General features: G+C 43.9%; 7 protein-coding genes and 1 long non-coding RNA gene across 20 annotated transcripts in view; 3 read left to right on the top strand and 5 right to left on the bottom strand.

Moving 5' to 3' along the window:
• Nucleotides 1-4,493, bottom strand: part of LOC105022099 (actin-related protein 3-like) — an 8,785-nt gene extending 4,292 nt beyond the window's left edge. Inside the window, 6 exon segments of the mRNA XM_034289532.1 lie at nucleotides 1-38; nucleotides 627-722; nucleotides 1,138-1,248; nucleotides 2,329-2,453; nucleotides 3,843-3,898; nucleotides 4,281-4,493. The exon segment at nucleotides 1-38 is cut by the window's left edge and continues 70 nt beyond it. Coding sequence (XP_034145423.1) covers nucleotides 1-38; nucleotides 627-722; nucleotides 1,138-1,248; nucleotides 2,329-2,453; nucleotides 3,843-3,898; nucleotides 4,281-4,324 — 470 coding nt within the window. The 5' untranslated portion in view covers nucleotides 4,325-4,493.
• Nucleotides 4,494-13,076: 8,583 nt separating this feature from the next.
• Nucleotides 13,077-23,737, bottom strand: LOC109614896 (ly6/PLAUR domain-containing protein 1-like). The gene is made up of 3 exons (XM_020042140.2): nucleotides 23,537-23,737; nucleotides 19,568-19,702; nucleotides 13,077-16,599 (listed from the first exon to the last, which is right to left on the bottom strand). Exons 1-3 carry the CDS (start codon nucleotides 23,583-23,585, stop codon nucleotides 16,310-16,312), a joined length of 474 nt encoding a protein of 157 aa, XP_019897699.1. The 5' UTR covers nucleotides 23,586-23,737; the 3' UTR covers nucleotides 13,077-16,309.
• A 2,291-nt stretch (nucleotides 23,738-26,028) lies between these two features.
• Nucleotides 26,029-159,899, bottom strand: LOC105022081 (nck-associated protein 5). 10 transcript variants are annotated; one of them, XM_020042388.3, is made up of 20 exons: nucleotides 159,730-159,896; nucleotides 149,514-149,622; nucleotides 124,024-124,097; nucleotides 102,551-102,614; nucleotides 90,969-91,102; nucleotides 72,314-72,404; nucleotides 68,637-68,825; nucleotides 63,773-63,841; nucleotides 60,280-60,318; nucleotides 59,483-59,602; nucleotides 49,706-49,807; nucleotides 48,254-48,445; nucleotides 44,119-47,729; nucleotides 43,377-43,482; nucleotides 41,611-41,683; nucleotides 35,275-35,595; nucleotides 33,261-33,385; nucleotides 32,797-32,920; nucleotides 32,407-32,585; nucleotides 26,029-26,364 (listed from the first exon to the last, which is right to left on the bottom strand). In XM_020042388.3, the coding sequence occupies exons 1-20, from the start codon at nucleotides 159,837-159,839 to the stop codon at nucleotides 26,050-26,052; spliced, it is 6,147 nt and encodes a 2,048-aa protein (XP_019897947.2). In that variant the 5' UTR covers nucleotides 159,840-159,896; the 3' UTR covers nucleotides 26,029-26,049. The 10 variants fall into 10 exon arrangements, 9 of the variants coding, with proteins under 9 accessions (XP_019897947.2, XP_034145497.1, XP_034145496.1 ...); XM_034289606.1 differs by lacking the exons at nucleotides 149,514-149,622; nucleotides 159,730-159,896 and adding an exon at nucleotides 158,781-158,856; XM_034289605.1 differs by lacking the exons at nucleotides 149,514-149,622; nucleotides 159,730-159,896 and adding an exon at nucleotides 139,297-139,375.
• An 8,301-nt stretch (nucleotides 159,900-168,200) lies between these two features.
• Nucleotides 168,201-172,103, bottom strand: gpd1c (glycerol-3-phosphate dehydrogenase 1c). The gene is made up of 9 exons (XM_010890218.4): nucleotides 171,988-172,103; nucleotides 171,618-171,803; nucleotides 171,185-171,362; nucleotides 170,615-170,755; nucleotides 170,211-170,349; nucleotides 169,971-170,083; nucleotides 169,428-169,661; nucleotides 169,194-169,300; nucleotides 168,201-168,869 (listed from the first exon to the last, which is right to left on the bottom strand). The coding sequence occupies exons 2-9, from the start codon at nucleotides 171,656-171,658 to the stop codon at nucleotides 168,773-168,775; spliced, it is 1,050 nt and encodes a 349-aa protein (XP_010888520.1). The 5' UTR covers nucleotides 171,659-171,803; nucleotides 171,988-172,103; the 3' UTR covers nucleotides 168,201-168,772.
• Nucleotides 171,917-182,694, top strand: LOC105022083 (oxysterol-binding protein-related protein 11). Of its 3 annotated transcripts, XM_020042430.3 has the most exons (14): nucleotides 172,179-172,582; nucleotides 172,894-172,962; nucleotides 173,135-173,310; nucleotides 173,741-173,820; nucleotides 175,955-176,149; nucleotides 176,495-176,696; nucleotides 177,711-177,859; nucleotides 178,303-178,449; nucleotides 179,073-179,556; nucleotides 179,712-179,898; nucleotides 180,083-180,265; nucleotides 180,368-180,521; nucleotides 180,779-180,851; nucleotides 181,803-182,694. In XM_020042430.3, exons 1-13 carry the CDS (start codon nucleotides 172,446-172,448, stop codon nucleotides 180,833-180,835), a joined length of 2,220 nt encoding a protein of 739 aa, XP_019897989.1. In that variant the 5' UTR covers nucleotides 172,179-172,445; the 3' UTR covers nucleotides 180,836-180,851; nucleotides 181,803-182,694. The 3 variants fall into 3 exon arrangements, with proteins under 3 accessions (XP_019897990.1, XP_019897989.1, XP_019897988.1); XM_020042431.3 differs by lacking the exon at nucleotides 172,179-172,582 and adding an exon at nucleotides 171,917-172,002 and having other exon boundaries at nucleotides 180,779-182,694; XM_020042429.3 differs by having other exon boundaries at nucleotides 172,180-172,582; nucleotides 180,779-182,694.
• A 1,187-nt stretch (nucleotides 182,695-183,881) lies between these two features.
• LOC105022085 lies at nucleotides 183,882-185,243 on the top strand. The gene is made up of 3 exons (XR_828877.3): nucleotides 183,882-183,963; nucleotides 184,156-184,226; nucleotides 184,960-185,243. It is a non-coding gene; the product is annotated as an uncharacterized LOC105022085 (long non-coding RNA).
• Nucleotides 185,244-239,371: 54,128 nt separating this feature from the next.
• Nucleotides 239,372-263,163, top strand: LOC105022087 (beta-galactoside alpha-2,6-sialyltransferase 2). Of its 2 annotated transcripts, XR_004575162.1 has the most exons (7): nucleotides 239,372-239,595; nucleotides 254,054-254,968; nucleotides 255,961-256,058; nucleotides 257,721-257,822; nucleotides 258,918-259,092; nucleotides 261,668-262,238; nucleotides 262,296-263,163. XR_004575162.1 is itself a non-coding variant. In XM_034289793.1 (6 exons), the coding sequence occupies exons 2-6, from the start codon at nucleotides 254,065-254,067 to the stop codon at nucleotides 261,913-261,915; spliced, it is 1,527 nt and encodes a 508-aa protein (XP_034145684.1). In that variant the 5' UTR covers nucleotides 239,372-239,595; nucleotides 254,054-254,064; the 3' UTR covers nucleotides 261,916-263,163. The 2 variants fall into 2 exon arrangements, 1 of the variants encoding a protein (XP_034145684.1); XM_034289793.1 differs by having other exon boundaries at nucleotides 261,668-263,163.
• On the bottom strand, nucleotides 260,593-275,828 carry LOC105022086 (opsin-3). Its single transcript, XM_029116740.2, has 4 exons — nucleotides 274,807-275,828; nucleotides 266,311-266,636; nucleotides 263,642-263,875; nucleotides 260,593-261,342 (listed from the first exon to the last, which is right to left on the bottom strand). The coding sequence occupies exons 1-4, from the start codon at nucleotides 275,171-275,173 to the stop codon at nucleotides 261,010-261,012; spliced, it is 1,260 nt and encodes a 419-aa protein (XP_028972573.2). The 5' UTR covers nucleotides 275,174-275,828; the 3' UTR covers nucleotides 260,593-261,009.
• Between the last annotated feature and the right edge of the window lie 12,530 nt (nucleotides 275,829-288,358).

The raw sequence follows: 288,358 nt of genomic DNA on the forward strand, positions 1-288,358 counted from the left end.
AGTCTGGAGGTCCAGGAGGCAGCCAGCGCCAGAACCGCCTGAGGGCAAAATCAACCAGAACCGCTCACATCTCACGCCCTCTAATGACTATGAAGGAACCCGAGAAAGACGACCCGGGGATTAAACTGAGGCGCTTATTTCTTCCGTATGAACGGACAGGGAGGAGAACATGGCTAACAGAGAATATACGGCTACTTCAGAAAGCATTCAAAAGCTCCAGACCTGTGCTTGGTGTGCACACTGCTTGAGAAACCGTGACAGGCATAACATGAGTGGTTTGACGAGCTACTGAATGAGAGGAGGCATCAATTCAGGAGAGATATAAATCTATTTTCTGACAGACTTGTGCTCTATTTGGATTGGTCAGGCTCCCGCAAACTGATGCACTCCTATTTATTATCATTATCAATAATACAATTTAAAGCACATAGAAAATAAAGAGAATCCAAGGACACAGTAGATCAGAGAAAATAAACAAACAACTATATCATTCAGAAAGCAAAGCTAGAGTTCACATTCAGAGCTGAGCGAGTGATGATCTAAACCAAGGCGGAAGCTGCTAGAGACCTTTTTTTTTTTTTTTTTTAAGGTGATGATGCAGCCAGATTTGCACATTGAAGATTTACCTGTACAGCAATGTAAAGACCCGGAATATTGAACGACTCAAACATGATCTCCGCCGTGTATTCCCTGTTCTCAGGGGTGTTCAGGGGAGGCTCTGTCTGTGAAGGTAAACAAATACCTGTACATGAGTCCTTGCTACTGGGTCGCATAACTTCCAGCTCAGGCAGAGAATTGTCCGGGAGCTCACAATACAACATTGTAACGACACACAGGTTCGAATACAATATGTTTGGTTTGTCCTCACGATTCTATATGTATTGCAATTCGATAAGGGTTTTATTGCAAATCGACGGTCCAAACATATTGCTCACCAAATGTCTGCTGCAGAGGGACAAGAGAGAGCTGTGAGGAAACAAGTTTTGATCACCCATGAAAATAAGTGCTGAAAATGCTTTTTACTCTTAATATACAAAAACTGAGAGCGAGCCGTGCAGTAGAAATACTGGAGTTCTGGCGCAGACACAGTAAACCATTGCTCCTCCATGACTAATAATGTACATGCTATGCGCGTACCAAGAGAAAATAGTGATCTTCTGGCTCTGCCCGCAGATACTTGAAGATGACCTGTTCCATGAACTTCTCCATGAGATCCCAGTCTTCCACGATCCCATGTCGAATGGGCCACTGTTTACACACGCGCACACACATTGAACCAAAAACATGAGGCATTTACAAGTTATATTCTCTTTAAGGTCAAGGAACCCAGAGAGTACTAGTCTGTTTGATCTGCGTAGTTTTTACTGTTAGGCTAATAGTTGTTTGTGTAGACTTGCACAGGTGAAAGAATGAAACAGAGATAGAGGCTTCTTGGATGTTTATTCAGCAGTTATAGTACATGTCTCCAAATCTTACAATCACAGCTCTCACCAGTGTTAGTTTCTCTCCCTCTGCTGATACCCATCATCTAACAAGTGACCTTGGGGTAGCTTGTGTTATAAAGCAATGTCCCAGGATGGTCGTGTCTGGTCCCTTATCCCATATCCCGCCTTATCTATTCCTCTGTTTCCATGGAGATATATCGTATGACTAAACAAGGAATGCCAAGCCTCTAGGAATAGTGCCAGTTATATCTCTCACACACACACACACACACACACACACACACACACACACACACACACACACACACACACACACACACACACACACACACACACACACACACACACACACACACACACACACACACACACACACACACACACACACACACACACACACACTTCCTTCTCCCCCTAACTACAACTAAGAATACCCCTCAGCTCCTACAGAGTACTACTCAAACATTTGGACGAACCTACTGTACTCACTCAAGTGCATTTCTTGAGTTTAACTATTTTCCATGTTACAGAATAATTGTGAAGACATCAAAACTAGGACATAACACGTGGAATTAGTTAGCAACCAAAAAAAAGTGTTAAAATGGTTAAAATTCTTCAAAGTAGCCACCTTTGCCTTGATGACAGCTTTAAATACTCTTTGCGTTCCCTTTGGGTATTCTGTGGTTGACAGAATGCCAAGTGTGCAAAGCTGTCACCAAGGCACAGGGTGGCTAATGTGAAGAATTCAAACTAGGTCCAAACATTTGACTGGTCCTGTACTGAAATAATAAAACATTTATACTATGCCTAAAAATGTATCTAGCAACTTCAGATCTCAACTCTAAGTTGACTTCAATCACAGTAACGTATAAGAGGGTTGTACCTTTGTTGCATAATTTGGTTTGTCTATTGCCTCATCGCCAATGTAAAAGTCCAGATCGTCCATTCCTTTCATCAGCCGGCGCTGAGCTTGGTCTCCAACCTTGGCCGACTCTTTGATGGCAATACCTGACATTTTGAAAGACTCAGCAAATTAACAGCCTGCACATATTTAGAACAGGGTTTATTAAAACAATGTCACTTTAGGTAGCTGATTATTCTGATGATGATGATGACTTTGGGTGAAGGACACCGTTCCCTCAACCACTTCCTGATTTCCACAGTGTGTGTGCCTGTACAGTAGGCTCATTAGGCTGTGTTTACACAGGCAGCTAATTGGACATGCTCCGCCCCCCTAGATGGTTAGGGAAATGAACAGCCACTTTGCGAAAGCTGGTTATCATAATACCAAACACTGAAGTGGTGCAAAAAGAGTCACGTTAACTCATTGTAAGAGTCAGGCTCCTCTCTAGGTTTCTTCCTAGAATCCGACCCTACTAAGGAGTTTTTCCAAGCCACTGTGTGAAAATGCTTGTAGTTGCTTTGGTTCTTGGCAAGACTTTTGTCCATTATTCTAGTGGAGTCTGTACAAGTACTGGACAAGTTTATAGACTAACTCAACCTGGTCTCAGTGTAATACATAACATAGTATATGTAAATCTGTAATAGACGCATTTGTATGATGTTAAATTACTTAACAGTACATTTAAATGTGCTATTAACAACACGACCAAAACAAATCATATCTTATAAATTTACAAAAACATGATATGTTATGAAATAGATTTAACAGATGATATCATAAAAAGCAAATGTAAAGTAAGGGTTAAGGTGTTAGAGTACTGGGGTTAAGGTCAGGGTTATGGTTAGAAAACAACAAAAATCAACACTCAGTGGCTTCAAACTTGCAACCTTTGGAGTTAAGGTTAGGGTAAATATTTATTGATAAACCAAGCTGTTTGAATGCTGATTAGGATATCACTTTTTACTGATCAAGCGAAGTAGAGTCGAGCCGAGGCAGTACCATGCAATGGAAAAGCGCCATAATTGCTTTGGCACCCAGGTTATATGCGCTATAAGGCATCACAGGGGTTTGTGATGTATTGCCAATATACCACAGCTGAGCGCGGTATCCAGGCACTCCGCAATGGGTTGGACAAAACAGCTCTTAGCCGTGGTATACTGACCATATTTCACACCCACTTGAGCCCAATCGCTTACAAACACTTCCTTGCATATTCCCTAGAGAAACGGGTCTGTGATGCCCCATGACAAGCTTGCGTGTGTTTTAATGCTTAGGAAGACGAAGTCAGTTCACTTCAAACTTTGTGGTTTTACATTTTTTTTGGTGATCTAGATCAATGAGTCCTCCAAATAAAAAAGAAAAAAAAACAGGGAAGACTGACATCAAAATGTTTACCACAGACACATTCAATAATCACAATGTGCCCACGTATATATAAAAATGGTACATTCTTATGAAAATTCAACAATTGTAGCCCCTAAAAAAATGCTTACATGACGGAACAATAAACTGTGGCTCCGTGTTTCCAGCATATCCAATCTTTGTGTACCTAACGTCAAAAGAAAAGCATTGCAAGACAGGAGAAAGTTTAGTAGGTGTCATTAATATAGATCCGTATGCATGATCTAAGCAGACACTGTGGGCAAAATTACTTTGAAAGACAGACTAGTTGATTTTCTATGGCGAATAAGGAAGGGAGAAATATTCATTACAAGTATTAATATACTTTAAGCATGCCTAAGGCTGTTTAACGCGTGAGCAGGTTGGATAAAAATAAATCTGAAAATACAAGTTGCTGTCGGTAGGTTAGATAGTTAAGGATTACTGCAACCTTTTTTACATTCTTAACTTTAAATGCTGAACATAACATTGTATAGTTAAACCGTTAGTTATATAGCTAGTTGGCTATCTATTAGCATCTTAGCACTTACCCTGTGCCACAGTCAACTACACAAGGCGGTAGCCGCCCCGCCATTTTCCCTTAAATATATTCTACAGAATGTAGAAGTTGCTTTATTATAAAGAAGTCTTACATAAATGTTCTGATTTGCAGGTAAAGCGCAAACAATCTATGTCGCTAGCTGGCTATTTTAGAGGCGGAGCCCTGAACCCGCTGATTGAAGTTTGCCAGATAGATTATACGAACGGAGACAACCCAAATAACCGGAAAAGCTCGCCCACTTAGCCCGCCTCTACCAGAAAACTAGCCAGTACACATTTGCACTCTGAGGCAAAGATAGAGGCGTGTCTTGTTGTTGGCTGTCTGCTTCTTATACTGTCTCTGGCCAACCACAATCGAGTCACAGAAATCGTATAAACACCGGTTACGCTTTAATGTACATTGTCAATGGGCAGCTAAGTGCTTTATGTCAAGGTTTCAATTCCCTCATAAATATGTCAAGCTAAGCGTAATTTCCCGACAGCTTTATTTGCCCAAACTCTATGAATTGCATTCATAGGTATGGTTGTGATGTTTGTGGTGATTGTTTCTATTCACTGACGTATTTTTATTTTGTTTTTATTCCTTTTCATTGCGTATTCCGTACACAATACGCTCTAAATGCTATAATTATTATAACTGAAATTGTGTGAACAAGTGTGGTCACTAAATTAGCACTATTTGCATGAACAAGAAGCACACTTTTAGAAATACCTTGAGATATTCAAGTTGTTTTTTAATACCTTATTGTTTTGTAATTATGACATAAAAACGTCTGAATGAAATGTGCATTTTGTCAAAATTATTCAATGTATTTCGTTGACAACAAGTGGTTAACCGTAGGTTTGGCGCCTTTATGTTTCTTTAAATATTTGCCACTGATTTTATCTCTTCTTTTATAATTAATCTCTGGTCATTTAGATAGCTAATTCCACATCATTTAATGTGCTGCAAAATTTAACCTGTTGGGAAATCATTTCAGCAGAGGGTGCTGTTGAGCTTTGGTGGGGCCTGGGTGTGTTGACTTGTGTAGTCAGGTATATACATAATACTTAAAGCTGGGATGACTGATCTGATATAAGGGCAATAGCTACTATCTGAATAATATACCCACTTTGAACATTGCATGGACCTGTAGGCTGTATGAAAACACATTTTACATTTTCCTATCCAAAGAGAGGGTAAAACCTCCAAAATTATATAAAATATGCTATGGTGTATGTAAACTGATCAACAGCCTAAAGCTGAAAATCAAAGAGAGAAGCTGATTGAAGAATCAGTTAAATCCAAAACCATCTCAGAAGTTTCCATCATTTTCCAAGCTCTGTCCCTTGAAGCAAAGGCTACTGCAGTCCTCACCAAGCTCATCTCAACATGCTCTACTTAAAGATATTATCATTGATTTACCTTCCATCAAGAAGGGCTCCCATCCCCCGCGATCACATGTGGGGGTCCACTGATAAAGAAGATGTATTACCAACAGAGGCCCTGAAACTTAGAGCTGGATCCATCATGGATGACCAGCTGGCAACTAAACTAGATCCAATCCCATTGTAGAGTCTTAAAATCGAGTCAGCCATTGCTCACATTAGTGGTCCCTCTCTCGCTGTATCCCATCAAACCCCTTCAGCTTTCTATTCATGGTGAAAATGTCCTCCCCAGTCTCCAGTCAGTGGGAGGAAATATCTCTTTACAGTGTTGATACTAGGATGGGAAGAGGATAAGATTATTATGTGGTTGAGCTGATTTAAAGGAATTCCTTCTTTAATGAAGAATATGCATCGCAGGTGTTATTAGAAGGGCTTCTCTATCTACAGTACGTTTACTTTTAGGGGTTTGGGTGAGGGATTCCATGACCTTTCACCAGGCAATGGCATCCACCATCTCAGACTGTTCTGTACTGGTTTCTCTAGTTAGAAACAGATACAATGAGCGTTCATGTAACAATATTTTGTAGACATTTGATTTGAGGATATAAAGCTAATTGATCCCCCATAAATTGATCATTTTAATTGATGGGATTACACATAATGAAAAATATATAATACACAAAATGTGATTTGTACCAAACATATTCCTGCTATTAAGTTAGACTGTAAGGAATCCAATAAAAATGATGAAATGTAATCTATGAGCCTCCCAAAGCTCAGCTGCTAGTATATTCAGTCCTCTACGATTGTAATATGGAACCTCAGCTTGCATAATTGTTAATTCAACCTTTTTCATATGTATTCTCAGTGAATTTGGTGGCAATGATTTACCCCTGTTCAGACAAATGTTTTGGATTAAATTTATGGGCCAATTTACAATCTGACCACTAGATTGGGCTGTTTGTGCTTATAGCTGAAAAAGGTGTGAAGAATCGCTTGCATTCAATGTTAATCTATTAACAGTATTTGTCCAAATACTCCTCAAAGAAAGATATATATTTATGATGTTCTTATATTCCAAATGAAATTGGCAAAGAGTTGCAATGGTCAATGCTGTTTTGCCATTTTACAGAGGGTGCTTTTTTGGTATGCATTGGTTTCTGTTGCTGGATAACTTGATGCATGAATTTCACCTTAAAAACCATTATTTTCATCATCCTCAGCATCTGCAATTCCAATCCAGGGCTGATCATCCCGGGATGACCTAGGAAGAAAATCAGATGCCTGCACATTCCTCATTGTAGCCTCTTCTAACTAAATGACACCCCTGTTGTCACTGGAAACTATTTTTGCACCGCAGATTGTTTTGCAGAGTGGAACAACATGGTGGAACGGGTAAGTTCCTGGCCCAGTGGTCGCATATCTCTGACTGAGTTCTTTGCAGAAAGATTCTGTGTACTGTTCAATGAAAATCACTTTGATTCCTTTCAGTTCCTCAAAAACAAATTCATACACTTGTATTAAGAATTAGACTTTCCAGAGGTTGTTGAAATAAAGAAAAAAGCTATAATTATCTCCATAATACATAAAACAAACAGTTACATTTATCAACACAAACATAATGAATCAGACTTTTAAACCAGCCTAGTGGCACCAGGACATCCAATTTGAAAGACTTCTGCCATTTTCTTCATGAATAGGGCGTGACGCAACCAATGGGGATTTTGCCCAACTCAGTGAAAACTAAGGGATCCTCTAGAATAATCCAATAATGGGATCTAGTTCTATAGCTATTGAGTCTGAAATGAATTGATGTTGACAAATATGGTGGAAGTTTCTGCATTAATGCTTTATAAATACACACCAGAGACTTCTGCTCCCTTCTAGTATATAAAGAGGTCCAGAGCACTTCTTTTTACCAACTACCATGGAGTGTTCTGTACCGGTAACCAGTAATTAACCTATTAGTGCACTATGAAACACAACACAACACAGAGGAATGTGAATATACTATGTCACCAGAATACAAAACAGACAAGAAAGTCAATGTGTAATTACAACATATGTATTGGACAGTATTACATATAGTTAAACGGTAATAACTATTTACTTACTATCTAACTGATAGGTTATAACTACAGTTAATTCTGTGTTTAGATGATGACACTCAAGGATAATAAAAAGCACTAACACATGCTCATCCAGGACAGGAGCGGGACAGAACGTTTTATAGCAACGAAAGCAATGTTTGCCCACGTCTGCTGGTCTTGACGTGCACGGGATATCATTTCTTGTTCACACTGGTCTTTCAAACAATATCTGATGGTTTCTCGTAGAACGCAATGGCAGAGGCGTTGGTAGGATCACAATACATGCAGGGGTTAGCCCACCCCCATGCCCCGCCCAGGACAGAAAGTACAGGGTTTTGAATGTACATGCGGAAAATGTCGAGGTACACGCTAGCGTCGTACACGTCTACATTGTCATAATGCGCTATCGGAATTATAGATGAATAGGTCAGGGGCAAGTTCTTTATTACTATTTTTTTTTGGTCAATTTGAGATCCGGGGCTATTTATAAATGATTCGCGGCAATAGCCCCGGACGCCCAGGCCTAAAGATGCCACTGCGCGACGGTGACCAAAGTACAAACACCTGCATGGTATACACATTCTATCACTTACACACACATTCTTTCTTTTGTTTCAGTCGTAACTTATAGTCTACATCTAAATAGAGAAAATTACAAATTCAGCAATACCGTTTCCTCCCCTGAGGTGAGAGATTCAAGCTCTTTTGCCAAACAGATGTCAGGCGTTTGTTTTCGCTTTTATTTGAAAGATAGCAAGGCTAAAGGCCAAAAAATATATGAATAATGATAATATGTGTGGTCCATGAGAAAAGCAACATCAAAATGCTGGAGGCACAGTTTTCTGATTATAATATAAATGTTTATTTGAATTTGGGCCGCGGATAATGATGGTTAAATTACCGTATGACAATTACCTATGCAGTGGTAAGTGATATGGTTATGAATCTGATCCAAAAATGTTACATGATTCACAATTAAATAACTTAAATTGTACCCAAAGGGCACTTCAGGTTTAGCAAGTTGGATAATATGTTGAAATTAAACCTAGCTGTTGTAGCAACACTTACAGAAGACAATCGCAATACCACTCCTGTATCTAGGTTATTTTTTGCCTCAAGTACACACAGCATCCATTATATGTGGGTGAAAAACTAACCTGTGAAAGTCAATCTGGAGGATCTCGTGAAAACACTTACTGATGAGGGAGCAAAATATCTGGAGGGCTAACTCCGGCTCTAGACGGATCACCTTCTCATGAACAGAGTCACAGGACACTGATGGAAGTCATAAACCTCAAATGAAATTTTGTGGGCGTTTTTTCCCCCCTCAAAGAGAGGATACTGTTTGTGTTGTTTGAAACAGAGCTATGGAATGTTGAGAAAATGTACCGAACCACACCGCATTGCTTGGAAAATGTTTTATATTTAATTGTTTGTAAGTCCTCATCCACAACATCAAATACTGTATATATAACATATGTTACACTTCTGAGAAACAATCAAGGGGTAAAATTCCGTTATTTGACCAGAATGGCCATTTTGGGCGCATACTCAGGGGACTACCAATTGTCAATTCTAGAAGATTTCTTTTCACTCTAAATGGGAAACTTTCCTCTAGTAGGAATCCGTTAATAAAGCGTTTGAGCCATGCTCTAAGACATAAATGACTAGGGTGGAGTGGGCATCCTAAACTGCACCCTATTCTTTATGTGCCCTGGTCAGAAGTGTAGCACTAGATCTGGAATTGGGTGCAACTGTAAGCAAATGCAACATTCACTTTTCATGGCCTCCTCTTAGTGGGAGCCCACGGCCACTCCATCACTGCTGGTCTCCATCCATGAAGCGTCATTACTGGATTAACAGCGCAGGCTTCTATTTTAATTAGTGTAAAACGACTGGACATTGCATCAACGGTTCTCCGACCGACGTTATTGTGATTAATACAGTGTCTTATCTTCTGGCTTCTTCTGGAGCCGTGATGCATTTAGTGTCAGACCCAAAGCTTGTAAATGTACGCCCGTTGCACAACGATATGGTCCCTCTCGTTACCCCATCCCCAATAACCCCGGATGAATCAATAAAAACTGATTTCTATTACCTTCCCATTTCTTTATTAGCTCCCCGACCTTGGAAAAGCAAAGCGGAGAGATGTTTTTTTCTTCACCAGATCGCTTTTGAGTGTGGGAAAAGCAAACATTTATTTTCAGTAATTAGCTGGTATTGATCAGGCTTTGCAGTAGAACCTCAACACGTGGAACATATGCCTCACCCAGGATGCACCAGGGTTTAAAAGCTTTAATTAGAGACAAGAAAATTATAGGGTGTAACGAACATCCGTTTTGACCTGGTGTACATAAAAAAACATGCGTGCCAGCAACATCTATTTGAGTCCGCCTGGTACCCAATAGGAATTATGTATCGATATGTATTGTATGGATTACTTAAAAGCGCCAGTCAACATGCTATTCTTATGCAAGTAGATCAATTCTAGTTTAGCAGCTCCGGGGTCCACAGTACTCAAGTCAGTAGTGGAAGTTAAGTGTGTAATGAAGCACCGAGGGCTTTTGAATCCACCAACCTGACCTCATTTTCAAACGTACTCATCAAGAACCGTAGCTTCCATGGATGGAGTCAAGCGTGAGTTGTCTCGGGGGCGAGGTTTGACGCGGGCGTTCTAGTGCACTGGAAAGTGTTAGATGTTCATTTCCTATTCCTCATGGCCTCTCTCCTTGTCTCCTCCACAGATGCCATAGGACAGAGGTGTCAAACCGGTTCCACGGAGGGCCGAGTGTCTGCAGGTTTTCACTCTCTCCTTGTACTTGATTGGTTAATTAGGTCACTGATTGGTTAGTTTCTACCCTCACCTGGTTGTGTAGGTATGAACTAGGAACCAATTTATAGGAAAAACCAAAAACCTGCAGACACTCGGCCCTTTGTGGAACCGGTTCGACACCTGTGCCGTAGGATGTGAAAGGCAGAGGTCACTACCCTCTGATCTTCTCCGGCGGGTTGTGAGAAGGAGTTGAGTAGAGGGAAAAGAAGACGTGGGGAGCATGTTTCTTTCAGCATTTGTCTTTAGATGACTTAATTACCAAAGTGCTGCCAGCTGTGGGCCTGTTTTGGGACGTTGTCTGTGTCATATAACTGTATCTGTGACAAGCAGTTATTTCCCCTTATCTTACAGGACTCTGGAGTTCAACAAGACTTAATAACCGAAAATATCCTATTTGAACTTTCTAGTCAATTTATGAAACTAGAATCCTTTTTTTTTTACTAGATTGATTCCCCAGAGGACATTGGTATTCCAAGCCAGTTCCACTCAATTTTTTCATTGCAACCCCCTGATCAGGGACTTATTCAGACCTGGTACACCAGGTGGGTGTAATTATTGATGAGGTAGAACAGAAGGCTAAATCCCTGTTTAGTGGGTAGCAATGGACAAATGGAGAGGAACTGGCTTCGAGGGGCAGATTAGAATACCACCGACAGGGCATTTTAAAGCAAAGAGTTTTTGTTTTGTTTTCAGTTGCTCTTTAAACATAGAAGCACTGGCTCCGACCCAGAAACATGATAACTGTAAAATCCCTAAATATTGAAATAATTGTACCCAAAGCTAATACATAGCAAACAAGCCAGACTTTATTTGAAGTCCCTCATCAACTAGAGTGTTTTAACCAGCCACCCCTAATATGACTACGTCTGCACACACATCATTAGTGCTGTACCAGTAGGCCTATTATTTTTAATAATTGCTCTCTTTTCGCTGCCCCTTAAAACCCTGGAGATCTGAAGTCTGCAGTTAGTTTCCCCTCTTCTCCCACCTCCCAATCTTTTTCCTTCTTTTCTCTCCCGCCTGTGTATGCTTAATAGCGCTGTCTGTCGCCAAAAACAAGTTTTTTTGTTGCAGGGCGCAATTGATACCGTGGTAATGATTCCTTGAAGGTGCAGATGTACGCGCTTTGCTAGTTTTCAGCCAAGGCCTCTATCAGATCTTGTGCGTCAGCTTGCTGTTATCCCACGTTGCCGTGGCTTCTGATTCTCATACATCCACTTCCTGATGTTGACTCACGTCCCCTTTGTTGTGTGATATCGTGTTCACTGGAAATATGACTAATGGGAATTTTTTACTATTGTACTTAAAGCCTTAACTAAGGACATGGACGACCGAGGATGTGAAAAGGGATGGATAACTGAGGACACGAGATGTGCTCGGGAGTGGACGCTGGTTCTTTCCACAGTGCTCCTGGAGGATTTTAAGAAGACAAAGTAAAAACATGCGTTAGAAGATAACAACTCAGGACTTTATTTTGCACGGCCTTGTTTGAAACACATATGCCAGCTATCAATTAGCATATTCAACTTTCCTTTTTTTATTTTAACTTTTGACCCTGTTTTCGCCCAGATTTTCTAACATTGAATTTGTGATCAAGGCCCTGCTTGCGGCAACTTTCAGCAGAGCTCGGACACTTTGATGACGAGATAACAGTCTTCCGAAGCATATCCATCGCGGAACCCCTGCGGAACACTCGGGCTAATCTGTCGGCCGTATACGAAACCTGGTCTCACATTGGTGCAGCTTCCTGCGCAGCAGTGGCGTTACCGGTGCGTCTTTTCTACGCGCTGGTTTGAAATCGCTGAAGAAATTACTTTTGACATGAAACACGGGCCCCTGTTGTGCCTTGTAAATAAACCATGACGCCTGGTGTCTTTCCGAGACGAGGCTAAAAGGCTTGATGAATAAGAATTCAATGAGAGACTCACAGACGATCAGTCATTTTGACACTCCCAGTGTAGATTATCCACACCCATGGATCCACCTCACCCGGTGACGCTAAGGCAGACAGTCGGTTTCTGAATCACTTATGGCTGTGAGCAGCCCCTTTCAGAACGGTTATCGTGTTTAACACCCACAAGTGTTTGTTGCTTCTATCTACCGGGAAGCCATAACGATCACATCTTCAGTGTCCAACCATAATGGGCTTCATCTCCAAGACACTCGAGACAAGCGGCTGGACGCGTTGTGAGGAACAGGGGAGGGTGGCATTTGAGAGGTGGTCTCTTGGTATTTTTGGTCCTGGCTTTCTAAACCACTTAAGTTTCCTCACAGGCTTTTATCAGGGCACAAGGCTTTCATTTTGATAATGATGTTGGAAACATGTGCCCACAATCACACACACAGACATTAACTCCAGAGGTTCAATCGTGCTTAAAAACAGACCATAGTTGACTTTCTACTCCCTGATTATTTAAAATATTACTCTGTACATCCAAGACTATCCCGGTTAAAGAGGCAATCTGAGACGTTTGGCTACTGGTTGTTGTGTGTGCCGGTATGTTATACTACGGTATAATATTCTCACATATCACATAAAACATATTACACATTCAGTTTCAAATGGGAGATGTAAAAAATGTGTTATTTGCAAAAGTCCAAGCCTGCTATTTGTTAAGTATCTAAGTAACTCCACTCTGACATGAGGTAACCAAGCGTGCATTATTGTGCGGACTGTTTTCAACAGTGTATTATTTGTGATAGACAACAGCATCTAAGTTAATACACATTATAAAAGACAGAGGATGACCAGGACAGAGCTGACCTCTCTAGAACAGGTGTGTGTGGAATCATTTGTGACACCACAGAGAAACCCACTTATGTCACCATCCTTATTGTCTGCCTAAAGCAAATGATTACTGTGCTCATAGGACTTAGTTTTCCATTGCTGACTGAATGAATGGCAAGAAGCAGCTTGGTTCTCTTTGTTCTCTGCACTGTGTGGGATCACTGAAGAAGTGGACAAGGGCAGGGCATGGCATCACACCTATGTGCAGGAACATTTATTAACATTATCATGGTGATAATGTTTTGTGTAACCCATGACAGCGGAACAGTAATAATGTTCTGGAAGGTTAATAAGTTAATCACAGATACATCACAGATGGGATGTCGTTTTCAAAATAAATTATATTTTACATTTAGGAAACTCCAGTGATTAATAGACAGTACAAAACTGATTCGGTAATGAACGTCTGTTGCATTAGTATAGTCTGTGATGATGGAATTACAGCAGTTGAAGTTCATTGGAAATTGGGGGCAGAATTGAAATGTGGAGGGTTGCTTTGTCCACTTCAAATGATGAAACCCCCCCCTAAATTGTGCCACCGTCCCGTGGCCTGACTGTGGACACAAAATGCGCGGACAACTACCTCAAAGTAGATTTTAGACGGTTAAAGAATGTGAGCCAAGTACATACAGTATGTATCTGGTGGTGAATAATAAGATCCCAAGCCAGTGGAGGTCAGTGTCATTTAAAGCGAGGCTCTGGGATATTTCACAGCCTCCATCACCTCGGTGCTCTCATTCAAACATGGTGCAAGGCTCCTTGGGCCACCTCGCTCTCCCTCCATCTCTCACTCCTTCCCTATATCTCTCCCGCCATCTCCCAGTGTGTGGCTGACCTAGCAGGTCCCATTTATCACTAATAGACCAGACCAGACCTAACTCTAACAGAAGAGACCCTTCCCGGACGTCCAAGGTCATTAAACTGCCTTCCAAAAGATTGCTATTTTGTCTCTCGCATATTTTGGTTATTTCAAAGCATTTGTAAGTCAGCTGTTTCAAGTGTTTTCTTGTAGTTTCAATGGCTCTTTATTTGCATGTCAGGTGGGAAGATACAGTCACTCTTCACAGAAGACCAACCAAGCTACAACATCATAAGAAATACCCATAACGCGTGGTACTGTAGGTCAGTGATGAACGTGGTTATGAGTAACATCAAATAAGGAGAAAGAAATCATCACTAGCACTGTCAGTTAACTTTTAACGTGAGACATTAAAAGAAACATAATTAAACAAACAAAACAGTGTTACGCCAATCCTCCATTATCACCTTTACAAATACTTTATTACAGCGTCAAAGAATAACGAGTGCTAGATAATCAATACATTTCTCGAAAGCCACCGAAACGTAATAAAGGCCATTTTCCCTCTTCCCTTCAGTCTCTAATGATTGACAGGAGACCAAGCCAGACAGAAAGACAGCAGGTGACCGGAAAACAACTGTTACACCAATACTTCATAGGAAACAAAACAACACGGCACAACACTAGTCAAAGTAATAACCTGTACCGCCTTCCGGCTAAAACCTGATCTTGCTCTCTTTTGTCTATGCAATTCTGTGAAGGTTTGCCTCACTTTCACACTGGCACAACATTCAGTAGTCATACACTAAGCTCTAATTGTCAGTACAAGATGTCAGTTTGATGGGTCGGTTGAAGGTATAATGGGAACAGTTTGCAGGATCAGTCAACTGTCCCACAATGGATCGTTTTGGACAATCCAGAAAGGGCTGGGCTTGAGCCCGAGCAAATCATCTGATCGTAAAACTCCGACCGGAAAGAGGGACGATATGATTTCCGCGGGGCCTAATGGTAAGATCAGCATTCAGACGTGATGAATTGCGGAGTAAATGGACCTATCAACAATGCCCCGCCACCCATCGTAACGCTCTCCACACCATTCCCGGACGCAAATTGTTTCGCAGCAGTTCTGGCCTCCGTAAGTCAATACTTTTGCAAAAAGACATATGCTGCTGAATGAGAATTATACCACCCTCGTAAAAAGACCCAGATGAGCAGAGACACTAAAAAGCTCCCCTAAGCAGTTTCAGTGGGTGGCTACAATAACCAGTACTTTGTGCCTGACCTTCACCACAACACAAGACACATACCTCACGTCTGTGACGACGCTTTGCGCATCCCTATCGATTCCCGAACTGGAATGTCTTTTTTGGGGACGTATCAGTTATGGATAACTGAACTGCACAAGAGCTACAGCTAAACAAACTGAAAGATGGGAGGGGTTTGTTGACTTAAATATACATTTTTTTTCAGGGTAAAATGTCTGTACGTTTTGTTTTAACAAATGACAGAGGATGTTTATATAGGTGATTATCTTACTGTAAATTACTATAGCTAATAACACATTCTATCATCTCTGAATGGATAAGTATGGAAACAAATGCCTTACATCATTATAATTTTTTTTTATGATGTAATCCCTTTATCCTTTGTCTTTCGGCAATATTTCAAGTAAATACATACAAACTATATAAGACAAGTGATTTAGTAATTAGTAGTTACTGTAATTAACTGACCAAAACCTCTACCACTCACTGCTTAACGTCCTAAGCTGTTGCTAGCTTCTCCCCCAGACTCACACCCACAACGGGTTAAATAAATTGACCATAATCACGTCTGACTCCTAATCATTGGAAGTAATGATGTAGCTTCCTACAAACAGCAGCGTACGTAGCCCCGACGAGGCCCCCCCCCCCGCGAAGTAAGAAGAGTAACCACAGGACAGAGGAAAGGGAGAAGCGAGCCAAAGACGACCCAGGGGCTAGAACGCCAGGGGCTAGAAAAAGGCCCTCAGACCAAAGGGCTTTTTAAACATCCGAAGGTGACGCTTACAGAGTCTCTCTCATGTGTAGGATTCCTCTCGGGGACACGACGCTAAAGTCGGCTGTGGCACTACAGCCGGCGGAGTCTCGCATGGCCCCACACTACTCTAGTGTCACCTCGGGATGGAGCAGCGGGACGAGGGGCGAGAGCCTTTGGTTGTACGTCAGGGAGAGGCAGACCAGCAGGAAGGCGAGGGGCGAGGCGCCAGGGGAAAAGAGGGACGTCGCGGCCGACATCGGCGGCCGTTTCTTCCGCTGGGGCCCGTTGCACAGGGGCGTGTTACAGCAGTGGATGCATACAGAGTTCAGCTTCCCGGTGCAGAACGGCTGGTAGCCCGACGAGGCGATCAGGCAGGCTCCGGACGATGCGCAGGACTTCCGGTAATGAATGCCTGAAGAGGGGGAAGAGAGAGACACAGTCAGGGGCGGCGTAGTACTGGTCCCCCCCAACTCAGTCTGCGGCGAGGCACCCAACCGGATGAAATACCAGACCGAGGGCGGCATCTGCCTTTTCTTGCCAGCAAAAGGTTTAACATCGGGGGGTGGAAAACAATTAGACAGCGGGAACACTGGGTGATCTGAAACTGTTAGCCAAGTGAGAAATCAATGCTCAATGCTATTTGAAATTGGACAGTACTTTATCCTGATCAATGGTGGAGCGGTTCATATTACTGGGAGGTGGTCCTCTAAGTGTCCACACCCTTTGTGTATGGAACCATGATAACAAACCAACATTGACAATGTCAGCTCTACTGGACGAGTGCAACAAAACTCGGCTCGACTTAGTGTGGTTTGATTTTATTTAAATTTAGTTGTGCCATTAGTCTTTTTACAGGAGGTGGTAAGAAAGCAGGTGTCTACTTTGCCTGATAAATGAATACCCTGCAAGCCCTCAACAGCCACTTGTCACCAACACTCCCCACACTGTAAACCCTAATTCTTTCAAATATTTGTTTAACTCAAAGTTCGTGAAATGGTCTGAATGACCTAGAATGTTAATGTGATAACTTCTCTTCCAATAGGAATCAAACACTCCTTTGTAGGCCAATGACTTTAGGGTAGTTTGGCTAAATTCTGGTGAAGTTCCCAGGTTTCCAGAATAATCCCAGCAGAGGCTGTGATTCCTGTTATGGAAATCAGGGAATTTTCTAAAGTTATGAAAGTTTTTCAAACATGGATTTCTGTACACTGTGATTTGCAAAGCACATTTTAAAATAAGTTAATGGAATAGATAAAATATTAAGAGTTGACCATTTTAACAACTGTTGACAAATTGAAATAATTTAATATGAGTGAGTTCAACAACTATGTCTCTGTCATTAACAAATACAGTGATGGGTGGTAACTCCAGAGTTTACTTGAAAGGGCAATGCATGCTGGGAAATGATCTTGTAGGCATGGCTTACTATATTATCCAATTCCTTAAAGCAAATACAACTCAAATCTGGACTCCATTAGAGTTGTAAGAACTGAAACTATTTGTGTATGCTTTCTCAATAATTGAAGTAGTATGCAATGAAATGATTTATGTTTAACTAGTGCAGGGCTACAGGAAATAGACACAAACAAGCCCAATGTGTTCCTGGAGATCAGGCTCAAGCTCCACTGATTCTGTGTGCACTGATAATTGTTTTATGCCTTTATGGATGTTTCCAGTTTTATATTACATGGTTAAAAACTTAATATAAAAGTAATATATTGCACTGCAGCTGAAATGCGTCAATAATGAAAGAAGCTGTCTTTAATTGTATTAGGACTGCAGCAAAATGTCTTATACATGTCGATGTTGTTTCACGTGTTGCTGAAAGTTTTAAAAATTTAGTGAGGAATGAGATTAAAAGGAAGAGCAAACTTTATGTTGTGTTAAAATGTTGCATCACTCATCCCTCCTTCTATGCACTCCTCTTTGTCTTGATAACGACAGATTAGCTGTCAGACCGAGTGGCAATTCGAAAACGCAAGACAATATGCTTGTTCATTCTTGAAGATGTCAGACAAGCCTTCAGGACTAAAGTAGAAAATTGCCATCTACATCAGACCCTGATTACTGCTATTAACTATGACAAAACTAACAATACGTCTTCAGCTTAATCAATCCTATTCTTTATTTCATAGTACTGCACATTTGGGTAGGACAATCTGACGAACCAAGTAGCAATGCCGATGAACTTTGAACTGGGACCAGAGTTCCTTTCTACAGACAACATTGTCTTAATTCGCAAATTGGTTTCTTGTGATCATTGTTTGCTGCAATTAAAAAATAATTTGTTTGGCTCATTGTTTCAGGCTGACATTGTATGACATATGACATAAGATATAATTAAGGACCATTCATTCATTACCCAACATTGCTACAAGTGTTTGAGTTTTCAGTTCGTCTGGTTACAGGAGGATGGAAGCCCAACATCAGATTTAAATTTAATCACTTGGAAGACCTTTCCAAGGAACGCAGGACTATCAACAATTTGTGAATACATTGTATCCGTGCATTTCCTTCAGAGAGTGAATTCTTATCTAAAGGTTATTCAAACCATTACATCTGTGTGCATTTGTTCATGACATCATAGCCGTAGTTCGTCGTGTTTGAATGATGAGGGATATCAACCACTGCGTACTGATACACAGATTGGACTACATGTGCTATATCCAGCATAACCATGCCATTCTTCGGGAATTAATAGAATACCCTTGCAATTGGAAGCTTACATTTTATCACTGGTGACATACCGTGCATGCAGTACGAGTGGTACACAAGGGGCAAATGGGCCAGTCACGAACACTGGGTTGAATCCCAGAGCCTACCCTGCTAACACAGCAAACGGCTGATGTGCCTTTGAGCAAGGAACTTCACCCTAATTGCTCCTGTAATTCCCTCCAGATAACAACGTCTGCCAAGTGACCTAAATGTCAAAGTAAATGTAATAACCATTGGATGTGGCGGGATCAATAGATGTAGTGTATTGTAAGTGTGTTCGCTCATTACAATGTACGGATCAATTCTTACCTTGGGATAATCCTACTGAAACAACGAGAGACATAATCCATGCATGAACTGTGGTAATCACCTCTTTGAAATTATTTTACGTCTCCCAACGGATGTTATGGAATCGGCCTAGCTTATGAGCCCCCCCACCCCCCCCCCCCCCCGACGTGGGTTTAGATTCTGGCCCCCACTCTGACACCATGACATCCCCGACCTTCCTATCACTCGCTCTCTCGCGCTGGTCTCTTGTCGGTCGTACTCGGCTCCCTCTTCGCCGGGTTGGATATATGGTGCCTTCAGTGACGACTAAAGGAATGTAAGGTAAACCGGGAAAATGTGAACGCAATGGGCCGGTCCAGGAGGAGCTGCTCTCTTACCGTCCGCCTTCACCATCACCTCCTTCTGGCACATGTCCTGCACGTTGACGGTGCAGTTGACGATGAACTCCGGTGTGGAGCATTCATTGTTTCTCACCTCCTCACACTGGTAGCACTGGATCTGGAGAGCATGACCTGTAACAGAAACCGAGACAAGACTGGCACAGTCACCTCAACCATTCAACAGGCCTGTCTATCTGTTGTGGTATTGAACAGTTCACCGGACCTGTCTATCTGCTCTAGGAATGAACAGTTCACCGGACCTGTCTATCTGCTCTAGTAATGAACAGTTCACCGGACCTGTCTATCTGCTCTAGTAATGAACAGTTCACCGGACCTGTCTATCTGCTCTAGTAATGAACAGTTCACCGGACCTGTCTATCTGCTCTAGTAATGAACAGTTCGCCGGACCTGTCTATCTGCTCTAGTAATGAACAGTTCACCGGACCTGTCTATCTGCTCTAGTAATGAACAGTTCGCCGGACCTGTCTATCAGGTGTAATGATTGACAGCTCACCAGACCTGTCTATCTGGTGTAGAGTTTTATCAAACTCCAAGCTGTGATGTTTTCAGATGCTACCTGTACATGTCTACCTCAGGAACCTCATTCCTGCTATGCCTGCATTTCAGTTACACAGGCTACCTTCAATTTGCCTTCATTGCACATAGAGTATTGCCATTTGCACTGGCATTTCATAGCCCATCTATACATCCCACTTGTTACATACATTATAATTAATACTTGATAAGGTTCTGCCCACTTCTATTTGCACTTCTGGTCAGATGCTAACTGCATTTCATTGTACTGTACTTGTACTGTTCAATGACAATAAAGAGGAATCAAATCTAATCTTTATGTATTAATGAGAGTAGAGGCTTTCTTCTGAAAAGACATCCAAATTGCTTGTTGGCATTTTAGGTGACGTCGAATTAAGGTTTTGGGGACTTGGTGACACCAATGTTTTTCCTCCGGAACCATCTTTCTTAGTGTTCATGAGGGCAAAAAAAAACCTGGGTCGCCAGGTTTTTACCAACCAGGTTTTTCACAGCGTCAGTTGATTTAAACTTCTGAAGTATTGCCCTAATCGTGGACATGGGTATTTTCATGCGTGTAACTCATTTTCGTAGCCATTGCATAATTCTCATTTCATTGATGTGTTCTCTGACCTTCCCCATGATGATAAGGGCTTTGGTGTGTCTCACTTCATACTCCAGTGAAACAAGTCGTGAGTGACCGCTTAAGATATCCTAATGACTCAGATGAACTTTAAAAAAAAAACATCTTAATAGGAAGATACATCTATTAGATTAGAGTTTTTCTTCTAACAATCATAGCTTAATTTAGATTTCTTCGATGTTGTAAACATAAGATCAAGATAAACAACAACGGTATTTTTGCCATCATTGCCAAGGATCCTGGGATTTCTGGAGGGCAAGGCATTTGAAAGAATTAAGCTCAAATTCTTACATGAAATATTGCAAAAATGCTATCTTGTGCACACTGATCTTCAGTTAGGTCATCAGTGTTATTCTTTGTTCTTCTAGGGTGTTTTGATTTCACCCCTAATCAAGAATAAGTTATTTTGTGATCTACTGCCATTCCCAGACCAGGCAAGACCGAGTAGAGACAAATGCATCTTCGAAATGAAAAGGTCTGCTGATATTTTAAAAAGGTAGTTGAAAAGGTAACATGTTAAACAAAGATGTAGACTGTAGGTGTCATGAAGCTATCCTTTCAAAATGGGGACATCACAAAATAAAAGAGAACAGGAATATGAGATAAAATAATTACCAGAACCTCACCATAGACAGCATTAATGTCATTCAAATGCCCCAAAAATCACACAGTTCCTTGAGTAAATATGTACATGCTTGTTATCACAATGACGAAACCCAGCAAAGTGGAGTTGTATAATGCAAAAACCACATATAAAGAAAGTGTACTCAGCTGCCAACCACATTTTATGTAAAGCCATTGGAAACAATAATGTGTGGAAAGCTTGGCATTAAGTGGGAAATATTTCATTTCATAACAGGTCAAAACAACAAAATTTACCAAAGATTTCAGATGAATGGTTATTTATACACAGTTGTTTCAAAGGGAATAACAAACTGAAGAACTTTGTTGAGAATAACAGATGAACAGCAAAATGTGCCAAAGAGAACAGGATGTCAGTCAGAATGTTCCAGAAGCATGCACAACTGCACAGTGCTAAACAATAACACGTTTAAATAAAATGAAGAGCCACAATTTGCAGGTCATTTGTTTTCCGTTACACGACTGTGTTTAATTATTGAAATGGCGACAGCTATTTATCACCCAGTCTGACGGCCAAATTTAATTGAAAGGGATCCAAAACAAAATCCGGCCGCAGCTTAATGCTTCAAAACGTCATCCATCAAGCAGGCAATATCGTTTTAGAAAGTGGTAAAACACATCATGAGCAGAAGAAGTGCATTTGTCCTCTAACTTAATAATCACACAATATTAGCATTTAGCATATAGTAATAACTTTCTACACAGTTTATACTGCTCCTCAGTACTATATCAATAAATAAAAATCCTGCTAAAAAAACTGACAATTTATTTTTGCTGAAAATGAAGATGATGTTTGTGAAGGTAACAGTCCAAATTCAACCCAAAACAGAACCTACACACCAGTCTGATATTCATGCCAAATGCAGTTCTAACATATAGGTTCTCCTGGAAATGTAGACTAAAAACATCTCTCAATCTCAGCTTCTGATTGGCATATGACTGTGAAGTCAAGATCAGAGGCTGTAGGATGAAATATCTAAACCCAACTACTCCACAGAGTTGTCACCATGTCACCAGTGATAAAATTAATAGTAATTGTAACTTTACTGTACATGATCCCACTGGAAATACTAAATGTACCACCGTTTGAATACCATGTCATTGCTGTAAGGTGTCTCAATGTGAAAGGCAATACAGTTTGTGGTTGTCATCACCCACCTTCACTATTATCTTGTATTTCACAGGTTGTTGTTCTCTGCACATTTCATGACATTTGTATTCTTCAGGTGTATACGGAATTAGAGCTTATTTGCCACTTAAACATAATTCTCTAATTTATTACATTCACCTCAGCTGACAACTGTTGATCAATCATGTTTCTTTCAAATCATTTGAGCATGATGGAATGTCTACTCCAGAAATGGGAACAATGGGAACTGCAGCTCTGTGGTCAAATACAGAGCAATTAGTAGCTTATAATGAGTAGCTTAGACGTGTCCCTCTGCTTTACAAAATCAATGGAAACGTTATACACCTGTGATGGTGTCTTGTCACGTATATGAGCAACTATTATTATTATTAATAAATTCCCTAATTGGCATGCCATTTAAGGTAATTGTAAAAAAGAGCACATCTGGTCAGAAATATTCTCCAAACATAATGCTCAATGTTTGAGAATTTCGCAATGTATTAATAAACAGTGCAGTCTCATTCAATTGAATAGGAGATAGGAAAAATACTCAATCACATTTTGAAAAGAGCAGCCTTTGCATAAGTAAGACGCTCAGATTTGCTTTACAGAAACAACCCATCTAACATTATATCTGAACTATTATTGAAGCGGTGTTCAATTATTTAAAGTAAGAATGTCAAATTCTAAAATCGGTTTCTTATTCCAAGACAGTGATAAATAAGTGCATTAAACAAGCTGATCTGAGGCGCAGATTTAGTCTCCTTCGACTTGTTGGGTTATCACTTGATAAACCTCTCCTTGGACTTCCGAAAACGATGTAATTGAGTTCATGTAACAAAACCAACTGAACAAAAATAATATTATCCTATACCAAACTTGAATTTGATTAGAATATCCGGAAACCTTCACACATCACTTGGAGAAATGCAATCAGCGTCAGAATAAAACGCAGCAAGCCAACGCATGTAGGTATAGGTAGCCTACTGAAGGCTAGGAAACGCCTCGAAGTTTTACATACCTGTTTTGAAGAAAAATCCAATCAAAGTTGCATAAATGAGAAGCAACATCCTCCCCTAAATGACACTTTAGAGGAACACATCAGACCAGGTGAACTTAGAACGAAAGAAAACCCCAAAGAGCTTCCGTGACATCAACGTGTGCGCACATTCTGCTGCCAGCGAGGAATGTGATGCGCAACGCTGGATGCGGGCGAGCTCTCTTCAAGTGAACGGACTTCGTGGCTGAATTCCAATAAAATTGGATGGCGAGAAATCTTAAAACGTACCACGTGACGACAGATCGTGGCATAGAAAAATATAGTTCATACACACTTAAAGAACACACAACGTAATTTTCAGTATTTTCTTTTCCAAATTCGAAGTTGTCAGTTTATGATCAGACATCGTTGACAGATCTTATCTTAGTTCTTGAGTGTCTGCTATGGATCGTTATGGATCTTTATGTTGCGTCTAAGTTAGAGATGCGGGAAACGGGGTTGAGAAAAAAGGGGAGAGAGCGTTTTCGGAAGTCACTCGAGTAGCTAAAATAATTACTTTTATTTATACTCACATAATTGCCCATCAAGGGACTCTTAATTGTTACAAATCGTGCCGCTTTGTAAGCACTCTTAGGGCTCAATTCAATCAAATGAGCATTGCAGTGTTTAAATTAACTAAGGCTCACAGACGGATCCTGGATACTGAAAAGCTACACCAGGGCAACTCGGATTACAGGTATGCTTAAAATGTGTAGGCACAGTATGACTATGTCAACAAGGCACGCTACTTTTTCTCGCTGCTTTGACGCTGTTATGGTGGTGGGTTTGAAAACAAAAATCCCAGTCTTAGTCTCACAATGAAACTAAGTGAACACAACAGTGACACATCTTGTGATCGAAGGATATTACAATGGCTACACAAATCGGTTCAAATAGAGGGCTTTTCTAATACCGGCTCCTGCAGCAAATAGCAGTAACCTACCCCAAAGGTTGCTATTGCATGCTTTTGTTCCACTGGCGAAGGCCAGTCAAGATCGTACTGTTCTTTGGCTGACTATACCATACAGCCGAAAGTGTGATTGTGGAGGGAACTTGCACACAAATAGGAAATAATTTCTTTTTATTCATACAGGAAATTATTACATAAAATATAGCATTAAAAGCCTAATGTAACAGCGGAAATCGGACACGTAATTACCTTAGTAACACTGCTGGTAACCTGTTCTCTTTACAAAGCAACAGCCAGGGAAAGGAAGTGTGACATTAAACAGTTGAACACTGCTATACAATTCCATGTACAAAACGTGGGGTATAAATACTCAACAGCTAGAAAAATACACATTGGGTCTTAGCGATATTCTCTCCATACACATTATTAACAGTTTCATAGTATAATGTCCAGACAACGAAACAGCCTACACATTCTGTCTTTCATTAGCACCAAAATCAAATTACATACACGTTTGGCATGATGATTTATTCCAAAACGCGTTTCAAATGTGTTATTGGATAAAGTGATAAAAGGTTGCAGTAGTAGATTTTATTCGACAAAATAAACATTTTTGTATGATAAACCCTACAGGATGTCACAAAACATGGAAACATGAGCTATTTTCAATCAGTAGACTTACAGACCAGGATAAATGATTGGCAAACAAAACATAATGATATACATTTTAAATTGCATATACCATTCAATTAATAGCAGTTCTCTACACATAAAATATACAACAAAGGAGAATGTTTTAACATGTACAGTATGCTACAAGACACCATTTTACATTATGCTAACCTGTAGTTGTGAAGGTTTTACTTGAAAAATGACAGTATTGTCCATGAGTGTAACCTTATTTTCAAGGTAACTAGGTATAAATATTAGTGTTGTATTTTCCCTGAGCTACATAGACCTCGCTCTGCAAATGTGTTATTAAAGCCAGCAAAACCGTCTGATTCAGGAGTACCATTCAGACACACGCGATACAACGCTGGCAGTAAAATATTATTCAAATTCTGTCTGGAGATAACATTATCAGCGAGCATTCAACCCATCCACATCCCAATGATCATAATTGTTTCACAAATCTTAAGGTATTGATTCACACTAGGAGGCATCATCAGTTGCTCCTGATGATGTCATTTATTGATCTGAATTTGTGGTATTTACTCAAGTTGTGTCTTCAAAATAAAATGTCACTTTTTAAACTCGTTAGAAACTGAAACTTTTTACAGTTAATTTTTTTTCTTACAGTGCAATAATATATATATAAAAAAACCACTTCCCCTTTGGAAATCAGGCTAAGAAGTCACAGATTTCCAACATTGTTTGAAACACCTTGAACAGGTGGTTCTGTTGTAGCCTAAAGGTTAATTATCCAGGTCAGAGGTCATGCATACAGTCAGTGTAGTTAAGTCCTTATGACATCCCCGATGACATCACTTCCTTCCTAAGTGCTTCAGTTGTCGGGAGTAGCAGGGGACTAAACGGAAATACGTCCCCAGCTCTGACCCCCCCCCCCCCCCCCCCCCCCCCGCCCCTACACATCATTAGAGCCTTGGCTGGTGCACGAGGAGAAGCTGTCGTAAAGCGAGTCGCTGAGAGAGTGCTCCGCTCCGGGCCTGCTGCAGGAGTAGCTGGAGGACGAAGGCTCGTTGTCGGCCGTGCCACAGCAGCAGTCCCCCACTCTCTCCCCGGTGGAGCAGGAGCAGTTAGCACTGACAGGCCTCAGCCCTGCCTCCGGGTACAGACCCGGCCCGGTGCCGTTCAGCTTGTTCAGGGACTCCAAGGATACGTCCCTGGAGCCGGTCTGGATTCCACAGCTGCCTGTCAGCTTGTCCGGTTGATTCCCTTTCTACAGCAACAACACAACAAAACAGGAGAGGAGGAACTGAGGTTAGTCAGGTTTTCTTTTTTTTTTTTGTCATCCGCGGGTACACACTTCAGGACATTGTTATTATGCCACATTGGAACGATCTGGGATTTGCACAATAACAAAGCAGTCCCAGACTGCCTCTTTAACCATGGATCCAGAGTCAGTAGGAGATGTAATGAAGACTGAGTAGTTAGCGAGGCGTTTGCAAAGTTATGTGTTCCTGGATTACACCCATGGGATAGGATTTGGTGCTCAGAAATAGAACTAAAATAAACAGAACATGATCCCCATTCACGTCAATGATTTGTCTGTTGTCTTCATTTTATTTCTATTCACTCCTAATGGGTATAGCAATACAGGTGGATAACTTCTAAGAATAAACAACTGCAGGATACAGAGACTACAGTCCATATATCAGACCTTCCCCATATCATTGACTACTCTGTCACAGTCTACCAACAAAGAATTCTACTATATGCCACATACAGCTCAGGATAAATTAAGAAACCACTGCAACTTTTTCTTTCCTTTCCAAAAAAGTCAAAAAGGAAGGTTTTGAGTGAGGAACAGAAGCGTTCAATTTGCAGTGGTCTCTTAATATTAACCCTTCTGTTAATTTGACTTTTTGGAAAGCAAAGAAAAGGTGCAGTGGTCTCTTAATTTCTTCCGGAGCTGTAGGTGTTTTGACATATTTATCCTCGCAAGACAGGACAGAGTGAAGTATAGGTAAAAGTGAGATAGACAGACAATGTATGCCTCTCTTATATCTCACTTATAGGTACATATAATCCAGAATATCTATTTCTGTTCCGAAGCAATTTCAATCCACGAGTAAGTACTAGCCAGTTATTCTCCAAGTCTCTTGTGAAGAGAGCTCAGAGGAATCATAGCCCACAGTCGCTGGTGGGGAAGATGATGGAATCTATTTGTTACCATTATCTGTAAGCATTTTTGCTTTACCAGTTACTATGTATAATTTCCGTCAGTTCGCCTAACTCTGGGTAAGAAGGGAAATACCCAAAATCTCACGAAACCTCAAATCTCACGGATCCCTGGTGAGGAGTAGCAGACAAGAAAATAAGTATGTCGAAGATTGAACCTGTGGCCTCTTGCTATGCAAGCCTCAGTAATTACCTGTTGGGTAGTAAACAAAATTATTTGGTAGACCGAATTTATTTCCAGCCAGTCTCCCCAAGCAGGCCAAGCCATCCACACAATTTCCGGGTTTAAAGTACCCTAAGGTATTGCCAGGGGTATGGAAAGCCCTCGGGGGTATTCCAACTCCTCATCATTAAGTGTTTCACTGCAAGGTGCCTTCAAGAAATGTCTCCTCTCTCAGGGAGTCCAGCACAGAAATGATTTGCTAACAATCAGCTGGTTTACAATAAACAGTAGACATGCACTGTGGGTTACTATAGCTATTCCGTGCGTATCGAATCACTAGTTAGAGAATATGAAATACTTGAGACCTGTGAAGAAGGTCACTTTTGAGGTACGGGGACGAGTAATGATGACTCAAGGGTTGGTTATAAAAATGCATGGGTTTCATATCTGCACAAGGACATATCTCTCTGTACGAAGACGTGTTGCGTATGAGAATGACAAAATAGGTGCTAAATTGAAAATGCTTTTTAGTCCAGGACAAGGCATCGCCTGGGTCCAGGCAACCGGCTCCAATATTTGTATTTCATTGCAGTGCCACAGAACACCATGAGAACAGGGCAGAGGGTGTTTGATTTGATTGGGATCGGTGATTGGGATTGGGGAGGCCTTTCGTTCAGTTCCTTTGACAGTGAGGAACGGCAATCATGGTCGTGCTCCTTTGCTAACAGCGCAGAGATCCTCCCTTATCTCTGTAGGGGGGGACTCTTATCTTGCCTTGGATTTGATTTGGTGAAACACAATTACCACTCTTGTCTGTGGGTCGAACCCAACCTCCGTGCAGACCTTGACCACCCGCTGGCTGAGGAGCCAGTTGAAGTGTGTCCTTTACAAGCTAACACAGGAACACATTACCCCCGGGGGGGCACTTCAGGTGGAAAAAATAAATTGTCAACTCCTAATTGGTTATCATGTAGCGGCACAGAAGTATTTCAGTTCAATGAGAACATGTGGGGTAAATCCGATCCAACAGAATATGTGTGTTGAAAACATTTTCCCTTTCTAAAGACATGTCAAGAGTTGTTCAATCGATTAGGACGCCAATGAGAGAATGGTTGTTTTTACTGGACAATTCATAAAGAAGTCAGTAACAGACGCTAGTCTACAATTTAAATCAATACAGGCCGCGTGCTTAAGAGACAAAACCTGGTCTCTATGCAAGGAGAGGGATCAGGGTCGTTTGGGGATGAGAAGGCAGATCGTTCTGCAAAAAACCTTGCCATATTTATTGAGTGCACATCCTGGCTGGTGAAGCACAGTACCACAAGATCCTATTAGTTACAATTCTCTCACAGCATTCCGTGAGTCACCCGAAGCACATTCCACATAACTAGGGGGAATATTTCCAACTGCACATCCAGGAGCCGAAATGTCCTCCTCTCCTAGTGTTATATAGGGGTCCAGGTAACAAGCCATTAGGAGCAGCTGGGGAGAGGGTGTGAACACAGATAAGAATGAGTCATACGGCTGTTTAACCTGGCCTCCTCTGGCCTGGCTCCTTCGCCCTAATGCTGTTCTCCCCCTGTCGGAAAGGCCAGCGGCAATCTCTATTACCCATCAGGAGGGAGAAAGGGGCGGGGGGGAGAGATAAACAGGAGAGAGGGAGAAAGGAACGAGAGAGGAGGAAAGAGGACAAGAGCCGAACCTGAGAGAGAATGAAAGGGGCAGTGAAGGAGGCCAAGGGGAGGAGGGCTGTGGAAGCCAGGGAGGCGGGCGGACAGAGAGGCAGGCAGGGCGGAGGGGCGGGGCAGCGAGCGCTGCTGTCAGGCAGTGTCAGGATGATGAATGGGGGCCAGGCAGGGCCATGAGGACTCTGATGGGAGCTGCCGAGCTTTACATCACTCTCCTGAGTGTTTGTGAAAGGTTATTAAAGGCACTTAAATCACCCGAGCTCGTGCCCGACCCACGCTCCCTATCCGCACCTTTCCGCAAACTTCCCCTCTACTCCCCAAACCCCTCGGCGGTGGCGAATCTTATGCCTCTCCTCCACAACGGTGCTCTGAACTTACCTGACATACTCGAAGGGAAGGACGCCACCGGACACGTGCAGCACACCTGGAAGTATTGTTTTGATTGGACAGGAGGGCAACTCTGACCCCTTTTAAGAGAAACATTATCCCTTTAAAGTCGATAGATGATACTAAGGATTAAGTGGGTTGAGGAGTGGCCATCCATCATGTTGATTGGCTCATGGCTTTTAAACATTGTTTCCTGTTTAGTATTTCAATGCATAAACCTATAACTTGACAATGTCATTAATAACCGTTTTATACTGAATAATCAGCGGCCACCGTGTCAAAACAATACCAATCGTCCTTACAGGCCTTAATCTCTCTGGTTGGTTGTGTTTTCTGAGTTTCCTTTTTTTATTTTATTTCTTTATATATATATTCTTGGAAGTTGTTTCCAAGACCAATTACTGGACAACAATAGATTGTAGGATTAGATCCATAGTGTTGCTCTGTGTCTTTGTTGGGGTGTTCTCATCGGTGCTGGTTGGATGAACATGGTCTCAGTCAAACAACCTGCATTTCTGTAGGGAGCCTGATCACAATCCAGGCCATGCCTCCAAACCCCCAGCTCATAACCAGAGCAGCCAACCAACCCCAAATAAACCTTGTTAGAAAACCTCAGTAAAACCTCACCACCAGCAGCCCCACCTGAATTTCTTTCATACTGACACAAAACTTAAAATACTGGCTACTTAAGACTAATATCAGGAGTGGAAGGCTCACACTGGAGCTGATAAAAAAGCTGCGTGCCGTGTTATACTCTCGTTCAGGGGGAAGCGAAGCAACGTTGGTGCAGTGATTCCCTCAGCGCCAAAGGCACCTGACGACAACGCTTCTCATCAACATTAAACTTTGAGCAGTCAATGGTTTAGTCAGTGCAGAATGACAGATGTGTAATTGTAGAATCTGCTGGAAACATCTGACCCCCAAGAGGGAATGACAAAGGTTTATACTGTACATTTTAGAGAAGCCTCACCAGAAGAGTTTCCAAGTTGAGTGGCTGCCAATTTCACCGCTCTTCATCCTTTATAGTGCAAGGCCTCTATAGGTTAACAATATACGTTACATAACGTTCATGTATTCTTACGTTGTCTTGTGTTGAAATTGTGTGGAAGCAGAACCTTTTGCAGATTATGGATTTCTTATCTGTCAGGGTGGTGGGATCAGTGTGCGTGTGTGTGGTTTTTCTATTGCACTGATTCTAGGGAAGAGGGGACAGGGGGGGGGGGCTGAGGGCCATTTCATGGTCAATGCTTCTCATTTGTCATTCTGTGAAGTTAAATACTGGTAGGCAAATACCCTGTGACACGACAGGGCGAGCAGATCGAAAGCAATTAGGCAACGTTGTGTTTTTTTCCCTTTTATGAAAATGTGCTACCAAAACAATAGCACTTATACACAGTGGGGAGAACAAGTATTTGATACACTGCCGATTTTGCAGGTTTTCCTACTTACAAAGCATGTAGAGGTCTGTAATTTTAATCATAGATACTCTTCAACTGTGAGTGACGGAATCTAAAACAAAAATCCCGAAAATCACATTGTATGATTTTTAAGTAATTAAAGTATTTGATACATCAGAAAAGCAGAACTTAATATTTGGTACAGAAACTTTTGTTTGCAATTACACAGATCATACGTTTCCTGTAGTTCTTGACCAGGTTTGCACACACTGCAGCAGGGATGGCCCACTCCTCCATACAGACCTTCTCCAGATCCTTCAGGTTTCGGGGCTGTCGCTGGGCAATACGGATTCAGGTCTGGAGATCTCGCAATACATGGCCCCACCCATCCTCAAAAATAGAGCTTTTTGGTCTAAACTCCACCCGCAGTGTTTGGAGGAAGAAGGATGAGTACAACCCCAAGAACACCAACCCAACTGTGAAGCATGGAGGTGGAATAATCATTCTTTGGGGATGCTTTTCTGCAAAGGGGACAGGACGACTGCACCGTATTGAGGGGAGGATGGATGGGGCCATGTTTCGCGAGATCTTGGCCAACAACCTCCTTCCCTCAGTAAGAGCACTGAAGATGGGTCGTGGCTGGGTCTTCCAGCATGACAACGGCCTGAAACACACAGCCAGGGCAACTAAGGAGTGGCTCCGTAAGAAGCATCTCAAGTTCCTGGAGTGACCTAGCCAGTCTCCAGACCTGAACCCAATAGAAAATCTTTGGAGGGAGCTGAAAGTCCGTATTGCCCAGCGACAGCCCCGAAACCTGAAGGATCTGGAGAAGGTCTGTATGGAGGAGTGGGCCAAAGTCCCTGCTGCAGTGTGTGCAAACCTGGTCAAGAACTACGGGAAACGTATGATCTCTGTAATTGCAAACAAAGGTTTCTGTACCAAATATTAAGTTCTGCTTTTCTGATGTATCAAATATTTGATTTTCTAGGATTTTTGTTTTAGATTCCATCACTCACAGTTGAAGAGTATCTATGATAAAAATTACAGACCTTTACATGCTTTGTAAGTAGGAAAATCGGCAGTGTATCAAATACTTGTTCTCCCCACTGTATGGGTAGAGGGCGTCGTGGTTTATGTTGGCTGTTTTCATAATTTTTCAAGATTAGTGGAGGAAATGATCAATACAGTAATTTCTTCTTTTTTTTTTTTTACGCACATTTTTGGTGCGATTGATTAATTGACTGAACAAGAGGGAAAGTTTTACTATGTCCTTGATCAGGAGGTCAGACACGGCAGCGCAAACATATTTTCTACTTTCAGGCTTGTGGACCAAGCAATATGTCATGAAGCAACATCATCATACTACTTGATTAGATAAGATAACGACTGGTAAACAAAAGAATATGTCACCAGTGATAGGTCATAGGTCAACAGGAAGTGCTTACGCTCAGTCTGTCTCCTGCTTTGCCCTGTAACGATGACTGGTTGTGCAACAAGTTGTATTGAGAGATACTCCTCCGCTGCGCCTCCTTCTCCAGGGAGAACACGTCATGTTCATGGTAATCCATGATCAATGGATACTTTTCCAAACTGCTCCTCTTCATCGTCTCCTTGTCGTTGTCAACTGTGGAGACCAACTGATTAATGAATCAAACGGGCAACAAATCAACTGAGCAGTCAACCTCCGTTAATTTCATACAGCAATGCCGAGATGTGACAAGTCAACCGTTGCTTCATGAAGAAAATTATTTGTAAAATAGACTAATGACGAAAATCAATATTTCACCTAGGTTAAAACGATCATTGTAACCGTGGGACTCGGAAGTGGTTCTGACCTTGGTGGCTGGTCTTGGCTCCGTTGGTCAGAGTCCTGCGGGGGGACACGAGAGTGTTCCCCACTGACTCGGTCTCTGTGTCACTGCTGCTGGCAGAGTACTTGCACACTCTCAGGGCTCTGTCCTGTTCAGTAACGAGGGACATCAGAATGGAATGAGAATTTATTCCAAAAGCGACACTATTTTGGGCGACAGATCACAGAGACGCTTCATAACGACAATCCATTATTAATGGTGTTTTTCTAATTATCTCCTTGCGGAGTTTTTTTTGGGGACACTGACAGGTTTTCATGGAGGGTTCAGGAGGAGGATTCTACAACCCTCTGTTTGGAGCAGTGTGACTCAAAACACAGGAATTAATGCAACTTTTTATGCCACGTGCCCCCCCCCCCAACACACACACAAACACACACACACACACACACACACACACACAGGGCCTCAGCGTGCACGAATGTTCTTACACTGGCCGAATTAGGGTCTTTGGTGTTCCTCTTCTTTGACACGTGTTTCTCTTGGGCCTCTGTATTCACTGACCGGCTGGTGCTGCGGAATTCTATCTGACCCGGACGCTTGGTTCTGATCACATCTGCAATTCAAAAGAATACAGAGAAGAAAGACGAATCATGAGAATAACGGACAACATCCAAACCCACACGTCGTCACGGCGATGGGAGCCCGCACATACTGTAAATTTAGGGCAGGAAAAAGTAAGAATGCAAATGCCACAGCTACGTATTGAGGGCCGGCGTCCTTCAGAGTGCGCTAACGTCTGTTTGGCCCCAAAGGAATCCGGTAAAAAGTGGTGCACTATGAAGCGAGTACGGTGCCACTTGTGACGTGGTGATAACAGTACACGTTTCACAACAGAAGCCTGATACTACGCTGTCCTTGTGTGTGTGTGTGTGTGGGGGGGGGGGGGGGGGGTAGCTTGGCATTTCATCCATTGACAGTAAATGGCATCCTCCCTGTGGTGATTATTCTCTGACTTGAGGAAACCCTGAATTGCCTGCCTCAGACAGTCACCACCGATGAATGGTAACCATTGACGGTCACCACTGAGTCATTGTTTATTACCTTCACCTTCCACCTCCCTTGTTTTCTCCCTCCAACTTTCCCACATCCTTTTTGGCGTTATAATTGAACAGGCCTTGTTGGCCACAGCAACACTGGCTGAATTATTTGTACGGCGCCGAGGGCAGAGCAGTTCTTTCATCTTCTTTAATACCTGCGAGATAGGAGACAGTGGTAACGTAGGCTCCTTCCTTATTCGTTTCCATGACATCATGCCCCCCTCCCTCCTTGGTGTTGCTGCAGTGCCGAGGTTTCTCTCATTCCCAGTGCCAAGGTTTCTCTCATTCCTGTGCCAAGAATTCTCTCATTCCCAGTGCCGAGGTTTCTCTCATTCCCAGTTCCGAGGTTTCTCTCATTCCAGGGCCAAGAATTCTCTCATTCCCAGTTCAGAGGTTTCTCTCATTCCAGGGCCAAGAATTCTCTCATTCCCAGTGCCGAGGCTTCTCTCATTCACAGTGCCGAGGCTTCTCTCATTCCCAGATTGCCTAAATTCCCAGGCATGATGACCAGAATCGTGTCATTCCTACATTGAAAGTGATACACCCCACCCCAAGCCAGGCTGTTGTTTTGCTGCAGTGAACAAACTGGCATAAGGTGTTTTATGGTCTGTGTGGCTCACTATGGCGTGTCTAATTATATTAACCTATCATTGGGACACAGTCAGTGGGTCTCTGTAGGTGCACCTGTAGGGCAGACAGGATCTTTTAGGTAAGCAGGGATACATGGCATCAGTCAGAATATGAACGAAACCAGAACGTCAGCAGCAAACACCTGTGGCTAACGTATGTTCACGTTAATCGATTCCACAATTCAAAATGTATAGGAGATTGACAAACAAAGGCACAAGGTTCTTCTTCTTGCTGAATGCCTTGATTTGGAGAATGGACCCTCCGTTCAGATCGAAACGGGTGGAACAGTTTCAGTATATCAGGCAGTCATGGTCAAAGGTACTAAAACTTGACATGTGGAGAGCATAGTGAATATACAGGGCAACCCTAATGTGTGTTAGTGAAACACTGACAACCGCATTATGCAATTAAAGAGTGCCAGTGCAGATCCTCTCAAACTCCATGGATAGCTTGTAACGAACTAGTAAATTAACACCAAATTGGATTTCATGGTCGCTGCAGAACATCCTCTGAGCCAGGTCAGACCGTCTGCGGTTCACTTGATGCAAAGTCACCAGCATGAGACAAGAGACGACACAGGACCTGGAACAGTGCTCGCTCCGATCTTCAGCCCTTCTCCCTGAAGTTTGCCCTTCAACCCTCCCCACTGGCCAGACTGGACTCCCTGAAGGGGAGTGTGGAAGCGCGCACTTCGGGGCGAGGGCAGAGAATCAGGACGTAACCAGAATGTTGTTATAAGGTTTAAGGTTGACCCAACCCCCAGCCCCGGTCTTACCTGAGGCGGACGGCCTGGGGAGCCTGCTGGTAACGTCTAGTCCGCGGCCCCCTCCGGTAACTGCAGGCTCGGACAGGAAGTGGCCGGGGGCGGGCGTGGTGTGCTGGTGGGTCTGAGGCACTTTGATGTGGGCAGTGGGACGACCGGCTGAAACAGAGGGGAGGTCTTGGTCGGGGTCGGCGGGACTTGACATCTTCGCCGCCATCCGGTCGGGGCTGGACTCGGATTTGGGAATGTGGCGCCCGTTGACCCGGGTGACGGAGTCGGGGAGGGGAAAGGTGCCGATCCCACTGTCCAGGGTTCTCATCTGACAGCTTGAGCCTTGGGGAGGGACAGGACAAGTAGCGTGTGATGATGGGGTAGGGGGGGCGGGGCAACGGAAAAGGAGGAGCAGGCATTGGATTGGATTGACAAGCAACGGGATGGGCTATGGGTAAAAAACTGCATCTTGGGTAGGTTCAATGAGATGACACAACACATGGAGGCAAAGGCAAGAGAGACACGAGCATTACGTCACAAAATTCAACCAGAAGTCGTCATTATTGAACTAGCCCCCCCCCCCACCCGGGTATATTTACCTGGCTGTCATTACTCTTGTTACTCAAAGAGACATGTAATCTGACTCATCGTTTTCGTAGTCACACTAAGAAAACGATGTTAAGGCAATTTGATCGAACGTTTCTTAGTTCAGAAAAAAAGCCTTCAGTGAAGCAGCATGTCTGAGACATCTCCACCCTCACCCCAGGAACAAAATGTCAGTGGTACACCGAATTAGCATTTTCTAAATGTCCCAACCTTTGATAATATTATGAAAAATGCATAAAGATGTCATTTTGCAGGGCTGAGAACAACCGATCAGCTGAGTTTTAAGCTCAACAGATTGGATTACACAATTTACTATTAACCATTAAATTCCAATGTAGTCCAGCAGGTTGGGCAACACGGGTCAGTCATACTAAAAGGGGTAACCAGCCCCTGAATTGATTTGTGTAACTCCATGAAGTTATTTACCGACGAAAAGGATCTAAAACCAACCATCCCCATGTAACTCCCTCGTCTGCGCTCTCAATCTCATTTCACCCATTTAGAGCCCAGTGTAATTTTAGAGTGCCAATTTATTTGTGACCCCCCCCCCCACCTCCTATATCAGCATTATTGTTGACTTACACACATTTGACGCAGTTGATATGTTCCTCAGCGTGCGATAATCTATGAACACTGTCACAACAGATGGACTGCATTTAAAATACACTGTCTCCGTCTCAGAGCGAGGCAGATGGAGTGTTGTTCCCCATCATCCAATTCCATGTAACTGTGAATGATGTTGGCTAATGATTCTGCCCTGATTGCTAAATTGGTACAATTTGTACCATATGTACTAACTCGAACATGTATTATGTTTAAAGGTTAGAAAGAGGGGGAAAGGTTCATATGACTGACCTTCATGTTTACTGATAAAGCAGCTTAATTGACATTCATCTGTATTTTCATGTTTCAGTAGTATGTTGCTGTGGGCTGTTGCAAGTGTGTAGTGTTTCATACATATGGAAAGAATTTGTCAGCAATAGAAAATGATGGATCCTTTTGCCTTGGCAGTTGTTCTGAAGGATAGAAAACCATCCCCACTGAATGGTCAGTAAATTATGATTTCTTTCTCTCCTTCCATGTATAAGCACGATTCAGGTCGATATCTGCTAGCTTTGTCCTTCATCTGTAGAGCTTTATCTTGCAACACCCAGGCCAAGAACGTCCACGTTAATCTGTCCACTTTAATTCCCTCCATTGTTTTTATACATTCTCTGGATGTTCAGCTCAAAATACTAGAAATTAATGAATAATAAAATTAAGAAATGGATGGCTGAATAAAACATATTTTCCCCCTGAAGGGATGCACAGGTTTGTAAGAGGATGCCTCCATAACCTCCAAGAATATACTTTAATCCAAACACCCATCGCCTCCTAAAGAAATTGCTGCATCAACGCTCGTAATTAAAAGCAAAGCATTTCATCAGAGGCAGGCGGCTACAGTTTGGGAAACACATTATTAACCTAATAAAAACATATTTACAATGCCCCTTTTGCAACCACAGACGTCCCATTAAACCAACAGCGCGTGAAAAGGAGAATTAATCCACGGGTGCATCGGCAACTGCCCTGTGGACGGCTCGGAGTATCCAGACTGCACTTAATCATGGCGTTATTATACAGGGAGTGTCACGTTCTGGGCCGGCATAGGTGCTCCCTTCTGCCTCTCCTGCGCCAGGCTAATCTTCAGTAGAGTGTTAGAATGGCTGGTGGATGGACGGTGTGTTTGGGGTGCACGGCAACCACCTGGCTGGACAGATGGCCCGTTCAGCTGCTCCCAACACCATAGGGCGGCCGTGGCGACGCCACGAAACTGTAGCCGATCAATTACCGCAATTGCTAGTACCCGCACGCCGGCTGGAATGTAGACCTGATCGGAATATCTCACGTTCACGCGGTAGGGATAAATGGGGGGGGGGGGGGGGGGGGGGCGGGGGGCGGGGGGGGGGGGGGGGGGGACGGACGGACGATGAACAACAAGAAGACGACAAAAGAGAAGTAGTGGATGAAGATGTTGATGAAGAGAGTAGCAGTGGAAGAGAGAAATGTAGAGTAGTAGTACTAGTAGTAGTTGTATTAGTGGTAGTAGTAGTAATAGTTGTAGTAGTATTGGTGGTAGTAGTAGTACTAGTAGTGGGATTAGTGGCTGTGGTGGTAGTAGTAGTAGTGGTAGTAGTAGTGTTAGTAGTAATGGTAGTAGTAGTGGTAGTAGCTGTGGTAGTAGTGGTGGTAGTAGTAGTAGCAGTGGTGGTAGTAGTAGTATTAGTGTTAGCAGTAGTGGTGGTAGTAGTGGTAATAGTAGTGGTAGTAGCTGTGGTAGTAGTAGTGGTAGTAGTAGTAGTAGCAGTGGTGGTAATAGTAGTATTAGTGTTAGTAGTAGTAGTTGTAGTAGTGTTAGTAGTAGTGTTAGTAGTAATGGTAGTAGTAGTGGCAATAGTAGTGGTAGTAGCTGTGGTAGTTGTAGTGGTGGTAGTAGTAGTGGTTGTAGTAGTAGTAGTGGTGGTAGTAGTAGTACTGGTGGTAGTAGCAGGGGTGGTAGTAGTGGTTGTAGTAGTAGCAGTGGTGGTAGTAGTAGTGGTAGTAGTAATGGTAGTAGTAGCAGTGGTAGTAGCAATGGTAGTAGTAGTAGTAGAAGACAAGAAAATATTAGGGAGATTTTAAATCTTAAAGAAAACAGCGAGGAAGATTGAATAATAATTAAATGTATTCACTGTTAACATACATTCCCACTGTAACAAGGTGTAGAACTTGGCTGAGTTCCTCAAAGGAAAGGAAACAGTATCAGCGAAAGGCTGAAAGTTTGCTTCCTTCTGATCCCAATTACTTCTACATTAAGCCTCCAGGTGAAAGAGTGCCTCTGCAGACCTAATGACCTGTTAGAATGATGAGGAACCATGTATAACCCAAGAATTAATTAATATCAGTATCTGGAAATGACATCAAAAGGAAGCGTCACCTGACCAACATGTCAAACCATTAAATTCACAGGTAAAGTCCAATGCCAAAACATGAGCACTGAAAAATCCACACCTTGTGAACTTATAAGTACATCTTCATCTGTTTTATAGTTTCTATTTCTAATTCCTGTGGCTACACCTAACAAAATGCGTAGTTCAGTTTCTAGTTTACTGTGTTCAGAGAAAATAAGTAATCAAGGTCATTTATATTCTACACGTAAAACCCTTGTGTAAAATGACATGCTAGGCAGGACTTCAGGAGCTATAAGTGGACTCTGCTTGAATCTTTATGAGACATTTAATTCATGCTGAGGGGAGACTGGGTAAATGTGCTTAGCTGGCCAAATTAAAAATGCCATTCAGTTAATTAGATTACCAAAACGATTAAGAATCTTTATTTTTGGCTGAGTTCACGATATGAGGCTAATATGAATCAAGCAAATTCTCATAAATCTTAGAAACTGGCCCATGTCAAAACAATTTCTCGCAAGGTTTTAGTTGTATACCCTATATATAGTCTAGAATAAAAAGGAGACAATTTGAAAGGAGCTGCTTTCATAAGTAAATGTGTAGCCTACAGCTATGGTTTTCATGTTCACTGTGCATTAAGTCCAAAATAACTCTAGTTCTGTGATGTCCATCATTCTGTGATGTCCATCATTGATTAATTAAGCTGTCATTATATAAAGGAGTTACTGAACTACCAAGCAGTGTGTCTGGTTACAGGAGATCCTGTGCGTGCAAGGAAATCACAACTTTTGCAGACCAGGTAAAAAATATAGAAAAAATATTTTTGAATGTAAAGAAAGGAGCACTAGTAAGTCAAGTTTGGAAATGACTGTTTTGCTGCAAAGGTTTGGATTCATCTACTAATTCAAGGGTATTTCTTTAGTTTTAATATTTTCCAAATTGTAGAAGAATTGTGAAGACCTTCAGAACTATGAAATAACACTTATGGAATTATGTAGATTCTTCAAAGTAGCCATTATTTGCCTTGATAACAGCTTTGCACACTCTTGGCATTCTCTCAGCCAGTTTCATGAGGTAGTCAACTGGAATGCTTTTTCAAAGGAGTTCCCAAATATGCTGAGTACTTGTTGGCAGTTTTTCCTTCACTCTCTGGTCCAACTCATCCCAAACCATCTAAACTGGGTTGAGGTTGGGTGATTGTGGAGGCCAGGTCATCTCATGCAGCACTCCATCACTGTCCTTCTAGGTCAAATGACTATTACACAGCATGGAGGTGTGTTTCGGGTCATTGTCAGGTTGAAATAAAAATTATAGTCACACTGAGCGTGACTGAGGTTTTATTGCTGCAAAAATGTATTGGTAGAGTGTGCCATGAATTCTAAAGAAATCCTGGCAGTGTAACCAGCAAAGCACCCCCACACTATCACACATCCTCCTCCATGCTTCAGGGTGGGAACCACACATGCGGAGATCATCCGTTCACCCACTCTGCATCTCACAAAGACACGACGGTTGGAACCAGAAATCTCACATGTGGACTCGGACCAAATGTATAGATTTCCCCTGGTCTAATGTCCATTTCTCATGTTTCTTGGACCAAACAAATCTTTTCTTATTGCTGTCCTTCAGCAGTAGTTTCTTGGCAGCAATTTGTCAATGACGTCCTGAATCACCCAGTCTCCTCTGAACAGTTGATGTTGAGATGTGTCTGTTACTTGAACTCTGGTTTCTTTTATTTGGGCTGCAATCTGAGGTGCTGTTAGAGACTGCAAGAAGTGTGCAAAGCTGTCATCAAGGCAAAGGGTGGCTATTTTGAAGAATCTACAATATGAAATGCATTTTGATTTGTTCAACAAACGTTTTTGTTGCCACATGATTCCATAACGTAAGTGGTATTTCATAGTTTGGATTATTATTCTACGGTTTGGAAGACAGTAAAACTAAACATACAGCCTTGAATGAGTAGGTGTCCAAACATTTGACTGGTACTGTATGTCAGAGAAATATAAGACTTAATGAAAGCAGAGCCCATTGAGCAGAGGACAACAGTAATCATCCCTACAAAGATAGCCTACTGAGTTACACATTAACTGCCTGAAACCTTCAGTGCGACAGGCAACTGGCATTATATAGCTCTACTAAACATTGATTACCCTTCCCTAGTCATTCTCCCCAAGAATGCCTTCCACCTTGCCAATGAATGACAAACTGCCCGGCTTGTAATGACCGCCTTGTCATTGAAATGTTATGTGGGAGTTGTTGCATATAATTTTCTCATCACACATTGTGTATTTCTGCCCGTAGAGCCTCTCAGAAATGCGGCTGCCGTGACAACCCTCCGTGTCTTCAACAAGTAAATAACAAAGTGCGCTAGCAACGCTAAAAGGATTTCTGAACGCCGGAGACGGTAACATTTCTGTTGATGACCTCAATATTCAAAAGGAAAATGGCATGATAAAGATTCACTCTGCCAGTGATAAGACGAAACAGTAATGCGAAGAATATTATGGGTTATAAGTTCACAGTTTTTCACTGGTATGAGAAAGGGTTCCATAGGCAAGTATCACTTGTGTTTGCCATTAGGTGATGAATGGCAACAGTTATTTCTGTAAGCTACTGAATCCTATTATAAGGAACACTTTGTATAATCTATTACAGAAATACATTATGCAGAGAGCAAAAGCTTAGAGATGTATTGCTGTTGACTACAAAAAAATGCTTACGTGAAATAAAATCTATTTTAGTGTTGCGCGTTAAGACTAACATTATTTTCAAATGACGGCTTGAGGTACAGTAGGTCCAGAGCTACAGTGAAAAGTCTTACCTATCAAGTGATCCGGACCCGTCGCCTCCTCGTTCTCTCCTCGCAGGTTAATCTTCTGTGTCACAATGATGGTCTGGTGGGAAACAAAAATAAGCAAAGTCACACAAATTGAGTTTGCGCAACATGCAACATCTAGGGTCTAAATAATGTCAGACTCTTCCAGTCATGCCGGCGATGACGTAACATTTTTATACACGTGTTCATCTGAATACACATTTACAAGGTGTATTATTATATGCCCATGCAGACTGGGAATGAGTTGTTTGCATGTACCACTCTCTCTGAGAAACCCCTCGGAGTCGGGTCAGATCCTGGGGATCAGACATTATTGACGTTGACCCTAGTTCAAGGACACGTCCAATATGATTTATAAACCCCAAACAAGCACGGTACACTTTTCTAAAACATTATTACTTTAAGTACTTCTACAAACACAGACACCCAAAACTACAATTTAAGCTGACCTAATTGAAGAAGGTGCTAGCATATACAGAACATTGTTGATAACTGTTTTGTATTTGTCAAGACTGTCAACCACTTTCATTAGCATTTCTCTCTTCAGCTATCAAAATAAATAAGGTTGAATACATCAAGACCCAACAGGAAAATAAAAGTATTTAAATATGCACAAAATGATAGGCATTAGAAAATACATTTATACATTTAATGTGATTAAACGTCAACAAAATTAGTATTGTATTTACATTTGATTTATTTTATCAGCATTGTACTACAATGTTCCTAAATTGGGATGATACAAAAAAGTAACACCCAACTGTGTTCCAATTTAAATACTAATTTAAAAATATCCATTTTTTTTTAATTAATTACGATTTTTCTTTATTTGTCATTCCATTAAAGACAATTTGAGATTAAAAAAATTGTTTTTAAATCCACTTGGATAAAACAGAACTATTTCATTCTACCTCTTTAGCAAAACTTATTTCTGCAAAGGGATGCCACAATGTAACTGATCTAATACAGAGACATGGGCTAACAGAGAGTGTGATGTCAAAAAAAGTGTTCTTCAAACGTATAAAGGGGTTAGCAGGTTATAAAGGCACTATTCTTTTGTTGTATTTCTGTAGAAGGAAGATAGAGGCGAGGCTGCAAGCAGAGTATAAAACGGGCCTTTGTTAAATTGAGTGTCCGCGATAAGAGCCTCCTCTTCACTATCGAAATTCCCCATCAGCTGGATTGAATTTCCTGCATATTGCAGTTGGACTCTCCCTCTTGCTTTCTCGCTTGCTCTCCCTCTCTTTTCGTTCTCTCCTCTTCTTTTCTCGTGCTTTTTCAGCCCCTGACAAAGAACAAAGAATACCTTCTACGAGGTCAGCACTGCGTGGCATTCTAAGTCTCATAGAAACCGCTCTGTTCTGTCGTAAGATTAGTATGTGGATCAGTTCGAACACTGGCAGCATATCTCCCAAGATGAAATGCTTTAACGTGATCTCATATGTTTGTGAGTGTGTGTGCATATGAAGGTTTGAGAAATGTGTGGTTGTGTACAGACAAACTTGACATACAACATCCACATAGTTATTGCAAGAGAGATCTAGGGTGTATATACAAACCCCAATAAGATACCGACAAGCATAAGCGGCTGCAGGAAATGGATATTGAGGTTACAGGAAACAGTAATAAGATGGCGAGGTTATCAAGAGAGATGGACAGATACGAGAGCAGTGTGTAGTAGAGAAAGCAAGACCCGTGGAAAATCCTAGAAGCCAAGTAAAGTTTCATTACAGGAGCCCTGGCTCACTCACAGCTGTATCCGTGCAGATCTCCATTCCGCCCCTCGTTTCGCTGTTTTTCTTGGGGATAGAGATGCCAGGGAGAGATTCGGCAGTGGAGTCGCTCTTCCCCACACTCCTGTATAGAAAACATGATTTGATCCTTTTTCTGTCTGCCGAACTGATTTCATATGAACTGCGCAGATGGAAAGAGATCCCGGCTGATAAATTACATTGCCCTGCCTCAATGCAGCCAACACATGCAGCTATACCACTGCCTTGGCATCTGAAATAATCTCTTTGTACGGCTCTCCTCGACTCCAGTCTCATTAAGTGATAATAAATGTTTCTAACTACCTTTGATAAAATCTGTCAGCTGCGATTTGAGGTAGTATATCAATTTATGAGAGTAAGGGTAATGTTGTGAGAGAAAGCGGAGATACCACAGGCAGACTAGAAAGTGCTTATGCTCACTCAAGTAGAACCATAACTCAAAGAGACAGCTGACGTTGCTGTTGTCCAGCGGTGTTTTTGTCTCTTTAGATGCCTGCATAATGTAGCAAGGCTTGTAGTATAATGCAGTATAGACACTGGGAGGAGTGTTCAAACCAAAATCCCCAACCCCATCAGCATCACGGTATGTATGCAATGGGTGTTCTTATTTCTGATTAATTCGCTGTGATCTTGGGATTTCTTTTTACCTGACTAAACATAAAAATAGGCTTGAAGTATTAGACAGATCAGGGTTTAAAATAAATGTCACTGTTATACCAACCTGCCCAGGAGTTCTTTCATTAACTGGTCTTTCCCGATGTAGGTGGTAGAACAATGGATCTGATTGGCTATCTGGCCCATTTGCATATTGCAGTGGTCCATGATGGAGCTCAGTTTGTTCTCTGAGAGCGTTAGCTCTGTAGTCTTTTCATAGAGTGGGCTATCGTTTTTCTTCTTGTCCTTCTTTTTGTCTGATTTCATATGTTTGCCTCCCAGCACGGATCCGATCTTCAGGTCTTTTTTCTCCTCTTTGCCTTTCGGAGAGGTGGTATCAGATTTCTTACCATTCGAGGCTGGTAGCTTACTTTTACGTAGGCCAAACCAGTTGGCAAGAGATGGGGCGATCTTCTGCTTTGTCTCAGGTGCTGTGACCTTTTCATGACCCTGACCTTTCTGGATATTTTCCTCGATCCCCATCATGACCTTCTCCTCAATGGTGCAGACTATGGGGCTAACTGGTTGCTCTGCCTCATCAAGCATTGCTTGGGAACTGCTGGCCTGGGCTTTAATGCTGTTTGAACAGTCCAGTTTGCTGGCACTGAGCACCTTTTCACCTAACGTTGTCGTCTCTGGGCTAAAGACAGGAGTAGCCGACAACTCAAACTGAGGATGGGATGCAACCTTTTTGGGATTTCGGGAGTTCTTTAAGCCGATCCGGTTTACAAGAGGTAAGCTACGCACTTCTTTCTGATGTGGAACTGGGATGTTTTCTCCTTTTGCAGTACCCAGTGAATCGTCCCCTTTCAAGACCGATCTGGAGGATCTCTCCGGAAGGCCTGGGTGGCTGGTGGAGCCCGTCATGCCTCCGTAGTAGCTTAGCCTGTTGGTGGGGGAACGGACCGGACTTTCCCCAGATTTGCTACTTGTTTTGATCTGTAAGCCATCAACACAAGAGCTCTGCCTAGTTAACGAGTTACCCCTCTCTCCAGAGTTTGTGATGATACCAGTTCGAATCTTCGCATGTCCATCTGACAGATTGATGTTGGGTTTTTCCATGTAGTTGGTGCTGAAACTCTGGCTGCGTGCTTTTGCTCCATTCATTCCAAGGGCGGGCTTCAAGTGAGGTTTGGTCGTGACAGATATCGACCTCTTGAATAGTCTACTGTCACGACTCGACTTGTCACCAAACTCCGCCTGCTCTACCAACTCAGGGGATTGTGGATCCAATTGGTCCTCAACCTTAGTCCCCATTATGGACAGTGATTCAATATTACACACTGCCTGAGAACTGTCACATGGGGCCAAAGCATTTGAAGTCACACTCTCTTTAGAGACAGAGTTGATATGATCTTTCTCTTGCTTTCCTGGTATCACGGCGGAGCCTTTCTGTGGTGAGGGGGGCAACTTCACAAAAGCTCTAAATCCCATGGGAATGCGCGTCTTTGACAATTTCTCAGCAGAATTCTTCACGCTAGTTTCTGAGATGGTTGCATTTTCTACTGCCTGGGGAGGCTGAGACGTATTACTGTGAGGTTCTGTTGGACACCCAGGATGATCCGCCAGAGTCACAGGCAAACTACTAGAGGTCTTATACGATATAGGATGCCCATTGTCACTGGAAGATCCTTTCTTGCTTGTACATGTGCTCTGAAGCGAAGAGCCTCGTTGAGAGTTATATGAGGGCGGAGGAACATTCTTTGAGCTTTTAGGTCCATTCTCAGGGTAATCTGGCCCTGAGGGTGATGAGGGGAGGTAGAGTTTTGTGGGGACCCGTTTCGAAGTGCCTTTAGAAGGGGTCTGATTTGATGCAGGGACCACTGTTTTCTGAGGTGCAATTGCGGTACCATAGCCAGCGTCCATGTCTATAGTATCTTGGCCTTTGTAGGGCGGCGGTGGCAATGAATGGTGCATATTTGGTACAGGCGGGGGGTGGTAATTCGGAGGTGGCCCCCTCACAGTGGTAGACATGGATGGTTGAGCCCCTGGTTTAAGTGCTTGAGGTGACCCATCGTAATTTGGTCTGATAAGTAATGAGGTGGTCCGGCCTGGAGGCGGGGGTGGAGAGGGAGACCTGAGTTCAGTTTTGTTGCTGGCTTCACAGTGTCTGTCTCTGGTAGGCTGCTCCCCGTAATCCACATGATCTAGGTGCCTTCTTGTGAGGTGTGGGGAGATGGATGGAACACTAGATGCGGAACACTTTGTCCAATCGTTCCTGCTGGGAAGGTTGCTGGCCGCCGTCTTGGGGCTTGTAGTGCAACCTGGAGCTTTGATGAACCTGGACATCTTGACTGGAGGAGAAGAAGGCGACTTTGACTCCTGAGTTATGGATCCAGATGTCGGTCCACTGTTGCTGGTTTCTGTTATACAGCCCTTGGACACTTTCAGTGGGGATCCTTTCCCCCGGCTGCTGGGAATCTTCGATCCATTTGCTTTGGGGCTGGGAGAAGCACTGTTCACGGGAGGGACCGAGTGGCCTTTGCTGATTCGACTGGAAGGTGGCTTTATCAATTTTCGCTCTGGAGTAAGTTGGGTTTGCAACCTTTCCATGCTTCCCTCCCTGCTATTACTGCTGGTTCTCCTGCTGGAGTTTCTCTGACTTTCAGACGGCTTTTCGGGGGATTCTAGCACAGTGTAGTTCCTGTGAATAGGCTCGACATGAGATCCCAGTTTTGCATACTCAGCAACCCCATTCCCCTTTATCCCAGGAATTTCTTTCAAAGCCTTAGGACCAACCTCAGACTCCTGTGCACTGAGTTCAATCGGCTGGCCGTCAGCATCGAATATAGCCATTATACTCTCCTCAGACTGTGTTTTGGCCCCAGTCTGCTCTTTAATTAAGCCAAAGGACCTAGGCCTTCCGTCTGCCGACTGAGTTCGGACAGGGTCCCTTCTCAAGCACTGCAAGCGAAGCAGCTTGTCGTCTCTTGAGAGCCTCTTGATGGCCTTCTGCTCTGGCTGCTCAGCTATCCTGCTAACAGGTGGCCATTGGTCGCTGTTCTCAGAGCGCAGATCCTCAGGGTCCGTGTCAGAGAGATGGAGGGGGCACTCAAGCTCCGTGGGACTGACATCAAAGTGCAATAGGGAGGGGTTTAGAACAGCCGCGGTCCGCCCTCCAGAAAGAAAACTGTTAATGAAGCTCATGAGCTTTTCTGGCCTCTCCTTGGAGTTATAGCCAGGTGGGTGCTTAGCATCCACGCTGCAGTTACTGTCTCCTGCTATCCCACTGTCCTGCAGCCCGTCCCAACTACACAGACTGTCCGAGACACTGTGCGACAGCTTTTTGAAATACATCCAGCCCCCGTCCTTCCTTGGGACACCGTCTCGCCTGCAGTCTACTGTGATCGGCGCCTCATCGTCAGCATCATCAGAGTCATACACAAACGTCCTGATGCCCCCCGAGGGGGTTCCCCTTCCCAGATACGTGGGTTTCTCCTTCCCAGGCTTAATCCCCAGCGAGTAGATGCCCTCGTTAGAGTTCATACAGTCCTTTTCAGCCGACTTGGAGACGCGGTAGGACGAGGAGTCTCTGGGTTTTCTCCGCTGCAGCTTCCGCAGGCCTTCCAGGATGTGGCTCTCTTTCCTCCTTGTGGGGAGTTGCTCTTCCAGTGGGGCGCATATGTCCCCCGGGGCGGACGAACCCAGGCTCAGCCTCTTCTCCCACATCAGGGAAGACTGCAGGAAGAGGACAAGACATGGGAACCTTTAGACAATGAACCAAAATGGCGCTGTGCAGCGTCGATCGCCTTAATGAATATGAAGATGTTGAAGAATATGCACAACTGCTCAGAGGAGCAGGGTCTGTGGAGCTCTCTGGTTCGCTACAGCAGAGTTAGCTGACGGGTCAGACGAATGCTTAGCAGCTAATCTGCAGTTGCAATTTCTGACTTTTTTTAAATTGCCTACCATCAGAAGGACATACTGAACCCTTTGGGGTATGACTAAATCTAAATATTATACACATTAATTCATTTTTGTACGTTCCACTCGGAGCACATCAGCACTGTCTATAATTGTACGATGTTACGGGCTCCTGTCAGTAAATTCAAGGTTGAATTAACGTTAACAACATGCACATAGTGGACACAGTCTGGGTGCGTGGAAAACAAAAGACTTCGCAGCGACAGAATCGTCCATGAAACATTTTAGCACAACGCTGGCGTTGAGGCCCGTCTTCCAGGGAGGGCTCGCCACCCTACCGTTCGGCCACAGGAGCGCCTGTCGTTCCAGGTGTGGGAGCCGCTGGAGTACTCGCTGCAGGTGCTGGACAGGGACATCTCACTGCTGCTGCAGCTGCTGCGCTGGTAGACTGGGACGGGCACGGTCAAACTCAGCTGGCTCAGGCACCTGGCAAGAGGGAACCCGGCCGACCTTACGTTCGCCGGGACGTCCTGCGAAAACCCGTTTGGAAAAACACTTGTCAGTCGTGATTTAGGGGTCCCAAAACGTGAATGATGGGTCACGGGGGTGGGGGGCCCCTGCAACTTCAGGGTCGTAGTTAAAGAGAAAGATTCTATACTCTACCATTTTATTTTGCGTTGTTTTAATGATAAACATGTTTTGCTATTGCTAACATTGCCTATCGAAAAGGCTTCTCACATCACCTTTGGGTTGATTTACCAGGGGAGGAGTTCTGCTTTGGTTAGGAGCACTCCAGTAAAAGCAAAAGGGCCAGATAGGTGAGGGAACATCTGGGGGACAGGTGGCGGAGAGGGAACGGGGGCGAACGGGTTGGCCCGAGTCACAGAGAGGCCGTTTCACATGGTCATATGAGATGGTAATGATGTCAGAGGGTCAGACTGGGACTGGGAATTGGTGACAGGGCAATAGAGGACCACTGATGCAAAGCTTCCACCTTTCTTCTTTTGCACTATGTAAAGAGTGTGTTTTACATGTCTGCTGACAATTTAGCTGATTTTTCATGTGTTTTCAGTGTTCTTTTTAAGTGTTACAGTAGCTTCTCGATTCTGTAATTAGCCAGTGAGAAACAAATGATCCATCATACTTTCAAATCCAATCTCACCAACAGCTGCTTTCTGCATCAATCCTACTCCACATGTCCGTCCAAACAAATGTTGATTGAGAATTTCAAATCAAATGTTCAGTCCGAGAGATAACAGGAAGCTAACTAATTGGAATATTAACTGATGTAACAGATCTGTAAATATATCACATTTGAGTGTGTTCAATTCCCAAAAGTATGACCTTGTTGCAAACACACGTTATCAAACTTCAAAATGATTACCTCAATTTTCACACCATTTCCATTTCAGCTTCTACTTTATATTAACCTGTTTCAGGTTGGGTTCCCGAACACAAAACCAGAGAGAATAAATTCATTTTAAGACCTTAATGCATAATATATAAGATGACTAATGTACTACGGTGTTCCGTGGATACATTCTTACTGAAGACGAGTCTCAATCGATGGTCCTCTGGTAATATGACAAGGATTTATACCTTTTAGAGACAAGTGATACTGCCGACCTGGGAGAGCAGCATATCAAATCCCCAAATTGTTAGGTCTGGTGTTTTATTCCTCTCAAATAATATCTTTGTGTCATACATCAGTTATGATACCTGGACAAAGCACATATGGGTGAGGCTGGTGGAAAGAGAACATTTCATTTGTTTGTCTTTTATTATCTTACATGAGGGCAGTCTGTGTTCCGGGATAGCAGAAAGCTTTTGCTTCTCTCCGGGTCTAGGAGGAGATCGGCAGCAGACAAGTCCATTATCCGAGAGTGAAGTTTCTGAAAGGACAAGGACAAGCAAGGTCTTGACTGAATGTCAACTGACATAAGTAAACTACATATGTTGTTAACCAACCAAATGTTTTTAAACATTTAACAATAATCTATACGGAATAATATGGCAGTTAAAACAACTCACATTATTTTGCAGGGTATTTAGCATATTAGTGAAATTTTGCAGTGGTTCATTTAACAAACAATAGACTTTTTCATAAGCAATGGCAAGTTTTTTTTTTTTTAGACAAAGATGGACAATTCTGGTGACAAAAACAACAATTCAATTCACACTTGATCTGATCTAAAAAATTTGACCCCTTTTGTTAAGCAGCACTTTCCCAGGGTTAGAAAGTAGCCTTTTTCTCCCTCCAATGTGATCCTAGGCAGGACACTCCTCAATACAATTCAATGTCATTAATGTCATCTGTTAGGAATAAGGAATGTGAATGGGAAATAATTGCATCAGGGAGCGAGGGAGCCCTTTGATTTTTTTAAAATTCATATTCAAACATCTTTTTCTATCCACATTATTTTCTTTGCTTTCCGTGCACAGGGGAAGAATACAAAACTAAATACATTTCCACATATTAATCCTCCAACCTAATTACCGCCCAGCTCCCAATGCCCCCATCTGCAAATGTGCTGTAACAAAACACTGGATTTATGACACGTTCCCCTCTAAGGGCAACTTTGATGCTCATTTAGGGAGTATATTTTCTGCCGCACTCATATCTATTTTCATTTTTCCATCTCGATAATGAAATACAATTTCCAGATTACTGTACATTGTGCTTATTTTCTCATTCTGTGTGCACCCACTGTAGATGAGAACAACTGTCTGGGCGATTTCACAACACAGCTAAGATAGTCACCTTGTGAAACCTTTAGTGTGAGCTTTAGACCATCTAAGGTCTTCCGTCAGTGTCTCGCACATCCATACATACAAATATATATTCATCATGGCAATTGTTATTTTCTGGACAAACTCTCAATACATCCTTAGTTGAAAACACAGAAGATACTGTATCTCTCAAAATATATCTGTACAATATATACTGCATCACAATATTTGCATCACAGAGACCCTGTGATTCATTTTCACATGCGTAAATTAATCCACAGAATGTAACACTCCATTTCTTTCTCGGGATGAAAATAGAACAGCTATTCCTCTGTTCGGAGACACAGAAGGCGTCTCACACAAAAGGCGCACAGGACATAGAGGACGAGTTAGCGTAACAGCAGTTTCATTCACACCTCGCCTCTTCCCTGCACAGCTGTGTCATACATGAAGCACTGAGCTCAAACACCTTGACCAGAACCACACTTTCACACTATGTCCTTCGTGTTACCATCCGTTTCCCCGGGAATTTTTCCAGTGGAACATTTCGCCATGATAAACAGCCGACATAGCTGACAGTAGAGTTTTTATGTGCTAACAATTTCAAAAATCTGATGTTTTTCCACTCAGTTGGACAGATGCAAAACTTGGTTGAAACTGGACACCACCTCCCTAACTACAATTAGTCACCTTTCCAGAAGGTTCCATAAAGACAGAAATGTGTCTCTGGAATTGGTTTAAATGTAATTGAACCTTTGATTGGAACCGGGTTCTGTGCTCGGATGAGACAAAAATGTAGCTCACTGAGCACAAACACCAGAGGTGGGTTTGGCGTAAAAAGAGTAATGGTCATGTGAAATACGGCGGTGGATATGTGATGCTATGGGCTGTCTTGCTTCCAAAGGCCCTGGGAACTCCCATGGACTCTGTCAAGTAGCATGAGAATTTGGACCAAAATCTGTCTGCCTCCACTAGGAGGCTGAAACTGGTTGGTTGTTGGATCTTCCAGCAGGATTATGACCCAATGCATACATCCATGTACGCACAAGAATTTCCCACTGACCACAGAAGCAAGCTTCTGCAAGGGCCACCCCGGTCCCCTGAACTAAACCCCATTGAGGAGCTGCCGTGTGAGCTGATGAGAGTCCTCAAACACGGAGTCCGAACGACCCAGAGACAAATGGTGTCTTCGCTATGTGCTGTCAAACCTCATACAAAAATGTCAAAGACTCGGCGCTGTCATCCTGTCAACGAGAGGGTGTACGAAGTGATAAACGAAGAGGCGCAAAAAGCTGCGACGCATGTTTTTGATTCAGGATTATTTCTTTCTCCATTATTTAAGGATAGATTTCTCTTGTACTTTGCATGAAATATTAGGTTAATAAACAACATTTCTTTTTTACCTTTACCAAGGGGTCCAGTTATTCAGGAGGGTACAGTATATTAGTGGGTAGCTGGTGAAATCAATAAATTGCATTGTAAAATCAGAAAATGTCCATAGTACACATGTGCAGTTTCGCAAAACGTATTAACTGAAAAACAATTTTAGGTGGATAACCAAAATGATGTTCTGAGATGCAGACAATATTAGATAACAGAAGTCCGGCCTTTGTTGTAAAATGGAAAAGCTGCACCCTCCCTCTCTTCCTTCACCATCACACAAGAGGAGTGATAATCTTCTCCCCAAGCACATCGATGGTAGGCTGGGGCAAGAGACATTCCATTGTAATTTCCTCAGTGCTAAAAATTCTACACAATTCTCTCGTCTGTTAATGTGCAAAAACCCAGGACTCAGCGCAGTTAATTATTATGCCGATGATGATTATTATCTAAATAATTACAAAATACCGTTAAGATACCCGAAAAATATTGTTTTAACACGCTTTTGAAGCCGGTCAAAAACGAGCTTAAGTTGGTATTGGGGAGAATGGGTTTGTCCACGGTGAACATTGACTACACATTCTGCTCATTGCCACTTTAAACTAGGTGGGCTGTTTTCAATAGAAAACAGACAGGTGTTAAACAAGGAAAGGGTTAATGAATATACCTGCCAAACAGCAGACCAAATACCTACATGTTGGCTATGGTGCCTGTGAAAATGCAGCACTCACAACCAGGCGCGAGAGGAATAGCTACAGTAATGAAGGGTGACCTTCTAAAAATAGCCTTTAGCATGGACACCGGCTCACTGCAGGAGCCCGCCGATCCCATGAAGAGACATAGAGACGGACAACAAGCACAACATGAAATCAGTAGGGAGTCTCTGCGCTAGTGATCCACATACCAGTCGAACCCCAAGATCTAGCTGAGGCTTCGAGCTAACAAGCCTTTCCGCAAAACCCCATGACACACCACCTTAGGATGACAGAACCTGTTTTACTAATTTTGCTACCAGACAAAATGTATTAATGATAGAGGAAACCGCGTTCATAATCCCGGCCATTAGGCACGTTGTCTCACGTCGGCCATCATCCTCGCCTTTGGTAAAAGAACAACAGCAAGTTCAATATTCTGCAAAGAATCTTCATAGGCTCCTGTCAGAAGATCAATAGTCACCGCAAAAAACTAACCAAGGCCGCCAGATACTTACAGACAAAGCCTGTTCTAACAGATTACACGCAATGTTGTGAACACAAAGTGTTTGATGCATTACCTTTGGGGTGTAAAATACAGCACAGACATTACCTGTCCCTTATGTTAGCTGCCTCATGCATAACAACTATTTGTAAAGTCTGTACAAGAATAAAATCTTGTAGTGGACTCCTATTGATATATTGGCATCACGCCACAAGAAATGATGTCACAACCAGTTTAGGGTCTGATAGATGAACGCATTCCAAAAGGTCAGCACTTGTTATCTTAGGTCCAGAGTTGCCCTACTTATCCAATGGCAATTGGAGGGATCACTAGGGCCCGGATGAAGACCTGGACCAACCCAGGGGGGAATAGATTGACCAGTTGCAAGAACAATGATCACCAGGGTTTAGAGAATGTGTAATAATTACACACAAAACGTAAATGGTTTACAATCGCTATATTGTACAAACAAGTGATCGAAGAAAAAGTAATTATAGCAGTTTATTGCTGGGTTATGTCCCCACTAACGAGTGGGCTGTGGTATCCTATTTTATTTTACCAGCTTGCAATCTGTTTCTGCCATGTGGCCCAGCAACAGCTTTTGTACAAAATCACCCTTCTCTGCGTATAGTTGTTGCAGCTGATTGCTATTTAATCATAGCATTGTGCCACACAAAGAGGACATGTGTAAAATGTAATAAGAACTATATGGCAATGCCATTACTATTGTTCCCTAATCTAAACATGTTTGTTTACGTGATAACGTGCACATTTTCGCAGAGACTTGTTCAAGGGCAGATCAAGAGATATTTCACCTTACCTGTTTGGAGATCTGAACCGGTGATCGTTCATTTAGCAGCTCTCTGCTCTAACCACAATCTACTGACCCTATTGTGACAACAACAATAAGTGGAGGGAACTTCATTAATATTTTCATGGACACACATTTCCAAAGTTACAATAGATTGCTATACAAGTTCAGTTTGTTAACGAAAACAGCTTGTAATCACACAAACTTTGGTAAACGACCTGTATGTTTTGAACCCTACTCACATTCCATGTCGTCTGGTTTTCTGATACTGTACAGCCCATTATGTGCTGGCAGGGGCCTGGGGGGGCTACAGAGAGCCAGATGAATTCGGTCACCATTGTAACGACACTCCCTGACCTGACATCCTGATAAGGGCCTCTCATGGCTTTGAAACAGAGACAGGCAGCCATCAATATCCCCGCAACAGATAAGCTGGTTTTACTATTTCGGGAAATTCAGAACCTTTGAGGTCATCCCGGATGAGCACTCCATCTTTTATGACCGAATCGAGGAGTCGATTCGGTCCAGAGTGTTCGCGATCGATGAGGATATGGAGGGACTGTAGAATCATTATCCGCTCATTCTTGAGTTAAATTATGAAATACCAAAATAATTACCTCTGAGTTGTTAAAGTAAAATGGCTATTTTCAGAATAAACAACATATTGAGACTAATAATCTTTATTTGATCGTGTGCACATTTGATTCAAAGTGGATGCTAAATAAGTTCATTAGTTTGTAAAGTATAATCACATTTGTATGTTAAATATATTCCTGTTCACTGCTTATACATTCATGCAAAGACTTAAAATAAAAAATGACAACACAGTGAATTAAAAGTAACTGACAGTAATTAAATGAAGAGGTGGTGAAAATATTCCAGTATGTGTAGTGAAATAAATATATCATATTACAGGTCCGTAGCTAAACTGTAAATTAAACTAGCAGAACTTACCTACCATAACTCTTTTTTTCCCTTGAATACCAACTCCCTTGTCATTAACAACTACTGTTTAACTATCTAATTAAATAAATCAGAAATGAATGCACAATGAATATACCGACAAGCTATTTGCTTTGTCCATATTGTTTAGTTTCCTGCAGACTTTACATGCTAGGTGGTGTCGTTCCTGTCATAAAGCCCAGGAATACATTTCTCCCTGCAGCCATATCATTCTTATCCATGGTATGGGCTGTTCACACTGGGGGATAGGAGTGGTAGAGTGTCAGGAGAAGAAAAGGGGGCTGATCTTATCACGGGGTGCAGGATTACACCTCTTCAGCACACTCATCAATGATTCAGTCAATAGTGTCACAAGGCCACCGATGGGGAGGGGTGAGAGGTGTGGTGGGGAGGGGAGGCGCGGGACAGCTCCCTTATCTTTTGTGTCTCAGAGCTAGCCTCACTGTACTTGACAGGGCTAGCCTAGCGTCACTGTGTCTGACAGGGCGAGCCTCACTGTACTTGACAGGGCTAGCTTAGCGTCACTGTACCTGACAGGGCTAGCCTAGCGTCACTGTACCTGACAGGGCTAGCCTAGCCTCACTGTACTTGACAGGGCAAGCTTAGCCTCACTGTACTTGACAGGGCTAACCTAGCGTCACTGTACCTGACAGGGCTAGCCTAGCGTCACTGTGTCTGACAGGGCGAGCCTCACTGTTCCTGACAGGGCGAGCCTCACTGTCACTGTACCTGACAGGGTTAGCCTGCAGTAGCATCACTGTATCTGACACAGCGAGTCTCACTGTTCCTGACAGGGCTAGCTTAGCGTCACAGTACCTGACAGGGCTAAGCTAGCATCACTGTATGTGACAGGTCAAGCCTCACTGTACCTGACAGGGCTAGCCTAGCGTCAATGTACCTGACAAGGGTAGCCTAGCATCAATGTACCGGACAGGACTAGCCTAGCATCATTGTACCTGACAGGGGTAGCCTAGCGTCACTTTACCTGACAGGGCTAGCCTAGCGTAGCGTCACTGTACCTGACATTGCGGAATTAAGATCTAGCCAAATACGAAGGGACCTTCTCTGTCATCTCCCATCACCTGATCTACGGTACGTTGGACTGTACTCCAGTCTTGGTCCTCCTTAGCCAAAGGATACAGGGAACATGTCACAGGGTTAAAACATGCACCTAACACCACAACGAGATATGGCCCAGAATTGGAATGATATACAAGCAATCTAGTCATTAAAAGTCAAGCAACGGCAACACTTGGAGAGCAATATTGCAAAAGCCAATCAAAATTAATAAGGCAAAGATATGATTAAATGTGGACTGCATAGCTACTATGTCCTGCCTGAAGGGTCTGGGAAGTTTCCACGGCAACCTGGACCTACTTTTTATTTTGCTTAATTGACAACTCATTTGCCATCTGCCTGTCACTTTTGATTAGGCTGCATAAGTGGAAGCCGACGTTTGACAGGGAATTATTATTCACTGCGAACGTACCTCACTAAACACCTGGGGTGTATTTATCCTGTTGATTCTGTGGCAAACGTTCCGTTTTGCAGCAGAACCATCATTTTCCATTGAAAACGTGTGCCTACGTGTGAATGCCACAATATGCTTAACGACAGCGAGTTAAGAAAATTAATATTATTCCTGATTACAGCCTTAATAGGGAGAAATGATTAGTTATCAGAGAAACTCAAGATGGCCCTGGGGTCAACAAACACATTTCATTACAGAATCCCATACCATTAAAAATGAAACAACCATGTGGCCAATAAAAAACACCTGACACTCATTGACTGAAAGTGAATAATAATTAGTGTATACTGTTGCTACTGTCTTGGTTGGTAATTGCATTGATGCGATTTGAAAATACCAAAAGGTTGCAGAACATGCTGACCTCCAGCAAACAATATTACATATTTTTCAGAGGAAAGCATATCCAATTTGTTCCAAAATACATGAGCCACAAAGAGCAGCTGGGACAAAGCTTATTCCTACAAAGAAATGTAAAATGACTCAATTCCATACTCTTTAGGGAATCACGTGTCATTTTGCCAATTAACCGTTGTAGATTAATTAAACCCAGAAACAGAAACAAGGTTAACACCTTGAAACATATTGACAAAACTATGTAACCATGAAAGAATAAAGAGCCTTTCAATAAAATGAACAACTTTGAGGATTCTTTCCATGTGAAATACACAACAGCATCCTATAATGTTTTATTTAGTCAGTCAGTCATTAGTGTCAATCATTTTTGTTGGCCCAGGGTGGGCCAGCAGGTTGCCAGAATCATCACAGCCTGGGTTAGAACCCACTCCACACTCCCTCCTCCCGCTCTCTCTCTCTTCTTGTCCAACGAAGCACAAAATGCCGTAAAATGTATAGAGCGGCTTGAAAAGGTCTAACCAGGTCAGACGTTAAGTGACACGTAAATATTTCAAATCTGTTTGTCTTTTCACAATACCGTTTCCCTTTCACAACATTGTAAAAATGTTCCAATTTCTCTACATAGTGAAGTGCACTAATGTAAGCGATATCACTATGGGCCCTGGTTAAAAGTAGTGCACTACATATTGGGAATAAGGTGCCATTTTGGATGTTGACAGGACCTGTCACTGAATAACAAAATCGATTGATCGTGTATTGCTCCAGGCCATGAGTACTGGAGGTACTGATATTGTAGATTTTGTTAATAATACATTTAACCACCACTTCAACTGCTACTTTGAATGTTTCTGCATGAACATGGATGAGTTACCGGGACTCGGATCTCCTCTGAGGTCTTGTCATCCTTCCTGACTCAGCCATGCGTTCTCATCCAGGCCACTTAAGCTGCGCTCCCACAGGAAGACAAAATCAGATCTTTTTCTACTGATGGTCTTCTGACCAATCACATCGGATCTTTTCAGATTAGTTACCTTTTTTTTTTGACAATCTGCTTGAACAATATCAGAACTGGTCTGCCTGTTTGAATGCAGCCTGCCTTGTTTTTCATTAGAGTGTGTCCTACCTAGCACCCCCGGACTGCCATCCCCAAGAGCTCCCTCATGCACCCCCTTTCTCCTTCAACCTACTTTGTGTCAGTCTGAGAGCCTGGAACCACCATTCTGAGCAGAAGGGATTTAAAGAAAATCCATGCAGCTGTTATTGTGCAATAGACATTGATGTCAATCTCTCTCTCTCTCTCTCTCCCTCTCTGTATATATATATATATATACGCACACACACACGCAGGCACACACACATACACACACACACACACATTCTTGTTTTTGTATCTATTGGGGACCAGAAAAACAAAATTGCATGCTCCCTTGCCGTAATCTTAACCCTAAACCTAACCCTAACTTTAACCTAACCCTAATCTAAACCTAATCCTAACCCTAACTTCAATAAAGTAACATTTATGCCTACATTTTACCTAGATGTAATGCCAATCCCTAACCCTAAACATAGCCAACAACACCTGGACCTTAAAGAAACCCCAATTCTAACTCTAAAATGAATTGTAAGTTTAACCATAAACCTAAACCCTGAGCTGGAAATTGACTTCTGATTAGTGGGTCCCGGACGAGTCACATTCTTCAGGTTTTACTACACATTTTGTCCCCACAAGTAAGAAAAACAAGACCACACACACAGTACCAGTCAAAAGTTTGGTTTCAAGTGAATGGGTAAGTGTGTCCAAACTTTTGATTGGTACTGTATGTACAGTGTATATATATATATATATATATATATATATATATATATATATATATATATATATATATATATATAAATTGTGCACAATTCCACAATTGTGGGATTACATTTCTACTCACAGCAGACTTTATACACATGCATGCTATTTTTTTATATATATATATATATATATATATATATAATAGTACGCCTGTATATAAAGTCTATATACACACACATACACACACACACACATATATATATATATATATATATATATATATATATATATATATATATATATATATATATATATATATATATATGTGTGTGTCTGTGTAACCCCAGGGTCTGGTGCACTAGAGGTAATTTGGTTGAGCGCTTTGCTGTCCCCCGAGAGAGCCCAGGATGGATGAGGCGAGGCTGGGTACTTTCTTAAATGATCTTGTCTGAGCCCTGGAGGCCCGTGGAGGCAGGATGGTTCATGAGCACACCGTCTTTTAGTGATGATGATGTTACAGACCCCAGACACAGGATCACATCACCACATCACAAAAAAAAGATGGAGGATTCTGATATTCTTGCTGTTCAGAAGATTGACGGGAGTGAATTCAGATGCTATTTCAACAGTTGCAGTCTCTTCAGTCACAGCGTTGCCTTCTATACTACAAAACACAACGTAGTGCTAATATTCCCACTAATGGCAGTAGAATCCTAGTTAAATGTCATAGATGGGCACCCCTGAGTTGGGGTGGACAGTTGCTCTGTATGGTTCTGGAAACAGTTGAATGGACCGGCCCCTACCTGCAGGAGCAGATCTGGTACGGGTCGGACTCTCTGCTGGAAGAGGACACTCATGGTGCGGTTCTGTTGCTCCAGGTCAAACACCCTGGTCCGCAGCTTCAGACACTCTTCTCTTAGGTCCTGGCAGACAACAGGGAGGGACAGGTTACAACACGGAACGGGGGGAACCCAGGGATGCATGCTTGACTGTCTCAATGTTGGCCCTCAACTGCAGGACAGGATGGCGATTCTTCACCGTAGCCCAACAGTGGTTCATTCAGTTCTTGTAGACATGTTTATGGATTCCCTGATTAACTTGTTCTCAAATAAGTTTTTGTGTCAACATAAAACAGCTCAATCCAACTTCAGTCATTTGTTAGACCTTCAGAAAACCTAGGTTTATTTGGAGACATGATGACAAGTTACCAGTACCACCAGAGGGTGGAGGGGGAACATGTCATTCACCGGGCCAATTTCTTGACCACTAGGCCACCCTGCCACCCACATATTTGCCATATGACAGCGTGCAAAACCAAAATGACTTAACCATTGTGCGTACACAAATCTGCCAATGGTGCACAAAGTCTGCAAGCCACCCAATTAAACCAGGCTGCGTTATAATGCCTATATACCATGGCACGACTATGACGTGTCTATATAAGAGTCAAAAGTAGTGTTGTTTCGTAAACGTGGTGCAACATCCGATTTACCATATCAGACAATATCAGACAATGAGTGTCCCAGACCCAAACAAGCTAGTTTACAGCTGACGAGTGAGAACATATTTAACGAGGTTGCTATAGAAACCACAGTCCTACCTTCTGAGTGAGCAGGGCCTGCACGACTTGATTGGCAACCTAAAAGAGTGGTGGGGGGGGGGGGGAGACCAAAATGTTACACAAGCTTTTTATTGACTCACAACGATAGGGTGTGAGAGACAGAAAAGGAAGGAGAGGACATGACCCCAGTTGACCCCACGCGCTCCAAACTGCCCGGCGTCTGCCGACGCTGTGTTCTCACGCCTCCCCTCCTCCTCTAACAACAACTTACTCTCAAGACTGTTCAGGAAACTATGGCGGGGCTCCGGTGAGTACAGTGTCCCGATGCTTTACTGCATTCTCGCGTCGCGTCTTCCCTTTGCAGGAGTGTGTTGATTCTTAATCGGCCCAATCATCATAAATCTGACGCGGGGGCGGAGAAGACCCGGAGCAGCCCGGCAGAGCGGAACAGATTGGAGCCCAGCGTGCTGCATGTATTCACAATGTTTAATTGTCTTCTGTTGATCCATTATTGACAGCAGTGTCGACGCTGATGTAGCGGCTAGGAGAGGAAAGGGCCAGAGTCCCGAACGGCAAACTCCTCCCTACGTAGCTCACAAGCACTTGACCCTATGATCTCTGGGCGCTATTTAGGGCACTGTGTAGAATTGTGGATGGGATTTGGGACACAGACAGGGAGTCGGATAGAAGAAGTGGTGGGATGAAGAGCCTTTGTGCCAGGGTTTTGGCCGCAGAGCTCCTCACACCACTTGAGTTTAGACCGCAGAGGCCCATCGACTCCGACTCAGATTACAGCACATTGATTGCTCGTTAATTCACTGTAAACGCACATTTGCCTTTCCTCAGAGGTGTCTCCTCTCTCCATCTTTATTTAATGCTGTGTTATGGAAATGGAATGAATAGGCTGTAGTGATCAGGTGTTGTGGGGAGTATTACATTATATTATTATAGAGCTTCTCCTGTAAAACGGAAGGGGCGCAAATTCTAAATAACAATAATAGTCAAGCTCGAATCTTAACGGCCAAGGCTTTGGACCGTTCACATTTCAAGTCATAGCAAGTGGAAAGTGCCAAATGTGGCTTACTCCCTTTCACCAGCCTTTAAATAACACGACATTAACTCAGGTTCAGTGCGTCACAATAACAAATATCCTTATGAAACCAGCGGCTAGCGACCGTCCCGAAACAACGCACTGAGCGCCCACCCTCACGCTTATGTACAGATAATCATCCCCAGTCATTAGCCAACCGGCCCGGCATCCTGTGCAGTTTCAGTCAGTTGCCTTGAGCCCCGTCGGCAGTGTTGTTAGAGCTGCACCCGGAGTCCCGCGTCACCACGGGATCATTAGCGAGCCAGCTGCCGTCGGGGGGGGGGGGGGGGGGGAGACAGGGAAGCGGACACAGAGGGCAACACAGCACCAGGCCAGCCAGGCAACGCAAACCCGGCTTTGTGAGAGCAAGGAAGTGGAGAAGGGATTTGGACTGGGGCCGCCCCGGGCGTTAGCTACAAAGCCTGCTGCCGTACGGGGGGGGGGGGGAGGGTTCATGGAGCCCGCCTGTATACTTGCAAAGAGATCACCTGGCATGGTTGTCGTATTGCCAACATACCTGGAAGGATGTCGCATTATTTCAGGGGAATTTGTCTGTTACTCTGAGAGGTCCGGTGCCTTCCGGTTTTCTGCTTTACCTCATCATTAAAGGCACCTGCCTGGCGTCCCAGGTCTAAAAATTTCCCCGGAATGGAAATGGAAAAGTTGAACTGGCCTTCGAGGTCCAGGATAGAGTTCGAGGGCATCGTTTCATATTTAGTCCTTTTGTCACTTTTTTTTTCTTAATCACTCTCTCTTCCTCAATGCCCCCTCTGTCTCCTTTTCATTTTTCATTACCTCTGACATTCACTGTCTCACCATCCATCTACAGTGGGGAGAAAAAGTATTTGATACACTGCCGATTTTGCAGGTTTTCCTACTTACAAAGCATGTAGAGGTCTGTAATTTTTATCATAGGTACACTTCAAGAGACGGAATCTAAAACAAAAAACCAGAAAATCACATTGTATGATTTTTAAATAATGAATTTGCATTTTATTGCATGACATAAGTATTTGATCACCTACCAACCAGTAAGAATTCCGGCTCTCACAGACCTGTTAGTTTTTCTTTAAGAAGCCCTCCTGTTCTCCACTCATTACCTGTATTAATTGAGTGTTCTGAGGATGGTGTTCTGAGTACAACCCCAAGAACACCATCCCGACGTGAAGCATGGAGGTGGAAACATCATTCTTTGGGGATGCTTTTCTGCAAAGGAGACAGGACGACAGCACCTTATTGAGGGGAGGATGGATGGGGTCATGTATCGCGAGATCTTGGCCAGCAACCTCCTTCCCTCAGTAAGAGCATTGAAGATGGGTCGTGGCTGGGTCTTCCAGCATGACAACGACCCGAAACACACAGCCAGGGCAACTAAGGAGTGGCTCCGTAAGAAGTATCTCAAGGTCCTGGAGTGGCCTACCCAGTCTCCAGACCTGAACCCAATAGAAAATCTTTGGAGGGAGCTGAAAGTCCGTATTGCCCAGCGACAGCCCTGAAACCTGAAGGATCTGGAGAAGGTCTGTATTGAGGAGTGGGCCAAAATCCCTGCTGCAGTGAGTGCAAACCTGGTCAAGAACTACAGGAAACGTATGATCTCCGTAATTGCAAGCAAAGGTTTCTGTACCAAATATTAAGTTCTGCTTTTCTGATGTATGAAATACTCATGTCATGCAATAAAATGCAAATGTATTACTTAAAATCATACAATGTGATTGTTTGAGACTCTGTCACTCACAGTTGAAGAGTTCCTATGATAAAAATTACAGACCTCTACATGCTTTGTAAGTGGGAAAACCTGCAAAATCGGCAGTGTATCATATACATGTTCTCCCCACTGTATGTCCGACCCTGCCCCTGTCCACCCCCACTCTCTCTGGCAGTAGAGCCCAGTTCTCCGGCCATATGAGCTCCAGAAGTTGGCACCATACTTAGGCCAGTCTGTCCCTCCTGGCAACAGTCGGCCCACAGCCTTTCCTTGGACTGACTCAGCGTGAGGACCCAGCCAAAGAGCTCATTAATTGTTGTCATTTGGCCCCCCTAAGGATGCTATTCACCCCGGCTTTTCCCAATCAGACAACACTGATTGCCACTGAATCACCAAGTGATGTACTTTTTTCCGTGGTTACATTCACTTTCGTGGTGGAGTTTAAGAGGGAGTTCGGGCGAAAGCACAGAAGTATACAGTGAAACGGGTGCTTGTAACTCGTTTGGTTAGCATTTGCAAGCGAAATCATAGGGAACTTTGTCTGAGCTAGTGATGGACACACAACTCTGAGAAAGTAATTGCGGAGAATGCTGCTACAGACAGAGGTTAAGATCCACCAGAACAGCACAGAGAACAACACGTGTTTTAAGAGTGCAGGATATCATTAGTGCGGTAAAAAACTAGGATCCCAGGGGAGGTTCAGGCCTTCGCTGAAGGAAAAGGGTTGGGCGCCTCACCTCGTCTAGACAGCGCTCATACTGTTCCCTCTGGCTCTCGTTCTCCATGGCCAAGGCAGAGTTCTCCTCCTGCACAGAAAGATCCACGGTTAGAACTTACATCCATTGACAGCATGTCATTACAGGCAATTCACAGTTAGGTGTGCTTTAGATGCATTACATGTCATTTACCAAATAGTAAAAATTGAAGGGTCAAAGTAATTATAATGAAACACCGGGCCAAGCCAGCCAGGCACAGCAAATGACAACTTGTAAATATAGAAATATGTGTCGTAGATGTGAAATTATACTGATGTGAATAAACAAAGCAATGCAAGAGGGATTTGTAGCCCGGCCTCTCCAAATGTTGTACTGATATGAAACCGTTTTGACGCAACAAATCGTATCCATGTTCTGCATGTTACGCGAGACTACACTGCCCTGGGCGGATATAACAATGAGGGAAGATTCACTGGAGGTGGAAAAGGTCAGGTGTCTACCAAAAGACAGAGGCCAACCAATAAAAACCCACGGAAGTATCTGGCAACGAAAGGTCAAGGGGATTGAAGTTATGATCTTGAACTTTAAAGGTACAAGTAAGAAGTTGTGTAGAATTGGTTGGACTGGACTAATGTGAATATTTCCTTGTTTTTTTTTGGGTGGGGGTGGGGTGGGGCTATTGCTTCACCTTTAAGGGAGAGGGGCTATTGATCTCCAGTGTTTCTCATTTGTCAAATGCAGGCGGGGCAGGCAGACCATATTAGAAACTGTCAACATCGCTCTGACCAGCTCGGCTCGCTCACCCCATATGCCCTTTAGTACAAACAGCCAGCCTTTGATTAAAACACGGGACAAATAATTGCACCTAACCCATTCCACTGCCTTAATCTAGATAGCACAGAGCTATCAGGAAGAACAAGAGGAGCTGTAGTAAAGAAGAAATAACTTTGAGATGTACTGTACGTGAAAAGCTGTTTACCAATACAAATGAGTTATTATCATTATGTTTTCATATTATTATAGTAAAAGCTTCCGGTAGAGACACATAATTACCCATTGATTGCACAAAAGCATGCTTTCTGCTGTGTTTATCGCATTCTTTGTGTTGATTGCAACAGGTTGAATCATCTTTATCCGTGTAGCAAGGGGACTGGGGAAAGGTGCAGTCGCATGTTACAGTGACAACATTGTTGCTTTGGATAGTTTGTGGAAAATACGTCTACGACCGATCAGCTTGTACCTGATAAACACATGTCAGCGTTTCTGCGTGCACTAAAAGCTTTGGAAATGATTTCATTATCGTGCTTGCAGGACATAATAGAGAAGACCTGGCATTGCAGTCATCATCTAAAAATATAACATATTATATAAAATAGAAATATAAGTGTTGGTTGAACCTGGAAGGAAGAAAGGTAGGCCAGAAATCACCCTTAGTAGAGTGAATGAACACAGAGCTATGAATGCAATGCATTATGAAAAAGAAAAAATCAATTTTGCATCGGAGGGCAAAATGACAACTGAATCACATAATAAAACAACAGCTTAGTAAATGCCAGCCAATGTATTGCAAAGCATCGCTCTCGCGTCTGCCACAATTATAGAACTGCAACTAAAGCGGCTGCTGACGTCGACTTCAACGCGCGTAAGTGATTGTAATCACACAGGCGGTTTCTATAAAGGACCAATTCCCTGTCATCCGTGAGCGTTTTCCCGGTGAGCTCACTTGATTAGAGGCGCGTTTCTCCTTCGGAATTGTCATGAGTGTTTAGCATTTGAACTCCGACCGTGGGTATCTCGCCCGGAGAACCGAGTGGGGCGAGGCGTTCTTGGACTCGTGCTCACAGTGGTCTTGCACAAATGGGGTTGCGGAGGATGCAGGGGGGGGGTATCGGATGGACAGGACTAGAATTGGCCACGCCACAGTCAGTTCTCACTGTAATTGAACAGGATTTAGAGACAGGCCTGCGTTGGGACGGGAGTGCCAGCTGTCCGTCTGTGACGCCCGCACACCCCAGACCTCCACTGTCTTTTCCTGGCACGCGGCTGCCAACTGTACCAAGCTGCATGGGCACCCCGGCTGGGAAATGGGCGCGTGCCATCGCTCAAACGGTAGAGACAGTCACCCAAGACCCACTCACTGGCTTGCTCCAGTCCTTCGGTGTCCCCATGGTTGAATACAGTGTTCGCCTACAGTGTTGTAGACCTGTAACCTACAGTGTTGTAGACCAGTAACCTACAGTGTTGTATACCAGTAACCTACAGTGTTGTATACCAGTAACCTACAGTGTTGTAGACCAGTAACCTACAGTGTTGTATACCAGTAACCTACAGTGTTGTATACCAGTAACCTACAGTGTTGTAGACCTGTAACCTACAGTGTTGTAGACCTGTAACCTACAGTGTTGTATACCAGTAACCTACAGTGTTGTAGACCTGTAACCTACAGTGTTGTAGACCTGTAACCTACAGTGTTGTAGACCTGTAACCTACAGTGTTGTAGACCAGTAACCTACAGTGTTGTAGACCAGTAACATACAGTGTTGTAGACCTGTAACGTACAATGTTGTAGACCTGTAACCTACAGTGTTGTAGACCAGTAACCTACAGTGTTGTATACCAGTAACCTACAGTGTTGTAGACCTGTAACCTACAGTGTTGTAGACCTGTAACCTACAGTGTTGTAGACCAGTAACCTACAGTGTTGTAGACCAGTAACATACAGTGTTGTAGACCTGTAACCTACAATGTTGTAGACCTGTAACCTACAGTGTTGTAGACCAGTAACCTACAGTGTTGTAGACCAGTAACCTACAGTGTTGTAGACCAGTAACCTACAGTGTTGTAGACCAGTAACATACAGTGTTGTAGACCTGTAACCTACAATGTTGTAGACCTGTAACCTACAGTGTTGTAGACCAGTAACCTACAGTGTTGTAGACCAGTAACATACAGTGTTGTAGACCTGTAACCTACAATGTTGTAGACCTGTAACATACAGTGTTGTAGACCTGTAACCTACAATGTTGTAGACCTGTAACATACAGTGTTGTAGACCACTTACCTAAACTGTGACCTATAGTGGTATAGATGTTAGGCATGTCTTTGTACTGGTTTCACCTTCAGTCCTATGTCCACTCCAAATAAATGCTAACTCATTTTGTCCTTCAACCAAGTATCTAATCACTCAATGACACTAATCCAGACATTTTGTTGTTGTTGTAAAGAATATATGTATTAAGAACAGAGGAAAAGCATTAACTGATCTTTCAAACATCTGTAAAAAGCTAAATAAAAGTGTTTCCCCACGATTCCCCCCCCCCCAAAAGGATTCAATCTAAGCTCAAAGTAAGCACCATATTTAAATGCATAGCATGCCCACCATACTAATGAATGATATCAGTTAGGCCGGCCTGGTGGGGGGAAATAGAAACGGGCGCCCTTATTTAGTGTCACCGCCATTTACACACAACAAAAGCCCATGATGTATTGCCTCGCTGTTGTTTTAGCCGGTTCTCTACGGGAACAGCATCCATCACAGACGCGACGGGATGGAAGAAAACGGCAGATAACTTTTGATAAAGTCGTTTAGAATTTAGCGTTTGGGGTCAGCCGTTATTTCCCTGGACTCCAGGGAAGACGGCTTTTACAGTGAGAGGAGCCGTAAAGCAACAATCAGTTACAGTTGCATTTTATTCCAATTAACCTTAGCTTCAATTTCTGTCAGCGCTGAGTTAGTGTCAGCGTCCATGACGGCTGTAGAATGGGGTGGTTTCTGCAATCCCAAGCACAGCAGGTAGTATTTTTCTCAAGTCTGAGCCGTCCAAGCAGACCTGGGTTCAAGGATTTATTATTTTTTTTCGCACTTAGCTTGACTATAAGCTTCAATATGTTAGACTGCTAATGGTAAACTCCCAAAAGTACAAATCTGGCGGAATCAAGCGCTTAAAGCATTTTAACATCGGCCTCAAAAGCCCGTGTGACACAAAGAGACCCTTCGTAACTTCCATTAAGTCTTAATAGACTGAGCTCCTTAGAGGAATACTTCTCCCAAATTACAAATGAAACACTGGTGTACTCGTGCTGTTAACAGTCTATGGACAAAATATGACAGGAATCCATAACCCTATCTGTCTATGAGTGCATCCTTTAGACCACTCCATGTGAAGCCAGCTGCTACTCAACAAGGCCAGCTGACAGAGATATGTACTTTTAACACTCCCCAAAACCTTGTTAAAACTGAGAAAAAATGTAATCATTTGGAATACTTTCAAGAGAATCCTTCATCAAAGTGATTTTAAACATTCCCCGATGTGAAGATTTTATTTGGTTAACAGATAGGAAGTGTTGGGTTAGGTGGTACTATCTATTGGACACTAAGGACCTTGGGAAAAGGAGAAGAGAAGAATGTGCCTAATGCTTAAAACTTAAAACATGCTTAAAACATGTTTCACATTTTGATGGTAGCATTCAGGCTGAATGGGTTGGACACATCTACTCACAGGTTAAGGACACAAATATGTCATTTTGGAAGTTTGCCGAAGCATGCCTTTTATAGTTCTGGAGATCTGATGTCAGACCAGTGGGGTTAGAAACGATCAGAATCAGACAACAGAATCAGATTACTCTAAACGCTGCTGAGAACAGAACATACAGCGGAGAGGTGGACGAGTGCTGTGGAAACTAACAAACATGTTGTTAAGCCCAAGGCCTGAAGACCAGGCCCTCTGTGGAGCCATTTGCTCTCTAAACAGCAGAGCACACAAGACTTTGATAAGCCCGTCATGCTCCACACCGCAAACAACAGAACGGAGAGCCTTGGTCGCAGAGGGAGAAGAGGAGGAGGGAGGAGAGGAGAAGAAAGGGGGAGCCACGTTTTGAGCCGTACCTCTAGGGTCCGCAGACGCTCCAGAAGGAGATTGGTTTGGTCCTGGAGCTCTTCCGCTCCGCTGAGGCTGCCTACGTCGGCCAGTAAAGGGTCTGCTGTTGCTGTCTTGTCGACCGGCAGCAGGCCGCTCCCGATGTTGTTCCGCCCCAGGCTGTCGCACGTCTTCTGCACCTCCTCCGAGAGTTTATCCTGACAGACAGACAAGAGGAGAGAGAGGGAGACGGAGGGAGACAGTGAAGACATGGGGGGAGGAGATATAGAGATAGAAAAGCAGAGAGAGTAAGAAAAAAAAAGAATGACAGAAGGGCGAAAAGAAGAAAGAGGAGAAGTAGGAAGGGAATAGAAAAAGAACGACAGAGGAGAGAGATGACAGAAATTGGGGGAGAGGAAAAAAAAATTTTCAACAACATGACTCCAAAACATCCCCTAATCCCTAATCGTGTTTCACTTGTTTTCCAAAGAGTGACAGTGACCTTGAGGGCTTTCCATCTTGTCTGCCAATACCCCCCCCCCCCCATCCCTCCCTCCCTCCCACACACACACCCTCCCCCCACGCTTTTCTCCCCCCCCCTGCCCCCCGTTTCCGGCTGTGACACTAACGCGCGGAGGCGGAAATTAAAAGCGAACACAATGAAACGATCGGGTCCCTGATATGGCGTGGCCCGCGGCGCTTGGTTCACGGGGACACTCGCAGACGAGACGGCATCAGTGGCACTGGCGAGACGCACCAATTAGGTACTGTACATTCAACACAGGAAATCAAAGGACCGGAGGAGGACGGTGTCTGGTATCCTTTGTCCGTTATTTCTAAGCATTTTCACACAATCCTAGAAGTCAAGGAGGACATTATTTTGCTACTTTGGGATCACATTCATATCGGTGATTTAATGTGATATTGAGACATACTGGATGAGAACCATACCGTAGGCTTTTCTTGTTATGCTAATTTGTTTGTAAAATTTTTCCTACTATCTAAAACAAAAACACTCAGTACAGTCTGTGGGCGTTTAATGGATTTCCATGCATCCCCCAGAAATATGATACGTTGATATGCCAATAATGTGAAAACGTATCCTCAACTGCACTAAACCAGGGATTTATCTTATTTATTTACAAAAAATAATTCACCCATTTTCTTCTGCCCTCCTAATATAACAATGTTCAATTTGCATCTATGGCTCATGGCAAAGACTCCAGAGAAGGTTTGGGATAGTGGATAACATCTGAAGTACATATTTGCATTCTCTTGCCAACCACCTTATCTGAGCAGGCAGGCGCATGACCCACCAGAAGGAGAGGCTAGAGTGCCACAAGACTAGGCGGACCCAGGACACTGCACCCATTCACCCCAGATAGGGCTAGGCAAAGTGGAACCGCTCTCTGCAGAATCCAGGTGCACCAGCATGTCGATTTAGACTGTGACACTTTGTAGGCCCTGTTTCTTAACTTCTTACGTCCAGCAGAGAAAACTGTTGAATCTGTTTCTTAATTTAAACAAACAGGTTTGCCTTCGGAGGTTCGTCAATTGCGTCGATGGTTTACTACCCCTACTCCTGTCCTGATCTGAGACGGGTTGAATGTCGATCTGGGCTGGTGGTTGGGCGTCGGGTAAAACTCCGCACGGACCATTTAGCTAGTTAAGGAGCTAAGACAGGTAAGTCATTTGGCTTTTCCCCTTTGAATAACTCAAAATGTCACCAAAGCCTTCAGTCGTTTTCGTCTGATGTATTGCGTGCGCCTCAGTTAAGGTTTTCATTCAGTAATCCTCTTCCTGACAGTTAATTGTCATGTTCGATGATGGACTTTCAAGGTAATTGTAGCGGACCCAGGCAGCCATAGCTAGGAGCATTGATGGATGAGGTGGAGAGCTCGCGAGCGCCTGCGTCTCCACACCCAAATGCATTGAAAATAAGTTTGCCCTTTCTACCACAGAGTTGGGAAATGCTGTAGTTCAAAACAACCGGCATTACCTTTCGCTTTTAACCCCAAAGGACTATTCCAGTCTTGGCTAAAACCTTCAATTCAATTATTTAGTTTTTCTGTAGCATTGAAACTGTGGTCATTACTTTGTTATTGTCATTGGACAAGTTTAGATAGTCCCTCCCTGTATAAGTCATTTGTAATAATTTGAAGCATAATTAATAGGACCAATTCGTCTCCCCCCAGTAAGTCTACCACTTATTGACAGTTAGCTCCTTTTATCCTCATATCTGATTACTTGCTGAACACCTGCTAGCCTAGGCTGCACACCGCAGTAATGTCACGTCGGTCCACACGCGTGGGTCGGCACGGCATCCATTCACACAACTCGTTACAGCCCCACGGATCCCGTCTGCTAACTGTTGACAGATTCAAATCCAATGTTTGATAATCCACTCAGTTTGATTAATTCAGGGGCTGCTGTTGTCCTGCTTAAAAGCCGTAATTTGAATAGTCTCAAGTTAACTGGCCATGTGAATCCCACTGCTGAGAGGGCTACGGCTCAAATGCCCACTATTTCAGTATCAAGTGCACTATTTCTGAAAATTAGTAAATAGGGTGTCATCTCTCCATAGGGCCCTGGTTAAAAATAGCACACTACGTAGTAAATAGGGTGCCATTTGGGCTTCAGCCTTAGAGGTTACTACCTATGGTAATTCGAATATATCTAGCTAATTATGTATGTTTTAGGGTCATTATTATGCGTACCGCCATAACCCTCATTGCCTGTTATGACGCATATGTGTAAATATTCTTGTATTTTTTTTTTTTACACATTATAATTTATGATTGTGCAAAAACGATTTTGTCTTTTATGAAGCATATGCAAGATGCATCAGTTACCTAACATTAACTCGACCTCACTAATTCTTGTCTGGGCAATTCCACTTTATTTCTGTAAGGTTGTTGGAAAGGTCACTTTAACATAATTACATTAATTTAATTAATTAGACATGGATAATTGAGGTATGCTCCGTGTCAAAAACATGGACCTTGAGTCTCTGTACTAACAAACCTCTCTCACACAGACTCTCTCTCTAGCACACACACACACACACACACAGACGCACACACGTTTCAAGCCTATTGAGTGTAATCAGAGTAACCACTGTGGTTGCCAAGAACAAAGGCTAAGTAATAAGGCCACTACTAATTGATGTTGAATTACAACAATGGCCAGCGTGTTAAAAAGTAAACATCTCTCTGAGCCATGCTCCAACATACAGTAGTACCCCATGGCTAGAGAAGACATTTTCCGTCTTGGAAGGCCGAAACAACTATGGTTTTCATCCTCTCCTAATTAGGGACTGGTTCAGACCTGGGACACCAGTAGAGTGCAATTACCAGAAGGCAGAAGCAAACAAGTTCCAGGATGGATACTGCCTACCCCTTGTCTTTGTAGGGACCAGGACTACGTTGAAGGGTTGGGTGGGGGAATTCAAGCACTTCAAATATCTAAATACATTTAATGTTGATTTGGTTTCTTTATTTTAAATATAGTTCAATTCTGAAATGTTGGAAATTGGAAATCCCTATGCAAATATGAATTTGAAATACCATAGGTATTAGAATAAACACTTCCATATACTTACAATACCTTATTTTGGCCACATCATTGGAAAATACACAACACATCTTGTGTTATTGTTTGTTACAAATACAGGCGCATATGAACGTAGTTTCTGGAAGGTGGTTACCTTGTAAACCTTCATAATGTCCACAGTGTCCACGGCTGTCTGCTCCAGCACCCCCTGGGTCTGCAGCAGCGTTCGCACTGTCTCTTCCATCCTACACATGCACACACAGACAACCACACAGACAACCACACACACACATACACACACACACAGAAACAGAGGGGAGAAGGAGAATGGGGTTGGAGTCAGCAACACGAGAGGTGGTGGTGAGGCTTTTGACATTAACCCAGTCCCTTCACACTGCAGTGTGAGGCACATCGAACAATGTCTTGCTGAATGACAGAACCCCAGTCCATTCACATGACAAACATCACACAATGTGTTGCTGAATGACAGAACCCCAGTCCGTTCACATGACAAACATCGCACAATGTGTTGCTGAATGACAGAATCCCAGTCCCCTCACATGACAAACATCACACGTGTTGCTGAATGACAGAACCCCAGTCCCCTCACATGACAAACATCACACATGTTGCTGAATGACAGAACCCCAGTCCCCCCACATGACAAACATCACACATGTTGCTGAATGACAGAACCCCAGTCCCCCCACATGGCAAACATCCCACAATGCGTTGCTGAATGACAGAACTTAATTCCCTTTACATGACAAACATCACACATTGTGTTGCTGAATGACAACACCTCAGTCCCTTCACAAGTTGCCGTATACCTATATATGGTTCTGTGTAGGTGAAGAGGTGAGTTCACTGAGGCAGAGTATGACTGGCTGACGGCCTCTGATGACCTCTGCTTCTGTAGGTCATCTGATACAGGCGTGTGTCCAATTTGGTCCTGAATAATGATTTCTCTCAAGGCCAACGGAGGACTTTTACCCTCAGATACATCAACATGCTGCTCCTCACACCTCATTTCAATTTGAATTGTGACAACGGCTGTCACTTCGCCAGCTTTTTTCTATACAACCAACGGGCCCCTTGAGGCTAAGAAACACCACCACTGACAGCTGGACCTTTATGAAGATAGTGTAGGATAGGGCTCCCTCCACTGACCCAGCCAGAAGTGGGTCGACTCTTTGGAGTACAAAGAGATGGAGGCGTGATACACCCGTGACATTTCGGGGAGAGAAACGCCACCGTGGATCAGCGAGGGGAAGACCATGATCAAAGAAAACGGATTTGAAATCACCTCACGGCCCAGCCGGGTAGTGAAGAAACCCACGCGCGGACAGGTGGATGTCACCCGCGTCTCATTAAGGTGGATGTCACCCGTGTCTCATTAAAAGTTGCCTCTCTGTTCCCGTGGATCGTAGGCATAGAGACAGCAAAAAGCGTGGGACCGCCGGGCACCGCAACAGATAACCAGGTGTCGCATTGGTCCGCTTTAGGACACTGACGTTTGTCAACGGTGAATTCCGTGTCGGTCGCGCTTAAGTGGCGGCACTCCTGATGGTCCTTTCATGGCTGACGGTGGTCACCTTACCTGAGGCTCAACACCCTCTAAAGAAGCCAAATCAGCCACGCCGTTCGGCTCATCGTATGCTCTCGCAGGCCAAGCTCGATTGACGCTCTCTGGGTTTTTTCCGTCGCGGCTTTCACAGTCAGCGTGTCGCACGACGGACGGAGCAGCAGCTTTAACGTGGGCGGGGCTGTGGCGGCGCTCCACCAGCGTAGCAGCCACACCATCTGGTGGGCTGAGTTGGATGCCGGAGAAAAGCTGGCTACAGTCCGGACTAGCTAGTTAGCTGACGGCCTCAAAAGCTGAACTGTCAGGTCTGCGGCAGATTGCTGACCTCTGGCCTTAATCACTAAGGCCGGAGGCAGAGAGCGTGGGTGACCCGGGAGAGCAAATTAGCATGTTATTGCAAGTAAAACGACTGACGTGGGGCAACTGACTCATAACAGTTAGTGAGTAGGTGTCTGCTTGTTTGGAAAACAAATATGGCAGGGCTAAAATAAAGTGGGATTCAGTCATTCTCACGACTGGGCAGAGGGTTAGCCTTTTCTCCATAACCAGATCATGTGGTAAGGAAAAATCCCTGACCCTAACTTTCATTCACTGGATGAATAGGAGACCTTTTTTTATTGGCACTGTGTTATAAACGTAACCATAACCCCGAGCCAGCTTTATCTCCTTCAAATGAAGGAAATCCCTCTAAACTGGAACGTCAAACGAAATTCACCACATTCTCAGCCAAAATGACAAGGCAGAATGTCCCCGTGTCGAGGCTGGTGGTACTCTGATCCCGGTGACCTCCACATAGTTAAGCGGCAGGATAACAGGACCCTTTGATGCCCCCCCCCCCCCGGCAGGCCTGCATTGGCTTTGAGGAACAGGGGCCGCGTCGGTTGGAGGCTAGGGTGTGGAGACGGTGCAGGAAGCTGGAGGGCAGCGGGGGTGGAAGAACTGTGGTGGAGGGGGGGGGCGGGGTATGTGTGGAGGTCTGACGAACGCGTCCAGCCAGCACCTGAAAGGGTCTCTTTGTGCGGTTTAAAAAAATGTGGCTTGTGGTGCACACTTCAAAGTCCCCACAAGCACTGACGGGTCTGCGCTCGGCCGTTCTGGATTCGCACTCACCCGTTCTGGGTCCACCTGGTGGACTCCACCACCTGGCCAGGGGAGACGATTAGGACGAGCGGTGGGGACGTACGGGCCCCGCAGAGTGCGGACTCACAAACGTGCCGCTGACAGCGCTGATTCTGGGGAATGACTTTAACGTGCATTTGATCCGGCCCCTCCCCCAGGCTGTTTGAAGTCGGAAGGAACCCGTGTATGTGCACAACATGAGCAGGGAGAGCAGAGGCCCATTTACATCCAAGTCATTCAGCAGACGCCTTTGGCCGTGCAGGGACTGATGAAAACCCCAGAGAAATGTATGGGAGCCGCGGCAGCACCGTGAATATCGTTTCATAATAAAAGCGTTTGAATTCATTTTGGCTTTTGTATTATTTTCCACTGTGAAGTTTACCTAGCTGTGCTAACAATTCTAACTATTCTATTCTACCTGTCTTAATGCAAGACAGCAATTTAATAGCACAGCCTGCACATGAAAAAACGAAATGTCTATATAATGACTATATGTAACAGAAACTTTCAACAACGTTTCCAGCTGTTCAGAAAACAACATTTTATTGAAGAGAATGAACAAGATTTAATAATGCCATTTTGTGGCTGATTTGAATGGGTGGCTAAGGTGTATTTTGATGAATGTTTACTTCCTTATTAACAGGGGAGGGGCCACTGATTAAAAGTTTTCCTGTGTCAGAGACGTTTGCATGTACTCATTTAGCTAGCATTCACTGTGGGATTTGCATGCATTTGCATTACTCTCTTTCGCATTAAAAATATCAGTGTGATTTAAAAATAGAGCCCCTAGAGAGTCGGTATCTCCAAATATCCCAGTCAGGCACAAAATTGGTAATAAGGAATAAAGTTATGAAAATACTTGCCCAAGCCAACGGAATACTACTCTATGAATCTGAAATGCTACTCTATGAATCTGAAATGCTGCTCTATGAATCTAAAATGCTACTCTATGAATCTGAAATGCTACTCTATGAATCTGAAATGCTACTCTGTGAAACTAAAATGCTACTCTATGAATCTGTGCTCTGAAGAAAAGAACTGACATTTTTAAAAGGCTAAGAAGCTGTAAGACAAACATTGGAATTCAAGGGATTCACCGTAACAGGAAAACCAAACAGATCTATTACAGGTGTCATTTGACTTCTGGGCTACGCTTCACATACTTTTAGGCACCGCATCTCTCATTCTTCAGCGCCAGACACAACTTCATAACCAACACTCAGTCAGCTGAACACAATATTTAGTTCTATTATCATGTTGAAAGACTGGTTTAAGTTTAGCTCCTATTAATTCTAACCACATTTCCCCCTCTGATTCATCTGGAGGAGCATCACAAATAGGAATGTCATGGACAATTACCCCCCAATGATCACATTTTGATGGTGTACTGATTAGGAATTCTAGCGTTTTCTGAAGCTATTCATCAGTAAAATTATTGAGGCTGTTTTGAGTGTGTAATGTTTTTTAAGTACTTTAATGGTTTCAAAAGGGCAGTGCAGTTCAAAAATGTTATTTGCCCATTTTTGCTAATAATATTTGAACAATACGTCAAAATAACACTGAAATTATTCACTATTTCTGTAAGAGTGTCTTAAACAAATGGCTTACTCTATAATACTACAAATTATAGGCTGAAGGGGTCTCTAAGTGTCTATAGCCTCTAGGTCTGTAGTAGAAAACTTTTCCTTCCAACTGCTCTTTTGTGTTCAGTGAACAACCTCACACGGTACACATGCTATGTATTTATTGTGACTTGCTACCTGTATTAGATAATTTGATCACATGTGCACGGGTAGCAAAGTCTATGATAATGTCCACTTCAGTTGTCACAGTAACAACCCCGCCCAAATCATTAGCGTCTCAGTGACCCAAAAAAGTGTGAACGGCAGCTTTTATTCTGCACAGGGGGAAAAAAGGTGCAGTGTTGTCCACAGACTCCCAAACGGTCGTAAATGACCTTCAGCTGAGGACATCAACCAGAGTACAGGAGGGAGGGAAGGAAGACTGGAGGTAAGAAAAGCAAAGCCTGACTCGTCCGACCCTCAGACTGCACCAGCTGAATTTCAAATACGTCTGCAAGAGCCAGGAAGTACAATTAAGTCTCCAATCAATCTCCAGCTATGGGCAACAACCCCCCCCCCCCCCCCCCCACCCAAACACACACATACACACAACCCTGAGCCAGGCACACATGCATGGGTGCTTTGATACTTAAAGTAAAGCCAATGGGGGAAGCAAGCCAGATGTCTGAATTAACTAGTTGAATGAGGTGTGTCTGACAAGTCATCACTACGTGCAGACCGTGAATGCACCTAAATGACCCATTAGAGGTGACCCCCCCACCCCCCCATGCTGGTCTCCCCCACATCCTGTGTCTCCCATTATTCAAGTCTTTCTCCAAGGACGCAAACGCTGACGCGCAGATTTGCAACTTCCTGTCGTTAAAGGCACGAATAAACGTCCAACGCGGTCCGGACATGAAGTGGAGCGACCGCTGTTCTTTTTCTTGCCTGCCCACAGAAACTATCGAGAGCTACTGAAGTCGTAGAAGCGTTGCTGGCAAAAAGAAAACGTTAAAAACCCATCACCTGCTTTATGCAGGCAAACGTGTTAACCAAGGACTGACAAGCGAATCACTGAACACACACACTGATCACAGTGGCTCGAGAGACTCACCCCGTCTTGCTGGATTTGCGTCCATCCTGGTCGTTAGCGACGTCCTTCCTCCTGAACAACGCCACAAACACTGTGCAAACCTCTCTGAGCTCCATTGGGAGAAGCAGACGGACAAGGCAGACAGCCTGTGCTCAGCCCATAGCCCTGTGTCAACAGCTGACCCGCAGGCAGCTCAAAACGTGGCTCTGTGGTTCCGCTGAAATAGGCCAGTCAAGAATCATACAAGCCTGACTGCTTTTCCCTTCAAACATAAACCGCCGGTATGTTCGTGTGGTAGTCCGCTAGCTGGGTCGCTCCTGGTCGATGGTTTGGACTCATGTACCACACAAGCGCATGCACACACAGACACACACACACACACACACAAAGCCAGTCTCACTTTCTACGAGGTGGTCGCTGAGTCTGCTTTGTGGTGTGTTATTATCCAATCCCAGTGCTGTCCCATTCAGGGCCGAGGTCTGGCAAGGAAAGTCTGTGGTACAAAAAGTGGTGTGCTGGGGGTGGGAGTGGGGGGGTAGAGAGCGGAGCGGAAGCCCTTTCCCATATGTTCCATGTTAAGCCAGAGGAGAGACCTGCCTTGTCGAGGCTAGGTTGTGGCTAGGCTACAGCCAGGGATCAGGGCTGCGGCGACAGGGGGAAGTCGGCCTGGTGATCATCCAGCCTTGGATAAGTCTGAGGGATGTATGGGTGGAGGGGTGAATGAATGGACAGCAGACATATGGAGCCTTATCGGCTGCCAGGGATTAGGTGGGCTTTAGGCTGAGCTGAAACCAACACTTTCTATGGCTATGCAACTGCTGTAAACAGGCAAAAGACCCAGAAAAGTACTGGCAGACTGATAGACAGACAGACCAACGGACTAATTGCTAGGACACGTTCCACCCTGTCAACTGACCAGCGTATCCTGCTATAGAGAATAAGACTGTGATCTCATTGGTCGGACTGACCTAGCGGGCTCCTTCCCCCGGTCCAAACTCTCCCTCCATTAACGCTGCATCAGCAGCTAATCCCCCCATTAACCAGGTTTGACAAAAGGCACAATTAGAAAAGTCTCAAATTCCCCGAGAGGAACTCACGAGTGGGGAACAATCGGCAGGTTGTGTTGCTGGATTGGGGTCATGGGAGGGGGGGGGGCCATGCATGACCACTCATAGCTGATGGATAAATATTATTATCGCCTTATCTTCACTGGGCAGCAACTCCTGAAAAACCCGCCCCAACTGTTCGACTCAGCATTCCGAAGTCCCATTATTCTCGTTCCAGATTATTTTTCTCATTTCCACTAAATCTGCTCCACCTCTGTAAAACTGCGTAATTGCCCGGCAGGCCCATAGATTACGCCAGGACTGAACCACTTCTTTATCCTCTTTGGAACTTGTGTTTTGTTTTGTGTTCCTCAAACAGAAAGCGTGATTGTAACGGGAACTCTTGACCCGGAGGAGAGCGAGCGACGTGGCCTTTCAATTAACCCCTAAAGGAGAGACACACCCGGCCCAGTCACCGCATGCATTCTCTGACCAAGCGACAGACACATCAAGGTTTGTTTCAAGTAGACAATGATGTAAAAACCTGCAGGTGGCCGTCAAGCCTGTTAGTTCAGGGTAACATTACAAACTCCTTTAACCATAGAGCGACTGGTGCATTCCAGTCACCTATGACCCCAACCAAAGAGACACACATGATAGAGAAGCAGGGGAATGCCAAAGGGAAGGCTGAGACAGTCAGAGGCCAGGGAGATAACGACTACCTACTGCATGCCTCATCCATCTTTTGTAGTAACATAGGGTCCAATTCTTGCAAACATGCCAAGTTTTGTGACCATGTAGTCAAGGTGTGGGCATATAGAGTGGATATAAAAAGTCTACACACCCCTGTTAAAATGCCAGCTTCTTATGATGTAAAAGAATGAGACAAAGATAAATCATGTCAGAACTGTTTCCAATTTTAATGTGACCTGTAATGTGAACAATTCAATTGAAAAACAAACTGAAATCTTTGAGGGGGAAAAATTTAAATAAAAAAAACGTATAAGTGTGCAAACCAAAAAAAGCACCTTTTGATTTTATTACAGCACTCAGTCTTTTTGGGTAGGAGTCTATTAACATGGCAAATCTTGACGTGGCAATATTTGCCCACTCTTCTTTGCAAAAGCACTCCAAATCTGTCAGACTGTGAGGACATCTCCTGTGCACAGCCCTCTTCAGATCACCCCAAAGATGTTCAATTGGATTCAGGTCTGGGTCTCTGGCTGGGCCATTCCAAAATGTTAATCTTCTTCTGGTGAATCTTCTTCAGCTTTCTAACGGATGCCTGAAGGTTTTGTGCCAAAACTGCCTGTTATTTGGAACTGTTCATAATTCCCTCCACCCTGACTAAGGCCCCAGTTCCAGCTGAAGAAAAACAGCCCCAAAGCATGATGCTGCCACCACCATGCTTCACTGTGGGTATGGTATTTTTTGGGTGATGTGCAGTGTTGTTTCTGCTCCAAACATACCTTTTGGAATTATGGCCAAAAAGTTTTACCTTGATTTCATCAGACACATTTTCCCACGTGCTTTTGGGAGACTTCAGCCTGGCTTGGATGTTTTTCTTTGTAAGAAAAGGCTTCCGTCTTGCCACCCTACCCCACTGCCCATTCATATGAAGAATACGAGAGATTGTTGTCACATGTAGCACACAGCCAGTACTTGCCAGAAATTCCTGCAGTTCCTTTAATGTTGCTGTAGGCCTCCTGGAAGCCTCCCTGACCAGTTTCTTCTCGTCTTTTCATACATTTGGAGGGATGTCCAGTTCTTGGTATTGTCTCTGCCATATTTTCTCCACTTGATGATGACTGTCTTCACTGTGTTCCATTGTATATCTAATGCTTTGGAAATTATTTTGTAGCCTTCTCCTGACTGATATCTTTCAACATTGAGATCCCTCTGATGCTTTGGAAGCTCTCTGCGGAACATGGCTTTTGCTCTGAGATGCAACTAAGAAAATGTCAGGAAAATCCTACTACAACAGCTGAACTTTATTTGTGATTAGTCACTTTAAATGATGGCAGGTGTGTAATGACTTCTATTTAACATGAGTTTGAATGTGATTGGTTAATTCTGAACACAGCCACATCCCCAGTTATAAGAGGGTGTGCACACTTATGCAACCAGCTTTTGTAAGGTTTTAATTTTTCCCCCTCAAAGATTTAAGTTTGTTTTTCAATTGAATTGTTCACATTATAGGTCACATTAAACGTGGAAAAATGTCTGACATGATTTATCTTTGTCTCATTCTTTTACATCACAAAAACTTGGCATTTTAACAGGGGTGTGTAGACCTTTTATATCCACTGTAGATGACGTCGTGTTGGAGTTAGTATTGCTTTCTCTTTGCCCCGTTTACTCTTCTTCGTCAAGGTTGCATTTTGAGCAAATAAGGTAATGTCCTCATGTACGCCACTTAGTGGCGAGCCTCCTCCTCAGGCCCGCTGAGATTCCTGGTGGGTTTTTGGCACAATTAATTGTGTGTGTGTGTGTGTGGTGGCTGCTCATAAACGGACTTGTCCATTGTTAGACATGAGACTTGTTGAGCTAGTTGCTACCAAGGTGAGACATCGACGCCTACTCACAAACCCTTTGTTGTCAGAGGAACGTGGTTCAATCCTATTAATGTGCTTCCAAGCGTGGTGAGTGAGACAGATATTGTTCTGGGAAGCGCCAGAGGTAGGTGCTAATTTTGTACGTGGGATGCTCCTTAGATCATTTTATAGAAAACCTTAAGCGGAGCAAGCTTGGACACAACCGGATATATGTTCATGGTTTGCCGGCCGGTTGGGCTGATATGCCTTCCATCTAGACTGGCTTGAAGAGCATGGTCTCCTGTGGGCCTGCTTAAGACAAATCACTTGTCCAGGCACTTCTCTGTTTCAGCCTGGCTGCTTGGAAGAGAGGGTCTTCTCCGAGACCCTGACTTTACACACATTACAGAACCCTTGACACATTTGGATCCATCTTAAAATGTTTATTGAATTGAATGATTTGTGTGCGTGTGTGTGTGTGTGTAGGCTAGCTTGTGTGACCCACAGGCACCCCAGAACAGCCCCCTGACAGGCCACAGTGGAATCACTCAACAGGGAAGAAAGGACGAAACCCATTATCGCCCAACACGGCCAGCAGCCCAGCTGTCCCGCGCAACCTCCCCTCAACCTAACCCCAGCCAGGATGCTTCTTTGAGGGGATGAAGAGGGATGAAGGTGGGTCCTGGTCGGCCTCTACCCACCACACGCGACCTATGATGTCTGAGGCCCCAGAATAGACCTGAATGGACACTCAGAGAACATGTCTAATGTGTCTGCTATTAACGATGTGTAGGGAATTACAGGGTCATTTCAAATGGGGCTACCATGTTAAGTTTAAATGTGTGTGTGTGCGCATGTGTGTGTGTGTGTGTGTGTGTGTGTAATGTACACAGTGGATGGTAGTCAGGTTAATGTATCTCCACACGTTGCACATATATTTTTTCAGTTCGGGCCCTTGTTAATAACCGATTACATTTAACTGGGATTAAACAAGCCGATTGGAAACATCTCTAGCCAGCCCGGATTGGAAACACATTGTTAACATCTTGTTAAAGATGTTGTTTTGTTGGCACCGCTGTCATTTAGTCCAGCGCGTAGACTTTCCACTCGTTGTCTGAGATTCTGTTGTCCTGCTCGTCGCCTGTTCAGGTACCGGGATTGCGACTTTTGTATCCAAACTGGTTGAATGAATAGGAAAGTATTTACATCTGGCACTGGCCAATCAGACAATTGTTTGGACTCTTTGTAGATGTGTGTTTGTCCAACTCCCCTTTGTTTGCTCCTAGCAGCCAAAATACGTTTAGTTGCCAGAAAACGTGTCTCTTTGAGAGCGTCCGTTGCCACTGTGAATAGAGCATGTAGAAATGGTTGTTCGTAGTTGCAGCCATTCTGATGTTTAGCGGAATTGATCTGGGAAGATGAAATGAATATTTATTGGTGTACTCATACATATGTATCCTCAAATTGTTCGAATTACAGCACACAATGGCCGAAATGTAACTGAAACGTTTTGACTGGACCTTTTGACCTTCCCAAGGAGCCAAAGACTCAATGTTCCCCCAGGCAGGTCAATGCCTTCCATTGTTTTTATCAAGTTTGATAAAAGATTCTGCCTTCTTATTTTGACAGTGAATAGAAAATTATGAAGAGGCATAAGTTTAAGTTACTTAAAAATCTGAAACCACCCTGCTAGGATGTTATTAGATAGATTTATGTTCATACTATCATACTATTTAAACAACACTCTGTTGACTGGCAAGTTGAATTACTTTATAATTTAGCTACACAATTTCTTTATTACCTTCCACATAATTTTAGTCAAGTGTTGGGGTGATTTACTGTCTCATATAATATAGTATTTATGATATTCACATTCTCACGCTAGTCTGTAAAAATACCCCAAGAAAATCAAATCACATACTACGTTCTACAAGTAGGTAGTTTGCAGGTGATGAAGTACGTACTGTTTAGTATATAGCAAGCTAGTCTGCCCATACTGGGACCAAGTGGTACCTACAACGTCATAAAATTGTGTCTCAATGTTAGATCGTTTTGTCGCACATTAACATCACGCCAAGTTTGCTGGACACAATTAAGCATTGTGTTAAACTGACTAACATTTCATATAAGGGTTACCTCCACCACAAATAGCAAGAACTGTATGACTATTGGCACTGGTCGTTTTAATAGCATACAAGCTAGTAGCCTAAAGCATAGTCCACAAGTACACGGGGATAAACAGTTTTTCCCCTCTACGTTCTTAAAAAAAAATCCCATCCATACAAACACTGTTGAAGTTTTCCCCCCATCCATAGCAAAACGAAGAACATGCAGTTAAGCAAAGTCAAGAGCATGCCAAACCAACAGGCGGTGATATGACCCAATCCTTAAAACCATATTGGCCAATCAGAAGCCTGAAAAAAAGTTATTACCGGCTCGGGTAGGCTAACTACGACGGCACGAGTGTTGGATGTAGCACTGTCTTCCGTAGCGCATTCTGGTTCTTCTGGTCCTCCAAATAGTGGGGGACTAACCGTACATGTATGTGTAAACATGTGAAAAGTCCGGCTAGTGACATTAAAACCAGCAATATTTTGGCTACGTCCACCATCGCACGAAATCGTCTCGTGTAAACAAAGGAGTTAACGGCGCACACTCTGACGTTACAGGTTTTTCTCAGTCTACAGGTCAACACTTAAAACAAAGTTTCGGAATATCTCCACCCTAGGAATTTTTCAAAAGGACCGTTTTCAGTCACCTAAAACACAGTTTGTGTGTGATGTAATATAGATTTTTTTCTGTTATTGTCACTTATATTAAAATAGGAAGTGTATATAGGAGGTATATTAGAAAAGGAGGTATATTTAAATAGGTCTCCACGAGAGAATCGTGGAACCCCCCCATTTTATGGTGCAAGGGGTTGTGGTCTATCTGACCCGAAGAAGAACGCACGGATGCATACTTCGAAAATCCACCAGAAACCAGAACACCCGGGAACTTTGGCATACTATTTTCGGGGCGTACTATGGTTTGGGACATAATAATCTTCTCGAATACTAATCTGGCATACTATATAGTATGCAAGTATGTGATTTGAGATTCAACCAAAGAGTATTCCAAAAGTTGGGCTACCCAAGGTCCTTATTGACTGATAAATTATCACGTGACCGTAATCAGAAAACAATTAAATTTTTTAAGGAATTCCCCAAAACACTGTCAGTATGTGTCTCATTGTGTAGTCCATAGGTGATAACATTTACCTATAGACTTCCCTCACTGTCTGTCTGCCTGCCTGTCTGTCTGTCTATGTGAGCTTCAGTCCTACCATCAGATCCATATATATCTGGTCAGAGCATGTCCCTGTCTACCCAGCAACAGACCTTTATACAGTAAAACTGGAAAGCCTTGATTATGTGCAAACCATCAGATGCCCTACTTTTGTACAGGCGTGTATTCTGACCTTGTTTAGTGTGCCAATAAAAGATCACAACGAGAATGTTTAATCCGTAGTGGAAGTGAATTACTGTGTATGTGTGTTTGGTGTGCTGCGGGAAAGTATTAATGTGTGTGTGGTATGTGTGTGTGTGTGTGTGCGTGTGTGTGCCATAGTGGAGGTCTTGGTTAATGACATAAATTACTGTGACTAACACACACTGTAATCTCAATATTTTTATAAACGGATTGATCACCCCAATATTTTAAAATGAATGTGTCGCCCATATATAGTATTGACATCACATCTGCCTCTCCAAGTTTATCAGCCTCTGAAATTACATTTCAAAACATCATATATCCCCCTACATTAGCTCAATCATTCCAATTCCCAGACTAAATCAAATCTGCTCTAACTCGGTTAATTGCGGCACAAGGGAGGCGAGAGGGAGGAATTTCAAATCATCAACAAACAAACCCACTCGTAAAGTATGTGGTCTAATATAGAATTGACACTCATTATCCAACTAACCATATCTCATCCGTCCCAAATGCAACTGATGGCGGCGAGTGGAAACGCAAAGTGGCTTGAAAACAAAAAAACGGATGTAATCTGGTAGACGGCACCAGATGTGAGTGGTGGGGGACGGCGCCTCGATTCATCCAAATGAACACTGCAGCTGCTCTTACCGAGGGGCCTCGTCTGAAATGCTCCAAATGGGACACTTTGGGACTAGTACAGGTGTTTGATTAGCAATCACAGACTCATTGGGAATCAGGGGAACATGGCTGAGGAAATGGGCCGGGTGAGAACTCCTTGGACCGGTTGATAACTCCTTGGGCCGGGTGATAACTTGCCGTTAAAGGGAAGAGCTCACGCTCTAATGAGGTTAGCACATGATCATGGTTCGTGCTGTTTGTATCCAATCTGGCCCCCCCCCCCCCCCCCCGTTCCAAGGCAACCCTCCCTCGACCCACAGGGACCGTGAGGTCTGAAACCAAGCGTGACTCCCCAAACAACACGTCCAGGCTTGAATGTCCGTCCAGTCATTCCTGCCTGTTTACATCATCCAGACGGAGCCCCAGCAGTCGTGGTGCAGACATTATCCCCCACGGACCCGTAAATCCAGACCTAGAGGCATCATCTGCTGTTGTTGTTAGTACCCAGTAGCCTCTGTACTCAATACGTCTCACAAATCCTGACAAGGAGACAAAAAATGTTTCGGAGACTAACCTGATTTAGAGTCAAGAAGGAGAGCAAAGGTAAGTGTCTTGTATTGATTAGCCGTCATATCATCGACACAATGACTTCCACACAAAGAATAAGCAACCTTACTGCAGGTTTAAGACAGTTCTCTGAGGTGCTTCAGAGTTCCTCAGACTTTTCAAAGTTGTGGCTCCATAAAGGCAGAGGGGTTTGAAGGACAAACATGACAAATAACAGCAGTGAGAGGATGGATCTTTCATTACCTGAAAACCGCGTCCCTCATATTCAGGCCTTTGAAGTGGGACGGATGAGGGCGGGGCGGAGGATGACTGACAGGAGCGACACAGCTCAGACCTGGCCTCTCCTTACAATCCAACCCAGTCATTTAAACTCCTAGTAAAGACTGTGCGGGCGCCTCCTGTCGCCTCCATCATTCGCTACTCAACCACGTAACTCTGCCCTGTCAAACCGGTCAAACTTGAGCCTTCTACAAGTTGAGGGGGGTTCCTCTTCGTTGGTTGCCTTGCGTCCGCAGCTCTCTCTCTGACGTGTTTGGTGCCTGTGTGTCACTGACCTGCAGGGAGGGCAGTGTTCACTGTGGAGTCTTCTACTAATCCCCAAGTTTTAATGACGACCAATCTAGAGCCACGCTAGAGCCCCCCCCCCGCAGGGCAGATAAGAGTCAGGGGCCGGCCATGGGACCCTCCCACTGGTGTCTCCTCCCCTTTAAAGCTTAGTTGGATAGGGGGGTTGGGGAGGAGGAGGAGGAGGTGTGTGTGTGTGGTGTGTGTAATCTTTGTGAGATGGGTTTTACTCTTTCTTTGTAAAAGTCTTTACTTGCCTTCGCTCTCAGTGTCACAACGTTTGCAGCCCTGATCTTTGAGCTGAACTCTGCGTTCCACTAAGGCCTGCCACTCTGGGAACTAGTGGAATCGTGATCCGGGTATTCATGTTCCCCGACGTGCCGGATTTGCCTTGTTAGCAGCGCATCGTCCATTCGTCAGTAGTAAACTACACCCATGGTACAGACAGAGGCCCGAAATAATCTACCTCAGACCAGGCCAACTTTGGAGGTGTCTGACCATGGGACCGAGAAATTCAGAACACAAGGCACTTTATTTGCATTCCTGCCTTGTCAATGGGAATCACCTTCGGAGAATGGTAAATTAGTCGCTGATTCAGCTGGACGGTTTTGCTTGCTAGAAGGATGTAGCTAATGTTAAATGAAGCATAACCTAAGCAGAAGCATTTCACTGAATTCAATTAATTTAATTAGCCACATGGTTAACAAAAGGTAAATTACATTCTCAATCTCATAACGAACCAATTGCTCCACAAAGAGCTCCGGGCTTTCAGCGAGGCTTCAAGGCAGTAGGCAAGAGACCCACGAGATGAAGCCAGCAGAGAGAGGTTAGCGGGCTAGGACAGTGTGGGGTCCCCTGAAATTTAAATTGGGTCCCCAGAGAGAATCTGTAATCTTTTCCAACACACATAATAACATGTTTCTTTTCATATGAGTAGGGAATACATTTTAGAGGCAACTAAGTGCTGTGTTTACATTGTTAGAATGCACTTCCTAGTAATTGTATGTTGGGATTAAATGAAATATAAAGACCATTTAACATTATTCTCATGAGCATACTAATCTATTTATAAACCTCTTTTGTGATACGAGAGCAGTGGTCGTTTGCCTCTTTTCAATTGCCCGCAGAGATGAACCCTTTGGATATATGTTTGTGTGTGTGTATGTGTGTGTGTGTTTGTGTGTGTGTGGCCATGTCAGGGCCATTCAAAAGCCTGAGTGACCAGTGACTTAAGGAATGCAGACCTGCTGATCTGAGGACAGACATGAACAGAAAGATAAATTACCAGATGGCCAAACTAGGACGGCTTCTTTGAGAAAAAGAAAAAAGGCGACAGCCCACTTCTGAACAATTGTTTAGAAACAGATTCCAGCCCTACATTTACATACCGCCAGTAGACAGCATAGAGACACACCAAGACACCCCCCCTACACACACACACACGCACGCACACTAACACGCAACAAAACATTTAATCTTTGGCTAGGGCTAGTAAGAACTGTGCCTCCCTGGGGTTGGTCTGGCTCCAGTCTCTAATGTGGGTGTTTTTTCAAGTGCTTGATCACAGAATAGGAGAGAAGGAGACACAACAAGGAGCTCTGGGAAACTCCTGTAACAAGGACCTCATTACGTTAACTTTCACAAATCACCACAGAACACCTTGGTTTTACCAAACAGGAGAGGAGACAAAAGCCAAACAGATGCTCTAATAACTTCAGAAAATATGGAGTCATGTTAGGACTCTGCAGGAGAAAAGAGATTGTGTTACAGTAAAAAAAATACATAAGCCTTATTATGAGATTATTTTTTTGTCTCATAACATTATGTAGCATTATACAGCATTATACCTGAAAGTGTTAATAAATATTTATTAGTATTTACCTGATAGCTAATATCGAGAGGCCATTTATATTGTTTCATGATGTGCTGAGCAAGCCCTTATAAAACATTTTTTTTTTTTAAACGGGCCTGTTTACATAAAGATAAACAAATACTAAAGGTTTCATGACGGATAGCAGGAGTTACTACTCTTACATAATTCCAATGCACAACCATAATTCAACGTCACTTTATTAACGGTACTACAACCAATGAATGCCATGGGTCCAATAGATTAGAGTCCATTTAAGAGATTAGACATTTACTTCCATAAGTCCTGGGATTTATCTTTGATAAATCATTTGATGGGGCGATTCTCCTCTGATGTAAAACAGATGGACAATGTCATGTACAACTGCACTCTATGTGTGCCGTTTCTACAAAAACCTGAACGTTTCAGTGCTGTGATCCACCAACGTCGCTCAACTCCATGATCAGTTGAGATTCAAGATCAATCGGCTACCCAAAGTAAGCACAACACAATTCTAACATGTCTGTGTGTGTGTGTGTGTGTGTGTGTGTGTGTGTGTGTGTGTGTGTCTGCGCTAGTGTGAATCCATGTTTGTTTGTGAAGAGTGCAAAGCAGGCGGCATGGTGTGGGTTAAAGCTTTAGGGGAAGACGGTGTGAGCTGCCTGCTGAAGAGTTGTGTCCTGGCTGGTAATCTCTATATTTAAGTGACCACACACACACACACACACACACACCTCCCATCTGTCACTGGGACCTTCGCCACGTGTTACTGGATCCCATGTGAACCCGACAATTCAATGAGAGACCAGGTACACAAGCACACATATGGATCCAAGCAAATCACACACACACACACACACACGCACGCACACAGTCAGATATTTCCACGTGCAAAATCAAACATTACAAATTCAACAAGACACCATCGTGTAAATCCACTTAGCTACCTCTTGTCTGAGCCGGTAGGAAGCACAGTATGCACAGAAAAGAACGACACAATTCTAAAGAACGCGTTTACCCCAGTGCCTCTCGAAAATTCTGCAATTCACCACCGATGACAATGAGAAATACAGTGGGGAATTACACCAGCTGAGCAATGCCGAGCAGTTTATCTCCTGCGGCGTTCAGTGGGGCGGCAATGGCTCTTTTGGTGGAGCACTTTAAGGGCATAATGGAATCTCTGTCGACGTTGTTCCGCCAGAGTCATGGAGGCACCCAGTCATCCAGAGGTGTCTCAGCCAATAGGAACGACCAGCCTGGAGACAGGCAACCCGCCCGGCGACAGAAGCATCTGTCACAAAGGGACTGGGGCAGGACCCAATCACAGATAAGCCTAATATATTTCTCCACGCATGCACACACATGCACTAGCCCACACGCACACAACACAAATACACAAGCACACAAACACACACACGGTCTCACCCGTCCCCACTACATTCGGGCTGCGGGACGTCGGCCCTCATAATGCCAGCGCAATCTGATGATTCACGGGCCCGCGCCGTGACAGCTTTACTGGGGAACAGGTAGCATGACGCTAGCGCCAACAGCCCAGAAATATAAACAGATCCGGGACCAGCGTGATCCGCCTGGAGGATGTGACAAATGGTTGCGAGAGACACTGATTGGGGATCAGAACGACGGCAGACATACCCCGGGGCCATCAGGGAGGAGCGTTATCAATAAGGACGGAGACAAGAGACAGGCACTTACGTAAAACATAACACAATGTCTGCCTCACCGGCTGAGTCTTTATTAGATTCCCACGCTGAATGGTCTGTCCCTGATTCCTCTGGCATTGCCCTGAACGGGCCAACAGCTAGCTGCTCGAGTGGCTGAATGTCACCGGGGCCTGCTTTTACAGACACACAACAGCGTGTTCGGAGCGGACTGTTGCATCAAGGCTGACGGGACACATATCCGTACGGAGGTGAAGCGATCACACCGCCACAGCCTTCAGGCTGAACATGACATTGCGGGACACGTGGGTAAGTTGAGCTTAAGAGGTCAGATACCAAGTCCTGTTGACCTTTCGGGGGGGGGGGGGATAAATGCTAACATCACCACACCCACCCACCCCGGAAACCCTGGGAGAACGAGGCCAACGCCAAGCTTGAAGAAGAGACACTAAAACTGCAGTTGGTGAAACACTAATGACAACAATTGCTCTGACGATCACGAGTTTAGAGGTCACCCTTGTCGAACTAACTTCAGACAGCCAGCTACAGTACAATGTCAGGCCATTTCAATGTGACGGATTTTCGCAAACCAATTTATAATGGGAAGATAAGCGCTCATTATAGAACTCCACAGGTTATTCACGTAAGGCAATGCACTGAATGACTATCTCCTAATTACGCCATCAGTTCCGAGGAGAAATAAGTGGTGCTGAGTCGTGAATTCTTATACTTACTGTCACAACTCAATAAGCATATATTAAAGGGAAACGGTCAAACAGTGTGGGGCAGATGGACTCTAAACTCTGAAGTCTTTCTTAGGGGTTGCAGGACTACACTGAGAACATTGTCATTCTTTCATTTAAATTTTGGAGAGACAAATGTGTCTTTCAATACAATCAGGGTTGACTAATCTAGGGACACTTGAGGGGATGAAGAGGAGAAAAGACAGAGAAGACATGGACTGCAAAAACATTTTCAGGCAGAATTCACATAAAATAAAAATGTTTTATGAACCAAATAAATATTTGTTATAGTCTGTTGTGTTACAGTCTGGGGTGTTACAGTCTGGTGTGTTACAGTCTGGTGTGTTACAGTCTGCGTCTTAATTGGGGGCGTTACCTAGTGAAGTGCTGCTGTAGTGAAACCATCTGTGCCTGGCCCAGCTCCGACTCCTTCGTCACTTCCCGAAGCCGCTTTTCACTGTCCAATCGCAAGCGTCGCTCTTCCTCTAGCTCGTGAATCAGCTTTTCTCGCTGTGGGAGAATGGACAGACAGGTTAGCCGCCAGGTGTTAATAAAAACCCGCCATCAAAGGTACTGACCAGCCAACACGGGGGAGTGTGTGAAAAGCCCCTAAAAACAGAGGCAAATGAGCGGTCTACATGTCACACACAGTATCTACTGCATTACAATTATAAGTCTACAGTTCATGTGAAACATACCAGCCCTTTATGGTTTGTTTGGAATGACTACAGCTCTAACATGTACGGCAGTGCCAAACGGCACATAATGTGGTACCCAACGGTGATACCCGGAATACTGCAGCACCCTGGTACTAAACCGAAGGCTGTGAACCCTGCTGTCAGAGTCACAGCGAAAAACCCTCTGTAATGCCGCATTTGTCTTTGCTAAACATAGTTTGAAAATACTTCACTGGGGGCTCAGGACTAACACACGTTTGTGTTTCAACGTCTCTGATGGGACAAGATAGCTGGTCAGGAAACCTTCCTGGCGTTACGTCTTTGTCCGTGTCCATAATTGGATCCAGTGCTGTGCTGAAGCCTCAGAAGATACCCTCTGTTCAGATTCCACCCTTCAAAGCCTATGTACTCTGTCTCCTTTTTGTCTGACCGTCTCCTAATTGAAGGAACATCAAGTCAGAAATAACACCGGGGTTCTCTGCGGCAGCGCTTTGGGGGGCAAGGGGTTGTCTGCCTTCGCTTGAAGACCCAGGTAACGAATATCACTGCTGTTAAGGTCACTGTGATTGACTAGGAAAGGTTTCCTGTTAGCCACCATTAGAAGGATGTCACATCTATGATTCCATTGATATCTGATATCCAGAAGACGATGTGGCTTCATCAGGTCACAACTAGCAATTCTCGTGTGGAAGAGAAAGTGACTGAGATAAACTAAAAGAATGCGAATAGTCCGCAGTTTTGTAATCAAAAACAGAAAGATATTACTCAAATGTCCCTGTGATCTGTCCTGATACTGTGGAATCTACCAATTTACAGTAAGTAATTTTTTATCACTAAATTCCTGGTAAGCCTCTTAGCTGTACAGTAGGTTTAACCATTCAACTGCCTCCCTATGCCTTGTCTAGGACTTAATAAGCTTATTGAGCAAAGATGAAGTTGTTTACTTTTTCAGACAGGAATTTGAAAGCATTTTGAACATGCTGACAATACAAAGAGACAAGGACACCACCTCACTTCTCAACTGAGATTCGAGAATTCAGGAGCTAAATAAAGAGGAATTGAAACCACTTTCAAAGGACATTTCCTCATCATGTCCACCAAGAGATGTCAGCCAGTAAAACAATAACACATAATACAATACAGGACATTTCCTCATCATGTCCAAGAGTTTTATTATCCACAGGTAACTGTGTGTATTATTTCACCACTAGGAAATCACAACACTTTTGTATCCATAGTTTCTCTTTTAGTACAGAGCTCTGTACTAAAGTACTGGTTGTCTTCTCAGTAAGATGTGTTCTGTCAAATAATTTGTGGCGGCTTAAGAGGGCATTTTTTGTGGCAGCTTAAGAGGTTACACTGCAAGATGCAACCCAATAGTTAGCCTAAAGATAGCATAGGCAGCTAACAGTTTAAGAAGTACCTGAAAGTCTGCAGAGTTCTGGATATAAAGGAATTATGGATAGATGGAACCCTGATCACCATGTACCACATTGAATACAAGAGAAACGTTTTTTGGGGAAAAGTAACCATCCAAGATCCACAGTATACCACCTAATCTGCATGCAAGACCATACGCAACCAACTACAAAAAACACAAGTGCTTAACTTGGACATTATATTAATTCACTCCAACATGCTTAGTGATCTGAAATAAGGGAACTACGCATAAGAAGCATTGTAATGGTGAAACCAATGTGCACAAATACCGTCCCAATGAGAGCTGACCATCTATACTTTAAACTCTTGGTAATTGTAGGATTTTAAAGGTGATGTACTGTGGAGCCAAAGGAAGAGAACAATGCATAATTTTCCAATAATTCCAGAGGGCAGTGAATTAGGGGCTGGGATCATTACAGCGGTTGTATACAGAACAGTATGTTCCATAATGTGTCTCATTCACAGCAGTGGTAAAGCCAATATTATTTAGCCTATGGGCCTTGACTAGTCAACTAAACACTCATTTATTTTAAACATATAGGCTCCTATACACTCCCTCTTGTTTGTTGTATGGAGGAGAGTTTTTGGTTCCAGGTACTGTAGAACTTTTTTGCAAAGATCGAACCAGTATCTGACAATAGATCTGTCTGGATGCAAAAAAAAAGGCTTCCCCACAGGGACAGCCAACAAACTGCTGCAGAGCTTTTTTCTCCTTAAAACTTCCCTCCGTTCGCAGTGCTTTCGACCTGAACAATAAAACAAAGCAACACTGCAAGGTGCTTAATAATGCATTGTTTTCCCATCATTAGAACAGTGGTTGGATACAAGCGCTGACCGCCAAGGTTATGTTTTCGAGTAAACCACCTTGTCAGAAGTCAACTGGTTCAAGACTCTTTTTGTCACGAAGCCTTGGAGGAGTAGCTGTAATCCCACGTGCCTCTATGATTGTAGAAAAAATGACAAAGACATTTGAAAAAGACTTGCCATAAAACAAGAGTTCAGCTGAAAAAGGTAATATTAAAAAGTGCTATGATCATTTTCATTATGGTTATCTATGCATTTGGAAAGCACCACACCGTCAGACCAGCAGGTCACTGTCCACTGCAAGGATGGAATTGAGAGCAGATGATTTCACAAACACTGTAGTGCCATCTTGTGGCACACGCCTGCTCAAGCAGAATGCAAGGTGGCACTGAACCAAGTAGCTTCTTGTAACAGAAACCATGCTCCTTACCACATTAGTGAAACCATTTAAAACATGCATAGAAAACATCAGGGAACTAAATTAAGGAAATGCTTTAGTGACCGGGGATCTGTATTCATCTCTAAGATCCGCTAAATATGTATAATGCATGTATTTATGCATGTTTCCAGATTTGCAAAATGAATAAGTAAATTATAAGATAGAAAATGGTACGCAGGGAATAATGACAAAAGGAGAGGCCCCCGAAAGGAAAATGTAAAAACCTGAACGGTTTTCCCAAGGGGATAAACCTGTTGGCTGCTTCATTTGTGAGCACGGTATGTCAAATTTAAAGCCGTCCAATAAACAGCCATGTTTCACCCTTTAGCTCTGTGACTTGGCACAAGTCCTTCCCAGCAGCAGTTTTAATTGGCTGAAGCAGACCACATTAAACCATAGCACCACTAAAACCAGCCCCGGTCCTTCAACACAACCGTAAATCCAGGGCTACTATGTGGAGCGGCTTTTACGCACCAGGGAGCCTCTCCATCACACGTAATGGTGGCCATAAACAACACACTGCTACAGGAACATAAACCCATACTCCCAGGGCTGGTGCCAAGTTAGCACTGGACCAAGCTGGGACCTAGACCAGTACTAAGTTAGACCTGGGCCTAGGTGGGACCTAGACCAGTACTAAGTTAGACCTGGGCCTAGGTGGGACCTAGACCAGTGCAAAGTTAGACCTGGACCTAGCTTGGACCTAGACCAGTACTAAGTTAGACCTGGGCCTAGCTGGGACCTAGACCAGTACTAAGTTCCAACTGGGCCTAGCTGGGACCTACAGTAGACCAATACTTAGTAAGACCTGTGCCTAGCTGGGACCTAGACCAATACTAAGTTAGACCTGGGCCTAGCTGAAACACAGACCAGTAGTAAGTTAGAGCTGGACCTAGATGGACCTGGCTAAAAGTAGTCATCGCTTTAGAGAATCTAGTGGCTGAAGGTGTTACATAGATCAATCAAACAACATTGCATCATATAACGACAGGCTTAATGACCATCATAAAACTGTATACTCACTGCTTACAGCAGAGGATGGTTTTTCTACCCTAAAGTGAGCAAACTTTAACATAAACCTGTTTGAACACAGGCACGGTATTTAACAAGATATAAAGTTTAATGACCATTTTATATCCAAGGGATTCAATGGGTTACCGACAATAGGCAAAACATACTATACTCATTGGAATTAGAAAGATTGCTTCGACACCAAAAGCAAGTCAACCTATTGTTCAAGTGTATTCCATGAGAATGTTTACTGTATGTTAAAATCACCTCTCTGTGCCAAGGTGCAACTTGCCTCAAGCATAAGTGCAAATGACATTGTTCAGTGGTTTGGCCAGGGTTCCTTGAGAAAGAACAGTAGCTTTGTCCCTGGCTTTTGTTAACCACATCTCCTTAAAAACACCCGAGGCAAAACCCCATGCAATAAAACACTAACCAGATCCCAAATGGTTCCCTATTCTGTCCATAGTGCACTGCCGCTCCATAACCCTCCACCTCCCTAAGGGCCCTTGTTTGAAGGGTGCTGTTTATACCGCAGACTGCTGGTGCACGCTAAGCCTGGCCCAGAGCTTCAATAACAACAACCTTTAAACAGCATGTGCTATATTAAAAGCAGTCTATATCGCTTTTGTTCAATTTATCATTTCTGCAATTTAACTAGGCTTGGGGCTGTTGAATCCAACTTTCAAATATCTTCAAGTTTGCCAGAAAGCCCTAGCCAAGACATTACACAATTTCACAGCTGAAGTATTTACTGTCTTTACTTGCACACGGCAATTGGCCCTGCCAGCCGATAGCGGGCCTGGTAACTGAAAGCATACACTAGCCTGCTAACGCTAACCACTTACGCTAAGCCGCAGCTCCGGCAGACTACAATCAGTGTTTTCAAAAGGACAATCATCTCGATACATGACACACTTGTCAGGCACCAGCAGAGAAAGCCTGTTCTCGGGGAGATCAGCAAGTGTATTGCAAAAGAAATAGCGTAAAGTTACTTTCTAAAACTACATTCACTTTGATGACATAAAGAGAGTAAAGCCAGGACACGGCTCCTGACGGGATTAGCTGTCATGGCAGTTCACTGTGCCGACGTCACTGTGTTTCCCCATCTCTCCTGTAGATGTCCTTCTCTTCCTAATAAAAGCTGTGTACAGGGGTGGGGGGCGTGTCCGCAGAAGACCGATGTAGGATCAGGTCTTCCTATCCCACATCATCTTTCTCATTATGCTTTTTCAGACCGATCCTGGATCTGCTAAACCTAAGACCCCTCGATACATCTGGCCCCAGATCTCAACAGAGCATTCTAGGATGGTTTAGGTGTGTTCTTTGGATGAAAAATGGTAACCTCCGTTCTTAATCTGTCAGATGAGATGTCCGCGGACAGCGCCGACTCATGGTGGGATGCACAGTGGCTCCGCCCCCGGGATTGTATTCGGGATTAACCTTGGACTCAGTGGGATTATCATGCATTTCATTTGGCCGGTCAAGTTTGGGAAATAAGCAAGTTGTCAACATATTAACATAACACGTCAATCTAAAACATCTCAACGGCAGCTGTTAAACAAAGAGTAAACTGTGGAAACTTTTGTTTTGAAATGGACCTGCATGGCGCACACATTCCATTATTTACTGAATAAAATAAAAACTTGAAAACCACACTGTTCATTAAATTCATTAATCGATAACTGCGCTTCACTAATACCACACTTGACATGTGTCTACCATGGTTTGCGCCAGTTTACAGCATTGTGTTGTCATTTATTCATAAGAGAGCGGCAGACACGGCTCTTGGTGGTGAATTACTAGGCCTCCGCTTACCTCCTGATACTCCTGCATGATCCGGAGGGGATTTTAAATTAATTAGAGACTACTGAATATCCCAGGGCTGCATTGTGCCTATAATGCTGCCAGCCTTTGACAAAGAGATGGAAGGAGAAAAGCCCTTGCAAGCCTGTGCAATGTTATCAGTAAAAGTGTGTGTGTGTGTGTGTGTGTGTTTGAGGTTTGTGTGTGCAGGGGTGAGGGGTAGGGAGAAAGGGTGTGTGTGTGTGTGCGTTTGTTAGCATGCCGCTTTCTCACTCAATAATCTCTTCATTACACAGTGCACCTCGGTAGGAGGTTGAATCAAAGGCCTGGAGGATATCTCCTTGGCTCAGTGCAAACATCGGGGACACGAAGCGCGCCGGCAGTTTCCTCCTGGTTCATAAATAATACACGTTGTTTACTGTCTGCCCAGTGCCTAGTGCCTGTCTGTCTGGCACGCAGACTGGATGGACCGCAATGGTTTCTGGTGCAGAAGGGGGATTTGTGTGAAACTGTGAACCAAACAATGATGTCAGGCCAGATTTGGTCAAACGCAGAACGCGGACATTCACACGCTATCAATGGTGACGACGCCAAAAACAAATGCTTTAAAAACAGCCTGTCAGGTACATCACCCTGTCTGTTTGAACTGCCTGAATACTCTTAGAGTAATTGAATTATACATTTTAAAAGAGGAGCAATTCCTTTTCAGGCATGTACTTGGTGGCAGTAGAAGAAGTACAGTAAGCACGGTTAAAGTAATTGAACGGAAACTAAAATGAATAGTGTGCATATGTTCCTTGTGATATACATTTGGAAACTGATTCTTCAACATTGCTATATGCCATTAAAATACATTTGGAAAGCGGTGATAACCGAATCTAATGTTATTGACTAAACCGCGGCCTCTCTGTCCCAGGGGACTCCATCAATTCAATTATCCTGGAGGGTCAACCACTACATTAGAGCCTGGCCGTTGCTCTTACACAGTCAGCCCATTGGCTGGATGGCACACACAACCACACACACACACACACAACCACACACACACACATCCACACACACGCATGCACACAGATCCAAACACAACCACACAGACCCCAGGATATGGTAAACCATAGGAGTGGCCCATTTATCACTGCCAAAGGCCCCCACCCCATCCACCCACACAGAGAGAGAGGGGGGGGGGCACACCCACACAACCTGCCACCGCAGCCCACATGCTCCATCCACGCTGCTGAAGGGGCTCTGCGGAGATGCGACTATGGCCTCTACGGGGACCCTCTCCGGGACCCTCTCCGGGACCCTCTCCCCTGGTCTCTGTCCACGGCCGATAAGCCCCAATCTACAGGGACAGCAGCTGAGGCCTCTGTCGCCCCCCCCCCGCTCCCCCAGCCGTGTCAAAGATCCTCCAAACAACTGTCAAAGCCATCTTCATGCTGTCTCCACCCGGACGCCAGTACACACACACACACACACACACACACACACACACTGCAACCATTGAAGTATAGTGACAATAACACAGAACAGAAGTGGGCTATTGGATTTGCACCATTAGGAATAAAAGTAATGCCACGTTTCCTTGTGAAATGCTTCTAGATGTATTAATTAATTGTTAAATTATTCATTTAGCCCATACTGTCCTGACTTGTTGAATTTTTATTCCATTTATGCATGACCAAGGAACATTCAGTAATTAATGTACAGATTAATGAGAAATAAAGTGTGTGTGTGTGTATGCAAGCGTGCACGCACTCAGCATGCTTCTTCACATTCTTTTGCCTTAAGCTGTGAAACCATGGTGTGCCTCAGAAGACTAAGAAAATAAAGCGTGTTTCACACAAAGTGTGGAGTTCATTTTAACACATTGTTTAGACAGCCGTTTCCAGTGGTCATAATCTCAGCCTGTTTTAAATGGTCCTTTAATGGACAGTCAGGCCAGTAGGGCCAAACCTCCTCACAAACCCCTTCTAATACCTCCTCACAAACCCCCTCACAAACCCCCTCTAATACCTCCTCACAAACCCCCTCACAAACCCCTCTAATACCTCCTCACAAACCCCTCTAATACTTCCTCACAACCCCCCGCACAAACCACCTCACAAATGTCTTCCACTCCATCTCTCCCTCTCTCTCTCTCTCTCTCCCTCCCTCTCTCTCTCTCCCTCTCTGTCTCTCTCTCTGTCTCTCTCTCTCTCTCTCTCTCCCCCTCTCTCTCTCTCTCTCTCTCTCTCACTCAGGCAGGAAACCCAGCATCCTGCCTAGGACTAATTTACATGTGAAGAGAGAAATCAAGAGAAACACATACATGCGTACACACACACCCTCTGCATACGCACACACACCCACACTCCCAGGACTCATTAAGCCACCAGGCCCAAACACTCCTCTCTCTCTGGGCTGAGCTTGTATGAATTCTACGGGAAGCCAAATGGCAGCGACTGGCCCCGGGTCCTGAATGAGAGGGTTTGACTGGACAGAGACAGGGGCAGGCTTGTTGAAGTGACTGGAACTGTGTTCTGCTTTCTCCAAACATAAACACCAGCAGTTACCAGAGCTCTGTATCAAATACCTGGAGTGCGATCCAGTGTTTTTCCTCCTGACAGGGCGGCTGGGTGGGGCCGACTGGTTAAACACCATGCTAAAACCCTTCAAATGGATGTCCGAGGCCCGACAGCAATGACTCCTTATAACCGCTTATAAGCATACAGGTCATGTCTACAGCACGGGGACGCTGACGACGTCCTTGAACGATGGCACTGTGAACCTCAATTCTCATTGATATATAAAGCGTGTCTATGCTGATTTAGTTCAAATTTTGTCTTTTAGCTGACAAGGAACAGATCAGGACTCCCCTGAGACACTAAAATACGGCTCCAATATTGCTAAACCAAAAGTGAGAATAACAACGCTGAAATGGTCAATAAGGAATGAGAGAGACCCGTGTCATTGGCTTTAGCCATGCATTGTAAACTACTAGCTCATATCACTGCTTAAAATGTGGTTTATTTAATTTCATCCAATACAGTACTGTATAGGAGCACACAGCGTGCTAATCCATAAAAGATACCATGCCACATTCTTTCCCCACACACGCACGCACAAGCGCACACACGCACACACGCACACACGCACACGCACAATGCCCTCTCATCCGGTTCCATTGATCCCTGTGATCGAGAAGGGTTTGGGGGCAATGATAGAAGAGCAGATCTAGTCAGGACGATGTGATGTAAAAAGAGTGTGGGGTCAGTGAGAGGTCAGAGCTAGCCTGAGAGGATGTGATGTAGAACAGTTACAGGGCTGTGAGAGAAGAGCTAGTCTGGAGGATGAGATATGGAAGAGTTTGAGGACAGTGGAAGATGAGATATAGAAGAGTTTGGGGACAGTGGAGGATGAGATATAGAAGAGTTTGAGGACAGTGGAGGATGAGAAATAGAAGAGTTTGGGGACAGTGAGAGAGGAGCAGAGCTAGACAGAGAGGATGCGACGAACACTCCGGACAGTAAGAGATGTTCAAAGTCACCAAATTTAATCTCTCGTTTTATGGAGTGTATGTGTGTGTGTGTGTGTGTGTGTGTGTGTGTGTGTTTGCGTATTTGTGTGTCTGTGCGAGAAGAGAGTTTGGGGAAGAGTGTCTCTAGTTTGCACACAAGAGCACATTTCCAATTATCTCTGTGATGCAGCAGACTGTCTTTTGATTTCTATTAAAGACCCTGAAGACCATGCCTAAGCTTGGAGATAAGATATGAGTTTGAGAGGGGGGACTCCGGGAGCGATAATCCCAATTTCAAATGGAGCTGAGAGACACTAAACACCCCCTCATATTTTAACCCCTCCCTTCTCCTCCCTCTCCTCCTGTCTGGCACAGATAACTCACAACCATTTCCTCTCTCACACACACACACACACACACAGACACAGACACAGACACAGACACACACACACAGTTGTAATTAGCATGATACATCCAATCACTTGATATTAGTATTATAGCCAAGACGTAGATACAGGATTTTAGCCAGGAAGTAAATGCAATAAGGCCTAAAATAGACCCAGTATTACAACCAGGAAATAGATACAGTATTACAGCCTGGGACTATATAAAGTATTACAACTAGGAAGTAGATACAGTATTATGACCAGAAAGTGTATACTTTATTACAATCAGGAAGTAGATCTAGTATTACAGGCTGAGAGTAAATAAAGTATTACAGCCTGGAAATAGATACAGTATTACAGCCTGGTGGTATATACAGTTTTACAGCCTGGTGGTATATACAGTTTTACAGCCTGGTGGTATATACAGTTTTACAGCCTGGTGGTATATACAGTTTTACAGCCTGGCGGTAAACCGGGGCAAAACAGGGCTAAAGCAACAACAGGCATAAGCACAGCGCCCCCATTTGCACACCCAGGCATGATTCGTGACCGTGTGGACGGACATCACTTGAGCAGACAACCATCCGTCAATCGACTCTCAGGCTGATTCTTCGATGAGTCCAAAGCCGTGGAAAGCTTGTGATCTGGACCCCGGTGACTAGCACCCCATGTCCCCTGCCTGTTATAGCCCCTCGTCAAAAAACACTTCCGCCCACTAGTGATTATAGCATGGAAGTAAATACACTGTTGCAGCCTGGTTTGGTTATAGAACTACAACCATTAAGTAGATAAAGAATAAAAGACCTGGAAGAAGATACAGTTCAGTCTGAAATTAGATTACGTATTACAGTGAGGAAGTAAATACAGTATTACAACTTTTAAGTAGAAACAGTATATCCCCTGTAGTTATTAAGAATTGGAGGCTGGCACTTTCTCATACCAACCAGCAGGAGGTGCTAGCACACAGAGGTGGGATCCCAACGGGGCCTGACACAAGACCTACAATTAGACTCCCTTTGTTGTGTAACGACTGAATGAAACATGCTGTGCTGCACTGACAGTGTTTACTCACGCCTGACGTCACAGCGGCGTGTCTAGATGGTTTCTACACGCACTACTCAGGGACCGCGACGAGCCAATCAATGCGAGATGTTCTTAGGCAAGACAAGGAACTGACGTTCCAGCGCGAACGTCAGCTTTTAACTGAGCTGGATACTGTCCGTTCAGCAGACGCAGGGCATGATTAGTTTTGCGCAGTCATGTTATACACGCTTTCCGCTTAATCCATTATGATGACTATTGTTCATTTTGGTGCCGCATGCCCATACCTTGGTATTCTTCGGGGGGACATCTTTAACGCTGCAGCTACATTTTAGGGCAGTCGTACTGTACTGCTCCGTGGATGTACGGCATGTCGGCCTAAGCTGTTTTAGGCCTGGTGCCAGGAAGTGCTTCTTTATGAAGCTGTTTGGGTCATAAATGGCTGTAGTGGACGCTTCTGCTGTGTGGGCACAGTCTCTCTCCCCCTCTGTCCTTGCTCGTCACTGGCCACTGTGTGCGAGCCTGGCTTTGATCAGTCCTCACATCTTTCTTTTATACATGTATACACACAAATATTGCATATTTTTCAAACGCATACAGTAGCTCGACTTGCCAAAACCGAAGGTGCTGGAGGACCAACCCGAGTGCATGTTGTCAGCAGAGAAACATTGGAAGGAGGTGGGAGGGCGGGAGGGCGGGAGGGCAGGAGGTTTCCATGATGAGAGCACAGTGAAGTGACCACGGACGAGGAGCAGACATAACTGGCCGACGTGCAAGGGAGGGCGGTGATTTTGAGGCTGACAGTGTGTGTGTGTGTGTGTGTGTGTGTGTGTGAGAGAGAGACAGGAACATCAACAGTACCATTGTTCCTTCGCTTTTGCTCCGTGCGACTTCCCTCTGCAGGCGAGCCACAGCCAGCTTCTCCCTGTACAAAAGAGAGAGAGAGCGAGAGAGGGGAAAACATAGAGACAAAGAGAGGGCAAAACAGAGGGACAGAGAGAGGAGAAAACAGAGGGACAGAGAGAGAGGAAAAAAAGAGACAAGTGAAAAACGGAGTCTCCCCCGACTGAAAAACTGCGTCCCCTCTCTTTCATTCCAAGCTTCATGCACTGTTTTCTGCCAAATGGCTAGCTAACTGCACTGGGGGATGGCCAACACCAAAGAGAAAGGATATGCTGGGCATTTACTAGACACACTCAACAGAGACACGCTAGCCCTTGCCCCTGATAAAAATAGCACGCAAAAAAAACATTAAAAGGATCCGAGATTTAAAACCATTAACGGCGTCTCATTAACATGCAAACAAAGCTACAGCATCTAGTGTTTCTTTGAGTAAAAAGAAACAAACTGTTCAACAGATTGTATTGCACAGTAAATATCAGTTATACACCAACCCTCCCCCATCACGTGAGCTCATAATGAGAAATAGCGTTGGCTTAATGCCTTGGCACTGAGTCTTCATAGCTGCTCCCTATGGTATCGCCCCTGGCCAACTGACAGCCCCTCTAGGCTTGCCTCTCCCCATAATGCACTGCAAAAGCGCTGGACAGCCAGGCACAAGACGAAGCGTAACACCGTGCTTTCATTGCCCACCTGACACCACCGCGATGTTCACCCGTAAAATAGCGCTTGCGGCGTTTCGCACTACCGTAGGTATCCTGTCGGAAAGCAACGGACGAGAACACTTCTAGGCCAGGCGTACCGTCTACATTATCCACATAGCTGAGGGCACAAGACCAGAACAGGTACGGCCATGCTTTCATGCCCACCCGCAAGCAACCACCATTATTAGCCCACAAAATAGCTCTTAGCAGTCGTCATACCTAAATGGTCTTCAAATAGCTGCCTGGTGTGTTCTTGGGAGTCGTTACACAGCGAAGGGGAGTTACTTCCAACGACCCTGGAATAAGCGTCAAGTATTTAACCACCTGGTCAGACATCTTAAACAATCACTCGGTCCTTTGCCTCATTCGGGGGGGGAAACCTGCGTCGTAGGCGGTAGCTCTGGGACACCGAAACAGAGGACTGATACCTCCGCTAAATTAATTGGCGCCGCTTTGCAGTACACCGTTCTTGGACTTTCTGGTTTGTTTGTAATCGTCTGTGATGTGTGAGGGGAGGAAACGAGAACTGAGCTGTGCCTTGGCAGGCTGGCCGATTGAGGAACAGTGATGCAGTGAATCTGAGCAGAAGTTCAGCTGCCACACATGCGCACACAAGCAGTTATGTTTCTGGGCCATGGGAAATATGGGCCAATGCGATTGTACGTGTGTGTGTGTGTGTGTGTTTGTGCGTGGTGTGTGTATGTGTGTGAGAGAGAGAGAGACAAAGAGCACACATAAGCTGTGTCACCTTGTGAGAAACGTCTGTGGCTTGTCACTACTGTACATCTACAACATTTTTCTAACTGGCTTTGTTATGTCTGCGAGCCAGACACGCAGGGGTTAAGTTTCAGGCCAGTTCTACACAGACATGCAACAAGGGGGCAGGAAACATGAGCTAACTGCGCCCTCTGAGAAAATGGTTGCCAAAAATAGAGCAATTTGACATTCAGTGTAAAACATAATTACAGTAATTGGTACATTTTTAACCGGCAGTCAAAACAGTATTTCAAAAGGGCAACATTTGTCTCCAATTTCAGCCCTGATAATGTAGGGATGGTATTTTAATAGCATTCTTGTAAGTAAGGGATGGGAATAGAGGGCTGATGTGTAATGCACAACCCATTTAGCATAACCGACCCTGACATTATGTGGCATCTGCTTCAAAACCACATCCAAGTGAGGCCATTCCGCTGATCGGTTTCTCAGCGAACGGCTGTCCTGTCCATTGCCAGCTGTGCAAACCTGCCTTCAGAAACACCGTCTGAGACAGAGACACCGTCCTGTAAACGCTACCATGACAAACATTCCAGGTGTCCAAAAAACACTGTTTAAAGAGTAACGGCGGCTGTAAATCTAACGCTCTGCGCTCGTGTCCACACTGGCACGCCGCCGCATGTGGCTGTGACGCGGCCAAGCTGTTCCCGTCGTGGTATCCCGTGTCTGGTGAAGCACAGGTGGAGAGGAAATCCTCGGTGTGTTCAGGGATCTTGGCCGTCCCCAGTTCACCGTGTCTCTGAGAATATTTCCCTCTAAATATTTAATGGAACTTCAGGCTGCATCCAAGACCCCATCCCTACGCCTGTCCAAACCCCCGCCCACCCCTCCACCCCCCCCCCACTGATTCATCCATGCTTCCCCCATCTACCCCCCCCCCCCCCCCCCCCCCCCCCACACGCCTCTCTTTTCCTCCTCTTTGAACACAATTAGTGAGCGTGGGGAGGGAGTGTATTTCACTAGGAAATGGCAGCGTCTGTCAGTCTGGTCGAGGGGGTTGGCACCTCGCTGGTTTTCAGCAGTTCCCAGTGACCTGGAATCACCTGGCGTTGTCCGCAACCGGCGCCCAGTCTGTCCCCACAGTGTCCCCACAGTGCACCCACGAAGAGCAGCTTGGAGGGCCAGGACACAGGCGGCACAGCGATTCAGTGAGGCAGGCCCAACCACCTGACACCCCTCCCCCCTCCGCCCCCCTTGCCACCCAACTGCTTCCCCAGCCTGGCACAGGCCGCTCCCGCCAAGGGCAATGGGCCAAGCCCCAGTAGCCCCCCACGCCCCTCAAGGCGGGAGAGGGGAAACGAAGGGCCCCCCTCCAACCTAAATCGCTTTCTATTTGAGTGAAGGGTACTTTTTGGTGGTGTGAATGTTGACACTAACAAGGCAACATCCGATTTGGGTCCTACAGAGTGAACCTCGTTATTCAGGCTCTGAACATCGTTACTCGGGCTCTGTGTGTTTCAGTGCTGTCACCAATCCAGTTGTTCGATCAGCTGTTCGTGTCCACCCGCTCAGCACATTACTTGATTAGTCCAATCCTCTGAACTCAGAAGCGCAGCAACACCAAAACGTCCTATCCCTGCCCATCGGTTTCACAACGTGCAGCCCCCCCCCCAGATCAAACCAACCCTGTTTTCCAAAGCACTCTCCCACAAAACCTAATGCCATGCAATCTTCACCATCAACCCCAGATTAGTCTCAGTTATCGCTCAGAGACAATGAGCGTGGCGGAATTGGCAGCGGAGCGTCACAGCATGCAAAGACATGATCTGGGGAGGGGTGGGATGATCAATCATTCCCCGGGAGATGTTATTTACCAACCTGAGCTGACACGTTCACCACAGCGATGCAGGAAGGCAGACCCGCTTTGAACTGCATTGCGGGAGTCCTTGTTTTGTAGTTTTTTTCCCCCCTCCCCTCTTTATCATTATATCATTACTATACGAGAGGTTTCAACCGTTTCATCCATTGTCAGCCATTGTCTCGTGTGATAGTGTCTGGTTCATGTCTGTTTATCCAGGTACATTACTCAGTCTCTGTTAAGTCTGTGTTGTTAACCCTTTGTTGGCCTGGTGATAAAACACCATGAGGGGGGGGGGGGAATATAATTCCACTCCTTACCCATAATACTAAGGGTTACTCTGCACTCCAAACTTCAGCGGATATTCATACTGGCAAGCTGAACCTAGTTTTCGGTCCTTTCAAAACCCAAACACACAATCCTACTGTATACAAAAAAAGCGAAGACAATGACGAACGGCTAATATGGAGATGTCTTCCATGGTCATACGCCACAAACAGTCCTCACGTCTAACAAGGATTAAGAATAAACAGGAAATTGAAGTCACAATCCGTGACATCATTATGTATGGTCTCATTCAGCAGGACCAGTTCACACAGACTTAACTCTAAACAGCCCTGTCTGGGGAAAAGGTCTCCTCAATAAAATATCCCTCTGATTTTGTTAATACGACACTAAACTGTATCCAAATGGAACATCTAAACGCCAACATTATCTCGATCGGCGTAAACCGCAACTGTACACAGAGTGAAGTGGAAGGGAAGCAGAAATGTTTGGATGAGAATGAGTCCACATGCATTTATGCATTAGCTCTGTTTGCTTCCCGTTAGAATTTTAACTCCAAAGATGCACGCAATGTGTGTGTGTGTATTATTTATATATTTTTGTTGAATTTGTGCATTATAAACATGTCTGTGGGAGTGTGTAGTCATTGCCAGTTGGCAGTCATTTTGGCCAGTTCCTGGGCATGTCATTCCCATTCTTACGACCAGTAACCAAACCCCCTCTGCATTTCCCAATCCAATTTACCTCCGTTGAGCGCCTGATTTGGGACAACGAGGTCACTCAGGCGTTTGAAGAGTAGTTTGAGCCTCTAGAAAGCTACTGCAGCCGTGTGTGTGTGTGTGTGTATGTCTCCAAGGACACCTTTCCCCTGAGGTGTGGAGAAAGGAACACACACATCCCACTGCTGGGGTTACGACCTCTGACCCCTCCAGACCTGGGCTACCCAAAAGGCCAGTGGGAGACTGGGGACATATGTCATCACCTGACACAGCCAGGGGACGAGGCTGTCGTAGTGCCTCTGAATGTCACCGTACATCGCCCACTATCAACGGAAAACGTGAAACATGTCTAAAGAGGTATTTGCGTATTCACAAAGAAACCAGTGCCTGTCAGAGGTCTGTATTTTATTTTTTTATATAACAGGTCAAGTTCTAATGTATTTCTGTGCTTATGTGCTTTTCCAGTTGCCTTATCTTTGAAATTACAACTAATCCTCACACATTTAATCTCAAGAGGATGTAAGACATTACATGGGGTAGCCACTCAACAATCTATCACAGTCACACAAACCATTAATTGTCTGTCTGATGAGCTACGGTAAATGTAGGTCTGAATCCTACCTGAGTCTGACAGCTTGACCTCCCACCTACCTCCACACACATGCAGACCCACACACACACATAGACACACACACACAATCCCTTGTTTCTCTAAATGCTTTCTCACTGGGAATGTCCCAGCTGACCTTGACCACATCATCTACAGTCATCATCCAGGGTCAGACACATTCCACCTCAGACAGAACACAACACTCACACCGAACACAACACTCACACCGAACACAACACTCACACCGGACACAACACTCACACCAGACACAACACTCACACCGGACAACACACTCACACCGGACACAACACTCACACCGGACACAACACTCACACCGGACACAACACTCACACCGGACACAACACTCACACCGAACACAACACTCACACCGAACACAACACTCACACCGAACACAACACTCAGACAGAAAGGATACGCCGTACCAGCCCAAACAGTTAGTCAGAATACACACAGTTGGAGGAATGGAAATGCGTGTCTCATCACTCACAAACCGCTGCAGGTGTTTCAGGTTGGAACCAGACATACTAACTGTATGCACACACACACACACACACACATTCACACAACACAGTAGGGTATTCTCTATGTCTATATCAAGCCACATTCTCAGTCGTCCAAACAGTCATGCTTCGACACGCAAACCATGTGTGCATTAGTCCCCAGACAAGAAAGACATCGCTATCTGCACACGTGTCGAAGTCCGGCTGACCGATACGTGACTGGTGCTATCACATGCTCTTCATTTGTTTGCCCTTTAAATACACCAACCACCTATGAATACAAGGGAGGATCCACTGTCAGCTTACCGCATATTCACATCAACGCATAGGAGAGACACACATTGGCCCAGGTTCGGACAGTTAGAGTTGAGTCACGCGGGCCAATGTAAAGGTCAGGCCGGGCCCAGGTTCAGTCATTGTAATGGGAAGCCGTTGTCCCAGGAGCGACACGGGACACTGGCTGTCCCCTTTAACGGCAGCAGAACATCCACTCATTCCTCTCCTATAGTCACAACGGCAGGGAAAACACTGACTGCTATTCCCTCAAGGATTTCTGGTCTCCCCGGAGAGCCCATTACATCGTCTTAGCTATGTCACCAAGCAGGATTCACACACACACGCACAAACACATTCAGACAACCCCCCCCCCCCCCACACACACACACACACACACAAACACAAGCATACACATGCTCACACAGCAGAGACAAAGTAAAGGATCCCGCACTGACTTCACAGAGCCAAAGAAAAAGAAAAGAAACAGCAAGTGGATGATGTCTGCTTGTTTCTCCCACAATGATCCTGTGATTTACTGTTGACATTCCCGAGACTCGGCTAACCTCGATTTGAAACCACGGCCAGTACATAACGAAAAGGGCTGATTTAAGATAAGATCTGCCACTCAGGTCACGGTGACAAAGATTCCATTGAAAAAGGGATAATGAGACAACATGTGATCACTCGAAGACGCTTAACAGATACAATACGGTCCCAATAAACATCATCATTGGATTTGTTCCAAAAAGGGTATCTCTTTAAGGTCAGACTATACAACAAAACAACAAAGACGTTTGCTGATGTTGATGGGATTTAGCAGTAAATAATTTTTTTTGGCCTTTCAACATCTATTTTCCCAGACCTCTCACTTAGCTAGTCCTTTTCTAAATAATGACTCATGTTACACTGAGGTTGCAACTGTTTCTGTTTTCCATCGCAGATGTTCTCGTCGTGAATATGTGAGATAAACGTTTATTGTATGAGGCTTGAATGCCAACCAACTCTCACATGACACTGGACACATCAATCTTCAGAGTTTGCATGTGAAAGTTAAGACCCAGATGCTGGTTAAAGCATACTGCGTAAAACTCTAGTCTTAAAGTCTTAAAGGGATATTCAGTATAGACCTCATTTCCCCCCATACTTTTAGTGCTGTAGCATCACTCAAACAGTTCGATACATGATCCTCTTTGGTCGGCCACGTCGTTTGTATGGCCAATACTAGTGGTGGTGGATGGATAGACCAACAAACCCACAGTAATTCTCTTCAAAATGGCTCTACTGCAATGTAATTCACTTTAGACTAAATACTGCAAAATGTGTATCGTCTTTGACATTTTTTATATTAGCTTTTACATTCAAAAGCCTGTATATCCCATTAAAAACTAAATCAATTTGCAAGTGTTTCCTAAGAACATATTTACATCAACAGGTTTTAAAGTATCGCTCACACTTAATCCTTCATTGACAGAACACAAAAGCGATGAGAACATGTGTAAATGGAAGTTGTATGTATTTAAAGAGGCAAAACAACCAGAACTGTATGAGCCTTTGTGCCAAGAAGCTGTCACTGCATGAAGACTCAGAGGACAAATATAATCCATGGCTTTGCTTTGTGGGCCAAACCTGATTGGCAAACCCAGCAACTCAGCGGTTAGTGACTGGAAAAAAGGCCCACTAACACTTTCACCTTGGAGGGTTTTAAAATCAGAACAATGACATAATTCAATCGTATCCCACCAGCACAATCCACTGACAGCCATCATGTGAAACCATTTTGTTGCTTGTCGATGGTGATGGGAATTTATAACTTCTTGTTTCTTGTGAGTGAAGCACTATTTTAGGAAGACAATCAGCCAGGCCAAAACGTCAAAAGGATGTAATATTTTTTAAATAATATTTCACATCAGGAACAACGGTACAATGGGAAGCGACAAACAAGTCATTGCAACTGTGGGACAAATGTATTCATTCGGCCCACAGAGCTGCTGGGCAGAAATCTTGGTAATCTGAAAATGACTAAACTATCCACCAAAGGCAAACTGAATCCATAAACCGGGCAAACTTGAAGCGAATTCGTTCTGGCAAGTCCCATGCAGGGGGAGACTGCTGCTGTTTTTGCAGTTTCCCACATGCTGTTCTTAGCAGGATTATTCACTCGCCGTGTAGAAGGGACTGCAGGGAAATTAATTCACCACTAGTCCTTAATGATCTGAGTGGTCAGCAGCAATGGAGTCTAAACTAGACTGGCCTCACACCTTCACGTCGTAACCGTTTCTGCCCCCCCGGGCGTCCCTGGGTCTACCCACTGCGAGTGTGTGTGTCCAACCCTAGCGCTGGACCGAGCACAGGAAGATAGACTGGCCTCGGGGGGGATCGGGTCCCCTTCCCAAATGAAACGAGTCTGGCTGCAAATGAGGTGGAAATGCTCCCATGCTGGGACACACTGGGCCCGGCCACAGAACGGGATAACATTCCTCAGTAATTCATTTTGACCTGAGCCCAATATGCTAGCTGGGTCGATGAATGGAAGAAGGAAAGGAGAGGGGGAGAGAGCAGGGAAGAGAGTGGGAAAGATGGAGAAGCAGGAATTAGAGAAGTGATGGAGAGTGAGATTGGGGGGGGGGGGGGGGGGGCAAATGAGAGAGCAAAAGGAAAAGAATACCTGAAACGTAGTCATATGTAACAAGGTGGCAGCTGACTGACTGTGTTACGCGTCAGAGACACTGGCAGGACGTTGGGGGTGAATATTGTGACATCCCCATTATCACTGGTTGGTGTGGCGTGCCAGCATTCACCCACAGATACACTGTCAACCTCCACGCCGTTTCGGTACACTCTTAGTGGGATCACACACGGGATGTGCCTGGAATTTTGTTTCATCCGAACCACATTCACACGGAAAATCTACTGACGCCACAGTACATCTGTTGCATGAACGGCTGCCGTAAAATGGACATGTTGAAGTGGCATTGCAAAGAAAGAAAGAAAATGGAACAAACAGTTGTTTACATGACACTCTGTATACCGAAAGAACCCGGTGGGTGTGGGTGGATAATGCTAGTTGGAAAAGGTTTTCATTTACCTATTGCACACGGAATTAAGATTTTAATTCCATAAAATCAAAATACTCCCCTTGGCAATCCTCTTAAAGTAATCCCCAGGTATGTTTCAGAAGCCGCTGGGCTCAAACTGGACAGCTAAGCATTATGGGAACGCAGGCTTTCTATAAATATACTGTGGAAACGTTATTGTTATTATTATATAAATAAATGTTAATATATTGAAAGTCAAATGTAATCATATTTTATTCGATTTTAAGATTATATTCATTAAAATAAAGTTCCACTAATGTAGGCCAACTCAAAACGTGTCCCATTTGATTTGATTTAATATGTATCCATCACACCTAAACAGTAATGAAACACTAAATCTGACACAATATCCATAAAAGTAATTTCAAATTCTTCAAATTTAGAAGATTTCTTATTTTAACATTTCTCCCCTCAGGTGGAAGCCACTCTTCCTGGACCCTTAACTAGAGCATTGGCCAAACCTTGACCACGTGCACACTGTTATCCCCACTGTAAGCAAAAGGCTTTATTGTCTTCCTCCTTCTGTGTTGTTCTTGCCATCCCCCAATGTGACACCTCTGTGAAGCAGAAGTTTTGTTATTTTACCTTTTGCTGTCAGCTGAAACAGAATAAAAATCCTTTCAGCCTCCCCCTCTCCCCCACCTCTCTCTCTCTCTCTCTCTCTCTTGCTCCCTCTTTTTCGCTCCCTCTCTAACCTGTTAACTACTTCACAGCCTTGGGGACAATTTGCCCTAAACCATATTCCATTATAGTGAACCATTATGGGACACCCTAGCCTCGCTGTTGATTCAAAAGTACACAGATAAATAATAACAGTGCGAGACAGCCATATGTGGTTTAGATGGAATGTTTTGCACGAGATGTTTCTTGATCCCATGCTGTCATATTTACGCATTGCTTAGTTGTTTATGGTGGTACGCAACAAGACAGAAATAGGGTCTGTCACTCTGATCAAGGCAGTTCGGGTGACAGCTCAAGGTTCTGTGGATGGGGAGCAGCACAGTCTTCCTCCTTATAAACCCACGGGGGCCCAGCGGACACGGTCTTGGGCCCTGCGCCACAACCCAGGGAGGCGGCTAGCTGTTCACTCACCGCTAACGGTCGTTTGGGGGGGGGGGGTTCGCCGCTGTATGCCGAATCTGTCTGTTTCAATTCATGACATGCAAACACACAGACGCACAAGCCTCTATACTGGGAAGCCTTGGGTGTCAAATGCTTAAGCTGTACTATGTGGACACACACACAGCCTCAGCAAGGAAGCAGAATCCACACTACCAGTGGTTTATCTATGGCAGGATTACACTCAGTGATGGCTGAAAACTATCAATATCTAATCTGGCTAAGAAGGGACAAAATACATTCCAGCACGCACACACACACTCTGTCTCACCAGACCAGCTTGATGTACCTCTCCTTAAATGATTGGGCACATATTCCCACTGTCATCAATCAGAATTATAACTGCCCACAGGGACAGCCCCGTGCCGTTGCCACCGGCAACAGGGAACACAACTGTTTTCATTTTCTTGCACTGGTTAACAGAGGGCTCCTTCCAGTCAGACTCAAACCCCTAGCACAAGCAGGTAGATTCATACCTGTAGTAGACTAATCCCTGAAGTGGACTCATCCCTGAAGTGGACTCATCCCTGAAGTTGACTCATCCCTGAAGTGGACTCATCCCTTACCTAAGAAATGTAGCCGCCAGTACACTGAACACAACACACGACCCACAACACACTACACATTACACACAACACTACACCACCCCCATCACACGGGTTTGGACAACAGTGATCCTCAGTTGGTCATACGACACTGTTACAATCAATGGCAGGGACTTCTTGCCACTCGAGGGACACATTTGGCTGAAATTCATGTCAACGAGAAATAGCGTGAGAAAAATAAACCAAAATAATCTCAGAAGCTAAAGCCGACATGGTAACGCTGGCATCAGAGAGGACGTCTCCAGTCTTAAAGGGACATGGGCATCTGCCTGTTCTCCTTACCCGGCGAGAGGTGCTGCATACCGCCGTCTGTTTCAGGGGACCCGCATGTTAATCCTGGTTCTGCTGCTCCTCCTCTCCTCCGGCACGGCAGCCGCCCCCCCCCCCCCCCCCGAGCCACCGATTCCACCGGCGACAAAGTTTACATCCACAACACAGCCCTCTGCTCGCAGCGCCTCCAGGAAGAACCACGCCGAGCAGCGGTCGCCCTCTCTGGTTTTTTCCTGTCGGGAGCCTCTCGCTCCGGTTGGGCTCTCTTCCTCTCTGTTCCCACTTGCTTTACACACTGCCTGCCTGTCGGCGCTACAGTCTGCCCTCACACACTGCCTGCCTGTCGGCGCTACACTCTGGCCTCACACACTGTGTGTTTCGATCAGCCTCTTCCGTCCTCTCGCTCTCTCTCTGCACCTCTGACAACAGGCACACGGGTGCCTCTCAACACATTTCCTCTCTCCCTCTACTCCCTCTACTCCCTCTACTCCCTCTACTCCCTCTACTCCCTCTCACTCCCTAGACACAGCTCCCTTTAACCATTTGTGTTTCTCCTTTCTCTCTCTCTCTCTCTCTATTCTGCCGCTCACAGCATTTTCCCCTCTCTCTCTCTCTCTCTCTCTCTGTCTTGCGGTCCCTCCTTCTCCTGTGGCTCTGAGCTTTTCTCCGGCTCGGGATGTTTAACATGTGTTGGGGGGGGGGGGGGGTGGTCGGGAGGGGTGTCAGGCGGCTGATGGCTCTGAAGGTGCCACTTTTCTCTGGGGAGACGAAGGGGGGGGCGGGACGGTGGTTATGGCGGAGGGGGAGGGGACAGAGATGAGGAGTTTGAGTGGGTGAGAGGCGCTCTGATTGTGAGGTCTGTGGCTGAGATTTTTTCAAAGGGGGGAGAGAGAAAGAGGGAGTGAGAGGGAGAGGGAGAGGGAGAAAGAGGGAGAGAGAGGGTCAGAGAGAGAGCGATTTGGAGTGAGAACGATAGAGTCGGAGAGGGACAAGGAGACCTAGCGTCCTGGGACAAACTCCAGTCCATCTGCCACAATCACAGTCAGTCTCAGCTGAATGGCTGTGACAAACCGAAGCTCTGAGACTCTCGACCAGGACGCCTGCAAGGGGGGGGGATGGGGGAGTAAGGGGGAGGGGAGCCCTCCATTGTCTCCCCCCCCCCTCCTCTGAGAAAAGGGGGCGGACACAGGAGGGGCGAAAGGGGAATTGAAAGGGTCCTGCCTGGCGACAGCAGTCCTGGCTAAAATAAAGGGAGAGACAAGGGTGATCCCGGGCCTACCCAATCAGAGTCACTTCCCCATAGTCGCTAGTCGCTAATGTCGCTAAATGAACAATTACGCTAATCACATGAGCAATTTGCAGCGGCACAACCAAAGGAACAGAGGCCGAGGCCTCGTAGCTCATTTCATGACGACGGGAAAGTCGGAGGACTGAACGCACGGCACCAAGTCATTTTGGGAAAGGAGAGGGTCAGGAACAAGAAGGGGGGGGGGGGTTAAAACTAAATAGACATTTCCACGAGAACTCTCAGAATCTGTGAGGGATTTTTTTTTATGGGGATACCTAATCAGCTGAGAATCTGGGCTCCGTGTGACGCAGTGGTGTTTGCCTCTTCCCATGTCAAGCCCACATATTTTCATTATCCGACGCCTGTGTGTATATAATTGGCAGTGAGAAACCCGTTCATCAAAACAACGCTGGGAGGAAGATTGTAATTATATTGAATATCATCAAAGTGTTGTGCGTCAGGCTCCCCGCGTTCACTGTGAGTTTTCACGTGTCATATCAACAGGCAAACACGCTCACACGCGCAAGCGCCTTCTGAATATGTGCTGAGTGCATGATGCGATTTCTAGAGCAGGTGGTCCCCAATGTGGTCCTATTGTCCTGTATACAAAAGATACAAAAGATAAACCGAGTAAAAAGAAACACAATTGCCATAATCAATAAATATTGAGAAGGCGCTCCACTTTAATTCAATAATCGACGAGTCCTCTATCATTGAATGGCCTTGCCCGGGATTCAAAATGCACCCCCAAAATCACAGGCTTCACAGCAGCTTGTCATAGGGTGAAAGAAACCATTAGAGTTAGCCTGGTCATTCCTAGCAGAGTTCCTCCCCCCTGGGCAGGAAACCCTATTTGTTTATTGTGACTTGTGCCACATGGACATCGTAATGAGAGAGCAAAAACATGTCCAGTGGTTTGTGTATGTGTGTTTGTATGTGTGTGTGTGTGTGTCTGTGTGTCTGTCCACTCAACTCATTAGTAGGCCCAGCTTACTCTACAAACAGCGCTGGCAATGACAGATAAAACTGTTTGGAAACACATGGGTCCCCACTCCCCACTCACACAGACAAACACACAATCTAACTGACTCCAGCGCAACTCTGACCACCAACGGGCTGGACGTGGATGATGGAGATAAAGGTGGATGGTAGAGGTGGAGATCGAGGTAGAGGTGAGCGGTGTACGTTGAGGTGGATGGTGGAGGTAGAGGTAGGGGTGGAGACAAAGATGAGGCTGGATGGTGGAGTTAGAAGTGAGGGTGGATGGTGGAGGTAGAGGTAGTGGTGGTGTAAAGGTAGATGGTGGAGGTAGAGGTAGTTGAGGGGTATAGGTGGATGATGGAGGTAGAGGTAGTGGTGGGGTAAAGGTGGATGGTGGAGGCAGAGGTGGTGGTGGGGTAAAGGCGGATGGTGGAGGTAGAGGTAGTGGTGGGGTAAAGGCGGATGGTGGAGGTAGAGGTAGTGGTGGGGTAAAGGCGGATGGTGGAGGTAGAGGTAGTGGTGGGGTATAGGCGGATGGTGGAGGTAGAGGTAGTGGTGGGGTAAAGGCGGATGGTGGAGGTAGAGGTAGTGGTGGGGTAAAGGCGGATGGTGGAGGTAGAGGTAGTGGTGGGGTATAGGCGGATGGTGGAGGTAGAGGTAGTGGTGGGGTAAAGGCGGATGGTGGAGGTAGAGGTAGTGGTGGGGTAAAGGCGGATGGTGGAGGCAGAGGTAGTGGTGGGGTATAGGTGGATGGTGGAGGTAGAGGTAGTGGTGGGGTATAGGTGGATGGTGGAGGTAGAGGTAGTGGTGGGGTAAAGGCGGATGGTGAAGGTAGAGGTAGTGGTGGGGTAAAGGCGGATGGTGGAGGTAATTTCTTTGGGTGGAGCATAGATCTTGCATCCCCACTAAAATGTTGCCACTCAGGTAGTGCAATCTGGGAATGTGGGTTGAGTTGGGGCTCGCCTCTGAAAAATATTGACTCAAATCCCTCAGCTATCAGACACACTCAGACCGTAACCTGCTTTATAGAGAGAAGTAGGAGATGTTTGTGTGTGTGTGTTGTGTGTGGGTATGCGTGTGTGTTTCCCTTCATAGTCTTTAGTCTCAAGCCCTATTTACTGAATGTTTTTTTGGCTCAGACACACACTCTCATGGATTTCTATATTTGTCTGAATGTCAGAACACTGAATATGGTAGTGTGAAGTCTAAATACCCTGTTGGAATCATATCTTAAGTGTTTATAGCAAATGTTTCACCCTCCAAAATACTTAGCTGTCAACAGATTAGATTGTCCCTTTGGGCTGTTAGCATGTTAAGACATGAGGTGGAAATGCCATAGCGCAGCCCAGGAGGTTTATTTACCTAATGCACGCAAGCACGCATGCACGTACACACACACACACACACACATTTCTAGACTGGTCTTCCAGGGGACCAACATTTTCTGTTGTTTTCTGCCCTGACACGAGACAGTTGATTGAAATGATCAGCTCTGCCTCAGGCTCTGACGATGCAAATCCAAATGACAGCTGTGACTGTCCACTTCAGAAACGGAACCCAGTCTGACACCCAATGGAACAGTTATTTGCACCTTGTGGCTTGAGAGACTGAGTGTGTAACGTGATGAGTGGGATCTGCGACAATGTGCCCCCGTCATGTTCCATTAATCTAGAGATTGGAGAAGCATGATGGGGTGGTGGTGGGGGGGTGCTATACCTCAACTGACTTTGTTACTCAGGGGAATGGTGGGGTGGGGGGGGGGCTGATATACAGGGTAGGGAGGTTTGCACTGAACATTGGTTTACGCTGTGTAGCGGATCCTTATGGTCATTGTTTGAACCCAAACCAGAACAGGCTGACCCATCACACAGAACAACACTGTCAGAATAAAGCCATGGATTCAAACTCAGGCAACACTGTGCTGGTCCTAAGGGTGATTACAGTGACTCATTAAAAAATAAAAATGAAAGCCTGGGCGGGAAAAAATTAATCGGTCTGGTTCTTCGCAGGAGGTGAATAAGCAGAGATTCATCCACCGTGTCTTCCGGAATCATCCAAACCCGCACCATCTATATCTGTCTGCACATCTCAAAACAAGAGCGCTTTATCTTAGTCAAACGATGTTTTATCAAAATACAAGGATGTTTAACCTGAATACAAATGTCTTTCCCTCAAACAGTTGAAAGCAATCTGGTGCAGTCAAAACAACCACATGCTTTTATTGAAAAGCGCAGTAACACGTTCCCTTTCTGCAAACTTATCTTGACCATCACTCTTTATCAGAATAAAGCCAAGAAAATCCAGACTCAAAACATCCAGGAAGATAATCACTCGCCAAATATAATGTTCTTTAAGAGATTCCAAACATCACGACTGGAATGCCACCAATTTCACTCAGAAATGGACCGCAAAAATATCTCAGAGCTCAGTGGTGTGTGAATATTGTGCTATATTTAGCAGGCAAGGCTTCATGCGATTACTGGGGTGGTTGAGCAAATACCAATGTTCATCAGTAAACACAAGCCCACAGTGAAACACGCCCTCCTCTGCGCCACCACCGGATCTGATGTTAGCTTAGAACAGTGAATGAGACCACTGTAAGCAGCACAACAAACGTCCTCTCATCCTGCTGTCCACTACTGTTTCCAACCCATTTAACTAGGAATAAGCCTTGAGGTTAAAATTTGATTATGGTGTAGCCTATCAATGACCTTGGTTATATAATACAAATACATGCATGTACATACAAACCTGCATATGCATATATATTACATATATATACACACACACACACATTCATACACACATACATATATATTTTTTTTAAAGCACACAACCCACTTATCTTAAGTAGCAGGATGCTTTCGAATGCTAATTGACTGTAAATAGCCACTTACATTAGCTACAACAGACCTTGAGGAATATATCATGAAGAGAAATGCTTGGCCTGTAAGGACGGCAGCCAGGGACCATGGAATGGATGAGGGGGGAGAGATAGAATGGATGGATGGGGGAGAGATAGAATGGATCTGGGAGAGAGATAGAATGGATGGGGGAGAGAGAATGGATGGATGGAGAGAGAGGATGGATGGGGGAGAGAGATAGAATGGATGGGAGGGAGAGAGAGAATGGATGGGGTGGAGAGAGAGAATGGATGGGGTTGAGAGAGAGAATGGATGGGATTGAGAGATAGAATGGATGGGGTTGAGAGAGAGAATGGATGGGAGGGAGAGAGAGAATGGATGTGGTGGAGAGATAGGATGGATGGGAGGGAGAGAGAGAATGGATTTGGGGGTGAGAGATTGAATGGATGTGGTGGAGAGAGATAGAATGGATGGGGGAGAGAGATAGGATGGATGGGGGGAGAGAGATAGGATGGATGGGGGAGATAGAATGGATGGGGGAGAGAGATAGGATGGATGGGGGGGAGATAGAATGGATGGGGGAGAGAGATAGAATGGATGGGGAGAGAGATAGAATGGATGGGGGAGAGAGATAGAATGGATGGGGGAGAGAGATAGAATGGATGGGGGAGAGAGATAGAATGGATGGGGGGTCTTTATTTCAGTCAGCAGGATCAGATCTTACCTTCTCTACTGCACAAAAGCACAGAACGTCCAGTTAAGACGACACAACCTTGAAAACGTTTTAATAAAATGCTTCATTAACCCGTCCCATTAACCTGTTCTACTCTTAAGCACCATGTATTCAGCCAGGCCTACCTACACTGATAAATCAAGGCACATCCACAGGGTTTCTTAACAGTTGGCCGGGCTCAACCAGATTGAATGCTGCGCACAATGGTGAATAAGTACAGTACACTGTTCAGTTTGGTTTAACCGGGCTATCTGACAGAACCTACAGACATAATCATTATGGGACCAGACTGCGTTGACATTGGCGTTCCATCCACAAGCAGTTCTGGCCGACGCGGATGGCTTGGTCGACCGCTCTTTGATTAAATATGAAAATACTTTGGCCACTTCATTGAACTGATGCATGTATTTAGACAAGCCTTCCCTCCATTGTGTGTTTCCTTGAACATGTAACCCCTCGTCCAAATAATATAGGCAAGTTCATCTTCAGTCAAAAGCTTGTACAATGCAGTATTCACCACTGACTTGCACTGCAGTGAACTCAGCTCTCCACTGCGCTCTGATTAAGGGCTAAGCTAAGTGGCAAATCGAAGACTGAGTGAGATTAAGACTCAACTAGGCTTAAACTAAGACAAATTAAGCTTTATGCTAATAACAGATGGAACACATGAAAGCACATGTTGTACATTTCCTCAAGTATTGTTCAGTTTTCTGTTCAGCGTTAACTCAAGTAGCGCAAAATATGATGTTGCCCGGAAAACACATCGAAGGGCTTAAATAATATGACCGGTTATCGAAAGAAACACATTTAAATGTGACTCCAATCAAGTACTGTAGTTCATTTGATTTCTTTTTTATTTATTTATGGAAAACAGGGGGGTTTTAACAGGTTTTTTTTAACCAAATAAAAATTAAGAGTTCTACAGAAAACCAGTATAGAATTGAGATGTTCAGGTTGAATTCATGTGAGACCTTTGCTGCAGAGCAGACTTGTAACTAGCAGATTAAGTCTCGGACTCAGAAGGCCACGCAATCTCTGGAGGCGGCTTAGTGTTACCCAATGACAGTCTCAGACTGATTCAATCTCCGTCATAAAAATGCATAGCCTTCTGTGATCAAGCGCCGCGGCTGCAGAATGGGTCCTTGGGGCACACCGTCGGTGAACTCGGCCCGGCGCTCCTCATCTGGAGAGAGAGAGCACCGCCGCCGGCAGAGCCCGTCACTTCCCCAGAGGATGGCGCAGCCTTTCATCCCTTTGAGGTTGGGACTTGTGATAACGTCAGGGAGCCGCGCGGCACGGTCGCAAGCCGTTTAGCAAGACACTTTCAAAAACGTCATGAGAGGAGAAGCCTTCCCTGCCAGTGGGATATGATCGTCACGCTCGCACACACACACACACGCACACGCACACGCACAGGCTCTCCTTCAATTAAAGTCTCAATCAGTCTGCGCCCAAAATGGTACTAAAAACCGAATATCTCTGTAATATACTAAACTATTAGCTGCTTTTGATTAACATGGCAGAGCCTAAGGGTCTTGACATGAGACGCTGCAGGGAGGGATTACTTCCAAAGTAAATTAATGGGAAAATGAAAATAAGTCAATTTACTATGGATGAAATCCCATTTCCAAGCTGCACTTTGGTCGACAAACTGTTCCGCAGGCTATAATTCACCATCTGAAGAGAAGGGACATTTACACCCAAAGAGAAACACATCCGAACAGAGACATTCAAACATTTACCAATAATCTTACACGACCTCCAGCCAGTCCTCCCCCCTTCACTTAAACGCGGACGCAAGTTTTCGTCTTTCAAAGATGACAAATAGTTTATTGATTAGCAGATGTCCTTGCTAATGTTCGTTCAGGAGGGGCTGCAGCTGCCTGTGCGTCCTGTCCTCATAGCCGACCCTCTTCAACCTCCATGGACCTCCAGCAGGGCCCCTGTCCTCAAAACTTCCCCACTACCCCGAGCAGGCCCCCTGCCTGCCCGTCCTCCCTGAGCCCACTAAGGGTGGACAGACACCATCTGCCCAGCGAGGCCCAGACAGGGGGGCAGGTGAGGCTAGCTCCGGCCACTTGGCTGACCATCGTGTTTTTTTGCGTTTGCCCAGATAACCCGAAGAAAGGGCCACATATTTATATATATAAAGTGTCACATATACGGCTCTAATCTAGAGGGATTTGCAGGAGTGAATACGGGGCCCTCACGGGAATCAAACAGACAGCCGCGGTGTTGTGAGCGCCACGCTCTACCAACAGAGCAGCACAGGACCCCTGACGGCGGTACCACCATCCCGACCATTCATGGAAAAACACACACGGAGTGTAACAAGGGAGGAACTGGGATGGGGGGGGGGGGGAACAAAAGCAATCTGCATTTTTATAATCCAAGGCAAAGGAAGATTATGCGTTGACGATCCCTCCACACGGCGGAGTTTCAGGAAGGGACCTTTCTCCCGGCTCGTCATGCTTTTTAGGGCACCAAAGCAGCATCCATAAGACCCTGACAAAATCCCTGTGGCACCCACATTCATCAGCTCACTGTCTAAGCTGAGCCGAAACGGCCACTCAACTCCGTCACACCGTCCGTCTCCGTTCCCATCCAGCCACACACCTGACCTAGACCGCCTGGTTGTCTAAGCCTTCACCTCCACCTACGTCCACCTTGCTGGGCAACGGTTTCTACGTGTAAGTGGCCTGTGGTCGACACGATCGGAGGCGACCCTCGGGGGAAGTCCCCCAGGAAGGACGCCACGGCTCGGGTCATCTGGATGCGTTCCGTCTGAAGTTGACACGGGGGTGTGGAGCTTTTTGTTTGTGTTTATCATATTAATTAAATAATGAGCGATGCTCCACCCCCCAGACGAGCATCCGCTGGCCTGTGTGTGTGTGTGTGTTCAGTGGGTCCAAGGGAGACTGGATTAAAGAACAGACGCAGTTGACATGATGAGAACGCCAAAGAAAATTTTCGTCGTGAACTTTTTTTGTGAACATTATCGCACACCAATTATTTAAAGAGGATTTTGATTTTGCGTTGGATTCACAATCAGGTTTTAGTCCGCGATGTCCTAAGTCTATCATGTGACCGACTGAACGGGCACATGCTTGTATTTGCTCAGTGGAACAACAAAACAACAAATGCACTGAATCGGTGGAATTCAAGTTCTCAGTTTTCTTGATGGACCGCCTCCATATTTCCAGGGATATGGGAATGTAATATAGGTCTTCTCAACAACACAGCCGTAAGTCACAGCCTAATAAGGTGAAGGAGGCGTGTCCGTTTTTATCAGTCCTGAGTTTCCGCTTCAGCTAAACAAAAGAATGTGTGGAGTCATTCATCACTGTCACTGTGAATATCAGCCAACATCCTACGAAAAGCAGCCCGATCCCCAGGGTCTGGTCAGTCGGCCTGTCAGTAAGCCTTCATTTAAACGAGTATACATAAGTTACAGTTACATTTCTGGAGGAGCTTCAGCTAAGCGATTATCTTTCAAAGACATTTCTGAACAGAGAATTCATATTTCTTAGGATAGAATATAATTACGTGTTTGCACAGACAAAATGTAAGCAAACATTACAAGAACTCCTGGGATACACAAAACAATTATCATTAGAGCCATAAAATCATAAAACCATCCAGCCCTCGCCCCTACAGTCCCTGTAGCTCTACGTGAGTTAACAGCTTCCAAAAAAAGCCCCAGTGAAAACAGCCCCAGCTACGTTCACGGGCCAGTCTAAACAATGGCCGGCCCTTCTAACCTGCTATTAGGTCACTTTCCTGGTCAAAGGAGTGGGGGGGGGGGGGGGCAGTGGAGAGGACAATCATTCCTTTACACACCACTTCCTTGGCCTTCTATTGAAAGATGACCCACCCAAGCCAAGGCCCTGATCAGCAGTCAACCTCTCCTATCCAGAGCCCCCACTCCCAGGCCCCCCTGATCGCTCAAGAGGAAAATTGGTCCTGGATTGGGGGGGCCTCTCTATTGACATGGTGAGTTGGAGTATAATGGGGGTGAAGTTGGAAAAAAATTAAATGGTCTCTCGTCTCTGTGGGTGTTGTGAAAATCTGGGGTTTAACCGTAGGTCTGGGGGCCAAGGTCACTGGCTTGGAATCTCTTCATTCCCATTGTCTACATCTGATATTCTCCCAAAGTCCTCCATGACACATGTTTCCAAACAATTCTGCCCTCCATGAGAACTGTCTCCAGACAACCCTGCCCTCCATGAGAACTGTCCCCAGACAACCCTGCCCTCCATGAGAACTGTCTCCAGACAACCCTGCCCTCCATGAGAACTGTCCCCAGACAACCCTGTCTTCCATGAGAACTGTCCCCAGACAACCCTGTCTTCCATGAGAACTGTCCCCCAGGCAACCCTGTCTTCCATGAGAACTGTCCCCAGACAACCCTGTCTTCCATGATAACTGTCCCCAGACAACCCTGTCTTCCATGACAACTGTCCCCAGACAACCCTGTCTTCCATGACAACTGTCCCCAGACAACCCTGTCTTCCATGACAACTGTCCCCAGACAACCCTGTCTTCCATGACAACTGTCCCCAGACAACCCTGTCTTCCATGACAACTGTCCTCAGACAACCCTGTCTTCCATGACAACTGTCCCCAGACAACCCTGTCTTCCATGACAACTGTCCCCAGACAACCCCTCTTTGTTTAACTCCCCTTTTAGCACCCTGATCCTGACCATGACTTCAAAATGGCGTTGTTGCACCAAGACTGCACACAAAGCATTCTGTCAGCTGTCAAAATACAAATAGAAAATCCTGGTTACCTTCGGACATTCCTCCGCTCGTCTTCCAGCTGTTTGAGAAGCTCCTCAATGCACTTATAGGCGTCCATGTACTCCTGTAACCAACAGATGGAGATGAGTGTTAAAGATGGATCCCACATGCAAACATGAAGATAAAAATAACAGTAACATAAAGAACAGCCTAGCAATGTCAATCCTTCACTGTCCTGATTATTATGAAGATCAGAGGTTTTGTTTCCACGAAACAGCTTAAGCCTTGTCCTGATTTTCTTTTTTTTGATTGAGCTTATCAGCAAGACATATTTTTTCAGCCGTTGCTTTGTTTGCTCCACTGACGGTTGTGGTTAGGAAGATAGAACACGACAGTGTTTGGAAAAATGTGTGAGTGATTCAGAGGTTCACAACTTTTTCTGGTGATGGATTCAGGGAGGTAGGGCGTGACTCCAGAAGCACTGCTGGGTGACTTGGTCAGGCTGCTTGGACGCATGCAACCAGCTGTGTGGCGTCAAGGGAGTTTCACCTCACAGAATTCACAGTTAGAACACCACAATGGACATTAAGTGTTTTAAGGAGTTCACCCTGAACAAAATGACAGCCGTTTCATCCTATCCTGGAACTTTAAAGGGATTATGATATAGTCCCTGTTGTAATTTAACAGTATCTCCATTGAATACAACCCCCACACTATCACAATTCACAGACCCCCAAAATGTGCTACTGAATTAGAGCGTAGACCTGGGAGTGTGGAAAAACAGATGTCCAGCTTATTGGACTTTGCCCCTACTGTTGCCAAAATAGCGAGAGTAAAAATTGTGTGCTGAAGAAATCTGCCACCGATCCATAATAATGTACCCAGCTGTGTTTTGGAGAAGCCTAGTGTGTCTGCCTACAGCAGCCGTGGCAACGGACAGCTACGAGTGAATAATGGGTAGTGGCTTATTTAGCCTGAATTAACGAGACGCTAGCTTTGGTATCAGTGACACCTCTCCAGGGTAAAGCGCTATCTATTGGCCACAGATGCTCTACATTGATTTCGAGACCTCCGTCATGTGTCATTCACGCATAATTCAATCACGCACTATTCCTTTGAGGGATTACCCAGCTGAATACAGTTTAGATGTGTCCCATGATACTACCTTGTGCTGGACCGAGGCAATATTGTACAGATCCTGTGCATCTAAATGTGGGGGACCGTTTATAAGGAGCATACATACTGATGGTATAACGTTGTTAAGGGGTCCTGGGTAACTGTTGGTGGAGCAACACCAGGGCTGTGGGTTCGCACTCGGTACTCAGGGTAAAAGAGTCCGCTAAATGACTTGAACGCAAATAGTATATAGCATGACTAGCCAGAGGGAGACAAGAGTTGTTTAAAAGAAACCTGTATTTTCAGACATTAGTGTTTAGATGTGGGAGCACTCAAGCTGTTCTCTTGTGCTTCGAATTAGCTTGAGGGAAGTTCATCTACATTCAGGTGCCGGTAGCGTTTTTGGATCTTAATGATGTGTTTCGTTGTGTAATAGTGTAGTTAACTACTAAAACTCAACACTTCTTTTATAGAGGAAGAAAGGAAATACAGGTTGAGGCATTTCTTCCTTTTCTTCTCTCACTTGAAACCATTTTAGTGTTTTAAACAGGTTAATTTACACATTGTGTCAACGCAGGAATCAATCAGTTGAAACAATAAGAAAGTGAATACCCGCCCCTACTTCTGTAAAAAGTTGAGAATGTTCTGGAGAACTGTAACTCAAAAAGATGGAATTCATAGACAGAGCAATGGATGAATAACTGATATTATTCAAGATTAAATGTAAAATGTATTAAATGTATCGGTACAACAATGTCGAAATTGTAGATTGCTCTTTTAACACACAAACCCAAAGTGATGTGTTCTATGGGTAGCTTCAGTTTAGCTGTACTTCTAGTCTTTGATAATTGGTAGCTAGGTAAACTATTGTTTTAAAGTAGCTTCCCCGACACTTCACACGGGCGATTATCACACTTCAGGGCAGACCTGAGGCCAGCCGCTGCAGGTGCCCACCGTCTCCAGCATGCCTCCGTGGCAACTGAACGTGGCCACGTGCCCACACATTTAGTCGAGTTGTTAGTCAAGGGCACCCTAAGAAAATTAAGGCTAAGAGAGAGGTTAAAAGTGTGATTAGATTTGACCAGGAGGCCTCGTGTTCTTCTCTCATTCAAGAGACGGGAAATCTAAATAACTAATTTGGCCTTCTAATAAAATGGGCCACACAAGCTTCTTGTACTCGCATCTCAAGTGAATAATTAACAATGATGAACTTGGCGCCGGTCATTGGTGACTCTGACAATGCCATCTGGAAATCACAGGGTGCCACTGAATCCAGTGGAGATGCCAGCCACACTAAACCCACTGAGTGTTATTATGACCAAATGAAGTTGCCAAACCTCAATTTGACCATGAACATCACAACCCGCATGTCAAGCCAAGTCTTGGTTTTCCGAAGAGATTCCGTGTTACCATCACAATATGGGAATATTATAATGAACATGGAATAATTACCTGATGCTAATCATGGATGAAACCACTAAGTTGAGATGAATGTTTCCAAACAACAACTATGTTGGAAATAACTGAATGCAGCATAGAGGATTCGTCTTATACTGAGAAATATGACTGAATGTAGTACAGAGGATTTGTCATATAATGAGGAATATAACTGAATGTAGTACATGTCATATAATGCAAAGATTTTTTAAATTTTATTTAGAGACCATCCTTATGTGTCAACAGGACATCCCGACAGATCTGAAGTTCAGATTCAGACCGATAATGATATGCTCCAAGGGAATCTACCTGTCACCAGAGCGCGGTGTCGCAAGAATATTTACACCTCGAATCAAACGCTCAGCAGAACCACGCTAGCCTCTGTTGTCGCCGCGAATAACTCGGCTAATGACAGGGTACAGCCGTAATCCTCAGCCTAACATGAAGGCATGCAAAGAATGTGCCACGGCTCGTCGTAATGTCGGACGGAGGGTGTTTTAATGGGAAGATTTAAGGTCTAAATGCTCCATGTTATGCTGAGCCCTCGGCAGGCCGTCTGGGACTTTTACATGTCCTGGGCGGGGCGTTCCCCCGACAGTTTTACTGTGTGTGCAAACGCGGCGTGGTTCCCATGAGACCCTGCGCTCACACAGGACCTTTGACTCCAACTTCATCAAATGCATATTTCACAAAGCAAACTTGGGAGTGCGACACAGGTCAGATCATTCCTCAAGGCGGTTTAGGTGTCTGAACTGAACGTGCTCGTAAAAATCATTGCTTGCCAGTGCGCGGTAAAATGTTCTGATTGTGATTGCTCACCATTATCTGATGGTTCACCATAATCAGCACCAGACACCTATTGTAATAGTTTCATATATCCCCATATATATCTGTATTTAAACTTGGGATCCTGTCCGTTTTTGTACCATTTGCCTTTGTATGACGGTCACTAGGCAAGACACGGTCCAGCATCCCCGTTTGTATTTTATCTTCAATGCAAGAATCAAGGCGAGAAACAGAACTGGGATTTGGTGTGCTGGGGTTGGCTGACAGAAGCATGTACCCAGCCACTGCCGTTTCCTTTATGTTCACATCTCTGGTCCACGGCGGCAGCCAGTGGAATCCGACCCCGAGTCCCCATGGAGGAGGCCTGTTAAGGAGGCTACAGCGGTGTGGAGAGCCACCCCCCATGGAGGAAAGTTGTTAGGCCCGTATCTCACAGCCTCCAACCGGTCATGTGCCTCCTAATCTTAACGAAATGTTTAAATGGGCTTCCCCTCTCCCAACTGCTGAGGCACTTGAAAATATACCCCACAGCAGACATGCGTACTCATATAGACACACGCCCCCCGAGGAGCACGTATTTGCAGCAACGATCTAGTAGCGGGGTAGGGTCTGTACGTGTGTTCCAGTCTTCCTGTTGCCCTGGTTGTCCGTAATGTTGTTTCCGCTATGGCTGAACATCTGAGACCCAGGCAGCAGACGAGGGCGAGAGATAAGGAAGCCTGAAGCTGTCCAGTAGGCTCTGGAAGTGAGACCACTCGAGAGGAATCAAAGACAAGGTCAGGACCTTGCTCCACTCCCTACTGCCAGCCACCCTACCCCTCCTCCCCGTCCTCTCCTTCTCCCCCTGGGGCAGAAGGAGACAGAGGACACAGAAGCCTTGGGACCTACTTAAACCAACTGGAAATCGGAACGATGTGCAGCATTTGAGGGGAGACGAACGGTGGAACTCCTGAATGGTTTATGGCAGTTCCGGGTTACGACAACGGAGTGTAGGACTTCCTCCTGGAGGCTACTTGGGCCTTTTTTTATGGGTAGAGGGGAATTATTTATGTTAAAAATATGTTTCCTTTTCACATGTTACAACTGATATGGCTAACTGAGAAGACACAGTGATGTTATCTCTTTCCCCAAAATGCCTCTAAACTGACCCAGAGTGTCTCCATTCATCCTCAACCATCGCTTGAATTCAGTCAGAGACTTGGTCAGTTGGTAGCACAGCGTTAATGAGATTTTCTGCGGAGTCAATATCTAGATCAAAATGCTTTCAATGTCACCATATCAATCAGCCCCAACAACCTCCCACCGTCCCCAAGACCCTGATAACACAGCTTTAGCGTGGCCTGGATTTATCTTGTCAAGCAGTTACTATGGTGATTATGTAGTGATGAGTTGACTTGTCATTTTAGAAGTCATTGTGCTCCGTGTGATTTGGTTTTACAAGCAGGTTTGGGGACAGCAATGAGGCTTCCAGGGCCCCGTGACACTCCCTGGGATGTCGACGTCCGGTATAAAGCTACACGCTCGCTTGAAAATGAAGTACAGACCCGCAGTAACACACAAGTGTACATACTGTATAACCGTCATATCTAAAAACAGTGACTTACAAAGGGATCAGTGTAAAACAGTGTAAAAGCTTGAACAAGCTAAACCAGTCAGAGATATTCCAAAACAACCCACTTCAATATTCTTCCCTTGCATTCCGCGTCCAACCAGGGTGGGGCTCAGGACTATGGATTACCTGACTTCACAAAGGAAGCCTGTTCATCTCTATCGTTGCTTTCAGTTCTCTGATGTCCTCTTACAGCACCTAGCCAGTCTCTGTTCTGGTCCCAGTCCCAACACACCACACACACACACACACACACACATACACACACACATACAACCAGACCAGACATCAATACCTCCCTGGCTTCAGGAATCCAAATCCCTCAGATTATCTTTCCAAACATTAAGATACGTTCAACACTCAAACAGCCCCTGTCTCATCCCTCCTCCTCCCAAAGCCGAGCTCTAGCTCTCTCACCGGGGCATTCATTCCAGTCCAATAAGTGGCAGAACAGTGGCGAAGCCTGTTGCCAATGTGAAAAATTCAAATGAAAGAAGAGAAATATTATACATCCCTAACTAAATAATGGCCTATGGTAAAGTATGTGTAGAGAATAGGCAACTACTGTATTTGGGACCAGAAAGGAGACCGCCTGTTTGACAGTATCTCAGAAAGCATAGGTGGACAAAAGAGTTCCTTGTATGAAAGGTCTTCAAATACAAATCAAAAATGATATATGAGTCTTTTTAAAAAAAAAATTTAAAGTCTTTTCTGATTTAAATTTGAATCAAAACATAAAAAATATGAATCCACACCATATATTTATACACTACAGTGATGTTTCTAAATGTCCGTTCAATTGAAATCTGGCACATTAAAGTATTATGTGGCAGGCTGTGGTCAGTTGCAGGCTGTGGTCAGTGGTTGTCATTTGTTATGACTCTCTGGGAACACATTTTCTATCCAGGTGTGTTTAAAACAAGAGAGGCGGTGACAGAAATGAAATAGGAGCCAGGATCTGGTAACAGAGAGTAACGCCGTCTCAGACCCTAGTGACAGACAGACGAAGAGAGAGGGAGAGAGTGGGGGGGGGGGGGGGGGTTAGAGGGATAGAGAGAAACCAAGGGAGAGAAAGAAACGGTGAAGCAGTTTATGGATTCAGCAAAGGGAGGAGAGAAAAGCCTTTAGAAAGTGACCAAGGAGGATGGGAAGAAGAGGCTGAGGCTAACCAGATGTTGGTCATCTCAGCTTCTGTTTGTGCTAGCTTTGACAGGCTGGCGCCGCACCTATCCTAGCCACGCACGAGTGCCTTGGTCAACCTTTTACCAAGAGCGTCAGCGATCAGGTGGCAGAGCTATCCCCTTGCATCATGGGTAATTAGACGCATCGGGCACATTTGACACTTTCAGTCGGTGTTCTATTTGCTCAAAAATAGAGAGAAATATTTCCTCTCGCCTACGCTTAGGAAATCCGCATTTACTGTCTTTCGTTTGTGCCATTGTGTCAGTGGCTCGTGCTTAATTCACACCTTGTCAACGAGGGGTTTGTGGTTTGGTTACAGCTCATTGTTTCGGCTACTAAACTATGCGGAAAGCGCTGGAAGGGTATAGGCCATGTGGACTACTGTTATCCCAGAGCGTCGCGTCTGTGCGAGGTGTTCATGTCCCCAAACCAAAAAAACTCCAAATTCCTTCCCAGTCACACAAAGTTAGAGACGTCTTTTATTACCGCCTCACCTAGCCAGACACCCGTAAAACACAATGAAACCCAAGCCAGTGCAGAAAATAGTCCTCACTACTTAAGTTATGGCAGCAACAAGAGGGGCCCAGCCAGGGAACACATTCACAGCATAACAAATGAGCACGGTGAAATATCGCTTTGTCTCGTCAATGCAAACTCCCGACCCCCCGAGATTATGTTTTTGGAGATCTATATTTTTCTCCATATGCAGTATTTCTCACCTCTGTGACAGGCCTAGTGGGATCCGCGGCTTCAGGTTTCCGCTGCCGTTTTCTCTGTTTAACCTGCTGGCTGATTTATTGATTACGCTGCATGGGTCCCAAATGGCGCTCTATTCCCTATGTAGTTCACTGTTACCGTGGACCCGGTGACTCAAAGTAGGGCACTACGATGGGGGTAACATGGGGCCATTCGGGACGCCCACCTCCTCTGGGCCGACCCATGTGTTAGACAGATGTCAAGGCAGCCAGGCAGGCCACACATTCCTGGGAAAGGCCGCAGTTGGAAGGGTTACGGAAGGTTAGGGTCCGCTTCTTCCCGATTTCGAATTCTCCTCTCCCACCGGAATGGTGGCGAATGCCAGGGAGATAACTCGCTGGCAGGGAGTAGGGAAAATGCTGAAGCCTGACAGAAATGGTAATGTGACGGTGGGAAGGCTGCTTGCTTGCACCCCCCCCCCCCACCCTCCCCCCCCGTCATCCTCCCGTCATCCCCTGGCTGCCACGGATGGTCATCCCCCATTTTTGGGTGACAGTGATGGACAACAGATAGGAAAAAGATGCGTTTCCTGTTTTGGAAAGGGACAGCAGGATGTATGGTTATATGTGACTGCTTGTTGTAAGCCTTTGACCTCTTTTTCAGACTTTGTCAAATGAATTTGGTATGTGCTCCCGGTGATAAATTGCTTTCAGACAGAAACACTGTGGAGGGTGATGACCCTGTATTTCCTGTCATACAGTGTATTTCAGTAGGGAGGCAGGGGCCGATCAAAACAGAATGCTATTCCTATAATATTGAGCCAATAGTGTCCAGTGAAGTCCAGCAGAAAGTGAACATACACTTCAGATGTACCACAACACCCAAATGTTGCCACCTTGATGGCAATGGTCACCCAGTTAAACAATCTCAATAATAATCTTTTCGCGGCCTGTATTCCAATCTGTATATCATTAAGATGAAGAATAAGCGAGCCTAATTGGCCGCATGCGTCCAATCGTCCAGAGTGCTGTGCTTAACGACAGCCCGTTAGGGTCCTGCAAAGAGGTCATTCTGGTTCTCTCTCTCTCTCTCTCTCTCTCTCTCACCACCACTTCATGTGTTTCTTATATGTTTCTGGGCACACAGGCTGCTGAGCACACAGCGGTACCCAGTCAAGTGGTTTAGTTGGATTAAAGGGAATACAGGCCCAGTATCTGTGCAGCCATGGAACGTACAGCACATGACTGACTCTTCCAATAATGGACGGACTATAAACGTCTGTTGTTGTTATTTTTAGGCGGCATTCCACATGGAAATGATTCGGAAGTCAGTAAGAGTTTGGTGAAAACGGAAAGACAGATTACGGGATTACCAACATTAGCATAGCCCAAAAGTATTTTAATCACCTCCCTCGCTAAACTCTTTCTTATTCATAACCTGAAGAGTTAAACTACTTTTGACCATCACATTAAAGAGGCCTTCACATTTTCAGATGTGAACTTTAAATATGTTCTGTCTGATAATGACACCATTAGCAACACATTTGTTTTATCTTAATCTCACGTGGGCCTCTATTTTTAGCTGCCATCTTTGTCTCATTCCTTCCAGATGGAAGTGACTCTGAGAGGAATTCGACATCACTGCTGGTTCTTATTAGAACCCAGACGTGGGTGACATCAGCACATATGAATACTCTCTTGTCTTGGGATATGACGGATGCCTGGGATCACTAGCGCTAACCCAAGGAGCTAACCCCTGAAGGCGATCCCAGAGCAAAAATAGGAAGATAAGTCAACGGTCCGTGGGATATAAAACAAGCATGTGCAATTTTGGCACAGTGATGTCAGTGTATCTTCTCCGCTGTCCCTCAAGAGATTTAAAACCTGACATTTCTTCTGGTTTTTGGAGATGATCTTCTCATCTTTCGACCTTTGATCTGCAGGATTAGCAAGTGATAGTTTGGCTGCTGTGGGGAAATGCTCCGGGTGAGTGCGGAACTTCCTTTGGTTAGGGGCCAGCTATTTGCTTCTAAAAAAACAAACGCCATTCTCTACGTTATTATTTGTTTGTTCAGCGACTCCTCTTTATCTTACCCCCACCACCATTTCACAGGGCCATTATTTCAACCTTCTAGAGGGATTCAAGTAAAAGCAGTTTACTCTATGAAGTGTACAATGGTGTTCCCATCAGATGACCTCTACACTGAAAGCTTCACAAGAGCTATTCAGCCATTCACTGGAACCCTATAATGCAGACGGCACAAGAGCATTCTGCATTGTCGCCTGGCAGGTCAAATGACCAGCAATTTTTTTGCCGTTTTGTGCTTTTGCTGCGCAATGGGATTGAATTGATACGAGGGCATCCAATGTGTGGTATACTTTGAATGAGATGTGTATTTCTGTAAATGGGCTGGAAGATTGATTAAAACATAAAATATATTTTTTCAAACATATTCTGTACAATACAAATACACAAAATGCGCCCGCCAACTTGATATTTTATACATTGATGTTTAGTGAAACACAGTGAAAACACATCCAGAAAGAGCACAACTGCCTTTTCTAAAGGGCCTGACAGAACTAATACAGTTGACATATTGTAAGACCACTGCATCAACAATACGGCCATTCTTCGCAAAACTCTGCAGCTTTCACCGTCAAAGACATTTCAGAGTGCATCTAGCCAGAGCTTTCACACATAAAGGCTCGTTTAGAAGAAATGTATCCTGACAGAATGCTACCGAAGCTCCTCTTTCCCCATTGGGAGTCTCACCACGAAAGGAGAGGACAGCAACCATGGAATTAGGTCAATGTAGAAGCTCAATAGTAAGGCACAGATACATTTGGCTCAACTCAGCCAGGAAGTCTCCTTGTTGCTGAGTCGGAGTTCAAAAATCAAGCCACATTCATTGTTTTAGCACACTACCTTTGATCAGGGCTCCGAGAAGTAATGAAATATACTTGGAATAGGATGCCATTTGGTTCATAGTCTCTAATGTCTCAAACGCAGGGGAGACTAATTCAGCTGGCTCAAGGCTGCGAGGAGTTCCCCAGGCTTATTGTGACACCTACTAACACTGCTTTGCTTGAGGACAGGCAGGGATTGGCTAAACAAATGTTAGGAATAGAAAACGTCTTCCAGGGGCTATGAAGTCAGCAGTGAGAGTCTTGTGTTTTAAGTCTTGTATGATTATTATAGACTAAGCTAGTATACTGCCACAACTACAGGGAGTAACACTATGAGGTATCTGACTGTGCGGCTTACCTGAGGAAAAATTATCCACATTCTAAGGTGCTATCTACAACCTAAAACAGTTCATCAGCTGCCTCCAATAGAGAACCCTGTCTAAAACCCTTCTGGTTCCAGTTAAAAGCATTTTCAGTTTCATATAGGAACCTTTCCATAGAGGATTCAACATGGAACCCAAAAAGTTTCTACTCTGAAATAAAAAATTGTTCATGGAACCATAAAGTGTTCTCCCATGGAGACAGCTGAAGAACCCTTTTGGAACCCTTTTTCTAAGGACGTACTGGTGCCAAGCTAGCACTACACTAGGCTACATGCCCAGTTCTCACACAGCAACCAGCTAACCAACCAACCAACTGTCCAAACCAACCAACCGTCCAACCACACAATCCAACAATCCAACCATCCAACCGTCCAACCATCCAACTGTCCAACCATCCAACCATCCAACCATCCAACCGTCCAACCAACCATACAACCATACAACCATACAACCAACCAACCGTCCAACCGTCCAACCATCCAACCAACCAACCGTCCAACCATCCAACCAACCAACCATCCAACCAACCATCCAACCAACCAACCATCCAACCGTCCAACCATCCAACCAACCAACCGTCCAACCAACCATCCAACCAACCGTCCAACCATCCAACCGTCCAACCATCCAACCAACCATCCAAACAACCAACCATCCAACCATCCAACCATCCAACCAACCAACCGTCCAACCATCCAACCAACCATCCAACAGTCCAACCATCCAACCGTCCAACCATCCAACCGTCCAACCATCCAACCATCCAACCAACCATCCGTCCAACCATCCAACCAACCATCCAACCGTCCAACCATCCAACTGTCCAACCATCCAACCGTCCAACCAATCATCCAACCAACCATCCAACCAACCAACCGTCCCTCAGTATGGCGACCAGCTGCCGGTACCAGATGGGGGGGGTCACAGCACAGCTTGATAGCCCACTGACCACTATTTATCTGCCCCATACAATGGCCTCTGGGCTCTAGTGACCACTGCTTCTGCGGCTGCCAGCAACGAAACACAAAGGCCGGCAATTGACAAACTGACACTGTGAACAATCAGCCCTGGGGTCAAAAGAGATTCCCGAAGCGAAGCGTTGCTCATTCACCTGAAGGGCCAGAACCTTTCGGGGGTGGTGTCACGTCATAAAATGTTCCCCATTACATTTATGTTAACCATCATGAGAAGGTTAAGGGAATCATTGAGTGCCACTAGCCCATTACCATAAAAATGAGTTATGGACACATGAAGAGCAGACTGACAATACTGCCTCTTTAGATAGTGACTACAGCTCAACAGCCGAATGGATGGTGGAGGTCTAGCCAATAGATTGGCACATCAAGTCTAATTCCCTAACCTGAGTTAATGGTGATTATTAGAATAAAGGACCTAAATGGTTTACCTGGCCATTGGATTCCATAACACTATTGATCAATGTCAGGAACGTGATTTGTTTGTTGTCAATATAGGTAGTACTTAAACTGCTATTCCATCATAACATCATTTTCAAAACAAATATAAATAACTTCATAATTACATTATATATTATTTAGGATATTTTAAATAGCTATATGAAACTAACATGTTGGTATATACATAATGTAGGACCATAAGAACAGGAAATGAGGTTGATTCCGCTGCGTGACCGTGATTGGTTGAATCTTTTTGAGAGAAAAAGAACCCCCACACGGGAAACACATTCTACTTGACTTTCCAAACCACAGATGAAGAAGTAAGCTTATAATTAGAGAGGTAAGAGATGCCGGAAAAACAACACCCAATTCCATGGGCGAGAAGCCCACTGCTCCCTACGACATGACTCCACTGTCAGTTTCTGTCTTTAGAACCGAGGGCGGGGCATAGAGGTTGTTGCATCATCCCTGGAAGGACACGATGAGAAAGCATCAGGCGGCAAACAAGGGTGGACCCACCTCCCTCCACCTTGAGTTAAACGCAGGGAAACAAGGCTTGTCTCTGCTTTAACTGCTTCTGACAGGCCACATTAGCTATGTCAAAAAGAATCAGGTTCCTGGAAAGAAATTCCTTATTATAATACAATGTAGTGGGACTCAGTACGGATGTTGAGGCAAGGCAGATCTCTTTGTTTTTATCCACATCATTACTTTATTTTGAAATGAAATACGGGCAAAATGCAACTGCTGGGTTTTTGGGAGAAATATCCAACCAGATTACCTAGTCGAAATCAAAAGAAATATATCTGTGGGATGAAACGTCAGGTTGAATCACACCGATTTCAGAGGGGATGCAGAACAACACTGCTTTGGTTTCCTGGTACTTCCAACACAACCTTGTCAAAGGAAAGTCAGTACTTGCATACTTGCATACTTGCATACTTGCATACTTGCATACTTGCATACACAAACACACACACACACACACACTTCCAGCACAAGCTAATAATAGATCATTGGCCAAGCCAGGACCGGTGTGAAGGACCAGCTTAGAAAATGAAGGAGAAAAAGGGAGGGCTAATGTATCACATTGAACATCAAGTGCTGGGGGTTATGGCCCCAGAGACTATCATTACAACAGATAATGCGAGCTTGTGATACACAACTTTAGAGACTCCCACAAAGGGATGACCGCCTAAGGCCCAGGCCCCATGGGAGAGAACGTTGGAGGCAGGTGATCTTTTGTGTACTCGGGATGGAAAGAGAGTGTGTGAGGGGGTGTGTGTGTGTGGGTGGGGGGGGGGGGGGCAGAGAGATGGGTAAATGGAGAGAGGGAGAGAGATAAAAAGGGAGTGCAAGATGAAGAGAAAGGGAGGGGAGTGAGGAAGAGGTACTGAGAGATGGGGAGAGAGATGGAGGGGGGAGGGAGAGAAAGAGAGAGAGGGAGGTAGACAGAGGGATGAGCCCCGGGCATCATCTCTCCCCCCTGCACACCCAGAAGCCCCATTGTATTGTGTGTGTTGGCCTGGGGAGGCTGATTGGGCCATTACAGGTTGACAATCCATTTTCTCGAAATGTTGTCATAAACGTTTCCACACACATGAGGCGGGAGGGGCATTCGAGGACTGGAGGGAACCAGGCGGATCACCTGTCACCAGTGGCAACAGCAGGCACAGCCTTTGATCCAAGCTGTTTATTCAATTGCCGTGGGTTTCAATACATCACTTGTAGGTGTGAAGCTTACAGTAGACCTGTACAGTAACTTCTTCTATCCTTGCCTGGACAATAAGACCATATGACAATAAGAAGTTATATAAACAGGAGCTCCATTCAAGCTAAACAGAGGAACTGGCCTCCTCTTTGTTTGAATAATGTTAACAACCCAGTATCTCTAACCACAGAACCATCAGTTTCCAGCAGTAACTCTAACCCTCTGCTTTTACACCAATGCATTCATAATCTGACCTTAATTCTTTTTAGGGAAGTCAGGTTTTTCTTTTTTTTTTTTCAAGGGAAAAGCAAACACTCACAGACTGTGATCCTGTTGAAAGTCAACACGGCAGGCAGCATCAAACGAGGACAGAGTTAATTAATCACCTCGGCTTTCTTTTCATGGCTAGTTCCTGATGGCTGTCCTGGGGGCGAGGCAGGCAGGCCATGGCAAGCGGCTCCAGGCTGCAGCCAGAGATATTAACATACAAGGATATGTAAAGCAGTCTGCTCATTTCCACATGCAACTGACAGCCACAGAGACAGGAACAAGCAGAAAGGAGTAACGGCGGATATGTTTTCAATTTCCAAAATAACAAAAAATACAATTTGTTGGACAGAGAAAATGTGGTGAAAATGAACGTCTGTCGATTCACTCATCTGTGGCTCTGACTGACACCAGGTTTTCTCCTTCTTTATTTCTTACAAAGAAAACCGAATGCACAGAATCCAAAAAGAGCATTAAGATGAAAATAACCTTGGGTCACCTGTACAGTCACTGTAAAATAACATTATTCAAAATCCATTTCACTCAGTCTTTTCACTTCACATTTCACTCGCGCCAGATTCTGTGAGCGTGTTTCAAAGGGCAGCCTATCATAAAGCCCACTGATAACATACAGCGGGGATCAGTCAAACAATCAGCAGCAAAAGGACACCACAGCCAGGAACAGCTGTCCCCCACGGCCTGTGAACTGAACACCGTACAAGCAATCCGCCAGTCCATAAGCCAACATAATATAATCCGCAGGAAAAAAACAAACAACAACGTCTCACCTGAAAACTCTCAACAAGTTGGCAACATTTGACAAGGGACATATTTCCATCTGCACATAATCCATTTCCTGTCCAGAAGGCACAGAGATGGGCGGGACCTAAGCCGGCCTGAGTAACGGTGAAAGAACACACACACCGGCACACTGGGCGAAACAGAATGGAAAAGTTCAACAATACATCAAAACTGTCGTCCGGGAGTTTGCCTCCTTGGCCGGCAATTCATCATCATACGAAGCCTGTTAATGTAATTATACAAAGCACACAGCGTTTGAGTGATTTGTCTGTTTAATGCTGTCCCGGTCGCAGTGAAGCACGAGTGCCTTTAGCACGAAAACCAGCACACTTTGGGGTAAATAATTCAGACTGAGTGGAGTGTCTGGGAGCTTGGCCCCAAAAACAAAGCCACATAAAAGGAGGAGGAGAGGAGGAGCGGAGGAGCGTCCTCCATCTCTTAGTCCCCCTCCCAGTATAACTCCTCCAAACACGTTTTCCACAGAAACACAAATCGTTTCTCTATCCGTGTCCGCCGTCGACTGGTGCCACGGAAACCCATTCCTCTCGTCCCACTCCTGGTGGACGCTCCGGACGTACATCGTAAAATCCACTTACACAAAGACACGGCGGCAGTAAACTACAACAACACGTGGCACCATATTGTCCCAATGGGGACATGCTCCACACAGGGGTTCATATGACGGATGCATTCCTCAGAGTGTGTGGAGACAGCGAACTCACAGCACCACCGCAACCATTCAGCAGTTAGTGGCTGTTAGGCTGTTGGCGACCTTTGCATTACCACACAGCAACACCAAACATCACATTACATTCTATATAGGCCAAAAGCATTTTTAGCGAACACCATAGATTAGATACTCCCCAGACCCCCTCGTCACGGGAATGCAACAACTGCCCCGGGGCAGTTCCGGTCTCCCGGTCGGGCTACAGCCTGGACAGTCTGCTACAGCCTGGACTGAACGTGGACCGCTGAATCCCACAGCCAGATGGGACGGAGGGATGATGGACTCACCACCAGTAGCCGAAGCAGAGGCAGGTTGCGTCTCGTTCCACGTCTGGACACGATGCCGCGGTCCCCGGGCTGACTCATGGCGTCGCCCCCCCCCCCCCCCGTCGTCTCCCCCCCCCCCGAACCCCGCTCCGTCTCCTTCTGTCTCGACCTCAACCCCTCCCCCGTCGTCGTGGCTTCCAGCCGCGCCGTCCTTTTCCTCGACGCTTGCCCTTGCGTGCGGAGAATGGCGGAGCGTGCCCGGGATCCGGAATGATGAAGCACGACTCAGGGAGCGTTTTGCCCTGTACAACCCCCCCCCCCCCCTCCCCACACACACCCTCTCCTACTCTCCTTTCTGGGTGCAGTGGCACATAAGCTCTTCCACTGCTTGTCAATATTTAACTAGTTTGTCAAGTTGGATTAAATCACCTGTTCGGAATCCCCTGTTTTCTGTCAGCGCCCAGGAACGGAGGGCAACAATGTGTGTGTGTGCGTGTGTGTGTGTGAAACATTAAGACATTCTCCAGAAATACCTAAACCCTGTCCTACAGTCTCCCGTCTCCTCCAAGCTCTCCACTCTCGGCTGGTCCATCTGTGCCTACTGAGCACCGACTGCTCCTAGCAAATCAGTCTAGGTAAATGTCAGGGAGCAGGGCTGTGTGCGCGCGCGTTTGTGTGTGTGTGTGTGTGTGTCTGGGTGTGTGCGTGTATGTGTCTGATACTTTGTGTGTGTGTGTGTCCTTGTGTCTGCGTGGGTTTGTTCTTGTGTGCGTGCGTGTGTGTGTGTTTGTTCTTGTATGCGTGCATGTGTTTGTGTGTGTGTGTGTGTTTTCAGCGGCAGGAGGCTGAAATGAACAGTGTGATGAGAGTCGACTGGCAGAGCGAGAGAGCCCCAGCCAATGAAAGGGCTCACTGACATTCGCCTCCGGAATATTCTCTCTGTCAGACGCTCGTTCGGTCCCACAGTCGAGCAGTGCAGATGGAAAAGCACCGGCACAGACCAACACAGAGTCCCTGCTGTGCATGGAGAGTCTCCAGTGACTAGAGCCATTTACAACACTTCCTGTCTAGGTGTACTGTGTGTCTACAACACAGACGATTAGGATTTGGAAATGTCAAAACAGTTACATCCAGACGGGTCATTTTATTCTTTATTATTGGGATCCATGTTTTTTAGATCCCAAAAACGTAAGGTAGACGAGAACTGTCCATATTCTCATAATTGGGAACCTCCCTCGACAAACACACACACACACACACACACACAACAGGGACATACAAAGGCAGGAATTCAGCAATATCTACACAAACGCGCACATTTTTATCTGAAATACGCGAAAGTAAGCAATATATGTAGTACCTGTTTCTCTTCCAGCCGAGGAAGAGGTGTATCCCTGTGGATCCCTGTCATCTGGCTACTACAGTGATTGATGTGGGTTGAGTGGCAGGTGACATTCCAGCTCACACTGAAAAGGACTAACATGTCACTCACAGGGCACCTGGGCGGACCTTTGGGTTGGGCGAATCTACTTCCAGATGCTGATCTTGAGTGAGTCTTGCATTTCCCCAGAAAAGGAGCAATCTCCACCCCTTAAAGGAATTCATGATGATGTATCCCTCTCCCCACACGGCAGGGCCAATGTTGTTGAGCCTCACAGGGTGTGGAATTGTTTCACAAATGCACTGTCGTATCGGTTAATCACGCTGTCCAGGTGACTAATGGTTTTCCTGTCAAGTATCAATGACTCATGATAAATCCCACACAGTCTACATTTCACTGGATTGCATAATGGCTTCAGTCATCTTTCAATCAATGTGCAAGTGCACTTCAACTTTGACAATTCAGTTTCTAACTGTGTCAAGTCCATACATTGGCAGTAATATTGCTTATGTGTGTTAGAACCTAGCTAGGTTAAGGCAACATATCACAGCTACATTAAATTAAGGCCTACAGTACATTTTAAATATATTACCATGTGCAGGATGTTTTACTCCTTCTAATCGTCCCAGTAACACCAATAAAACTGTAAGATAATGCCAAAATACATTAAAGATGTGAGTCACACGTTGACCAATATATAATCTTTTTTTTGTTGTTGCAAAAACACATAATCCCAATTCTTTTCTTTTTTCCTTTTCACATTGTCGCCAGGTGCAGGAGGTTTTTACTCATCTTATCAGTAACACCTGGTAGCCTCTCACACTGCAGGCCAAACCAGTAAGGTATTTGGACTGACACTAGCTAAGAGCTTGAGGTGTATTACACCATTTGCCCGTTCACACCCTAATGATTTTCACAATACCCTCAGGGATTAATAAACATGTCTGCTCAAACAATGGCCCCTCAAATTCCATCCACCACAAAAGATAAACCTGAAACAGTAAAACAATCTAAACAATATCCATCAAACTCGTATCTCAATCAAAATCAGATTAGCTTCTTCAGTGCTTTCAAGTGGCTTTTACGTGAGGTCGGGAAAATATTTAGGTTACGTAGATGCTTCCAGAACTTTGGCCTTACGCAACAAGCCAAAGAATCTTCAAACAATGGATTTCTTCCATAACGTGAAAATGCTCTCTGTTCATATGTTAACAGGGAAAAGCATCCATTGAGAAATATAGCCTCATCATTCTCAGCACATACTGTGTGGCGTCATCCTGCTTGCACATGTCAACAACAGCAACACATTTAGGAAGCATACCATGTAAGAAAGAAGCCAGTAGTTGCAGTCTTGGAAGATTTCCTGTTTTGCCAGAGTGCATTAAAGTCGATTTCCATGAACAAGAAAGATGCCTAGCCACAGATTATGTCATAACATCCCGAGTATACTTTGAAAGCTTCAACAATCAATAAATCCACAAACCTATTCACCAATGAGCCAGTCTAGATGAGGGTGTGATGGACAACTGCAAACAATTGAAAAGGACAGTGTTCACAGACTACAGGCCATTTAACAGACCAGACCTATAGTATCCCCTGAAATAAAGCCAATTTAAAAGAGTCCTTCACATCCACCAGCAGGTTACCCTGTAGTTCAGTGTTCTGGGGCCGAGCAGAGTGTTCTCCCTTGTTCCCAAGTCACAGTTTTGGCACACATGCTCAGGGACGTAAGTCTTGCTATTCCATGTGCTATCACAAGACATCGCTGGCATGATTAAACTTGGTTGAATGACACACCATTAACTGGCCTAGGGGGTTGGTGCGTCATTTGTGGGGGACGACAGGTTTACAGTTTCCTTCACAGATGCAGAGTGCGAAGGCCCCTTCACCCTTTGCACTGCTACTCCCCAAAGAACTAGGCTCTAATCCACCATATCTAATCCTGTTAGCTGCCCCTCTGCCAGACCCTACCAGGCTCTGCTTCATTACCAGACACCTGAATCACACTCTGACAACAAGCCCTGATCATGCATGGATCAGTAACACATAGTTCCACACTTCATATTAATAATAATTAGGCATGTGTTTGATTTTCAGATAAATCGAAGACAAAAATAATAACATTTAAGGTGAATTGGCATATCTAGCTTTTTGTTATCATCCAATCACAATGGCATCAAAAGTGCACTAGACCAAATACATTTTACAGCCCCCTTTAGCACTCATTAGGATAACCCATCTGGCAAATTGATTGCAGTTGGAATTAAAATCACATAACAAAATGTTGTCATGAGAAGGCCTTGCTAACCCATCAAACAGATAGAGTAGGATTGCAAGTTGGAATGTAGAAAACACTGCTGCATTTTGTAATCTCAATTAAACTAACATTTGACTAGCGTTAGACTAACCTGACGCTATCAATCGACTAGCATTGGACCTGCGTTGTAGTAATAGACTAGCATTCGACTATCTAAATCTTCTCTGTTTGATTGAATCAATATAGCGGTGTAATCACAATATATGATTAATCGATAGTAATATAACAGTAGTTAGTCATAAAACCACTTAAAACAATCAGCACAATCAATAAAGGTGTACAAATATTGCCCTATCCAATTTCAACTTAGTAGAGATCAGTTCCATCTCTAAACCCTAAAAATAGTTGAGTCCCTCAAGCCTCCTATAGAAACAGTTGTGAAATGCTATCCTGTGCTTTGGGCCTCTGGCTCTTTCAGGGACACCAAGAATCAAGAAAAGACAAGTTTATAGGTTGCAGACCCAGACAAGCAGATATAATGGCTGACATGTAGCAGATCACAAGCTCAAAGTTCCTCGTGGTGCACGTTACTAAGTAATGAACATTGTCTACAAACCTAGACAGATTTGGACAGAGCGCCTCTTCCTATCAGGAGATTGGAAATATTTGGCACAGATCCCAGATCCTCCGAAAGTTCTACAGCTGAACCATTGACAGCATCCTGACATGCTGCATCACCTCTAAATATGGCAGCTGTAGCCACCCAAGTCATGGAATGAGGCCCAAAGTTCCAGGGCATCAAGTCCAGAAGCAATAGGACATGGACAGCTTCTACCCCCAAGCCATAATATTATACGTTGCTTATCAAATGGCAAAGAAACCCAGACCCTATTTCCCTGTTACAGAAATATTCTTGCATGGAGTGTTTCTGTGTCTTCTGTTGTGTCAGTGTATTAACTTCATACTAAATTGTGGTCATACATTTATTTCCTTTGTTCTCATCTAAAATGGTTTGCATTGTCGGGCTAAATGCTTGTTGCTAGTTCTGAATACTGAATTCCAACACTGAGTGTTGTGTGTGTGTGTGTGTGTGTGTGAATGATATGGTGTACATAAGTGTTTGGAGATGCAGCATGTGACTAGAGGCATACGAGGCCTCAGCAACCGTGGCAACCACTTTAATCTATGCCCAGGGCATGATTGGCAAAGAAGAGAAAGTTCCCTAATTAGAGGCCCTTCTTGACTCAATGTGGCCAAGAAGTCCGTTCATCTTATTGGACGGACTGGAGTAAATCGATGACCAATTACACACGCTGGAACAACGCCCTAAGCTAGTAGAGGACAAACTCAGTGCCCTCCTGACAGAGACATAACTCTTTTCCAAAGCTCTAACAATTTGTGATTGGCCTAAATTTCAACCAACTGTCCATACTGGGCTGTGTACAGATGCTGAGGAGGTAATTTTCACCCTGTCTTGTCTTTGACTTCACCGACATAACAACCAACACACTCATGGTTGGTTAAATAAGAGGTTTCCCAGTGGCAGCACCCTACATTTAGCTGAGAAATACAGTTTTTCAGGCTCATTACTGTGGCATGTGCAACACAAATAGCTAACTTACGACACGGGTCAGGAAGTACGACATCCATTGGAAAACACACAGCAGCGAGGAGGGGGGTGTAAACATATTTCAACTCCTTTAGTTCTCCTTTAAATAGGTCAACTGAAACATTTTCCCCATCATTTACTATAGCGAATCCAAAAACACGACTGTGGCTGTACAAGGGTTAGCCTACAAGACTATTTATTTTAGTTGATTTACCAGCAGTGCAAGCCAAAAACAGCAGGCCACCGTTCTCCATCAACCTACAGTGCGCAGGCACAGCGCGAGTCTCACATTTAGATAAAAGGAAATGTTTTACTGTAACAGCAGTGTCATCTATTCCATTTTTTTTTCTGGGGTCATTTCCTATGGACCAATCAACTTCAACGTCCGGAGGTAGTGTATTTTGTCCCACATGCCAAGCATGCTGCAAGGTCCCATTCTTTAATTTAGCATGTTCTCCCAGAGATTAAATACGGGTATCAAACATGGCGAATGGTTTAATATAGCATGTGACTTATAGGTCTTAACAGGAATCCCAACTACATTAAATAAAATGGACAAAGTAGGATAAAGTCACCGGTAAAAAAAAAAAAAAAGGTTGCGCGATAGCAAACTCAGCTAATTCCTGTGACTCTGTGACGCTATGGTGCTAGTTTGGTGGCGGCGTAAACATGTCACAACTCTAGTACCTCACGGCCATAGTGAGAGCAAGTCACCCGACATTCTGCCTGGTTCCCACAGCTCACATTGAGCCAGTCGGGGTGCAGCATGTCACCTGGCGCTGGGAGAACAGCTTCCATTGGCTGGAAAGTTGGGTGACCCCTGTGTCTAGGCAGTCATGTCAAACACAAGGGCTTGATGTTTTGTTACGATGACGTTTCGTTGGGGGTGGGGACAGGAAGGGCTACTGGTTTGACGATTGTTCTACCTGATCAGATCAACGACGAGGCCGTTTCTTTAGGCGCCAAAAGGAGCTGGCCTCAGTTTAACCCTGATCTCAACTCTCCGTCAGGACTATTTGACACATGTCACATTAACACTAATCCACCTCCCAGCTGTGAGCGTAGAGTAGGGCCGTCACCTTCTCCGAGTAAAACACTCTGTTCCTGTTCCAGCGTGGGAAGCTGTCTTACACCACCGTGGCCCGTCAGTGTAAGTACTCTGAGTTTACTTGTGTGAGCTGTAGGGTCGCAACGTTCACTTCATCTATTGGACTGCAAGGCTACATGGGAGCACAGACCTGCTTCACAAGCACACACACGCCTTCATGTTTTGTACACCCATACCTGGCATAGAATGGTGTACACCGACCAGACGCAATCCTGGCACGTCTTTCAATTCACAGGCACTTGATGTATAAACCAAACGATTATTTTTGCGGGGGGATATTGGTTGCCATTTGTGGATTATTGTATTGCTCTATCTCCAATGTGAACTATGGCTATGTAACAGCATCTACACTCAGAATAACAACAGTGGATCCAAACTAGTACATGAAGTATATTATTCAGATCTGGAGCCTAAAAGCTATCCAGAACCAAGAGTCTTAAAGCTAAACAGAACCAGGAGCTTTAAAGCAATCCAAAACAATGAGCCATAAAGCTATCCAGAACCAGGAGCCATAAAGCTATCCAGAACCATGAGTCTTAAAGCTATCCAGAACCAGGAGCCATAAAGCTATCCAGAACAATGAGTCATAAAGCTATCCAGAACAATGAGTCATAAAGTTATCCAAAACCAAGAGTCTTAAAGCCACCTAGAAACAAGATGTGGGTTCAAGTATTTGATTTGTTTCAGATACTTAATATGAGTTTTACAAAGTTTGCTGGTTGAACATGGAACTAATGTAATTAGTCCCAAAAGTGCAAACCCTGCCCAACTGTCACTCCAGACTCAGTCAGAAATTCACAGAAAACGAATACTACGTGAACCCAGCTCTGCCCAGAAACACAACCCTGAGACAAACAGGAAAGCACTCCCACATGCTGTTTATTCAGCAAAAATTCACAACTAACCAGCGAGCGTTTAATCAGTAACGTGGGCCACTTGATAATCAACCCTCCCCTCGCGGAGTGTTTTCAATTTGCTCTTGCTTTTTTATCAATTATGTCTGAGCACGAATGCACGGCTGCACACTCGATAAACAAAAAATGTTGGCAAGAAAGGAGAGGGTGCAGCAACAGAAAACAATAGTGATTTAAGTCGCTATCCTCTGAAGTAGGTTAGGCTGTGTTGACAACCGTTCAGATGGACCAGGGTTTTCGTGACATGTCCTGTTTCCTTTCTCAATAAGCGCTGTGCCCGGAGTCCAAAAACTTCTCACTGACCGCAGGACGCGTCTTCTAATAATTTTAGGTCGGGCTCACTCTATGGTCCGGTACAGGAGGTTGACAGAACAGCCATCGCTCCGACACGGCGTTCTGCATCACTGTATAGTGGCATGACTAAGAGGACTCTCACCTGTAACAAGCAGGCCGACTTCAAAATCCCAAAAATAAATAGGGACAAAGTCAACCCGGAACACAGTTCTGTTATGTAATGCGATGCAGTCCGTGGCCCAGTTATTAGGCTGCTGCTTGTCTGACGCCCTTCCCCTGCAGAATTAAACCTGTGTGGGATTATTAAAGGGTCCTGGATAAGGTCTGCTGGAGTTAATATATGTTCAGTAGCTCATATTCACACTAGCGGTTTGGTTCAGCATGACAATGACCAACACTATCATCAAATAACATGGCTATACGAACATAAATCAAGTGTGTTTAGGTATGTCATTCATAATTACTTATGTAAAGATCCCGTCTAGACCTAAAAGCTCAAGCCAGATTGGTTCATATTTAGGCTACATTGCGAAGGAAATATATATGTCGGGGCAGTGACTAAACCACCTCTATATCTGCTATAAATCACCTAAAACATAGATGGATGTCTCGTTTCATTCGCCGGGGTCATGAAATCTATCCAGATAAGTGCAGAGTGGGTAAATATTTAGCCAAGGCTCCTCTGTAGATGGGTAACATATGGCATTTTGACTCGAAGAAGGTTTTGAAACGTGTTGTCTGGGTTGAAAAGCCTGACCTAGCGGCCATCCACTCAAGATATGTGTTTCCTACAGTGAGAAAAAAAAAGAGAAGCGCATGGACAGAAGTGAGGCGTTAAAACCTTTAGACATGTCAGTACAAAACCGTAAAAATATCTCAGCAAATTGCCAACAAGTAACAACGCACTGTTATAAAAGATACCTGGAACATCCCAACAAAAGAATGCGTTCAAATCTACTGGTTGACCAGTGTTTTTGCTAGAAAGCCACTGCCTTCTCTGTGACCAGATTGATATTGTATTCTGACTGGAGCTGGAAACTGCAGCATGAAAGCCGGGACCGTCGCCAGACGGAATGTCAGAAATGGCGTTTCTTGTTTTTGCAGATGCCTGGAAAAACAAATGTATCGGGAGGCTCATATCCTCTCAGGAAAAGGAGTGTTTACAGGATTTAGTGAGTTTATCTCTGTAACAAAAAAATCCATATCACCAGGGCAGCCCGGAGCTGGACATATAGTACCCTGCCACAGCCGCCCTGTCCATGGGCAATATGTGGTAGAGAAGCCACCAGCTTCGAAGCTACCCACTTCTTCTATCAATCCTACATGGCCCCTCCAGTTTTGTTATAAGCTCAACTCAAGCCAAACCCTTTCACCACTCCTCTAGCCAGCATTCCAATTATTGGTAACACGTCTCTCCACCGTGTCAATAAAGCATTATAAACCTTCACAATTAGTTTTAAATGCAGTGACAATGCAGTGACAATGCAGTCCTAGGTCTGAGACTGACCCAGTTCGGTGTAATACCCTCCAGCTGACTGGAATCTACTGCAGTGGATCTACTGCAGTGGATCTCTTATAGATGACGTGATCGTGTCCAACGCTGAGTCCCTTGACAAATGATGTCTAGTGGTGTTAATAAAACGCATACTCAATGTGCACTGCAGGACAGCCAGATCCAGTCTAAGCTGTCCCGAGAGATGGAGAGCGAGCGAAGGAGGGAGAGAGAATGGGTTCACGCATGACTAGATGAACAGACAAATATTGCTGTATGGCGTGTGTTAAATATGACCCAATTTCAGGTTGGATAATAAACAAGGTCAAAGCGTGTCCAATTAAAGTGATAATTGCCATATTCAACCCTCAGTAACAATGGCGTCTGTTTATTACATAGGGTGTCATAAACACACAGAACCGTCCGCAACGCAGCAAAGTCTGAGAAAATGAAAGGATCAAAGGATCATGTCACACAGCGAGGGAAAGCAAAAGCCTTTATGGGTATATTGTACCTATCAAGGTTTAATCTCAGTCTACGTGCAGGGCAGCCCTTTCGCATTTCATTCCCTTCTGAGAATTGACTTGAAAAACATCCATCCTTTCTGTATCACGAAATAAACTCTGATACCCATAAACCAGGTAATATACGGGGGCTCCTCCAAGCCGAGCAGGGTTGTACCAGGCTGGCCGATCACTGTAGTTCCTGGAACAGCTTCGGACAGAAGCATGTAACACCGGAATACAGTAGCATCGTTTAGCCAAGGCCCCCAGTTAGATCTGTTTGTACTTGACATTCCGAAAGGAGCACTTACTACTGAGTTGACCTTGACTTAACCCTGACAACGAGGTCACGGGTGTAGCTCCCAACAACAGTGGACCTGGTGGACAGATAAGCCTGCCAATCACAATGCACAGCGCTTCACAAACACGGCCAGAGGAGGCTGCTTTCTGTCTCCCCGTCAACTGACAGGGTGTGTTTTGGGCACCAGCTCTGGGTTCAAAGCCGAGTGGTAGCTGTTTGCTTTTAAATACATTAGGTGCACGTGATACTTCCTAACAGTACAGAAAAGCATTGGAAAATGTGAGGAAAAAAGTTACGTCTGTACAGCATGTCTGGTTTGTTCTTCTGTTGTAGCACATGAGAAAAAGAGAGGAGAGCTTGACTTGACCCTGTGACTCACCACCAGGTTGCTGCCCACAGACAGTCTCTTCGGTTGCTGCTTTCTGTCCAGGTGCTGCCCCTCTATCGTTCTCCTCATCTGCCCATCGCCGCCTTGCTCCTTGGGCCCACTGAGGGAGGGCAGGGGAGGGAGGGAGCCGAGGGGGGAGAAAAGAGAGGGGAGAAGCCAAATATCAAACACATTGTCGCTGGTCTTCCTGGTTGGCGTGTGGCTGAAACTGTAGGGAGGCAGGAGTGTGTTAGCGGGGCCATCAACTTTATGGTTGACCAGCTCAGAGTCCTGAGTCCATGCTATATGAAGGCGGCAATGGAACATTCTCTCTCTCTCTCCCTCCCTTTCTCTCCATTCCTCTCTTTCAATCTCTCCCGCCCTCTCCCCTGGCTTCCCGCCCAATCTCACAATTATTTCTTCCCGCCTTCCCTGCCCGCCTGCCTGTCCACACACCGCTAACCTGACAGCGACCGGAAGCGTGGGCAGGGGAGGGAGCCTCTGTCCGCGGATCATCCCTGACTTGACATGATGTTTGCCGTCCCCCTCCCCGGCCCGGTCCGGTGCTTTCACAGGCTTCTCCAAACAGAGCTGGGAACCAGCGCCACCGGCCCAATGGAGGCCATGGGATAAGATAAACACTTCACTTCACGCATACTACTCCCTCACAAAGAGCAGGCTCTGTCCCTCCGCTCAGCCCGGCCACGGAGTAAGCACACAACTTCCTATTCAGTGAAGCACCCGGGTCAAAGGTCGCATAGTGACTGCCAAGGGTCATGGACCTTCTGTCACGAGCGCCATATAGTGTGTAATGTATAGATGGGTTGTGTGTGTGTGTGTGTGTGTGTGTAATTACGCTATGTTACCCCAAGAGCCACTTCAAAAGAGCTAATTTCTCTTTTGATTCATCAGCGACTTGCTCTTGAGTCTGTGTGAATAGCTTTGGGTACTGAATACAATTCATCTCTTTTAGAGCTGAATTATTGTGTGTTGATTCGCCTCACGGACTCCTCTAACCACATCCCCCTGGTCCTAATGTCTCTGGCTGGTCTGTCCCACCCTGTCTGGGACTTCAACAGCTTGAGTCAGTATTCTGCATGCACTGTCTATCTGTCATATCCAAATGTTACCGTCAGCACACTGCCAGACTTAAAATTCCATAGCAGCGCCAAACCTGTTCACCGAAAAAAGCCAAATGACTACTCATCGCTTACACAAGCACTGGCAAAACTGGTTGAGATCACATCATTGCAGCCGGAAACTGGTTGAAATGATGTTGCAATGGTGACTTTTCATCCGTTTCGGATGAGCTATGCGAAGTTCGATCAGTCCATTTCTCCTGCCTTACATCTGACATCACAGGAAGTGGCTCGATGAGGAGGTCATGCCTACCCCGGTTGAGCCGCTGCTACTGAACAAAGTATCCCGCACCAAAGACCTTGAGTTTTGGTTTCAGACAGTGTTTGAAACCATTTAAGATATTTTGCTGCACTGAGCTTGCTTGGAACGACGCAACCAACTGAACTGTCGTAATTCAGCATACCCACCCTTGTCTCTCATTCCAGTAAAAGTATGTGGAATGATTTCAAATAGTATCTGAACCCAGGTCTGGTCATGCCTATATGTGTGCCAGGACATTACTTCAGCTCAACCCATTCCACGTTGGGATTACATTTCAGTTAGGGCCTTCCCTCCAGAGATTAGACTGGATGTAAAGCCGCCACGCTTCCTGCGGGCGCGCTGATAGCGACGGTAGGAAATCGAGAGCAAATGATTAAAATGGATTAACGTTTGAACTTGACTTCCCTGACTCGAAAAATGTCAAAGATTAACCAGTCAAATACAATGACTCCGTTTGGCTTGAAAGTAAGACAAACTCCAACAGAGTAGCTCCACTGAGGAAAAGCAGAACCAGAAGAGAACTGTTTATGCCAAGCAGAGGAAGCCCATGGCTGAGCCGTGGCGCTCACGACCAGGTCACATTATGCTGAATGGGAGGGTCTTATGCTCTGCAGAAGCTCTGATTCTAGTGTGAGTGCGTGTGGAAACAGGTGGTCGACGTGAAGTCGTAAAGCTAAACCAAACACATTCGACGCCAGTTATGAGAGTGGGTGAGGTAGGAAAACTGATAATGTGAAATGACAAAAACGAAAGGGTCGCTCAAAGTCTAGTAAACAGCTTCTGACAAAGTCAAGTTCTGCGTTAGCCCATGTGCAGTTAATGGAGAGCAAATAAACAAGGCATATTGCATGTCTCTTTGCCAGTTTCTTACACCGCAGCCAAATATTAAAATATCACAATAACATACAATATGTCTGCGTTAATGTTTTTCAGAAGCTGCTGGAGTCTCAGAAGTCGGTCAAGGGAACTCAGCAGCCTGATTAGTCTATAGACTACTAGACATTATAGGGCTCTTTTGAGGAGAAACTATGATTAAGTACCTTGCTCAAGGGCACAACTACAGATCGTTTGCCTTTTCTGGCTAGGGGATTCAAACCAGCGATCATACGGTTAATGTCCCAGAATTCAGTAAGCCTAGCCACCCGGGAACGTGTCCAGCGTTTATCTCTGTGCCGCGGCTATCGTCCTTAAACCCAGTCCCGCAGGGGACCCCCGCACACCCCCTCCGTTCCCCAAATGATTTACACCAAACCCAATTACCACCATGTAAAACCAGCCTCCTTTTAGGCGCAACACAGAGGCAACGCCGGCAGACACACGTCTGTGGCCGTGTTACACGCTAGCCCCAGCCAGAAAGACAGTAAGTCAGCCTGTCAGTCAGTAGGGCGGAAGAGATGCAATCAAAAGGCCATGGACAATCCTGACATCTGGGAGTCTTTGTGTGCGGCCATAATTAGATGCTCGGGTGGAGGGGGAGGCGGTTCAGTGGGGCTGAAGAGGAGGGGGAGGCCCTCCTTCGAACATCTGCTAGGGGTGACACCGGGGGTGGGGGGGGGGGGGTGCCCCTGGGGTCACACAGGGGTGGACTAAAGAGGGGGATGATGGGATAAAGGGCGGCCAGGATGGGTCCACTGTGAGAGGATGATCACCCATTCCTTATTCAGAATGTGTATCGTTTTCACAAGACATACACGAACTTCGCACACTGTGAAGACTTGACATGGTGAACACGGCGGGGCCCTGCCGCGGCGTGCGGTCACGTAAGACGAGGAAAGTCCCCCCTGAGGTGTCGGCCGACGCAACAAACAAGTCCGTGCCTACTGTGCCTATTTGCGTTGTTGCGTCTCGTGGAGGAATTCTTCAAAAAGGGCGCGGCTCACTTACACCGTACGTCTCCCCCGCAATCAAAGTAGGAGCGGCGCTCAGTTTTCTGAATGGATTCTTATCACACACTTCACCTAGGTGTTCCACAGTGGCACATCAACTAAAACATGGCGTTTGCCTTGCAAGTGTGTCAGGGAAACCAGTCTCCAGGAATATAGACACTGCTGCCCTTTGTACCCGTACAGATAAGCATTCATCCACCCAACAACCTATTTCTCCACTAAGCAAAGAACCAAACACCAAACACAAGGGGCTCTTTACAGCCGAATAGGTCAAATAGGGATAATTCATCTTTTTTTGTGGCTTGAACTTTGAACTCCAGCACAGTTTTTACTAGGGTGAGTGGGTGGATATCTGGGGGTTTGCCGAATAATTTTACACCTTAAAGCCAGACATCTGTATATCAACATATAAGGTTAATGTAAAAAACAATTATAAATGTTTGATGTGTTGACATTTTGAAGCAATTTCTTTTAAACTCCTGCTTTCTTGATGCTGAGATATTCATTTTTGGTTTCTTCAATGAAATCTGAAGACTGTAGGTGTGGCTTTGTCGAGGTGTGCCATTGAGAATTTTTTGCAGTGTTAGCCACACGTGAGAATATCATTCAGAGTGGCTTTTACTGTTTTATTGTTATCTAATGCTATGGTTGGCTTCTAACAGCTCCAGTCCATAAACTCCTCAGGAGCCAATATACAAAACAACACGGGGACTAGTTCATAATAATAATTTCATATATTCAATATTAGGATATGCTGTATTGTGTGCAACCATACTCATTCTTATGTACACATCAAACATGATGATAAGGAATGACATTTACTCTCATGGCTAATAAAGCCACTAAAATAGGCCATTTCCAGTGAATACTACCCGTGGACTGCATTAAAAAGACCCAGCTGCTGGTGAAATTAATTCATGTTTACGTAGGTAATCCAAACAACATTACATACTTGGCAATTTACACAGCTGGATGAAATTAACCCTGAATGTGTTCTATCCACTGCACTACTGCTTCATATTAACCCTGAATGTGTTCTATCCACTGCACTACTGCTTCATATTAACCCTGAATGTGTTCTATCCACTGCACTACTGAGTCATATTAACCCTGAATGTGTTCTATCCACCACAGTACTGGTTCACATGAACCTAGAATGTGTTCTGCCCACCACAGTACTGATTCACATGAACCCAGAATGTGTTCTGCCCACCACAGTACTGATTCACATGAACCCAGAATGTGTTCTGCCCACCACAGTACTGATTCACATGAACCCAGAATGTGTTCTGTCCCCTTCAGTACTGGTTCACATGAACCCAGAATGTGTTCTGTCCCTTTCAGTACCAGGTCTAATAAACCCAGAATGTTGTTCTGTCCACCTCAGTACTGGGTCAAAGTTGGGTTGTTTTCAGCCAAGCATTTTTTGTGTCTGTGTTCTCATGATAAATCATGAAAACAATAACCGGCCGAATGGCAAATATTTGTAGTCGTGAACATCTGGTCTGGAAGTGCTGAACACATTCTCCATACAGAGCAAGACACACAGGCAGTCAGAGAGAGAAATAGAGACAGACAAAGAGAGAGGGAGAGAGAGAGAGAGAGAGAATGATTCCTGATGGAAATTGCATTTCTATTAACAGTTGTATTGATCACATTTCCACAATGCAATGAAAACCAGAGGAGTGTGGACCATTAGTTCAAAGTAAAGCCATATTAGTGAGGTAGAATGTGTCTCTTAAATTATATATATTTTGTCAGGGACTGGGAAATAGCAAGAAATGTTTGGCAACCAAAACATAAAAAAGCATAAATTCATTCACAATTTTGACTAGAACAAGTTTGCTCATGTTGTTATTTGTTGGCACCTGTTTTAAGCAGGAAGAACAGCTCCATAGGTGTTGGTGTTCAACAGTTCCTATATTTTGTGGACTGTTGTATCATGATATTGCCCTTCCATATATTTATCCGTCCCGAAGACATCCAACTGTCCCAGATATCAAGAATGAATAACGCATCCTAGAACTCGTCTTACACAATGAATAACGCATTCTACACAAGTATTTAACAGTACTGCGGTATAATATAAATTTTTTGCTTTGCAATTTCAGATAATGGCAATAACATAATTGCATTAAAAGAGATATAATGGTGTATCACACTATTTCTTACTCACCCCACATTAGCCTAGATTTGTTTTCAAAATGGGAATGCTGTTTTGAATTCGTGGCTGGGGCAAGTGCACAAATGTCAAAATATGGGCTCTAATTGTGTTTAATTGCGCTACATAGAGAATCATGTTGCCATCTAAATCCCCATGAAATATATTTTTCTATTAAAAAGAAAATATAATTGTTTACAGATATTTAAAGCTGGTGGACAGAAGCAAGAGTAAAAAATCTGCATGTGAGACATGGAACAGATTTTATTTGCTCTTATAATTCCACCATCTTCCACGTGGGAGACAAACGTAGCACTTTTGGCTGGGAAAGGTATTGACTATGTGGTCCTGACAGTCTGCATACATATCCATTGTAACATGAAGCCAACATCATGGGTAAACCCCTTGTCTAGCTATTTAATCTCAACCTTGAGTCAAATGTCATCCCTAGTGTTTGGAATCTGAATAACAACAAACCATCTGTACTAGTTGGAGATCCTAGAGTCTCAAACACGTTTTAATGCGCAAATTACACTAAATCTCAACATCAATCAGGTTTCAGGAAACAGCAGCAACACAAGTTATCAATGAAGTAGCCCAAGACTTAAATTAGGAGTGGCCGTGCCTTGGGTTTTTATGGAACTGTCCAAAAAGCACTTGACATCACATGACGTCACGTTGCAGAGACGACAAGTTCTCCGATGTACAGACACTAAGCAGCCTCAGGTATACGTTGGGTTACACTGAATCACATGTAAACAACCGTTCAAAGGTTTGGTGTCAGACATTTCCTTGTTTTCAATGAAAACACACAAAATGAGTTTGAATAGGAAATAGTGCAAAATCGATAGGAAGTGTAGTCACTGACAAGGTTAGAAATAATGATTTGTTATTGACAGAATGCCAGCTGACTGCTCCTTTCCTAAACTGTTGAACAGTTGTACATATATATTTATATATATTATAAATATTTGAATGATTAATCGCATAATCCTCTGTAGATACCCACAGTTTTAGAATTTGTTCAAATTTGTCCCTAAATCAACAGTTATCCTTTTATATCGCAGTGCATTATGATACAGACATACCACGTTTTTTGTGAACTATGGACAGTGCTTGACTTGAGATTAAATGCCAAGAGCTGTCTTTATCCAAGTCACAACCAGGGTACATTTCTTGCCTCAAATAACCATAATAATGGCAGTATCTATTTGTAGCCCATGTAAATCTAAATAACATTGTGCTCTTGATCTGGGTACCAATCACAATAACTGCTGTTATGCCACGGTAGAAAAAAACACATATCTTCTCTGGAGAGCAGCAGGTTGTGCAGACATCTGATCCAGCACTGAATAACACCTAAGCTTTTCAAGGTGTTGTCCATTGATGTTTACACAAGAACGTGGTTGTAATGGGATTCAAGTGGGGGCCTGCAAAACAGGAGCTTTCCTAATGGATGGTTAGCCACAACCAAATAGTCTTGTCTCATTATTATTAAATGTATCCCGAATTCAACCAAATGCACGAGGGGAACTTCAACCAAATGCATAAGGTAGGGAACTTAAATAACAGTCAAGCGCAGACGGTAGGCAAGATGACTAGAGATGATTATACACAAACATTAATTATGAGGGCATAGTCGAGGGTTGTAGTGCTGCTGGGGTACTCAGTTGTGTCCACTTGCCGACAGCTCAGAACAGTTGTACCAAAGCTGGAGTTAAACTATGGTGGATAGAGTGGGTCCGTCCACGTTCTGACCACTTGTGCTCCCAGACATGCGTAATAGGAAAACGAAAACGTCGCTTGAGTTTTTTAAATGTTTTTTGGAACAGTGGGTGATAGCTACTTTGTACACATCGCTTCTGAAACACCTTGAAAAATACTGGTGAAATAAAGAAAACGTACATTATTCCTTAATTCCTTAATAGTGCACATATCTTCACCGGGGCACTATGGAATACCCCCCACTCCCCACCAAAAAAGCTGTCAGAATGCCAGGAAGTGCCAGTTGGCCCGGGGTGGCTAGCAATGTGGGACATTGATTGGTGCACCCTCCTGCTCCGGGACCTGATTCATTTTCTCTGGGTGTGTGTCCTGTGCCTTGAATAGAGAAGGCCTGAATGGAAAGGAGGTCAGGCTGGAGCCCAGAACCACCCCCAGCCCAGGTCTAGTTTTGTGAATGGTTCATCCAGATTGCTCAGGCAGGGTGCCGAATGAATGGGGAGGATTAATATATACGCACCATTTTAAGGGAGAGCACATCTAAACTACCTCCTAATTCCCAGATCGCTTTTTCTTTTCAATCGCTGAGAGGCAGGGCTAAGCATGATGTGAATGTATAGAAAGAGTGGAGAGAATGAGAGAGACGTCCATCCGAGTGGCACGGCAGCACCACATACAGCCAATGTTGGATGGTCAGACATCTGAGTCCCTCTGCTGGTCGCCCATTGATTCCTGGGCTCTACATTTGAAACATTCAGGTTCACACAAAAGACATTTATAAACATTATGAAAGGTGTTTTGGTGCTATTAAAGTTTCCTTAGTTATTCCAGGTGTGCAGGCATAACATTTAGAAAGATTTGCACTTCCCAACGAACAGGGGGATTTGTCAGGGCTTCTTTGGAAGAGGCCCTTTTGCATAGTGGCCCTGTATCCAAGCAGACAGATCAGACCCACAGCGATTTTGTTTGGTGGTGTCTTTATGTTTATTTTGTCTCTTTTATATCTGTTTTCTTGTTTTCCTTCACACGCATACACGTCCACATTGGCAAATGTTTGCCTTGTATCGCGGCGGCCAATAAATAAAATCTGAAACAAAAGCAGTGCTCCGTGTAGGTCAAAGGCTGTCATTTGGAGAGCATACAGTGTTGACCCCTTACTGCTTTGTCTGTGGATCACCGCAGGCTACAGTCAGGACGTGCCGTTGTTGTGGAGGGGAAAGCCTTAACTGGGTTAAAGCTAGCTACAGTGTTCTCTCAGCAGGGTGTAGAAATTAGAGCTCTATCGGTAAATGTTAGACAGGTCAAGTGCCATAAACAGGTCAGTGCCACAAGCACCTTTACAATTAACTGCAGGCTTTAAGATTAATGAAAAAGGAAGCACGTGACACACCTTTGAGTTTACTGTACGTGTGTGAGTGTGCGTGTGTGTTTCTAGCTAGTAAGCCAGGAGGCTTGGTGTTGGAAAGACAAACAGGGGCAGGATGAGTGAGAAACAACAGGTTGTATACAGAACAGTGACTCCTCCAGGGTTAGGTGACACACAGGAAGAGGAAATCAGCTGGAGAGGACAGGGTGTGTCATCAGGCACTAGATTAACGTGCATATACAACACACACACACACACACACACAGAGCAGTGTGAGACACAGGAATCCAATGCATTGTGTTCTTAATAAGGGTTGAAAAGATATTTGTTACACCTGACAGCCTGTCCAACAAGAATCCCGTCAGGTCACATTAAGATTCTCCAACTGGCAAGACAAACCCTTTCAGCATGGGGGACTCATTTTGGATGTTTCCTAGTAACCTGTGTGTCGATGTGCTATACGTGGGAGTCTCCAGGCAGAGGCATGTGTGACAAATTCCCAATGAAATATGCTTGCTCTGTGGAAAAGAAACCCGGGAGCATCTGGCAGAACAAAATAACAGTTCGCTCTGTGTTCTCGTCACATGCGACGATAAATCAGCTGCAAACACAGCGTTGCATTGGCCAGGACGTGACACAGGCACACGATAAACAACCCTGTGAGCCAGTGGAATTCTAACGAGGACCCTCCACTTACGTCCACCCAGACCATGGCCTAAATGTTAACAGACGGCACTCTTTACCTGTCCGCGGAGGGAACTATGCTTGTTATGTCGCCGTCCCAGAGCACAAACATCTAGGGTATACACTTTTTGAGGATGACGTTGCGGTTGACCAGCTCACCGGGGTGTCGTCTGGCTCTTCGTGCGGCAAAAAAACACACTTCCCTACATACAGCCCATCCCAGACCCAGATGGGCAGCAGCACTCTGTTGCATCCTGAACCCGGCCACACAGGCTTCCTGCCTTTTGGACCAGCCCAGGGTTCAGCTGTAATCGAAATGAATGTAAGTACAGCACATGTATAGCAGCGGCGCTGGGTAGAGATTGCCTGATAGAAGGGGACCAACTGAAAAGTCCCTAAGGGACATTCCCTCTCTTTACACTTCAGGCAGGCTTCAGTAAACACTTAAGATAGGAGTGTTGAATCCAGTTTCTGTCATTCAATCACAACGTCCAGCACGAGGAGCCCACCCCTAGCTGCTGTGCTGGCAACAACATACGTTATGTGACTTTTGGCTGAACTGTCTCTCTTATCATGGCAGCTGGCTGAGAAAAAAGACAGCAAACTAAAGTCCAACGGGACGCCGCACATTGTATCAGTCCGAGCTGAGAGAGCACAGACGTTTTCTGTGCCTTGTCTAAATAAATACACACGTTATGTCTGCTGGATGCGAGCCGACATTCGGGAATCAGTGTAAGCGGTTTGATCTTGACAAGTTTAAATCCCTCTCTATCTCTCTCACTCTCCCTATATATCTGATGGTAATGACTGCGCAGACACTCACAGACCGACCGACAGCATGAGAGACAGCCTCGGGTTTTAATGCAATGAAGTGTCCCTGAATCTAACTGCAAAACACGCAGACCATATTTCCACAAGACAACTCTTTGAACTGCGCCCCGACCTGTTCTCCCCAGTGTCCATGACAACTGGCGTGAATCAGAAAACAAGCATATGTCCATAACTTACGTCTCGTCTGGCAGATCCTCTGCCTTACTCAACAGGTTGGCTCTGTCCAGGGTATTGGGAGTGGAAAGACCGTGTGCTGTGGAATTCCCTTTAATGGCAGGCAGAAACATGCTCCTGTCGTAAACTCCCAATGTGGAGTCAGCAGTATAAGTAGTAAAGGAGACACTCACGGTCCAGCTTGCCAGACTGGTGCTCTGCAAACACCGGGCTACTTGTAAATACAACGGGGGGGGGGGGGGGGGTTAAGGGGGCGGGGTGGGTGAGGAAAAGTTCCATATTACATCATGAGCAGCTGTTGACAGGCCAGTGTTTATTAACTAACTGTCAAGAGCCACAAGATCTGTTGGTCGGGGCTTCACACCCCTGCCTGCCATACACACACAAACACACATGCCAGCGTGCACACATATTTAAGCTTGCCTGCACACATCCAAGTGAATGCAACCACACACACACACACACACATACATACACACTCACACACAAACACACACGAGGTAGAGGGACATAGAGAATAAATGCATGCATACATAATTACAGACACTAAACAAAATACACATGTTAATAGAACACAATAACCCCCAAATTCACACCCATTCTGACAGACACAGTAAAACATTGACACAACATTCCACAGACATCCCAGTTTTTTTGATGGTTTCCAGTCCCCATTAAAGTCCTGGATTTAGCCCTCATAAGGAAGACAGAAAATAAGACAAATGTCCACGGTTTTCCCTTCAGAAATCTGGCCACCTTAACTCACACATGCATTGCATACAACTTCCAGACTAAAATGCCCACCAATGACACACCCATCCACAGCAAACAAACCCCCGAACAAGCGCACTAATTTACTTTGAACACCCACACACATGAACTTAGCAAACACACACACACACAAACACATTTGCTATGTTTACACACGCCAGCCCTGAGGAAATGTTCCAAGTTCCGACGGGGAGAACTATTTCCTGCTCAAAAGCTCTGCTGGAGTTACCTGTTGCTTTTGTTTATGCTAGCTAGCTAGCTGTGAGTCCGTCTGACCAGCCGGTGTTGGTGTGTCTTGCCCAGGCTTCCAAAGCTGCAGCGATCCAAGCAAGGCGAGCTGCATACAGCAATAGCATTACTGCATTCCTTAAGTGTCTGGGCTTGGCGTAGGTCCTACTCTCTTGGGAAATTTAAAGCTGTCTTTTTCTCCCTTCCTCTAGTTTAAAGGGAGACTTGTGATTCCAAGTTTTACAGACAACCAGATCTCTCCACCACCGTGTTGATATTGAAGCCGGGGTCTGGCCTTACAGTGTTGAACTGGGATGCTTTTTGTCTTTTAGATCCTAATAAAATAGATTATATGGGACCTGGTCCTTGATTAACATGTCTGGGTATTGGCTGCTTATGTACATTTGGCTCTGGGGCTGTGTTATTAAAGCATCACAGAAAAGGAGTGGCATTCTGGAATCAGGTTCCCCTCAGTGTCCATTCGATCACAATTATTATGATCTAAAAGACAAAACCGATCTGGGTCAGCATTCTTGAAACTCTTAGATAATTCCCTTGGCCTGCATCAATTAGGTGTTGCATTTTTGTGTTACTTCTTATACCTGCCCCGGTCTGCTCATTCGTTGGGGCCATCTCCGCGCATTTGTCCTTTGTTACACTTAACACGTTCCTCATCACAAGCCGTCAGTAGGTTGACAGACTGATGTAGGCAGGCTGACGGAAACCATCAGGCCACGCAAGTCACCCACTGTTTGTCCTCAGAGTCGACCAGCACAAATGCATCAATTCAGCCTCTTTAAATGCCTCTTTTGCATTCCTCATGGCCACAAATGCAGTCATTTTTTCAAGAGATTCCACATTGTTTTTGCATTCCTACACTCGTAGCTCATCGCCACAGTGTGCTGTTTGCGGAGAGAGCGAGTTGGAGAGGGATTTAATTGATTTATTTAAATCGAAAGAAGAGCCATACATTTTTACAGCTGGTTCTGAGGCTCACTTCACTAACTTCAAACCAGCACGCCATCACCCTAAAAACGACATCATGTGAAAAGAAATACTCCAGAAATGGTTACTTACTTTGCTCATGGCTCTCCACTTCTCATGTCAACAATGTGGCAAGGTTATGGATACTACAGGTTATTGATTCTACCTCTCATAGGATTCACAGCAACCAAGTACGATTTTCATAGGATTCACAGCAGCCTAGTACGATTCTCAAAGGATTCACAGCTGCCTAGTACGATTTTCATAGGATTCACAGCAGCCTAGTACGATTCTCATAGGATTCACAGCAGCCTAGTACCATTATCCTAGGATTCCCAAGATCATAGTACAGCTAGTGTCTGTACTTATAAACCATGTTTACTCACCAATGCTACAACACAGACCCATTTTCAGGCATGACAGCTCATTGAAGTAGAGTACATTTGGATGGGCACAGTTGGGATTGTGTTATTTCATGCAAAGAGTCAAAGGAATCTTGAGTTCCGGGCCCTCGTGTTCCTGAGAGCAGGGCTGCCTCAAGGCAACTACAGTGCTGTTCAGACGAAGGGGTATCCTACTACTGGTCAGAATGGGTAAATACGCGTATCAATTGAAATCATATGATATGATACAATCATATGACATGATACAGATAAATCTATTTAAACTAACTTAAGAATGAATTAATTGGCGAAAAATAACTTCTAAGGAAGCCCTTCAAGTTATTACAGAGAGCATTCAATTAGCTTGTTATCATCTGAAAACACAAATTCAATATATTCCCTTAAATCTACTTCAATCTATTTCAATTCATTGGATACATCTGGTATTCTGGATTCCATGAAAATAAATCATATTTGTGCAATTGCACACAATCAATCAAATGTGTCTTAGCTGACATTACATCGACTTGAAAGTGTTACTTTAATGACTTCCTAATAAACCAGGAAAAGTCAATCTCTTCAGGTAACTTCTTTGGCGGTTGCTCCATAGCCTGAGAAGCTACTGACAAGGTAATCATGCACAAAATATATGGTTTGACCTTTGGCCCGAACCCATCCATTGGTAGGAAGACCTCAAACAGAAGGGGGTTAAGGGTCATATCCCTTGAGGGGGGCTGAGGAAATTATTTCCAAGGAAGATAGGAAGGAAGGAGGAGTGGAGAGAGAAGCAATAATTCCTGCCTCAACTAAAAGGAAGCAAGTTCTGCAGGTCATCCCTCTCCTTGCCTCTCCTCCTTCCACTCTAAATGGATTAATATGAACTAACTAGGTAACTAGGGCCGTGTGCAAGTGTTGTAGAACTTTGCAGAAAGAAATTCCATTAATAGAGCGGTTCTGATTCATTATCTCAGGCATGTTTGTGCTACATGACAGATTTCTATTTTCTTGGTGCCCGTGAGCCTGTAGTCTTTGCAATGAGTATGAATACAGTGGTACAGACTAGGGATGATATACAGTTCATCTTTAACAACCAGCGTCCGACCATCCACAACAGTGCTGGGCTGTCGTCGACTATATAATGGATTACTATCCCCAGACAATTCCAAACTGCCACTTCACTATGTTTAAAAGCTTCACAGCATTGAATATAATAACATACATTATTCTATACTTGTGTTATGTGGCGGAAAATGTTCCAAACAAAATGTTTCGCATAATGTCTTCCATATCTAGTCTGCTGTGAATTACTGTATATTGGCTCCGATAGGGCCAAGGCCTGTGAGCCATATAGCTCATTGCAGAGACTACAGACTATTGTAAAAGGTAATGTCAGCAGTTTCAAATCCAGAACATTCTAAACCTATTAAACGTGGAATGCAGGTTGTAGCACAGTTACTCTCAAAGGAGTTGGAGCCAGAAATGAAACTTTAAGTGTACCATTGCAGTTTTACGTATGGATTTATTGTTATTAGTAGCTTGAATTTGTAGCAAATTGACATTGTTTTGGAGGTGTATAATTGGTTTGTTCAAGGTTACTACATTTATAATCGGCCAAAACCTTGAGCAGTTGTCACCCTGCACTCTCCAAAAGAGAACAATAACTCACATTCAATATTGAAATACAGAATAGGAGTTACGAGTCAGGACGGTGAAGAAGAGAAATGCTGGACTTGGACTTTAATTTGTGCTAATTTCATCGTTGTCAGAATGTTGAAAGAAATGCCCTGACTTCACATTGTTTTCAATGCGACCAACATTGACAGGGCATTCCTTAACTGAGGTTGAAGTTAGCTATAAGACCCTCCCAGACAAATTCAGACCATGAAGATATTTTCGTTCTACGTTCTGCCTTAACTGAATATGTAGTAGGGTAGAAAGAAATGACAAGCCAACGTACAACTTGATACAACCAAATGCAATCCAACGTATAAGGTTCATGTCATAAAGACAGAGTTGGCCAACACTTGGCCAAAGTTATTGGCGGAGAATTTTCTCGGGTTAAGATGCATTTTGAATCCAAACCATTCTTGAATCAATTGCATGCAATTCCACATGTGATTCACTAACTAAGGGCTTTATGAATAGCTGACAAGTCTTATCAGATGTGTTAGCTCTGGAATAGATCAAATCCATTGAAGGACTGAGAGTTCAATACTGCCCACATGGAGCATGGCGATTTGGGACACCGGTTCTGTGTACTGAAACGTGTTTGCGCAAAGTAGCAGGTTGAGACTCGGTGCAATGCCCCATGCTACAGCCAGTGACATGTTGGAATGTCCACCCCATGTTATTTACAGTCCCACTGGGAATAAAGAAATGTCACATTTCACATCAGCAGCTTAAATTGAGGCACTTTATATGGTCATCAACGTTCATGGGCTACATAGAAAAACAAATACATAGTCCACATTCTATAAATCAGCGGATTGAACATGTTGGAATGTTCAGCTGACTGACTCCAGCATGTTCTCTGGAGATGAACAGAGATGCTAGTGAGCCAAGGCACAGAATGTGGAATGAAAACATAACCAAGCAACACAGCTCTTCCTTCATCACTTTTTTTTGACAGTTCACTGTGATGGTAATCGACCATGCCTTTGTCTTTGCAATTGCAATATTACAGCTCATACTCTATCTAAGTTGTTTCAAATGAAAAGAGAACTTGCCTCAAACATTGCCTTCTTTTCCTGTGGTACCTTTCCTTCCTCCTGCGATCTCCAACCAGTCTCGCCTCTCCTCTGTATGTGGAGGAGTAATGGCAGTGGGGCTGGGAGTCTCAACTGCTCCTCCCAAGGCTACCTGGGGTGAGAAAGAGAAAGGAGAGAGTAGGAAAACCAAACAAACGCTCATGTGTCCTCCCAACGTTCGTACGCAGCCAACGACAACGCACCGCAGCTGGCCTCTTTGACCAGGCCCCACGTCCTCTTCCGCTAAACAGCGGAAAGGCACTCAAAAAACCGATGAGCCCCGCACCCAGCCACCAGACACAAAGACCCCCCTCTTGTACTTCAGAGCACTAGGCCAACACTCAAAATGGGGCTGGTGAGGGCTGAGAAGAGGCCCCCCAAAAGCTTACACGGTGTCCCCTGAATGTGTGCACGGGGATATATGGGTGGGTGCAGATAAAGGGCAGGGTGGCGCAGGGTGGAGGGAGGCGTTTGTATGTGTTTTAGAGGCTCAGTGCCCCTGTGCTATGGTACCGCGATCGCCCCATGAAACTGGCAGCTGGGTCGAGGACAACGAGATGCATTTTCTGCCGGCTTCATTTCCCTGTGAGGGCGATGGGATGGGAGCTCCAGGTGGCACTGACATGTGAAGAGGCTGTGTGTCTGTGACAGCTGAGGAGATCGGGCCCTGTTATTAGCTGCACAGGGAGAGGAAGTATGATGTGTCACTGCCCCCCCCCCCACCCCCCCCCCCCTCCATCCTCTCTCCGTTTGAGATCCATCCAGAAACAGTGCCAAAAGGAAACACCCAACATAGAGACACTCCCCCAATATTGTTTTAATCTGGGCGAGGCCACTCAGGTCTGCTTTTTGCTTGCTTTAGTGTCTCTAACTCAGATGTCTCCTGTATAGCATTGCAGGTTGTATTCAGATAAAACAACTAAGTGGGTACAGTTTAAAAATCTGACTGCAGAAGATATATATATATATATTTATTTTTTTTGTATTCCAAATCGTGATAAATGGTCATATGAATACGATCATCTTATAGTCAGGTTCATTTCTATGGCAACACATCCACTAGAACTAATCTGCTCCAGGCTGGCTTGGTTACTTCTTACCCAACTCACCCTGAATGAAACGGCTGGATTAATTCACAATCCCTACATTGTGTCGAAAAAGTATTTCCTCTTAAATTTACATTAGCACTAAGGGGCCCCTTACACTACAACACAGAAAGCTAGCGGCACAGCACCTTGTATCCCCACTGCCGGCTGGCCTCTGTAGCTAAACAGTGTGGGTCCTGATGGGAGACCAAATGCTGCTGGTGGTCGTGCTGGAGGGCCAGTAGGGGGAGCTCTTCACTCTGGTCAAATCGTAATGCCCCAGGGCTGTGAAGGGGACAAGGCCCTGCACCACATAGCGTGCCGTCGTACCGATGGGATGTCAGATTAGTTCATGAGGCAAGAAGTGGGCCTTATTTTACATAAGCATTTGCATGACCTTTCAGTCAGCGTCAGCAGTTAAATTGAGAGGGAGCTGGAAGCGAGGGACAGGTAAATGTAGCGACATGGCCAGTGTTCAAGTCATGCAGGATGCGTAATTTAGCCTGTACGAAACAGATTTAGCTACATAAAGCCGAATAATAACAGTATTATTACAAACAGACAATTTGTTCCAATTGCACTGGATAAATGGGCCCATGTGAGCACACATTTCAAGAATTTACGGAACAGACTATTTGGACCGTACACTGAAATTTATTTTTCTATTGTTTTGGTCGATTTTCAGGTGATTTGAATGAAAAGCCTTCTGGGAGCCAAATATGCCACCCCCTAGGTGGACAGATCCACCGTGTACTTTTTCCACTGCGTTCCAGGCGGCCAATCCCCGAGATCCAGAATTTCTGAAGGATTGGCCGAGAGAAGAATGGACTTAAAACCCTCAACCTCAACAACACTCTGTGTGGGATCTCAGACAGAACCATAAATATATGGCTGTTATAAATCTAAGTGTGAGAGAGGCCAGGTGGTCGTGCCTGGGGTGGCCCATATGCAGCCTGCAGGCCCACTGGGAGACATTTGAGGGGGGGGGGGGGGGGGTGGGGGTGGGGGGGGGGAACGGAGTCGTCCATGTGAGACACAGGTGTGATCAACCGACTGTGAATAATTCACCCCACCTCATTACGTGCAGTAAATCGCAGCCAACATTATCGGTCGGACCTCTAAATCGCAACGCTTGAATAGTGTTGAATTCATGTGCGAGCTACGAAATGATACAGCAGGGGTTTTGTTGATGCTGTTGTAACCAAGGTTTTCTCACAACGCCATTGGTTTGATGAGTAAATGACAGGGTTAGTTCCTCAAGCCGCAATCTCACCTGGGACTCGGCGTCGCCAGGAGTCCCGGGTTTGACCTTCGAACCTCGGTCGGTCACACCGTCATTTTTTACTGCTACATGCAGAAGAGTGCGTGTATTTGGGTCAAGCAAACTGGCGTTGCGATATCTCAACCACAGTCAGGACGGAGACCTCACGCTCTGCCATTTTGCCAACCCTCACATCCTGAGCCAAAGGCCGTCGCTCACACAACAGGACGTGGTGGTGTATGGACTAGCTGGCCTGAGCAGTTACCTTGGCGACTAAGCTGCTCTTTCAAGGCCAGGAATGAAGGTGTACCTCTTCTCTCCGTGACAAATGATCTGGGTCAACCTCCACCCCCCCCCATATCAAAACACTGAGCTCGGTTCAGCTAGAGGTGAAGGGAAACCTAATGGAAACCCCCACGAAGATTCCCTCCTGGGGCCCCTTAGTCCCATGGGAAACTGAAGGGACAGGGTCCCTGAAACGAGGCCTCTGCCATCACCTTGTTTGGGCCCTTTGATATCCAGGGATCTGGGACGTGATGCTGCGGAGGACTGTCAGGCGGCGGGGGGGGGGGGGGCATCTCTTCAGGTTACTCAGGGAAGGGTAAGCCGTCGCTGGACGTGGTCTTGGCTACGGATTGGGTGGAAGCGTAGACGGATGGGAGCATCAAGGTCCCTATGATCTGATAGGACCTTCAAAGGGCCCGCCGTCCGACTGAGCTTCTGTTCTTCGTCTTTTGATACAGCCAGGAGCGATGCAGAGATAAGGGCCATGTTTGCTGTTTAATCCCGGGCATGATACAGTAAGATTGTCATGGATGAGTTCCAGGGAATGGATCGGCCGATATTTAGGCCATGATGTGAAGGGAATGACTAGACAAAAGTAATAATTAAAATGAAATGTAAAAGAGATGAAAAGATTAAACAGACGCCATTTTCCTTTCATCAGGGAAACATCTAAATATGAATTAAATATGTTCTTACGTAACATCCTGGGAATGGAGAAATAGGACACAAATCAAGTTCACGTGTTTTTATCTCTTCATCTTAACAACATCACCGCTAATTGTTTTATTGTTATCATCTGAAATGGTTTCTAAGTTAATATTGCAAGTGACATTAAGTCACAGCTTCTTTACAGTTAGAGTGGACGTGTCCCAGGGAGGCAAAATTAAGACATCTCTAATGTATACAAAATTAATCCAACATTGTAAAATGTATACTTTTTCTCAGTTTAATAAAAAGTGTTAATGTGCGCTTAAGCTGATGAACATACACCAAATCAAAAAAAACACATATATGCAATCAAACACTGTGTAGTGGTCCTGTAGAAATGTTAAGGAATATTTAGTGATTACGGTTCCCTTTGTTGCGTTTATAAAACTGATTTTGACTATATGCAACACTGATGCCCTCTGCTGGAATGAAGTGGTTCCAGGATGAAGTTTCCTCTATGCACACATCTAGGATCAGCTGCCACTTTCCCATTCCAAACCTTAACCATTAAGGGGTAAACAGACCCAAAGACAGTTTCTAAAGTGCAACTTCAACCAGCACCAAGCAGCAGGTTCTGGATTCAGGTTCCTGTGTTCACAAGTGCTCAGGGTGGTCCTGAAGACAGTTGATGAAGTCCTGCACTGCTTTGCCCTCAAAGCAGATCTGATACACGGAGGCAAACAATGGAAACCTAAAATACAGAGACAAAAACAGCACTAAATCTCACTGCAGCAAGAGGTAGTCCCATCAGTAGTACTCACAGGCGTTGATGTTTCAAGTTATTAATTGCTACTACTAACATGATGAATACAAAGTCAGTGTATATACTGCAAAATACTGGATACACATTTCCTGGATCATTGCATGTATTATAGGAACGCTCTGTGTTGCATGAAGTAAACAGAAACGCCGGGCCAATTTCCCCGACCGAAGAGAGCTGGAGGCTAAAAGTCGGTGCTTCTTCAGTCTTACAGATAATATCTTTCTCGTTTGAGGCTGGAGGAGATGCACTCACTTGCTGGTCAAATCTTTTTTCTTCAGGAGTTTGTACACCTCAGCTGAGGTTTGAGGGCCCTGCAGCTTCTGGCCGTTGAGCATTTCAGCCTCAAGTTCTTCGATAGTCTGGAAAGGTATTCAGCATAGTGACTTGTGTGATCAATCCAACATACAGCACCACGGGTTTGGTGTAGCCATGACTGAACAAGCTGAAGGAAACGCCCTATTAGCCCCAGTCATTTAGACATCTCACCTTGGATGTTTTGACAAAGGCCTCTGCCACCTTGCGATTCCGTCCCCCGTAGCAGGTGGTGATCAGGTCGGCGACCCCGCAACTCTCCAGGAACGTCACAGAGGTCACATGACCGTTACAGAACATCTTGGAGAAGGCGATCATCTCCATCAGACCCAGTCGGATCACCGCAGCCTTGGTGTTGTCCCCAAAACCCAGACCGTCACAGAACCCAGCACCAACCGCAACAATGTTCTGGGGAGAGGAGAGTTGGAAAGAAACCAGAAAAAGAAAGAGAGAAATTTGGCAGAGGCAGTATGTGGCAGAGAGGAATGTGGCGGTATGTGGCAGAGAGGAATGTGACAAAGTAGGTGACTGTATGTGGCAGAGATGAATGTGTCAGTATGTGACAGAGAGGAATGTGACAGAAGAATGTGGCTGTATGTGACAGAGAGGGATGTGGCAGAGAGGAATGTGGCTGTATGTGACAGAGAGGAATGTGGCAGAGAGGAATGTGGCTGAATGTGGCAGGGGTGCTTCTCCTTCAGCTCGTCGGTAGCGCACCTTGAGAGCCCCACAAAGTTCTACAGTGTCACTCTCCTGCACCACGGTGATCCGGAAGTTAGGAGTCTGCAGCAGCTCTTTGAAGATGTGTCCATTTGCTTCATTCTTAGCCCCTGTTGCGGGAGTGACAGTAAGTCAGAATAGATGGATAGAAAACTGCATCAGTGGAAGCCGCAACACCTGACACAGAACATTTTAGAAATATTTTTTGTATATCATCAGTCATATACAATGCCTAACCAATGGTGGTCTCGCAGAACTTCTCATCAGCAACCTCACTGGCAATGTTAGCACCCATCAGGACACTGACGTCGATTTCTAGTTTTTCTCGGATGATGTCAGAGATGAGCTTCAAGCCATCTGGGCCTTCATCAATACCCTGATTAAGGACCAATGAACAAGAGATATTTTTGGCTTTAATCATCATCATGATGTTGTCACATATACTGTAAAGCCTAGTGACCTGCATTTACAAAAGAAGTTAAACTGAACATAGCATTTTTAACGTTTTATGAAAGTTTCAGACCAATGGGATGTCCCTGAATGATAAGAAGTCAGAGCCAAGTCAGACTTGCTGCAGTTGTATTATACCTATAAACATTTTTGAAGACCACTGTGAGGTTTTGGTGACAAAAGGAACATACTTTTATGAGGGATATCCCAATAACCCCCTGTGTAATGTGAGGTTTCATCTGGTCACAAAGCCTCCCGATGAACTGATGTGGAATGACAAAAATCAGGATGCTGGCCCCTTTCACAGCTTCTGTGATTTCCGGTACAGCAACCTGGTAAATTGAAATGAAATGTGAACATGTATGCACTTCCCACTCTATGTCACTCTGGATAAGTGACTCCGGAAAAATTTAGAGCTGTTAAATTCCTAGTTGTACATAATATTTAATTAATAATGGTTTGGGGGACCAACTACAAGCACAGAAATAGGAAAATAAGGCTGATTTAAGGTAGTCTTGAGCCAAAGAACAGAACTTTAGCCCTAATACAGTCTATATTCCACACCCTTTTCTGCCTACAGCGTAATTATATAACACACCAGATGAGTTGGAAGTTGTAAATAGGACAAACTTCACTCTTCTGTGTGTGTAAGATCCTGTTACATATTACCAAAGCATGCCAGGAGTTGACGTGTATTGCCCAACTAACCAATTTCTAATCTTGATGTATCAGGCCTTTTCAAAATACTTCACTACACTTACCACATTTTTGGGGATTTTGTGACCTGGTAGGTATTTGACATTTTCATGCTCTGTATTGATGATTTCTGTTAATTTCCTCCCATCGATAATCTCTTCGAACACCCACATGTTGACGAGGGGGTTAAACCTGTTGGACCCCTTTGCATTTGCACCAACAATCTTGGCTATCGCAGATCCCCTACGAGATGAAAGGGATTAGATAAGGACGAGTGCCACTTTAGATGTTCAATATATTGGGGCAAAATTTGCACCGGATGATTACAGGTGTTCAATACTATTTAATCATCCAACTTCAAACTGCATGGACGTATCCAACATTACTATTGGTGTGCCTGCTATTAAGCTTTGATTAATGTGATTATACAAAACTACTGTTGGTGTTGATTAACGAAACAATTTTTAAACGTATAATATGAATCCCTTAAAAGTATACCAGTTTCCAGATCCGACGATGCACACTTTCTTTGCAGGCATTTTGAAGATAGATTGCTGAATATTCCTTCGTAATAAGCCGTGTTCGACAGATCAGTGAAATGCCGTGTTTATAACCATGTCCATAACTTCCTCATACGCCCTAATGTGGGCTGCACATTCTTTGTTTTGTGCGCCACCCTTTCACCTGTTGATACAAGAAGGAAAATGTTCTTGGAGTTATTTACAACAGGTTACCTTGACATGTGCCTCCATCACAAACCTGTAATGACAAGTATAGGCAAACATGAATGCCTCGGTAACGAACGTCCTATAATTTTCTCTTGCAGAGTTTGAAACCGTTTCTAATGCAATAGAACAGGAACATATACCAGCAGCTCGATGGGGTACGTGCCAGGACACATTTGAAGATACTTCAGGATGTTTATTATTTCTAAAACCGCAAAACCATTCGCCGAACATTTATGTACATTTGTTTTTTGCAACGCGGAAGTGGGTTCATGGAGTAGAATCACATGATTCAAGCACCATGTAACGTCATCATGAAGCCTGTTAGCAAGCAGCGATTTGGATCATGTAAACACTGAGCTAACATCACAGCTAGCACGCCACCGTTACATAAAATTATTTTCTGATGGATTATTTAATTAGATAGCTAAAGTTTAGGGGAAACCACGATATGTGTCTTGTTAAGCCACCGAGTTAACCAGGCTTTCAAGTGAACACGTTACCTAGCAAATCAAAGATTGCTGAGTACAGTAGTAGCTACCACTCAGTCAAGCTAGTTTGCTAGCTAACCTTTCTGGCTAGGTTTGTAGCTTGTTAGCTAATGAAAGCTATGTCTATGCAAGGAGAAACCGCCACTGCAATAAGAATATCGGACAGTGAAGGAAAGCTGGATGTCTTTCCCCAGAGAGCAACGCCTGGTAGTTCTGCGAGGGGAAGTTCGAAATGTTGGCAGTACAGGTATGCTGACTGGCTATCGTTTGATTGCTAGCTGGTCAGTTTAGTTTCGCTGGCGCTTTTCCATATCTAGCTTAGCAAACGTGCTACCAAGGTTTATTGGTAGTCCATGTTGGTCATGTCAGCTGCCAGGCCAGCTTTGGTTAGTTAGTTACTGCATTCGCTAACTGATGAAATAGCCTGAGTCAAACCAAATACTGTACTTCCCATTTAAGATTAACTTTGCTAACCCCAATAATGTAATAGTGCAGCTTCACTAGTCAGATTATTCGCAAATTTATTAATATTATTTTTCCAATCTCTGTTCTGTTTAGTGATCACATGGAAAATATTGACGGTTACCTGATGAAGTACACCAACCTGGTAACCGGATGGCAATATAGGCACGTGAGCCGCCCTGGTTGAATACAATTGATTTGAAGGCTGCTATGTGTATACAGCAAGTGATTTAATCCAAGTATTACATTAACAACATACTACGGAGTCGACAAACGTCTTTGTCAACACCTTGAGTTTACTGTAATGGTTTGACTGATTGTGTTCCCCTCAATGTAGGTTCTTTGTTCTCAACAATGAGGCGGGTTTGTTGGAGTACTTTGTCAATGAGCAGTCCAGGCCCCAGAAACCTCGGGGGACCCTCCATTTGGCAGGAGCGGTCATATCCCCAAGTGATGAAGACTCGCACACTTTCACGGTCAATGCAATCAGTGGGGAACAATACAAGCTGAGAGGTAAAATGCACTGCTTGCCGCCTGTCATTCTAAAAGCAACGCAAACACGTTGAATGCCATTTGTCTGCTTCTTGACATGTGCAGTATACATAACGTTATGTTTTTTGTTTTTTTCCACACTGAATATTTTAATCATTCTGTTATTAGACAGGCAAGATATAGTTGCATGTAGACAGACAACTGTATCAAGATTTAAGGGCCGAATGTAAAACGTAATTGTGTATCTAACTGCATTCACCCTAAAACAGAGAATAAGTCGATTGTAATCAATCGACGCGAAACAGATTCACTCGACTCCGGTTTCAATGAGCTCATTCTGCTCCGGTACCAAACGGAGGAAAACCAACACACCCGGCAGGAACTTTTGGTTTTCCTTGGCAGCAGCGTGCACTAATGAGTAGGACGTCCGTGGTGTCGTTGTGTTTCCCAGCGGCAGACGCCAAGGAGAGGCAGCACTGGGTGAGCCGGCTGCAGATCTGCACGCAGCACCACACCGAGGCCATGGGGAAGGTAAGGGCTCATGGTCCTAAGCACGCTTTCCCTGCGCGCCCACTCACTATGCATGCATTTAAATGCATGTTTTTTCCCCCAGTTGGTGATCTGCATCGGTGGTGAGCATCCCGTTTACAATGTGCTGTGCTTCGGGGGTAGACACAAGCACTGTATGAGTTCAATTCATTGTGTGCGGTACACAGTCAGTCGGACACTAATACACACACACACACAGACACAGCAGTGTTTCCTTATGGTCCAGACAGTTGTGATTGTTTTGTAGTCTCATCGATCGTGTTTCCCGGGTTGCCAGTAACATGAGCTTCATTACAGAAATGCAGATGTGTTGAATCTTTGTGTAAACTAGAAACAGTGGTGGTGTTTGTGTTGGATGTCAATGGTAATGCAAGGATAGATATTTTGTTTTTTGTTCATTTAGAAACTAGTCATGCAGCAGCAGATGCACACACACACACACACACACACACACACAGGTTATTTTAAAGCTGCTGTCCCAGGTTCATAGTGACCATAGGTACTGAACACTCCAAATGTGGATTAACAGCTTGATTGTTTTGTTTAGTTATTTCCTTAATGCTATTCTGGGCGTTTGTAGACATTGGGTGCCAAACAAAAGGGTTTTGCTACACCCTCATCTGTGTTGTGTGTGTGTGTGTGTGTGTGTGTGTGTGTGTGTGTGTGTGTGTGTGTGTGTGTGTGTGTGTGTGTGAACAATATGACCTCTAAACTTTAGATGTCACACTTTGAGTGTAGTTACTGTAGCACCCCAAATATAGCCATTGCTCGTGCCAAACATTAATGTTTTGGTTCACCACTGAGTAGTAGGTCAAAGATATACCGCCCTGAGTGACTCTGCCCATGGCTGTGTTATAGCAAAGAAAACAACTGGGGATATGACACGTGTGTTTCGTAATTCTCCTTTTCCTGACGGAAATCACAGTCAGCATTTTTCAGTGGGCTTTGCTTTCTAACAGATGTATACAAGACTTTGTAGTCTTGGAAACTTAAATGCTGATGACAGGATAGAATGTGAAAACACTAGTCTCAGACAGTCTGTGGTGTGACCATAACCGTCCACTTCTGTACAGATGGCCTTTACATGGGGGGCCCATCTGTAACGAATGGTGGATTACATATCAGTTCCCTACCCGTGACCTTTTGCCATGTTTTGTTGCAATCTTGAGTTTAATGAATTTAGTAAGAGATTTGATTAAATCCCTCTCCATATGATTAAAGCCACCTACACAAATGCCTTGAATGTGCACCACACATGTTTCATCGTGAAATAAGGCCATTGGACATAAAACAAATGAAATATGTTGATTGGATGAGTATTTACAGCCACTGACAGGCAGCGTTAACAGCCATTAGTCGGCTAGATTTTGCACATCTGGTTCAAGCTATCTTACATTTTATAGGTATTGTTGGTTAACAGCAAGTTTCAAGTTTTGCCACGTTTTCAATAGGTCTGGTCTGTAGGTTGGCTAATATATCCGCACTCCAGTTGTTCTTTTTAAGGCCTCCAGTGGACCCCATGGCTGTGTGTTTTAGTATCAGTGTCTTGCTGAAAGGTGAACCTCCTTCGCAGTCCAAGGTCTCTTAGATCAAGGTTGACGCAGACTTTCCATCCAAATTTGTCTCCATTAATCAGACGAAAATCTGATGGATCTCCATAACGTGATGCTGCCGTGTTTTCCCATGGGAATGGGGATATCAGGGAGAAGAGGGTTGACTTTGTGCCAGATATTTGAGCTCATCCAACTAGACAAGCTGATTAAATATATGGATATGACCTAGAGTGCCAATAATTCTGAAGTACCCTTTATATACTATCTAACCAAGACTATGTAGGTGAAATCCCTCTTATTTACTGGCTGCAATGATTCTACACAGTTCACTCAAGTTATTTCCAACTTTCCAACAAAGAATCACTGGATAGTTTAGAGAGTGAATATTACATAAACGTCGCTATTGAACATCTGTACATAGCAGGCAGCCAGTAGTTTGGGAAACTGTAGTCTAGGGCCAATGTCACCTACGTATACAGGCTGCAATGATCAACATACACTTTCCCCCAGGTTTTCTGACAGGGTTTGACCCCACAGATATTCTGCGTGTTGTTTGTGTCTAGACTAACCCGCCAACAAAGTCCCGCAGCTACTCCATGGCCTCGCAGGGAAGCGCCAGTTCTCCGCTGTCTCAGCGCCGGCCCAGCCAGAACCAGAACGCTGCGTCCTTCTTCAGCCTGAATCAGCTTAACAAAGGCTCCTCGCTGTACTCCTCCAGGAGGTCCCTGCTGCCCGATCATCTGCTGGACGCCCGAGAGGTAGAATGGGGAAATGAAACCCAGGCAGAACTGGGCTTTTCTGAAGCCTGAGGCTTTTCCTTATTTGACAGGGATCCCCCCCCCCCCTTCAGCTTCATGTTTTCGCCACAAAGCACCACATAATTATCCCCTCGTAGACAAAATAATATCTCCGCTGTCTCATTTAAAAAAAATAAAAAATGCCTTGGAGGGTAAATTCTCAACTTCAAGGCTGTTCTTAAAGGACTAGGTTTGAAGTGTTTTTTTGTTTTTCCCCCCAGGGCAGTGATGTTCTTGCCTTGTTAAAATTTGCCCGCTGTGTTCCTCTTTGAATTCAGCGTTACACTTCTCTTTTCCTTGATCCAGATGATGACCAAGGCCCAGGACCAGCACCGGGACCTGATCCAGACCATCGAGGGCCTGCCCCCGGCCGTGGATTCCCTCTCCCCGCTTGACCAGGACCTGCTGATGCTCAAGGCCACCTCCATGGCAACCATGAACTGCCTCAATGACTGTCTTCACATCCTGCAGCTTCAGCAGGTGGCCCGTCAGAGGAGCTCCCTGGGAGGTGAGGCTGACCTCCGGCTCCTGGAGCTGGAGGAGGGCGGGGGGTGTGTGTGTGGGGGGGGGGGCTGGGTGTTCACGACTGGCGCTGGTAGTGACTGTTCATTCGTGGATGAATGCCAGTGAAAATAAGGTAAACCGTGGTCGAGCACTCGTGGGTTTTATCGCCATTGGTAGATCTTGATCGCCAGGATCTCAGATTAGCGGTGCGGCTGACAGTTGTTTATAATCGAAGAGAGTTTACATTAATGCAGCCCTTTTTTCCCCCTCCAAGAGAAGCAAATAAGTAATATGTAGCCGGGTGTTGTACTAGAAATCAGTCAAGTGCTCATGTAAGCTTACTTCACAAATCATTAAATTGCCCAGTTCAGATGCTCTCACAGAGCCTGCCTCGACTGTGGAATTATTCTCTATAATTAATGAGAAAGCCATGCTACTTCTTACCGGCAGTCTGGGTTAGTAACTAGAGCTTATCTGAGTAATAATATCTCCCCATATTTGCCAAGCGCTTTTCCATTCAGATCCCAGAGGACCATACTGACACAAGGGTTACACTGTAAGCCCAGAAATATAAAAATCTATGGCTGGCCATGCCTTGTCCCTCGTTTAAAAGAGCCAGATAGTGGATGTGGAACAGGGGAAAGTTTGTGGTAAGATATCTAGTTACTTCGTATGCATATTTCATTAGGCCCACGAACAGGACTGAGCCCAAGGACAAACCAATCAGAAAAAGTTGTCAAGGATGATCCGGCCCATGCTAATTTGGTCGAGTCTCGCCCCTGCACCTTACCGTCCAATCAGCCGTTTCCCATCGGCAGGGCCCAAGTTCTCGTCTCCGTCCCACGGCCCCTGGGAACTGTCCAGGGACTAAGCCAGCTGACCTGGAGGTTTTCTCCTAAAGCGGCTGGCCACGACGTCCGTTTTTTTTTTCTTCACTCGGGTTCGCCGTTCTCCGGGGGGCTCATTGTGTAGCCTAGCATGAGTGGCTCAGAGCTGACGGCTGTGTCGCGTGTTGCAGGGCCCACCATAGAGTGGCTGGAGCCCAAGCTGCCAGACCTCCTGAAGAACGGGGGGCCCCGGGGTGGCTTTAGCACCGGCCGGGAAGGAGGACCCTCGGAGAGCAGCCTCCTGGAACTCAGTGCCACGGAGACCAACAGCTTCTCTGGGGTAAGGACACCGAGCATGGTTAAATCCAAAAGTGCTGTTCAAGCCGATGACTTGGACAGATCTAGGAAGGTGGATATGCTTGTATTGGTTGCGGTTTAAAAGGCCAGTCTGATCCCAGATCAACACTTAGAAGTCTGATTACAGACACGTCTGGTTTTGAATTCAGCTTAGTTACCTTGAAGTATTGAAAAATGAAATAGACATGTCTCTTCATTTTGTAGCAGGACAATTTGACTTAACCCCCCCCCCCCCATGTCATTTGATATTTAAATAAATTACACATTTATTTCTAACGATACGCCCATGTTCGGACTAAGAGATCGTCAAGTTAATTAATTTAAGGCGATAGTTTCAACAGTTGGTTGTTGTTTGTTTTTTACGTTTCAAGCCACACCCACTGTTGTTGTCGTCGTCAAAGTAAACACTGTCGTCCACTCTGACAGGAGGAAGAGGAGGAGGAGATTGACGCTGAGGAGGAGGTGGAGGACGCGTTTACCGACACAGAGGAGGAGCTGGGGGCGGTGGAGGAAGAGCGCAGTGTCATCCTACACCTTCTGTCACAGCTCAAGCTGGGCATGGACCTCACGCGGGTAGGTTGGGTTCCGCGGCCGTAGCCCCGCCCTGGACCCCACAGGGGGGTGTGGCTCTCTCCTCTGGGGCGGCTTATTACGCTGAGACGGGAGGTTACACTCGGCCGCTGGGTTTGTAACCAGAGGTAGGGATTTGCCAGTTGTTTTTTGTCTGCCTCCGTGTGCTTCCTTGAGGCGAACCGATTGGCTAGCGGCCAATCGATTTACAAGACAGGCGTCGAGGTGGAATATGTTCAGGTGAAGACGGGAACAGAATAGGTTGTATTGTAGTTGTCGAGGCATGGCTGTACTGTCCCATTCCGCCTCCACAACTCCTTGTCCATCTTCGTCTAACCCCTGCTGGGAAGTCATTTATGTTCCCAGAACTGTCAGTGTGAGCGACCACACCCACCATGCAGGCATTCACTCTCCTGTAGTCGGCTGTTGTCTGCCAGAGTAGACACTGAGGCTGTGCTAGATGTACTATGTCAGTTAGGTCAACTCATGAATGAGAAATATTATTAATAACCCAGGAAACTGCAATTAAAGGGTTGCTTTACTTATCGATCATACCACGATATTCACCAGTATTAAACCGACTCGCTTCGGTGAAGGTAACCCACAGTTTGGCCTCCGTCTCCCAGGTGGTGCTGCCCACCTTCATCCTGGAGAAGCGATCCTTACTGGAGATGTATGCCGACTTCATGTCCCACCCGGACCTCTTCGTGTCCATTACGGACGGCGCGGGGCCGGAGGAGCGCATGGTGCGCTTCGTGGAGTATTACCTCACCTCGTTCCACGAGGGCCGCAAAGGTGCCATCGCCAAAAAGCCCTACAACCCAATCATCGGCGAGACGTTCCACTGCTCCTGGAGGGTGCCCAGGTCTGGGTCCAGGGAACACGCCAGGGATGCCCCCTCGCACCCCTCCCCTCCTCAGGGAAGCCCCCATGCCGAGGAGGCGGACGGCGACTACCGGCTGCGCTTCGTGGCCGAGCAGGTGTCGCACCACCCGCCCGTGTCAGGCTTCTACGCCGAGTGTCCCGAGAGGCGGATGTGTGTCAACACACACGTTTGGACCAAGAGCAAGTTCATGGGCATGTCCATCGGAGTGTCCATGGCCGGGGAAGGTAATGCTCTCCCGGGTGTTCTGTCCTCGTAGAGTCCAGGCAGGACCCAATCGCACCTTATCCGAAAGGAAACCATGGCATCTGTTCTGGCTAACTGTAAATGGCCTTCAGTATAACTACCATAAAGTGTGTGTGTGTGTGTGTGTGTGTGTTAGGGTGTCTGTACCTGCTGGAGCATGATGAAGAGTACACCTTCACCCTACCGTGCGCCTACGCCCGCTCCATCCTCACCGTGCCCTGGGTGGAGCTGGGGGGGAAGGTCAACGTCAACTGCACTAAGTCGGGCTACTCTGCCGTCATCACCTTCCAGACCAAGCCTTTTTATGGAGGAAAGCTACATAAGTGAGTGGCCTTTAGCTGTGGTTGTTTGCGTCACTGTCCGTTTATTTAATGGGATAGCTGTACCGGAACCCTTCAGATTGAACTAGGTGCCCTCGGACGGTTTCGTCCTATGTTTGTGAGTGGCCGTGACTGGTTGTCGTCGTTGACCCGGTGTCCTCCTCGTCTCACGTCTCTCCTCGCGTAGAGTGACGGCCGAGGTGAAGAACAACGCCACCAACGCCGTGGTGTGCCGAGTGCAGGGTGAGTGGAACGGTGCGCTGGAGTTCAGCTACCAGAACGGCGACACGCGTGTGGTGGACGTCACCGAACTGCCCGTCACCAAGAAGCGGGTCCGCCCGAACGACAAGCAAGGACCGACAGAATCAAGGTGCTGACAGAAATATACAATATAAAAACCTGAATGTCTCCGTGAATAACTGTGTCCTGTCAGAGTCCATAAAATTGAACCAATTAAATGACTGGGTTTCAGACGCCTGTGGCAGCACGTGACCGAGTCCCTGCGCCAGAAGGACATCGAGAAGGCCACGGAACACAAGAGGATCCTGGAGGAGAGACAGAGGACTGAGGAGAGACACCGTGCCGAGACAGAGACCCCGTGGAGGACCAGATACTTTAAGAGTGAGGTACGAGGAACAGGAGCATCTTCAGACCAACTTCCTCATATTTGTTGTGCTTGCTTCAGCGAGACCTAGGGGAGCATTGGACGGGCGCACCTCCAGACAGTCGAAGCTATCGCACATTTTCGACAGAATGTTTAGTAGTGTTGTCTTCTCGTCTATCTGGCTACTGTTTAAAAATGAATAAATGTCAAGGATACTGGCAGTTGAAAAGCAGGGTATCGCGCAGCGTCTAATGTTTTCTGTTGTCTTCTGTGTGCCAGGGTGAAGGCTGGATGTATCATAAACCACTGTGGAAAACACCCGCTCTGAAGTCTTAGTGCGACGGTCTGCAAGGTTTGTCATCCACACCGGCTGAAGCCACGAGACGAGCGCTCTCTTTTGGGGTTTGTGTGTGTGTGTGTGTGTGTGTGTGTGTGTGTGTGTGTGTGTGTGTTCAGGGTGTTGGGTGGTTTCCAAAGAGGTCGAAGCCAAGCACGACCTCCACATACACACATAAGGATTCATAGGAGGAAGACGATGTGATGGCAGGCTGTTTGTTTCATCTTTCAGACACACTGTAGAGCAAAAACAGGCTTTTGTACTGATGATCACTTTTTTGTATATTCCACTCAGAATGAGGATATGCCTCTTCTTGTACAGGTCAAAGGTATTCTATTTACACCGCCTTAAATATTATATGGCATAAGATCCCGCTCTTCTTTTGGATTTTGTTTAAAGGGTTCAAAAATCTGGCTGGTGTGGTTTGTTTTACTGCGATGCTATACATAAGACCTACAATAAAAATGCCTATTTCAGAGTCAAAGAGCATTGTTGTTGAAAGGTGAGAACTGGATAACTGATTGTTTTCAAGGCTTGGGTCATGATCATTAGATTTGAGCATGTGACAGTGTTTTATAACATTGCAACAGAAAACAAAATGTTTCTTATTAGACAAGTACACTCAGTACATTGTTGTTTCAGTGAATGATCTTCTATTTGGTGTCTAATGGTTATGACCGTGGTCTTATTAGAAACACACAACCTGTCACTGCAGTGAATGTTTATATTTAGGCTCAACGTCACTATAAATCAATGTTTTTATTAGGGACAGTGTTCCTGTATTCATTTTAGTAGTTAAAGGATGACATTACTTTCTTTCGTTTTGCACAGAGATCTCTGTATTTGGATGATGTACGAGCCTAGTTTGGCATGAGACATTCACTTTTTTTCAGGCAAACCCAATTTTAATGCATTTATTCATGTGAGCGCTTTGATGAAACAATCATTGTTTTCTCCTTCCCAAAGGTCACTGCCTTCCTTCAATGCTTGAGTAATTTTGAAGATGCAATGAAACAGTGTTATATGCATGAACAAGGCCTTTCTTCATCTACTGCAAAGTGTTAAACTTTAACTGTGTGCAGTACAGACATTTTGTAATTGGGCGTTTAACCAAATGAGTTTCTCATGTAGCAAATGTTTTACTTGTTGTCCTGGTTAACCATATCTGTAACTGGTTTGAGCATTTGCTATTTTTTGGGCCAAATTCACCTTAACCATTGAATATTGAGTGAGTGCCCTCGATCATTTCTGTCCCTTTACAAAAGCTACAGTTCTAAAAAAAAAAGTTGAGTCTGTCGTCCAAACCATTGCAGCCTGTGTTTCTCCACGGAGGATCCCGTCCCATTTGATAGGCAGAATTCTGAGAGAAGAGTTGTTTTAAGCATGGAATATGTGATTCTTCAACTCTGCATCGATAAGCTACACTCCATGTCGTGGTGCCTTAAGCAATCTCTTCCTGCGTGTGTCTTCCAGTCCCAAGAGCATAACATCGCCCCTCTCCGCCGTCTGAACTTCCTGTTTCCCACCTGCCCGTGAACTCCGAATGGCGCAATAGTAGAAATCGTATATGTGTAAATTATATTTTTGTGTATTTGTTGCATTGTTTCCTGTTGAAGAAGGTCTAAGCGCTCGTATGAGTGTGTTTGAGTGTGTATGTGTGTGTGAGCTACCGTGGGGCAGTGGAGAGTGCAGTAGCCCAAACCCCCAGACTGTTTTGCACACGTTGGCTTGGTGGTTTGGACCCTCTGTCATATGGACCTATAAAATGCACTGAGATTGAAGGAGACGTGAGACTCCTCATAGGCTTAAATGATTTCATGTGTGATAATGAATGATTAAATAAATTACCTATCCGCTACCTTTCATGTTTCAGTGTTTTTTTTTTGGCATTAAATTGTTGCTCATACAATTTTAGGAAACTAAAAACTTTGTGTGTGTGTGCTGATATTTTTGACAGAAACCTGATTGCCTCTGTTAGGAGGCTGAAATATGGCTGCAATCGATCTAGCAAGTTAATGACCCCAAGCACACTTTAAAACCATGAGGAGGATGATGAATCGACCACAATAACAAAGGAATTTAATCCCATAGAAACAATCCCTTCCACTGTGTTCTCCACACACAGTAGATAAAGGAAAAGGCTCATTGCCATTATCCTCAGATAATATGCTTAACAAAATTGTCTTCCTCAGTGTACCCAGCATCCTCTCTTTTCTACTGCCTATATGACAAAGAAATGTATATATATTTCACCTGGAAAACATACTGTTTGGACAATTTATTACACTTTTGTATGTTTTAAAAATCATCCCAAAAAACATTTTAAATATTTCTTTTTTTTCCGTTCGGGTGGTTTTTACAGTGAACTACACAATATGTGGCCTTGAATAACTATTTTGTGTTTATTAATTAAGGTAGGATATGTGCTGAGCAGACACAACAGAGTTATGGTGACTTTCAGCCACCAGAGGGCGCTACTAAGTAAATATGACACTACAAGCCAGACTATTAGGGATCATTGAGCAAACTGATAGGATTGTAGCGTTTGACGGGCAGTGTCCTTACCAAGGTCGCTACATATCTGTCAGTACCGTAGTATCAGTCATATACAATCACGTCTTTAAAATGGCAATGTCTCAGTGTGTGCTTCACCTTATGTAGTTTGATAACGAAATACTTTTCAAGTATCTCAAGTCTAAAGCCATCTGACGTGGGATCATCCTGTAACGTTTTTCAAGAGCTGTGGGCAAATGTATGGCGAGCTGGCATTTGCCCCACTACCGCATTCAATGTATCTACAATAATCGTAAAAAGAAAAACGTTTTGTAACGGAAAAAATAAACGTGAATTTCTTGGAATTGAACATGGATTTGATCAAAATGATTATCAAAATGTCACCCCGTTTACTCTGGTGTCGACCTCAAACGCTGACTGCAACAGGTGAATCCACCTGTCAGTCACAGTGATCTCCTAGCTACAGCCAAATCCGCCCCAGAGGCAGAGCGTCGACCACGCCTCTCAACAAATCATTGCTTAGTAACGCTAGTAATCATCAAAATCGAGTCGGTGCGGATAGTTGCTCGTGGACTTCTTTGTTCACGTTCCCTTAACGCCCGTCTCCTGTCAGGTGAAAACGCAGTCTGGGAAAATGTATTTGAGAGAAAGACATTTGTACCCTATCACAACAGAACGATCATATCCATAACAAACTACTATTGTCACATATAGAAGCCTGCATTTGTAGCTTCTGTGTGCTTACATTATTACATTAGCTAGCTAGTTTTATTTTAAGCTCACTGATTACGTTTCTTTGCCACAGGAAACAGACGAGTACAGACGGTCTGCTGCTTCTACCCAAGGCCAAAGGACAATAATTGAGTTCCAGAAAAGGTTAGCTATAGCTGGTCGGTTTGTTAAATTATGACTGACGACGCGGTGTTGTTACGCTGATATTTGTAAAACTTAAAAAACCTAGCTAGCTAAACATTCTAGTCGTCTACACGGAAAATATACTTTTGTCGAACCATAACAGATGGATGACGTCTAATGCACTAGGATAAGTAGCTAATGAATTCTAGCGTCAACAAAACTGTTAGGATAGAGTTAGTAGGAAGAGTGTCATACACAGGGACGTGATTCAATAGAATCTGATGTATGGAATGGGAATATAATTGTATAAACACCGTTTTGTATGTTTACAATTATTTTTTTTGTCAACAAAGCATACAAGTAGGACACAGGTTTACCTCTCAAGTTCATGAAAAATTCTGACTGGTCCCCTAGAAAGGCTCCAATATGTCCCAAGTTTTGTGACACCACTTTTGTGCCACCTGTGGTTTTCTGCAAGAAAAACTTTAATGCTTTTACTTAAACTATTATTAGTTTGTCTTTTATTGTAAGCACTTTAGAACAGTAGTTCATATCTTTCCCTACATTTCTGTATAATGTCAGTAGAAATTCACAAGTACACAATGCACTAGAATGCAGAAGAATCTAATTTTCTTGTGATTGTTGTAGACTGTGTGTGTACGTGTGTAGATATTTATGATTGTGTGTGTGTGTGTGTGTGTGTGTGAGAAATTGGGTGTGCAGTTGAGGTTGAGATCATAATCTTCTTTCTCAGTTGTCTTTTGAGGAGATACCAGAGGAGCAGGTGAAGATCTTCCACACCCTTCTGAAAAAGCCAGCAACACCTAGCTTCATTTTTTTCTTGTTCTGCACATCTCTCGTCTGAGAAGAAAACCCAACATCTTTGTTTATCCATGTAGCGCCTTTGGGCGCTTTGGGTTAGAATACAGGGACAGGGTCAAAGGCCATTCCATCTTACTGACCTCTGAGTTGACCTCATCAGGCTATAAAAAAACAAGCAGTCTAGACTAAGAATGACCCATATAGACAAAGGCAATGTTAAGGGAATGTTAAGGGAATGTTAAGGGAATGTTCTTAGTTTGTTTAAATGTAATTATAATACACCTAAACTGCACATTTGTGTACATTAGCATATTTTAATGTACTGTTCACAGGCACTATTAGACTTATATATATAATATTTAATATTTCTTTCATATTGTCCATATACCCCTTTTCTATACTTTGGAATTGCGGTTAGAATATTTATTCTTATTTTTCTCTTGATATTTTATTTAATGCTACTGCGTAGATGTTGCATGCCACATCATAAGAATTTCACTGCTGAAAATGACACTTATTTTGTGCATTTGACAATTAAAAACACAGATTTTTCTCTGTCCATTTTGCTACAATACAGAAGAATAGACAAAACATACAGTCAGCCACCAATTGTGCAAGTTCTCCCACTTAAAAAGATGAGGCCTGTAATTTTCATCATAGGTACACTTCAACTATAAGAGACAAAATGAGAAAAAATAATCCAGAAAATCACCTTGTAGGATTTTTTATGAATTTATTGGTAAATTTCTCTGTAAAATAAGTATTTGGTCACCTACAAACAAGCAGGATTTCTGGCTCTCACAGACCTGTAACTTCTTTAAGCGGCTCCTCTGTCCTCGTTACCTGTATTAATGGCACCTGTTTGAACCTGTTATCAGTATAAAAGACACCTGTCCACAACCTCAAACAGTCACACTCCAAACTCATGCTTTGGGGCTGTTTTTCTGCAAAGGGACCAGGATGACTGATCTGTGTAAAGGAAAGAATGAATGGGGCCATGTATCGTGATATTTTGAGTGAAAACCTTCCATCAGCAAGGGCATTGAAGATGAAACGTGGCTGGGTCTTTCAGCATGACAATGATCCCAAACACACCGCCCAGGCAACGAAGGAGCGGCTTCGTAAGAAGCATTTCAAGGTCCTGGAGTGGCCTAGCCAGTCACCAGATCTCAACCCCATAGAAAATCTTTGGAGGGAGTTGAAAGTCCGTGTTGCCCAGCGACAGCCCCAAAACATCACTGCTCTAGAGGAGATCTGCATGGAGGAATGGGCCAAAATACCAGCAACAGTGTGTGAAAACCTTGTGAAGACTTAGAGAAAACGTTTGACCTCTGTCATTGCCAACAAAGGGTATACAACAAAGTATTGAGATTAACTTTTGTTATTGAACAAATACTTATTTTCGACCATAATTTACCAATAAATTCATAAAAAATCTGGATTTAATTATTCTCATTTTCTCAAGTGTACCTATGGTTAAAATTATAGGCCTCTCATCTTTTAAGTGGGAGAACATGCACATGGCTGACTAAATACTTTTTTGCCCCACTGTACACTGCTCTAAAGAATGAAGGGAAAACTTAAATCACACATTGATCATGAATATATTTTTTTTCATCAAGACCCAAAATCTTGACTGTACACTGTGTAATTCGTTGAGAAGAAAATTACGTAACAACCGTCGATGGAAACCAAAATCACCAACCGATTCAGGGCTGGATTCAAACTCGCACCGAAAATCCAAGTAAACAATTGAAATCACCGGCTGTTCCAACTTGTGTGAATTTCATCACAGCAACTCATAATGTGACTCACTAGTGTGTGCGGCCCAAACGTTGCCTGTATGCAGCCCCGACAACGCCTGGGCGTGCTCCTGATGAGACGGCGGACGGTGTCCCGGGGCTCTCTGGATGACGTTGCAGGCAGCATCGCGTTCACCACGACTGCTCCGGACTCTTTCACGTCGGCCACGTGGTCAGTGTCAGCCATCTGTAAATAGAACAGGGTGCCAATGGCAGACTTTCTGTCTTTACAACCTGCCAATTCTGGTGTTCTCTGGCGAATGCCAGTCGAGCTGCATGGTGCTGGGCTGTGAGCACAGGTCCCACTAGAGGAGCGTCATGCCACCCTCATGGAGTCTGTTTCTGACAGTTTGGTCAGTTTGAATATTAAACATGTGTTGAGGACCGTGTCCCACTATTTTTACAGATCTTGTCATATTAGTGAACAGTTCATATTAACATCAAGGCACCTGAAGGTTTGGGGTCAGTCAACAATGCACCATTAGTGAGGGCTGTATCCTGGCTCTCCTAAATGCTTAAACATAAATATGGAAATGTCTTTGTAGCCTACTTCGACTGTCTTTTTCCGGTCAGTATTGCCAAATTATTTCACCAGTTGTCAGTGGCGAAAACTCTCGAGACTGTTGCTTTTTAATTAGTCGCCACAACTACTGTTCATCCTGTGTAACCCTGTTCAGTGACACTTTTTCCTTCATCACAATGAAATGCTGTCTTCCATGTGTGCCTGTATAGGTTCAGTTAGGTTTCCCTTGTGATTGAACACTTCCCACTGTGACCACTGCAACATTATAGAAATCTGTTCCTTTACCAGATCTACTTTAGGTTTGAAGGTTATGCCATCAAGGGCCAGGCTAAGGTTTTCCCATTGTGCTTTTAATTTGAACAGACCGCTCTCAGGTCCTACTAGGACTTAATGTTTTCGGCTGAGTTGGCTGGAGTGATACTTTTTAGGGTTTGGATGGTCACAGAGTGTTGAGACCTATGTGATTCACCGTGACAAAGGTTTTGAGAGCCCCTGGTTAAGTCCCTCTCTCTGTTCTCCACGATCTGGGTTTGTGGAAAAGTAAAGCGCTGAAGTGGGTACTCACTTATTCTTGTCATGCTGGAAGGAGCCGATGCTGTCTGATGTCAGAGACCTCTTAAAGCGGTTTGGACTCCCTGAAGAATCATACACTCTCACACTAGAAGGAAAGCCTTTAGATCTGGTGACTGTAGGAAAATGTTATGTTAGAAGGGGCACCTGAAAGTCCAGAAAGCTGGGGTGACTGCAGGAAAAGCTTCAGTGTCAAGGGAACCTCCTGAACAAAGTGACTCACACAGGAAAGAAATATGGCTGCTTAAACCTGAAGTCCAATAACAAAATGAGACAACCACTGAAACAGACAACAGAATGAAAAGTGATGGATAAAACAATAAAAATTGATAAAACATTATTAGAGTATGTAATTATTAGACAGTACAAGAACCAACATATTCCTGCTGAAACTTTCCAACTGACTGGATAATGTCTTGACTGCATAATCGGGTGAGTGCAGGAGTCAGACAATAATATATTCAGGCAACGATTTGAGTAGGTCCCACTAACAACACTCACTGACTGACCTCTGGGCTGGACTCCTCAATGACAGAAAAGAAATACTCGTACTACAGCTCTTAAGATGTGCCATGGTGATCCCCTATAAAAAAAACATTCCTTTAACTGCCACTTGGTGCCACAATGATACAAGACATGGCAAGCACTCAACACCGCGTACAGAGTGTGGATCGGAAAAGTCCTTATACCACAGTCACAGAAATCCATTGGCGTATGTAACCCCTTTATGACTCTTACTTATAATGGAGTAAGCAATGATAATAGAGCACCACCACACATTCTCACAGTGGTGCGTCCTGACACAAATGGACTTCTCTGTCTAAACTAACATTTGCTGTCCGGCTGCCAGACTGAGTGGAGAGCGCTAACGAAAGCAGGAGGTGTTAACGCTCCATTTGAGGAGTTGCAGGGGGCAGAGAGCCTGCGTTCCAAATGCCACTGTATTCTCTATAGTGCTTCGGCCACTGATCAAAGGCTGTGCTCTATGTACTGCAGGGAACAGGGAGCCATTTGGGAAACGGGCAGTGAATTGGCACATCCTGTCTGACAGCTCTCCGTTAGCAGAGGGCTCGGGAGTTGCGTGGCGAGTATATTCCCCAGGACACTGATTGCCTAGCTCTGTTTCCTATAGGCGGTCAGTGAGCCACAAGTGCGAAGCAGGGTGGACGGAGACAGAATCCCTGGCATAGTCCCACCTCTGTTTGCGAGGATAATGGCCAACGTGAGTTGCCAAGACAACACAAACAAGGCCTGAATTCCACCAGGAGAAGTAGAGCTCTAAGAGTAACAAGGCCAGACTGTCATCTCCTATTGTCATTATCACGCAACATGACAATGACTGTAAGAGTGTGAGACTTGAGACAGAACTTTTACTGAGCAACAGATCATCTAGTCTGAGGATGGTGAATTAGAGTCCTGCTCAAGCTGCAAGCTGACAGTTGTTACAGTAATTACAAAAGAGTTTCTTCCTTGCTGGGCTGCTGAAGTCGCTTTTTGAAAACTGAAGAGGTAAAGTAGGACTACAGGACTAGCAGGTATATATCTTCTTTGAGACCAAGGACATGGTGAACATGACAGCAAAAAATTATTGACATTCAAATAATTATGACCTCCTCCACTGCAAAATAGTGGTCTTGTACATTCTAAGGTATGTATTGTATGTGCAGTAGAGTTAGCCCTCAACCTATTTGATTTTCAATTTCCAAATTAGCCTGCCTTGCAAGCTTTTTAGTCATTTAGTCAATGCTTTTATCAAGACTGACTCACCAGCGCGATTACGGCTAAGTAACTCATTCAAGGCAACTGATTTATTTTTCCTTGTTGGCTCAGCTACCTTTTGTTTACTGGTCCAATACTCTCTGCCACTTGGCAACCGTCCACCAGAATGTCTCTGATGATTGGTGAGAGTGAGCTATGTTGAGAAGGTTTTTATTTTGTGTAATAGCGGAAATGGTTTGACAACACAGCTTGTCCAAACCCGTTGTATCTGTGTATGGGGAAACGGAGCATAGGAACAGGTTTAGAGCCACCAATTTGTAGGTTAAGTTATCTGCATTTGAGGCTGCTAAGAGCATTACACTGTTAAGTGTTTCCCTCTTATTGCTAATACAGTGGGAGCTCGCTGCTGCTAGAAAAACAATATCTTTATGAAATACAAGTTTATTTTCCAAGCAGTGCGAAGTTAACCATCGCATGAACATCAGAGCAGAGCAACAACATCCTGCATCTGACGTTCAGTGTTAAACTTGCCAGTGAGGCCTGAGAAACATAACTGGCTGTGTCTGTGCACACGCATGTTTGTGTTTAACTGTCAGTTAGTGGCAGTGACATTTATAATAAAGGTAGCGATCGTCTCAGCAAGAACCAAAGGTAAGATGCTAGCTAGCTAGTGACAACTTGATAGCTAACATCTGCTACAATAGATTAGCGTCAAGCTGGAAACAGATTCAGCAGCAACAATAAGAATTATTTTTGTATTTTATCTTTAAATTGTATAGAAAATATAAATGAAACAAAGTAACTATTTATTAAATAACACTTTACATAAGTGAAAGTATATTATAAGGTGGAGCACACTGAGAAATGTTTAGAGCTTAAATAAGTTAAGAGTACACATCTAATAAATAAACAAACACATTTTGATATTGTTAATTTGCTTATGCTCATTATCTTTTGGAGAGGGATTGGATTATAATTCCAACCACACTATATTTTCCGTCCCCAGCAAAATACTTTTTGCAGAATAACTATTCAGGGCCGCAGTTAATGTATTGTACAAAATACTCAGGTGTTTGTGAAGTTACAAATACAATGTGAAATCATGGGGCATTGTGTGCTACATCCAGCAAAACTATATTCAATACCCCCTCATTAACCCCCCATACAACACACTATACTGTACATGGAATCCATATTGCCTCATTAGTTAGTGGTAAGTGGCTTTTATTAGGAGTCTGGGAGGCGATTCATGAACAGTTTCAGAGATTGGTTTATTGAGAGTGAGTACATAGGTTATTAGGGAATGATGTTCAGACAGTATTGTCAAATAATGTTAAGAAAATAAAGTTGACAAGCAAGAGAGGCTGGTGTAGTGGGAGATGTTTCATGCATCAAGCCTTTTGTGTCGTTTGCCAGCGTGTCGGCCTGAAACCCCCCCACACTTTTGGGGGAAAAAAGTAGGGGAAAGACTGCTGTTCCACACGTTTCTTGACATGGGGTGGTCCCAATTGAAAAGTTATAACCAATTTCTCCTAACCACGTATGTAGCCACTCATTCTCCTGAACAAAACCACTGCCTCTGGTATTTTTAAAGCCCTTGTGAAATAATTTTCAGCATTCAGACTTCAGTGACAATTAGAGAACTTGTGTGTTACCAATTGCAACTCCAGAGTCTCAATGCGCTTTTGAGATCTTTCATAAGACCTGTAACAGAGAAAAAGTACACGTTGTTTATGTTTGTGGTTCTTGTGTGTTCAGCACCTGGCGTGTTCAGGGCGTTGGTCAGGGCCTTCCTTTCCATGCAGTGAAATCAAGAGAAGCCAGAGGCCTCACTAAGACATTTCCCTTCCTTCTGACCATTAACTCATCAGTTTAAAAATGTAGAGCCACAAGGCCCGCTACACTTGGAGGATGGGGTTCCCTTACTGCTGTTTCTCACAAGTTTGTCAGGAGTATTTTAATTTAAGTCCAAATGAGCTCAGTGTTTGGTAATCATGACAATGTAAACAAATCTATTAGGCTACGTAAGAACTGCATCTGTGAGTTTGTTTTGCATCTGTGAGTTTGTCCATTAGAACATAAACAATGCTGATATGACAAGGAATGTTTGTCAGAAGACACACTTTAAAGTCATAAAGACAGTTTTGATGCATGTTTTGCCTGTCTGGGGGTCAACATTTGCTAGCTTTCTTTTATGGTCCATCACCATTGAGAAAAAAGGGTTAGGGTTCCCCTTAACATTGGCACAACCTACACTGCTCTTCCCTGATCTAAATTAGAAGACTAAACCACAGACGTGATCTAAGAAATATACAGGTGCTGGTCATATAATTAGAATATCATCAAAAAGTTGATTTATTTCAGTCATTATACATTCATTCCACACAGACTGATATATTTCAAGTGTTTATTTCTTTTAATTGTGATTATTATAACTGACAACTAATGAAAACCCCAAATTCATTATCTCAGAAAATTAGAATATTACTTAAGACCAATACAAAAAAATATTTTTAGAAATGTTGGCCTACTGAAAAGTATGAGCATGTAGTGCACTCAATACTTAGTTGGAGCTCCTTGTGCCTGAATTACTGCAGCAATGCGGCGTGGCATGGAGTCCATCAGTCTGTGGCACTGCTCAGGTGTTATGAGAGCCCATGTTGCTCTGATAGTGGCCTTCAGTTCTTCTGCATTGTTGGGTCTGGTGTATCGCATCTTCCTCTTCACAATACCCCATAGATTTTCTATAGGGTTAAGGTCAGGCGAGTTTGCTGGCCAATTAAGAACAGGGATACCATGGTCCTTAAACAAGGTACTGGTAGTTTTGGCACTGTGTGCAGGTGTCAAGTACTGTTGGGAAATGAAATCTGCATCTCCATAAAGTTGGTCAGCAGCAAGAAGCATGAAGTGCTCTAAAACTTCCTGGTAGGTGGCTGCGTTGACCTTGGACCTCAGAAAACACAGTGGACCAACACCAGCAGATGACATGGCACCCCAAACCATCACTGACTGTGGAAACTTTACACTGGACTTCAAGCAACGTGGATTCTGTGCCTCTCCTCTCTTCCTCCAGACTCTGGGACCTTGATTTCCAAAGGAAATGCAAAATGTACTTTCATCAAAGAGCATAACTCAGCAGCTGTCCAGTCCTTTTTGTCTTTAGCCCAGGCGAGACGCTTCTGATGCTGTCTTGGCTTGACACAAGGAATGCGACAGCTGAAACCCATGTCTTGCATATGTCTGTGCGTGGTGGTTCTTGAAGCACTGACTCCAGCTGCAGTCCACTCTTTGTGAATCACCCCCACATTTTTGAATGGGTTTTGTTTCACAATCCTCTCCATGGTGCGGTTATCCCTATTGCTTGTACACTTTTTTCCCTTCGCCACTCTATTAATGTGCTTGGACACAGAGCTCTGTGAACAGCCAGCCTCTTTAGCAATGACCTTTTGTGTCTTGCCCTCCTTGTGCAAGGTGTCAATGGTCGTCTTTTGGACAGCTGTCAAGTCAGCAGTCTTCCCCATGATTGTTTTGCCTACAGAACTAGACTGAGAGACCATTTAAAGGCCTTTGCAGGTGTTTTGAGTTAATTAGCTGATTAGAGTGTGGCACCAAGGTGTCTTCAATATTGAACATTTTCACAATATTCACATTTTCTGAGATACTGAATTTGGGGTTTCATTAGTTGTCAGTTATAATCATCAAAATTAAATAAAATAAACACTTGAAATATATCAGTCTGTGTGGAATGAATGTATACATTATACAAGCTTCACTTTTTAAATGGAATTACTGAAATAAATCAACTTTTTGATGATATTCTAATTATATGACCAGCACCTGTAGAACCTTGATGGTGCTTCAGGTCACAAGACAGAAACTAGTTGTTCCAATTTACACTGATCATACCAGCCACCTGTGTCAAAGCCACCTTCCAGCTAACTGTTTAAAATTGTCAGAACATTTGTAAATACCACTTCTCATGAAACTGGCTCAAGTTATTTGTCACTGTAGTAACTCAATAACTCTATTGATTGGCCTACATGCTATAATAACAAATTGTTATTAGGGAATGATGTTCCCTCTTGTAACTAGTCAGACCTGTATTTTAAAATGACTGTAGGCCAATCAAATACTTTGTTGTTTAACATTATGTTCTATTTTAAAATTGATTTTAATTAGGATTTTAACTAAGACCATTTATAGTGCCTGATTTGAGTAATATGTTTCTAGCCATAAACTGTACTTGGTACCGTTTGTGATATTTAGGCCTAGTGCCTTTCGACTAGAAGTGAAATTAAGAGAAGTGAAAGATAATCAGATTTATTCATGGCTACCCTGCATAACCCTGAACCCAAACATGTGCCCTTACTTTACACTCCACTATGGATACCTGAAGTCTTCCAAGTGGCTGCTGCCTTTATCATCAAAACACATCCTTCTTCTCTCAGCCAGGATCTTCATACTGGAAGAACCACAGTCATTGTCAAAAGAACTGAAGGACGTTTCTGGTTAATGCCTTCCCATAAGAACATTTTACTTGTCTTCTTTTAATGGTTATCTGTCTCTGTCAGACCAAAGTATTGAATGCATATTCCTGTGGGAGAGAGTCAACCATCAAGGAATTACGGATCTTCACATTCTCAAGTCCTGACTTGCCTCACAATCACTCATTCATTTTGAGTTTGGTATCATTAATATATAACAAGAAATAAAACAAGACAGATTAAAAACGAAATAAAAAATAAAGTACAGTACACAAAATAATACAAATTTACATATGGTTTGGATTAATGAGGTTATTGAACAAGCTGCTGAGTGGCCTACTTCTTAACAAGCTACTCAGCTAGATGTGTCTGACTGGTGAAGGCCAGCCAGTGTGGATTATAAACATTATTTTACGTGTCTACAAAAATTATTGAGAGGATTATGTATAAAAAGTGTTGTAATCAGAATGTACACAAACTTAAATGAATAAAATAAATTGCTTATCTTTCTCCAAATTACTGAGGACACTGTAGTTGTGTCGGAGGTGTTTACAGACTATTTACACAACAATAATTAATTTGAGATTTACAATAGTTTTTGTGAGATATGTGCAGCAGTACACATTTCTAATGTAAATTAGTGAAAAACAACATCTTGTTACATTTATTATTCAAACTCTTAATTAGCCTAAGCCCTAGTTGGATTAACATTATCCCCTCTCTTCAGTCAAGCTCAGTGTGAGCTTTTAGAAATGTTTGTTAATCTGTATTGTCTACTTATTCTATATTTTTTCACAGTATTTTTTGGTTTTACTTAATTCAACAAATTTGTCAAACCGTGTACAATGTAGATTTTTTTTCTATAAAAATACACAATTGAAGTTAGTTTTTTATACTCTAAAATGTTATAAATAATTGTCAGTTTTACATTAATATTTGATTTACTATGTATTAATCTTAACTGTCGTTAATTCATTCAAATAATATATTACATTTTCTCTTTCAGTTTTCAGAAAGTAACATGTCAGTAACTACCAGCTGACACCAAATGTTTCTATGAAAGAGGAAATGTACTGGTTATTTTGTTTATTATTTTGTGTATCGAGATGGAACCTCAGGTTGTGTTATTTATAAGCAGAGACAAGGAGAACAGGGGGCTTTTGTGACCACCAATCTTGGCTATCCTCAGCAAACTTTGACTAATGAATTACAGAAAAGCTATGTAGTGTTGTTTTTGATAAATTTTTCACCATGAAATGAATAAACATACCATATACATAAGCACTGAGCATGTATTTTCTCAACAACCACTAGTTAACTGGGCTCTAAAACCCTTGATCTCATCAAAAACTGGGATGGCTAAAAAAATATTTTTGATTTAGGGAGGGTTATGTCTACATCATTGGACAACCAATGGCGGTCAATTTTCCCTAGTTACATTTGTCATGTATCAGGCCTATTTGACTATTACATCTTTAAATAAATGCAGAGTAATGTGCACACAGTGATATCATCAATCATCTGACGGGGAAACACCTTTAATAGAGCACACTACATGTCAGCAATTTCATGCCAGATGTGTTGAAAGGGGTGTGGTCAAAAGATGGTCTGTTATCCAAACATGTTTGACAGAATAGATGTCCATGACTACACTTGACTACACCCAGACACACCTGGCTATGTCATTCAAAACACTGCAAGCTGGGCCAGTTGTTGTCTTTAAGGGCTTTTATGATGTTGGTGCCACTATCAGTTGTCATGCAGACGAGTCGTTCATCCGAAAGTCCCCAGGAGCTGAGAGCGTCTTTTAAGCCATGGGCAATTATTTCACCAGTGTGGTTGTCGGGGAAATACGCTGTCTGAAGGCAAATGCTGCGCAAAGTCCAACTAGTGTTGATGTAGTGAACCGTCAGACTCAGATATGGCTGCATCGTCAGGCTGGACCAAAGGTCCGTTGTGGCTGAGTAAAAACTGCATCTCCTCCAGCTCACTGCGGATCTTTTCCCGAGTTGTATTGTACAGGTGAGGCAGCGCTATAGTGGCGAAATACTTGCGACTGGGGACAACGTACCTCACATCTAATATTTTTAGCATGTGATTAAAGCCTCGCTTTTCGACAGAATAAATTGGCAGCATGTCTGTGGCAATATAAAACGTGATCGCCTCTGTAATCGCTTTCCATCGCGTTCCGTTCTTATCATAAGGCACACAGTTTGTAAAGCTCTCAGGAAGTGTAGTTTGCTTTTTAGCAGGTGTGCTAGAGGAGCCGTTTTCGCTACGGAGTCGGCTGCACTTCTCCCATTCTTCGCGATGTTTATTCCTCAGGTGCTGGAAAAGATTTGTTGTACTGCTGCTTCCAGTAGCAACAGCCTTGAAACATATTTTGCAGCAAGGCTTCGTCTGTGTTTTGTCTGCTGCATCAAAACCAAACCAGTTCCAAATTACGGAGTTTCCTGTGCCTTTCTTTGGAAGTAGTTCTCTGCTAGTACTACACGCTGCCATGTTGTTTTGATTGTGTGTTACGCGCTTCTTTTAGTATCTATGGTAACGCACAAGGACGAAACGCGGAAAAGTCCGAAAAAACTATTGTGGCAAAAAACTCGAGTTTGCAAAATAAAAATAGTTTTACACTACAAAATCGATAAATCGATTAAATCGATTTATTGCCCAGCCCTAATTTGCATAAAATAAAAGTTCTGGTTCTATTAGATCTCAGTGCTGCATTTGAGACTGTAGCTCATAGAAAACTTATGGACAGGCTGGAAAATTGGGAACAACTCTCTGGGACACATCTTAATTGGTTCAGGTCTTATTTAGATGGGCGGAGTTACTTTGTCACCATTGGCAATCATGAACCCGATAGGGTGGCTGCAACATGCAGAGTTCCCCAGAGATCAGTTCTCGGACTGCTTCTGTTCAATCTCTATATGCTCCCTCTGGGCCAAATTCTTCAGAACAACATTAACTACCATAGCTATGCAGATGATACTCAAATATAAATGGCTCTCGAACCATGACTACAGCTCAATAGACTCACTGTGTCACCTTATAGAGCACATAAATGCCTGGATGAACCAAAATTGTCTACAATTAAACCAAGATAAAACTAGGAGATAAAAATCTGAGAACTAGTATTAATAAAGTGCTGGATTCTCAGGCCCTAAAAACCAGGGACCAAGTGCGTAATCTTGGTGTTCTGATAGATTCAGACCTCGCATTTAACAGTCATATCAAAGCGGTCACCAAAACAGCATTCTACCATCTTAAATATATAGCCAGAATCAAGGGCCTGGTGTCCCAAAAAGACCAAGAGAAGCTCATCTATGCATTTATCTCAAGTAGGTTTGACTACTGTAATGGCCTCTTAATTGGACTCCCCAAAAAGACTGTAAAACAGCTGCAGCTCATTCAGAATGCTGTTGCTAGAATGTTAACCAGGAACAAGAGAACAGAGCACATCACTCCGGTTCTTTGCACTGGTTTCCAGTCAGTAACAGAATAGAGTGGTGTGCTTTTAGTCTATGAATCACTGAATGTTTAGGTCCCAAATACACTTCTGTTTGAAGATTATAAACCGTACCAGGACTCTTAGAATCCACAAACTCAGGTCAGCTAGTAGAGTCCAGAGTCCAAACTAAACATAGTAATGCTGCATTTAGCAGTTATGCTATACACAACTGGAATAAAATACCAGATCTTAGACGTGCCCCAAATGTATCAAATCCAAGTTAAAAACACATGCCTATGACTGAGCGCTTTAACTTCACCACACTGTTAGTCTTACAGCTTTTATAGCTTCCTCACTCTAATACTGAATCTACCAGTTGTTTTTATTCTATTTTCATTTTCTATGTTTTATTAATCACTAAATAATTTTTCTGTAATGCAAGTTCTGGTGCTATCAGAGAAATAACCTCTGTGTAAATGTAATGATCTGCTAATGATTAATAATGCAAGTTCTTATGCAGCTGTTGTAATTTAAACATCAATGCAGGGTATTTTCTCATAAAAGGACTGATGAGTTTATCCAAGCACTGGAGCGTGTGGATTGAGATACCGGGGAGGTGCCGTTTTGGGAACTGTAATTCATCGAGGATGAATCTATAATGCAGACATGGCATAAATGTCCCATTGGAGACAGCCAGGTAAGACAACAATGTTGAGATTATCTCACGAAGGGACTGACTGGTTCATCCAAGCGCTGGAGTGCAAGGATTTAGATACTGGCGTGGAGAGTCCCCCTGGAGGATCTGTTTTTATTCTATTGCATTTTATTTTTTCATTATTCTTTCTAAAGCATATTGAATTGCTTCGATGTATGAAATGTGCTGTATAAATAATCTTGCTTTCTACATGCAATAGAGTTTCATCCAACCTCAGCATGATGTGATCAGTCTAACATTCTGTCATTTGTTTCAACCGGAACTGTAACTAGCTAGCTACAATGACTCATCATTCCGACTGGCAAACACTGATGACCATCTAACTTTAAGTTGAATGTGTAAACAGAAGGCCTCACTGAACGTGGCGCAGTACAGTAACAAATCACGTGTCAGGGTTTGACGTGCGGAGACCTCGTCCTTGTGCTCCACCCTAAAATAAGCGTGATGGAGTAGAGCAAACAACATTCCGCTGCCAGAAGAGGGCCCCTGACCTGAACTTCAGTTTGGTCATGGTTGTCATTGTTAAACACGGATCTGTTTCCGTCTGAAAGCCAGCGATGTTTGCAAACCCTGCTAACTGATAGTTCATCTTCGTGTCACAATCGGAATACTGGGGCAAATCCAGCTAAAACAGAATGTATTTTCCCAGGCATATACTTCGCCAGGCAGGCTCTGGCGCACATATCCACAAATACAAAACTAGAAAACGCAAGCTCAACTGACGACATTAACAAACACAAAAAGAGCATTTTCACACTACGCTGGTTTTATTTAGATGCTAGTTTTGCTAGACTGGCGTGTTTGTCATGTGGTAAATGGGTGAACATGTCAATTGTGGCATGTCACCTACTGAGACAGCATAGGACTCCTTTCCTACAGAAACTCCCCAGTGTTAGAGGTCTAATGGCAATGTCTCGCTCAATGCGTGTTCTGAAGTCCTTCCAACACAAACTTTTGTCTGTGGGAAGCGACTGAGACATCTCACTCACACCTAGAAAAATACAACTCTCACCAGCAACTGTACTTGTCTGATAGAGAGCGACCACGCCAGTTACCAGGTCAGTGGTCTGGCCAAAGTGTGGAGCATGCATGTGTTTTGCCTTAAATCGTACCGGCGGCCAATTTCTCATTCTGTGACATCAATTGTTGTAGTCTAAATAGGCTCTAGAACAGAGGTGTCAAACCGAGTGACTGCAGGTTTTCACTCTCACCTTGTACTTGATTGACTAATTAGGTCACTAATTGGTTAGTTTCTACCCTCACCTGGTTGTTTAGGTCTGAACTGGGAACTAATTCATAGGAAAAAACAAAAACCTGCAGACACTTTGCCCTCCGTGGAACCAGTTTGACACCCCAGCTCTAGAACAAGCACAGCTGCATCTTGCTTTCTCTTTTTTACAGACTGACAGTCACCAAAATTGGCCAGAGCCGAATGACAATTGAAGCTAGACCATTGGTGCTGGCGTCTGGTGGATGGAACGTGGTAGTGCTTCTTGGATAATGTGTCTGCCTGTGTCACTGGCCTTCCCCAGTATCATGACTACCCTGGCTGGCTGGAAGTTGAGCCGACACCCTGTGGCATTTAAAATGGCAGTTGATGCCGTTGCGTCACCTGACTGCATTTGCAGATGAGCTGGCATAACGGGTATGGCTAAAGCTCTTCGGAGTGGCTGCTGCTGTGATGCTGGGACTTCTAATGCCGCTACATTACACACATACACGTCATCACCATTAGCTATAGTCTCAGAAATGTGCTGCAAATGGTTGGAATGTGCCACTCTGACCACAGCTGGTGACCCTTGGCCTTTTACAATGTGAAGAGTCATATAGTAACATATGCAATACTTATGGGGGTCTGGATAATTAAAGGGACGGCATCAAAGAATGGTCATCAAGAGGATCAAGGAAGGTCCAGGAACGGGAGTGAGTTCATACTGATCACAGCATTCGTCAGCCCCGAAAAGGGAGTTGAAGCACTTTAATGCAAATCACTGGCAAAATCTGATCCACAGATAGGGCAGGACCTACAGAGTGTGGAAAAATATACAAGCTGTTCCTGTGGTTAAACAACTAATTCTACAGAGAAAAAGCTATCACAGTTTAGATGGTGACTTAAGAAAGAGACGTTAAAGGTTCACAAAAAAGTATTTTTATCAGTATAAATGTGCTAAATTCTATTGTTTTTCAAGGTGCAATCCATTGGTGTTAGTGAAATGATGGCAAATAAAGTATGTAAATTAACAATGTAGCAATATTTGTGTGTGTGTACAAATTACGTACGAATGTATGGAATGGAACAAAACACATAGTCACTCTGCCTCCGTGAGTCACCCCATTATAATGCAATGAGCAGAGGGAGTGGGTGATGTTTTGGGGGTAATTACATTACAGCCGCATGGCTTGAGTTCTTTGTTCCACTACAGATGATCATTCCGTCATGCCAAACACGTTATCCTGCAGAATCATCTACCATTATGTACAAACACGTGTCTGGGATGGGAATACCTCAACTGCAAAGATTACTGTCAGCATCAAGGAGGCCAATTTACTGTTGCACAGGTTACTGTTCCTGTGTTTCTACCACCAGCGCAGTGCAGACTGGTTGTGTGTGTGTGTGTGTGTGTGTGGGGGGGGGTTATACGTTTACTCATACATATTAGTTATCTAGCCGATGCTCATATCCAAAGACACTTGCAGTACGGTCAGTGCGTTCATCTGAAGATATCTAGGGAGAACCACCACACAACCCTGCTGCAACTCTGTGAGGTGTCTGTCAGCGAAGTCCCTGCTAGTAAGTGTTAGATGGGAAGTGGTAAGAGACGAACGTTTGTTCAGTTGGAAAGACCCAACGGGTTTGCATCATAAACGTAAATGTCACAGCCACAAGGAAAGGTCACAGTCGAGTATATAAACTGTCTGATCATTCCACACGCATCATCACGTCTCCTGGTCCAAATGTTTGTACACAGAAGGTTATGACAATCATACTGGTACAGACCAACCCTCTTTCCCTCGCTCTCTGTCTGTCAACCTCTTTCCCTCTTTGTCACTCTTAGTTGAATATTTAAAAAAATTTAATAAATATTGTAATGTTTCAAAACATACTGCCAAAGAATACTGCTACAATTAAACACTGGTACAAAATAATAGTACAACAAATGTACGTTTTTAGCAACAGAAAAGTAACCATTTAAAATAGCTATAGAAATATAGAGTCAAAAAGCAAGATGAACAAAAGTTAATTGCCACTTGCTGCCTCTTACCTTGTGGCAGACATGGTGAGCTGCCAGCCTTCCACTGTGTTGGTTCTCTACTAATAGGACTGGCAGCGTTTCATCATCTGAGAGGTTTTTCAAACTCTTAACTATCGGTTAACACTTACTTTACTATCGGTAAAGTAATGTTATCTAACTTTTGCATTTTGTATATTTTTTAAGGCAACGCAGCTTGCTCTCTGCCTTTCCAGGTTTTTCCTGTGTTCGTCCTTTGTAAATGGCAAGGCTGTGCTCATAGAGTCTGTACTTAACCAAGGTTTTGAGCAGTAATTATGGTGAAATAGGTTGCCATGGTGTACTGTCGTGGTAGGGCCAAACAGCGTCGCGTGTTCCTTTGTCTGTGACTTTCCCAACAGGTCATGTAGTTTGGTTTTGACTGTGATAAATTGGTTCATTCAGATTTTCTGAATGTTCCAGTCTTGATGCTTCAGGGTGTAAATACAACAGGTATTTGAACTAAACCCTATTGACTAGCTAGACAAATGTAACCACATATCTTTGCTTGGTTCTTGGCATTGCTATATTTTGCTTTCTAATGGTTGTCGTAGTGATCAGACAACCTTTCCTCCAGGAGGTCTATTCTTTCTCACAAGGCAATGCTCACTGAGCCTGTACTTCGTCATTTTTTTATGCTTCTAGTCAATAACTATGATTGAATAATTTTCCATGGTATACTTGACTACCAGTAGTTAATGTAGTTTGGTTTGAACAGTTTATTTCAAACCAAACCAAGGTTATTTTATGATTTTTTTTTATTTGGTCCCTTTCAGTCTGACATTTGGTATGACACATACGGGGGTCTCAGTCCTATCACATCCACACCTGAACATACTCCACAATCACACCTTTCAAAGTCAATGAGGCCTCAAGCCTGTTGGACCCTGACGGCTGACTGAACACCTACCTTCCTTCAAAACAACGGAATGCACTAAGTCTTCAAACGGGGGTCTATTCCTCTCACATGGAAGCCCTCGGGGAAGTACGGCTCACGTCTTTTTCCAGTTGCGGCTTAGCACCATTTTGCTTTGCTCGTTACACCTTGACCCGGGTCACATCCACTTTTTCAGGGTAGGTCAGACTTGTTTTTACTAGCTTATTTCTCCAAACATTCCGTTTGGTTGTGTATATCGGCACCCCTCAACTTGGTTTGAGGAGAGGCTGGTAAAGACGCTTCAGGCACGGCCCCTCGGAGGACGTCCGTGCCAGTGGGGCCCCGGGGTCAAAGGAGTGTTCCTTCAAGGATGCCAGAAAGGCGCCACTGTCACACCGCCCAGCATTCACTTAGTCCCTGAAGTGATTAGCGTTTATTTGAGCTCAGTAACTTTACTGAGTGCGGCAAACGTCAAAATGTCATGTATTGCAATTTTTCTTTTTTTCCTATTTCTTACTCTCTTGCTGCAGGCTTTTAATTCAGCTGAGAAGGAGGTAGCAGAGAATGAATGATTTTTATTGATTGCATTGAATGTTCAGGGAACATTACAGTTCCATATGGTTGAATCCATATTTTCATGTAGTTCTTTAATAGTTGAACCTGGAGTGTGACTAGCTGACGGAAACACAATAACAATTTATTATGATCTTATTTTGGGACATATACTGTTGCTGTACTGCTAGCATTAAAAGCACCTTACATTTTCTGTTGAGGGGTCTGGATTCTGGATTTATTTTTCATATTTTCAGCTGATCTCTGCCTCTCAATGGATTTTGGTCGATATGTCTGTGCTGTTGTTCCCTCTTTTAACAGACTGTGGCTTATACTCCAAAATAAATGTGTGTATATATGTAGGCTGCCATTATTATAAATACTGTCTTTTTTTATAAGTCTGGCTGTTGTGTGGGTCTTGCGTGACCATATGCAATTACACCCTACCATTTATTTTCATTTATTGGGTTTTGTTTATTATAAAATGATATGTAAAAATATTCCCTAGCCAACAACCGTTTGTCTTCACATTCACCCGACCAAACAGTCCCTAGAACATGATAAGCCAAGGCATCCTTGTTCCAACTCATGCTGTTAGCTCAGCAGAGCAGATCTCCCAGTTACTTTGCAGTGGACGTAACTAGCCATATCTTTTTTGAGGGATGAATAAGGGTTGAGCGGCTACAGGCCCAGAGCAGGACTTATTGTCAGCCTGGGAGTTGCATGGTGCACCAGCCCATTTAGGGAGGGGGGTAGTGGAGCATAATGTACTAATGAAAACGACATGCTTTTTGGGCGCATTAACTATATTATAATACAAATATTAATATAGATAACACAGAAACACTTTTTTTTGGGGGGGGGGGCTAAAAAAACAAGAACATGAAAATATCTAAAAAGTAGTGCTGTCAGACGATTAAAATAATCAAGCCTGATTAAAATGTGGGTTATGGCAATTCATTTATATTTTAGAATGTGTTCAGATTTTGCCCTTAATACACACTTTTTGGTTTAAAAAGACATAGTGTTTTATTGTACAGTGGATATAAACCTCTACACACCCGTAAAATGCCAGGTTTTTGTGATGTAAAAGAATGAGACAGATAAATCATGTCCGAACCTTTTCCACTATTAATGTGACCTAAAATGTGAGCAATTCAATTGAAAAACAAACTGAAAACTTTTGAGGGGGGAAAAAGAAATGTATAAACCTTAGAATAACCAGATTGCATAAGTGTGCACACCCTCTTATAACTGGGGATGTGGCTGTGTTCAGAATAAACCAATATCATTCAAACTCATGTTAAATAGAAGTCATTACACATCTGACATCATTTAAAGTGACTCTGATTAATCACAAATAAAGTTCAGCTGTTCTAGTAGGATTGTCCTGACATTTTCTTAGTTGCATCTCAGAGCAAAAGCCATGATCCACAGAGAGCTTCCAAAGAATCAGTGGGATCTTATTGTTGAAAGATATCAGTCAGGAGAAGGGTACAAAAGAATTTCCAAAACATTAGATATACAGTGAAACACAGTGAAGAAAGTCATCATCAAGTGGAGAAAATATGGCACAACAGAAGCATTACCAAGAACTGGATGGCCCTCCAAAATTTATGAAAAGACGAGAGGAAAACTGGTCAGGGAGGCTTCCAAGAAACCTACAGCAACATTAAACGAACTGCAGGAATTTCTGGCAAGTACTGGCTGTGTGCTACATGTGACAACAATCTCCCGTATTCTTCGTATGAATGGGCTATGGGGTAGGGTGGCAAGACGGAAAGCCTTTTCTTACAAAGAAAACATCCAAGCCCGGCTGAAGTCTGCAAAACAAACATCAAGTCCCACAAAAGCACATTGGAAAATGTGTTATGGTCTGATGAAACCATGGTTGAACTTTTTGGCCATAATTCCAAAAGGTATGTTTGGCGCAAAAACAACACTGCACATCACCCAAAGAACACCATACCCACAGTAAAGCATGTTGGTGGCACCAATCATGTTTTTCTTCAGCTGGAACTGGGTCCTTAGTAAGGCTGGAGGGAATTATGAACAGTTCCAAATAACAGGCAAAATTTACAAAGCTGAAGATGAAGTTCACCTTTCAGCACAACAACAACCCAAAGCACACATCCAAATCCACAAAAGCATAGCTTCACCATAAGAAGATTAATGTTTTGGAATGGCCCAGCCAGAGCCCAGACCTGAATCCAATTGAACATCTGTGGGGTGATCTGAAAAGGGCTGTGCACAGGAGATGACAGATTTGGAGCTCTTTTGCAAAGAAGAGTGGGCAAATATTGTCATGTTCAGATGTGCCAAGCTAATAGACTCCTACCCAAAAAGACTGTGCTGTAATAAAATCAAAAGGTGCTTCAACAAAGTATTAGTTTAAGGGTGTGCACGCTTATGGAACCAGGTTATTGTTTAAAAAAAAAATCTTTCCCCCTCAAAGGTTTGTTTTTCAATTGAATTGTTCACCATATAGTGAATTGTGGTAAGAATGGTGTTCAAGTGGGGGCCTGTAAACATTAGCTTTCCTGATGAATGATTGCCACCACCAAATAGCTACGTTCTCTCAAATTATTCCCAATGAAATTTGCTTCTTGAATCGGCAGAGGCATAAAGTAGTCAATGTTGCTAAAGATGTTAATCTACAAACATTTATCATGGGAGATCTGTAATTTGTAAAGAGCACGCACGTTGTTTGTTAATTCAGCTATTACCATATGCTTCGGTGGAAACACGACTGGTGACGACATTAGGCTAATGCTTAACTTAAATCAGCAAAAACAAATAATGACAACTTACCCATCTACAAGCGAGTTAGCAAGGGGATTCACGCAACACACCGTCTCCGGACCAGTTATTGAAGAGAGTCAGAATTAAGAGAGGCACGGCTGGCCTTTTAATTCGATGAGATTTTGGAGGGAGATTGAGTTCCAGGACACAAGGAGAGAAATTCCAGTTTCCATGCATCCACTGAATTAACGGATAAATAGCCCACTAACCCGTTTTCATAAACTAGAGTCGGGTAATAATTATAGCCAAGAATTCACGAAACGAATGCTTACTCTCCAATGACATATTGTAAAAAAAATGTAATACCTGTGAAGCGCTCAGGACTAGGTAACCGCCAATAAAGTTAACGGAAACAGTGCGGGTGAGTAGCCTACAGCAATCCTGACAGCTCCCCGGAATGCTCTCGCTAAAGTCACTACCTATGGATGGCTTTGAGGCTCAAAAATGTAAAAACATATTAATTGCGACAAACAATTGGGCTAAGTATTTTAAATGTATCACACATGTTCACACGTTTATATTGACAGCCCTCATAAAAAGTGAAATGACATATTACATTTGGTCGCGTCCTGCTACAACGCCTTCCTTTTTTTATCCTTGTTTTTTCCGCTTCACCTTTTCTCTTTTTATTCTCCATCTCTTAACATCAGTCACTAACAGTCACTGTGCTCTGGGCGTGGGCCGCCCTCAATACAGGTGGTCCATTCTGCGCTGCAGCAAGTAACGCGATGATAAAACTACTTTTCCCGACCCTCGTCACCGGCCGAACAACCAGAGGCCCAGTGGGAATGGTCACACAATCGCTATGATCTCTCTTCGTAGCTTCATGGACCTACCAGTACAAGAGCAACAGAGGTGTTGCCGGTCATGCAGAGCTGTTATCAGGATAGAAATCAGAGGATAGACCATGTCAGACCCAGAGGCACAGCGGGGCATTGGGGGACAATGCCCCCAAGCAAGAATGTTTTACCCACCAAAAATAGTTTGGGTAAGAACTTTCCCAATACTGTACTTAACTTATTACTGTTGGGAATGTAGCTCTCTTGCCTACATCTGCAAATGCGATGGAAGGTGTGCGTTATTAAAACTGATGTTATCACTAAGCTACAAAGAATGTGTAACTACTGCAGTTACTAAAAGCTTTCGAATTTGATTGACGGCTGTGTATTTTGTTATTAAATAGCTTTAGTAAGCCATGCACGCAAAGATTATTTGCTTTCCATCCCTCGTGCTGAAATTACTGTTCTACATGTAGGATAAACGTGCCCGCCCATGGAAATTCAATGCCCATCCAGCACGTGTGTTCTAGCGCCTGACCTGGTCCATGTGATCTATGTAAGTATATGTGATGTAAGTGAGTGACATGGCGTTGAGAGAGAGAAGACAAAAGGGCCGTAATGGACATAGACATGTAGAGGTTTTACATTTCGATTAAGACTTAGAGTGCAAATCTGAAATGTGAAACCATGTTAAGGAGCGTGTCTGTAGTCATGAAATGCTCAGCATTCTTACCTTCACATGTTCTGTGGGCACATGTCATGTTTGATAGTGCCACTTGATTGAGTGCTGCAAAAACAGACCTTGGAAAGGTTAAACATATTACTTCTAGGTTTTGTAAGACATATAGAGATTCTAAAATGTCTATTAAATAAGCTAACAAAAGGCTCAGAGAGAACGATTCTAGTCAGATGTGCTGAGCAAGAGCTCTTTTCACAATCCTCAAATCTAGAAGGGATGCAAGGCATTTCATTTCTTGTCACTCAGGTACCATTCATAATCAGATAAAAAAACTGAAAAACATCCAAGACATGCAATCTCCAGTCACTCAGGTAGCTTTCATAATCAGATAAAAAACCAGAAAAACAGTCTCTCTTGAAAAGAAAAGTACTGTTTACGATTTACAGTATTCTGTTGCTATAGTCTGTTTACCAGTCTGTTTACTGGAAACTGTTTTTCTTCTATGAAATTCGCAGAAAGTTATGTAACATTTAAATTTTCAAGCCATAATTGTGGTGAAGTGTTTTTTAATTTCATTATGAAAGCTTCCTGAGTGACTAGAGATTGCATGCCTTGCATTCCTTCTAGATTCTGAAAACACATAGACTATAATTAAAGACTATGGCCAAAAGACTACTGTAAACAGAATACTGCATAGTAAACGGACTAAGGTAAACCAATTCTTGCAACACACTAAAATAACCATTTAGGTGAATGAAGTAGTTTGAAGACTTTGAGTCTGTGTTATGTCCATAAACTACTGTGCAGATCCTCTCAAGCTCTGTCAGATTGGATGGGTAGCATCGGTGAACTGCGATTTTCAGTTCCGGAGTTTGGCTGGACCACTCAAGGACATTCAAGACCACTCCAGCATTGTCTTGGCTGTGTGCTTCAGTTCGTTGATTAATCTCTTCCCCCTGTCCGAGATCTAGAGTGATCCTGATCAAGTTATTATTATGGACCTCTCTGAATCAAGGTAGACCCCAGTCAAGTTCTAGAGACATCTGGTGGATGATCAAAGGACACAGGATGCGTCTGCGCTCAGTTTGGAGTATCAGGGCCAAGGGTCTGAATATGTATGTCCATGAGATATTTCAGATTTCCAGCCAAACACCCACGATGAGGACTCGCTGACAGAGGGAGGGGGACGGAGTGAAGAGGGGGGGGTGTTTATGGTGTTTGTAGAGGAATTTCTGTGTCACTCACAATACTGAAGGGGACATTACAAGCCTCTCTTTTCAACTCTTTCTACCACCATCTTTCTCTTTCAAAGAGACAGATGGCACTTCCCATGTCCTCCCAGTTCGTCTCTCCCAACTGTGTCTATGCCACTTCTTCTCTCAGCTTTCTATCCCTGACTCTCTCTCTCTACCCAAAAAAACGGCATCTCGGACTGTAAATCAATGTAGGCCATTTATAATCTCAGTCTCTGATGGTCAATATATTGCTCACATTTGTGGTTGGCAGCTCCTATCAGTCCGTCTGGCACTCTGACACTGCCCAGTTCTAAGACACAGCATGGCGCTTTGGCCCTAAGCCCAGTGTTATTATACAGTAATACATAGTATTATTATGTTGACCTTCAACCCCTGGACCTGCTGAGCTCTGACTTGAAAGACTCAAAACGGTTGTTCCACTGACCACACGGTAATGCATCTACCCAGTGATGACTGGACATGTTATATGTCTGCTTACTGTAGGAGAAACATATTTAAGTTTTTCCTTGTTTTTGCTGAAAGAATTATCAAGAGGGAGACCGTAAATTCCCATTTTCCCATTATAGCTGTTCTGAAGTACAAAGAGTACACAGAGAAAAGTGTATGTACACAAGTTATAAATGCCTGCTAAGCTAGCCTGTCTTCCTCTAGATAAAGAGCTGAAAATCTCAAACCTCAAGCAAACAAGACAGCAGGTGTTTGGCAACATCTGTTCTCTTCTTTCACACAATGGGTTACCTCCCTCAATGTCCCAAAGGGTTTTTACAAGGTCTGGAAATCTAATAGACTACACATTTACCAGGGCCTCAGTCTCTGCCCCTCGTCATGCTTGCTCTGTACTCAGATCATCGCTTGTACAGTTTCTTTGGCAGAAAGTGGGCGTGGATTGAGATGATAAGATTACATCTGACCGTCAGATAAAAGGAATACAGGTGGTTATCAGAATGTTAGACTACAGTTGGTTATCAGAATATTAGAATACAGGTGGTTATCAGAAAATTGGAATACAGGTGGTTATCAGAAATTTCGACTACAGGTGGTTATTGGACTATTCGAGGTGACGTCCATCAAGTACTCTGACATTCGGGCCATGAATAGAGGAGTCCACATCCTTTCCACATTTCATTGCTTCCGACACGTCAACCCTCTCTGGACTCTTGCTGAGAGTGTGGTCCCACTCTGCAGTAAGGGACAATGATTGTCAGTCTCAGAGGTGAGGGCCAGACGGTTCCTGGCTCTAGCCTGGTTACACATTCTGGCTCCTAGCTGTCATTTGAATCCCCCTCCAAGTTGCAGACCAGATGCCCAGTCAGTTGCACAATCTGGCTCAGTCCGCTCCTGCTGCACCTCTCTCTCCGTCACAATGTCACCAGCTGTCACTGCCTGCCTTGTCACAGGAACTAATTAACTGCCACGCTCCAGAGTTTCAATACCGTACAGTTTCTTTTTCCTTTTTTAAATGTTCTTTGTTTAACATTTAAGCACGGGAACGTACTGTACATGTTTTGTTTCTGTGCTGCTGACAGTGGAATGTGTAGGGACGAACAGAGGCACGTGTTTTAAAGAGTTGTTCTGGGTGTGTTGTGTTTTAGCTGGTTTTGTGAGTTTGTGCTTATTCTGCTACCCATGGTGTTCAGTCCTCTGAGTCTAGTAATCCATGAGCACTGAAGTCAAGTGACAGACATTTAGCCGGTCTTCATAAACAAATCAAAATAGGCTATTTTAGGTGTGGAATCTGAGCATTAACAATTACAATATGAATGTACGTTTCATTGGAAGTGAATGTGCCTGGATAATGAGAACAACAGAAACCTCTCTGTCTAGATTATCTCTCTGAAGGTTGCGCTCTGATAACCACAGGAATGTTCACATTGACCATTTGGCATGGGGGTTACTGTCTTGGAATCCGGATCTTTGCTAGGTATGTATATATCAGCTTGTAACCAACCTTACAGTGAGAGGAGATTGAGTGAGATTGAGGTTGTGTAAGGAAGACCAGGTCCGTAACCTCATGAACAAGAATTTCTAATGCTGCAATTTCTCTCTCCCTTGACAAACGGGTATGCGATAATTATTACAACCACTATACGAAGCGGACGATTTCTAACATAGGCTTAGGGTTAAGATTGGGGGTAATGGTTAAAAGTAAGGGGTTAGGTTTGTGTTAGGAGTTAGGTTTAGGCTTAGATTTTTTGGGGGTGGAGATTCTCTGAAACACCTTTGGAGACGGCTTATGGTAGAGAAATTAACATTAAATTCACAGGCAACAGCTCTGGTGGACATTCCTGCAGTCAGCATGCCAATTGCACGCTCCCTCAAAACGTGCAACATCTGTGGCATTGTGCTGTGTGATGGAACTGCACATTTTTGAGTGTCCTTTTATTGTGGCCAGCCTAAGGCACACCTGTGCGATAATAATGCTGTCTAATCAGCGTCTTGGTATGCCACACCTGTGAGGTGGATGGATTATCTCGGCAAAGGAGAAGTGCTCACTAACACAGATTTAGACAGATCAGTGAACAACATTTGAGAGAAATAGGCCTTTTGTGTACATAGAGAAAGTCTTAGATCTTTGAGTTCAGCTCATGATAAATGGGGGCAAAAAACAAAAGTGTTGCGCTTATAATTTTGTTCAGTGTGTGTCTTTGTGTGGTGTAGATGTACTGGGTGGAAGGCAGTTTGCCTCACAACATTGCATTAGTCGTCAGTCTGCAGAACTGTATTGAAAAGAAAACATTTAATGTATTTAATTTTGTTTTAGTGTAACAATGAATGCTCGGTTCTGAAGAGTTTTGCATAATTGATATAGTTTCAAGGAAAGCATATGTTGCCTGTAGCCAGGTAAGCCTGTAGCCAGGAAGAGAAGAGGAATTTAATAACAGACGCTTATTATATACACAGATAAGCCAAAACATTATGACCACTCACTGGTGAAGCAAATAACGTTGATCATCTACTGAGAAAGGCACATGTTAAGGTCTAGGTAGAGAAGATGGTAAGCACACAGTTATCATAGTCAACATGTTGGATGCAGGAGAAATGGGCAGGAGTAAAGACTAAAACAACTTTGACAAGGGCCATATTGCTATGGCCAGACGACTGGGCCAGAGCATCGCTGAAATGACAAGGCTTGTGGGGTGCTCCCGGTCAGCAGTGGTGAGACTCCTTACGGACAGTGGTCCGAGGAAGGACAAACCACAAACCGGCGAAAAGGTGTTGGGTGCCCAAGGCTCATCAATGCGTGAGGGCAACGAAGGCTATTCCCGTCTGGTCTGAACTGACAGAAGGTCTGCTGTGGCACCAGTCATGTCAAAATGTTAATGATGGCTATGTATCCGCAGACCGGTCAGAGTGACCATGATGACCCCCTGTCCAATTCAATTCAATAAATGTATTGCCATGTCAACAAGTTGATAGGAATTTGTCTTGGTACGACTCTCAAACATAAAAACAAAAACTTAAAAGACAAACATCATAAGTACAAATGGGACATTAGACCAAAACCCTGCAGACAAAAGACAATACCCCACGGCAATGAAGAGCAAAGTTGATAGAGTGCTGCAAATAATCAATGCAAATTCAGATGCCTAATAGCCAAAAGGTAAGTGCTGTCTCTAAATATGATGTTGAAGTCTTAATACTCCTATATCTTCTTCCTGATGGTAGGAGATTAAATAGATAGTGAGCAGGATGAGAGTGGTCCGCTATGATGTTTTTAGCCTTCCTGATTATTCTGGTGGAGAAAAGTGAAGAAAGTGAAGGGAGGTTACAACCTATGATTTTTGATGCTCTGCGTACCACTCTTTCCATCCTGATTTTGGCCTGAGCGGTTGTGTGACCGTACCAGATAAGCATGGAAAGAGTAAGCACGCTTTCAATGGTTGACCTGTAAAAGTGGGTCATGGCAACTCGACTGACTCTAAACTTTTTGAGCTGCCGCAGAAAGTGGAGTCGCTGGTGAGCTTTACTGATCTTAATATTAGTGTTGAGCTCCCATGATAAAGATTCCTGGATTGTGATCCCAAGGAACTGGAATGAAGTGATCCTCTCCACCTCCATCCCATTAATGGAGAACATAGGGAGGGGACTAGGGGTCCTTCTAAAATCCACTACCAGTTCCTTGGTTTTATGATGTTAAGTATCAAGTTAAAACTTTCGCCCACCGTTAAAAGCACCTAAAATGGGCACGCGAGCCTCAGAACTAGACCTTGGAGCAGTGGAGGAAGGTCGCCTGGTTCAATGAGTCCCATTTTCTTTTACACCACGTGGAAGGCCGTGTACGTGTGCGCCGTTTACCTGGGGAAGTGATGTCACCAGGATGCACTGTGGGAAGACGACAAGCTGGTGGAGGGGGTGTGATGCATGGGTAATGTTCTGCTAGGAAAACCTGGGTCCGGGTTTTCATGTGGACGCCAGTTTTATACGTGCAACCTACCCCTTCATGGCCAAAGTATTCCCTGATGGCAGAGGTTTCTTTCCCACTGCCACACTGGTACACATTCTTCAGGACTGGTTTGAGGAACATGATGAAGAGTTCAAGGTGTAGCCCTGCCCTCCGAATTCCCCAGATCCTCAATCCATTTGAGCATCTGTGGGATGTGCTAGACCAGTAAGTCCAATCCACGGCGGCTCCTCCTTGGAACTTACAGGATCTGCTGTTAACGCCTTGGTGCCAGAGACCATAGCACACCTTTAGGGTTCTTCTGGAGTTCATGCCTTGGCGGGTCGGTGCTGTTTTAGTGGCGTGGGGAGGACCAACAGCTTATTAGTCATAATGTATTATTAGGTGGTCATACTTTCATAAGTGTGTATATATAGATGCCATGGGTTAGGTTCAGAGTACGACTTTTAGTTTTAGAATCTGGGTTAGTTTTGGGTATAGGCATTAGGGGTCAGGGTTAGGTGTTACATTAAGGTTACATTTAGGCATTGCGTGTGCTTTTGCGTGCGCGTGTGTGCGTGCGTGTGTGTGCGTGTGTGTGTGTGTCACCACTCTCCAAACAGACAGAGGAAAACAATTATCTTTACTGAGTGGTAGAGCAGTGTACCAAATTCCCAGAGTGACGCGACCCACTCCAGGCCACCCCGCCCAAACTGGGCCTTGAGGCATATTGGCTAGGATCAGACGCACAGGGAGCACGTCGGTCCATAGCTCATAGATCCTAATAAATAGGATACACATCAGTGTACACAGAGTCTCAGCCCAATAGGTAATCATCAGGCCACTGGAGTGCAAATATTCCAACCGGATTTAAATACACAATGAGAGACCTTTTTCGGGTTTATTTGGACAATGGAGAACACAAATGTCAGTTAAATGGTGAACGGGTTGAAAACCGTACCGCAGACCTCTGGTTCACCCTGGTCTTTACATTAGCTCTTTACCTGATGCTTTTTGGTGCACTTCATCTGGCTTTAAAATCTTTTTGCAAAGTGTGCTAATAGCTGACAGCTGAATGAAGCTAGGATATTGCATTATGAAATGCATGATTGATTTTAATTGCATAAATGGTTTTAAAGTGACATGTTTTGTGTGATTTGTTAAATTGGGTTACCTTCATCTGTGCTTGGAATTTAGTGTCCAAATATGTATGGAAAAAAATACTTTCAGCGAATTTACTTTTTCACATGACTCAATGTTGATTCCTACTTGGATAACCTTAAAATTGAAAACTTAATAGTAACGTACACAATTACAAAAGTAGATAATTTAACAAATTCTCTGTTTAAAAAACAACAACATAAGTAGTAGTAGTGATGTTGTAATTGGGGCAGTCGTTTTGCCAAGCGGGGAAAATAGACATTGAGCGTGCGTGCAGTACTGCTCCGAGGCTGAGGCTTAGCTCCGCTTACATCCTGTAGTCACGGCTCTCCACCGACAGGTAAAAACATTGTTACTAAGCATTTACAAGCAAACAATACAATTCAGTATGACTTTTTGAAGACTACGCTAAAGCACATTGTAGAATCTAGTAATAGTAATCGCTGTAGCTTTGGGTTTTACCCAGACAATGTGTCCTTATTGAGATTATTAGGAATAACAATGTTATTGACTTGAACATGTTAAACACACGTGTATCTAACTGGAGTGAAACCTCAAAAGGCTACATTTACACACACGGACCACGTTTTTAAATTGGAGGACATACTTTACCGTCTACAGTATGTCCTCTTTGGCCGGATTATCAGTCCGCCATCCAATCTTGAAGCTATATTTAATTTAACGGGAGCATAAAGAAAAATACTGCCCCTTTTATTCACAGAAGCTTTTTCCTGGAATCTGTGTGCAGACAGAAAACGTTGCAGACAGAAAATGTTGCTGACGAGGTCTCTCTGAGAGACAGTAGATGATGAGCAGGAGGTCTTAACGTAGCATGGATTTAAATACACCAGCAGCAGTAATGTAGAAGCAGACCAGCATGTACACACACACACACACACACACCAGTAGCACACGGCTCCCACCTACACAACTAATGGGCCCAGAGAGATTTCTGACAGCGAGAGATAAACATTTCTTCCACAGCCCCTTGTTGTGATTCAGAGAGGCAGCCAGAGAGCACCAGGCACCATGCTAAGCTCGGTTCTGACCCATTTGGGAGGTTGACGACTGGGCGCCCTGGAGGGACAGATGAATGCGGGTCACAGGTAATTGGCCAAGTAGGCTTGAGAGCTGAATGGTGTAATTTTCCACCTCCCACAGCAGAGGACGCCTGGGTCGGAGCCAACACAAGGCTTTTCAATGATGGGATATTTTAGGTTCTGTTTTCAACATTCCCTATATGTTCGTCTCTGCGTATTGGTCCGTATTCGTGTATGTGCCCAACTCTTTGCACGTGTGCACGTGTGTCTGTGTGTGTGTGTGAGACAGACTTAGAGAGGGGAGGGAGTGGGGGGAGAGAGAGAGAGAGAGCGAGACAGGCAAGCTTAAAGGAGATGAAAGAGGCAAAATAGAGAGAACACTGCAGAGTGGAGAGCTACGTGAAAATATGAAAATGGTTGGAGGGGGAAGATGAAGGATGATGACAGCTTACTCCATTACAAATTGACATGGCACCACCCTTCTGAGAGAATAATGGCCTCTGAATTTGCCCCACCAGCCTCAGCAGACATCTACAATAGATCTAATTTCCATGGTTCAGAAAAGTGATAAATCATTTCAAGATTTTCTAAACTAAATGATATGGATGGAAGCATGACCATTCCAACCTTGACAAATGTTCTTTATTACTATTATTATAAACGTTTTCATGAAAGGTATCTAGTAAGCAAATGAATCGACCATTATAAACACAATATACTAAGTAACCTTAAATGACAGTGTGAACTAATTTGATGATGATGATTTCCTCCCGACGTCGTGGCAACTCCCCAGTGTTTTTGGGAGAGTCAAAGATCAACATGTGACCTCCTGCTAAGCTGTTCTGCTTCTTATCACATCATTAACAGTGGATACACACCTGGAGGACAGAAATTAGTAATTGGCTTGCATGTGCACAACCTACCACAGGGGATGCTAGAGCGAGACGAGAAATGGCAGCCCTTCACTCTAATAAGAAAAGTAGTTTACTTTGAAACTGTGGGGGAACCCCGATAAGTTCTTCAAGAAGAAAAAACAGCAAAGGGTATTGTAAAGAAATATGTTGTCTTGTTACTCAAAGAACCATGTGAACATCCTACCTGCTCAGAAACCCTCCCCAACAAGGTACTTCAAATGGTTCTTTAAAGGAACCTTCGTGGTTCAAGGTATTTGTCAAATGCAATGAAATTCTTGTGACATGGTACATGACAACTACATAGTGAGAGTTAAGAAAAAGAAGAATATACAAGCAAAAATATAGCTAGACCAAAAAAAAGAAAGCAACAATATACATAATACTGTACACTAGCAGCAGTTCAAAGAAAAGAGTACTGTAAACTAGCAGCAATCTGGGTAGTATTACTGAACATTTAGACATGACAAGTAGGGCAGTAATACCCATAACAGTGTAAACTAGCAGCAATTGGTAGAGTTATTGAAATGTTATCAATACATATGAGTGTAATAAGCTTACGAATAGTGGCATAGCACACTACAGCTACATAGTGAGAATTAAGAAGAAAAATGAATACACAGCAAAAATAAAGACGAAGATAAAGCAATAATATACAGAAAACTGTACACTAGCAGCAGTTTAAAAAGAGTACTGTGAACTAGCAGCCATATTGGTAGTCAAGGCCCTAGGCATGGAGTCAACATTGGGGAGGTACCAAATCAGCCAGGGGTCTGGGGGTCCCCCAAGAAAAACATTCAAAAATGTTTTAAATATTTATAAGACTGTTAACCATTAATATTTACACAATCTGATATCACTGTGTTGGTACTGTTCCTAAAACATCATAATTAATGTTTCTCCAGGACCATCATTGCAACTGACCTGTAGTTAGTTGGTTACCCCAGTCCAAAGACAGAATATTCCCCTGCCCCCCACCCTTTGACCTAACCCTAACCTCAGAGACACCTGCGCCTAAACCTAATCTTAGTGGTGCCTGTGTTTAAGCCGAACCTCAGTTGTGCCAACATTACAACACCAACACGTAACACACACCAACATGGCAATATCAGATCGGTCATCAACATTTGCTCCTTTTCTCACTCATCTCCATGTCACCTGCTCTTCCTGCCCTGTTGGCATCCTCATACCCTCTCTCTCCCTCTCTTTACTCTGAAGGCACCAGAGTGAACATGGAAGAAATATCAGTAAACACATTTCTTTTCCATGATGTTCAGGAATGGATTACTAACCATTTCTGATCTGAATGGCAATGATTATTATATCAATAAACATTGACTCGCCTCATCTGACTGGTACTTATTTTCTCACTGCTCTCAACTTTTCTTTTTTGAGGCTGCCCAAAAAACTGATGAATGTCACTGCCACCTTTTGTTCATGATGACACTCACTGTGAACGAAAGCTGACTAATAAAACTGCTGGCACTTTAATCAAACAAACACTAATAATGCTATTTATCATAAGCAAATACAGCTGTATGAATATGCAATATGCAATCAATGAAAACGACTACTCTCTGCACAAATAACACATGCAGCGCACTTCCCGTGGATTTAAGACATTAACGTTAGTTGAATACGCACATGAGCACCATTGTGATGGTTGATTGATTAGCACTCGCAAATCGGCCAGTTTTCACCAAAAACATTTGTTTACACTCCATGCAATTACTGATGCTTTTTAGCAAACAATTATTTATTTCCGCAATTACAGTTCCAGCGAAAAATGACGCTGTTGATGTTAAAACTATCACAATCGACAGGAAGATATACATCACACTCATATTACATTTTAGTTTTCCACTTTTAAATACATTTGAAAGTAATGACAGAGTAGTGTTTTTCATAGATTGTACCTACCGACGGCTTCTGCTGGGGTACGGCAAACACTTGGACAAAGCACACGTAGAACTGCAGCAATTTGCTAAGTTTAGTTATGATTATGTTTACATTTGCTAATGATTATTTTTGGACGGGTACATGGTTGACTGTATCATAGCGCATATTTATTTGATTTATAATGTATATATTAATATATGGGGGGGGCATCCCACATAGCAAGCAAGTTTATTTATATAGCACAATTCATATATTGAAGCAATTAAATGAGCTTTACAAAAATTTTTTATGAAAGTACAATAACAAATATAAACAAATACTCAAATGAAAACATCAAAACACATGAAAATCATAATAATAAAAAATACAATAAGAAAACATATAAAGATTAAAAATGGGATAAAAACATAGGAAGCTATAAGGCTAAACAGTGTGGTTAAGTTTAAGCACTCAGTCATAGGCACGTGAGAAGACAAGTGTTTTTAACCTGGATTTAAAAATGTATACGTTTGGGGCACATCTAAGATCTTCTGGTAGTTTATTTCAGTTGTGTACAGCATAAGTGCAAAACGCAGCTTCTCCATGTTTAATTTGGACTCTGGGCTCTACTAGCTGGCCTGTGTTCATGGATCTAAGAGCCCTGCTTGGTTTATATTCTTCAAACATATCAGAAATGTATTCAGGTCCTAAACCATTCAGAGATTTATAAACCAAAAGCACCACTTTGAAATTGACTGGAAGCCAATGCAAAGATTTAAGAATCGGAGTGATGTGCTGTTCTTTTTGTCTTGGTTAACATTCAGCATTCTGAATGAGCTGCAGCTGTTTAATAGATACATATGAGTGTAACATGCTTATGAATGGTACATGCAGAGGAATATACTGCCCCTTAAAAGTGCCTGAAAAACATCAGAGCATCTGGAATGTTTGTGTGTTATCAGTATGATCATGGATCAGTGTTGCTCGCCTAAGGGAAAAACGGTTCTCTAAGGGTTCTTGGAAGAACTTATAGGGGTTCCCCCAGATCTAATGTGAAAAGCTACCCAAGTAAACTTTTCTTTTTAGAGTGTAGAACAGCTGTCAACTTGCACCCACTGAGAGACCCTGTTGGTGTGCTGAACTCTCGGGTGCAATGACGCAGCTGTTACACAAAGCAGTGACTTATAGACCACTGGGTAACTCAGGGCCCAGATTATACCATTTAGAAGCTTATCAAAAAACACAACAGGTCTTGGCACACAAAGTAAAATACAAGATGGCAGCACTAAGAATGGCAAGCTTCTTGCAGGTCCATTCGACTAAACTTTTCGGGCAAAACATATTCTGTTCACTACTTACAATATGTAAAAAAAGCGGGGTGTACTCCCTCTGGCGTTATACAAGACACTTACAGCAACAAATGGGGGAAAATGGTGGTTTGCCTTTACATGGCCTAGGGCAATGACATCACAGTGGAGCTCTGAGCATTGATAAAGTGTTGGAAGAAAGCAGCTTTAATCCTTTATCATTTGGCTGAAACCTGTCGGCGCTGAATAGCTTCAGCACAAAAGTGAATGTTTCGCAGTTTTGAGAGAAAATATAGTTTTTTGTCACATTGTGCCATTGCAAGAAATCAAATCCAGGGATATCCTGGCCTAGCAACTCCTTTCTGTCCCATTCCAAAGTCCACCTACTGTAGTTCTGCAATGTGGTCTCAGGGGAATATGAAACATATTATACATAAATCTGTGACACCAGATTTTGTATGATGTGTTATGTAACATTAGGTTACATTATAATGTGCTACCAAAATGTACACTCACCTAAAGGATTATTAGGAACACCATACTAATACTGTGTTTGACCCCCTTTCGCCTTCAGAACTGCCTTAATTCTACGTGGCATTGATTCAACAAGGTGCTGAAAGCATTCTTTAGAAATGTTGGCCCATATTGATAGGATAGCATCTTGCAGTTGATGGAGATTTGTGGGATGCACATCCAGGGCACGAAGCTCCCGTTCCACCACATCCCAAAGATGCTCTATTGGGTTGATATCTGGTGACTGTGGGGGCCATTTCAGTACAGTGAACTCACTGTCATGTTCAAGAAACCAATTTGAAATGATTCGAGCTTTGTGACATGGTGCATTATCCAGCTGGAAGTAGCCATCAGAGGATGGGTACATGGTGGTCATAAAGGGATGGACATGGTCAGAAACAATGCTCAGGTAGGCTGTGGCATTTAAACAATGCCCAATTGGCACTAAGGGGCCTGAAGTGTGCCAAGAAAACATCCCCCACACCATTACACCATCACCACCAGCCTGCACAGTGGTAACAAGGCATGATGGATCCATGTTCTCATTCTGTTTACGCCAAATTCTGACTCTACCATCTGAATGTCTCAACAGAAATCGAGACTCATCAGAGCCAGGCAACATTCTTCCAGTCTTTAACTGTCCAATTTTGGTGAGCTCGTGCAAATTGTAGCCTCTTTTTCCTATTTGTAGTGGAGATGAGTGGTACCCGGTGGGGTCTTCTGCTGTTGTAGCCCATCCGCCTCAAGGATGTGTGTGTTGTGGCTTCACAAATGCTTTGCTGCAAACCTCGGTTGTAACGAGTGGTTATTTCAGTCAAAGTTGCTCTTCTATCAGCTTGAATCAGTCGGCCCATTCTCCTCTGACCTCTAGCATCAACAAGGCATTTTCGCCCACAGGACTGCCACATACTGGATGTTTTTCCCTTTTCACACCATTCTTTGTAAACCCTATAAATGGTTGTGCGTGAAAATCCCAGTAACTGAGCAGATTGTGAAATACTCAGACCGGCCCGTCTGGCACCAACAACCATGCCACGCTCAAAATGGCTTAAATCTCCTTTCTTTCCCATTCTGACATTCAGTTTGGAGTTCAGGAGATTGTCTTGACCAGGACCACACCCCTAAATGCATTGAAGCAACTGCCATGTGATTGGTTGATTAGATAATTGCATTAATAACCCTAACCCTAACCCTAATAATCCTTTAGGTGAGTGTATAATACATTATGAATTACCTAAAATGTCTCATAAGTTATGAAAGCTACTGAAATATATGTGTTATGAACGCTACCAAAACATATCATATATTACAAATTTACATATGATATGTTACAAATGAATTTTAAGGTTTTAGTTAAGGTTAGGTATAACAGCACTAGGGTTAAGTTTAGGTATCATTGCACTGGGGTTAAGGTTAGGTATCACAGCACTGGGGTTAAGGTTAGTTCCTAAAATTAAAAAAAGGATTGGTTTGGTTAAGATTAGGTATCAAAGCACTGGGTTATGTTTAGGAAATAAATGTATGCCAATGTGCATCAATTTCTTGTTGTTGCTTTGGGGTACTAGGCTATATACAAGCACTCTGTGACAACTGATGATGTAAAATAAGTTTTTTTCACAAGAAGTGAAGTCCTTCCGCTAGAATGAAAAGAAATAGGGAGATGAATCAAGAACCACTAATAACATCCCACAAGAAATCAATAGTATGCGATGCAGATTGGCCAGAGGCATACTCAGTGATTGGAGGATAGATTTGCTGACAGGATGCCAATAGCTTTTAGAGTGGAGATGGGTGTTAAACAAAGACATTGACTACGATCCCCGACGTGAAAAGCAAACCTCGTGAGCAGTGTTGACAAGCAAAACAAATGTTTTAGTATGCTTGCAAACCGTCATGACATACCTGTATCAATGGCTGGAAGACGCTAGCTAGCTAGTATAATGGAGGACCACATGTGTGAATTCTTAATGACCAAAGAAACGTTAGCACCATACCCTGGCCAAAGCCAACCCACAGAGGTAAAGTTCACCAACAGCGATCCCCATCATGGGTGAACTGTGATTGGCTGGCAGTGGACGAAATCCCATTTAACAAGTTCATAAACAAACTCCAGCTTTGATCTGATCCACATTTTCCAGTGGTGATGTGTTCCCAATGCTAAAACCATGTGCTGTGAATGTGGCCCTTGAAATACCATGTTAAGGCACTGGCATTTAGAGGTGATTTGCAATATAATTATGTAGCTGTATAGACACTGCTGCAGGCCAGGGGTAACGTTTCCCCAAGGCCCGGACATGCCTCACCTGCCTCCATCCATATCTCGGTAGCAGGGGAACGCAAATAATGCAGAACTCCTGTGGCCACGTCAACCTGACCCAACTCCTCACTGAAACCCACGTGAGTAAAGGGTTGCCAGTGTTAAAAGAAAATACTGTTCAAAAATATAACACAGAATTAACTGGTTATAAAGTATCTCATATATTCTTTTGTCAACAAAGATGACGAGCCACCCAGATTTCATACTTTGAAGATGGCATTCTAAAGGTATTTTCATTTTCCATTAACTTTGATGGATTCCATTCCAATTATTCCATGTTACACTCTCCAGGACTATAAGTGCTAAATGGATCCAATCAATAATGTACTATATGTTAGTCGGTCTGGATGAGAGCTAAATTATTAAAATGACTAAAATGTAAATTTGGGACTGACGACATCTGTATTCTTTTGAATTATTTAAACACTGATATTAACATCTTGAGACTGAGTTGCTATATTAGTGCTGTACATTGATGTGAACTGTGTCAGATTTAGACATACTATTAGATATTTAGGGTGCACTCAGGCCTATTTAGAAATATTTGTATTTATTTTCCCAATGACCCAATAGGAGCATGATCATGACTGTGAGGAGATGGAGCCATAGGGGTCGTGTTGTAATGTTTGTAAAAAAAAAGAAACAAACACACTGGTATGCTAGCAGGCAATAATATAATACCAACATTTCGACAGACAGGCTATCCTCTTTAGAATATGTGTTGTAATATGTCTCCACATGCCAACAGATCAGGACCTTCTTGGGCGCTGCAACAGACAATGCCATACTGTAATTTCTATGGGTGGTTAAATGTAATATACCCAGAGTCTGTATCCAGTATGCCTATACCAGATTGAACAAAACCCACGGTTAGCATTTCATCAAAACAAAATGGATATGACTCATAAACATGTTGAATCCTGATGAATGCTTTCGTTTAGTTCTGTAGGCAACAGGTGCAAATTTGACTGGACAGGAAGGTTGCCGGACTGAATTGGTGGTGGTAATTTGAAAGATTTTTCTGACCTTTAGCAAGACAGTTAACCCTGATTGTACATGTACTTCTCTCTCGATAAGAGCATCTGCTAAATAACATAAATGTAATGGGTGTATAACTTTGTATTTACCTGTACTGCTGTGTTTTCTATGGGTGTCTAGTGGCACAAATAAAGTAGTTATCCCTGAAACCTGACACCGCTGTTGTCATTCATGTGGAATGTAAAATCGAATAACTCTGTTCGACACCCTGCCATGACTGATGTTTTGTTCAATAAGTGTACACACAGTTTACTGCTCTGTGCTGGTTTTAAAGTTGGTTGAGACCCATTGGAGCTAAAAAGGATTCATTACTGCTCCTCTGACAACTTGTGTTGTTTTCAAATACAATGTTTTAACTGTTCACAACACTGGCCCAGAGTGGTCTGATCTACAAACCGCACCTGGAGAGTTCTCGCCTGAAGGGTGGAGAGTTCTTGCCTCAAGTGGAGGAGTTTAAGTATCTAGGGATCTTGTTCACGAGTGAGGGAAGGATGGAACGGGAGATTGACAGACAGATCGGTGCAGCTTCTGCAGTAATGCGGTCAATGTATCAGTCTTTCATGGTGAAGAAAGAGCTGAGCCGCAAGGCGAAGCTCTCAATTTACCGGTCAATCTTCGTTCCTACTCTAACCTATGATCATGAGCTTTGGATCATGACCGAAAGGACAAGATCCCGGATACAGGTGGCCGAACACTCTATCCTTCAACAACTGGAGTTAAGATCTACATATGTACGTGTTCTCTTTGTGGATTTTAGCTTTGCGTTCAACACCATTGTCCCGGTAAAGTTGATTCACACTCTACAGGAGCTATGTGTTAGAACATCACTTTGCAAATGGATTTTCAACTTTCTATGTGATAGGAAGCAAGTGGTTAAAATAGGTGATTACGTCTCACAGTCAAAAATCTTGAACACAGGCGACCCTCAGGGCTGCGTTCTTTCCCCACTTTTGTATTCTTTATACACACAATTCTGTCAATCACACACCAGTTCAGTTTTGTTGTTTAAGTTTGCTGATGATACCTCTGTAGTTGGTCTTATTACTAACAAAGATGAGTCTGACTACCGCAGAAAAGTGGAGGGGCTGGTGAAATGGTGCAAAAGTATTAACTTGATACTTAACATTCCTAAAACCAAGGAACTGGTAGTGGATTTTAGAAGGACCCCTAGTCCCCTCCCTATGCTCTCCATTAATGGGGTGGAGGTGGAGAGGGTCACTTCATTCCAGTTCCTTGGGATCACAATCCAGGAATCTTTATCATGGGAGCTCAACACTAATATTAAGATCAGTAAAGCTCACCAGCGACTCCACTTTCTGCGGCAGCTCAAAAAGTTTAGAGTCAGTCGAGTTGCCATGACCCACTTTTACAGGTCAACTATTGAAAGCGTGCTTACTTTTTCCATGCTTGTCTGGTATGGTCACACAACCGCTCAGGACAAAATCAGGATGGAAAGAGTGGTACACAGAGCATCAAAAATCATAGGTTGTAGCCTCCCTTCACTTTCTTCACTTTTCTCCACCAGAATAATCAGGAAGGCTAAAAACATCATAGCGGACCACTCTCATCCTGCTCACTATCTATTTAATCTCCTACCATCAGGAAGAAGATATAGGAGTATTAAGACTTCAACATCACGTTTTAGAGACAGCACTTACCTTTTGGCTATTAGGCATCTGAATTTGCATTGATTATTTGCAGCACTCTATCAACTGTGCTCTTCATTGCCGTGGGGTATTGTCTTTTGTCTGCAGGGTTTTGGTCTAATGTCCCATTTGTACTTATGATGTTTGTCTTTTAAGTTTTTGTTTTTATGTTTGAGAGTTGTACCAAGACAAATTCCTATCAACTTGTTGACATGGCAATACATTTATTGAATTGATTGAAATGAGTTGTCTCCGCAGGGTGGCTGGGCGATCCCTTAGAGATAGGGTGAGAAGCTCGGTCACCCGGGAGGAGCTCAGAGTAGAGCCGCTGCTCCTCCACATTGAGAGGGGCACTTTGAAGAGGTGTTCTCTTCACGGATGAATCCTGGTTTTCACTGTACAGGGCAGATGGCAGACAGCGTGTATGGTGTCGTGTGGGTGGCCGGTTTGCTGATGGCAACGTTGTGGATCGAATGGCCCATGGTGGCGGTGGGGTTATGGTATGGGCAGGCATGTGTTATGGACAATGAACACAGGTGCATTTTATTGATGGCATTTTGAATGCACAGAGAAACCGTGACGAGATCCTGAGGCCCATTGTTGTGCCATTCATCCACGACCATCACCTCATGTTGCAGCATGATAATGCACTGCCCCAAGGATCTGCACACAATTACTGGAAGCTGAAAACATCCCAGTTCTTGCATGGCCAGCATACTCACCGGACATGTCACCCATTGAGCATGTCTGGGATGCTCTGGATCAGTGTATACGACAGCGTGTTCCAGGTCCTGCCAATATCCAGCAACTTCGCACAGCCATTGAAGAGGAGCGGACCAACATTCCACAGGCCACAATCAACAACCTGATCAATTCTATACGAAGGAGATGTGTTGCACTGCGTGAGGCAAATGGTGGTCACACCAGATACTGACTGGTTTTCGGACCACCACGGACCCCCCCAATACAGTGAAACTGCACATTTTAAAGTGGCCTTTTATTGTGGCCTGCCTAAGGCACACCTGTGCAATAATCATGCTGTCTATTTAGCATCTTGATATGCCACACCTGTGAGGTGGATGGATAATCTCGGCAAAGGAGAAGTGCTCACTTACACAGATTTGTGAACAATATTTGTGAGAAATAGGCCTTTTGTGTACATAGAGAAAGTCTTAGATCTTTGAGTTCAGCTCATGATAAATGGGGGCAAAAACAAAAGTGTTGCATTTATAATTTTGTTCAGTGTAGTTGGAAAACGATGCATGACGTGTGCAGTGCTTAACAAGAACTTTACTTTTTTAAGTATTTAGTCCGAATTAATCGTGTATTGAGTATGTCAAAAGCATCAAGTTGCTAGATGTAAATTGTACAGCATTAAATTTGTTTGGCATATCAATTTTTTTATTGTACTGGAATTCTTGGTCAGAATAAAACAATTGCTTCCCTGCCAATTTTCAGGAGAAACCGGGGAATGCTTGATGAAACATTGTTTATTTAGTTATTAGTTTAATAAGTTATTAATCAGAGCTAAATCTATGCTCTCTTTTTTGGAAGAGTATGACCAAGCTCTCCCAGTCAGCTAGACAATTTACTCTTTCAGAGAAGAGAAATGGTCAGAATGTCCAGATACCAGGTCCTGGGGTTTGGACAGCTCCGCCCTTCTGAGCTTTTGGATTGGCTGCTGAGACAAAAAAGCAGTGCATCCAATCACTGAAGGGTGACACACCAAAAAGCATACATGATATACTGGCCTTTCTTAAACCCAGGTCCTCGAATGCTGCTGGTCTGTGGAGAAATGCCTTTTGGCTCGCAGTTTGTTCCGTTAGCTATGATGACCTCAATAACCGCTAAAACACTCAGGAACAAGAACGTCTCCATCTACAGTGCTCCTAGGTCAAGCTCACCAAGCAGTCCCCAGAGGAACCAGGCTCTGCCAGTGTCTGACATGAATAATGTTTGAGAAAGGCATTATACACTGTACCTCTGGCTTATTTACTTCTCTATGATGGAACAGACAGTAGCGTACATTTCTCATACCGGTTCCCAGGTCACTGCACGTCAAACCTGATATATAAACGTGTCAGCCGTCCAAGTAACTAACATGAACAAATGATGGAAGTATCTTGAATGTGGCATGTCAAAGTAATCCTGACCGAAATGCCTGGCTTTGAGTCATGGCATCTCATTTCCAAGTTCTATATTTTGAGAACTGGGTGACTCGCTCGCTTCTTGCCCGTTCCTGCATAGATTTGCTTTCATTAGAATGAACAAACTGGCTTGGTGTGCAGACTGTGCATATTTCAAAAATGAAATGCATTGTTTTCCCTCCACATCCTCCGTAAAGCTCCCTTATCCCTGCAAATCCCTCATTCAAATTCTGTTCTCTGAAATTTGGATGAGGTGTACTGTAATGAGGCATTTCTGATTCAGTTGATCCACCTGAGGATACAAGCCAATACATCTCAGTGTTTCTGTTCCTTATGGTCCCTGTAAGAGCTTGGGACCTGTAAAGGATTAATTTATTACCATATCCTTATTTATCCATTATTCTGAAAATTGACTGTAATAAAAGGACTGTTTTAGACTAGGCCTGAATTTGCTTTACAGTGTTCATGTATGCCACAGATAGAAGAAGATCTAGGTCAGCATGCCCTGTTCTTCGAAGTGATTATGGCCACAACCAAGGTTCCAGGACTCAAACCTATCTTATCTATGACCCAACTACAGATGGCTCCAAGGTGAAGTTGCCTGTGTCTCCTCTGTGTCCTTCCATTTGGGCAGGACAGAGACTAGGGGTAGCTCAGATCAGGAGGTCTGTTAACTCTGACCTAGAACTATGGTTGCCATGAGAGTGTAGGGTCCAATCTTGTTTTCCTATTAGTATGACAACTTGTTTTGTATGCATCTTATAGCATTAGAGATATTATTTTTGGGAGCTGACAAGGATGGGTAAAATGAGGTGAAAGTAATAATGTATGATCGGAACATTTGTTATGACATTACTCTGTTGGTCTCTGTACTTATACTCTGTTTTGTGAAAACGATTGTTCCTGTGAATCCACGTAATTAAACTGAAATAATCAACTGTTATTACGAATGACTGTCGAGTCTCTTTTCATAATAAACTGCGAACATTTTACCATCATCCACAATTTGGCACCCCAGATGGGACTTCAATATCTTCATGACAACGGTGTTTGCTTTTCAATTCTCTCTGGCAGACTGAACTATGTGCACAATAGACATTTTCACAATAGTTCCTATCAGTCTGTTTTGAGAGTTGAATTGTTGGCACCAGAGCAGGCAGTGACGAAAACCAATTTATATATCCGAAAATAACAGTTGATTATGAATGTTACATGTTTTATTATTATCTTGTCTTGTTGTTATAATGTTGTAAACTTTTATTTACTTAAAATGTAGATAACCTTTCAATAAGAAGTTAAAAACAGAAAGACGAGGTTGAAACTAGGAAAAAGTGATCACTGACAGAGATAAAACACAAAATATCCAATTAGATTCCCAAGAAGCTTAACACATGAGGGTTTTCGATTGGTTCTGACAGGTGTGCGTTTCCCGATACTCCAGAGAAATACTCTTTGTTGGTCAAGGTGTAGGACTTCAGGGCGCATTACTCCCCTTGGTGGGTTGCTATAGCGGTGGTCGACGGACCCCTATGTGGATCCCAATTTAGGTTAAACATCCTCTACTATTCTATAAGAAAAATATATAAATGAATGAACAAGCATGGTAATGGTGGGCTGCATCCCAACCCACACAGAAAATAAATATATTTTTGCAATGAAGGCATGTGGAATATGATAAATATATGGCGAATGCTTTTAACTTTATTCAAAATGCATCTTTCAGGTATGAATAGCAACCTTTTATGTATTTCACCTTTTATTCTTAGATGTATATCCCACACGCTTTAAAAATATATACATACATTTAACTTTATTCAAATAAAGTAATTTCATATTATACCCATCATTTCAGGTTATATCCTTAGAGGCCTCATGTTTTAGTGGATTGATCCTGGCAAGGAACCCAGGAATTTGGGTTTTTGCTGAAATCTCCTGTGCACAGCCCTCTTCCGATCACCCCACAGATGTTCACTTGGATTCAGGTCTGGGCTCTGGCTGGGCCATTCCAAAATGTTAATCATCTTCCGGTGAAGCCATGCTTTTGTGGATTTGGATGTGTGCTTTGGGTCATTGTCGTGCTGAAAGGTGAACTTCCTATTCATCTTCAGATTTGTAGCGGACGCCTGAAGGTTTTGTCCCAAAATTGCCTGGTATTTGGAACTGTTCATAATTCCCTCCAGCCTTACTAAGGCCCCGGTTCCAGCTGCCACCATCATGCTTTACTGTGGGTATGGTGTTCTTTGGGTGATGTGCAGTGTTGTTTTTGCACCAAACATACCTTTTGGAATTATGGCCAAAAAGTCCAACCTTGGTTTCATCAGACCATATCACATTTTCCCACATGCTTTTGGGAGACTTGATGTTTGTTTTTGTAAACTTCAGCCGGGCTTGGATGTTTTTCTTTGTAAGAAAAGGCTTCCTTCTTGCCACCCTACCCCATAGCCCATTCATACGAAGAATACGGGAGATTGTTGTCACATGCAGCACACAGCCAGTACTTGCCAGAAACTCCTGCAGTTCCTTTAATGTTGCTGTAGGCCTCCCTGACCAGTTTTCTTCTCGTCTTTTCATCAATTTTGGAGAGACTTCCAGTTCTTAGTAATGTCTCTGTTGTGCCATATTTTCTCCACTCGATGATGACTGTCGTCACTGTGTTCCATGGTATATCTAATGCTTTGGAAATTCTTTTGTACCCTTCTTTTGACTGATATCTTTCAACAATGAGATCCCTCTGATGCTTTGGAAGCTCTCTGCGGACCATGGCTTTTGCTCTGAGATGCAACTAAGAAAATGTCAGGAAAACAGCTGAACTTTATTTGTGATTAATCAGAGTCAATTTAAATGATGTCAGATGTGTAACTTCTTTTTAACATGAGTTTGAATGTGATTGGTTAATTCTGAACAGAGCCAACACCAACAGTTATAAGAGGTTGTGCAAACTTACGCAACCAGTTTATTGTAAGGTTTTTATTTTTCATTTTTCCCCTTCGAAGATTTCAGTTTGTTTTTCAAATCAAGTGTTCACATTATAGATCACATTAGAAGTGTAAAAAGTTCTGACATGATTTATCTTTGTCTCATTCTTTTACATCACAAAAACATGGCATTTTAACAAGGGTGTGTAGACTTTTTATATCCACTGTAAGTTGAATAGGGTAAGAAAAGGGGGAGAGGGACTTTGTTAGCTGAAAGGTGGAGTAGAATGCAGACTTACAGTTCTATGATAAAATTAAGCATTTCTGAGGAATCTATTTGGGTGACCCATCCTTATTGGCTGTTTGTATTAGGAGAAGTATAAAGCAGGTCAAGGAGCAAGCTAGCATTAATCATTTAGGATTAATCCCACTACTGTCATCTTGCTTTCACCAGTGCAGAAACAAAAATTAAACCTCTCGACCTATTCTCTTCTTTCTTTATGACCCAGCCCTTGTTCAGCAGAGCCTCTGTTTTGGCCTTTGTTTTGGTTTTTAGACAGTGTGTTTTTTATTCACACATCCCAGGTTTCGGTTTTAGACGGAGCGCTAGGAAGGACTAATGTAGCCCATAACAGTAAAAACTTCGACTAGTATCAGTAAGCGACAGGAGTCAGAATTCTGACCTATGAACCTTTTCATTTGTCATTATGAAGTAATTTTTTTTTCTGTCTTAGTACACTGTAGGAGGAAATGTTGCCTTGGAGATTGCTAATATGAATATAGTCGTCCTATTATTATTAAGGGAGGACAAATACATGAGTCTTAATTTGAATCAGTGTTAGCCTATTTAGCATTTCTTATAGCTAAGTTGTTGTTTATTCCTGGTTCTTAATTCCTAGTTGTTACAAACTGGGCCATGTTATTCTTTCTTTATAAAAAAAAAAGTGGGGGCGAGAAAGACATGCAATTAAGAAATGACAGATATAAGATTGGGGTTTAATATTCAGGTTTAATGGAGTTAGTTAAATACACAACTCCCGAGATAAGATTCTAACTTTGTGTGGTGCGAGATTCCATCTTTGTTGGAAAGTTGGAGTCCTGAATCCTGAATCACTGATTGACCTGATACACCTTGTCCAATGACACCTGTGGCCCAGATCATTCCAGGGTCAAACCAAGCCCAGACCTATGAGACTGATTTAGGCTCAGTAAGAGTGGCGAGCCAGCCAGGACACTGACGGTTCCTGCTTCACCAAAACCAAGGAGAGGTGGAGGACAGACTGTCATGTACAACAGACAGTCCAAGGCTGGACCATTACTGGCAAGCATCACAGCCAGAGGAGCTGAGCTCTATGAAGGAGAGGTAACCATCTGGACTGACTCATAGGAAGAGGGACACTTGACTTTGGGACTTTGGGGTCACAGGGAGGTACAGTACAGACAATAGTGGGAACACACATTAAAGGTGGGACCCCAGAGTGGCTGACAACATGAAATCACAAGGCACGAAACAGCAGTATCAGTCTTTAAACTCCTGTAGTTTTTCACATGTAACCACTAGGAAGGTAAGAGGGATGGAGAGGACCACCCAACACAATGTGGCGTCAACATCCATGACTACACCAGTCGGGAGCCACTCACCAGGACATGGGGAGATCAGGGAGCAGCTTGTTTTATTATTTAATTTCCTGTTTGGGTCTTAGAAAATTTACCAGCAAAGCCCTATTATAAATTTTTGTTAATTGTTATTATACTTCAAAGACATTTTGGGGTTTTATTTCAGCAAATTTGAGATGTCTGTGAAATAGCACTTTGTAAAGCATTAATCCTATAGCGCCAAAAGATCAGTCTTTACTTACCTTTCTATTTAGATCCTACGGGCCAGTGAACAATATCTTTAAAACATATTTAAACAACTGAATTAGCCAAACCACCAAATTCACTACACTTTTTTTTCTTCATATTCTTATTTCAAATCATAATTCATAGTTGTTTTTAAGTTGGTGTGACTTGTGATCTTTTCACAAGACTGAACATTTTTTGTTTCTGACATTTAAGTAATGGCCCCACCATCTCTTTAATAGTTCAGTGTAATTTTTAGTATTGTTGTAGCCTGTTTGCTGGGGCCCAGGAGAATAATTAAACTGATGCAGTTGTTTTATATCCAATAAGGACGGTGTGGTGGACCTCTAACTCAATGCATGGAGACGAATTGGGAACAATCATGTGAAGTGAAACCTCCTGCAACCTTTCCCTTTGGCCCCTTTTGAGTTCCAGAAACAGATTTCTGGCATAATGGACAGTTTGTTCAGGAAAGGGCGGAAGGCCTGACCACCTTGTTATGTCTGGAACACATCTCCAATCTAACAGTGAGACAGAATAACACAACATGAAATTGAACCTTGAGCCTTGTGCCCAACAGCAACAGATCTGAGGCACAGAGTCACTTACTACAGAAGAAGATGAGTCTGTGTGTACAGCATCAAGACTGAGGCAAAGAAGCGTTTTGGGTCAATATCAATGGACAAGGACAACAACAGGACTATGTGGCTGGTAAAGGGAGAGGACTGGGGAGTAACTTCACAATTACGTTGTATTGGGTTGGAGGTTGTGCTATATCAGGTCAAATGCAGCGGGAAGTCAAAACTTGTAACTAGAACATACTAGCTAAATTAAAATCTGGATGGGTAAGGACACATTGAATGGCTGAAATGAAAATTCTACCAGAAGAAAATGGAAAGACTCTGTGGGAAACCTCAAACAATTCCCGCCACTCAGGAAAACCGCAGCAAAGGTAACTGATCTTCCTTCTGCGAAGGAAGCAACAACTGATTGACAATAGGTCTTAGCATCTCATCTTCATCCGCTAATCCAGTATCGGGTCGCGGGGACAGCAGCTCCAGCAGGGGACCCCAAACTTCCCTTTCCCGAGCCACATTTGCCAGCTCTGACTGTGGGATCCTGAGGCGTTCCCAGGCCAGTGTCGAAATATAATCTCTCCACCTAGTCCTGGGCCTACCCCGAGATCTCCTCCCAGCTGGACGTGCCTGGAACACCTCCCTAGGGAGACGTCCTGGGGGCATCCTTACCAGATGCCCGAACCACCTCAACTGGCTCCTTTCGATGCAAAGGAGCAGCGGCTCTACTCTGAGTTCCTCACGGATGGCTGAGCTTCTCACCCTATCCCTAAGGGAAAAGCCAGCCACCCTTCTGAGAAAACCCATTTCAGCCGCTTGTACTCGCGATCTTGTTGAGGCCTTAGCAGTTGGCCCCAATTGACAACACGACAACTCAACATCTTAGGGAAGGACACATGGATCCAGGCTAACCACTGTCGACCAGACCACGACCCTCCAGCACAGGAGGACATACATCAGGAATCCAGCCTAGACTCAAAGAAAGACAAAACTGGCACAAAAAAACAGGTGACCTCCTCCTCTGCTGCCTCGGTATGATAGCTAGAACCCTGGTCAGCCTACTGGTGACTTCTGTAGAGTCTAGAATCCACAGGAACTGTCAAGGGTGGGCCTGGAGAATTGACTCTGACAGCCGAACCGAACAATCAAAGAAACCAGATGTCACCACACGTAAACGCAATTACACTGCACCCTTACACTGCACCTCAACACTTCCACGACTCACCCACACACTCCAACAACACATTTTGGGGAAAGCTAAGTCCAAAGGGGGAAGAATAGAACTAGCAGGGACCTTAGTAGGAGCCCATATCAAGAAATACACCTGAATTGCAATAAGATCCCAGGCAAGAAGGCAGAATATCTAGACCTGGGCATCCAAGGGTTCCCAACAGGGGCAAATTGCATAGTAGGACTACATTTTACTACGAACAAAGAATGGCTCCCACAGGGGTTCTCCCCAAAACAGGTCTTTGTCAAAACACCCTATACTCATATATATTCTCCACACCAATTATTAGGGAAAATGGGGGCTCTCTCTTTTATACATTACAATGACATAAAAGGCTAAATATCACTAATATATTGCTAATTTACATGTCTTTCATTATTTCAACCCCAAAAAGGGAGCTAATCAGGAGCAGGTGCTCTCATTGGTTGAGGTATCCAGGTGCAATGGGTGGCCCGTAGGAGAAAAGTGAGAACCAACACTCGTCCAGAATTTACAACTCAATTGAAACCAGAGGTAAAAAGCGGACGAGCTGCCTCTCCTCCATTAGTAAACCACATTGTTAGCAAGGGAGACAGGATAGCCCACATAGAATGTCTGTTGACACCAGGGTCCCCTAAGACAACAGTAAGTCTTCAATCTCCCTCACAAAAATCTTCTGCCCGAATGTGTAAAACAGCCTCATGGGACCAGGATAAAGCAGCTGTACTAGATAACAACTGCCCAGGAAAAGTAATGATAACCCATGTGCCTGTGAGATGCAAATTTTGTTCTCTGTAATTATCCCATCGGCAGTAATCAATGGAACTGAGTTCTACTGTACTTCCTCTGCTCCTAAAGGTGCTCCAAAACCGGAGCGTCAGGTGATACGCCTTGGCCATCAGGTGGTAGTCTGTTCCAATCTCTAACTGTCCTTTATTGTAGCCAGCGGTACACACGTGACCTATCCTGGCTGACCCATAAGCAGAGCTGGGGACACTCGAAGGATGGGCATGCTTCTTCCCATGTACAGTGTGATGCAGTCCTTGGAGGTAGGACATCTTGCTAATTCGACCGCTAGGGCCAGTAATCTGATTTCTGAGGAGCTCAGAGCTACCTGCTTGCTTTCTCTACAAAACAGGGCAGCCTAAGAATGTTGTACATTCATACCATACTAGAACTCCACTGTCTCTGTCCTACCTAATGAAATGACACAAGATCCCACCAGGCCCACTGTGAAGACATCCAAGGACCATTCTCCAGGGTAGTTGAGTTGTAGGGTCAGTATTGCTGCGTGGGCTTTGAATTGGTTAGCGTAGTCATTTTAATCATAGTAGTTATAGCCCTTTAAGTATTTCTCGTGCTCATCAGCTGCCTGCCTTAGTTTGAGACATCCCGATGTTTAACATGACTGATTCTCCCAAATCTGAAACCTACTGACTCATTAACTTACTGATTCACTGATGCCCATACATACTGACTGCACCTCAAGTCCACAATAAGGTAAAATATTCACATTAATATCCACGTTAACCTGGAGTTGCCACGATGGTATACATCAAACCCAGAAGGGGCCTTAGCCCAGTGTGGTGATCCAAAGGATGACTACAATGATGGACCCTCCCATTGCAGAAGAAGAGCCAGATCCTCCTGTTTCACTTCCTTGTATTTTGTAGAATTTATATAACCATAACAACTGTCTTGATTGTCAGTGTTTGATTCAGATGTAACTTATTTAAAGTAACTGTAACCTCCTGATCCTTAAGATCCAGGATGTTTCTGATTTGTTATTCTTCTGAGGAATTTAATTATTGTAATAAATTCATTATTTGTTTTTGTATTGTCCCTGATGGGACAAAAGGGAGGAATTGTAAAGGATTAATTTATTACCATATCCTTATTTATCCATTATTCTGAAAATTGACTGTAATAAAAGGACTGTTTTAGACTAGGCCTGAATTTGCTTTACAGTGTTCATGTATGCCACAGATAGAAGAAGATCTAGGTCAGCATGCCCTGTTCTTCGAAGTGATTATGGCCACAACCAAGGTTCCAGGCCTCAAACCTATCTTATCTATGACCCAACTACAGATGGCTCCAAGGTGAAGTTGCCTGTGTCTCCTCTGTGTCCTTCCATTTGGGCAGGACAGAGACTAGGGGTAGCTCAGATCAGGAGGTCTGTTAACTCTGACCTAGAACTATGGTTGCCATGAGAGTGTAGGGTCCTATCTTGTTTTCCTATTAGTATGACAACTTGTTTTGTATGTATCTTATAGCATTAGAGATAATATTTTTGGGAGCTGACAAGGATGGGTAAAATGAGGTGAAAGTAATAATGTATGATCGGAACATTTGTTATGACACTACTCTGTTGGTCTCTGTACTTATACTCTGTTTTGTGAAAACGATTGTTCCCGTGGATCCACGTAATTAAACTGAAATAATCAACTGTTATACGAACAACTGTCGAGTCTCTTTTCATAATAAATTGCAAACATTTTACCGTCTTCCACAGACCCCTGGGCTTCAGGCCCTGTAAACACCAGCGTTAATCAGGCCCCGAGACAGATTACATCACATCGTAGGTCTGAATAGCATTTTTGGGAATCTTTGATAATTTTGCATAATTGCAAAGGCAGCATAAGTTATGGGTGGGGGGCGTGTCAGAAAATGTTCTTACAAGTAGCTCCACTACTCTACTACAACTCTCTATGGCAAGTCAGTGGACCGATTTCTCAGGCTTTAATATCCCTGAGCCAATTAGCACCGTCAGGGTCAACCTCTTAGAAAGATTGTAACATGGTCTCTGGAGTCAGGCTGCAACTAACCTATATGTATTTTACTCTTCATTTCCCCCCCCCTAGGCGCCATAGTTTAAGAATATGGCTTCCAAATCTTTCCTGCGTTTTACGGGGGATCAGTTCTTTGAAACGGTAATCTGCAAAGCATATCTGTCCTCCGAATCTGTGGCTATTGTGTAATAAATACCTCTTGTTCTCAGAGTAAGTGAGGTCTCCAGTCGAACGCTACCAGCACACCCTACAGACCATCTTACCATCACTAGTACTTCACAACCATAAAAACGGCAAGACTAGCAGGGAAACACGTCTTTTCTAGTATCCCAAATATTAATTTAAAAAAATAATTACATTTTTTAACATTTTTAAGCCCACCTTGGAAGACTTTCTATTTAAATAAAAGCCTGCATCTTGGGCACAACATGTGAAATCCTTGTCAGCCTGCTGAGACATCCACAGATGTTTCGAAGAGATTAGGTGGCTATTCCGTTGATTTGAGCCATGAGTAAATTATACGGCTGCTGGGGCTAGAGAATAGTCATTCCACCAATACACATTTATATCTCCATAATGAAAGCTTTCCACCAGAATTCCAACAGAATACCACCCCCAAACCTGATCGCTGCTAAAGTGACTCTATATTATACACAGTCTATCATCAGCTACTATACCTTATTCTCCTCGAGCTTCATTCAATATGAATGCATCCTTCCATGTCTTCTTCTGTCCTCTCATATTTATGAGACATTTTTAGTCTGCCAAAATAAATCACACTATTACCATTTTATGAGGCCTGTTCAGAAGTGGAAAAGAGTATACTGTAGAAGACACTAGTAATTCAAGACGATATTAGCTTTTAAGAGCACACAACATCTCTGAGATGGAATGCATGTCCATCTTCTAAACAGGTAGACCTTTCATGTTACCATACACACACGTTTTGAAAACAATTCTAATAACAGAGCTGCAATCACTCGGACACACACACAGAAACACACAAAGAATGAGGAAATGAACATGCTACTCTGGAAAGTCGTGTCACAATTTAACAACAACAAAGAAATGTGATAAGAAATTGAGATTCCATTCATTTGACATCTGCAGGAAGGACACTTAGCAATGCCTTGTTAGCGGATGAAAAAGAATGGGATATTTTAGAGAGATGAAAAAGAAAATTTGGATTTAGAGTGTTGCTAATTACTGTACAGCAATCTTATTCAAATTCTAGGCAAGGGAATCAGCTCAATGGGCCAGTATACACACACACAAATGCGTGCGCGCACACATGCGCACACACTCACACACATACTTCCACCATTACCAAAGTTGTCATGGAAACAACCTAGTTCCGGCTGGCACAGGGCCTGTGTGTTGGCACATTGGGGTTTGAGCTAAACAGAGCATTGGGGCTCTGTCTGGGGATTGTAGTGGGACATGGCTTGTCCGCCTAGCTCTACCAAGACAGCAGCAGCCAGTTGTGTCAAGCCAAAACCTTGTCAGAAACACGGCCACACACAGATGATCCGATAAATATGATTCTGAATCCAACCATTCAACGTTCCCTGAAAAGAACTATAGATATTGTAGCAATGGCTCACATGCTGAGACAGCGCCGCAAACCAAGAGGAACGGGAAATTGTCAGGGTGAAGAATCGTGGTGAAGAAAGCATAATACGCCTTCTACATTTAAGTAAACACATTTTAGCAAGCAGTCTTGTCCAGAGAGACTTACAGCAACAATTAGAGTTAAGTGCCTTGCTCAAGACAAATTTGCCATGTCAGCTTGGGAATTTGAACCAGCAACTTTTTATTTACTGGCCAAATGCTCTGTACCATATTTAACAAATACATTTCTATACCATACTTAATCAATACATTTCTGCACAGTTAAATGCTAAAGTTAAGAAAAGAGCTAACCTACCACAGGCCCCAAAAACGCTAGCCTGCTCTGTCCTTTATAAACCTATGACTCACATGGTGAGAGTGATTGACAGTCTACCAGTTCAAACTGTTTTTACATGGAGTACCTGCCCAGCTGTCAAACCCTTGATAGAGGGCTATTTTGGGAGGATTGAAACCGCCTTTGAACTTCCAGCAGCAGGGGGGGGCGTATTTTGACAATATCCTGAAATATTTTTCTCACCTCAAAGTAGGAGTACAGAAGAAATTACAAGTTGAAAGCCTTAAAGTAACATTTCATATTTTAGTCATTTAGCAGACGCTATTATACTGTACAGAGAGGCGAGCCGTTCACCTGAACATAGCCACATGGGAATGTAATTAACCAGCCTACACAGCAGTCAGGTTTATCCTCATTTTGAATGTTTGACTATTTTAATTTCAGGGCAACCTAGGCTACACATACAACACATTAAACAATTTGAGTTTTATTGACACATTTCAGAAAATTCGATAATTTATTTGGAGAGTTTATATTCCTCAGTCCATCTACAGACTATCAATAATATCTACTAACCCTAATCTTAACCCTTATTCACCCTTATTCAAATATCCACTAACCCAAACCCTTACGCTTTATTTTAAACCGTAACCTTAAAGTAGTTGCTTATTAGCAGAAGGGCTGATATAGTAGAGCTATCTTAAGTTGGACATACAGTTGCAATTTGGGACTGTCACAACAGTGTCTAACCGAACATAAATTGAGCAATAACCTGAAATACTAAAAATGTTTGACTTCTGAAATCAGTAATTAGTCTCTGACAGCTCTGTGAAGGTTGGCGGTTATGAGAGCGAAATGTGGTCTTAATACAGTATTCTTGATATTAAGTTCTGGGATTTCCCCCAATCTTGTACAGTACAGTAAGACTTACCTACCTTTTAGCTACTGTTGTGTGGCTGAGATTACTGTACATTTACAATATCCCATAGTTTCTCAGTCACAGATAACATTTACATTATCCCATATTTCCTTAACATATTACAATAACATTATCAAATAGTTTGTCAGAAACAGAAACGCATTTACGTCCTCTTGAGTTATGCAGTTGTTTAGAATTAAACTACAGGACGTTTAGTATGCATATTTGTACAAAAACACAAAGTATAGCCGCGACCCTATATTGTAAATATCAATCGTCTACACAATTTGTAAAACGTCTTCGTTTCTAACGCTTTGTTTTCTCAACGCAAGTAAACTACAGACACATGTATTAAAGCCCCGCCTACCCTACTCTCTTACTGAGAAAAAGAGGGAAAGAAAAGACCTGCACATACTAAATAGCAAAGATGATCAGTATTGACTCTCAATACTTCAGAGAATGTTAGGAGTAGATACCGTTCGCTTGCAACTTGCCTCTTTGATGGAGCAGCGTGCATTCCGTTGAGTCTTTGCATGTCGAATCTAAACCTGGAAACATGTAGATGTTCGTCGTTATGAATTGCGTTTGAATAGCGCAGGTGAGGCATTTAACCATTTTTTTCTGTGTTATTCCGCAGTCATCGATGTGTATGGGTTATGGTAGTTAAATGACTGCGATGAGAGGTACGCTTATTACGAATATTACAATGTGTTTAAAACTGTGCCAAGGAACAGCATACACCGAGAATGGTAAAAACCTTAGTGACTTTCATTACGATATGACTATTGCTTTAATTGCGAAGTTGCCCGCATAAAGTGTTATCGTTTGTGTGCATTTTTCATGTGCTTTCGGTTCAAATATTGTTTTTAATTTCTAATATTGGAATATTTAACAATATTTTGTAACAACAGTCATTATTCCTGCAGTTAATTGAATTCCATTGTAAACCTAATGATGGTTGTTGAGTCAACACGAGCTGCCATGCGTGAAGGCTTAGTTTTAATCAGCGTTAAGTCAATTTGAATAGAAGTCAGAGAATAGGCTACAGCACAGAATTCCTAAACACGTTGTGTACTAATCTTGTGCAAATGTTTCTGACATCTTAAATAATCCAAAAGAAATGTAGTCCTCTGTGGAGATTTGAGTTCTGCATCCTAATTGCTTCTGGGTCCATGACACTTCACCATTTTACCGCTGTGATATCATTTGGTTTGAGGTGGATGGAGAGTGCTGTGTGGCCAGAGTGCCGACCAGTTGATAGGTAGGCTGAGGATGACCGATCACAGTCCCATAGCCCTTCTCTGGGCTTCCTCCAACACCAGTCTGTGCCAGTCCCAGTGGCCTGACTCTCCGGGTCAGTTTCTCTATGTACCACCTGACCATAGACTACGGCCACTGGCCCCAGATCTGTCTATAGCTCATCCACCTCTCACGGTCGCGATGTCTCCGCTGGACATCTGTGAACATCTGGTGTGGGGAACGACCTGGCCCCTCCCTTGTGGGCTTCACTTTGAGACAAATGGCAGCTGTGTGTGCGCGCATGTGTGTGTGCGTGTGTGTCTGTAAACCCCCATCACCTGCCTGACACTGTTTTCATTCATCCCACACAGATTTGTTTATCTCAAATCAACCCCTTACTCAGGGGTCTGGTTCTACCTATTTTTCTCATCACAATAAAAAAAACATGGTGTAGACACCCCTCTATAGAGGGCGATTTGTGCAGTAAATTAGAGCCCTTCTGGAGTGCAATAGCGCCACTGTCTGATATTCATCATCTTCTGGCAGTAGGCTCTAATTACCACGAAATATGCTGTTCATTGTCACATGAAGTGAACCGGTCCTGGAGGCTGCCTGGTTAGGATGTTGGGGTCAGCCGCAATGAGGATCAAATCTTATGAACATAAACTGCAAGAATACTACAGAAGTGTTATTGAACTATTTAAATTAAATACCTATCAAGAAAGGAACTGTTTTTCTCCAGTGATTCATTGAGTAGGATACTCACATGAAACCCCAGAAGAGATGTGAAAAAATTTAATAGAAGGAACATATTGCCTACAGAGGGTTTGATTGTAATCAATATTTATTACACTGCTAATACTCTGGACACTTTTTTTTTCTTTGTTTAATTTCCTTTTATAATTCCAATTTAAACTTCAGATTGGGGAAATAACATTGTGCAAACACTCAAAGATATTATCTGACACGTACAAGTCTACAAATGTAATGTAAAACCTGCTGTGTTTTATCTCAGGGCCCAACAACCATTACCTGTCAAGCTCGATATTCTACCTCAGAACTGAAAATATGTACTTGACGGCAGCTGTGTCGAGGCGCTAAAGCCAAACAGACAGCCAGAAACACAAGCAGCCTTCCAGTCCGCTCTGAGGCATCTGCACTGTCCTAAAATCTCCCCTTTTTCACAAACATGCCTTTAGGAATGGGTTTAGAATTGTTTGGTTTTGGGCTGGTCTGCAGGCTGTTTCGTGGCAGCCCTGCCCAGAATGTAGAAATTATGATTGTAATTGACGAGGGTGGAGCTTATGTACCATGACATCAACCACTTGCCCTGGTAAACATTTTCTCTGAGCATCTTCCCCATTTAAAATGTCAAATCAGTCCTCAACATTGAGGTAAGCAATCGATTAGTATTAGCTCATTGCGCCTTATCAAGTGCGTTTCTCACAAATGCTTGATGAGAACCTTTTCCAGAATGTTTTTTCTTTTTTTCTTCTGCAATGTTCGAACAATCAGTAAATCTGAAGGGGGCGTATTGCCTTTACCAAAGCATAAGCTGGACCACCCTTTTCCTAGTTTTCCCCTGAAAACCAGAATTTCCATTTGTGTAGGATACTGCAAAGGTTGACCCCAAAACAAGATTCATGACAAATTGATAACCTGTGTTTTTCTACCTAAAGCCAGCAGCATGGAAAGGCTGATGTCCTGCTGTTCCTTATCATTCAAGAACTAGACACAAAGCTCCTTGATAAAAGCTGATACCAGGTAAAACCAGTCCACACATGACGAGAAAGCAATTCTGTATCTATGAAGAAGGTGAGATCTGAGGCAGACTGTTTGAATGGGATAGCATCAGGACTAGGTCACGGGAGTTGGACTTGATCATTAGCGGCCCATGTGATGTGACTCACTTTGTACACACATTTTTATTTTGTCAATCTTGAGTTGGTTCAAACATTTTAACTTAATGGTTAATGCTCCTTCCCTCACTCGTGAACAAGACCCCTAGATACTTAAACTCCTCCACTTGAGGCAGGCACTCTCCACCAACCTGAAGTGGGCAAGCCACCCTTTTCCGACTGAGGACCATGGCCTCGGATTTGGAGGTACTGATTTTCATCCCCACCGCTTCACACTCGGCTGCAAACCGTCCCAGTGCATGCTGAAGGTCCTGGTTAGAAGGGGCCAACACGACAACATCATCTGCAAAGAGCAGAGACGAAATCGTGTGGTCCCCAAACCTGACACCCTCCGGCCCCTGGCTGCGCCTAGAAATTCTGTCCATAAAAATTACAAACAGAACCGGTGACAAAGGGCAGCCCTGCCGGAGTCCAACATGCACTGGGAACAAGTCTGACTTACTGCCGGCAATGCGGACCAAGCTCCTGCTTCGGTTGTATAGGGACCTGACAGCCCTTAGCAAAGGACCCAGGACCCCATATTCCCCAAGCACCCTCCACAAGATGCCGCGAGGGACACAGTCGAATGCCTTCTCCAAATCCACAAAACACATGTGGATTGGTTGGGCAAACTCCCATGAACCCTCCAACACCCCGTAGAGGGTATAGAGCTGGTCCAGTGTTCCACGGCCCGGACGAAAACCACACTGTTCCTCCTGAATCCGAGGTTCTACTATCGGCCGTATTCTCCTCTCCAGAACCCTGGCATAGACTTTCCCGGGGAGGCTGAGAAGTGTGATCCCCCTATAGTTGGAACACACCCTCCGGTCCCCCTTCTTAAAAAGAGGGACCACCACCCCGGTCTGCCATCCCAGAGGCACTGTCCCCGACCGCCACGCGATGTTGCACAGGCGTGTCAACCAAGACAGCCCCACAACATCCAGAGACTTGAGGTACTCAGGGCGGATCTCATCCACCCCCGGTGCCTTGCCACCGAGGAGTTTCTTGACCACCTCTGTGACTTCAGCCCGGGTGATGGACGAGTCCACCACTGAGCCCTCATCCTCTGCTTCCTCAATGGAAGACATGTCAGCGGGATTGAGGAGATCCTCGAAGTACTCCTTCCACCGCCCGACGACATCCTCAGTTGAGGTCAACAGCTGCCCACCTCTACTGTAAACAGCGTTGGTAGGGCACTGTTTCCCTCTCCTGAGGCGCCGGATGGTTTGCCAGAATCTCTTCGAGGCCAGCCGATAGTCCTTCTCCATGGCCTCACCGAACTCCTCCCAGGCCCGAGTTTTTGCCTCCACAACCACCCGGGCTGCAGCCCGCTTGGCCTGTCGGTACCCGTCAGCTGCCTCAGGAGTCCCACAAGCCAACCAGGCCTGATAGGACTCCTTCTTCAGCTTGACGGCATCCCTTACTTCCGGTGTCCACCACCGGGTTCGGGGATTGCCGCCTCGACAGGCACCGGAGACCTTACGGCCACAGCTCCGAGCGGCCGCTTCGACAATGGCGGTGGAGAACATGGTCCACTCGGACTCAATATCTCCAACCTCCCTCGGGATCCAGTCGAAGCTCTGCCGGAGGTGGGAGTTAAAGATCTCTCTGACAGGAGACTCGGCCAGACGTTCCCAGCAGACCCTTACAGTACGCTTGGGCCTGCCGAGTCTGTCCAGCTTCCTCCCCCACCATCGGATCCAACTCACCACCAGGTGGTGATCAGTTGACAGCTCCGCCCCTCTCTTCACCCGAGTGTCCAAGACATACGGCCGCAGGTCAGATGAGACGACAACAAAGTCGATCATCGACCTGCGGCCTAGGGTGTCCTGGTGCCACGTGCACTGATGGACACCCTTATGCTTGAACATGGTGTTCGTTATGGACAAACTGTGACTAGCACAGAAGTCCAATAACTGAACACCACTCGGGTTCAGATCAGGGGGGCCGTTCCTCCCAATCACGCCCCTCCAGGTGTCACTGTCGTTGCCCACGTGGGCGTTGAAGTCCCCCAGTAGAACAATAGAGTCCCCAGTCGGAGCACTTTCCAGCACCCCTCCCAGAGACTCCAAGAAGGTCGGGTACTCTGCACTGCGGTTCGGCCCGTAGGCACAAACAACAGTGAGAGACCTATCCCCGACCCGTAGGCGCAGGGAAACGACCCTCTCGTTCACCGGGGTAAACTCCAACACATGGCGGCAGAGCTGGGGAGCTATGAGCAAACCCACACCAGCCCGCCGCCTCTCACCATGGGCAACTCCAGAGTGGTGAAGAGTCCATCCTCTCTCAAGGAGTGTGGTTCCAGAGCCCAAGCCGTGCGTAGAGGTGATCCCGACTACCTCTAATCGGAACCTCTCAACCTCACGCACTAACTCAGGCTCCTTCCCCGCCAGCGAGGTGACATTCCACGTCCCTAGAGCCAGTTTCTGTGTCCAGAGATCGGGTTGTCTAGGCCCCTGCCTTCGACTGCCGCCCGATCCTCTTTGCACCGGCCCCTTATGGTCCCTCCTGTGGGTGGTGAGCCCACGGGAGGGCGGCCCCACGTCACCCGTTCGGGCTGAGCCCGGCCGGGCCCCATGGGGGAAGGCCCGGCCACCAGGCGCTCGCATTCGAGCCCCAACCCCGGGCCTGGCTCCGGGGTGGGGCCCCGGCTGCGCCATACCGGGCGACGTCACGGTACTCAATTTTATTCTTCATTAAGGGGTTTTGAACCGCTCTTAGTCTGACCCGTCGCCTAAGACCTGTTTGCCTTGGGAGACCCTACCAGGGGCATATAGCCCCAGACAACATAGCTCCTAGGGTCACTCGGGTACTCAAACCCCTCCACCACGTTAAGGTGGCAGTTCTTGGAGGGGTCTAGGGGTCTTGTTCACGAGTGAGGGAAGGATGGAACGGGAGATTGACAGACGGATCGGTGCAGCTTCTGCAGTAATGCAGTCGATGTATCGGTCTGTCGTGGTGAAGAAAGAGCTGAGCCGCAAGGCGAAGCTCTCGATTTACCAGTCAATCTACGTTCCTACTCTCACCTATGGTCATGAGCTTTGGGTCATGACCGAAAGGACAAGATCCCGGATACAGGCGGCCGAAATGAGTTTTCTCCGCAGGGTGGCTGGGCGATCCCTTAGAGATAGGGTGAGAAGCTCGGTCACCCGGGAGGAGCTCAGAGTAGAGCCGTTGCTCCTCCACATCGAGAGGGGTCAGCTGAGGTGGCTTGGGCATCTTTTTCGGATGCCTCCGGAACGCCTTCCTGGGAAGGTGTTCCGGTCCCATCCCACCGGGAGGAGACCCCGGGGAAGACCTAGGACACGCTGGAGGGACTATGTCTCCCGGCTGGCCTGGGAACGCCTCGGTGTCCCCCCGGAAGAGCTAGAGGAAGTGTCTGGGGAGAGGGAAGTCTGGGCATCCCTGCTTAGACTGCTGCCCCCGCGACCCGGCCCCGGATAAGCGGTAGAAGATGGATGGATGGTTAATGCCCATTGATTATTGATAAATATAGTGAATGAAAGAGAATGAGCTTAGTAACTGTTGTACCCAATCAGAGCCCAAAATGCTTCACGTAAACCAACACTCTACAGGGTAATAACATGGTTCAAACTGTAACTTGAATATCCTAGATGGTCAGTTTGTGTCTGTGATTTGGGAGAGTTGCTTTCTTTTCTACCGTCTCAGCATTTTATGGAAACGGGGACAGGGATGATGCTTTGTGATTGCCTGAACTGCTGATTCCTGCTATTGTCTAAAGCTTTAAAAACCAACACGGAAGCCTGCTGTTTTCATGCTGACGTTAGATGTCGGTGTCCGTGTGCCCTAGTGTGGTCCAGCAGTCAAAGTTCCTGCCTCTGGTGCACAGGAACTACTGCAGCAACTGCATGGATTTGAATCCCCCTTTCAGCAAACTCTAGCTCCTATACCACCACTTTTCTGTTCAGTAAAGCAAAAAAAAAGTCCTGAACAGAAGACCTCCAACCCCTGTAAGGTTGGTGTCACGTGAATTAAATAATTTTATGGCCGCCCAGAATTAATTTAATGTCTTCCGAAATCCTCTCTTCATGGGGAACATAATACATTTCTCCCTTTCCTCCGGATGTGTACCAAACTCACTAAAAATAGCGGGAACAAATCTACTGGATCCCGACATATTAAACAATTAAAGGCCAATATCGAACCTCCCCTTCCTCTCAAAAATCGTAGAAAAATGTGTTTCCCAACAACCAAATGCCTTCCTGAAGACAAATAACATTTATGAAATGCTCCAGTCTGGTTTCAGATCCCATCATAGTTCTGAGACTGCATTCGTGAAGGTAACAAATAACCTTCTAATGGCCTCAGACAAAGGTTCCGCATCCGTCCTGTTGCTTCTTGATCGGAATGCTGCTTTTGACACTATTGATCACTCCCTTCTCTTAGAGAGACTGGAAACCCATATTGGGCTATGTGGACTATGTTCTAGCCTGGTTTAAATCTTATTTATCTGAAAGATAAGTTTGTTAGTGTGGATGGAATATCCTCTGACAAGTCAAAGGTATGCTTTGGTGTTCCTCAAGGCTCGGTTCTGGGCCCATTATTGTTCTCACTATATATGCTGCCTCTGGGCGATGTAATCCGAAATCACAATGTAAATTTTCACTGTTATGCTGATGACACACAGTTATATATTTCAAAGAAAGCATGGAGAAGCCCCAAAATTAGCTACTTTGTAAGCATGCGTTTCAGATATTAGGAAGTGGATGACAGAGAGCTTCTTGCTCTTAAACTCAAGAAAAACAGAAATGCTTGTTTTAGGACCCAAAATACAAAGAACGTTGTTAGCAGATCTCACTGTGAACCTCGATTGCTGCATAGTTGTATCCCAAAAAACTGTAAGAAACCTTGGCGTTACCCTTGACCCTGACCTCTCCTTTGATGAACACATAAAATATGTCTTGAGTTACTTCTTTTCATCTTTGAAACATTGCAAAAATACTGCAATGCTCTTCTTTCCGGTTACCCTGACAAATCAATAAATGAACTTCAATTATTGCTGCACACGGCTGCTAGAATCCTAAGTAGGACAAACAAAATTGAACACATTACTCCTGTACTAGCGTCCTTACACTGGCTGCCTGTTAGGGATAGGGCTGACACTGGCCTATTCCGGGTAGGGCCACAGTGTCGCCGGATCCCCCAGTCTCAGTTCCAAGGTCTTATGCTGCTATACTATTGTGCTGGGGGATTGGGTCAGTTCACCTTCCCCACTAAGTTCCCCATGAGGTCCTGGTCCACACCTGTGGAGTACCTGGTTTGGGGGGCCCGTTGCTGTCCCTGTCCTTGTCCATCTGGTCATACTTCTGACCTAGTCTAAATTTAAATAGACTCTGGATTTAGCCCACATGCATTTATTAATTATTCCAATTGGAGTCTTAATATCTCACCTGGCTCAGCCAGAAGAGGACTGGTCACCCCTCTGAGCCTGGGTCCTCTCTAGGTTTCTTCCTAAAATTCAGCCTTCTTAGGGAGTTTTTCCCTAGTCACTGAAATTCAACACTACTGTTGTTTGCTCCTTGGGGCTCTGTAAAAGCACTTTGTGACAACTGCTGTTGTAAAAAGGGCTTTATAAACACATTTGATTGATTGAATGATGGGGAAACCTCCCGGTGCTGTTGGTGGTGTCTGTGGTTTTTGTGGGTTTGCGGGCTAGTTTTTTTGTTTTGTTTGTTTGTTTGAGAGCGATGGATGGATGGATGGATGGAGTGCACACGTGTGTACTGCGAGGGAAACCAGGGGGCTGAGTGCCAAACACCGCCTTTGGTCTATTGTTAGACCAGCTGCTGTGTGAAGAGGGCCAGCGGTCGGTTCAGATCCCAACCAGACCAGAGCTGAAGATCCCTATCTGTTGCCTATCTACCACAGGGTATAATATCTGCTTTGTCTCTGATGGTGTATACGGTGGGAACCGCAAGCTTGTTTTAAGCAATATTCTTTATTTATACAAGGTAATCCACGGCCAATGTCTGTTTCGCGGCTGACCTCTAAAACACACATTAAGAAGAAAGCTTTTTTTAGGTTAGGTACTCCGGTTTCTGCATGACTGCTTTCTCAAGGTCAGTGAATCCCAGCCAGCTGAAGTGTTCGTTAAACCATTTATTGGACAACTATGCACAGCAATGTACATGCAATGTCTTGGCGTTTAGGTTCTGCTCCTCTGGGGTAACTCACTTCCATCACGTGATCATGTATGCGATACTACCCACAATAAAATAACTGTAATATTATTAATAGCAATCCCCATAGGCAATGAGTGAGGTATGCTGTGCTGACACCCCCCCCCCCCCCCTGAACAGAGGAAACACAAAACCAAACAGGTGGAGGCTCAGGTGTTGGGTGGATTTGCACCCGGGTGCTAGTATAACCATCATCATATCAGACTGAGTGAGTAACCTGCTGATTAAATAAACGGGTGTAAATTCTGATATTTTGATAGGAGCGATCCGACGTCAGCCGATGCAGCACTGACCAATTACCACTCTGGTTTCCTGGCTGAACTGGCTATGCTACTTTAGAAGACGAAGATGTGTGCAAAAATCTGCACCAGCAAGAAAACGCAAGGCAGAATGACAGAATGAATCCAGTCTGAGTTCCATAGCCGCCAAGCCCCTAACCCCTGAAGTATATACTGTATGTATACTGCATGTACAGCAAATATTTAAACATGTCAGGGTGTGATATTGGCAATATACACTGGCTAAAGGTTGTTCTTACAGATGGCACAACTTGGCAATATTTATCACAAACACCCTGGGGAGAGAGTGTGTGTGTGTTGACTTAGATCATGTACTGAATTTAGCGTCTCATTGTTTCAGGGTGTTGTGACAATACGACGCACAGGCAGCTAAATCATGCTTGTTTCCACCCATGTCACCCCCCAGGGGTGTAGGGATTTGTTAGTAGCTGCTTGGAGAGAAAGCAGCGGGCCAGTCAGGTTCATCCTGGGGAAAGATTGTCTCTGATTTGGGACAAGCACATGACCTCTGACCTGTTTGTCCTTAGTGTGGGCGGGATGTTGTTGTGGAATACGGATCCGTTTTGGCCAGTCAGCTTTCCATGCTGTCCACGAGGCTTTGTTGTGGTGGATATATAGTCGGTGTCAGTAGAGATGCCAGTACAGATTTCATTCACAGTGTTGTTGGCTAAAAACAAGGCTTCACAAGCTAGATTTTTTCCCATGCCACTCTTAATTCTACTTAAATCCTGCTTTAGAGACTAGCTCAAGCACAATTGAATCGAACAAAGATCTCTCTCTGTCTCTCTCCACCTAATACTGCCAGCAGAATATCAATTTGTCTTTGCTATTTTCTCTTTCGCTGCCCCCTTCCCCTTCCAGTCGTGTTTTTCCTTTCTGGGCCCCATTGACAGTGTCTGCAGGCAGACATAGAATTCCCAATGCTGATCGAGATTAATATTTCTGTTTAGCCTTCCACTGCACCAGCTCACTGAAGGAGATGGAAGACCCTTTGAAGATGTTTTGTTGGGGCACAAAGGCATTGGCTGGGTGGTTACCTGCCTGGCCCAGCCCTGCAATGTACTATGCCTTTGAAGAGGAATCCACAGTCCTATCTGACTACAGCAACAATATGCATCATCCGTGGAGTTTCCAGCTACACGTCAGGAAGTGGCACAGCCAAGGTTTCAACATTGCCTTTGGTGGTTAACTTGGCTTTTCTGTAGATCTCTTAATAATTGCAGATGTTTTTTTCCCCCGCAATCCCAACCAGATCCTGTTTCCACTGAAAATAATTAGCCCCAGCGCATGATGCTGCCACCACCATGCTTGACATTAGGCACTATGAACCAACCAGAGAATCTTTTTTTTTTTCATGCTCTCAGAATCAGGTGGCATGTCATATCTTTTACTGGCGATTGGCTTCTGTCTAGCCACTTTACCATAAAGGCCTGATTGATAGTGCTGTAGAATGGTTTCTCGCCTTGACCAAGGCCCTTTGCCCATTACTAGTTTTGGCTGAACAGCCAGCTTTAATGAGGGTCTTGGTTGTTTCAAACTTTTTCCATTTCACACTGATTGAGCCCGCTGTGTTCTTGAGAATTTTCAATGCTTTAGCAATTTTTTCCTTCCCCAGATGCATTCTTCCCCAGATGCCTCAAATAATTTAGTGATGCAGAACTATGGACAGATCCTAGGATTCCACGGCTTGGTTATTGCTGACATGCACTTTTTATGTAGACTCGTGTGCCTTTCTAAATCACGTCCAATCAATTTAATTTGCGGTATTGTGTGTAGATTGATGGAAAACACTGATAGTCTATAAAATAAGGCACTGACAGTTTATTTCAAGATCTGTCATGATTCGTCTTGATTTCAGCCTTTACAAAAACCAAAGTTTCATTAGTAATAAGAGTTTCTATACTTAACATATAGGTGGGCTTTTGGCTGCATGTGCTCTGCACACTGATTAGCTGAATATACTCATTCTTGCTTGATAGCAGACGTGAATCACCAAAAGCTGATAATTCTAAAAATGCTTTCCTTTTAAATACTTTATTTGCTGTGAAAACTTCCCTTTATGGAGACATTGCTATTCATACTTAATTAATAAAAACCAAAGACATTTTCCTACTTTGAAGCTGTTTACGTAGTTAATCAGGTTTGCTTCGTCTCCAAGTACTTACCATCCAATCTTATTACAACTCTGTTTCCAAAAAGTTGGGATGCTGCATAAATGCCAATGCCAAATGCCAATGATGTGCAAATAATTTATCCCTGTATTTAATTGAAAATAGTACAAAGACAGCATATTGAATGTTGAAACTGAACAATTATATTGTTTTTGGGAAAATAAATGTTGAATTTGATGCCAGCAACACGTTTCAAAATAAGTGGGGACAGGGGCATTTTTACCACTGTGTTGCATCACCACTTCTTTTAACAATATTCTGTAAGCATTTGGGAACTGAGGAGACCAACTGCTGTAGTGCTGAAAGTGAAATATTTTCACATTCTTGCTGGATATGGGATTTGATATAGCTGTTCAGTTTGGGGTCTCCTTTGTTGTATTTTTCGTTTCATAATGCGCCAAATGTTTTCAGTGGGTGACAGGTCTGGACTGCAGGGCAGTTTAGCATCAAGACACTTTTTTACAATGGAGCCAAGCTTTTGCAATATGTGCAGAATGTGTTTTGACATTTCCTTAATAAGCATGGCCTTCCCTGAAAAAGATGTCTGGATGGAGGCATATGTTGCTCCAAAACCTGTATATATTGTTCAGCATTAATGGTGCCTTAACAGATGTGCAAGTCATTTATGCCATGTGCACTAATACACCCCCATACCATCATGGATGCTGGACTTTGAACGGTGCGCTGATAAAATGGATGGGCCCTCTCCTCTTTAGTCGGGGGATGCAGCATCCATGAGTCCCTAAATAATTTAATATTTTGATTTGTCAGACCACAGGGCAGTTTCCCACTTTACCTTTGTGTCACACCCTGATGTGTTTCACCTGTTGTTTTGTCCCCGCCCATCACCAGGTGTCCCCGGTTCCCTATTAGCCCTGTGTACTTAAACCCTGTTCTCTGTTTGGCAGTTGCCAGATCGTCTTGTCCCGTACAGTCGTTTCCAGCGTTCTATGTGTTCATCAGCCAGTCTACCTGTCCTTCTATTCCCCGGTTACGACCCTTGCCTGTCCCCCACCACGAGTCTGCCTGCCCTCTCCTGTACCTTCGACCATCCGACCGCCCGACAACGAACACTGCCTGTCCCCCACCACGAGCCTGCCTGCCCTCTCCTGTACCTTCGACCATCCGACCGCCCGACAACGAACACTGCCTGTCCCCCACCACGAGCCTGCCTGCCCTCTCCTGTACCTTCGACCATCCGACCGCCCGACAACGAACACTGCCTGTCCACCACTACGAGCCTGCCCACTGCCTGGTTGTTCAATAAATACTTTGGACCGCCCTCCTCTGCCTCTGTGTCCGCATTTGGGTCCCCACCTGTGCACCGTTGTGTCACTTTGTCCATCTTAAATTAGCTTGGGCCCAGAGAAGGTGGTGGCGGTTCTGGATCTTGTTAATATAAGGTTTCTTCATTGCATGCTAGATTTTATAACTTGCATTTGTGGATGCAGCGATGTACTGTGTTCACAGACAGTGGTTTTCAGAAGCGTTCATGAGCCCATACAGTGATTTCTACTATAGAAACATACCTGTTTTTAATGCAGTGCTGCCTGAGGTCCCGAAGATCAATGCCACCCAATATTGGTTTTCAGCCTTGTCCCTTGCATACATTTGAGGTCCCCGAACTCTTTGCAATTTTACGCTGAGAAACATTATTCTTCAATTGTTGCATTATTTGCCCGTGCAGTCTTTCACTGAGTGTTGAACCCATCCTCACTTCTGACAGACTCACCCTCTCTGGATTGATCTTTTAATACCCAATCGTGTTACTGATCTTTTGCTAACTGACCCTCATTTGTTGTGAGATTTTCCAGGTTTTGGTTTTTTAGCGTTACAACTTTTCCAGTCTTTTTTTAAACGTGTTGCTGGCATCAACTTCAAAGTGGGCATATCTTTTTCAAGAAACAATAACATTTCTCTGTTTCAACATTTCATATGTTTATGATTTTTCAGGTTTTCCTACTTACAAAGCATTTAAAGGTCTGTCATTTTTATCATAGGTACACTTCAACTGTGAGAGACGGAATCTAAAACAAAAATCCAGAAAATCACATTGTATGATTTTTAAATAATAAATTTGCATTTTATTACATGACAAGTATTTAATCACCTACCAACCAATAAGAATTCTGGCTACAATGTGATTTTCTGGATTTTTGTTTTAAATTCCGTCACTCACAGTTAAAGAGTACCTATGATAAAAATTACAGATTTCTACATGCTTTGTAAGTGGGAAAACCTGCAAAATCAGCAGTGTTTCAAATACTTGTTCTCCCCACTGTATGTACTATTTTCTATTGAATATAGGGTTTAAATGATTTGCACATGATTGCATTCTGTTTACATTGACATTTTATGCAGCGTCTCAACTTTTTAGAAAACGGGGTTGTACATAATCTTCAGACAAGATTCTACCAACCAATCAAATTGCCACGGTATTCGTTAGTTTCCAGGCTTTTTTGAGGGTTTTGTGGTTGTGTTCGCTGAACGTTTGCATGACTAACACACACAGGTAAGCATTTTCACAGCTGAATCTTTTTCAGTATCAGCTATTGGACAGGACATTGTTACCTAATACTGCTTAGATTTATCATTTATCTTTTTTAAATGTTTTGCATTTGATTTATATGACTACAAGCTGGAAAGAGGGCAGAGACTATAAATATAATTTAGGTCCAAACTAGTTTCAGTCATGACATTGAGTAAATCAATGAATAATTCTCAAACCACTCATGAGCTGGAAAGCGAGGGCTCAACAGCCGGATCAGTACCGATGCAAAGGGGATGAGATGTGTCAAACGGTTCCTGACGACCAACCCATTTCTTTTTAAATCAGTCATATTCAGCAGGTGTAACTTTTTTTTATGTCAGTGTATGTCATGTTTTTTTAATTTGTTTTAAATCTGGCTAGTGTGGAAATCAAGGCTGCATAATCACTGACCTCAAGGGACCCCAGTTTGGTTTTATTATTTATTATTAGTCTTTCGAAAAGTGTAAAATGTACCAGGAAATGTGGATTGATTATTGTTCTCATTTTCTCTACTGGTACAGCAGGGATTAAGGCCTTCTATTTTTATAATAGAAAGATCTGACAAAAACAGGGTGCTTTTGTGTTTCCTTTTACAAATGTTGCTGAAATGTATTTGTGTGATGTGTTTTTGAGGGGCTCCTGATTTTTGGGGACCCTAGACCTTACCCTGCGTCAGGTGACAGTCTTCAAAACAGTCTTTATCGTCCCTCCCTCCCCAGGTCCTCCCACCATGACCCCCAGGTCCTCCACCATGACCTCCAGGTCCTCCACCATGACCTCCAGGTCCTCCACCATGACCCCGACCAGGAAGCAGTGGGGTCAGCTGGTTCTGGTTGCGATGCTGGCCTGGCTGCTCATCTTTCTGGCTCTGCTCTACAACTTCGTAGACCTCCGGGCCATGGAGCCCCGCTCGCGCCCCTCGCTTGCCCACACAGAGACCCGACGTCTGGCCTCCATCCAGGGTAGCCAACGGGGCATCAGGGCCTCCAATCCGGACGTGACGTCCTCGTCTCTGCTCGCCAACCAGGATCCCGGCCCCGTACGGGAGAGGATCCGTGAGGAGGCCCGGGGAGCGGAACAGGACCCCCAGAGGAAGGCTGCTTCGTTGGCCTCCGGGGGGACCACCCGGAACACTGTGAACGGCCAGAAGGAGGGTGCGGATCAGGAAAGAGCGGAAGAACGGAAGAAGAGGGAGCGCCAGCGAATGAGAGGCAGCCTGCTAAGGGCTTACCAGCGGGGCCTGGGCGTTGGCCACAGGAGGGACAACTCCTACCTATCGCAGTCCAAGACGGTCGTCCAGCGACTGTGGCATGGCGACGCCTCCGTGGCCATGCTCATTCCGCGCCTCCAGAAGTCCATGAGAAACTGGGTGTCCCTGAACAAGCACCACGTGGCCTACAGGGGGCGGCGCGGACAAGCACAGGACGCCAGGGGCGTGCTCTGTGAGCTGAAGGAGCGGGCCAGGCTGAAGACCCTGGACGGGACGGAGCAGCCCTTCTCCGGCCTCGGCTGGGACAAGCTGGTGCCCGTGTTGACCCTCGAGCACCTGTCGGGCCAAGGGTCAAAGTTCAAGTCGTGCGCGGTGGTTGCCTCTGCCGGAGCCATGCTTCACTCCTCCCTCGGGAACGAAATTGGTAAGTGTTGTGGGACAGGTTACACGGATAAGCCGCGGCAAGATCTTTTGGTCAGGGGCTGCTGGGAATTACCACACGGAAAAGACACGTGCCCGTGTTCCACAGTAAAACGCGCCTGGCGGACAGAAAGTGCAGGCTCATCCGCTGTGGCGACGCACGTCCACGATAGAGGGCTACTACGCGGTCTCGTCAGGGGGTCCTGAGACGATCCCTGGGGGGGCAGCCCCACCCCCAACACCCCTACGTCCTGCGGCTATGTAGACTTGCGATGACGCAGTGATTCAACTCGATGATGCCTTGCAGTACTAGGGCAAAATCCATAACCAGGACAGTTTTGGGAAGATCTGATCTACCATATTTATGTAACACCTTTTGCCCCAATGTAAATAAAGACAGTGCTTTGCAGCAGTAGGTTTAATTCATCTTTAAGATTTGTACCTGAGCTGTAAAGTTCCTTGCACATACTGGTAGAGGTCTGTCAATATCAGTGTGTGGGAACACGTCCTTACTCGTCTGGCTCTTGAGACGCCGCCGCTTTGTATTCATTCAGTAGCCTTTTATTTTGATAGTATCAGATTAGCTTCTCGCTCCCCGTGGATCTGTAATTTCGATGTGATGAATAGCATGCGTGTCCTGACAAGAATGAAGAGTCCTGGCAGTAATGCAGGCCCCCTTATCAATAGAGTTTAACACCTAAAACCTCCAAGGAAAGAGGTTTGCTGCCTCCCAGTGGTAGGATTTCAGTAGTGACTCAAAACGTGAATCCCACTTGCTCTGCTTTGGGACAATTCCAGTGTATCTAGTGTCACACATACACATGAACATGATAGTGGAGGGTTAAGGGCAGAGGGGAAAAGGAAGAGGGGAGGCGGGATTTACAGAATTCTCCTGGACAAAGTTTGATGGTGGTTCTTTCTGCACCATTCACTAACACAATTGCACATGGTCTCATATGCTGTTGGATGCTTCTTAATTCTGGTCCCTGTTCTCAGATTCCCATGAGGCTGTCCTTCGCTTCAACTCTGCTCCCACAGAGGGATATGAGAATGACGTGGGCAACAAGACCACCATCCGCATCATCAACTCTCAGGTTAGACCTCCCACCCCTGTCCCACCCATCTCCCACCCCTGTCCCACCCATCTCCCCCGTTACACAAGGACCTTCTGATAGACAGAGGAATTGGTTCGGAGTAGTCCCGCCGTAGGTGTACGTGTTGGGTCGGCAGGTTGCCAAGTCTTGCCTGGGATTTCACCTTTAACCCTAAAAGGTTGCTAGATCGAATCGCGGAGTCAGGAAGTGGGATGCTGTTGTTCTTTTCGTAAGGAAGGCTGATAACCCCAATTGCCAGTTATGGCTGCATACGAGAAGTCAACGTGCCTTGTAAAAAAAACAAAAAAAAATTTCAACGTGTTGTTTTCCATCAAAGACTCCCTGAAGTGATGAAACGAGTGAGGGTGTAACTAATCCTCACCCACTCAACCCCACTGATAAGTCTCCAGCCCTCCTCCTACCACCACCCCTCAGGCTAAGTTTCATCTTGCCTACAAGTGGACGGTTGGGCTGAATACACAATCAGAAGTGAAGTGAGGAGAAAATCTCAAAACCAGCCACACACTGGCAACGTTTGTATGGACTGCATGCTGTAACTTCAGACGAGTTAATTGTACATGATAGGCTGATTCCCTGCATCATGTGAGATGGTGCTAGGTATGTGGATTACTGGGATCAGGATTAAGAGAGTCTGTCTTAATTATGCGACTGGTGCTTTGAAGGAGCTCTCCTCAATCCCCTTTAATAGATGCCCATCTGAACATTTTACAATAGGGGTGTGAAGAGAGAGAGTGTTTTTGAAAGCCTTCATTTTTTTTTGCTTGCCTCACAAACAAAAACTGAAATCAATTAAACAAGGTGAAGAAATGTCACCCTCACCGACGAGGTGTCCCTTCGCCCTGTGCTGACACAACGCTGCGTTTTTGTTAGGTTCATGCCAATTCGAGATTATTCCCAGGGGGACACAACTTCCTGAGATACACGCACAACGTACAGAATGTACAGAGAGCTTTGAGTAAAATAAATAGAGCCCTATACACCTGTTGACTTGAATGTAACCATTACACCTATATACCTCGAGTGATGCTGAATGTAACCGTTACACCTATATACCTCGAGTGATGTTGAATGTAACCGTTACACCTATATACCTCGAGTGATGTTGAATGTAACCGTTACACCTATATACCTCGAGTGATGCTGAATGTAACCGTTACACCTATATACCTCGAGTGATGTTGAATGTAACCGTTACACCTATAAACCGAGTGATGTTGAATGTAACCGTTACACCTATAAACCGAGTGATGTTGAATGTAACCGTTACACCTATATACCTTGAGTGATGTTGAATGTAACCGTTACACCTATATACCTCGAGTGATGCTGAATGTAACCGTTACACCTATATACCTCGAGTGATGCTGAATGTAACCGTTACACCTATATACCTCGAGTGATGTTGAATGTAACCGTTACACCTATATACCTCGAGTGATGTTGAATGTAACCGTTACACCTATATACCTCGAGTGATGCTGAATGTAACCGTTACACCTATATACCTCGAGTGATGCTGAATGTAACCGTTACACCTATATACCTTGAGTGATGCTGAATGTAACCGTTACACCTATATACCTCGAGTGATGCTGAATGTAACCGTTGCCCCTATGTGTTGGTTAATGTGTCTGTGTACAGATCCCAGCGCTGCCCAGGTATCACTTCAACACCAGCTCCTTGTATCAGGGCATCAGTCTGGTGGCCTGGGACCCAGCACCCTACTCTGTAGACCTGCCCAGGGTGAGTCCGTCTGCTGCCTCTCACTGTCAGAACCGTATGGGTGTGTGGGCAGGTTTTGCTTTGTATGGCTAGGACATAATATGGATGGTTGAACACATTCATTGTGACTTACCGAGAAATTGGCTTCAGACCCAGAATGGATTTTAAACAAGTCACTGTAATTTCATTTAATGCTTAAATGGTTCAGATTTGCTCAATTTCCCTTTGTGTGACTGTTGGAAGAACCAAAGGCTTTAACAACACGGTGTGTGGCATCTAGCAGCCTGAGTGAGTGACAGATCAAAGGATGACATTTGGCCCACTAAACCGTCAGCGTCAACCCATTTATGGAGCAGATGGGCTTTGTCGAGCTCTGTGTAGGTTTCTCAAACCACATTTTAGTTATGGCGGACGTTCTTTAAAGCAACTTGTGGCGAAAATGATTTAAGGATCTTGCTCAAGGGCTCCTCGACAAATGGCAAGCTGTTTCCCCTTTTACATCTATGGACCGTGCTCAAAAGTAGTGCTTTATTTAGGGAATATGGTGCCATTTTGGAAGTGTCCTTCTAATATAGAATACGGGGTTTGTTGTGCGGAAGAATCAATATCTACTTTTGACTTGCTGTGGGGAACGGGGATATGACCAGCAGCTTTGCAAACCTTGCCTTTCAAAGACCACCTGGCACGCTCTCCCGGGTTTTCACGGAAAACATCCACGCATGACTGTTTGCAATTAAACTCGGACTCTGGCGTGAGCAGTGGTCTGTGAACAGAACTCTTCCTGCGGCTTTGTAGCTCCGGGTGTTGCGAGTCCAGTCAGGTGTATGACTCCTGTTCTGCCCCGAGTCAGTCAGTACAGTTTCACAGGACCCAGGCCATCCCTGTAATACTCACACAGCAGCTACGGCGTTAAAACATACTGCAGGTCCGCAGACCGATACGACCGCGGTCCTAATTCGAGATATCTGAGGAATGCGACTCGTTTTTTCGCGTGTTGTTACAGTAGTTGTGCGGAGGCAGCCGTCACGATTGTGCCGACCGAAGTAGCAGCTTTCCGTTTAACGCCGTCCGAGATGCCCGATGCTGACAGACACTCCCTTCCTCTCTCCTCTCCAGTGGTACAGGAACCCAGACTACGACCTGTTCACACCGTACAAAGAGCGGCGGCGGCTCCACCCGAACCAGCCCTTCTACATCCTCCACCCCAAGTTCATCTGGCAGCTGTGGGACGTGATCCAGGGCAACTTCCTGGAGAGCATCCAGCCCAACCCCCCCTCCTCGGGGTTCATCGGTGAATAAGCACTCCAGACAACACCCTGGTCACCCCTCCGTCCACCTATCGGTCCTTCTGACCGCCGTCTCTAGTCGGGTCTGTTTGAGAGGGAGAACGGTTGATCACACGTGTGGTGGCAACCCTGCTTTAACTTGAGACGTCAGATGAATGGAAGGCTGGCTCGAGCCTTGGCTTGTACGAGACATGCAGCTAATGTGCACCCCCTAAATAGGAGCCGTGGCAATATTAGGGGTAAAGGGGGTAAATTGCAATGGGGGAAAATTATATCCTGAACATTGTCAGAGCAAATCAACCTGTTTTACTTTAAAATAGTGTTTTGCTGTGACATGTTCAGCATCATGCACATTTGAGTCCTGCGTCTACAGCCCTGCCATTCCAAAACCTGTGTAATAGGATTGGCACTTAGGCACCAACCAAAAGCACAAAGAATCAGGAGAGAACCGGTTCTGCTTCTAAGGTACACTTCACAGTGGCACAGACCCCCATGGTGATTCCGGAAATCCCAGCAGGAGGGCTTGAGGGGGTTGTGTTGCCCCAAGCATGCTACCTTGTTACTGGCAAACACACACACAGATAAAAACACACCGGTGCATGCTCGCATACCCAGATCCAAGGTGGGTGATCTGGTGAATGGCCCAACAAGTACTCTGGGTAATAAGAGGGTGCACACTCACAAGCTGTATCTTCCAGTGAGGCACAGCCATGACTTGATGCAGTTTAATTAACGGTGCAGGCTATTCATTTCAGTGTTTTGGCTTACGGTTAATTGGGCAGTGAGAAGCGGCGCTGCTGACGAAAGGCAAGTGTTCTGCTGCCAGCGAATGTTCAGCAGAGGCACGTCGATGCACAAAGCCAGGAACTGGACGAGCCAGGCACCGGAAGGTCTGCGTATAACTGGTTCTGGCTTGGCTTTCATCCGGCTCGGCAAATATTGGTTGGATCAGCAGTTCAGTCAAGTCAATATTGGACAATTGTCTTATGTCTTTGTTCAGTGGGAACATGGCCCCCTAGTGGACGAGACAGGAGATGCGGGCATGCAAACAGGAGCTTTTATCCTCCTCACCCGTCAGTCACTTCTGTGCTGAATGTACTTCCTGCCAAGTTTGCACAGACCACATCATAAATCATCATGCTCTTTAGCTCAGCTGTTATTGTAAATTATAAAACGGATGCTTCAAATCCTGAATCCTGATTGGCTGATAACCGGCGCTATATTGGCTATGTTCTACACACCCTTGTGCCTTATTGATTGATTAGGCTATTGATTGATTGTCTTCCGCTACATTCTGATATGTCAACTGTGTACGTCATTTTGCAGCTAGTCTTGTAGAGTTACTTCCTGGAGCAATTGAGATCAACTGCCTTATCGACCACAGATTTGTCACTTTGTCAGCTCAGGGATTCAAGAAAAAAAAGTCACGGCGACAGACTGCCGGAGTCACGGCGACAGTCCGTCTACTACTCTGGGATCTATTTATGGAACACACAAGACTGCTGTGGAGGAAAAATACAGGATTTATTAGGTTTTAATGTATCACTACCACAGACCGGACAGGAGGATATTTACACCATTACTATTTAACCCGAGTAATGATGGATAATGGATCACACTGAGGTTACAGGGGGGACGACACGGAGCAGGTCACTGTTTGGGTAGAACACACTGCTAGCCATCTGGGGGACGCTGTGGAGGGGATCACCCGCATGAGCGTGAATGAGTTCTCGGGCGACGTGACACTGCGGGCACCTCGGCCGCGTGGACAGATGTGGGACGACACCACGTAACAATTGCCTGGGCGGAGCGTCAAGGCGGAGCCTTAATGCCACAGTGGTACACTGGGTGGGGCCACATTACAGATGTCTGGTATGAGATCATATCCTGTTTCGGGGGTTGACGTCACGTGGCGGCGTGGCTCACTGGACAGCATCTCTCACGTGGCTGAAAGCGGAGTTGGGTCGAGAAGGGCTTTGGGGGGTGGTCAGGGATGTGCATGGCTGTCCACAGGAGGTGGAGTCTGGGTTGATCTGGTCACAGGCTTGGAGGTCGTTGATGCTGCCCTCCGTGTTGGCATGCTGGCTGTGGTTATGGAGGTTGGGGGTGACGGAGAGCTGGGGTGTGGCGGCTACGTTCTTGCTTTGGGCCCGTCGGTTAAGCTGGATGACGGTGGTTTTGGAGGGCATGGAGGAGACACAGTTCTCAGAGCTGGGCCCCTTGCAGTTGAACAGGATGAGGAAACACCTGTAGAACTGCAGGGGAGAGGAAAGAATGTGTTTGTTTTGTGGTGGAGTTAAATTAGTGCAAACCTTTTCTTTTTGAGAGAGAGAGAAGACCCCATTTATTCCGATGCATTTTCTGGAAACTTCACCCGAAAAGTGCATTTACACCAACCAAGGAACCTTTCACGTATTTGTTTTATTTATTAGAAAAACAATAAAATACTCAAACATTTAGTTAAGTTATATTTCTTAAAAAAGAGAAGCACCAGTGCCAGAAAATGGAAACCATCGTGTTTCGATGCAGAGATTCCCGGCGTTGGGTTTGATTCATTCATATTTGTCCTTACAATTGCAGGCATCCTCCTGATGATGTCGCTGTGCGAGGAGGTTCATGTCTATGAGTACATCCCCTCGCTGCGCCAGACCGACCTGTGTCACTACCACGAGCGGTATTACGACGCTGCCTGCACCCTGGGGGCCTACCACCCGCTACTGTACGAGAAGCTCCTAGTCCAGAAGATGAATACTGGCTCCCTGAACGACCTCAAGACCAAAGGCAAGATCACCCTACCGGGTTTCAGCTCTTTTGACTGTGGGCCGTGAACCCTTGACCTGTGGCCACCAAGCAGACTGAGAGTGACCGTTCTAACGGAGCGAGTGAAGAGGCCACGTTAACTTGGCTCTGTCGGTTTTGGGCCATGACCTCCGGGGGGGCATTTAAAAGTAGTAACAAGACAGTGAAAGTGTTTTTCTGAATAATTAAAGAGGCAAACCCTTAATTTACACGTTTCACTGAGCTGGATTAGTGAAAAGAAAAATGCTCTTGCTGCTGGGGAGGATGGCAATAGTTAGGAAGTTAAGTCATGTTATAATCTATATTGAAGCACACTCAATGGAAGTGTGTGTGTGTGTGTGTGTGTGTGTGTGTGTGTGTGTGTGTGTGTGTGTGTGTGTGTGTGTGTGTGAGTGAGTGAGTGAGTGAGTGAAAGGATGGTTCAACATTTAACCTAAGGTTTGAGTTACGAGACTGTTCTGACACATGTTCTTGTGGTGTGTCTGGCTGAAAATGTGGAAGTTATAACAGGTTGAAATACTGTACATAGGTCAAAAGCCCATTGAAAAGTAGTGCATTTTCATGTTCCAGTCATGTTTAGTTCGCTGTGATTAGAATGTTATAAAGAAATGCAATTGTAAAGAGTTTACTTGAGATGGTGGGTTTGAATATGAGCAGTTCAATTGTGATCAAAGGAATTATGTTCTCCTGTGGTTGAAAACAGTGGCAACCTTAGTTGGTCAGTTCAGGGAGCGGTTGGGTTCAGTTATTTTTAGCACTAAACAAACGCGTCCTCAGTATATACATTTATATATACTGAGGACACTTGAAACAGCATATGTATCGATGCTGTTTAAAGTGAATGCTCTTTGGTGACCAGATAGTAACCCAGACAGTTGCTCTCTTTGGCCTTCACATGATCCTACAGCCACACTAAGTAGAAAGTTCTGTGAAATACAACACAGTGAATGCAGGCAGTTCTTAATTATATTTGAGGCACAGTTATGAACTGTCTTGCCTTGTGTTTATGGACTTGATACTGTGCCAAATGATGCCTATGTGCAGGTACAGGTAATACTGTCTGTGCTACATCTTCCAGGTGTTAGCAACAACGAGCGCAAGGGAATAAGCTTCAGTTTGTTACTGTACAATGTGAATGGAACGCACAAAAAAAGACAGCAATAGAAATGTCATTTTTCTTTTTGAAACACTAAATCTGTAGATAACTAAATTGACTGGTGTAAATGTTGGCTGATCTAATGTAGCTGGAAAGCTGTAATAAAATTCACTGACACCTTTGGGTTTTTCATTGGTTTTTCAGATAATTTTCTATAGAATGAATCAGTTTGTAATAAACATAATTTGTCAGGTTTTATAAAGTACATGTCTTGTTTTTAACTGAATAAAGATCTAGTACTTGCCTTGACTAGGTGTTTTACTAAGTCCCACAATTAATGTCTGCCTACAGAAATGATTGGTGAATAATAAAGTCCTATATTATATTTAGTAAATGACAACTGGATATTTTAAAGACTCGCACATTGCAGAGAATTTTGAATAAATAGCGAATAATGATGACGACTGAAAGGGAGACCGAAATATAATTCTCCAGGGGAGGGCTGACGATTGACCAGGGAAGGGCTGAAGCTTAAACGGGTGATGTTTGACAAGGGGAGAGCGGATACTTGACCAGGGGAGGGGTGATGACCGAGGAGGACGAAGAACAGAGTTTCTGGCGAGGAATGATAACGTTCCTACTATGGATGCTGCACTCACCTGTTTGTTCATGAGGATGTAGATGAGGGGGTTGATGACGGTGCTGCTCTTGGCCATGAGGGAGGGCACGACCGTCACAATGGGGGTGATCAGGCCCGGGTGGCCAAATGTGGCCATCAGGGCGATCACGCCGTACGGCATCCAGCACAGCAGGTAGCACACCACCGTGGTGATCACCATGAAGAGGATGTGGAACTCCCGCCGTCGTGCTGCGGTCTTACGGATCCGCCCCACCTGAGAGGAAATGACCACACACACACACACACATTTTATGTATTTGATTGTACCGATGTACGGTAACGGCGACACACCGGGGCCACACTCGTTGGTGAGGTACGAGTACGATATAAACGCTCGGTATTGGACATCCCAAGATTGTAAGAAGTCCTGAAAAGGCCAACTGGAACCAGGTAAATGCTTGCCCTGGCTCTGTCAGAAAACACGTTAAATGTAACATGAGTGTACCGTAAAACAAAACACTGCGTGTCCGAAATGGGATGACTATACGTGTATGGACCTTGTATTGTTCCACAGGTATGTGTCAGACTTTCTCGTCTGTCCATCTATCAGTTTGCATTGACTTTTGGTCACCTCATTCTCACAAAGAGAGGACTGCAGCTGGAGTCTGTGCTTCAAGAACCACCACGCACAGACGTATGCAAGACATGGGTTTCAGCTGTTGCATTCCTTGTGTCAAGCCACTCTTGAACAAGACACAGCGTCAGAAGCGTCTTGCCTGGGCTAAAGACAAAAGGGACTGGACTGCTGCTGAGTTATGTTCTCTGATTAAAGTAAATTTAGCATTTCCTTTGGAAATCAAGGTCCCAGAGTCTGGAGGAAGAGAGGAGAGGCACAGAATCCACGTTGCTTGAAGTCCAGTGTAAAGTTTCCACAGTCAGTGATGGTTTGGGGTGCCATGTCTTCTGCTGGTGTTGGTCCACTGTGTTTTCTGAGGTCCAAGATCAACGCAGCCGTCTACAAGGAAGTTTTAGAGCACTTCATGCTGCCTGCTGCTGACCAACTTTATGGAGATGCAGATTTCATTTTCCAACAGGACTTGGCACCTGCACACAGTGCCAAAGCTACCAGTACCTGGTTTAAGGACCATGGTATCCCTGTTCTTAATTGGCCAGCAAACTCGCCTGACCTTAACCCTATAGAAAATCTATGGGGTATTGTGAAGAGGAAGATGCAATACACCAGACCCAACAATGCAGAAGAGCTGAAGGCCACTATCAGAGCAACATGGGCTCTCATAACACCTGAGCAGTGCCACAGACTGATGGACTCCATGCCACGCCGCATTGCTGCAGTAATTCAGGCAAAAGGAGCCCAAACTAAGTATTGAGTGCTGTACATGCTCATACTTTTCATGTTCATACTTTTCAGTTGGCCAACATTTCAAAAAATCCTTTATTTGTATTGGTCTTATGTAATATTCAAATTTTCTGAGATACTGAATTTGGGATTTTCATTAGTTGTCAGTTATAATCATCACAATTAAAATAAATAAACTTTTGAAATATATCAGTCTGTGTGTAATGAATGAATATAATACACAAGTTTCACTTTTTGAATGGAATTACTGAAATAAATACATTTTCTGATGATTTTCTAATTTTATGACCAGCACCTGTATATTGGGGCAAGGCCGTAATTACAATATATATGTATATATATATATATGAATAAATCATCATCAGCAATTGTATACATAATCATAACTAACCTTAACAAATTGCCGTTATTATTACTACCGGTTCTAGTTTTTGCGGTTTACTGCAGTTCTAGCGTGTGGGTTTTCCAAGTGTTGTTGCCGTACCCCAGCAGAAGCCATCGGTCGATTGCTGTTGGTAGGTACAATCTATGACAAACACTGTACCCTGTTATTACTTTAAAATGTATTAAAAAGTGGATAACTAAAATGTAATATGAGTGTGACATGTATCTTCCTCTCGATTGTGATAGTTTTAACATAAACAGCGTCATTTTTCGCTGGAACTGTAATTGTGGAAATAAATAATTGTTTGCTAAAAAGCATCAGTAATTGCATGGAGTGTATTTTGGTGAAAACTGGCCGATTTGCGAGTGCTAATCAATCAACCATCACAATGGTGCTCATGTGCGTATTCAACTAACGTTAATGTCTTACGTTAATGATTTTGTTAGAAATGTCAGAAAGCCCACGTGAAGTCTTAGTAAAGTGTCAGTCATTTATGTTGTGCTGCGTGTGTTATTTATGCCGAGAGTAGTCGTTTTAATTGATTGCATATTCGTTTAGTATACTGTATTTGCTTATGATAAATAGCATTAGTAGTGTTTGTTTGATTAAAGTGCCAGCAGTTTTATTAGTCAGCTTTGTGTCATCATGAACAAGAGGAAGGGTGGCAGTGACATTCATCAGTTTTTTGGGCAGCCTCAAAAAAGAAAAGTTGAGAGCAGTGAGAAAATAAGTACCAGTCAGATGATAGAAGTATACAGTAGCACAAGAGGCGAGTCAATGTTTATTGATATAATATTTTTGAATGTTTTTCTTGGGGGACCCCCAGACCCTCGGCTGATTTGGTACCCACCAATGTTGACTCCATGGCTACGGCCTTGGTGTATGGCATATGGTTTATTGAAATTTGAGGCCATTTGATATGGGCACCCATGAGGAGGAGTCAGACCTGTTTAACAGCGTAGAGCAGCCTCCCGTAGCAGTAGATCATGACCAATACAGGCAGCCCCAGACAGAAGATGAACAGGCAGATGATGTAAGAGTGGGACTGTGGGGTACGGGATGTCCAAGTGACCGAGCAGCTGGTCCCGGCCCCCTCCAGGCCATAACTACTCCATCCCAGCAGGGGGGGCACTGTCCAGAACAGAGAGTAGAGCCAGGAGCCTCCCACGGCCAGTAGAGGCTTGCGATAGTCTGGGGCGCGCTTGTTGTACACGGTTAAGGTGCTGTAGCGGTCATAGGAGAGGGCAGCCAAGGAGATTAGTGACACAATTCCTGAGAGGAGCAGAATAGAGGCCGACGAGAGAGACAGAGACAGGAGAAATGAGGACAGGGAGAGAGGAGAAAAAGAGGGAGGGGAAAAGGAGGGAGAGAGGGAGAGAGAGAGAGTTAGTGGGAGAGTAATATACCATTATTGGTTATTACATGAGATTATTCAAGACTTTCTGAGACAGATTACTGTGCTGTGACGGTGCTGCCCTTTAAAGCAAACTAACTGTCTCCTGCTTGGCTTTAAGCCCTAGAGTGAGCCCTAAATCCCAGGTAAAAGGATCCATTTTGTAAAGAGAACACATTTTATGTCCTCTTGTAAATAGCTATTTTAGGCAGCACCATTTACAAAATAGTTTACAGCTGTGAAAATGTATCTAGCAGCCACTGCAATAAAAAGGGGGAGTGTGGATTTCAGTTACATTTGAAAGCAAACTGCGCCATTATTCTAGTGCCAGATTGAAATAATACTACAATTATAAGCAACTCATCAAAAAAGGTATATAAAAGGAAATCTTTTCCCATGTAAATACAACAAAATGAGAGACATTGTGTGAGTGTCTCGATGCAATTATGGTCTGAAATTAGTGTTATTTTCAAAGAGTGTCATTTTGGGCTTAATTTTGATCCATCTACAGTACACAGTGGTGAATCCGTTTTCTTTGTACATTATTGTAATTATACTTCGGCCATTCGATAAAAAACATATTGGTTAGGAGAATCTATTCATCAACCCCAGCTTTAGGTCCAATATTCTTTGCATAATGGTACTCCATTATGACTTCACTTTTGTCACTTACATATAACCATATTGCTAAAATATACCTGCCTTACTAAATAACATAACCTTAAGGTTGGCATTGACAAATCCAGCCCAAAGCAGGTTTTAAAAGCTTTGGTAAAAACCTTCGCAAGTCGCAACATTTCTGGAGCATGTCTTACGACAGAGTCGTACCCATCAGTTTGTCAGTGTTAGTAATTCATCTCCCATAACGACTATGCCTCAGTTCAAGCGCATGCTTCTATAATGGTGCTAAATAGAGATTTAAAGCCAGACTTCTTCAGTTGGAACATGTTCATCAAATAAAACATGTCCCTCATATTTTATTTAAATACGTGTATAGTTTTTTTGAGAGGATCACTGTCCACATTGTCTAATAAAGCAGGGATGGGCAACTTGGATGGTGGTGGGGGCCACAGAATTTATGTATTGGTCATCAGGGGGCCACAGAATTTATGTACTGGTCATCAGGGGGCACAGGTCCATGTATTGTAATTATTAACCCTTTGAACGCTATAGGTTTTTTGGCTGTTTTCACTATGATATTTTGGCTTGTACGGAGTCTTCTGTAATTGGTTTCATCAAGAGTTTTATGGCTCAAACATCAGCACACTCTCAGCTACACTCTCAGAAAGACATCACAACAGCTTTCTGAGACCCTGAAATTACTGTTTTATATGTAAACAGGCAAAAAATTATTGAAACATGTTTGTTTCCAGCATAGATTTTGGTTCCAACAAATTTAAGGTCAAACATGATATATATATATATATATATATATATATATTTTCACTTTTACAGTTTTCTAAATTTATCTGAGGGAACGAAGGCCGCACAAAGAGGGAGTGAGGGCTGTCAGTTGACCATGGCTGGTCTAAAGGGTGAAACTTCACTGAAACTCTGACAGTCTTGTTGAACGTGATTTAGAAAATACATAACAGAAAAAGGTTTACAGTTCCTCTGATCGCACCTGTTACACCACAAACGTTTTTGCCTGTTCCTGCCCCGTAAATCCGTATAAATCCTGTTTCAGTGTCCTGTGGAAAATATGGCTTTCCGAGATTTCTTATCATTCCTTGGGGAATATCATACAATGTCAGGTATGTTGGGCAAAGTATTTTACAAGTGGACTCGACTGATTTACTTAGCGTCTTGGCTGTGATCATATTAGGCTACTGTTGTCGTATCTAGGGAATAATAAACCTTGAAATCATAGCATGTTACACTCTTGGATGGTATTGTTCAAAACATATAGTTTTTCAAAAGTTAGCGACCCCTATAAGTGTATTAGCAGCAAACATTGTATCCTTGATTAGTGAACTATGAACGTTATCTTAGCATTAGCTAATAGCTTACTTCAATGTGCTTTAGATCACACCATAATGGCAGTCAAAAAAAGCATTTGCATGATTTGGACATTCTTTCAAAAAAGCCAAAACGTAAGTAGTAAAAAGTAGCCTAGATTTACATTGTTAGGTAGATAAGTCTACACACAGTTGATAAGGATATACTTGAACTCTAAAAAGCAACAACTGATCACTAATAAGGTGAATTAAATAGTGCCTTGTTGCTCAAAGCAGCAGCAAAGAGGAAGAGGTGGAGGAACAGGGTCACATGTGAGGTATTTTAGTTAGTTATAACAGTGAGTTATGAGTAAGTTTAAGCCAACCAGTGTAGATAGTATGTAAGCTGGTGTTAGCTGAAGAATATAGCCTATATAGTTTTTTAAGTTAATTAGGACTTAAAAGCAAGAATCGTACTGCACTCTGAATAAACCAAAACATATTTTTCAACCTCCGTCAAGCTTGCGTCTGCTCTTAACGACCGGCCAGGGGTATGGAAAGGATGGTTAGAAGTTGTGCCACCACCAATATTCAGACCAAACGACCTTGACAATGAACGCTATTTTGTACCGGGGAGTCTGGGTGTCTCTGTGTTGCTTTAATAAAGTCAGCTGAGCCCTGCCTGATCTGAGCGAAATGTAAATCTTTCGACATTAGTCCAATATATATTTATTACGATGTGATACGGTCACATGACATGTTACGGATGGCCGCGTGCCCGTAAATTCAGACAGCGTATTCAGAATGCTCGGCTTTCCTTACCGGTAACATTTCTTTGACTCAATCAGTGCCTGGCACGTAATCACACTCCCCCACCCACCCCCCTTTCCAGGACCAGAGGACGGAGAAGATGCTAGGAGCGGCGAGGACAGTGATTGGCTCTTCCCTCTGGTTGACCCTTGGGAGGCGACCTGTCAGTACAGATGAGTTCATCTCTGTAAAGCAACCTCCTTTCACATCACTATCAGACTAAACTCCACAGAGACCGTCTGAGTTAGACCACTGGCATTTTATCATCCCTGGTTTTCTCACATGCTGAGATTCCATATTGATTTCCATATACTGTACATAGCTTGTAGGAGTCCCTGATCACATGTGAATAAGATTTTCCACTAATGCTCCTGAAATGATATATTATACACATCTCTTTTGACTTTCATAAGGTTTTTCACAAGGAATTAGCCTTTTCATTTGGTGTGTTGTCCTCCAAGTCTCTTTTAGAAAGTAACTGCATTTTGTCACATAACCGAATGCAACTGGCAGGACATTTTCTGTAGTTTTACAAGACGCAGTGATGCAGTGCCGATAACTCAAGCTGCATCACGCCATGAGCACATTCAGCAATTCAGACGCTGAAGGTGTATGATACAACTTTGGACAACTTTGGACACATTTTCTTAAAGTCATGTATGGGGTCACATGAGACATGTTCTGAGTACAATATTTGGATAGATTCTTAAGGATCACAAGTCAAACCAGAAAGCAGAATGAGTTAGACAGTTTGGACCCATTCCACAAGGTCGGGGTCCAAAATTGTGGGGAATTACAGATCATTTTAGAGCTTGAGCACTCTGCCAGGTTCAGAGCTGTCCCGGACTGTAAAGATTATAACGTGGCGGTAAACTGATTAGGGAATTCGTAGGTTGTTGTGGGAGTTTCTTTTTGCCTGGTAAGTAAGACTGAGACCATGCATGTTATCCCCTTCATTTCTGTCTTGTAGCATCATCCAGACGGTTGGTCAAAGTTCCATTTCTGAGCTTTTGCTGGCGTAGTCCCTCACATTAGTGGTACAACTGTTGAATAAGCAAGAATGGGAAAAAAAGGGATTTGTTCTTTTTCTTGGTGACTTCACCAAACTATTTACAAAGTAATGCGGTAGTAGGCCAACATCACTGTCTGTCCTCTCTTCTAAGAATGGCTCATCTACTTTGAAGAACTGACCTGCTGATTTTGACAGAAAGCTCGGCTGTAGATATAGGCAGCTACTATCAGGCCACTACGGTGACCTAGCTAAATAGATGAAGGTAGCACAGGGATTACATGACATGGTTATCCGACTACTGGCAGTCTGGGTGATGAGCAGAGATGAGATTTTGACCAATTCAATAATTTTAACAGAATAATTTACAACGCTAAAATATTTTAAGAAACTAATGTGAATAAATTATGGGTGAGTGATAACCAACCACACAAATAATTTAAGTTATCATTTAATTTCACGTACTGTAGTGTATACTGTTTGATCTAAAATATAAAAACAAAAACTGACAGTGTCACCTGGAGTCAAACTGGTGCTACAGAGTGTTTAGACCATTCAATCAGGGTTGGGTTTGTAAATATTTGCATTTTTCCTAACAGCAAAATTACAGCACTGCTCATATTTTCATGTAGCCTATAGTAAACGTCTTAGGCAGCCTGAAAATATTTTTAATGCCATTTAAAACTAAGGAGAAAGTGTTCAGAGAAAAAAATACATAAATAATAAGAGAAAAACAAAGATACATTAATACTACGAAAATTAACAAAAACAACTTTTGTTTTCAAAATGTTATGAGGCCAAACTGAAGTAATTCCATTGACGATGCCAGATTCTGAACCAGCACTTGACCGGACAAACATTTCTGCTCTACAAGAAAGTGACATTTAAATACTATTTATCAGATGCATACAGCTTTTTTTGTTGGTCTTCCACTGTGCGTTCGGTCATGAACTTGATCAGTTTATTCAAAATGTTTAATGACATTCCTTTTAGCCATCTCACAAGATATCAATTACCACTAGGACATGACTCGAAATTCTTGTCACCTGCTAACACTACAGCATGGTAAGTTGTCATTATTATAATTTCTTTGCTAATCTAAGCATTAATGTTTCCACCAAAGCATATTCTCATGGTGGAATTAGCAAACTGCTCTGCATGAATTATTGTACAGATGTACCCTGATTTAATGTTTGTATTTAACATCTCTAGCCACCATGACTTACAGTATCCCACTGCCTATTCAAGTAGCCTACCTCATGCATTTGGTTGAATATGGGAAAAATATAATAGAGATACTTTATGAAGTATTTGGTTTTGGCTAACATCTTTCAGGAAATCTAATGTTTGCATTGACCCACATGAACCCTATTCTAAACACATTTCAGCCTAAACATCAAAGGACAATACCTTGACCAGTACCATAATGCACTGCTTTTTAAACAGAAAAGTGTGTATTAAGGGCAAAATGTAAACACATTCTATAATTGCGATAACTACAGAGGATTCTGCGATTAATCGCGCTTACTTGTTTTAATCGTTTGACAGCACTATTTTTTATGTATTCATGTTATCGTGTATTCAGAATCAGAGTGTTTGGTTGTGTTTACTGTAGGGTTTTAACTGCAGGGCTTCACATTGGTCGTAGCGCTAATTCAGTTGTAACTGTGACACTAGCTGACTACTGGATGTGAAACCCCATGGATGATGCCAATTGGCATCATCCCTCAGGAGGCTCAAGCGCCTACAAGGCTAACTGAGGTGATCGGGGATCGAATGTGCCCTCACGCGTTGACCCACGTAACTTCCTGTTCTGGTTGAAAGTTAGGAAAAAGCAGAATGCCTGAACAGCTTTTTCAGATTTAACAAAAAAGGTAGTGTTGCAAATTGCCAATTTAGATGAGGCTGGCAGGCCTTGGTCCAATTGCACCAATTTAATTTATGGGATAATCTGCTGTGACTTGAGGAGTTATAATCTTCAATGCAGTTCAGTCATGTTTAATAGCACTCCACCAGATTACTGTTAAAAGATTTGGGCCCAGCCATGGCTGAGTGAGTATTTGAAATCAGCGTTATTCTAGATAATGAGACACGTCTGAGGTGGTACAAAGAGTTTTGAGATGGCTTTCCCAAAGAAGAGTATGATGTTTTCATGCTGTTTTTCGGAAAGGGTGGACCTACAATGTTGCTTTTTTAGGCTTTCCTTTTATTTGTATTTATTTTTACCATCGAAAGGGTTGCTGATGCAGGATTAGCACTGAAAGGGTTATCCACTTCTTAGACCTCCATTTCATTTAGGTAGTGATCAATACAAGGAGACAGTGACCATCCCACTTAACAGCTGTAGTCTTGACCCCACCTTCATATCGACCTCATAATGGGAGTACATTTGTGCAGCTCATTCCAGTTTCTGAACATGTCTTCACAAGAGGGTTTCTCATAAGCACAACACTGTATGCCACAGAAATATACCCACGCTTTCCGGCTTGCTTCCCGGCTACCTCTCTACTTACTCACAGCACCACGACTTCAGTGGGGATGCCTGCTTGAGTAATTCGGCATCCCACTAGCCACAACCTGGACAGTAGTTGGGCTGAGTGCTGTGGACTAGTGAGAAACAGGTCGTTGATGGAGAGAGTGAGTTGGTGGGCTGATGTGTGTCTGTGTTTGTGGGACTGTAGAGAAACACCTTGGCCCTTCAAAGACCACTCAGAGTTCACGTCACAAGCCGTCCCACAGACCCACTCTCAACGCTAATGTGGACCCGTGTTGAGAGCCGGCCAGCTCTCAACACGGGTCCATAAAGGACTCGCCACTTAACTGTCATTAGGGAATGCCTGCTGTTCTTCTTGACATCCTTACTAACTGTAGTGAAATACGTTTTGGGATTTCCATGTTCTGTGCCCTTTGAATTGAAGAAAATCCTGATACCAATGCAATCTACAGGGAGGCATTGGTATTACATTTAAATAGCAGTGGTCTAATCCCTTTCACTCAGTACCTCTGTGAGACTTGAAGATAGATTGAGATTAAACAGGATCTTAAGCTCAAGATTCTTAACAACTGCAGCAAATTTGAAACAATGCGGAGAGTGAAATTTCATACATATTATGCCAAAAATGGACAAGAGAACTCAATTGAGGTAGTAGACTAGACTTCAAGAATTCCTGGTTGACCGAGCAGCTCGATATGAACAAGCACGGCGTTGGATGTGCTTTTGACTACACTTATGTTGACATTGACTGTCCCAAGGGATAAATAAGACCCTTTACAAAGATCTGGAATAGACATGCAGGCATCTTTAACAGTTGAAAGAGAATACTGTTTTGAAAGAGCATGGTTACAATTTTGCTGCTCTCTTAATAAACTTACCCAAGGCTTTTTGGAAGTGAAAGGAACCTATGTACCTGATTTGTGAACTAAGAAAACCTTGCTTTTCTATAACTGCAGCAGGTGGACTAGCAGCAAGGCTGGGCTATGAAGTAAGAAGCTAATGTACGTTTAATGCTGTACTATGCCGGTTGCAGGAAGGCCTCTAAGTCTGTTTTCAAAACATTTGTATCATGTGGCCAATGCAATGTCACAACCTCTGAGAAATGCCTCCGTTTTGCCCCTCAAACCAGAGATAAAGGGGGATGGGCTGACGGGAGAGCAAGAAGGCAGAGATAAGGGTCCTTGTTCATTGGAAGGGGTGCTTTACAGCTGAAACTGTTTTGCCTAAACTTTTTTCTCTACCAGTTTTTTGCAGTGAAGAAAAAGGTGACACACTGTAGGACATTGGTGGAATAATAGCGCCTAATTTTAGGTTTACTTGAAAAGTGTATCAGATTTCCATTTTAAGAAACAGGACCTAATAACGCCTTTGTATTGCGTGATCATTTAATGATAATGAAGTGATAATTAAATCATAATAATATTCAAACTCTGGTCTGTACTTACTCGTTCACATTTAAGGAATTTAGCAGATGATGTCTTGCAGTATATTGAGTGCATTAATTTTCATACTATTTTGTGCTGACTTCCAGGCGGAATGCGGCAGACAAAGCTAGTTTTGCAAATGCCACGCTGTAGGGAAGAAACTTGGAGACGTAACAGATTGACATCTGAGTCAACAGGGTCCTCTTAATTGTATTATTGTCTTTTCATTAAAGAGAACAGAGAACATAACCACACAAAAAAAAACGCGCGCAAGAGCGCACGGACACCGACTTGCACCGCGAACAAACACATTAATGGCGAATTTATAATAACAACTGTGAATATTTTGTAATGGCAATGGGTTACTGAACTCACCGAAACAAGAGTTGACGAAGCCGTACCACATGCACCCATGTCTCCCGTACAGCCAGCGCGCGTGTAGACTGGATGCGAAGCTGAGTGTGGTGCCACAGAGGCACACCAACATGTCGCTCACGCTGATGTTCAGCAAAAGCATGTTCACAGGCGTCCGCAGAGTCTTGAACTTTACAAACAGGATCAACACCACTAGGTTGTTAAGGAAACCAAAAACCATAATGGATCCAAGGAAGACGGACATCACATGGTGTCCCGTCCGGGAAAGCCTCTTCGCTGGGATCTCGTTCCATTCATCCAGAGAGCTCAGGGGGTCCTCGCTGGTTCCATTACAGCTGAAGTTTCGATTCGCCCCCTCGGTAAACATCGTTTGTAGTGGTCCACATTCGAGAATGTCAGTAGCTTATTAATTAAAATGAGGTATGTTTTTGCAGAATAAAAGTCTGGAAAAATCGCTCCAATGTTTGCAAAAGCATTTCGTGCGAGATAGAGGCTTTACCTAATACGTTGTTTTATGTCACAATTCACGCTTGATATGCAACTGCATATTTTAAGCAACAGTTAAAGTTTAAAGTGCGAATGCAAATATGAACATTAACAATAAAGGGCTTATTGTCAATATAGACAATATCACTAACCAATTAGTCCAAAGGAATCCAAACAGGAATCGGATCACGTTCCATCATTAAATCCTAAACCTAAAACCAATATACAATGTCTGATACGTAAAATAAACCTATTAAATCCATATATTATTAAATGTTACTTAAGTTGGTTTGTCGCTCTTCAAAGACTATTGTAAACAATTACAATCCTGTAGCTTCTCAGTTTCACCATGTTCCAACCAGAATTTAAAGACTGAGCGCGCTCCTTTGGCTGGCCACTCGTAGGCTATTCACAATTGGTTATGAAGGCGAATGGAGCGCAATGTAATGACGCAATATTATTTTACCAAACCGAGATAAATGCCTGTTATACCCCATTTAACTCAACGCAGACAGGTGCAATTTTAATAATTATAAAATCCGTTGCCTAACAAATCTAAATCAGGAAGACGCGTATGTATAATGGTTAATATGGAGTCTTTCATTAAGAGTAGGTGTTATGAATAGCAATAACACTGTAATGCCAATAAGTTAAGAGGTAAATTTTTTGCATTAAAAAATTGCATTTGCATGCGGTTGCAATGTTATCCCCCGTAGCCAGCAGTTTTCATACTGTTGGCTGAACGAGGACGATTTGCTGGCGTTGGTATGGCTACAGTGGAGGCATGTGGTTTAAAACACGGAGAGGAGTAGGGGATGGTTGTAACCCGGGTCGGTTGTAACACTTCCAATTTCTCTAATCAGGAAAAAGTTACGAATCATCTGATTCACTGTGCACATGCTCAATTCAGTCCTTATTTCACATGTGAAGTAGCAGCACCCTGTGGCAGACACAACCATTTTTAAAAGGAAAAAACTAATTTTAAGGCAAGAACTTTTTTTTTTTTACCTCATACATTTTTGGGATAGTATTGCCAGCTATGTAATTAAATTCATCATGTTTATTGTGACATCTAGACATCTTTCATGCAAGTTGTTAGTGACAATGTTTTACCTGTTAGCTGTAAGGTAAGCTAGTTCATGACTATAGGAGTCTGGGTTAGTTGTAACAACAAGAATCTGGGTTAGTTGTAACAACACATAAAATGTTACAACCTACCATATGCAACATTTTAGTTGTAGGCCTATACATGTTTTCTATGAATTTCAGTATGCCTAGACTGACGGTAACAAACAAGAACAAACACACAAACTAATATTCAGTAATGCTCATTTTGTTAAAATGTATTATGTTCAAATGTCTTACTACTATGACTGACAGTAACTAACATACTTCACACACACACACCAATTATGTTAAACAGTAATTGAAGTTTGGAATAAAAAGCTTTCTATATTCATTTTTTGTCATCATAATTTTTTAAATAATGTTACAACTCACCCCAGGGTATATCATAATGTTATATTTCACCCCAGGGTATGTTACAACTAACCCAGGCTATGGGGTGAATTGTAACATTTCACTCCTTGTGTTTGAGACTAAACTACACATTTTTGTTTGTGTCACAGATTTAACAGCTATGCCATCTAATAGCAGACACATGTAACTAGTTTGTGTACAATTTGGAATGCACTGGCTTAAAAGAGCTTCAAGATACAGACAGAAATGTCCAAAATGTTACAACCATCCCCGGTCTCCCCTACAGATCAATGGATTAAGGCTAGGGTTCAATGGAAGGATGAAATGTACTGGACGTTCACTGGGAAGAGGACGTTAGATGTCCCATAAAGGCAAGGTGAAAGGTAAAGGAATCAACTTAACAATTCATCTGGTGCGTATCCAATGGCCTGAAGCGGAAGGCTTGTCGAGTTGCCATTGATAAACAACAGGTTCTCTTAAACGTGGATAGGGTGTATCAGAAAACCATTGGGAAGTGAAAGGGGATTGGTCAGTGGGCAAGTTCTATCAAGTTGGGTGGGCAGAGTTCTCCACACTGAAAAATTGTCAGTTCCCAACAAAACAGCATACCCTTTCAAAGACCCATCAGGCTTATGATTTGATGAGCTCTTCGCAGTGTGTTTTGTTTATCTGATGTTCTACCTGGATATTCACTATAAATAAACAGGTTAACTATATAAAGAATATGATTAATAAAGGACCTTTTGTTGACTTGACCTGTGGTCTATTCATTCTATGCAATGCATATAGATAGGCATAATGTGGGTGGAAACTGATTTTAAAACTGTCCCCAGGGTGCCTTGAACATCAAGGACATCTATTCCTAAAGCTACCTTTTCTCTATTTGACGCAATATCAGGTCGTCCTACTGTCTTCTGTTCCCTGTACCTTATAATCTTCGCAGAATGAAGGGCAATGCAGCATGGGATGTGTTGTAGTCTTTCAGCGGCTGGTGCAATATCACACATTGAAAGTATATCCATGCCATTCTGTGAGGAAATGAAGAAAAAAGACTGGCAAACCCTTTAGAGGTTTCCACAACAAGCCAGTTGAACACATTATTCAGGGATAACGGCACGGAACACAGGAGGACACGTTACAATATCCAAACATTTGCATAACCAGAACTTTTCTTTATGAGCTTGTAAACAGTTATGGCCTGTTAGCTACGGTATACATCTGTTATGCTCAGTAATACTCAGCCTGTTGTTATTGAACTGACAATACACAACCCTACACCTTAATAATAATATACCTTTCTTCATTACTATCCCCACCAATCTGCCCCATGTCTTAATATCCTTCCCTAAACACCCTCTGATGAGAACTGTTAACCCAGCCCATTTATCCGCTGCTCCAGTGTAAGACGAACTTCTGAATACAATTTAAAATTTACTTTGCATCCAAGGAGAACCGGTGCAGAGCGTCTTCCTGTGTCCTTGCCACCACTGGAACCTGTTTGTTATGGATTTTATGCTCACCCTGGCCCTGTCATTTATGTCTAGTCATGCTCCTGTGTAATCACTCTGATACTTATGATAAATTCCTATGTCAAAGCATATAGTGCATAATACATTGCTTAACCTTGTTCTTGGTAAGAGTCTGATGTGAATCCAGCTTGGGACAGGAAGACATCAGCATGTGGGTCCCCAGGAGAGGCCAGTAGACATGGGACCCCCCGGAGGGGCCCGTTGACCAGGGACCCTTAACCGTTTGTCTCCCGGCCATAGAAACGGCTCCTCCATTCAATGTGGAAAACAGCAAGAAGAAAACACAGAGCGTGTGTCTAAATAACCCATGGACAAAAGGACAGAGACAGATAAGGTTCAGAAGATAGAGAGGGTTGGACCGTCCATCAAACATAGGTCTTTTCAATCCCTGTCTAATATCCTTCAGCATGTGGTGAAGTCCAGCATTCTACAGTAAGACACTGCCTCCAGGGCACAGACACTGTACATCTGCAGCATGGAGTTTACATCTTATGTATTATTGCCTGGTTTAGATTTTATGTCAGAAGGATATCAGTTTGTGTGTGTGGATGATCAGTGCTCTGATGAATGAAGGCTTTTACTTTGGGAGAACTTTTGTTTTTTACTGAAAGATGAAACTTGATAATGTACTGAAACTTAAAGTCACCTGAATACACAATGTCAATTTTCAACACTAAACTGAAGACATACATTTGTGCCTTTCAAAGAAACTTGGTAAAGCCTGAATTCCTTTGTTTTAAACATAAGCGGATAACAGAAAACGTTTTACTTTTAAAATCAGTAAAAAAAAATTAAAGGGTCATTTTAGGCTGGAAGATCTTACCTTTTCTAAATTCTTCGGAGATAGCTCATGGGGTTATTACCGCTCAAGTCAGTGAGACATCTTTGGAGGTGATGTTAGATTAGGTACATTTTTTTAATATAAAAACTGAACTCTACATCAAGAACTCTACCAGGTGGCAGGATTAAAATAAAAATCTGCAAGTCTCTCTTTTAGCATAACAATGACTTATGTTACTTAAAATCAACATGTTGCAATGCCATCTCAGTCTCCAGACTTACTAGAAAATACTGCCAATGAGTCATTTTCGTTTGGGAGAAATACATCTGTAATTTGAGAACAAGGTAATTTTTATTTCTTTGATCCACTAGTGAACTACAATATATTACCATATTTTGGAACTTTAAAATTTTGCTTCTCACCTGCATTTATTTCATACAGCCTTTTTTGCTTGTCTTTATCAAGGGTGTCAATCCTTTTGGAGGGGACTATAGGTCCATAATGTGCACCATTTTGATTACAGAATACATTTTCCTTTATCTGACTCTGTTGCTTTTTCCCTGCTCCATTCCTAATTTCATCATTCAGTATCCCTATGCATTATATTCCTACTGCCCCTTAATGGAACAACAAAAGGCCTAATATGAGAATGTCCAAACAAAGTGCTGTTGACGCTTTTATGGATCCACATCAAATGAAACTGGGAGAAGTATTGAAAAGGACCACTGAGAACATCCATAACATGTTGTGAAAAGAGCCTCTGCACAAAAGGAGAACTCAATTTGAACACAGGATGTGTCACCCAGTATCCTGGGCTGACCACAATCATGCCACTTACAGGGACAGACAGATATGTACTGTGTGATTGTTGAACCTTCTTGAGGGGATAAAAAGAACAGGTATATTGAGTTTGATTTCATTCCCATTTGCAGTCAGTAGCAGGCCAGAGTGAATGCTCACCATGAGATGTCAACTTTAAAGAGCATCTCAAGAGCATTCAGCATTTATAGGGACATTCTGTGTATCACTGGCTCACATACTGTAGCACTTCATAAACTTGCATCTTTTTGAATATTAGTTCATCAACACTGTGATATTGGTACATACATTAATTTGTCGACATCAGCAGTTTGTCCGTTTGAGTTTGGGGCTTAGGTGTAATATAGGATAATCACATAGAATGGTGAATTCGATCCATTCAAGGTATTTTACTTGATTTTCCTGTGTTCTCCCTGTCTGTCCCTGGCTGTGATTTGGCATCTCAAAAACAAACACTTGATTGGCTCATGTTACAGTTTAGATCCGTTGCTATGAGGGAGGACATTGATTGGAGTATTTTGTATTTTTCAGGGCTGCAACCTGGACTGAACTGTGTGGTAGTGAATGGATAATTAAAAGCAATTGGAATGTGGTTCATTACCTCTCTGAAAGTTGTTAGACAATGAGTTCACATCTCATTGTCATAATTGTATTTATTTATCAGTTAAATCCACAATTGTTTTGGTGGGACTATACACTACACCGTACTTCACAGATGAGGTGAAAACGAAAATACTTACCATAGTACAAAATAAGCATGACAAATGCCAACAGAGATTAGTCTGCCATGTGTCCCCTGAGCTATCCACGGACACCATTCAACTGGTTGCCGACCCATCTCAACTTCCCCTTTAAATCGCTGCACTTCAACCTCAAAGTAATTGTAGAGTTTGGAATCCAAAGTGCAGTAATACAGAGCCCAAAAAAAAAACTGTCCCTGTCCAAATACTTTGGGAGTTCAATGGATAATAGCATTCCACTTGAATGAATTAATTCCTACAATTTATCAGTCAACTTGACATATGTGTTTTTGGAAATAAATATAAACCAATGTGATCAAATATGATCATGCAGAAAATGTCGAGAAAATAAATCTGTGTTCCATCATGCACGGACAATTTGTACACACAATTGTGGCTGTTTCACAGCTTAAAAGTTGATGGAAACAAAATGTAATTGTTTTCTACTGATTGATGGTGTAATCAGAGGGATGGCTCATCGGATTGCTGGGAGGTTTCTAGAGTGTTATGGAACTCCTGTGGCTTCTGAGGGAGCCAAGGGTTAGAGTGATATGCCTAGCCAGGTGTAGAAGGTCCCTGCTGGGCCGGATTACCAAAAGGGCCCGGAGGGCATTGGGGGGGGGCCCTGCAGGGCACGGGGAGGGGGCCTTGCAGTGCATGGAGGGGGGTGCATACTGTTAAAATGTTTTTTGATGAAGCTACTGATTCTTAAAGAAAATACACAACTATCTCATGAGCTTCTTTCAGATGTCTCACCCCATAAAAACTCTAACTTTATCGTTTGTATAAATGTAAGCTTAAAAATATATTTGTATGTAGATAGCCAGTCCTTGCAACTATAGTTCATCTTATGAACAACGTAGGTTAACTTAGGGTTAAGGTTAGGGATCACAGTACTAGCATTAGGTTTAGGATAAAGGTTCCTCGCCTCTTCCTGGAACCAAAGTCACAATCATCGGACAGAGTTTGTTGCGGAAACACCATCCACCACACCGACCACACCATCCTAGCAAACAGCCACTATATTTAACTGTTAACACATTCATAACTGCCCCTGGCAGTACTGCTTATATGTTCATGATCACGTTTACTAATATTGTTTCATGTGCGTGGAATTCCTGCAACTATGCGTTACTTATGAATGAGAGTTCTTGAATTTTTCCCGCTTCATTCTTTTTTCTTTTACCCATAAGGAGTTTTATACAATGTTTTTGCTGCTGTCTGTTTGTTAACACGTTGTGAAACTGACCTTCCCCAACGATGCATTGTTTTCCAGATAATACATGAAGCACAATTTATCAATTTCATTCAATGGCTGTCGTTTAATTTGCCTTAAAAAATTTTTTAATTTGCCTGTTGAAATGTGACAGGGGGTATCCAATAATTTACACATTTAGTAGTGTAGTGTGACATTTTTATTACCCTTTAGACTGTCTGCTGTACTGTGTGTACTGTGTACTATATTATTTAGTTGATTTAGGTGGAGATATACCCCCCACATATGGCATATGTTTTAACTTTAACTTCTGTCATTGCTATTTCAAAGACAATCGGTCATCGTTCTTTAATTGCCTTACATTCTTCTCCAAAAGGTTTATCAGAACTTGTGAATAATACCGAAGTCCTTAAGTGCTATACTGTATATAATGTGATGATCTAGGTATACTAAGTGGCTGTTGCGTCCAAAAACAGCAATATTTCAACGTAAATGTTGGCTCCTGTTGACCTGGAATTTATATTTTTAGCTTTGTTCTTTGAGTTACTGCACACGGTGGGCTATATATCTACAAGGTTAAATATGGTAAAACATTATTTTACAATAATTCAACTCCGATGAATTTAGAAAGGTGCAGCAACAGGAGTCTTAACCCATGAATCAAATAATTGTTATAAATGTATTTTAAAATGTTGGCTAACGTTTTCTTATTCTGGGCTTTCCTGTGGTGGAGTATGATCTCACCTGTGATGACTGATCTGGGGGACATTTGGCTGACATTTTGGCTGATCATGGGTACAAAGGTTGATTGGGATCTACTTGTGAATTATGGGTAATCATGAATCATAAATTACTTCAGTCCACATGTTCAGGGGGTTCTATATTAAGGCAAGGAGAGGAACAGCAGCTGTGTGAAGGGAGCTGTTGTATTGGTGACGGTCAGATAGATCACAACCCTTTACCTATTGGATTCTGGAGGGGAAAAGTTCAGATGAATGCAGCTGTTTCAAGGTCTGGTCAATCTATCAACCTAATGTATTTTATAAAGCGCTTTTTTACCAGAGCGATTGTCACAAAATGCATTACAGACACCCAGCCTAAAATTGCAAGGAGCGTGCAAAGTCCTGTGGTCTGCATATATTAACTTTAGCTTTAGCTGAAGTTTTGGACAGAAGACAAGTAAAAGAAAGACAATGTAGATAATTGAAAAGAAAACTGCGGGTGAGAAGCAAACTGCTTAGATTAAATATAGTCCGTCTCAAACTTAATCAAATGTCAGTAACGACTGCGATGGAAAATTTTGGTTCTGTGGTCAAACCGGCCATTGTTAAAAGGTAGCAGAAAACAGACAAATACATGGTAAATAACAAACATCTCAGGATCAGCGTTATTTATTCCCGATTTCTCTGTGCTGAGGACCCCTCCATCGCTTGAAAGAACATCGACATTTCCAAGGATTCGTTAGTGAAATGCAAAAAATAAATAGAACCCGTGTCTTCAACAATCAATATTAGATTGTAAGCGAGATATTGATGTTGCCCCCCCCCCCCCCACATTGTGTCAGTCTCATTAGCTCATTATCACCATGTAACTGTGTTGTAGTAACCTTTTCAGCGTTCGCAGACACTAATGGAAACTGAGGCGTATTTGGGTAGGAAGCACAGATGCCCCAGGGAAGCGTACCAAGACGGCGTGTCGAGTGGTTGCGGTGGGGGAGGGGGGCCAAGGCGGTGGCGGGGGGTTCGACGGCACGCCAAGAGGAGAGGGAGTAGGGAGGGATGGGGAACGGATTACATACTGAGGGAATGAACTGGCGGGGGGTCGAGAGCATGTTGAGAGGGGGAGAGTTGGGGCTGGCGAGGCGGCACGGAGGGGTTTTGGCTGCCCAGTGGCACTTGCACGGGGGGCATGGAATGAACACCCACTCACTGACTGGCGTGTAGAAAGTTCAAAGAGGACAGAGTCATGTTACACTGACTGAAGCTGTTTCAGGACAAAGACGACAGATCGTTCATTCAGATCTGCTATCTTTTAGTAAAGCCAAACAATTTTCTGGAGCGGGGGGCAATGTTTTTGTCACGAACCGCCACATTTTGTGCCCGATGTTCAGAGTCATGCAAATGTGAACCATTAGCACCACCAAATGCATTCTAGACTGAACCGTACATCAAAATAAGGTTTAGTTGTGACGCTCCTCCTGACTTTACAACAGGCTGAACCATGATAGAAACAGAGAGCGGCGGTTCCCACTGTGGAGCACGAGACACTGTTCCCAAGCTGGGACGTGCGTGGCACCAGTGTCCGTCTCCATGGCGATCTGCTCTGCCAGGGGACGCTTTCATCCGAGGTGGGCACTTGTGTCAATTCACTGTTCTGAAACTATTATTGAACCTACTTATTGATGGCGGACAGATTGGTCAGTTGCCTCTGGAAGACAGAAGGGGACCGCGTCTCCCTGAGGCCTGGAACCGTGTTGACAGCTCTGCTGTGTGTACTGGTGGGGAAAATCGGCCTCCAAAATGGCTTTTTACTCTTTGTAGGCTTCATGTTTGACAACAGGGACTCATGAATCAAGCAGATTTCCATCCTTACATTAGGCAATCAGTTCTGTAGAGTCTCTCATGCTGTCCCTAGCAGGATATAATGATTCAAAGCAGTAACATTTGCAACTGACAACATTTGCTCGTAGACAGAGGAGTTGGTAGGATCACAATACATTCAGGGCTTACCCCCCCCCCCCCATCTATTCATTATAGATGAATAGATCAGGGGCTTTTTATTACAATTATTTTGGGTCAATTTGAGATCCAGGGATATTCATAAAAGATCCAGGGCTATAGCCCCGGATGCCCAGGCCGAACGACGCCACTGCTTGTAGACAAAGAAAGCTTGCACCATGAAAAGCTCAGTGAGTGAGTATAATGGGACTAAAATATTAATCAAATTCAATGTTTAATTATACATTATTATTCCCATTGGCCCCTACTGTTGCAGGAGAAACTCTTCCTGGGGTCCACAGGAAACATAACAAATAACCAGACACATACATTTACTGTATGGACCCATTTTCAAATACAGCATTGCATAAACAAATGTGTGTAGATTGTGTTAGTGTGTTTTTCTTTTTTACCCTCCTTTGTAGTCCTCCTTAAACTTCGTCAGATTCAATTGGACTCAACTGTCTCATCGCAACAACTCCCAAACCATTTGGCAGATTTGAAGCTTGCTGCAAGCCTTTTTACGTGTCCAGCCACGGCACACAGCTTTTTTTTCCACATGCCCCGAACAAAAATAACAAGAAACCAGGCAAGCTGAGTACAGCCGGCCCGCAATAAAATGCATTGACCGTGGCTGCCCTCCCGAGAATCAAACCCGGGTCGCCCATGTGAAGGGCATTGTCGTTGAGCACAATGCCATCGACCTGCACACATGCCGGGCATTAGCATAGCGTCTTCGCACTATATTACTTTCACTCATTAACATCAAGCCAAGTTTGAATATTTTGTTTGACCCTATTAACTAGCGTTAAACTGAGTAACGATTCTTATTAAGTTCACCTCCACCACAAATAGCATCTATGAACTGTATGACTTTTGCCACTGGCCGTTTTAACAGCTTATTAGCCATTCGTGAATGATATTGATACAATAACTACTGTATCAATATAGGTGACGATAACTGACTTTTTCGTCAAGTGAAAAGACAAGAGAATCTCGTAGCCAGCGAAGTGTTTGTCTATTCTGAGCAAATCCTGAGACAATTCTAAAATTGAAAATAGAAACAATCGCAATATAGCCAACCGTCTCATTTTAGGCCTCCCATAACGTATCTACTCAAGGTTGTAATCATGCTACTACGGTAGCATCGGGCTGTATCTTAGAGCATTTAATCCATGGGTTCTGGAGGGTTTCTGTGGGAAATTATAAAATGGTTGTGGAGAATAGTATGTCAAAAGAATGTCCTAGAGTGACTTATACTAGGGTGGGGCTTCCCGGCCCAGCTCCAACTCCATCACTATCCTGTCATTTTCTTTGTCAACATGCCATACAAGGATAAACATACACCTAATTGACCGTGACACATTCCAACAACTAGTATCCTAGCCTACTTGTGTTGCCTTGAAGCACTTTTATTGACACACTGTAAGACCAGGCTGTCATTAATTAGAGGTGTTAGTGGGCAGATTTTTGGTGTTTTGATGGGTCTCCCAGGCAAGTGTCATGTGAACTGACGGCCAGACAAGATGCACGCTGTGGCTTATACCTGGAGTTGACACACTGCACCAGCTGTCTGAATTATCGTACAGCGGACACATAGATCCAGTCAAATAATGCGATTGCATTAACATATAAATGTCAATGTGTGATAATGGAGTACATTTTATTTTAACCTGTAATTCCTGTTCAGGTTCTTTGACCATGAAGCCTGTCGTTTTGAACCCGGAGCCAGGGTTTTAGTGGACAGTGAACGCACATAAACGCCGTTTATGCACCTTTTTATTTGTGAAATAGTGTTTCTCACATATTCCTTCAATCATTTAATGTTTACCTACTCAATACCGCGTTCTCAGCGGTAGTATAACCTATAGCCTTCTCTCAAACCTTTCTTTATAGAGTGAGTGAGATAGACAAATTAAGAAGCAGAGCATTGTGGTGAGATTGAGTTGAGTTCAGTCCAGGTGATTTTTTTCAGATTAATAACCAGATTGATTAACTACACTAGGGCCTTCCTTTTTAGTAGACTAAATCTCCTAATCTCAGCTTGTTACCTGTAGAGCTGTCCAAGGATGTCAGGGACAAAGATTGTAGACATACACAGGGCTGGAATGGGCTAGAACACCATCGCCAAGCAGCTTGGTGAGAAGGTGCAAACAGTTGGTCCGATTATTCGCAAATGGAAGAAAAAGAACTGTCAATCTCCCTTGGTCTGGAGCTCTATGCAAGATCTCACCTCGTGGAGTTACAATGATCATGAGAACGGTGAGGAATCAGCCCAGAACTACACGGGAGGATCTTGTCAATTATTTCAAGGCAGCTGGGACCATAGTCACCAAGAAAACAATTGGTAACACACTACGCCGTGAAGGACTGAAATCCTGCAGCACCCGCAAGGTCCCCCTGCTCAAGAAAGCACATGTACAGGCCTGTCTGAAGTTTGCCAACGAACATCTGAATGATTCACCCAGTTCTCCTCTGAAAGTATTGTGGTCAGATGAGACCAAAATTTAGCTCTTTGGCATCAACTCAACTTGCCATGTTTGAAGGAGGAGGAATGTTGCCTATGACCCCAAGAACACCATCACCACCGTCAAACATGGAGGTGGAAATGCTTTAGGGATGTTTTTCTGCTAAGGGGACAGGACAACTTCACTGCATCAAAGGGACGATGGACGGGGCCATGTATCGTCAAATTTTGGGTGAGAACCTCCTTCCCTCAACCAGGGCATTGAAAATGGGTCATGGATGGGTATTCCAGCATGACAATGACCCAAAACACACAGCCAAGGCAACAAAGGAGTGGCTCAAGAAGAAGCACATTAAGGTCTTGGAGTGGCCAAGCCAGTCTCCAGACCTTAATCCCACAGAAAATCTGTGGAGGGAGCTGAAGGTTCGAGTTGCCAAACATCAGCCTCGAAAACCTTAATGACTTGGAGAAGATCTGCAAAGAAGAGTGGGACAAAATCCCTCCTGAGATGTGTGCAAACCTGGTGGCCAACTACAAGAAATGTCTGACCTCTGTGATTGCCAACAAGGGTTTTGCCACCAAGTACTAAGTCATGTTTAGCAGAGGGGTCAAATACTTATTTCACTCATTAAAATGCAAATCAATTTATAACATTTTTGACATGCGTTTTTCTGGATTTTTTTGTTGTTATTCTCTCTCACTGTTCAAATAAACCTACCATTAAAATAATAGACTGATCATTTCTTTGTCAGTGGGAAAACTTACAAAATCAGCAAGGGGTAAAATATTTTTTTCCCTCACTGTAAAACAGTGAGATGTAGTTGTAATTAGACTATGACAACCACACTTTGGTAGCATTCCCCCCCCCCCCCCCAAGTTACAGGCAAAAACACACAAAACCACATAAAGTAGAAAGTATATAAATATAAAATTGTGATTAGCCCAGGGGTTCCTGTGGAGGGAGACTGAATGCCCATGCACCTTTCAACGAAATGAGACACCAGCGATTGTACAATAAATGTTTGATTGAATTTCAGCATAACTGTGTAGGAATTTTATTGACATAATGTTTTCTGAAAAACCCTGAAAACATTTGACGCAACATTTATAAAACAATTTTAGCTCCCCCAACTTTTTATTAGTTAGGTTGTTTTTGTGATTACACTAACTGTCTTGTCCTTTCACTGTTCAACAAAGTCTTTTGATTTAACCAACATGCTGATTGAGGCGATAATTACTCAATGTTTTATTATGTACAACCCTCCTTCCGAAGATGAAATGATTGTGGATTTCAGTCAAGTCTTGGAAGCGTAGAGTA

The sequence above is a fragment of the Esox lucius genome, chromosome 22 (genome assembly GCF_011004845.1).
Source record: "Esox lucius isolate fEsoLuc1 chromosome 22, fEsoLuc1.pri, whole genome shotgun sequence".
Taxonomy (NCBI): domain Eukaryota; kingdom Metazoa; phylum Chordata; class Actinopteri; order Esociformes; family Esocidae; genus Esox; species Esox lucius.

What these genes read in the sequence shown, in the direction of transcription:
- LOC105022087 (XM_034289793.1), top strand. Translation starts at nt 254,065, where the DNA reads ATGACCCCCAGGTCCTCCACCATGACCTCCAGGTCCTCCACCATGACC. An exon ending in CTCCCTCGGGAACGAAATTG is followed by an intron (nt 254,969 to 255,960) that starts GTAAGTGTTGTG and finishes CCCTGTTCTCAG; the next exon opens with ATTCCCATGAGGCTGTCCTT. An exon ending in ACTCTGTAGACCTGCCCAGG is followed by an intron (nt 257,823 to 258,917) that starts GTGAGTCCGTCT and finishes TCTCCTCTCCAG; the next exon opens with TGGTACAGGAACCCAGACTA.
- gpd1c (XM_010890218.4), bottom strand. Translation starts at nt 171,658, where the DNA reads ATGCCTGCAAAGAAAGTGTGCATCGTCGGATCTGGAAACTG. An exon ending in ATCGTCGGATCTGGAAACTG is followed by an intron (nt 171,363 to 171,617) that starts GTATACTTTTAA and finishes TTCATCTCGTAG; the next exon opens with GGGATCTGCGATAGCCAAGA. An exon ending in TTGGGATATCCCTCATAAAA is followed by an intron (nt 170,350 to 170,614) that starts GTATGTTCCTTT and finishes GTCCTTAATCAG; the next exon opens with GGTATTGATGAAGGCCCAGA.
- LOC109614896 (XM_020042140.2), bottom strand. Translation starts at nt 23,585, where the DNA reads ATGTTGCTTCTCATTTATGCAACTTTGATTGGATTTTTCTTCAAAACA. An exon ending in TGGATTTTTCTTCAAAACAG is followed by an intron (nt 19,703 to 23,536) that starts GTATGTAAAACT and finishes TTTCTGTTACAG; the next exon opens with GTCATGCTCTCCAGATCCAG. An exon ending in GGTGATGGTGAAGGCGGACG is followed by an intron (nt 16,600 to 19,567) that starts GTAAGAGAGCAG and finishes CCCCCTCTTCAG; the next exon opens with GCATTCATTACCGGAAGTCC.
- LOC105022083 (XM_020042430.3), top strand. Translation starts at nt 172,446, where the DNA reads ATGAAAGCTATGTCTATGCAAGGAGAAACCGCCACTGCAATAAGAATA. An exon ending in TCAGAGGAGCTCCCTGGGAG is followed by an intron (nt 176,697 to 177,710) that starts GTGAGGCTGACC and finishes CGCGTGTTGCAG; the next exon opens with GGCCCACCATAGAGTGGCTG. An exon ending in TATGGAGGAAAGCTACATAA is followed by an intron (nt 179,899 to 180,082) that starts GTGAGTGGCCTT and finishes CTCCTCGCGTAG; the next exon opens with AGTGACGGCCGAGGTGAAGA.
- LOC105022081 (XM_020042388.3), bottom strand. Translation starts at nt 159,839, where the DNA reads ATGTTTCTGCCTGCCATTAAAGGGAATTCCACAGCACACGGTCTTTCC. An exon ending in CTGTGGGCAGCAACCTGGTG is followed by an intron (nt 124,098 to 149,513) that starts GTGAGTCACAGG and finishes TGTTGGTTACAG; the next exon opens with GAGTACATGGACGCCTATAA. An exon ending in GGAACACAGACTGCCCTCAT is followed by an intron (nt 48,446 to 49,705) that starts GTAAGATAATAA and finishes GGGTTTTCGCAG; the next exon opens with GACGTCCCGGCGAACGTAAG.
- LOC105022086 (XM_029116740.2), bottom strand. Translation starts at nt 275,173, where the DNA reads ATGTTTACCGAGGGGGCGAATCGAAACTTCAGCTGTAATGGAACCAGC. An exon ending in CTTCGTCAACTCTTGTTTCG is followed by an intron (nt 266,637 to 274,806) that starts GTGAGTTCAGTA and finishes TGCTCCTCTCAG; the next exon opens with GAATTGTGTCACTAATCTCC. An exon ending in TGCTCTACGCTGTTAAACAG is followed by an intron (nt 263,876 to 266,310) that starts GTCTGACTCCTC and finishes ATTTCCTCTCAG; the next exon opens with GTGGGGCGGATCCGTAAGAC.